Raw genomic sequence first — 288,358 nt, 5'->3', positions numbered from 1 at the left:
CAGCTCTATCGAAACCTTCACACGCTTCTTATTACTCTCAGTGTTGCTTGTATTGTTATTACCAATAATTAAGCCTAAATATCAATTATTATAATAATTAACGTGAGTTTTTAAACGTGTAGTGATTTAATTTTTTCATTTTTCCACAAATCGGAGTACGAACTGAATTTTTAAAAATTCAATTTAATTATTTATATAATATTAAAAACTTTAATTATTATTATTATAATCAAAGAAAAGTGATAAAAATACAAATTATAAAAACTTTAAATTAATAAAGGCAGAAATAAAATTTTTTTAAGTAAATAAAGAATAAAACTTTAAAAATAAATTAAATTATTAATAATAATAAGTGATTAAGTTACTGATTGTGATAAGTGATTAATTGTGATCTCTTACTGGAATAAAAATATAAAAAAAATGATTTTTAAAAATCACTGTCGCTAATTAAATTAATAGACTCTGGTACCCTTTTTTGCAAAAAAAAAAAAATAATAATAATTATAATAATAAAAACGGAAATGGCTGACGGGCGTGCTTCTGTGCACGGTAATTATGTTAAGTGGGCAGTTAGCAATTAAGTAAGAAATCGAGCAAGCGCAGCTTCTTAATTGCTGCGCGGCCAAACGAATCATTCTTATTATTATTCTTATTAACGAGTCGTGATCTTAACATTATTTTTTTTAATAATAATTGCCCCCAATCAATGATAATTTAACTATCTTAGTTGGAATACATGTAATAATTAATAAACATTTAATAATTGAATCTTTGAGTCTTTTTGTGTTGATAAAAAAGTTGGTTAAAAAATTGGACTTTAGCGGAAGACTCTCGGAAAAATTTTGACCTCTGGTAGCGACGTGGTGGCGACAAAAAGGCAGAGAGCGAAAAGCCCTGAGCCGGGGTCGCGACTCGCGATGACAGTTCACCACCAGAGTCACCACGTAGCTGCGTTGAATGGGATCACGGTGCAGGCCGGGGCCGGAGGGTTGAATCTCACCCGGATGCCGGGTCTCGAGGCACACAGGTTGGAAAGTGACAGGCTGAGCTTGGACTCAAGGGCGGATATTATCAATAATAATAATAGTCATAATCATAATCATAGTCATAACCTTAGTTTGAGTCTGAGTGGAAATCACGGGGACCGCGCGGATAATGCCTCTACGACGATGCCACACAGGTCGAGGTTCATGATCACTGATATCCTGGCCGACGCCTCCAGTCCCGCGTCCTTGCAATGCCAGGAGCCACCCTTGAGTCCGCCGGCTGCTCCAAGGGACCTCAGTGTTCGCCCGGGGAAGAATTCTGGGGGGCTCAAGAGGAAAAGGGACGAGGACAGTGATGCCAGTCACCACGATGCCACTTCTATGTCTTCCAATGGTGAGTTTTTGGTTTATTTTTATTTTTTTTACACAAAAAAAATTATTTTTTGCGTCAAAAGATTTTTAAGAAGACAAAAATTATTTTGGAGCAAAAAATAATTTTTAGTACTCCTTAATATTTTTCCCTCCAGTAATAATTTTTTTTCTATGTACATACACTGTTAAAAATTATTAAAAAATTTTTTAAAGTTACTATAAAAAAGTTTTTTACAAAATATAAAAATTTTTTAATTTTTTGTGTCAAAAAGACAAAAATTATTTTGGAGCAAAAAATAATTTTTTAAATAATTTTTAGTACTTCTTTATATTTTTTCAAGCCATAATAATTTTTTTTTTTATGTATATAGATAGATAGATAAAAAATTTATTTGGCTCTGGAACCTAAGCTCCCTCAAAGCCATCAATATTTAAATTACATTGGTTTACATAGGTTACAAGATTACTTAACTAATTAAAGGTATATACGCTGTTAAAAATTATTTAAAAATTTTTTTAGTTACTATAAAAAAGTTTTTTACAAAATATGAAAATTTTTTAATTTTTACGTCAAAAGACAAAAATTATTTTGGAGCAAGAAATAATTTTTAAATAATTTTTTAGTACTCCTTAATATTTTTCCCTCCAGTGATCAATTTTTGTATGTTTATACGCTGTTAAAAATTATTTAAAAATTTTTTTAGTTACTATAAAAAAGTTTTTTACAAAATATGAAAATTTTTTAGTGCGAATTTTTTAATATGAGGTAAAAAAAACTAACCTAAACAATATAATATAGTGATTTTAAGTGATTCACGAAATCTCTGTTTCATTCAAGACAGTGAAATTTAAAAAAATACTTTTGTTGGTTAAAGATTTTTTTCCTTGATCAAACGAAGTTATTAAAAAAAAGTTAAGGTTTAAACGTTTAGGTAATATAATTTATTTAAGATTAGAGTTATTCGACTTCCTTTGTGCTTTTTGTTCTATCTATAATTACCGACCCTCATTTTGTTTCTGGTTTCATTCATATATATCCCACAGTTTCTAGTATACGCTAGGTTCATGTATACCTGACAGCCTGACGCGGAAGAACTAATATAAACGCGTGTGTTTTAACATAAAAGATGTTACATGGTCATCTCTGCTAAATATACACAATCACGGTGGTTAATAGCCTTAACTCGGATCTTCCTTTTTATTTCGGTAGTAATATATGTTATTACACGGAAAACGCCAAGTGAAATCATTGGAAATTCATTTTTTTTTTATTAGTTTGTATGTAATTTAGTTTTTACTTAGTGGTAATTTTATTTAGCAAAATTAAAAAAAAATAGTGTGAAATAATATAATTTATCGAATAATTATGAATTAATTTAATTTTTTTCAATAAATTTCACAATTTAAATTACATAAATCATATAATATTAATTATAAATAAAATTTACAAAGAAAAAAAATTTGTTCTTTTTAAAATAAGAATTAGAAATTTTTAGTTTTATTTAAAAAATAAATCAGTGCAAAAAACATTATTTTACAAATTTAAAAATTGATTTTTTTTGTTAAATAATTTTTTTCACCTGCACGAATATCAGTAAAATTAAATAGCATGAAACGACATAAAATAGCTTCAACCGTATCCGATAGAACCCTTCTATAATTTTTTCCCATTATTATATTTTATTCTTACATTCACGTTTAACATGAAAATAAAATCCGACCATTTACGCGGCAAAAGCGTCCCATGCGATTACAACTGATTACCCGCGCAATTAGTATAAAAAACCTCGAGTAAAAACAAGCCTGTAGACTACTCGCTATATAACATATTATATGTATAATATATTTATTTGCATAATAAAATTCGCATTCTTTATCTACCCAGCTAAGCTGTTTCACGTTATCGCGAGGACGCGGTTGTGGTATAACAAAAACGTGGTTAGACATAAAATACTCTACTCTAAACGGGACTGGACTAGTACTAATACTATGTAGCATAATACGGCAACAAAGAGAATTAATGAGCGTGATTACGATTAGTTTAAAGGCGCGTGCTCTGTAATTCTGTAAAAGTAAAAAGTTAACGTGTATTTATTTATGTTATAGTATAATAAAATTTAAAGAATCTAATATTGTGTTTGTTTAATACAAATAAAAATTTAAAAATAATAATAACAAAATTTTTATTAAGATTTTTAATTTTTAACAATCTCAAAAAATTTATTATTAATTATTTTTTTTAAGGAATTAATTTTTTCAATTTCTTTTCATTTGAAAAAAAATTTTTAGAAGTTAAAAATATTAACAAAATCTTGATTAAGTTTTTTAATTTTTAACAATCTCAAAAAATTTATTATTAATTATTCTTTTTAAGGAATTAATTTTTTCAATTTTTTTTCATTCGAAAAAAAATTTTTTTAAGTTTTTTAGAAAATTAAATTTTTTTTCTAAAAGATTTTTTTTAATAAAAAATATAAAATTATTAATTACATAAATATTTAATAATTTTTATAAAATAATAATAATAAAAATAATAATAGAAGAAAGAATAATATAAATATGAAATATAAAGTGTGGGCTTGGGTACAAATAAAGTATAATCCGCTTAAAGTTTGCCTTGCCCGTTGTAGTTGTAGTTATGTATTTATCAGGCACCCGACTTTACTTCACGCTCTGTCGCTGTGTACTTCTGTGTATAATACGTGCATACTAACAACTCTCAAGCAGAGGTGTCGTAGCAATTGTCACGATCGGGACTACACGGTCCCATTTATAATCCCCAAACCGGAAATGATTGGCAAGCGTTTAGAGATCGCTCAAGAATACTGTTATGAATCTCGCTATGACTGTTTAACGCTTGTCAACGTCTTGACCTGCAGGATTAATTTTTTTTTCATATATATAAGTATGTATAAATACTGAGTTTTTGGACAGAGACGTACGTCAACGAGGTGTACGTGCAAATCAAGCAGAGAAGGGTGCTTTAAATCTGACAGTTGTACGGAAGTGTAAATTAAAAAATCACAGTTTGACTTGTACCGTCGCGGGATAAGTATGTGTGACGATCAAAATGGTGTAAAAAATAAATTAAGTGGAAAATTTTAGGGTTTAAATGTTTAGTTTTGTAATTATGAAAATTACAATCGGTTGTATAAATTTAAAGTTGATATTTTGGATAAATTTTTGCAGCCAAAAAAATTATAAGAGACTTATTTTATGGAAAATTAAATTTTCTACAAAAAAAAAATTGCTCATTAATTTTTTGTATAGAATTTTAATTGTAAAGGCAATTTTTTTTGGTTTAAACAAACAAAATTGTTTCCAAAAATTTAAACTTTATTTTCTGATTAAAATATTTAAGCTACAAAAAAATCCATTTACTTGTCCAAAAATTTTTTTCGAATGAAAAAAAAATTGATAAAAATAATTCCTTAAAAAAAAGAACAAAGTTTTTTTGTTTGTTTTTATTTAAATAATGAGATAAAGTAAAATTAAAAGTACTTATATTTTATATTCAGTATTTTAACATTACAATAACAGAAATTTAAATTCAAAATTAAAATAAAATGCTAATGATCCTCGAACACGATGTTACTCAGACAAAGTTATCATTATCTGTCGAGACGGAACGCTGTCACCGGTGATGCTGACGGGGTTGTAGGTTGTGTACACATGTATGTTGCATGTGCTTGAGTGTGTGGGCAGTCTGGCCGGGAGACGGGGAGTCGTGTAAATTCTCTACGTACATACTTGCATGTGTATTTAACACCGATAACGAGATTCGCGAAAGCCTCTTAACCCCACGTTGTTGAGGGCAACAGCTCCCTGCCCCTGGTCTCTGGACAGATTTAACTTTATTCAATCCCAAGCTTAATAATTGTATTATCATTTACACCATATTAGAAGGGTTACATTTTAAAGATTTATTTTTAAATTTTAAAAATAATCAACAAAATAATTTTTTATATTTTTAATTGTGAAAAAAATTTTTTTCATTAAAATTTTTAAAATAATCAAAAAAATTATTTATCAAATATCTTTTTTATAAAAAAAAAAAATTTCATTTATTGCAAAGGTCTTGATTTGAATTTGTGCCTTTTCAAGGTTTTATAATTAAGAAATGACCTTGTATCTTGTGAACTATTGACATTTTTTAAGATATACGCTCATCCTGATGTTACACTCATCAAGACCTTTCATTTGAGTACCCACATCAATTTTTTATATATTTCATATATTTATATATAATATATATATAAAAATATGAAAAATATATCAAAAATACATGTGGGTACTCAAATGAAAGCTCTTGATGAGTGCAACATCCGGATAAGCTTATATCTTTAAAATATATATTATATATATGTATATATGAAAAATATATCAAAAATGCATGTGGGTACTCAAATAAAAGCTCTTGATGAGTGTAACATCGGGATGAGCTTATATCTTTAAAAACGTCAATATTTAAGAAAGTACAGTGCAGTTTAACAAAAGTCATTATTTAATAAAACAAAATTTTAATTTTTATAGTTTACAAATAGTGACTGCAAGATTGCTAGTATTTTATTAAGAATATAAACTTTCTTTGTAATAAGTTCCTACATAATAAATATAAATTAAAATCCATATGCTAAATCTAAAAGTACAATTTAAAGCTCCACCCTGGGGAATATTTTTTCAAGTTTATAATTCGCTTAACCATGCAATAATTTCAGCGCAACTTTTATTTGCCTGAGGACTGAGAAAATTTAAATATTTAAATACAGGAGTTAGATTGCATTAGTTGATATAAAAAAGGTATTTAAATGGGATTTAATAAAAATGCCTTTTATTTAAAAGTACAAAAGTCAATGCTCGGCAGTCCATAGTCCGGTAGCGGCCCTACACTTGACCATTGCATTAACATTAATATATATAAGGATAAAGTATTAGATCGAACTGGAAAATGCATACATGTTATTGGCACGCGAGCGATCCATGTGTGTCTACAATAAAAAATAGCTAGTAAGCCAGTAGTATAGAGTTGTGTATGATTACATGTTTGAATAAATAAGTATCTGCATACATATAAATATAAATATAACTATAAATATATATGTGTACATATGTATACACAAATCGACGCGGTTACTAACGCGCACCCTGCTGTTGGACAAACTCACTGGACTCCCCGCGTAGTTGCGATCCTTCGTACATACGCATCCAATACAACATGTGGTTTTAGTTGTGAACGTTAACAGAACAGCCCAGAGCCCAGCCAACCACTTGGTGACTCGCTAACAGGGTTATTGCGTGACTAAAAGTATCCATGTATGTGTAAAAGTCAAGACTTGTCAGTATGTGAGTAGTTTTGGTATTAGTACCCAGTTATATTAGTTATATTAGTGTGGTACCTCGGGCTAATGTAATGTAAGAGAACTAAGAGCCCCTTCACTCGAATCTCGACTCGTGTACTCGGTGTGGTGCCGATTCCTGCAGACAAATCAAACATTAGCTTTCATCTTTTATTATTAAATGTGATACTTAACTTTAATGACACAGATACGCAGAATAGAAATCATTTATTTCAGATATGTAACCATTAGAAATTTTTTTCGGTTCAATTTATCAACATTTTTTTAAGTAATACGATGAAATTTACTTTTTATTGATTTTTTACACGCGAATAAACTTTTATTTTATTTTTACTATTTAAATTTACTGGTTAAGTGGTAATAGGCAAAGAAAGTAGTGCGATTGGTTTTTCTAGAGATAGAGATGCTTTAAATAGTTCCGCGGCGGCCGCTAGGTGGCCAAAACTCAGAAGTTCTCACTAGTAGAGCGGTAAACTTAATACTAAACTTCAGGTGGAATTCTGATAAGATGTCAAGAATATTTGAGTACTTTTCGTAATTTTTGAACTAATGGTCAACTGCTACTTTTTATTTGTAGACTTAATATTTTTTTCCGTTTATAAATAAATTTTTACACTGATAGAAGGATTTATTAACTATTAATAATTTAATTTGTTTGAAGACAATGATTTAATTTATTAAATTTTAATAAATATTTTTTAACATTCAATAAATATTTATTTGCGAGGAAAGTACATTTATTAATAGTTGATAAATATTTATTAATAGTTAACAAATGTTTATTAACAGTTAATAAATATTTTGTTGAGTGAATTTGTTTCGCTTGCAATGTCAGATAATATGAAGATTGCTTATATACAAAAATCATCTTTATAAATTATTTGCATTAATTATATTACATTATAATAACGTTTATTGTAAAATACCAAATTCTATCACAGCTCATAATTATCTTTTATATTTTTAAATATTAAAAATGTTAATTTATTTATTATCTTAGTGAATTTAATTATTATCATGTATTCCAGCTATAGAGTCATAAAAAGTGTCAAAAGAAAATTGCTATTTTTGCTTTTTATTTTGAATAACTATTTTTTAACAGTCAACAAATATCCATTGACAATTAATAAATATTTATTAAATCCTATGATGTTAAAAAATCATTTATTAACAGTTAATAAAGCTTATTAAATGTAAACAAATCCTTCTATCAGTGTATGACATAATTTTTCCAAGCTAATCTTTATCCTTATTTATTATTACCACAAATGTATCTAAATTTTTCAAGTAAAAATTGATAAATTCTATTATTTTCGAAAAAAAATGATGTCAAAATTACTTTAGCTACTTAATATTTCAAGTAGAGTAAAAAATATGCATTTACGACAATTTTTCTCGGCAATTCATTGTTTTAAACATAATAAAAGCCAAATTTCAATCCTCATTTCTCATCCCATCCCCAAACGTCAAATTTATAAAATAGCTGTACCAACACAAAACATTTATTCGCTAATCAAAACCTGACAATAGCCAATTCTCCCTCTCAGACGCAAATAAATAAAAATGTACAGCAGTCCCCGAGGTGTCGAAAGGTAACACACAATAACTGGGGTCAGATTCGAGTAGGTATTGACTAGGGGCCAAAGAGCAGCCGACGTTGTGTGCTATGTATGAAATAAAAAAATTCCACATAGTATCCCATCCAGGGGTTGCGGTAGAGCGTGTAGAACACACTACTCGAGAGGGTAAACTCTCATGAATGCCGATTCATTTTTCACGCTCTACCTTTTCACGTTCGCCAATTTGACTTTACTCTCTATTTATATATTTATATATATATATATATATATATATATATATATATATATATATATATATATATATATTATATATTACCCACATACTTATACATACATACATACATACATACATACATACATACATACATACATACATACATTCATACATACATACATTTATCCATGAGACTAGTTTTCAACTTATGCAACCATTTTCACATACATCACATTTAATTTACGGTGATTTAATTGTTTGATAAACATCCGTTAATCATCATTATGAGTCGCATTGTTTTTTTTTCTTTTTTTTTCCACCACTATTATTTTATTATTTTATGAGTTACATGTCCAAGCAAAATACATATTCTCCTACACATATATATGTATTCATTTATTTTCTCGTGAAAAAATCTTTTAATATAGCCATAAATGTCTGTATATGGCCATTTTACAAAAATTTATATGGTCTGATATATAAATTGACTATATCAAGCCATATATGAACATATGTGATTACATAAGTTCATATTTGGCCAATTTTCGTTTATTACGACCTACATAAACAATGTTTTGCTTAGCCAAATTTTAAAATTTCAGCAAAAATGCCTAAACAAAACTCCTGTTAAAAAATTCTATGAAAATCAAATAAAACCCTTACGCTCAAAATATTTCAGGGAATGCCCAAACACAACTCCTGTTAAAAGCGGAACTGAAAATTCCAATTTTAAGAGGTCCATCATGGAAGTTGAATTTTGGAACACTCTAATAGACATATCTGACTTGATCTATATCCTAATATGACTTGATATATTTATATATGTATTGATATGGTCATATACATTTTTCATTATACGCATAGTATTGAAAATCTCCAATAGGCGGCGCATGATCGTTGAATTTTCTCAATACCAGAGAATTAATTTTCAGATATTAAGTAATAAAATAAAAATAATTCTTCCGCTCCCTTAAGAAGCTTACTTAACATTGATTTTTAGTTTAATCAACAACGTAACCAATTTTTATTTAATACGATATTTTAAATGACGTATATAGATAGCTCAACAAAAATTTTTTTCACGGGTTGAAAATTGAAAATACCAGCAAGCAAGACTTATTTAAAAGAGTCAAGTAACTCAAGTTGCATGTGAATATATATATTTGTATATTTATCTCTTACGTGAAAAACTCACTAATATAAGAAAAAGTTCTCCTTACTGGTATACTCTATCCGGCAAACGTCTTGGAAGTGTCTCAAAAAGAAAACTCACCAGCGGGACTTCTCTAAGTGTATCACATAGTAAATTTAGTTTTCCAACCTCCGTTTCAGTGCAAGAAGTTTATCTTCCTCTTCATCCCTTTCCCTCAATAAAACTCTTACAGCCTTTTACTCTTTATCTTCTTCTCGAACTTAAGCTATCCACATCAGCGCAATGTGTTACGTGTGTGTGGTGAATCTCCGCGGGTAGTCTCTCCCATTTTCTTTCTCCCGGAGGGTTTTTCTCCTATCCACCGAGAATTTTTCCTCTGGAGGAATGGCCGCCATTTCCCAACATGGTGGCCGAGTCAGATCGTTCAACCGAATCTGTCCGATCAAACGGGGGAGTAAGAGCCGCGCTTTCGCCTGGGTTAACTCAATCTCAATTCTCATGCTCAGCGCTGACTGACTTTTTATTCTTCATTTTATTTTACTTTTTATTAGCTCTATTTCTATTTTTCAGCACAATATATAGCTTTCCTCTATTCGACTCCCGACTATATCGGCCATCAACTATCCGCCGGTTCCGATCGATCAACCCGCTACAACACGATTGAGTCTTTGCGAAGCATTCCCCGTGGAAAGAGATTTAATTCTCAAGATTTTTTTTTTCGAATGCAATAAGAGCACTGAGTCTTCTTTCTTACATCATTTCATTCGTATAAAATATTTTTTTTGGCTAAAAAATTCTTCAAAAGATAAGCTTGGAAATGTTCATTTTAAAATAAATGATAAAGTTTTTAACAAGGAAATAAAAGTGTACGAATAAGAATGTATGTATCAAGTTCACGATGGTGGAAATCCACACCCATGTCGTTAAAATTAATTCACGCGATTATTGCGTCTGCGTGGTCCAATTTAGCTACTCAGCCAATCGTGTCTCGGGTGGTATGCGCAAAAATAATAAAGTAAAACGAAATAATGAGCAAGAAAGTAATCAATTATTTTGTTTGGATTAACGTTAGTTTTCTTTATTTTTAATTAATGTTATTGTTATTGAACTTAAAGCTTTTATTTTTATTTAAAGTTTTTCTTGAGATACTTTTTTTGTTTGTCGAAAATTGTATAAAATTTTCGGGCTTTTACTTCTCGATAAAATTAATTTAACATTATTATAGAGTAAATTCGGGAAGCTATTAATAATTGCTCTTTTGTTTTGAGTTATTGATTTATATAGGGTTGAAATAGGAGGGAAAAAAGAGAAAATTAGATAATAGAGCTTCAATTTCCGAAAGAAATTAAAATATGAGGGGTGATTTTTTTGATTTTTGGACAGGATGTAAATAGCTTCGATATTAAGAAAAATTTTGGGAGGATTTTTATACTTTATTTATTTCGAAAAATATAGAAAGTAAAGAAAAAATTTTGATTGTTAACATTTTTGAATTTTGGAATCCTTAATTAATAAAACATTTTTAAAAAATATTATTTAAAAAATAAAAATATTATTTTAACTTGATTTTTCTTTATGAAAATAAGAACTAATTTATTTGTCTTTAATTTTATATAGATAGTTGTATAAATAAATAAAAATTATCCGGTTTTGAATTCACTTTTTTTTGAAAATTTTTTTGACTTAATTTTTACGAATTTTGAAAAAAAAAAATTCTTTTTTATAAACATTTTTATTGAATACAAAATAATTATCCAATTTTTTTCTCTTAAGATTTAGAAAAATTTTTTTTTGACTAATTTTATAAATTTTTACAAATCTTTCTCCAATTTTTTTAAAAAACATTTTAAATAAAAACCAAAAGATTAAAATTTTTTTCTAATTACTTCTTATTAAATTTCCAACAGTATATTTTTACCTTTTATACGTTATAAAAGGGAATGGATTCAAAAAATTCATGAGAATAATAATGAATTAATAAATAATCACCCAGTAAGTAGTACGATAGAGTTAACATAAAATTATAATATCAAAAAAATACGACATTATAAATAGAAAAGTCAATAAAGGTAATTATCGTAGGGGCAGGTAGTCACGAAATAGCCGCAGTTATTAGGTATAATGATTACACAAAAAAATGTAACTCCCACTCATAAACACAACTATTTACGTCGTTACAATTTTGATAACTCAACAACAATTCTTCACCCAATCAATAAAAATATTCCAACTTACAAAACTTTTACCAAAATAAATAATTTGACGATAATTTCAGGTGTTAAAGAGGAACACGATCAAAAAGAGTCTTCCTCAAGTTCCCAAAATTCACCGCCAAGTAAAAAGCAGCGCAAAGCGCGGACGGCGTTCACAGACAACCAGCTCCAAACACTCGAGAAGAGTTTTGAGCGACAAAAGTACCTGAGCGTTCAGGATCGGATGGAGTTAGCGGCCAAGTTACAATTAACGGATACGCAGGTCAAAACGTGGTACCAAAATAGAAGGTATTTTTTTTTTATAATAATAATCGTATTTATACAAACAGATCGTAGAAAAAAGGCCAAAAACAAAAACTCAGTTTTAGTTTTATATTTAATTAGGTACAATGTATATACTTTAAAGACTTTTGAAGCCGATGTTAAGTTTCAGCGAACGGCGGCTGCTGACGTATAATTAGAGAACAAAGAAATGGTAAATTATCGGTGTAGGTTAAGCTTCTGGGGTAAACTTTGCTCAAAAGAAGAAGAAATAAGAAACAAGCAGCTCTTTTTTACATTATCATCATACTCTTGATTATACAAAAGTTTATCTCGGGAATAATTACTCAGGGTATATATCCCGACGAACAGAACAGAAGGTTTTGGTTTGTTGGGGTTTCCGTCTTTCGTCTCGGGTAAATTTGTGTCGGTTGATTATTGATCCCCGAACGGAAACCCGTGACTAATTAGAGAATGAAAATCGCGGCTTTCGATAAAAGGCTCTCGTTTAACAAGTTAAACGCATCATCTTAAACTATAACTAAACACTTTAATCGGTTATTCTGGTAAAAGTAACAGGGATTATTTTCAGTCAAGCTCGTTTATCCTTAAACTTGTTTTTCCATTATCCATTATGTAAGATATTATGTTTTTACTGGCGTCTTTAAAACAACATCCACCAAATCATTTCGGAATTATTTAGGTAATAACAACTACAAGACAATCTGACTAATCGCTCGTCCCAAGTTTCTAGTCCAGCTATATTGTACACTTTAATACTCTACTCATTTAATTATATTATACTAAATTCTGAGGTTGAAGGCTGAAGAAACTGAACCACGATTGAGGACCAGGACTCGCAATCGAGGGCCAGTATCACGGTATAAAACCAGGCGCCAGTGACTAAGCGTTTATTTTGAAACATTAATTAAAGTATTATAATCTAGCAAATTTGTAATTAGTCATTTTTTAATTTAAAATGTTGCTTCTTAGCTTTTTATTTTATAAAAAGAAAATATATCAGTGTCGGGGATGTATCTTGTTATTAATTACAAATAAACTCCCGGAAATTTTTTTTAATTTCAACAATTTTATTTTGGATTTTTTATAAAAATTTTTTAATTATTTTTTATAACAAAAATTAATTTTTTTTACTAAAGATAAATTTGTATTTATTAATTAAAGTTTTTCTCAAGCGCAAATTTTGTTTTGCTCATTATTTATTAAAACCTTTGAGAAATTTTTTTCAAAGAAAAATTTGACTCATATAATTTAAACTTGAACGAAAATAATTTTGATTAAACTATTAACATTCACATAATATTCCACGAAGGTTTGTAGGCGGGCAATCGTTACGGGTCGTTAAATAACTCTCCCGAGAAATCGTTCCGACTTATCAGCTAATCACGGACGCGAGTATATGGACGTATAGTCAAAATGGGATGGCGTGACGTTTAATGCACGAGTTGAGTTTTAATGTTTTGTTGTATATTATGTATTATGTCGTCGTGATTGTTTCCTCTACTCTCAACTGTATATACAAACACGGTTGGCTGCTGAGTATGCGACTGAATTAAAGCTCCTCCTTCAATTCCTCTTCACTTCACATCAATTCTCCATTGTGCTTTGGAATTATTTTATACATTACACTAGGTATCTTTCACTTCCATTTTAAAATTACACTAGTATATTTATAAATATTTAGCAAGTCGAATACAAACCCCTTAAACATTACACAGTAATTTTCGTCGTTGTGTAAAGTGTAAAAATTTTAGAGTCGAATAGTTAACACTTTAGTGTGTTGCATCGATCCATTTTTGTGTTGAATTTGACAAAAAATTTTTACTGTGTACATATTCAAAGTTGTAACTTAAAAATTCTTTGGCTTTGGGCGCCAAATTTCGTCAACTATACAGCGTTTCTTCACTTTTCTTACGATGGATCATCAAATTGACGATCCTAACATTGTTTTTGTTCAACTTCAGCTATATTAAGAACTTTTTGTTGACAAAAAAAGTTGTTTATTTAAAAAAAACTGTAATTGTTTACGAAAGCTTTTACTGCATTTTTGAGTAGAACAAATAAATCTTTAAGGTAACGTTGCATTGAAGAAAAAAAAATAAATTTTTAGTCTATCATTTTCATCTAATATTATTATCACATCCTCTGAATCTGTACTTTTGATTATATAAAGTGCGGCTGCCCTATTTTAAAACACAGTAACTGCTAAATTTTTATACCTGATTTTTTTTTTTGGTATTTCTGCATTTCTCATACTTTTAGACCTTAATTTCAAGTATTTTTCCTTAAAAATATTTATATTCAAGTATTTTCTATTCATAAATCAAATTTTTTATCAATTAGGCGCGCAAACTTTTTTTTTAATGACAAAAATTTTGAAAAATCTTAAAATTGTCAGTTACGGTGTATTAAAATTGGGCAGCCGAGTATTCAATATGTTATTTCTCATCATTACCTAAATTTTTATTGAAATCTGAAAGGCACTTATTGTAAAATAAAATAAAATGTAAATTCTCACAAGAATCAATGATAGTCAAACATTTTTTTATATTAATATCTTTTTTCCGATTCTCTGAAGCTTTTTAAAAATTTAACTGGTCCTTTATATTATTACAGTGTACTAGTATGCCAAATTAAATTAAATTCTGACCGGTAGTTCTAAACGAATTGTTTTTCTGACGAAACGTCACTCAAGGTTACATTGGATAGTAATTTTGACAATATTTTCCTCTTCGTGTACTAATCTTAAAATACAAACTAAAAAAAATAATCTAAGGAATAGATAGTTTGACGAAAAAAGGCAAAACCAAACCGTCAGCCGGTAAAAAACCAGCTACCGCATAATACTCTAGAATTATAAGAGTCCGTCCCGAGGGCAGGATCCTCTTACACGCATCGACTACTGCTGCTAGACGAGAACGTTGACGGATGACGTATACAGCCTTATACCTTATGCCTTATACTCTTGAATGTTGGAGCCAGTAAACTCGACAGTACAGAACCTTAAGGAAAATTATTACACGTTATTCACGCTGGTTTATCCTCTTTCGAATCCTTTATTTTTTACCATTATCCTTTTAGATTTAATATTTCTTGTTCTCCAATTTATTACCTCCCATCCGATGATTAAAGAGTCAGCGGCTCCCGAGAAAGACGATGACAGATCGTTTCAGGACTGTAAATTAATAATACATATACCGTAAACCAGACAATAAATATGAATTATTATTAACAGCAGAATAAAAAATTAAAAGGAAAAAAACGATTACCTCAGCATCAATCGGAGAAACTTTTTCCCTGCAAATGTGAATTGTACTTACATTTCGATTTCCATTTCCTACGGTCCTTACTACTTGCTCTTAGCATCAGAGTGACACTACAGTCCAATAGCCATCCACCGTGAGAATTTTCTGCCTTGTGTGCTATAAGTCTTGCTCTCGAGGATGATCCAGGAAGACTTTGGCTTCACTTCCCACGCTACTGTACACCAATCCTTATAACGTTATAACGGCCACACACGATCATTATCGTAATGTGTTCTCGTTTTACTAAAGTCTATGCCACATTCTTAATAATAATCTACGCAAATACAAATATAATACACAATTTTGTTTATTCATACATTTTAAGTACTCGCAAGTAATAAGGATATTTGTGATGGCATAAAAAATATCCAATTTAATCGACAAGTTTTTATTTGAATCATTATTCAAGTGCATTTTATTTTAAATATTAACAAGAAATTTTTATTTCTATTATAAACAAACATAAAATTATACATTTTACAAAATCGTCCATGGACATATTTGGCTGGATAAACTGTGCACAGAAAAAAAAATTAACTCTAATCAAGAGAAAAATTCTTAAACCAAGAAAATAATTTTTTTGAATCAAGACAAAAAAATCTTGAATCAAGTAAAATTTACTTAAACCAAGAAAAATTTCTTAGCTTAAGAATTTTTCTACTCAAATCAACAAGATAAAATTCTTCAAAATTATTTACTTGATTCAAGTAAATTAATTTTTCTGTGTGATATGCTGATATATCATTTGTCTACTTGAATTAGTGTTGAAAACCTCCGACAGAGAGCGCATGATCGCTAAATCTTCTCTTTATAAGAAAGTTGAATTTCTAAAGTCATAAGACAAACATTACATAGGGTTTTTTTATCTTTCTTTTTCCCTAAATAAAACATTCCGTCTTCTAGTCAAACTACTTAATTATATTATAATATAAATAAATGTATTATCCAGTAGGTTATGTTGCATAAACAGGAGCCTAAATTTACTATAAATATTGCATACAATGTACAATTAATACAGTAAATTATATAAGGTAAAAGCCCCAATAGATGATCACGTACCAGTATATGATCATTCTATGTATTTGTATATCTATATTCACAAATATAAGTATACAAATACATGGAGTGATCATATACTGGTACATGATCATCGATTGGGGCTTTTATCTGATATCAAATAAAAATTTTTAAACTCAACTAAAGTCTTAACTTCTACAACAAAAATTATTATTTTAACTCCTGCGGAACTGATTTGAAATTGTTTTTTAGTTTAAAAAATTACTAATCAAATTTTTATTTAATAAAGGTAATTTTTGATCTAGAAAATAATTAAATATTTCATAAATTATTTTTTTATTCTTATACATAGCCGGATCAAAAAAATTTTTCACAGGTTATAATTACATTAAAATTGAAAAAAATTTAAAATTATGAAACTAAATGATAATTATTACTCTGTAAAAGTTTAAATTATCTTTATAAATATTTTCTTCAATTTTTTTTAACTTAAAAATGTATTTTTCTCAAAAATTAGCATTTTTATTAATGCTCTACCGAAAATTTTCCTAAATAATTATTAAACTCAAAATTTACGTAATTTCCACTCCATTACAAATATCTCCTAACTCGACCTCATTATTCACGTTCACCTTATATATATCCATAACATATAACCGCGAGTCAATAATATAATACCGTTTTGAAATATTGCTGTCTTGCATTATTTATGATAGGGTATCTTTTGGTCAATTTGTGGACACGCAGCTAACGCGACGATTAATAGATAACTCGATACCGTTTATTTATTTATTATGTATTTATTTATTATCACAATAGTCATGAGTTGAAGGCATTTATTTATTGTAATTTTCAACTTATGGTATCTATCCAAGGATATAATATACTACAGTTAATAGTTTGAGGTTAGCGTCACTGTCAGCGTCCCCTACTTATGTTATTGTCATCAAGCATATGCGCCCAACGATAGAAGTTTAATAACAGACATTTTAGGTTAGATAATTACTATAAAATGTGTCCCCTTATTATCTAGTTTTTTTTTTTTTTTTTTTTTTAATTTAAACTTTTTCCTCAAAATACATCGGGCTGCTATTATAAAACTACACTGTTACTAGTATTATTATTATTACAGTTGTTATTGCGTGCTTATAGGCATCAATGTGACGTACGGTAGACCGTAGACCGCAAACTTGAAACCAGAAACTGGTGGTGCCATTATAAATACATTAAATCCAAGTGTATGATATTTATGTTATATTTACTACTATTATTTAAATACTTCGTTTACTCAATAAACGACAAATTAATAACGTATTCCTGTAAATATTACATTACACATTACGTTGTTTTGTTGCGCAATATGCTCATATTTTCATTTTAATTATAATTATACGTAAAAACTTGTTTGTGTTGTAATTAAAATAGCTTTTTTGAAGGATTTTGTTTTTTGTCGGTGGTAATTAAATTTGTTTATTTAACCGACCAGGAAGTTTGTTTTAGTGACGGATTTTTAAAAAAAAATTTAATTTATTTCACTGAAATTATAGGTTCCGTTTTAATTTTATTTATTCATTAATTTTTTACCTTTTTTATTGATTTTCCGAGTTCAAAATTTAAAAGTTACACTGATAGGATTTGATTATATTTAATAAGCTTTATTAGCTGTTAATAAATTATTTTTTAACATTATAGGATTTAATAAATATTTATTAACAGTTAATAAATATTTATTAATGGTTAATGAATATTTGTTAACTGTTAACAAATATTTATTTAAAATAAAAAGCAAAAATAGCAATTTTCTTTTGACACTTTTTATGACTCTATAGCTGGAATACATGATAATAATTAAATTCACTAAATAAATTAACGTTTTTAATATTTAAAAATATAAAAGATAATTATGAGCTGTAATAGAATTCGGTATTTTACAATAAACGTTATTATAATGTAATATAATTAATGCAAATAATTTATAAAGATGATTTTGGTTTGTAAGCAATCTTGATATCATATGACATTGCAAGCCAAACAAATTCACTCAAAAAAATATTTATTAACTGTTAATAAATATTTAACTATTAATAAATACTTATTAACTATTAATAAATGTACTTTCTTCCCAAATAAATATTTATTAAATGTTAAAAAATATTTATTAAATTAAATAATTGTCTTCAAATAAATTAAATTATTAATAGTTAATAAATCCTTCTATCAGTGTATAAAATTTTTCCTGTTTTCGATGAAATACAACCCCAATTTTTAAGTAGTATTGATTTGTCCCCTGCATATAAAAGTTTAATTGAATTATTGAACTTATGCATGTCCAAACATTCAAAAATATTGTCAAGTTTTGTAATTTAAGAGAACTTAACTTGAGTATAATTGTTAGCGTAATTTAATCTATTAATTATAAGTGTAAATCTATGATACAATTATATTTCTTATCCAAATAAATAGAAAAATAATCAAACTTAAGTGATAAAAACTACAAATATTTAAAAAATACTCTTCTAATTATTGGTTAGAATTTTTATGTTATTACTCTTTAAAAATACGAATTTTTGGGATAAAAAGTTACGTCAGAATATCCTCGAAATATTCCTTAGCTAGATTCTTGTTTAAAAAATTCTTAGTTGCTAAATGAAAATTCAAGTACTTAAGGAAGAACTGGTCCTTCTTTTTAACACCAATTACAATAGTAATTCATTGTTTGGCAATAAAAATAAACCGTTTGTACGAGACATTCATACATGAAATATATCTCTTGTAATAAATCAATAACGCTCGAGTGCACTGAGGGTACGCGGCCAATTAAGGGTGTTTTAGAGTACCAAAAATAATAATATAACTATCTAAACTTAACCTCCTTCAGAAGTAAAGTACAAGATACGAAACACGAGGGGAGCAATATAATAGCAAACCGAGTATTAAAAAACATTACTCATCACATAATCGCGAGCATTGCTCTATTATACTTGGGGATTTTTTTCAACGTCAAACCGCACACGGACATGAGAAATGATCAGCCTGTTTTAAATTCATAAACGACTTTAATATCACAATGCTCCAATGAATAAGTGCCTCGATGCCGTATATCGTGATCGTAGATCATAGTAAAGGGTGTGTATGTTAAATGTGGCCTATATTTTTTATTTAATACCATACCCTTGCAAATTTTCCAAACCATCGAGTCATCATAGTTACATATTATGAAGATCAAGATTCTCGCACCTGACCTGTATCTATTTTTTAGGTATCTAACGGATATTTATTTTATTATCCTCAACTTTAATTAACCAAAAAAAAAAATCTCTTCAATTACAAATAATTTCGTTTTTTTGACAATTTTTTATTACAATTTGATAATATAGTGCCAATATTACTATCTCAATCCATAAGGAAGAAATTCTTGGATGAAGAATAAGTACTGAAGAAAAAATTAAATAAATTCGAGAGAAAAATTCTTAACCCACAAAAATTCCATGGTCTAGAATTGATCATAAAAAATTCTTAAACTAAGTAAAATTTACTTAAACAAAAAAAAAATTGTTTAGTTAAAAAATTAAATAACTTTTTAAGCAATAATAAAAATTAAAAAGGACAATCCCAAGTGGCACAAAAATTTTTTTGGTAATACTTTTGTTGAATTTAAGTTGACAATTATTAATTTCTGACTTCTTGTTAAATAAAATTTACCAAAAAGTTAACAATTTTTTATATGATGCTTGGGATAGGACAATATCTCTGCACTGGTAACCTTTAAAGAGCAAGTGCTCTGTAATAATTTTCTTACTAATTAATAAATCTATCAATTTTGTTAATGTTGTGATGATTTATATGACTAAAGCAACTGTGCAATGTAGGATAGTGATTGTTAGAATTCGTATTATGGTAAATATTGTAATTATAGCAATTGTTATGTTATGTTGTTGGTTATTAACATGTGTAATTTTCAGATGCCTGAGGAAGGTCTAATAAATGACCGAAGCGTCGCAGAAATAATAATGTAATTTGTTATTATGATCCTATCTTGTCGACACTCCTGATATACAAATTATTATTAATTTTCTTCAATCAAAGTATTTTTTATATTAATGCGTATATCTTATTAAAAAATAAAAAAATTCTTCCGAAAAATTTCTGTTTATCCTAGAATAAATTTAAATAAATAACTATGACTAAATATCTCATAAAAAGAATAAAATTTAGAAGACTAAGAACTCTTCTCAATCCAGTAGTTTTTTAGCACATTATTATTACTGGGTATTTATTTATTTTGCAATGAAGATCGTAAGCTGATAGGTCGATCGGTAGCTTAGGGTTGTCTCCCTTTGGTTTCATGTTATTAGCACGGCGTTGGAGAGTACGGTTGATAGTTGATAGTGGATAGTGGAAAAGCGCTGGGCGTCAGTGTGCGTGGCATGATACGTGATGATTAGCCACTGAACTCCATGGGCTATTTGTTAGTATAATAAGGGCCGCAGTGTGGCAAACGTAACCACTTGCTAGCACGCCATTCCGTTTTAGCGTAATTTTCTCAGATGATAATTTACATACACGGGTCGTGGGTCAACGCGGGACGTAAGGGAGAGCTAAACGTTACTCTACATATATCCACATTTATATATGTATTTATAGAGATGAGGGAGTGGAAATTGTGATTACTCGATGCAATTCATAGGATTGCTTTCAAGAGTACTCCACCCACTCGGCTATCATCCACCGCACACCCTCAATACTCGGTAAAAGTCACCCCACACACCATTCGTACATAAGCTTCCGTTGATTTTACACGTTAGGTCTAAACCAGTCCCGCAATCTCCATGCTCAGTACAAACATCGTAATAATACGTCTAACGAGCGTTAATTCTTTGCTTATTCTTGAATTTATTTTATCGCTTTCCGGAATTGTAAAATAACACTCAATTTTTATTGAATTTCAGATATTATGCTTCGTTATAAACTAATAAATATTATAATGATCAGTTTTTATTTTTGTTGGTCATAGGTTACTTTGTATGAGCTTCTGAACATAACCTCCATTTTTATGTTGATTAACTAACCTGTTAGGTTAGTTTTTACTCATATCTAACCTTTACTCGAACCGTAATTTTATGATTAGATTAAAAAGACTGTTAATTGTTACTTTGTTAGCAAATAGATAAAAAAATGCTGTTATCAATTAGAAATGTGTTTTGTAATTACGGTTTAATAAAATCTTTAAATGGTAATTCAATATGGCGGTTTCTCCATTTTTAATTGTCTATTTTTATTATACATTTAAATTCATTAATAGCTATTCAATGGCCGCGTTCAAGTTTACTAAGTTCTTGGCAGATCTTAGCATATCTTGTAGCAACAACTTAAAGTAACTATATTGTTTTTTAAAAAAACCTATAATAAAACAATGCAAGATATATTTATTTAAGTGTGTCTAAATATTAATTTTTTGGTAGATAAAGTCAGCCCTACTCAGAACTTAGTCAACCTGAACGCAGCCAATCATTTTATAACAAAGTATTGTTTAAAAATTTAATTTTTTTTCTTAAATTAAAAATACCTATAAAAAAAATATTTAACTGTAAGGAGGGCTAGTTCTTTCATTCAGAATATATATTTTTACATTAGATAAAATTTTACCTCGGATTGAAAACTGGCTCTGAAATATAGTTATCAAATCTTAACACTGATTAGTACTCACTAAATTTTACTGCAGCTATTTAGTATTATTTTTAAGAATGATTACAATAATAATTTGGCATGAATTAGTTTTGATCCATAATCTATAATAAATAAATTTTATATTAATATATTTGAAATAAAAATTCAAGGATATATTTTATTCTAAAAACTCATGCATAGATAGCAAAATTTTTTACATTTTTAAACAAAAAAAAAAAATTGACAATTTTTCACAATAATTTCTGTAAAATACTTGAATAAAAAATTTTGTTATTTTTTCTTGTGAATTAATTTGGCTGTCCTTTTTTAAAACACAGTAACTGCATAATTTTTTTTTAGTATTGCTGCATTTTTTATAACTTTTAGTCCTTAATTTCAAGTACTTTTTCTTAAAAATATTTATATTTAAGTATTTTTTATTTATAAATCAAATTTTTGATCAATTTGGCAGGCAAACTTTTTTTTAATAAGAAAAATTTAAAAAAATTTGGAAATGGTAGTTACTGTGTTTTGAAATTGGACAGCCGAATTGTTAGAAGTTTATTGGTCGCATCACCAAATTTCTAGTTAACAAAATTATTAACATTATAATTAAAATTAACTTGTAATTAATTAAAATTTCTCATAAAATTTTGTCCAAAAAATAAACTAAAATCCCACAAATAAAATAAAACTGCTTTAGATTAGATTAGATTCATTTATTTATATCATGGCCTAATTGGCCGAATGGCAAATTTATACATATATGTTAACAATACATAAAATACAATATTAACTAAAGAGATAATGAAAATAATGTACAATTAAGTAAAAAATCAGACGCAGAATATATAAATAAGTATTAGAATAATAATACACGATTTAACTAATTCATCAAGTAATATAATACATGATTTAACCAATTTACTAAATAAAAGTTTACATGAAAAGTTTGCAAATACAATTAAATATCTAGTTTAAATAAATATAGATCTTATTTTTGAAAATATCTAAGCTTGAGGAATCAGCAATATCAGATGCTTTAATAAGATTTTTTTTTTTTTAAATTTAACCTTAAAATAAAAATAAAATAAATTCTAAAAAGACATTACTTTTCTGTTTCAGAACAAAATGGAAAAGACAAACGATAGTAAGCTTCGAAATCCTTGCCGAGGCGAGTAATTACGTTTCCTTCGGAAATGTGTACGCCGGTCGGGCTGGTATGCCGACGCAGCCTTCCTACTGGTACCCTGGAGCACCAGTAGGAGTACCTCCACCAAATGAGCTCTTCTACAGACAAGCATCGGCCGCAGCCGCAGTAACGCTGCAGAAACCGATGCCTCACCGATTTTACCCGCCGATGCAGATGCTTGCCGGTCCTAGTGCAAATGTTCCCCTCGGAAACCTCGCGGCCAGCTCGAGTCTCTCCAGCCTTAGCAGCTACTATAACCGCGAAAGTCCGGAGATAATGCCGGACCGAGAACGGGAACGGGAACATCTCGAACGTGTAGCGCTCAGGGCGAGGAGCAAAAGCCTGGAAAGGAGTCCTCCGCCTCGGGATGACAGTCCGCAGAGTAATCGCAATGACAGCGACGATGAAAGCATCAACGACATCTAGGACTCGGCTGATGGGTTCCATGTTGACCCCGACAGTCCCTGGAATAGCCAATTCAGTGATTGAAATTGAATTGAAGATGATTTTAGGTTGATTTTGGTATTCAATTTTTGAATTTATTTGTTTTTAATAAATTTGTTGTACAGACGAAAGTTGTTTTTAGTGAATCAAAGTCGAGTGCCGGTGCCGGTTTTAATGACAACCGGACGGAGGAAACGACAAATAGTAACGTGATACGGGGCCAGGGCTTGACATTTTTAGACATTCGAGATTTGCGAGAAAATATAATGTTATATAAATATATAAGACAGGATGTGACGTGCGGTTAACCGATATTATATTTATATATAAGGCCTAAGAACAGAAGAATAATAAACTGATGCTGATTAATCGATCCAATGTTTGTGGTGATTTTTAATTAAAATTTTAAATGTGTGTTAGGATTTATTTCTGGATTTAACTTGAAGGGATTTTTGAAATTATTATTTTTACTATCATTGTTAATACACTGTAAAAAGTCGGAGGTGAAGAAATAAACACTGCTTATGGAGTAAATTTGCACAGTAAAAAATTTTGCGTCAAAAAATTTTGTCTTAAAAATTTTTATGTTAAATATTTAACACATTTTGTGTTAATTTAATACATTACATGTTAAATTTACACATAAAAGTGTTAAATATTTAACACAACATTTTTTGACGCAATGACGAAAAATTTTTTTCTGTGGTTTTTTTTAGCGAATAAAAATTTTAATCAAAAAAAACATCCTATTAAGGAGTTTTTAGATTAAAATAAATTTTTAATAAATTTTATGCGTTAAATTACTTACTTATACTTCGAACAATTTATTTCAAGTTCAAGTTTGTAAATATTAATTATATTTTTCCAAAAATTTGACTTTTGGAACATTGAACTGAGTTTTCATAAAGATTTTTGGAAAGATGAATTATTGCAAAGAAAATTTATCAAAAAATGACAATTAGAAAAATTAAAAAAAAATATTTATGCAATTTGTGATATCTTCAAATACGAATTTTGCTACTTTTGAAGAAAAAACTATTTTTTTTATTCAATAAGAATTTACTCCGCTGTTTTTTTTTTTTTTTTTTTTTATTAATGATATAAATAAAAAATTTTTCAGTGAGTTTTATTTCTAAGGGGTTTAATTTAATAACTAATCATTTACTCTGCACATTTTTTACAGTGTATTATATTATAATGTGCAATTTACTTTGCCAAACTTGAAGGTTATGTTATCCGAATAACTCACGAATCTTAACCACAGATTCTCATTCAGGAAGATTTTTAAGCGACCTGAGGTAATAATTTATTGTATGTAGAGATTAAATAAAAATTAATAAACTTTGTATTGTACTTAAAGTTAATTTTTATATTTTAAATAAAATAGTGAAGTAATATTTAATGCATTGAACAAATATTGTACATATATAATAGATTTACTCTGTGAGTTTTGTCAAAATGTTTTAATGAAAACCAGCCCTATCGGGCGAATTTTAAGATTCTGACTTAAGAAGAAAAGTGTACATAAACATTTATAAACGTAATTAAAATTAAGTGCGAATGGTGATCTGATTAATTGAAAAATTTTAATACCGATAGATTCTGATAAGTTTTAAACAAATAAATATAAATATATTTAAAGATATTTTTCAGATTAAAAATACTGCGCATGGCGCTGTTTCGGCACTTACTTAAATTTCGCAGTAAAATTGCGTTATTTTTAAATTTTAATTAAGTAAAATAACAACAAACAAAAAATTACCAGTATTATGAGTGTATAAAAGTAGACTAAGATGGGTAAAGATGAATGTGTTTATAAATTGCTCGGCACTTGCAGTTCAGGCACATACAATGGGTCTGAAAAAAATAATTGTGAGTTTGCTGGGCAATTAATGTTAAATCTTGCATCGAAAATAAAATAGCGAACTTATGCTTTGTATAATAATGTCTGTATAGCAAAAAAATTATTATATGAAAAAATATATTATACTAAATTTATTCTGATTATTATTTATTTCATTTTTTTTTTCAAAACCTGGATAATTTATTTTATTATGATAATTAGCTTCTTGGAGGGTTAAGTTATTGCAGTTCGTCCAGTAGTTCTCATTCTTTCCCTCTTGTAATTAAGGTAATAACCCATACGTAAGATATTTGTAATAAAAAAATCTGAATTAATTTCAATGTTAATAATTATTTAAGGACATTTTTTAGAAAATAATAACACAAAAATGATCATTTTTACTATCAGATTTTTTTTTCAACATAAGGAACAATTTTTAGCATAACATTGAAATTTTTCCCATGTTAACAAAAATTAAATTTTTTTTTATTAAAAAATTTAAGACTAAAAAAAAGAATAGTTATTTTCACAGTATCGACATAAAAATGTCTTCTTTAATTACAAAGAAATTTTTTTTATGTCAACAAAGAAAAAATCCAAAGTTAGCATGGAAAAAAAATTTAATTTTAACATCGGAAAAATATTTTATTATTAGAAAAATTTCAGCTATGTTGACATGGAAATTTTTTCTGTGTTTAGTAAAAAAAATTTCTGTGTACATGTAGGGCAATTTTTTTATAGCATAATTTGCAAAATTTCTTTAACATAAAGCATTTTTTACGTGAAAAATACCTACATAAATGTGTAGTTAAAATTTCTTTTCAAAATTGAAAAAAAAAAATTTTTTTTCTCTACCCAGAAAGAAGAAGATGACTTTGGATATCATCCCAGATTATACTCAGTGATATCTGTGGTGAAAAAAATTTCAGATAGTAGCTAGAAAAATCCAGATTATACTGCGTGATATCTGGATTATACTCATTGTAATCTGGATTATACTCATTGTAATTTGGATTATACTAGCTTCTATCTGAATTTTTTTTTCACTCAGTATAATCTGAGATGATATCCAGTGTCATCTTGTTTTTTCCGTGTGCAGCTAATAATTATAATTTTTCTAAAAAGATTAATTTTATTGTTTATGGTAAAAATAATCATTTATTCTTTATAAAAAAAAAAAATACACTTGAATAATAATTGATAAAAAAATTTGCTGACTAAATTAAACATTAATAATTATTAATGTTAATTACTTCAACCCCTTACGACCCGCGAATACCTTAGTTGAAATTAATTTAATGGCCATTAGTGGTCAGAACAAAATTGTGCTCGGGGCTAACGATTTTCTATCCAGTAAACTCAGCGAAGCAAGACACTTAAGAGTTCTATTCACCCACCGTGTCGAAGAAATTCTCTTAGGGGCAACACCCAGTCCTCGAACTTGAATTGCCCGACGCAACCTAAAAATAATAACTAAATAACTGGATGTCAATCTTGATCCAAAAGGTTGTTTCCGGCATAGCAGTCTTACATAATTCACATATAATGTGTATAGATCCTCACATAAGTGTGTATTTATAAATAAAATATAATAGTGCAACGATGGGAACGTTGTTCCGTTGATATAGAAACTAAAGACGGCCAAGTTCCATGCACACGGGATGTGGTTAACCCTTGCACGGTTAGATCGCACTTTTGCAAGGCTTCTGCATCCTCTCGACAGCGAACTTGCAAAGTCTAAAGTACGTTGAAACAAAAATCCCAGGCTTCGGCCTTTTATTTTATAAACACTCACACATATAACATCAATGGAAACTCAACCTCGATGTGTATCTGTGAACAAACCAAGACAATTACGACATTATACTCATCACCATCACGAAACTGATGAGGGTACAGGTAAAAAATGTTGAGACAAATGAGAAGAAACATCCACACACACACACATCGGCTTATATGTTATGTATATTTATAAAAGCACCTGCTCAATACATACGCTGCGTTATCTGTAGATCGACAAGTGGCGAGAAGTAGCTGCTAGACTCCACGGGCTAAACGTGATTTTATCTTTACTCCAAGACCAGCGGACCACTTATATCGTTAATTGCTCCAACTTCCGGTTCACCATTTCAGCGCACGTACTCTTATCCACTGGCGTGCGCCATTTACATCATCTATCTCTATAACCGAGGTATTACTTTTATTACTCTTATTCTCTTCACCATTAATTTATTTAATATAATGTGTATTAACTTAGCATACAATCAGCTCAACCTCCATGTCTTTATTCATTAAATTACTAGCGTTCTTATAGATGTTATTCAGCTGTAACAATCAACGTGCTGGAATTCCCATCGAATATTAGTGGATGGAGAGACGATTAATTTATTCATTTTCAGGCTATTATGTCCAATATTCGATGTCATCTGCTCCAGGTTTCAGCGAGGATCATTATTCTGTCTAACGCCTAGTTGGTTAATCAATTGCTGATTTGATGAATGGGTCTAGCTTTGTATAAGTGGAAATGCTAACAGTTAAAGACGAATTTTGGTTGGTTTAATACTATTTGATATTTTGTTTTTATTGAAATGTTTTGTGAGGATTATTTCTTTGATACACTGCCAAGACGTTGAATAGAGGTGTGTAAAATCAATACATGGTTTTATGGAGTTGAAAAAAAATTTTTTTTTAAACGGAGATATAATTATTTAATGTATATTTGTGATGTAATAACAATATTGATTTAAAGAATAAAAATCTTTAACAACAAAAAAATTTTTGGAGAATTTTATTGTCTTGAATTGTGAAAAATAATTTTTTAAAAAGAAAATTTATCGTGGGTTAAGGAAATTTTTATTTGGTTCAATAACTTTTCTTCTTGATTTGTTGATTGATACCTTTAAAAAAATGTAAATATAGTTGAGTTTGAAAATTTTTTACTCATAAATGAGATCAAATAAAAAAAAAATTAAACAAGAATTTCTTCATCCCCAGACGGAGATAGTTTTAAAGAAAAAAGCTAAAAATGGAAAAGAAAAATTTCCAAAGAAAAATTTTCAAACCAAGAAATTTATTTCAACAGCTTCATTGTTTTGATCTAAGTAGAAAAATCTTTGAACTGAAAAATTCTTCCTTAATCAAGTTAATTTTTTTTCAATGCAGATTTAATAAGAGACTGTAAAAGTGAAACAAAAATTCCTTTTGTAAAATGTATAAATTTTTAAAAATTTGCCTTATAAAAAATAAGCTTACACTCTCAATTGATAAAAAATGTGATTCAGACACTCAAAGTAAAAAAAATAATAAAAATAAAAACATTTAATTTTTTATTTAAAATACTGAAAAATTGGTACACAGAAAAAAAATGTTCTTGAATCAAGTATATAATTTTGAAGAACTTCATCTTCTTGATTTGAGTAAAAAAATTCTTAAACTAAGAAAATTTTACTTGGTTTAAGTAAGTTATACTTGATTCAAGAATTTTTCGTCTTGATTCAAGACAATTACCCTCTTCAAAATTATTTTCTTGGTTCAAGAATTTTCCTCTCAAATCAAGTTAATTTTTTTTTCAGTGTAGTATATAAGATCCAATTCTTCAATTAAAAGGTATGATAAAAGGTTACTAGGATCGAATAAATGTGCTAATAATCTCTTATCACACCTTTTACTAAAAAATACATACCGAAAAAAATAGAACCAAAAATTTCGTCGCAATTTTATTTTTAAATCAAACAGCCGTTTTGAGCAAATTAACGAAAAAAGCCATGAAACTAGAAGCATTATAAATGGTTATAAATGCGAGTATCAGGAAGTTGAATCTTGTTAAAAATAAAAGTTAATGAGTCATTATGATCGCGATAAAAAATAACGTCTACATATGAAGTATATGTTTTGCTAAAGCGTAGATATAGATGGCAGATCAGTGATCAGAGCAGTAAGAGTGGGTTCGTTCTTTTATTTCCTCTCTGTGGTAGTTGTTTATATCTATATTTATAATTAAAATGTATTATTCTATCATGATTATCATTGCGTAGCATTAATTTTTGGTAAAAGTTTATTAGTGTGAGCACACATGTCGGTTACTGTAGGCACATATATAGCATTGTAGTATTTTAAAATTTAAATATTGTAATTGAGTATGATTATTATCTGGAGTTAATCGTGAGATGAAAGCTTCCTTCCTACTTATACTCGTTCATCGTCGCCGTCAACATTCAACATTTACCGTTTTTCTACACGGCTAAAATGCGTAAACATATGGCGCCTTTTAGACACGATTATGCTACAACTTAAAGTTATATTGCCCACACCTATGGGTAATATAAATTGTCTGTGTTGGGTGTATGTATGAGGGAATGCGGTAAAAGTGCTCAAGTCTTATCGCACACTGAGATCCGTTCCAAACGGCTAATCTTACGTCTTTTAAGACGTACAAGCAAACCATCACAAAACAGAGAATCAGCTTGAGTTTTTTTCTTTTTTTTTCGTTATCGGGCTCATTATTAATTTGTATCCTACTTTTTATAGCCCACTATATTCAATTATAATACGCCAGTAATGCGTTTAAATAAATATAAACATGATCATTGAATTTTTAAATATAATTAAGAGTAAATTATACAGAGAAAGTTTTTTTTTTAAATTAATCGAGATAATATCCTTATTATTATCGTTTTTATTTACATTGTAATTGCTCGTTATTTAAATTATAAATATGTTGTTTTTTTTTTTTTTTTAAGATCGAAAAATTAAATTTTAGGATTTAATTAAATTATTAGAAAATTTTATATTGTATTTTTCAATATTAATTATTTTGTTTCAATGGATAATAAATTGCTCAAAACATTAATTTTGTGATTATAAAAAGCGGTAATGCAGTCATGAGAATTTTTTGTTGAAAATTGTATCCGTGGGAAAAAACATAATTATTTTGTCGCCTGAAAATTTGTTGGAATCATTTTTCAAACCTTAATGATGGCTTTTAAGCTATCTGATAAAGAAGAAAATGTTCCTAGTCACATTATACTAATTATAACTCTATTTAGATGTCTTTTTTATTTATTGAGAAGAAATATCAAGATATTCAACTTTACTTCTTTTTAGATATTTTATTTTGAAATTAATTACACAGTAAATAATTACACAGTAAAGTGTAAAAATTTTTGTGTAGAATATTACACTCTAGTGTGTAGAATTTTACATTCTCATGTGTTGATTTAACACACTAGAATGTAGGAATTAACATTAGTTTGTGTAAAAACAATCAGTAACACAAAAATGTGTGTTAAATTTGACAAAAATTTTTTTACTGTGTAGTTTTTGATTGAAAAATCATACAAAATTCGCAGTAGAATTAATATTTGATTAAAAATAATTTTTTTTTTTAAGAATTTGATAATAGTAATGATGAATTAAATAAATGAATAACATAAAAATCATATCAGGTCTTTTTTAGAGAATTTAATTTCCTAAAAAAAATTTTCTTATAAAAATTTGAATTTTTATAAATGAAAAATGAAGCTATAGAACTTATACGTAGTTTCCAAAATTTTATAATTCTGGTTGCGGCTAAAGTGCTGAAAATACAAAAAATTAAAAAATACCCAGATACTTAACTTATTTATAAACGATTCAATTTTCTACAGAAAATGTTCTTATAAATTTTACCGAATTTTTAATTTTTGAGCAAGAATTTTGAAAATATAGTTTTATATAAGTATTAACTTAAAAATGTATTATTTTTAATAATAATAAGTTATATTTAAAAAAATTAATAGATGTGTTGAAATATCAGAAGATCAATACCGGAAATACTGTCATAAGAAATTTTCTGAGAATAGAGATCCGGATGTCAAAAGACTAATATATATATGTGGGATGTTAGAAGATAAATGGTAAATCATTTAGGTAAAAGTAGTAGGCTCGGTGGGAAGGACTATTAATTATGACAAAGAAACCGCAAGAGTCCGGCAATCGTAGTATTCAAGACTTCCCGTAGTGTAAGCGGCGAGTTTGAAAGACCCAAACGATTAGTTACTTTAACCAAATTATTCGTCAAACAATGAGTTAAGTATATTGAGTATAAGGATGAAGATGAGGATACACTTCACTTCGATTACCATACGAACAAAATTCATCTGACGAACACATGCTACTCTTTAAATTTCACCCGTATGCAGCCACGGTTATTTTTCGTACACATGAAACTGATGATGATCGATCATATGGAATGAAAAAAAAATAAAAAAAGCCAAGAAAGAGAAAGATGAGAAAAATAAAGAAGAAAGAAACATGTATATATTATTCAAAGGTGGCGGAAAAATAAAAATATGACAAAGTTAAAAGTTAAATTGTAATGAGCACGCAATTACCAAGAGAAAGGATGAAAGACCGCAATGATGAGGTGGCAAGCGACTCTCCGGCATTGTCATGATCGTCGCTGTAGACAGCATGATCGTCATCCATTTGTTTCCTGGCGGGCGGCGGCGGCATTCGAGCTCATCTGTAATTTCGTACGTCAGCACCGAATATTAATTTGAATTCCTCCAGCCACACTCTCACTCACTCTTTTCCCTCTTACTCTTACTCTTTATCTTTATCTTTGTCTTTGTCTTCTTTTCCCTCAGTCCTCAGTGTGATGCCCATCGTACTATACTGAAAACATTATTGCCTTTTTGTCGTCGCAAATTAAATATATTCAGATAGCCTCAGTAGCCAACTTGTATTCGATCATCTTTTTACTTTTTTTATTTTCACTTTTAATATTACTATTGTTATTATTATCATTGCTTTATTATTGTCTTTAACTCGATGATAATCTCCCGCAGTGAGTAAGTGGAATAATCGTTTCGACAAATCTCTCAAGATATACACTTTTATGTCTTTCACCGTTACTAATTTATTTTTCCATATGCCGCTTTTCCATATCCCTTCGAATAATCTTCTAGAATCCAAATTCAAGGTAGGATACAACTAAATAAAAATTAGTTGGGTCTTCTGCTGCAATTATTATAGCAGTTTAGTGGAATTTAGTTTACGAAATGTACTTATAAAAATGATTTTATTGACGAGATTATAAAAAAATTTATAGTTCTAATTTAATTCGTTTTTTTTAAGAAAGTCAGCCGAAGTTGCAATAAAAAATCTGTTTTTAATACGGCTAAATCAATTTGTTGTCTCAATAATAATCGTTTTTTTTTTAAATATAACAATATCAATTTATTAAAATTAAAATATTTCTTTACCTTTACTTACCTAAATTTTTTTTATAATAACTAAATTCATTTTTTGTCCCGACAAAATTAATTTATTGTCGTTAGTATTAGTTATTTTAACAAAATGATTTAACTACTTAAACAATAAAATTTGTAAAACCAACTAATTAATTTATATTACTGCAACAATATTTTTTTTCTCACACCAGAAAAAATATTTATTCTTTTGAAACAATTTTAATAACAATACTGAGCCGTCAGCTGTCAATTTTAAAAATTTTTATAACAAATCAATTACAAAAAAAAAATGCTTCTAAAAATTTTCACTTGTAATTTTTTTTTAATATTCACATTTGGAATTTTTTAATTAAATTTTTTTTATAATAATTTAATTGCCATACAATTCTAAAAAAATTTTTAATGTCTAACTTCAGTGTCATATTTTGATATGCAAAAAAAATTTATGAATTTTTGAAAAAAATGCCTTTATATTAATTTTTTCAATTCAATTTATTAACACGTTTTACTTTTGAAATTTTTTGTAAGTGTACTTTTAAAAAAAAAAAAATTATTCAAACCTATCTTAATCGGAAAAAAATCAAAATTTTCTTAATAATTATCATTGTTGATTTTTTTTTAATTATTCTAAACTTTGACTTTTTTTAAAAATAATTGAAGTATTCTTCAATATAATCTTGGTACAAAATTTTTCTCTTTTATAATAATTTTCATCTTATTAAAAATTACCATTCTTCTTTATACTGATAAAAAAGTTAATTTGATTCAATAAAAAAAATTTTGAACAAAAAAAATTAATTTTTAGGCTTTTAAATTTTTTCTCTTTTAAGTAAAAAAAAAATCAATTTTTTCTAAGTTAACTGTTTTAATAGTGGACAAAACTGATATTTTTCATAAATTACAAGACCAATGAATAATCCAATATAATACCTTATACGATGATAAAAATATATCCTAAGCTTGTCATTTAATATTATGACAATACCTAAAGTTCCGGTGCAGCGACATATTTTTTTGCCTTGTAATGCACTGGGTTAATAAAATATATGGCGTAAATGGGGTAAAGGCGTAGAGGGAGGCGATGTGAAGAGTTTTAGTTGAGGGCAATCGAAGGATGTGATAATTAAGGTGGGTATAATGTAGTAGTAAATAAGGTTGTGTGCCGTGTAGTGTATCGAGGCGGAATACATAACTTAGTGACATTTATTGATGATGGTAGCACTACTGCCATCTTAAAACTACCGCAGCGTTGAGGATCACGCGAAAGGGGCGAGAGATGGGTTAAGGTGAGAATAAAGGAGTGAGATGAAATAACAAAAAAGAAATAAAACCAAAAGAAAAATGAAGAGAGATAGACAAGGGGTATTAGAGACTAATTTGGCAGCGTACCGCTTGTTAATTTTAATTACAAAAATAATCCGTTAAAACTTTCGTCAGATGAAAAGAATGAAGAAGACGAATTGTTGTTATAATAATAACAGCTCGCTGCTCGAGAACTATTTTTTTTTAATTGTAGACTGTAAATTATAAATTAGAAAAATAAAAGCATTTTGGATTGTAAGAAGTGTTTCTTTAATTATTTATTTATTGGAGAAGAAATGATTTCTTTATCGCTGGATCCGTACCGATAAATAATTTGTCAGTTGTCAAAAAAGGGGACAATGTCCCGTGGGACACTATAAATTATATATTATATGAATTTATATGTACATATTTATTCGTATATTAAAGATTGATATACGGCGCCATTGGTTCTCACTAATGAACCATAAAAAATTTAAACAAGTAACACGTTGACGTTTTATCCAAGCGATTGCACCGGGCAGTGCACCAAGAAAGGACGAATTTCACGCGACATTGCCCGTTTCTTTAAGGAAATTAAACTCATTGGTTACAGCCGAACATGACAAGTCACTAGATATTCTATTAAGATATCCTTTCAATTTATATGTTGCTAAATACTTTTTTTATTTTTTTATTTTTGAGACGAATTTTCAAAAATTTATTTAGTGACAAATTGTATTTTTTAATTAATTTATGAAATATCAAATTTTAATGTTTTTTTACAAATATTTTTATTGACTGAATAAAAATTTGATGAAATTAACAGATATTTAATTTAATCTTTTTGTTAAAATTAAGTTACAAAAAATTAAAAAAAAAAATAAAGGTAACAAATTTGATGTTTTTCTAAACTCAAAAAATTAATAAACAGAAAATTAATTTTTATTTTCGATCCTAAATATGTGTAATTGTTATTTTAATTGATGTGCACAGTAAAAAATTTCGCGTCAAAAAACTTAGTGTTAAATATTTTACACTTTTATGTGTAAATTTAACACATATTCTGTTAAATTATCACAAAAAAGTGTTAAATATTTAACATAAAAATTTTTAACACAAAATTTTTTGACGCAATGACTCAAAATTTTTTACTGTGTGCTTTAAAATTGTCTAATTTTCCTTCAAAAATTAATTTATTCACAAGCATTAGAATTTTTTGACTTAGCAATTAAAAAATTAGATTAATAATTTTTTGTCTGATTATTATCTATCCTAAAAATATTTCATCTCAACATCATTGTAAAATTTTTTTTTTTTATCTAAATAATTAAGAAAAATTACTTTTAGTCTATAAAAGATAAATTACAAATTTCTAAAAAATAAAAAAGAATAAAAATAGCAACAAAACATATTTTTCCTAACTGAAAAATAACTAAACAGCAAATATTTTTTCATTAAAATTCTTAAAATTTCCTGAATAAATTATCAATTTTCTTAAATATGATAAAATTTTCCCCAAGTGTGATATTTTTATAAATTTAAAAACCCATGTGTTTCCAAATCATTGAAGTTGTAAATAAAATAAAGGGATTATCCAAAAATTTTCATAACTCAAGCTTAAAAAATCACGGACAATTAGCACTAAACGTAAACGCCCATCAACAATAGTATTTGTAAATACCTTGAAAGAGATTAAACAAAAATTAAAAGGTAATGTTAACATCAAACCAGTGTAAAGATAACTTATACCCGAGTATAAGTACAAAAGCGTATAATATCTGTTTAAAAGTGTAAAGAAAGAGTTATGGAGGTAAAATCAAATTAAAACTAAACTCAGTGGTTACAAGGAACAATGTATTTACTTTTTGAGGGTTTTTTCAACAAACACACTGACAATTATCAACACAATACACGTAAATCCCGAAAGCTAACCAAGAAGAAGTAAATACCCCTCTCTGGTTGCCACGCCCTATCTGGATGCACCCCCGCTACGCGCCTTTTGTTTCGCGGTTCATTTGTCTCCTCGGTCTGCCCACTCTTCTACAAATTACGGTACTCTGTATATAGATACACTGTGGTGGATATCCTGCCCATGAAGCACCGAATAGAACCTCAAGAGAAGGAAGAGGAGAAGAAGCTGAGCTGGAAGTGGTGGTGGAGAAGATACAGAGATAAAAGATAAAAAGAGCTTGTTAACTGACAAGCCAGAGAGGGAAAGAAATATGCAATCGAAAGCGCACCATGCGATAGAAAAGAGAAGTACAAGAGTGGACCATAAAGCGATAAATTAAAACCCCGCGGAGAGACTGCGGGCAAGCGTAAACCCATCATCCCCCTCCTCAACCTTATATATTCTTCTCTCTCGAAAAACTATCATACATACGATAGTTACAAATACTAGTTGGACAATAGTGTGCGAACATTATTACCCGATCGGCAACGGGGACCGTTACTTCCCTTAGATGTCGCTTTTTGTTGTCAGAGTTATAGGCGCATCGTTAATAATTCCGCTTCAATCGATTGTCTGGAGTCTGAATAGAATATCAGTTGCTCGCTTTACGTTTCACATCGCCACCTATCGGAAGCGTTTCATTATTATTTTTTGGACCATTGAAGCCATTGCACGCTCTAAACGCGATCTCTAATGATTGAGTGCTTCGTTTTGGAATTTTTTAACCTATTTTCTTAGAGTTGAAAGGTTGTTAAAATTTTTTAAATATAAAAGATAAGGTACTGGAGGGTGATGAGGTTTAGCTATAAGGGATATTTGTAATAAAATGATATGTATTTAATTTAATTAATGTTTTTGTATGTTAAGCGTTATTTAAAGACATTGACTATAAAATGTCAACATAGAGTAGTATTAATCTTTACCATAAACAAAAATCTGAAAAAAGTTCACTTTACAGGCCATCACTAGAATTTTCCGCGAAAAATTTTTTTTATACAAATTTTTGAGCTGGAAATTTGGTAGTGTTTAGAAATAATTTTTATAATCAAAAAGAAATTTTTTGAGCATAAAAAAATAAAATTTCTTTTTAAGAAACAATCTGACGCGAAATTTTGAAGTTATGCCGAAAAACACTTTAGTTGAATTTTTTCGACACCTAAAAGGGGATTCGTAAATTTGATTGGTCAAAAAAAATTACGTGGTTGATATTGATGCTTGAATAGTTTGATAAATTATAAAAAAAAACACAACGTCATTGAAATTATATTTTTTTTATTTTGAGAATTTAAAATAATTGTTTTGTGTTGTACAATCATGTGATACTATAGAATTACATTAAAATTTACTGTACTGCGATTAAAGAAACAAAGGACAATAAATTGTCTTTTCAATTGTTTGGTTTGATTTTAAGTACAATTTGGAATAATTTTATCAAAATCGCTGCCGTGTTGCATTTTTTTTTTCATATAACATGTAAAATTAAATGACTCAATTTAGAATTTAGATGAGACGCAATTATCGTGATTAATATCGACCAAAGGTATGAAAGTAAGATCATATTTTTGAATTGCTTCATCTAGTTTGTATCTGTACTTTGAGCAAAATTCAAGACTTTTTGCGTAATATTCAATCCACCACTCTCTAAAAAAACGAAATTTATTTATAAAAACCGCAACATAAATTTTGAATTATATTGATCTCTTAGATTAAACTTACTCTATGTTATCAGTGCATCCAAAATTGATCATGTAGTTACTTTGGGTGTCCAGTGTGGTGAAATTTACTATTGACTTAGATTTGTTGAATAATTTGTTCACTGATTTACTCTTCGGTTCCTTCTGTTCGCCAGTTCTAAATATTCAAAAAAACAAATTAATATCATCATATAAAAACAGAGCACAGTCATAATTTATAAAATATATAATTACTTTTTTGAAAGTGAAAATACATATGATTCCCAACTGCTGGAACCAAGGGGTTTCACATTTAGTCTAACACACTCTTTTGATTTGAAAGGAACATTGGGACTGGCTACACATCCGAAATAATGTCCAGAAATCTAAAATAATTTTATTTTGTAAAGGCTATATAGAAGCTTCGTTGCAGAAATTAATAAATAATATTGCGATATTCGGATGAATATAAAAAAAAAAATTAGAAAAACGGTTGACCCTAAAGGCCAGCCCTGCAACTTCCCGCTAATTTCATATTTAAGCGCTCAAAATTGCACTTACTATTTTCAAGCTTTAAGTTTTAATCGATTGAAGTAGAAATTTCGATGTAATTCCGAAAGAAAACATTTTTTTCGGTTTTTTTCGACAACGATAACTCACGAACGAATCAACCGATTTTGACCAGGCTAGCGGCGATCGACGTGGTTTTTTGATGTTAAAATCTGATTAGTTTTTGGAATTGATCAGTAAAGCCGTTTAAAAGTAATTCCAAAAAAACCACATTTGAAAAAATTTTTTTTTATAGTTTTTTTGAGATTTCTCAAAATCTACCGATTCGAATCGGTCCAAATTGTATTCAAAATCTTAGTTTGGTCAAGCCCTTTCGAATGGCACCAACCGCGATGAAATCGGTCAAGCCGTTCAAAAGTTATGAGAGTAACACACACACACACACACACACACACACACACACACACACCATCGCGGGAACAATCAGGGAAGCTTTGATGAAAACTCGATTTTCGAAAAACGGGGTAAAAAAATAACTTCCCTATTTTTGAAAATTTTCGATTTTCTTAGCGGGAAGTTAAAAAATTTTAAACAAACAAAAAGTACATGCCTCATGACGTCCATTTTATTTAAAAAAAAAAAGATTTAATTACTCCATAGAAAAAAAAATTTACTCGAATCAAATAAATAATTTAAAAGAGCTTCATTTTTCTGATTTGAGTAGAAAAATTTTTAAACTAATAAATTTTTTTTGATTTAAAGAAATTTCACTTAATTCAAGAATTTTTCTTTTAAATCAAGTTAATTTGTTTTTCAGAGTAATTTATTTGCATCTCCCGCCATTTTTATCTCACATAAGAAAAGAAGAGCGCTTGCAAACAGAATAAAGCTTCGCATTATGAGGCGTGCAAAAAAAGTAATAGGCTTACCTCAGAGACATTCACAGATTTACCGTCGGAATGAATCCTGAGACATGAAGAAGTTGTTATTGCCATCGATCTTATTTGACCGAAAACGGCAGCCAATACGCAGCAAATAATTATGTAATTCTTCATTTTTGATGATTATTACTAAGAAGTATAATCTTTGAAACTATATGGCTTTAAAATCCGTCGTCGTTTATGTACGACAATTCACTAGGCGCGGAAGGGGATTTGAGAATTTGATTGGTCAACAAAAACATACGATAGAAACTACGATAGTAGTTTCGGTTAATTACGAAAAAAAACAAGACAATTAAAATTATATCCTTATCTTTCATTTTATTTCTTTATGATAAGAACATGGACTATTATTCGGCATTTCGAAAACAACTTGTAGGAATATTTTCAAGAGTCATATTCTTTTGATTTTTATTAATATTTTTTATTTTATTCAACTTTTTTCTTCTCTATTTTACCTATTTTAAATCTTAATCTATCTGAGTTAAATTTATTTAAACTAAGAACAATTTCTTAGCTAAAGAATTTTACTGCTTGATTTAAACTGATCTAATTCTTACAAATAATTTTCTTGGTTCAATATTTTTGCTTGTTAATTAAATTAATTTTTCATTAAATCACATACTGGTATTTTAAAAAACATTCTTTTATGTGTTTTTCAGTTTCAAAGATAACACCGGCCCACAAAAAAAAAGTGCTCTGTACTTTTAACCGGACCTACCTGTCTTTATGTATTTCGACGCGCTGAATCCGAATCTGAAGTCAGTTTTGCCGATACACCCTCAAAATTTTGAGTAAAATGCAAAAAAGACAAATAATTGCGAAAAACTGCAGTAACAGCACTGAAAAAATTTTTTTTGACCTAGATTACGTATGATTTTTATGTATTTCAATTCACAGATCCTGAATCTAAACGTTTAGTAGCTCCTCGAGTCGTCAAAATTTGAAAAAATTGCAAAAAACCCAAAAAAAATTGCAAGAAATCATAAAAAATCGAAATTATCGTGATTAAAAAAATTTTTTGGATTCAGATTGAGTATGATTATTATGTACTTTGTTCCACTGAATTTGAATCTAAAGTTTTTTTGTTCCATTGACGTTTTAAAATTTTTAAAAATCTCAAAAAATCAAAAAAATCGAGAAAATTGCAATTTGAAATATGAGAAAAAAATCTATTAAACACTATCTTTAATGTCTTAGGTGTATTTTCATGGATGGAATATGATCTTAGAATTGAAAAACTAACAAAATTTTAAAATCTGTAAAAAATAGCATGTAAGGAGAAAGTACAGAACAATGCCTTAGAATTTCGGACTGTCCTTCGTTTGTATCGAACTTTTTTAGCTTCAAATGAGCTACGCAGAGGATTGCTCTCTTACCTTTTCTGTTTTCTTCTGGTATTTCTTTTTTTAGTATCCAGCAAAATATTGATTGAACTTGATTAAATTTATTTTTATCGAAAAATCTTTTTAAAAACCATGCGAAGTTGAGGAGCAATCTTTTTGATTTTAAGCTGTTCTTCGCCTGTGTCGAACTCTTTTGTCTTCGAATGACCTACGCAAAGGGCTTCTTTTTCGCTTTCTATTTTCATCGAGTTCATCTTTATTTTAACCAACTTCGGGCAAGATATATTATCAAAAATTTATGAGTCAACATATATTTTCTTAATTCAAGAGAATCTATCTTGACTCAAGAATTTTTCCTCTTGGCTCAAGAAATTCATTTCCTTCCAATAGATTCTTCCAATAGATAATTATCTATTCTGCGGATAAAAATGATTTCATTAATCGTAAAGCTAATTAAGTTCTAAAGTTCATTAATTTCGATAATTAACAAAAAAGTAAAGTCATTAATATCTCATTTAGTAACATTTTATATTCTACGTCATTGTTATATTTTAAAAGAATTGTTCTTCTAGAAGATAATGATAATAATCTGAAATTTTCACGTTTCAAAATAAATTTTTATTGTTAAAAATTTATGTACAGTTTTTATTTCGTAATTTTTACCTACAACATTAAAAAGAGCAGAAATAATATTAATAAAAAATAATTCAATTACTTTTTTTTTATTTTTGAATTAATAATTCCTTATCTAAAAAACGAGATTTATCGTACCTCTCTATCGCTTGTTGCGCGCTCTCGCTTGCACGCACAGGCTCAGGCGGAATTTTACACTTTTTCGTGTGCGCTGCCAGTGTTCATTAATTTATAAGACGTTATCACGTCAAAAAATAAATTTCGCTTAATTCAATAATTTTTCTGCTTGGTTCAATATTTTTAAACTTTTCAAAATGTTGCTCTTTTTATTTTATGAATTAAAATTCTAATTTTTTTTTCTTACAAGCTATCACTATAACAATAAAAAAAGAGCGTTAATTAAAGATTAATTCTCTTAAATCCAGAAAATTTTTTAATCACCGTAAAGTAACGTCTAAACATCACTTAAAGCGTCAATTTATCGGAAAATCAATAAGTGACTAAATAACTTAATATCACAAATTTTCAAAATTATGAGAAGTTATTATTCCCAGCTCTATTTTTTATTCATCTTGTCTTATGTTATTATCATTATCCTGCATTGTCCCCTATAATAATAATTTAAGGCATTTAATTTTATCATTGGTTTAGATTCAACAATCTCAGGCTCAGTTGAAAAAAATCAAAACAAGCGCGTATTATATTTTGGTGTTGAGCGTAAGTATAAGTATAAGTGTAGAAGTTGAATCAATGGAGATGATATCGGACGAAATAGAACGATTCGACTTATACTAGTTTGGAAGAAGCGAGGGTCATTCTCATATTCCGAAACTGGTGCCGCAAATGACAGTAATATTGCTGGGTTGCGGTTTTGAGCACCACAGACTGATTATAGCCCACTTCCGACGCGTAAACAACGGTTTGTAAAAGGAGTCGGTCCCATCGCCGAATTTGCGCTATATATATATTTCAAGTGCATGAGAACCAAAAAAGTTCCTTTTTTTATATAGATAAAGTTTGTGGTTATATTGTCATATCTAATATCATAATTCATAATTTTTGATAAAGCTTCTCTTACATGGAGAGAAATTTATAGGAACCTTTCCAAAAATTATGGGAATGGTTCCTATAATAAAATGATCATTATAGGTATCAATCCTATGCTCATTATGGGAACCATATTCATAGTTTATTGGAAACGTTCTTGTACAATAATGGAATAGCTTCAATATATTATGGGAATGGTCTCTACATTATTAAAGGAATGGTTTCTATAATATTATAGGAATGGTCCCTATATTATTAAAGAAATGGTTCCTATAATATTATAGGAATGGTTCCTATACTATTAAAAGAATGGTTCCTGTAATATTATGGAAACTATTCCTACATATTATGGGAACCATTCCTATATATTATGGGAATCATGCCGATATTTTTTTTTTTTTTTTTTTTTTTCCTTTATTTAAACCCAACAGCCCAATAGGCCAATAACAGGGTTACTCAATTTCATATTTATATGAAGGTTACAGAGTAAATAACAAAATATAATATAAATGAAGAATATAAACAATTTAAAGAAATAACTGACATTATTAATTAAATAATTTTACATAATGATGCGTAACGATTGTATAATATTTTTGATGCAGTTGGCAGTGATCGGATAACTGAAATCAAGGAGATCAAAGTCAGCTAAATTATTGTTAGCTACAATAAAATTACAAATATTTATTAATCTATACAATGGTGATGTCTGCTCAAAAGCTGACCTGACAAGTGGGATACAAAAAGGGTTAGCTGATCGTAGATTCCGTAGTGGTGAATTAAAAGGAAGAAGTCCCAGAAAGCTCGGACAATATATCTTACCCCTGATAACACCAACTACAAAGAGCACTGCTGCACATGACCTCCTTTCTTCAAGGGTGAGCATGTTGGCACTGGAACAAAGTGCAAGATAGTCAGCACCACGATCAGGATAGACACCATTTCTTTTATATTCTAAGTATTTTAAGAATCTCCTCTGAATTTTTTCAGATATTACAGTTATAATTATAGGTATCGTTCCTATAATTATAGGATCCATTCCCATAATTATAGTAACATTTCCCAAAAATTATGGGTACAATTCCCATAATTTAAGTAATCGCTCCTAAAATGGTATAGGAAAACATTTCGTTAAAATTATAGGAATGATTTCCATATTTTTCTCTCCGTGTACATACTCAGTAAATAATACAAATGTCAAAGCACCTGGATAGAAAATGAATGTGACTCGATACATATTTTGGGAATCGTTTTGCCGCCAATTAGAAGCATTACTGGTATATGCAGTTAAAATTTAAACGGCAGATCGAGGATTTGAGCTCATTTAGTTCAGTGTTGGGGCAGCTGCATGATCAGCCCTAAAGGATTCACTGATATATAAAAGGCATGCGTGTACACATGGCCCGTGCCGGGTATACAGGGCTTTCAGGATCAAAACGACTTACACTTAATATAACGAGCAGTCTGTACGCAGTTAGTATAACTCAGTCGTATAAAATATGTAGCATTATGAATTGTCTTTAATTCCATTTTTGAGGATTCTGGAACGTGTAATTTTTGTGGTGAGTTCTTCGTGGACGATAAATTCTGCCTACCCTTTCTTTTTTCCTTAAGCTGCCTAATTAAGATACGACATGTGTCCTCAGTGGTTCTCAATTATTTTGAATACGTTTTACAGTTTGGAGGACTTTCTTCTCTCAATCAAATTTATTTGATTTGTTGCATGTATGTACATTGAAAAACAAATAGTAGACTTGAACCAAATGAAAAATTTTTGAGGGAAGAAAATTATTTTGAGTCAGCTATAAGTAAGTTTAGCTTACATGGCTACTCAAATAACAAATTTCTCCGTCAGCCGAAAAAAATTAATTATAATTAAACAAAATAATATTTTACTGCAATTTTAATTCTGCAATTTCTTATAGAACAGATGAAGATATTAAAAAATTAATTTAAGAACCAAAATCAGGATATAGTAGACCAAATAATTTATGTTTTACTTTTTATTTATATCAATTTTTGTAAATTGAAATAAATAGAAAGAAAAACATAAATTATTTGGTCTACCATATCCTGATTTTGGTTCTTAGAAATTTGTAATACTTAGACCTGAAATAATGAATATGAAAAATTAATTTAGTTGAAAAATTGATTCTTTTAAAGTTGTTCTGTTTACTCTTCGATAAAAACTTTTGAAATCTACACCATAAGTCATTAAAATAACTTTTCCTTGTAAAAATAGTAATTAATCAATTTAAATTCTAATACATTGAAAAAAAAAATTCTTGACTGGAGGGTAAATTTTCTTGGCTCAAGAAAATATCTAGCAAAATTAAAAATTTCTTGAACAAAGTCAAATTTTTTTAAACCAAGAAAATTTCTTCTTGCTCCAAAATAACTTTTGTCTTCCTTAAAATTTTCTTGATGCAAGAAGTTTGTTTTTCTGTGTAATGTGATTTTTATATCATTTTTGTTCACTATTATGTCAGGTATGATTTAATGTGACAATATGTTAAAATCTTAATTTTTAATTTTAATCAAAACTTTGTTCCTAATACTATCATTCAAAAAATTGGAATTTTTTCTGAATATGTTCATTAAACTTAAATTTTACAGCTTCCGTTTATTGAATCAGTCTTTCTCTGTTATTATTAACGATCAAATGAGTTTTTGTAGCCTTATCAATTGCATAGAATTAAAGACAATAAAATAAAGCTATAATTGAACTTAACTTTATGTATTTCTGCAAGTTTTTTGCAAGTGTCTGTCTAAACTATCAGTGATTAAATTTTATGATAATCTACTTCTCCAATCCCGAACATTATTCAATAAATACATTTACTAAAAATGTAATTAATCTGAAAACACAGTTATTACTAAAATTCTGATACAATTATATGCAATCAACAATTATTAAAGAATTTAAATGAAAGAAAATCTCTAAAATGACAGCCCAATGTACGAATAAATGAATATTGCAGCAATAGAAGAATTGAAATTGAAACAGTTACGGTTGATAAAATAGCCTGTACAAATGAGAAAGAAAATAAAATAAAGAAGAGAGAAACAAATGTGCGCCAACGCCAAGCACGTCCCCTTCATATTCAGTTCTCTGTAATTTTACACTAATCCTCTGGCTCGCAGAGAAGAAAATATTATCCCTTTGCCAATTGCAATATAATCTTTCTATCTATTACAGCCACTCATATATAAGCGCTCTTAGTAGTATTAAACATTACATATATATACTTATATCGTGGTCGCATACCGGCATAACCTCTATTCTACAAACCGACATACCGAACGTAAAAACTGAACATATTTCTGTAAATACGAGCACAGAAGTGGAAATCGGTGATAGTAATATCAAATATTATTCATTTTTTGAGCTGTTTATAAAACTAATTTTATTTAAATTATTTTTTGTTCGATGTCGCTGCAGTCGCACGAAAGTCATATTAAAAACCTGTAACGTCCACGTTTTCCAAAAAATTATAAAAAATAAAATAATTTATTTAATTGTCCCCGGCTCGAAATTTGCTCGCCGGAGTCCAGGGTCATAAACGGGGATTACATTATCGATAACAAAATAATAAACAAAACACTTTATTTTTAAATCAATCAAAGAAAAAAAGAAAAACCTCTTTATTGGCCTGATCATGTTAATAAACGATATAAACAATATAAACAAATTAAACAATATAAACAATATGTTAGAACACTCTTCTCACACATACTCTCACTCACCGTGAGCGTCAAAATCGCGAACTAAACTTCAAAGCTGATTCCCCGCTTCCCCAGGAGACTAGCCGTCACCCCTGGGCCTAAACCTCTACCCCGAGAGCGAATGGAGAGTGTCCTCTTCGCCCCCACCTACACGGCTTATGATCACCTACCGTACCTCAGCTGAAGGCTTTGGCACGGGGAGAAGCACTTTCATCCGGTCGGTTCATGATACTTACCTGAGCCGTGGTCAGACTCCAGGTAGAGTATCATCCTCTGGAATTACTTGGTGAAGAGTATTCGCCCGAGTAATTCTCCCGAGAAAGAACTGCTTGCTTTATCGAGCCAAATTTTGGCGTTTATCATTTTTTGCCTAACTCTCTTGTAACGAAAAGGAAGAGTCGTTTTAGACACCTATCCGGTGTTCTCGTACTAGCATTCAAGAATAATTATTTATTATTTTAATCGTAATTTTCTTCATTTTCCATCCATTCGTCTCGCCAAATTCTAAGTTTTTATTTTCGAAACTCAAGTCTTTATTATTTTAATCGCAATTTTCTTCATTCTCTATCCATTCGTTTCGTCAAATTCACAATTCTTTATTATTTTAATCGCAATTTCCTTCATTATATATCCATTCGTTGATTTTTCCATACTAAATTGTCTTCGGGACTTATAAAATTTTCGCTTACCTAATTTATTTCTTACAAAATAATAATCGTCATTTCTTTCATTTTATATCCATTCATCACTTTCCCATACTAAATCTTGTTCGGAACTTAGAATAATTTTCCCAGTCTTTTAATTTCTTTTACAATTAATTCGCTCGGCTTCGTAATAATTTCTCACACGCTTATTTTCTTAATTTAATCATACCTTCGGTAACAATAACATAAAATTATTAGCTAAATAAATACAATAATTAAATAATAATCGCCGCACTAATAACAATAATTGTTTCTATTAATTTTTAAGTAATTAACAACGAATAAACTAAAATACTCAATTACAAAAAGTAAAATCTGGGTCATACCCCTCTTTCCTCGGAAAGAAAAGTGGTGAACTTGGTTTGCCACTTTTCTTTTGGTCCATTCTTCTCCCTTTCTGAAGTTCAGTAAACATCTTGTTGGTCTTTGACATCTCCATGGTGGTGAAAACGACAAAAACGCTATAAATGGCTTTCGCACGCCATGTCATTCAGCTTACAAACAAAAAATAATTTTCTTTTCACGTTTTCAGGTCAATAAACAGGCTCGGTACTAATAAACTATGTAACTAAATAGACTCTCGAATTTAAATTTGGTATCTTTTGAAACTTGGGGTCTTTACTCGGTTTTACGCGGATCTTCTTTCGGTGTCCTCATCGCTGAGTCTGGTTCACAATCGGGACCTCGGATGGATCTTCCTCACGGTCATTCTACGGTGATGCGTCGTGGTTCAAGTTCTGCTCATACTCGGCTTCGGATTCAACTTCAGGTGCCTGCCCACGTAATGGCACACAGGACTTTTTCAGGTGCCTGCCCACATAGTGGCACACAGGACTTTTACAGGTGCCTGCCCACATAGTGGCACACAGGACTTTTTCAGGTGCCTGCCCACATAGTGGCACACAGGACTTTTTCAGGTGCCTGCCCACATAGTGGCACACAGGACTTTTTCAGGTGCCTGCCCACATAGTGGCACACAGGACTTTTACAAGTTCTGATTTCAACGAGTTCCTCAACTTCGTGGCTATTTCAGTGACTGGTAATTCTTGATGACGGTGACTCCTACCTCCAGGGCATGGTCTCATCTTTGAATTGCTCAGAACACTGCGGACACTTAGATTTCGGTACTGGTTTACATCAGAGATTCAAGGTTCTAGTTTCATCCTTCATCCGGTTGAACGACTTCTTTTCGACAACACATTCACATCCCGGCTAATCGCGTTTTGGAACGATTTTTTTTTTCTCGTTCCCCAAGTTCCAAAAGATTTACAATAATATGAATTTACGATAAGTCATCTTTAACTACACTACGTGGCCCGTTACCAAAAATTAATCCTGTCCCTGTTCGAGCGCCATCTGTAACGTCCACGTTTTCCAAAAAAATTATAAAAATAAAATAATTTATTTAATTGTCCCCGGCTCGAAATTTGCTCGCCGGAGTCCAGGGTCATAAACGGGGATTACATTATCGATAACAAAATAATAAACAAAACACTTTATTTTAAATCAATCAAAGAAAAAAAGAAAAACCTCTTTATTGGCCTGATCATGTTAATAAACGATATAAACAATATAAACAAATTAAACAATATAAACAATATGTTAGAACACTCTTCTCACACATACTCTCACTCACATAGATACCGTCGTGGCGACCCCAGGAACCCAACACTATATCCAGATTTTAGTTAATTATTATATGTATTATTTAATGTGTTTCGTTAGTTAATTTTGTTTAAAGTATGTTTTATTATTTTTGTTATTTGTGTGACGCACCCGGCGAATTGTATATTCTGCCGGCTAAGCCGGCACGAGAGGGCATTAAAGAGCCGAAATTTTATTGTTTATTTATATCTTTTGTCATTTTTTTAATTGTTTAATTAAAGACCATATATTGGTATAAACTGATACGGAATTCCGAATTTTGCCGATAAAATCCGATGAGGGAAAATTATTTTGCCTCGGGCGTTTCGTTTTTTTGGGCACAACGAGGATTGTTTATTATAATTATTGTTAAGTAATGATTATTTATGTTTAATTTTGGTATGCGCTAAATGTCCGCCCGGATAGGCTCGAATTTTGGAGAATCCAAAATCATAAGAATTGGCCTGGAGAACGCTGTGTAAATTATTTTAGTGCGCCGTAGAATAGCTGTAAGAACGCCCAAAATTATTCTAAGTCCCGGGCAAAAATTTGTATGGAAACGTATTCTGTTGAAAATTGAAGTAATCTGTTGAATTGATTGAATGCATTTGATATTTAATTTTCAAAGTGAAAATTAAAAACTTAGAATTAATTGACGTTTATCGAGCTTCCAAACCTGGCGATAGGTGTCTAAAACGATCCTTCCGTTTCGTTGCAAGTGACTTTTTGGAAAAATGATAAAGTCCCAAATTTATCGCGGAAGAATCGTCGAGTACCACTGAGACGATTTTCCCTGTGGAGGCTATCCAGAAGGAAAAACGCTAAGGACCTCAAGTTACCCAGAGTACGACTGTACCAAGGTAAGTGGAGCTCATCTCTTAGGGGTACAACGGACTCCCCGTACTCCGACCTTCTGTCAGGGTGCGGCAGGTGATCATAGTCGAGTAGGAGGGATCGAGCTGGAGGCTATCCTCTCGATCTTTGGGAACGGCGATTAGGAGGTCGAGGAAGTCGGCTAGATACCTCGACTTCGGGGACCTGGGGGGCAGCACCGCGGGAGAAGGGAGCTGGAGACTATCCTCTCGTTTCTCCGGGGGAATCCCGAGTAGGAAACTGACCCACTAGTGCCGCGAACTGAATAACGCGAATTTTGGAAACTCCCAGACGGTCGGTAAAACAGAAAACGATCATACTAAAAGTCGGTAAGCAGATTCCTGTTTTACCATCAGTCGGTAAAACAGAAAACGATCAAACTAAAAAGTCGGTAAGCAGATTCCTGTTTTACCATCAGTCGGTAAAACAGAAAAATACCGGAAAGCGCGGTTTTGGACGAATGAGTGTGACTACCATTTTGTAAAGGTGATAGGAGGGTGTTCTTTTCACCACAATGTTTAATTATTGTTACTAAATAAAAGACTTCTATTGTTTCTTCTATTACGTTTAGTTCTGATTTATTCGGACAATCCCCTGTTGACCCTGGACATCGGCGAGCTCTAAATTCGAGCCGGGGATTTTATTGATATTGTCTAGTACGGTCTATTCGAGGACTTTCAGATCATGAAAACTAGACTCGGTTTAATTTAACTGTTTAGATAATAAAAGGGTTAAAATCCCTTTTATCACGAATTTTACCCGTTACAAATTTTTGGCGCTCGAACAGGGACGTGACTCGACGTGACGTGACGTAATTATCGTGGAGTAGCGGGTAAAACTAATAGTAGATTTTTTAGAATTGACAAAAACAAAAGAATTAGAACAATGGCGGAATCGGGATCGCGATCGTGGCTATGGTCCCTGCGCAAGGAAGAGGTTAAGGAAGAACTCGCAAAGTACCGAGTAACCTTCGAACCGGATGCAAAGTTAGCCGAGCTACGGTTTCTCCTGCGAACTGCACTGAATCAAACGAAAACGGCTAACGGAGGCCGTGCGGGGCGCTACGATAAACTCTTAGTTGATCTCGAACGATCTGAGATCGAACTCGACGGCCTCGAGGACCCCGAGGGTGATACCCGTGATGATGGTGACGAGGGTGAAGAAAGACACCAACCATCCGATGAAGAAGAAACCGAGGAAGCCGAAGATGAGAACCGGCTCCAGGAGGAACAGATAAGAGCCGAAATTGAAGCCGAAGAACGCGAGAGGGATGTACGAGAGCGGATCGAGAACGATGTACGAGAGCGGATCGAGAACGAAGTACGAGAGCGGATCGAGAACGAAGTACGAGAGCGAATCGAGCGCGAGTTGAGGGAACGAGCGAAAGTCGAAAATGACGAGGCAGAACGTGAGAGGAATGAACGAGAGCAAGAGGAACAAGAGCGAGAGCGACGCGAAAACGAGCGCGCGGAGAAAGAGAGGGCGGAACGACAATTGCGGGAACGTTTTAGGCGCGAAATCCGCGCCCAAATCGCACGAGAACGCGAACAACCCGCGAGACGACCCGTCGAGGCAAGACCGCGACCCGACCATGTGGACCCGGACCAGGGAGCCACTCCAACGCGCAATCCCGCCTCCACACCGGGTCCTCGTCTCCAGCAACCCACCCCGCCAGCACGTCGATCGGTGACCGACGTCACCCGCAAACCGACGCTGACGAACTACGACGCAGGGATATGGTCCGGAAGTGGGGAGTCATCTTTAAGGGGGAACGCGACGTCCAAGATTTCTTGGAACGACTGGAAGAGCTAGCGGAAAGCTATGGCTACGAACTCGATCAGTTGGTACCCTGCATTCCCATGCTCCTCCGCGATAAAGCCTTGCTTTGGTACCGAAACAACAAGCAGAACTGGGCTTCTTGGAAGGACTTCAGCAACGACCTGAAGGCGTTCTACCTACCTCCGGGCCTGGAACTAGATTTAGAAGAGCAGATCCGTAATCGAATGCAAGGGACGTCGGAAACCGCGGCAGAATACGCCACTCAACTGCAAACCCTGATGCGAAGGCACGGAAGGATGTCCACGACGGCCCGTCTCACCCGTCTGTACCAAAACTTGCGACCGGAGTATCGAAGGTACATGAAGCGAACCGAATTTGCAAACGTCGCGGAAATGCTACGCCTCACCGGCGAATACGAGCAGCTGATTGCGCAGGAAAGGACGTCCCGGCCGAAGGAGACCAAAGCGGTAGCCCGACACCCACCGAACCCGACCCGAACCTCCCCATTGGAGATCATGGAATACGACCGGAGGGCCCATTGCTGGAAATGCCGAGAACACGGCCACGCCCGCTGGCAATGCCCGAACCCATGGGTCAAATTTTGTAGTCGTTGTGGCGAGTTGGGCACGACATACAGAAATTGTCCTTGCCCAGATCAGGGAAATGCCAACAGGACCGGTGTGAGCTTCCCGCAGCGGCCTACGACACCTCGGGAAGCAACCAGCGCAGGGAACGAACCCGTGAAACGACCACACAACCAGACACCAAACGCGCCAGTACCGAAACCGGGCAATTCCAGCCAACCCCAGTAAAACCACACGACAAACGCCCGTTCGCCGAGATTAGATTAGGCAAAGAAACGATACACGCGCTATTGGACACCGGGGCCACCGCATCGCTCATCTCTCAACGCACTTGGGATTTGATCCGTCGCGAGCGACTTCACGTCGAATTCAATCCGGCCCAGACAAAAGGGACTACCTTAGGGAACCATGTGATACAAACCATGGGAAAAGCCTGGGTCCGCGTTCTGGTCGAGGACCGGCCCTACACCCTACCCTTCCATGTCGTTCCTGCCTACGCCAGTGACATGCTCCTGGGCATGGACAATCTTGGTACATTAGGCTACCGACTGATCCGAGAACTCGAGGCTTTTGACGCAGTAGAACTAACCTACGATCTCGAGACCGCGCAGCACGAAATAAAAGGGTGGTTACGAATAGACGAGGGGATTAAAGGACCCGCACGGTGCGCGTCGCACCGAATCAAGATAAAACCCGGCACCGAACCGATCAAAACACGGTACTTCCCAAAGAACCCGAGGATGCAGGAGATCATGAACCACGAAGTCGATCAAATGCTCAAGGAGGGAGTCATCGAACCCTCCAACAGCCCGTGGAATTCGCCGGTGGTCCTGATCCAAAAGAAATCCCGTAAATATCGGTTCTGCGTGGATTTTCGTAGAGTAAATGAGGTCTCCGAGAAGGACGCATTTCCGATCCCTCACGTCAACGCATCACTGGACAAACTCCGGCGAGCCAAGTACATTAGTACCATCGATCTGAAGAGCGGCTACTGGCAGATCCCTCTTGAAGTCAGTAGCAAACCAATCACCGCTTTCACGATCCCGGGTCGAGGCCTGTTCCAGTTCAAGGTAATGCCTTTCGGGCTGCATTCAGCCCCGCAACGTTTCAGCGCGCGATGTACGATGTAGTAGGCGCGGATCTGGAACCCCACGTGGTCGTATACCTGGACGATATAATCGTCATCAGTGAAACGCTCGACCAACATATGGAGATCCTGAGCAAAGTGATGGAACGTTTACGTGCCGCGAACCTAAAAATTAACCACGAGAAAAGTCGTTTCCTAGAAAGGAGTACGACATATCTGGGACACGTGATTGACGAGGACGGCATCCGGACGGACCCCGAAAAAGTACGAGCGATCACCGAGATCGAACCACCACGAGACCCGAAAGGGCTGCGCAGATTCCTGGGGATGATATCATGGTATCGAAGATTCCTTCCCTTCTGTGCGGAACTGACCAAACCCCTGACGTCGCTTCTCCAGAAAGAAAACGCTGGAGGTGGGGCGAAACGGAACAATGCGCGTTCGAGAAGCTCAAAGACAGCTTAAAAACGGCGCCAGTGCTGGCAGCACCCGACTTCTCGAAGCGGTTTAGTCTACAAACGGACGCCAGCGACATAGGCATTGGTGCCGTGCTTACGCAGGAGCAGGATACTCAGGAACGGGTAATAGCATACACCAGCCGCACGCTAAACAAAGCCGAGCGCAACTATACCGTGACCGAGAAGGAGTGCTTGGCGGTCGTCTGGGCGATCCAGAAGCTAAGACCCTATCTCGAAGGCTACGAGTTTACGGTAATTACGGACCACCAGTCGTTGAAATGGCTGCGAACGATGGAAAGTCCCAGCGGCCGCGTCGCGAGGTGGAATTTAGCCTTGCAGCAGTTCGATTTCGATGTAGTCTACCGCCGGGGAAAATGGAATAAAGTCGCTGACGCACTATCTCGCTTGCACCCGAGCGACGGAATAAACGAGAGATCCCCAGACGAGGTGGCCACTCTTGTTTTGATGCTTTGGACTGGGGCGACGCCTGGTACGATCGAATATTGAAAGGGGTGGAGAACGACCCCCAGAGATACCCAGAATACTGTCTAAAGCAAGGGCTGCTGTACCGCCACCGATACCACAGTTTAGACTACGCCGACCGAGGCGACGTCTGGAAGCTTTGTATCCCAGCAGCCGGCACTAGACATATTCTCAACGAAAACCACGACACATCGACAGCCGGGCACGGAGGAATCGCAAAAACGATCGCTCGAATCTCCCGACATTATTATTGGCCCCGCATGCGGGCAGACATCACGGAATATGTTCGACGATGCAAGAACTGCCAGGCATTCAAAGCCACCCAGCAACCCCGTCGGCCCCGATGGGTACCATCCCTGCCCTACGACCTTGGGCCGTGGTAGCCACCGATGTCATCGGACCTAAGCCACGATCCGCTCGGGGAATGTCATACCTCGTGGTATTCCAGGATAAGTTTACTAAATGGGTAGAGATTCAGCCTCTACGCCAACAAACGGCCGCGGCAATCACGAATGCGTTCAGGGAACGAATCCTATTGCGATTCGGGAGGGTAGACACCATAATCACGGACAATGGCACACCTTTTGTCAGCAAGGAGTTTACCACCCTACTCAAGCAATACGGGATACAACATATACGAACGCCGCCCTATTCACCTCAGTGCAACCCCGTCGAACGCACTAATCGGGTGATAGGGACCATGATCGCCCAGTTCGTCGGATCGAACCAACGAAACTGGGACAAACAAGTACCCGAGTTCGCGTTCGCCTACAACACCGCGAAACACGATGCGACCGAATTCTCGCCTGCATATCTCAATTACGGCCGCGAAATGCACCCTCCTGTATCCCAACGAACTCAAGCTGACCAAGGGAAGGGAGACGTTCATGACCCGCAACGATCAGCCCAAACCCTAGCCGACACACTTGACTTGGTAAAGGTTAATTTGGCCCAGAGCTACGGGAAGCAGGCCAAATACTACAATAAAAGGCGCGGAAGTGGCAACCCGCCGTCGGAGATCTAGTGTGCAAACGAGAACGCCATCTGTCCTCGGCAATCGACAATTTCTCGGCGAAACTCGCAGAAAAGTACTCGACCGGATTTACCGTGAGTAGAGTTGTGGGACCCTCGGTATACGAAATCACAAAAGAGGGCCGGACCCTCACCGCGCATTTAAAAGACCTGAAACCCTTTCATGAGGGCAATCTGACGTCGGGAGAGCCCGAATCCGCGCCAGAAAATAGCGACAACGCGAAACACGAACCCGACGAAGACCCCGAATATGACGAAAACCGCCGAATCACGCGCGCCATGTCCAGTAAGGCAAAGGTATCTTTTGCTGACCCGATTGAAGTAGAAATGGGGACACTCCCGGAAGTAACCGAGTTCACACCCTTCCTATCACCTGAATGAGACGGGCATGACGATACTAGGTTAAGTTTCTGTTTGTACGAGTGTGAGAGCTGACGGCGGCGTTTTTTGTTCTTATGTTGTTACAGATGGCCAATGAGCTCACCATGGAGGAGGAGATCAGACTTATGGAGGAAATGCTGAACCGACCAGCCCGCCTCGAAATCACACCACTACCTGACGTCCGATGTCCGAGCATCGGAATACCGGCAAGGAAACCGGCTATCCAAATTGTCGAGGACCGCGCCATCGACGCCAGCATACTGATGCTCGGGGCGCACGAACCGTATGACCCGGCCAATCCAGGGTTCGTACGGCCCACGACTCGACCGACGACAACCACGAGCACAGGGAAACCCCAGCGCTCCTGAAGCCGTCGTACCCAGCACGACGCAGACGACTCGTCATCAGACCAGCCCCACCATGCCTGGTGGGACTGGCCAGGCGACCAGTGACCAGCGAGAACGTCTCCATCCCGGGGCCACAAAATTTCAGTTCTAAGAGGAGCGTCGTTCCAGCTGAGCCACCGCCGAAGCCGCCACAGGCCGTCAAGAACACTGAAAGTACTGCAGCCTGGCTGACCTACGACGACGCCCCGTTACTGGCGGAGTACCCGGAGCAGTTCGAGGCACTACCAGGCGACCTGTTTGCGCCTCCAAAACACCCCCAGACCGCACTGGAACGGGTGCTCGCCGCGCTGACGCCGCTCGACAATATCCGGCGCAGACAAGGCACGAGGAGGGCAACTTTCACGGCTTACGATACCGCACTGCGTCTTTTCAAAGTGACGCAGTATCGGAACCGTACGGAACCCCGGATTAAACCGCTGGGTAAAACGGCCCATGATCTGGTAGAAGAATTGACGAAAAGAGGCAAGTAAACTCACCTCTTTTCTTTGCCAGGAAAAGAGGGGTGCAACATAGATACCGTCGTGGCGACCCCAGGAACCCAACACTATATCCAGATTTTAGTTAATTATTATATGTATTATTTAATGTGTTTCGTTAGTTAATTTTTGTTTAAAGTATGTTTTATTATTTTTGTTATTTGTGTGACGCACCCGGCAGGTGGGTATATTCTGCCGGCTAAGCCGGCACGAGAGGGCATTAAAGAGCCGAAATTTTATTGTTTATTTATATCTTTTGTCATTTTTTAATTGTTTAATTAAAGACCATATATTGGTATAAACTGATACGGAATTCAGAATTTTGCCGATAAAATCCGATGAGGGAAAATTATTTTGCCTCAGGCGTTTCGTTTTTGGGCACAACGAGGATTGTTTATTATAATTATTGTTAAGTAATGATTATTTGTGTTTAATTTTGGTATGCGCTAGATGTCCTGCCGGATAGGCTCGAATTTTGGAGAATCCAAAATCATAAGAATTGGCCTGGAGAACGCTGTGTAAATTATTTTAGTGCGCCGTAGAATAGCTGTAAGAACGCCCAAAATTATTCTAAGTCCCGGGCAAAAATTTGTATGGAAACGTATTCTGTTGAAAATTGAAGTAATCTGTTGAATTGATTGAATGCATTTGATATTTAATTTTCAAAGTGAAAATTAAAAACTTAGAATTAATTGACGTTTATCGAGCTTCCAAACCTGGCGATAGGTGTCTAAAACGATCCTTCCGTTTCGTTGCAAGTGACTTTTGGAAAAATGATAAAGTCCCAAATTTATCGCGGAAGAATCGTCGAGTACCACTGAGACGATTTTCCCTGTGGAGGCTATCCAGAAGGAAAAACGCTAAGGACCTCAAGTTACCCAGAGTACGACTGTACCAAGGTAAGTGGAGCTCATCTCTTAGGGGTACAACGGACTCCCCGTACTCCGACCTTCTGTAGGGGTGCGGCAGGTGATCATAGTCGAGTAGGAGGGATCGAGCTGGAGGCTATCCTCTCGATCTTTGGGAACGGCGATTAGGAGGTCGAGGAAGTCGGCTAGATACCTCGACTTCGGGGACCTGGGGGGCAGCACCGCGGGAGAAGGGAGCTGGAGACTATCCTCTCGTTTCTCCGGGGGAATCCCGAGTAGGAAACTGACCCACTAGTGCCGCGAACTGAATAACGCGAATTTTGGAAACTCCCAGACGGTCGGTAAAACAGAAAACGATCATACTAAAGTCGGTAAGCAGATTCCTGTTTTACCATCAGTCGGTAAAACAGAAAACGATCAAACTAAAAAGTCGGTAAGCAGATTCCTGTTTTACCATCAGTCGGTAAAACAGAAAAATACCGGAAAGCGCGGTTTTGGACGAATGAGTGTGACTACCATTTTGTAAAGGTGATAGGAGGGTGTTCTTTTTCACCACAATGTTTAATTATTGTTACTAAATAAAAGACTTCTATTGTTTCTTCTATTACGTTTAGTTCTGATTTATTCGGACAATCCCCTGTTGACCCTGGACATCGGCGAGCTCTAAATTCGAGCCGGGGATTTTATTGATATTGTCTAGTACGGTCTATTCGAGGACTTTCAGATCATGAAAACTAGACTCGGTTTAATTTAACTGTTTAGATAATAAAAGGGGTTAAAATCCCTTTTATCACGAATTTTACCCGTTACAAACCAGTTACTGTCGTCAAAAGCACAAGCGGGGACCAAACGTATAATATATAATCCTCATTCGCTTTTACATCCATGTGTCATTCTCTTTCCTTCTTTTCGAATTATTCTACTCCAATGATCGCCATCCACATACATACTAAATACAAATCCTATATGTACACACTCATACAGATATATGTACTTATTATACCATATATTTATCAAACATTTCGATCTTTAGTTGCGTGTTAACGTCCACGTAATCGTTCGCCAATGGAGAATCGTTTTATCATGACGCAAAAAAAAGGCTAGAAATAAATCGTTAACAATTACTCAAGTATTCTTGTAAATCGTTTTCACTTAAATTCGGTGAAAAAAATTTTGCCGGTATAATTCTTTTTATTATTTGTTTAAATTTTGAGTTTACATTTTTCAAGTAAACTTAAATCATTTCTTTACTCTAATGGATTTTATCTTTAGATTTAATAAAAATGTAACTATTGTTAATTATATTTATTTTCATGACGGGAAACTTTGAAAGCTTTTTTATTTTCCGACTTAATTCGTCGAGATATAATAATATATTCGGTTCAAAAGTTTATATTTTTAATTATTTATCCGATAGCGTCCACAATTTTTAACATATCTTAATAAAATTCAACATGCTCATCCTTTAGATAATTTTTTAAATCAATTTTTAAGAAGAGCCGAAATCAGTGGATTCGTTTAAAAATTACAAAGCTTCAAAATTATCAAAAAATGCAAATTATTAACTGGTACATTCACTGTTTTTTTTTTTAATAAATTTTTAACATGATAAATAATGAAGTTTCTGTAAAAAGTACCTGAAAGTTAATTTTTAACTCTAATTATTTTTCTAAACCAAAAATTGATCAATACTTTTCTGTTTATTCTATGAAATTATTCTATTGCATTAATTTTAGCAATTCCGCAAGTCGGCTGCCCAATTTTAAAACATAGTAGCTGCAAAATTTTTATAACTTTTCGACTCTAATTTCAAGTATTTTTTCTTAAAAATATTTATATTAAAGTATTTTCTATTCAAAAATCAAATTTTTCATCAATTTGGCGGGCAAACTTTTTTTTAATAAGAAAAATTGAAAAAAATTTTTAAATGTTAGTTACTGTGTTTTGAAATTGGGCAACCGAAGTATTTTATACTAAAAAAAAAAAAATTTACTTGATTCAAAACAAAAATTCTTCAGTCAGAAAATTTAAGAAAATATAAAAAATTTCAAATTTTGAACTCCCCAATAAAAATTTCAAAAAAATTTTCTGCTTGATAAAATTAAATTCTGCCTACTTTTTTCCTAAAACTTCCGCCCATTATTCTTTAAAACAAAAATTTCCTTGAAGCTACTAAAGGCTTGTAACTTCCATAGCTCATAACGTGAGAAATAGCATCTTGATGAGAAATGGATGTTAATCCTTTTAACCACAGAAACGTTAAGTCCTTTAAATAGCTAATTCGTTATCCTTTATTTACCCAACAAGCTAAAGATTTACGGTCAATTTGTCGGTTTGTTCATTCATTCATTCATTCATTTATCCGTCCATTCATTATAAGGATAATAGTTTCTAAAGTTTTCTCGGTGTGTCTTTATGATTACCAAGAGATCCTGGCACACTATATATAATATAATATATAGTATAGACTATAGTTATTCTGTTATTTACAAGGACTGGTTTCGATGGAGACTTTTCTCGCTCGAATTGCAATCTGTCATTGATTCGCAACGGCCCTGCCGCAACTTTTAGCCTTTACTTAATCCAACAGTCTAAGCAGCAGAGACCTTTCCTTCGAAATTTATTACAGTCTCATCCTCGAACAAGAATTAAAGTACCTATTTATTTATTTATTCATTTTCTTATTCTTATATACACAAAGACAGACAACCATCGTATATAATAGTATTTTAAGCCTGTGGTTTTATCTCGTGTTGGCGCGTCCAATCTACGAGACTACGACTCAATTATTCACGTTTGACTATCAAACATTTTCCTTATCCTCAACTTTGTTGAGGTTATTTAACTCAATTCTAAGCTAGAGCCAGGTGAGATAGAGCTATAAAAATAACATTTTAAATCTCTAGGCAAAGTATTATGCTAATAGATTATAATCGAGTGAGACACCTCGACGACGTTTGGGCACTCGGTTCGTCGCCCAGATGAAAGTTTGATTCAACGGTCCAGTCTGGCATGCCAGAGACAGACCGGATAACGACTAGTATATAATACACACAAGGATCACCATTATCTGACGACAGTCAATCTATATCCGTTCATTTATTATTTATTTTTATTATGTTATTTATAAATTGTCCAAAAAAAATTTAACATCGATCGGTGAAGGATTTCTCGCTTGGCTAGATTCCACATTTTTATTTTGGGTTAACACGGCTTAATATTTTAACTTGTTTTTAAAATTAGCTGAGATTGTATTTTAATGATTAAATTGAATTAATAAAGATGTGAATTAATTACAAACAGTTATCATATATTTACGGTCGTTTATTCTAACAAAAATAGTATTTATTCATTCATTGAGATAATTGATCATATACTCAACGATGTTTGATGTGGAGAAACTAAACTACCGTTATTGTGATGAAAAATGTTCATATTTAAATATGATCATATATGATTCATTTGTCAAATTTAACCATACATTATATATGTACAATTACATATGATTTTTAAAACATCATAGAAAATTTATGGATAGTTATTTATAATGTCATATATGATCACATATTTTTTTATATCAGTCCATGTGAAAATTTATTATTTGTATCTGATCATATACGATTCATATATATGATCAAATATAATAAAAAAATACATATGATTTATCTAGATCACATATCATCATATAAGATTCATATACGATCAAATATCAAATTTTGTAAAATTACATATAATCATATATAATATTTAAAGTACATATACAGTGCAGTTTAACATAATTAAGAAATGACCTTGTATCTCGTGAACTATTGACATTTTTAAAGATAAAAGCTCATCCCGATGTTACACTCATCAAGACCTTTCATTTGAGTACCCACATCAATTTTTCATATATTTATATATATTATGTATATGTATATGTGAAAAATATATCAAAATGCATGTGGGTACTCAAATGAAAGCTCTTGATGAGTGTAACATCGGGATAAGCTTATACCTTTAAAAATATCAATAGTTAAGAAAGTACAGTGCACTTTACCATAAATAAGAAACGACTTTGTATCTGGTGAACTATTGACATTTTTAAAGATATAAGCTCATCCCGATGTTACACTCATTGAGACCTTTCATTTGAGTACCCACATCATTTTTTCATATATTTTATATAATATATATATATATATATATATATATATATATGTATATATGAAAAATATATCAAAAATGCATGTGGGTACTCAAATGAAAGCTCTTGATGAGTGTAATATCGCGATGAGCTTATATCTTTAAAGACGTCAATAGTTAAGAAAGTACAGTGCAATTTATCATAAATAAGAAACGATCTTGTATCTTGTGAACTATTGACATTTTTAAAGATATAAGCTCATCCTGATGTTACACTCATCAAGACCTTTCATTTGAGTACCCACATAATTTTTTCATATATTTTATATATTGTATATATGTATATATGAAAAATATATCAAAAATGCATGTGGGTACTCAAATCAAAGCTCTTGATGAGTGTAACATCGGGATGAGCTTATATTTTTAAACCCGTCAATATTTAAGAAAGTACAGTGTAATTCAACAAAAGTCATTATTTAATAAAGCAAAATTTTATTTATCAATATCTCACAAGTCACGGCAGTCACATAGTGACTGCAAGGTTGCTAGTCCATATAAAATCACATACATTCAACCATATCTGATCAGATAAATATTTGATTAGTTTTTCAACCTCAAAAGTTGGTAAGCGGAACATAAAACAGTAAGACCAGTAGCTTGATAACTCAGATAGTTACCTAAATAAAAGCGATTAAGGTCCGGGCTGAGTTAGAACAAATAAACTAGTAACAGTTGTAGTTCTTTTTAAAATAACAAATTAAATTATATTGAGTACCTCGGGGACTATTTTCTAGAATGTAGAAAAGACAGCACGTATCTCAAGTTACCGATTATAAGGGCTCGAGTTATTAAATTAGGATGATACAGTGTCCCACGTCCCGAATGATTATACCAGTCGTGGAACGCTTTAAGATCATCGCTTCAGTCCGGGCACGGTCAATTAGCGATGGGGATCGTCACCCGGTTCAACTCTCTATGTATCGAGTTACCCACCACGTGGGAGGTCTCCAGCATCTTTTCCAACAGGATGAGCCATTGGGATTTCATAAGAGGCTTCCACTCTCCTTCTTTGTCTTTCAATCCACGGCTTTTTTTTTATTTTAATTCATGTTTTAAGACCATCGACTTGATTATAAAATTAACGACAAAAAATCTCCATCTTGCTGCCAATTTTTTCTCATTTATGATTATGATAATAATAATAATTATTATTAATAATTACGATGGCACACACATCTATCGTCTGTCCTTTTGACATTAGATATTTTACAACATTCCAATATTATAACATTCCTATTTATGTACCGGTGATACGCACGGTAGCTGCAGGATAGACAGGCTCACAAATTTCGCGCAATCACCGTGAATTACTCGACTGATTGGATCGTTTATGCTGATCTTTTGATCCTGCCCCCTCTGGCTCTAACCTCATCTTGATCTTTTCTTCAAGCTTCTCTCTCTATACGCTTTACTATCTCAAAGCGAATCCAGAAGGAAGAACGCATTGTATGGTGTAGTTTGCTCCGTTAGAATTAATCATTAACCAAATAAGGCATCTGCAAAATGAGGATCATTCTCTCAGGGTCCGACAAATTCTCTGCGGTCAGGGACAATCATCCGCGAATCCAATATCATTGCTACCGACGCACGCCGCCAAAGTTGAAAGAAATATTACGTATAAATTAGACCGGTTCAAAAAAATCGACCATTTTTTTTTTTCAAAACTCCCACTGGAAAATTTTCGAGAGGATAAAAGATTTGCTTGTAAAAAAAAGAGCTCCTCATGTTAAAATATCATAGAAAAAAATTTTTTTGGAAATTAAACGTTTTACAAAAAAGGTCTCATGATTTTTTGTTAAATTGAATTCTCCAAAAATTATTTGAGGTCAAAGTTAAATTTATATCCAAATGTTGGGTTTTTTTTTAAACTTTCGTGAAAAATTTATCTGACCCAAAAATATTTTACGTGAAATAATTTTTTTTGGAGTTTTTTTTAAAGTTTTGAGAACTGGATCACATCATAGCAGTTTTTGAAAAAAATTTCTTTTAGGCAATTTTTATTAGTGTAATAAAAAAAAATTTTTTACAAAAAAAAATGACAGATTTTTGTAAATAATTTGTTGTAGTTTTTGATTCTCTCCAAAATAATTTGATAATAAGAGGTCAAATTTTTTGGAAATTTTTATTTTTAAAAAGAGAATATCCAAAAAAATTGTGAAAAAAAAATATATTTCGCAAAATTTATTTACAAAAAAATTAGATAACATTTTTTTAATATTTCTTTTCCAGTTTAAAAATTTTCTAATTAATTATAATTGAATTAAAAACCTTTACATTGTAGAAAATTTGTAGACAATTTTTTGTAGTTTTTGATTATCTCTAAAATAATTTGATAGTAAGGGTTAAAATTTTTATTTTAAAAGAGAGAACATTCAGAAAATTCGTAAAAATAATTATTTTTGGCCAAATCTATTTACAAAAAAATAAGATAATATTTTTTAAATATTTCTTTTCCAATTAAAAAATGTTCTAATGAATTAGAATTGAATTAAAAACCTTTACATTGTAGTTACTTAAAATCTTCTTATAAAAAATTGTTTTTACTTTTTCAAAATTTGATATTTTTTAAAAATTTCCAAGTTATTGCCACAGATTAGATAAAAATAAAAAAAAAAATCAATATCTAAATTACAACTTTTAAATTTATGTCCAAGTTCCTCAATAAATTCCCGCCATAATACACATTCGCGCCAATAAGGAGCGAAGAAGTGATTAAGCCTGAGAAAATCAGTCAGAAATCTCTTGAGCGTCGTAAAACGCACCTAACACTTTGCATTATGGAAGTGCAAAAATCATCGATGTAATGAGAAAAATAATAATAACAATAAAGATAAAAGGTAACATTAATGCGCGCCAGAGTTTACATTTATCATTTAATTAAAGCTCCAAGTTTATGCGGTTTCTAATTTACTGAGTATAGAGGAAAGATTATAAATAGCCGAGCTAAGAGGTTATACATTAAATAGTTATTGTTATTGTAATCTTCAAGTATTATTAATATTACTTAGTAGCAGGAGATGTGTACTTGAGTAGCAGTTTTATAAGCAGGTGCACTGCACCAGGGAAAATGTCAATTATAGAGAGCATGTGGGAATTCATAAATAAATATACTTTGTTGCTTCTCTGTTGTTGCAATTTCTCTGTAACGAGAGTTCAAGTTGGGCTCTTGACTGGTTGCTCCCATTTAACGACATCCAGTAATGAGTCTTAAGTATATACAACTAAATAAGGAACATAATGACCGATTATTTTAATGTTGCCTTTTTTCTTTCACTCGATTCTTCTCAACATTTTCATTTTATTTTTATTTCTGAAATTATTATCACTGTACACCTATTTTATTATTTATTATATTATAAACTTTAGTATGTACGCTCCTGTGTCCTCGCCTCTTCATGTGCTTTATTATTTCCCAGAATGACATTTATTACTGAGCAGTTACTTTTATAAAAATGTCATTAGAAATTGTTTTATTAACAAACAAAATTAGCTTTTACTTTAGAAGCTTGTTTAAGACAAAACACGCGGAAGAAATTTTTTATAAGACTATTTTTTATTTCGGACTTTATGAGAATAAAAAATTAGTTTTTATTTTATAAATTTTTTATTAATAAATCTGTAAATTAATTACTATGTAGTGTAAGACAAAAATTTGTTTAGTAGTTAATAAAATTAAAGTTAAGAAGATTTTTTTATAATTAATTTTTAACAATATTACAAAATTAATAAAAATACACTACTCACAAAAATTAAGGGAATATTTCTAAAAAATTTTGACCTCAAGATCCAAAAACTAGAGCTTTAGAGCTCTAAAATGTATTTTTTATTTTTCCGCTGAAATTCAGCCCGTCAAAAATCTAAAAAAAATTTGTTTTTTATTCCCTTAATTTTTGTGAGTAGTGTAATAAAAATTTTTTTTATTTAGTTTGACGGTCATCTAATTTTTTGGAATGAAAAATAAAAAAGTTAAAATTTTGAAACACAATTTTTAACTATTTGAGTTTACGGCAAATTTTAAATAATAGTTATGAAAATTCGTAAAAATGAATTTTTAAATTAGTTAAGAAGATTTTTTTACAATTAATTTTTAACAATATTACTAAATTAATAAAAATACACTACTCACAAAAATTAAGGGAATATTTCTAAAAAATTTTGACCTCAAGATCCAAAAACTTGGTAGCTTTAAAATGCATTTTTTAATTTTTGCGATACGATTATTTTCCGCTCATATATAGCCCGTCAAAAATCTAAGAAAAATTTGCATTTTTTTTTTATTTCTTTAATTTTTGTGAGTAGTGTATTGAAATTTTTTTTTTATTTAATTTGACGGTCATCTGATTTTTTGGCATGAAAAATCAAAAAGTTAAAATTTTGAAACACAATTTTTAAATATTTTATTTCACGGCAAATTTTAAATAATAGTTATTAAAATTCTTTTAAATTAGTTACATAATTTTTTTATATAAATAGTTACATAATTTTTTTTATATAAATGACAATTTAATGTCTATTAACAATTATCAGTATTTTTTTTCCAAATTTTCTAAAAAAAAAAAAAATTTTTTTCTAATAAAAAAATTGAAAATTTTTCTACTTTTGAAGAACTTGAAAAATAAAAACTTCAAAAATTATTTTAACAAGTAAAAATATTCCGAACCGTGAAACAAAACAATTACAGTAATTTTTTAAATTTCCTTTTCGATTTAATCCGATTTTCCACTTTTTATTTTTATTACCTCGTTTTTATTCGAAACTCAGATGCATTAACATTTAAACTTACTGCGAATTCAGTCAGAGGATTGCCGTGCATAAAAGAAACCCCGCGGCCTCGCGAGAGCCTCCTGGGCGAGATGGATTTGTGGCAAAGTTGGCGCGGAACGACGGCAATTAATAGTGAGCTATAGGGTGCCCAAGAAAGTTTAATAAAACGGCTGAAACTGTGGCTTTGGCGGCACTCTTGCCGAGTCATTAGGAGGAAACAGAGGGGGATAAGAGAAGAGGCTGGAGGATTGAGGGTGGGTACAGGCTCCCCCGCTTCGGGGCTTGCACCGTGTTTATATGGATGCAACCAGAGTTGAGGTATAAGGTTTAGGTATAAACCTTATATGAACATTGTATTGTATTATATTTTACAATCTCGTGCGTTACCAGTTGAATCGGCAGCATGAATGCGATGTGCAGGAAGAGTAGAACCAGAGGCAACCTTGCGTTTCACCGCAGCTGCGTTACTATACCGGCACGAGCGAAATAATATAATTTATAATTGCCTCTGATTGCCGCATTCAACAAACAGACCGACTTATCCTCGGTCTTTTATTTTCATTTGTATTTACATTCATATTCCGAGGATTTCTTGTCTGCACAACAATACAACAAATACTAGCGTTTACCAGTTTACCCGTTTTTACGTCCAGTGCAATGATAATTTCTTCTGGAATATAAATAATAAGAATTTATTAACAATAAAAGAATGCATGTAAGCAAGGATGCCGATGTTATTACGGCAGCTCGTTTGTTAATAAAGGTAATTAAGTTTTTACACTCTCACACCGACATCACACCCCCGCATCATAATTCTGACGTTGTAATTCTCAGTGTTGCTTTTATGGATGATGGATGGTCTGCAAATGCGATCACCTCTGCCACCGTCTAACTACTTATGCTGCGTTATACATGCATCAACATCTTATGTTTCTGCTGCTGTTGGTCAGCTCTGCCAAATAAAACCTAGAACCGATGAAAAATTAACTTCTCGAGACACTTTTTTGCTCACACTCCTGCTTTTAATTCTCCGGGTCCTTGTTTTTGCGAAGAAACCTTTTTTATTTAACGGACCATTAATATACTCGAGTCAGACTCGAAAATTTGCGATTGCTACTAGACTGTAGCAGCATTTTTAAAGAGAGATGCTAATCTTTAGTGAAGTGAAATTGGTACAAGTGGAAAAATTAAGAAGAGAAATGGAAAATTTTTATTTGCGCTTTAGACTGATTGAAAAAATTCCCGTGAAAAAAATTTTCGATATTGCATGATATGAATATGATAGAATTTATCTGACTTGATGAGTCCTGATCTAGTTACAAATGCCCATAGGCAATTTTTGGACTAAATAAAGCGTTGTAAATCTCCGACAGAGGGCACATGATCGCTGAATCGTCTCTTTACAAGAGAGTTAAATCTGAGGTCTTAACTTTTGAAAAGAAAATTACAGAAGGTCACACACTAGAAATTCTAAGTAATATATGTAACATTGAATATAATCCATGGAACAAATACAAAGTTCCTCATCAAATGCTAATTAAAAAGAAATACGCCGAAGGGCTACCATTGTTTATGTATATAATTTGGTTGAATTTAAAAATGCTTGCTTCAATCACTTTTTTGAACATGACAATTAACAATTGCAATCTTTATTTTGGATCTTATTTAAGTATTTTTTCTTGTAGAATTATTATGACTTTAAATTAAGTTATTTGTTTGTATTAAATAATCTATTTGGATTTTATAACATTTGAAATTAAATCTAATTGTAAACCTTTAATTAGTTAAGTAATCTTGTAACCTATGTAAACCAATGTAATTTAAATATTGATGGCTTTGAGGGAGCTTAGGTTCCAGAGCCAAATAAATTTTTTATCTATCTATCTATATAGTTTATTTAGTAAGTAAGGCTTTGTTAACTAGTAAGTAAGACAATAAACGAAGATTAATTTAGGTTTTGATAAAAAATTTTTCCTAAAAACAAAATAAATATTGAATCAAAAATAACATACTCTTTACAAATATATGTAATGTAAATTTTATTATAAGTAGAGTCCATTAGGATAGGAATTAGAAAGCAACAATATTATATACAAAACTTGTAACTGTAAATATATTAATAAAGATTCTTTGAACAACAACAACAGAAGGTCACATATCTTTAAATTAAAAGAAAAATCGCTTAATGTCACTCAGATTTTAAAGAAATATAATCAATGCATTACGAACTGGCAAAAATTCGATGATTTGGCCAAAACACTGATAGAAACACTAATTTAAATTCTTCAACATAATTTTACTAGTTGAAAATTCCCCTCTTTCATAAAATAGACAAAATTTTTTAATTATTGACTTTTTTAACGTTTTTAAAATTGTACCTACGGAAAATAAAAATTTTCTAATTTTTATACGTCGTTAAAAATATTAACTTGATTTAAAATTATTTTATGTTCTAGATTTCTTCTTTTTAATCAAGCGAATTTATTCTATTGCGAAGAAAGACCAGCCAATATTACTCAGGTTCACTAGATTTAATCCGAAGAAGAAATACCAATAATACATTAAAATTTAACAAAAATTTGATTGTGATCAAACACAAATATTTAAGAAACAAACAATTATGCAGACTTTGTTTATATTGAGCATATGTCACTCACTTAGCCCCTTATCTGATGAATTACGCTGAGTTAAAGTCCTTCCTCAACTTATTGAAGAAACATAAGGAAGACTATTGATTATTAAAAACGAATCGAAAGTCTAAAAATAAATCAAAGGACAGTTGGAAATAAAAAATCGTAATAAGAGGACAGTTGGGTGGATGGGCATGATCGGATCAGCGAGGCGCGAAGGTATCGGTTAAGATACGGAATGCGGTTCCGCAGCTTTTATACTTTGTAACTGATCGTTCGAATCACCTCGTCCTCTCTCTCGGTTTTATTATTCTTGCTTGCGCAATTTTAGTCCTGGGGCTCGAGCATAAGTCGTTTGAGCTCAGGTCACATCAGTTACACGATACACGTCTCGCTTGCTCGTTTCGCGTGTCCTCTGCTCCTGTCTTCTCTTCATCCTTTCTTCTTCTTCTTCTTCTTCTTCTTCTTCTTCCTTTTAGTCTCAGTCCAACTTCTTGTTGTTCTTCTTCTTGGTCTTCTTTACTCCACTTATGAATTTAAGTTATAATTTCTCTCTTGCTCGTGACATCTATACACTGAGTGTCCACGCGGCAGGCTTCAGACCACAGAGCCTAACGTTCCCATATGTATCGTGTGTTGCATATTTTGTGGGGTAGACAATTTTCTCCGAGATCCAGCTCAGTAACGATCATTACCTCACATTTTTATTTTATTCTCCACCTAAAAAAAAATCTATTGTGAGATGATACTGTTAAGTAGTCATTAAAAATAATAATAAATTGTTCAATAAAATTCTGATCGAATTTTCTACAATTTTATGTTATTTTTACAAAAATATAATTTTTAAAAATGAAAAATTTCAAACAATTATTTCTTCTTTCATTCTAATCTTCAAATTTATTTTAAAAACTATTTCATTAATTTTGAAAAGAAGAAATAAATTAAACATGAAATAAAAATATCAATTCATTTGAAAAATATATTTGAATCAGGAAAAATTAATTTTAAAAAATTATCTCGAAGTTTTTTCTTTATTCAAAAATTTTTTGGCTTAAAAATTAGTTTTTTAGCATTCGAAAAATTTTACAATTTCAATGAAGAATATATTACTTTTGACCGATACAATTAAATTAAACATCAAAAAATATAATTTTTTAAAATTAATAATTCCGTAATTTTGTAAGGAATTTTTTGTAGTTAAAATAAATTTTTTCTTAATTTAAAAATTTTTCTTCTTAGCTTATAAGGATCTAACTTGTCAAAAATAATATTTTTCTTCAAGATTTTTTCTCTTAATTTACTTGAATCCAGTTAATTTGTTTATCAGTGTAGCGTAATTAAATTCTATTCAATTTCTTGATTCGATTGATTAATTTTTGAATTAATTCAAATTGACTCTCTTAAAAAAAAAAATGATAAAATTGAAAAAATAACATTTTTCTTGAATCAAGTAGTTTTTCTTCACTATAACGTATTGCATTGCACACACTAAAAGAAGAAAAAAGAAGCTTTAAACAACCAATATCTAGAAATGTCTCGCAGCAATCCAGCGGTCATAGTTGGAGATTATATACGTTTACCTTGCATTAATCATGTCGTTTTATAGGTAATATAATCCATCGTCCTTCTCAATACGTCTAGTTTGAAAGATTCGTAATTCTGCAATTGATCCATGAATCGATACTCATACACTACATATTCTATCATTGGTATTAAAATTAAAAACATGCGCAACTGAGTAATACGATACATATTTACAGTGATCTAACCACTTTGATCAATAATACACTTTTTCCCAATGCCTAGTGCCCGTGGAATCTTTCATTTTTTCTTATCACCGTCGATAGCCGCTTACAACCAATATCATGTTGCAATTTAATTTCTTTACATGACAACTTATCCCGTATATATTTATAATTCATAATATATAAATATACTTATATATAAATAAATAAAATACACATATGATTGCGGGTTGTTCTTAAGTATTAAGAGCAGCATCATCTTCTTTTCACCGGTTTCTTCATCATTTTGCTGACACACAATACTCGAGTGGTTAACTTCGTACATGCTCCATCGGCTCCGATCAAATTTGAGAAAAGTATCTATATACATTTAATTTAATTTATAATTGATAATATATATAAATAATCAATTTTTTTATAAACTCATCCAATTATTTCTTCTTTTAATTTTCAATTGAACGTCATATTTACAAAGGAAAAATTTTTTAATTTACAGGTATGAATTTATAAAAATTACATTGTTAAATAATTCTAGATTTAAAGGAATGGATTTGTAAAAATATTATAACCAGAAAAAAAAATTTTTACAAAGAAGAAAAATTTACTTTAAAGAAGAAAATAATTTTGAAAAACTATCATTTTTATTTTAGTAGAAAAATTCTTAAAATAAAAAATTTTTTTTGGTTTAAGTAAATTTTACTTGATTCAAGAATTTTTTATTTTGATTATAGTTAATTTTTTTTCACTGTATAAAATTATATAAAATTTTATAAATTATATAAAATAATTAATTAAAAAAAATTTCTAATCTAAAAATAAAATTATTTATTTATTTTTTTATTAATGAATTAGTTTATTGATGTTACAAGAAATTTTTGTTTTTATTAAAGTTAATTTTTTTTCACTGTATAAAATTATATAAGAGGTTTAGCAATATACAATTTTATAAAGGTTTAATATAATGTATTTTTGAATCTAAAATTAATCAATTTTCTATTGCTCAATAAAAATAATTTTCCATATCTTAAATTTACATTTTTACAATGTAAAATTTTCCTTTTTTTCTAAAAATTACGTTTACAAAAACGTAATCTTGACGGTTACGTCTTAACAGAAGAAAAACAGTAAATTTAACAGATTTTTTTGTAATTTTGACAGGACTTTTTTACCCCCACAAATTTGAATAAGATGAATGATTGAAAGCAACACCACGAAGAGCAATCTTGAGTATCCTAAAAAATTTCAATATCCATCAAGATAAAATTAAGATATAATAAAAGTATCTACACATGATTATTGAACCCCACACAAAACCAAGAAATAATAACAAAAAGTCAAAAATACTTGGATTTTACATTGCGCATTCCACATGCATATTATATCTATATTATATATATCGATAAAGTACTCAAGAAATAATATAAAGAGAGTAATATTTATTGTGGTGGCAAAAATATGATGGCCACAGAGCAAACGTCGGTCGGCCGCAATCTTCGGGCAATTTCCTTTACACCGACCAATCTACCTTATGCTGAGTAAACATAAAAATAAAATAAGTGTATAAATTCTTAGTATGTATATTGTGCATGCTTCTGCTTCAGATCGAAAAGATAATACCGAACAATATTACTAAAAAAAACAACCAGTAATAACCTTAAATAAAATAACAACGATATTTACCAGTAATGTAGGTGGTTTTTTTTTCGGTAGCAATCCGTAAAAACAATCTACTCTTTCGATAATAGAATTCCAAGGCAATTGTTTCAATATATTCTTCCCGTGGACGTGATAAACGCCTAAATGTTTCCTGCTGAAATTATTATTATTATTGCTAAAATATCTTTAGATAATTTAAATCCTTATTTTTTACAAAACATTAAGAGAAGCTTGGTTATTTTTTCATCCATATATTCATCCACGCGTGCATAAAACGATTTTGTTGAAATAACAAAAGATGGGATAACTGAAAAATTTGTTTTGGTAACAAATGAGTGTAGTTACAACAACAAATCCATTAGTTGCATTAACAAAATGTTTCAAATTGTACCAACAAACCAATTTGTTAATTCACAAAATCATTTTGTTGCTGTCACAAAATGACTTTGTTGGTGTTATAAAATGATTTTGTTGGTGTTATAAAATGATTTTGTTGCAATAACAAAACTAATTTGTTCCTAAAATATTTTCCAAATCAGCTATACACTGATAGAAGGATTTAGTTCTATTTAATAAGATTTAGTAACAGATACTAAATTATTTAGTAACAATTCACTGTAAATCCAAGTGTTTTAACAAAACACACATAAAGTGTTTTGTTCCTATCTTGAAGCATTGTAGTCACTTTTAAAGCACTTTCATGTGTTTTAATTTCCCATGTTAAATGTCCATTTGTAGTCACTTTTAAAACACTTCGATTTACAGTGAAACCTTTCATTACCAAATATTTAGTAATAGGTACACTCTAAACATGAATTAGTGAATTTTCACTGGAATAAGTGAATATTCACTTTTTCTGAGTCCAATCGAACCACTTTGGTTTCAAAGTGGTTCGATTGGCACTTAGAATCAGTGAATATTCACTTATTCCAGTGAATTTTCACTAATTCATGTTTAGAGAGTACTAAATCATTTATTAAAGCCCATTTAGTTCCACCAAATAAATATTTAGTAGTATTTAACAAATTATTTATTGCTACATGGAAAAAAGTAAACTGTAATATTTACTCGGATTCCGGTTAATTTTTATAGTTTCAAACAGTAAAGCGGACATCGGGGTGGCAAAAATATAAATATTACAGAACTTAATGTAGAAAGTATAAAAGCCACAATTTATAATTTAATATCCAAAATAAGTGATTAGTAGCTGTCACTATAGTAAATAACGACTCTTTCATCTTAAAAAATTACAGTTTCAAACAGTAAAAATTGCCATTTCAATATATAGTCCATACTATGAGGAGAAGGGGAACTCAGATGAAAGAGAAGGGGGTCTCACTCTGGAAGAATTTAACATTTGAAACAGTAAAAATTATACTTTTAAAATATACATTTAACCAGTCCAAGCAAGTAAATAATTACAGTTTGGTTTGTAGTGTTGCGTTTATAATTTACCATTTTACTTTGTAAATATTGACGTTGCTTGTATTAGAAATTTACTAACTTTATTTTATACTTTTTACATATCATAAGATCATTTTTTAGGTACGAAATGATAAATATCAAAGTCTGAATTCTTAATTACTATACTTAAACATTTTAGACATTTACATAGCGAATATTACTGTTTGAAATAGTATTTTCTTCTATGTAAAGAGTAAATTGTAACGTTTAAATTGTAAATATTATAAAGTGAATAGTAAAATCACGATTTTACTGTTTGAAATGGTAATTTTCAGCAGTTGATAATTACTTATTATAAATCGACTGTTAGTTATTCGAGTTTACTTTTTTCCGTGAAGAAAATTTCTTCTTGCTCAAAATAATTTTTGTTTTCCTTAAAATTTTCTTGGCGCAAGAAACTTGTTTTTTGTGTGTAGGTTATCTTAACAAAATTTTTTTCTGCGCGCGATATCAAGGATCATCGGATCGGAGAGAGAGAAGAAGGGTACGGGTGAAGTTGGAGGTAACAAATGAGCTTTAGACAGCCGAGGTTCAAGGCGGTACTTTTGAAGGCCTTTTTCTCGGCTGCCGGGGGTCAAAACTGTCCAGTAGCAGCATTATCTTTCTCTTTCTTTCTTATATATTTATTATTGTATTATATTATATATTATATAGGTTTTTTTTTCTAGCAGATACATGTGGTGGCTTATTCTTCTTCGGACCCTCGGCTGATCGAGTCAATTCCCCGGTACGGTACGGCTACATGCTTTAAGGCAACTGGAACTGGTAATGAATGAGACCGAACAATGGATTGACGTAGAGCCCGTCATTTAAGACCGCGAGCGGGGTTAATGAGACTTCCCTTAGCTTCGATCGATCGTAATTACAGTTTGGTAGCTCTTCAGAGTGCCTTTTCATCCACTAAAACAAGTATTAATTATTATTTTATTTTATTAAACATTATTAATTAGTTAAAGTTTCACTAGCTATCATTAATTTCGATAATCGTTGATTTTTTACTACAGGAGTATATTTAAAATGTAATTAATTTAATATTTAGTTATTTACTTATTCAGCAGGAATAGAGTTAGAATTGGTATTAGTATTTATGACGATTATATATTGTAAATTAATATAAAGTTATGGATAATTAAATAACGGTAGAGCCACGAAGGTATAGTAAATTAGTGTGTGGGGTCGGTAAATTCATTTGGATAGAGAGTTAAATCCCATTCGGGCGTGTTTCTAATCCTCGTGGCTGTCCACAAAGAGCTTCGGGTAATTAATTAGGTTTGACTTGCCGCACGTGAATTACTGAGCCAGAGAAATAGACTGAGAAGAGAGGAAGATGAAGACCAGGTTCAGAAGTGTTTCGGCGGAGGGACTACTCGATTAATTAATCCTAAGTTGCTCGAAATTCTGGAACTCTGTTGCTTTGATTTACCCACCTTTTAGAGTAAGTGACGTATATCATTATTTATCTTACGCTTTTATTTATGTTCAATTGGTTGAGTTTTTTTTTTAATGAAATTTTATTGGATTTTTAAGTTGAGATGAAGGAGAAAAATTTTAAGTTGAAATCAATCTGAAGAAATAGACAATTATAGTCATTGAAGAAACTTTTTTTTTTTATAAAAAAAAAAGATTTGTTTTATTGTAATGTTAAGATAAAGAAGAACATTCATTTTCTTCAAGATTTAATAAGGAAAATAAATTTATTTATTTATTAAAATAGAAAATGTTCATTAATAAAAGATCTAAAAATAAACATAATGCACACGGTAAAAAATTTTGCGTCAAAAAATTTTTATGTTAAATATTTAACACTTTTTTGTGTTAATTTAACAAAATAAATGTTAAATTTACACATAAAAGTTGTTATTCTTGTTGTGTTTATTAATATGCCAAGGCAATTAGCCGAATGGCAAGAAATTTTACATAGTTGTGTTTACAATAATAGCATACAAAATTAATTTAATTAATTTTTACATAACATAAGTGTAGATTATAATAAATTATAAAATACATTACATGTTTTCGGTGTAATTTTTTGACTACATAAATTTAATAATAAACTTAAAATTTAATGACTTTTGGATCTAACTAAGAATAATTGCACAGATTTAATAATTTGTAAGGTAAAAGCTCCAATATATGATCATGTACCAGTATATGATCACTCCATGTATTTGTATACCTATATTTGTGAATATAGATATACAAATACATGGAGTGATCATATACTGGTACGTGATCATCTATTGGGGCTTTTACCTTAATACAAAATATCAATAATGACTAGGCAAACCAATTTAAAATAAAGAAGCTACTGAAAATCCAGTTCAAGTAGATAATCGAACATCTTTACTTTAAATACTTCTAAACTGCTAGTGTTAAATATAACAAAAGTGTTAAATATTTAATGCAAAAATTTTTAACACTAAGTTTTTTGACGCAATGACTCAAAATTTTTTACTGTGCATGCGCTAAAAAAGGATTGAGAATAATTAAACATCGTATGTCACATTAAACAATTACTATACCTGCAAAAAAAAAAATATTTACGTGGTCCAAAAAAAATAAATTAAACAATTATTTACATAAATTTTTTCTTGAGTCAAGAAATTTATGTTTCTATTCAATTGATTTTAATCGTAAAAATTTTTAAGTAAACATTTGCAACACTCCTTCTTTACCAATTTTTTTGCGAATGTTTTGTCGCTTTACTCGCTTGAAAATTAATTTATTTTTATTAATGGTAATTATTGAGTGAAAATGTCCGACATGGTAGCTTGAATATCACTAAATTTACGAATCAGTAAATTCTTGAAGAAAAAGTAAAATTTTGAAGAAAACATCTGATTTTTTTGAGTATAAATAAAATTTCTTTAACTACAAATTTTTTCTTAGTTTCATTGAACCTTTAAAACGTCTAGATTATGATAAATCTACACCCGAATTTTTTTACCCTTAAAAGACAGACAATGAAAAGAATTTAAAATAAATCACCTGTAACTAATTTATAGTAAGAATTGAAACTGCATTGACAAAGAGATGAATTTTCTGAATTGAGAGTAAATATAAATATATTATTGCCATCTTCACATCTATATATCTATCTTTCTCTTAAGGCCATTTATTTTTATTTACGGAAGCATTCTCGTGGAGACAAAGTGCCTGCGCGACGCCGCGATAAAAGCGTTCGGGGGAAAGCTCTTCTCGAGAATATAAATTCTTCCTGAAACGCCGCTGGTAACTCACTCTATATATCTGTCTTTATTTTTCAGCTAAAAAGACACGGGGTGGTTTAGTTTAATAGAGTACTGTGCTACATAGAGAACTGTCTCTTGTGCAGCAACAATAAAAATAACAACAACAACTGCTGCTTCTACGGGTGAATCCCAACAACAGAGGAGAGTACAGAGTATGCACAGAGCAGCGAAGAAGAATACTTGGTTTAAAATCGCGAGAGACCCAAAATGGCGGAGATTACGCGAAATTATGCAAATCCTGAGGCATTGTAAAGTGTGCGGGTGATGTTTTTCGTTTTATTGGTAAGCGCATGTCGCTGGTTATGTAGAATAAAAGAAAGAGAGAGAAAGAGTGACGGGTGCGATGCTCTATATACTTGTATATAGTGCCAGTGGTGGTGAGTATCCTCGCTCGTATAACCGAAACAAAAGCTTATATTAGCTAACGCAGAGACAAAGGGTACGTGTGGCGAGAGCCTCTGAATCTCTCCAGCTCTCCAGCTCTCTGGATCTCCACTCCGACTCTGACTCCCGGGGCACACATGCAACGGTTTTAACTGCTTCCCAAAGGCATTACTCTTACTCCCTTTCTTTTATTTTATTTCTTTATTCACTCCACACCACACCACCCTAACTCATCCTCGTTCTCATTCTCATTACTATTCCTCTTTCCTACTTTTCGTTTATGCATATTTTTATTTCATTTTAACTTTAGTTTATTGTTAGGACACCAATTATCATCATGATATACTTAAAGTATCAGTACACTGAAAATAAATTAACTTGATTCGAGAGAAAATTTTTGAATCAAGAAAATAATGTTGAAGAGGGTAATTGTCTTTAATCAAGACGATAAATTCTTGAATCACTCATGTAAAAAAATCGTCTCAAAAGTGTCTTAAAATCGTCGTTTGTTTAAGATCTTAAAAGTGACACAAAGCAAGACTCTTTTAAGACGCCAAAGTTCAACCAAACTTCAAAAATCTGCTCTTGGAATTTTTTTTTTTTTTTTTTGGCGTCTTAAAAAAGTCTTAAAATTGTCGGATAATAATTTTTCAACAATTTGAAAAGAGCGTATTGAAAAATTTTGCGGTTAAAAACTCGCAAAATCGTCTAAAAAATGTCTAAAAAATTTTCACAACAAATTCGAGAACTCAATTTCAAAAATCTGCTTTTGGAACTTTTTTTTTTGCGTCTTAAAAAAGTCTTGCTTTGTGTCACGTTTAAGATTTTAAACAAACGACAATTTTAAGACACTTTTAAAACGATTTTTTTTACCCGGGCAAGTAAAATTTCCTTAAATCAAGAAAAATTTATAAATCAAGAAAATTAAGTATTTCAAAATTAAATACTTGATTCAAAAACATTTTTTTTTCTGTGTAGGGCCTTACGGCTGCCCAATTTTAATACACAGTAACTGATAATTTTAAGATTTTAAAAAATTTTTCTTATTAAAAAAAAGTTTGCGCGCCAAATTGATAAAAAATTTGATTTATAAATAGAAAATACTTGAATATAAATATTTTTAAGAAAAAATACTTGTAATTAAGGTCTAAAAGTTATAAGAAATGCAGCAATACTAAAAAAATACAAGGAAGGAGATACAAGTTTTTTCGGTTTAGAATTTAAGCTTCACTGGGAAAAAAAGGATTTGAAAAGATTGATTGTTAAATTTTGGAAAAAAAATTAATTTGAACCAAAAAAATAATTTTTAAGAATTTTGATTCAAGATAGAATATTTTTGAAGCAAGTAAAATTTACTTTAATCAAAGAAAATTTATATTTAAGAATTTTTGCGTTTAATCAAGATGATGAAGCTTTTAAAAATTATTTTATTGGTTCAAAAATTTTTATTTTGAATCAAATAAATTTGATTTGAAATTCTTGATAAAAATTAAAATTTTTTTACTTTCAATATTTCTTTTTTTTAAATCAGATCCGACAATTTTCAGGATTTTTTAGGAATACAAATTTTTTTTTTTCGTTTTAAGAATTTTTTTCTGGATTCAATTAATTTTTTTTCAATGTATATTTTTAATTTTAATTTAACTATTTAGAGTTCATAAAAAAAAAATAGTAAAAATTCGGCTGACTTTAGTAAATTAAGACCGACGAATTACTGTCAAAAATTTAACTAAATTTGTCATACTAGTAAATTATAACGAGATAAAAATTTTCGTAATTTTTTAAAAAGCTCTAGAGAACCATTAAAACCATATTAAATTTTTAATTTTTTCTATACATCGCCAAATAAATTTATTATTTTTATTTTTGTTTGATTTTCGAGCCAAAATTTCAGAATTTAAAATTTATAATTTAAGAAATATATTAATTGTTGTATGTATAATGCCGATTGGCGTTCAAATGAATGAATAAATAAATAAATATTGAACTTTAAAAAATTGTATGATACTGAAATTTGATAATTTTTTAAAATGAACAAAAAATTTTTCTTCTACCAAAATTCTCCAGTTTATTAAAAAAAAAATATCAACTAATACAAATAAAAAAAATCTTAAAACAAGTCTAAATAACAAAACAAGTAAAGACAATATAATTTTCCACAATAAAACAAAATCTCATAGTAAGTTAGATTTGAATTACACTGCACGCTATTCCCTCATTATAATCACGGAGCAAGAATGTATGTGAGAAATATTGTTTATAATATATATAAGTATTATACGTACGACTATGACTTGTTTAGTGGTAGCGTGTCCAATATAAGTACCTAGTTGACGATTAATCGAGTCTCCCGTTGGTTATTTTCCAGCATGTGAGTCATTAGTGCTCATACGAAGTACCATTATCAACTATGTATATAAATCAGAATATATATATAATATAATAATGTAAACCCTATCGGTAAATCCATTTACCCATTGGTTATTACTCCACCACCATTATAATCATGTAGATATACTCATTATCGGTTGAATGGGTGTTTGCTCTGACAGCCGTCATTTACACGTTATTTATCACATTGTTCACACGTTCTTTGTACTTTTAAATCGCTGATGGCCTCGAGGAATCCAAAACCTAGAACCAAATACCAACTGATAGTTTAAAAAGGTTGTTATGTACATTATATATTTCTTCTTTCTTTCCTGGGCATGCTATAGAGCTCCAGTGCCAAATTTATATTAATTATAACTTAGAGTAATTTTCAACACATTGAGAGCGAAAAAGTGCCGATTAGCTTCGCTGTTATTTTGGGTTCAGGCTTTGAATTTTTATTATTATTTATTTGCAAACAATGCGTAAAAAATAATGGAAATAGCAAATAGCGTATTGATGATAGCAGGACTTACCATATGTCGACATGTGGATGGTCGGCTCGCGTGCGGTTTGCTCGGAGGCTTTTTAAAATTCACGGCATCTCACGTGAGCTCAAAGACCCGTCATCGAGCTGTTAACAATCGCTCGAAGCGATTCAATTAAACTACTCAAGGTTCGCTGGTGTTAATATAACATGAGCTCCAAAAACCTATAAACGCTCTTATTTCTTCTTCTTTTATTTATTATCTCAAGAATTGCCAGATATATATAAAGAGTTGGGGTTAAGCGGCGTCTTGCCGGCTTTAGTTTCAGTTTTTACTGAGCTCAGGCCTTTTTTATGCCAGCACTTTTGTTAATGAGCTGACTCTTAATTTTAGAGTTTTTTAAGGGCTCAACAACTGTCGAAAAATTTGGGGATAAGAATTGTTGCCATGGTGGCAATTTATTTAATTTATTTATTACTTCAGTTGGCTAAAATTTTTATGGTTGAAAATTATTGCGATAAGACATTCCGAGAGATAAATTTTCAATTATTTCTTACACTGAAAAAAAAAATTCTTGACTGAAGTGTAAATTTTCTTGGCTCAAGAAAATATTAAGGATGGTTGAAAATTTCTTGAATGAAGTCAAAGTTTCTCGAGCCAAGAAAATTTTCTTGAGTCAAGAAAATTTTTTCTTGCTCCAAAATAATTTTCGTTTTCCTTAAAATTTTCTTGGCGCAAGAAATTTGATTTTTGTGTGTACGAACATTCATTTTTAATTTCATCAATGCGCGTTTGGAGAATAAATTCTTGAGCTAAGAAATTATTCTTGGTTTAAGAAAATTTTCTTGAGTCAAGAATTTACTCTCTTGACTCAAGAAAATCATTTTCTTCAAAATGGAATTCTTGGTTAAAGAAATTGGCTCTTGAGTCGTCAATTTTTTTATCAGTGTATCAATGCACACTGATAGAAGGATTTAGTTCTATTTAATAAGATTTAATAACAGATACTACATGATTTAATAATAAACCTTTCATTACTAAATATTTAATAATAGGTACTAAATTATTTATTAAAGCCTATTTAGTTCCACCAAATAAATATTTAGTAATTTTTTAACAAATGATTTATTGCTACTCAATAAATCGTTTATTGGTATCAAAGAAATTAATTTCAACGTGTAGCCTAACTTTTTAACTTAAAATAATTAAAATAAATAATTTTAAGTAAAAATAAATTAATAAAAATTTTGTTACTAAATTAGTTTAGTGCTCCGTACTAAATCCTTCTATCAGTGCACTTAGCATTGACACTTTCAAGATTAAAGCTTATGTATTTTTTCACGACCTTGAGCTTAAGGAGAACTTGGTACCTGGTATTACCGATGATGATATTAATTAATATAATTGGAACTATCTGCAGTGATTTGAATCTAAAACTTAGCCTGACAATCATCTTCCAAATTTTTGTTTACTTTTACTTACCTCACTTTTATTGAAAGTACGCAGTGAAAAATTTTGCGTCATTACGTCAAAAAAATTTTTGGGTTAAATATTTAACTCTTTTATATGTAAATTTAACATTTATTCTGTTAAATCAACACAAAAAAGTGTTAAATATTTAACATACAAATTTTTAACACAAAATGTTTTGACGCAATCACGCAAAATTTTTTACTGTGTAATCAGTTAATTATATTAATTATATTATATATTATATTAAAATATCTGTTTATATTTTTACATGTGCTTTTATTCTATTTGTTTTGTATCATTTGCCATTCGACCATTGTCTTGGCATTTAAATTAAATAAATAATAAATAATAATAATAAAAAGGCGTTAAGTGCTCCCGCGGTATGAGGCGTGTAGAAGAAATATAAAAGTTTTGCAATTTGGTAAAGTTACGCATTTGTACAAACAAAAAAGTGGAAAATTTGTAATTTTTAATACGAAAATTAAAAAAATTTTGAATAAAACTTTTTTTTCTTAAGATAATTAAAACATAATGATAATGAATTTTTATTTGATATTAATAATAATTTTTTTCAATTAAATATTTTTTATCTTTTAAATAAATTAAAAATTTTAGTAAAAATAATTATTAGTTTTTTTTTTTTAATAAAAGTAAATAAAGAGAGAAAATGTATAAGAAGTATTTGTAACCGCAGGAGGGAGTAAAGTATATTCAAAGTAGTGGCTGGATAAATTACCTGGAAGTTTACCAATTCGATATTTTTTGTTGGTGCTATTTGATTTTTTATTTCAACTTTATTTATTTACCTTTATTCTTCATTATTATTATTATTTTTATTACAGCAGCGGAGCACACGAGTAGGATAAAAAAAGGTTCACCAGTAGGGAGAAACTGATAATCTTGGAAGGGGCTTTTTAAATTGGCTCCTTTGACGCCAACGTGCCGGGATGAGTTTCATATCAGAATAATTTTCGAGAGACCCCCTCCCGCCTTTCTTTTACAATTTACTTTTTTATTTTTATTTTCCCTTTTTTTACACTCCTACTCGCTAACCAGAAATAACATCGCTGATTTGCTAAATACAAAATCATCCTGATGTCTTTCTGCTACTTTACTTTATACAAGATAAATTATCATTATTATTTTTATTACCATTATTTATATCATTACCGCTTCCCATTAAAATCTTTTAATTATTAATACAGTAATTACTTCCGGCGTAACATCTTAAATTACATTACACACATTACATTACACATAAATAATGGTTGTTTTTTTTTTTTTGTTATTGTTATGAAAAATCCATATTTAACGGGTTATTATATTCAATTGGACATTATTATTATTATTATTATTATTATTATTATTATTATTATTATTATTATTATTATTATTATATTAAATATAATAATATAAAGTGAAAAGAAAGTTAACAGAGGATTTCTCAAAACAAACTTAAGATTGGTGCGTGATTAATGCTAGAAAATGAAATTACTGTTGAGAAGTCGGCGCTAAGTTTATGCATACACACAAATATAAATATAAATACATATATATGTATGAATTTATATTATATATTATACACATAGTTGAGAACCGGGAAGATGGGTAAAATAAAGTAATTGTTGCCATTACTTCAAGTAAGAACGCGCGTGTTTGGCTGAACTCGCCGAGCCGCAGAATGTGCGCAAACGCAAATGCAATAATACCACGGAATTATCCGCGTTTGTGTGTAAGTATACTATATCTATATATACAGATAATATGCTTATAATGAGCCCGCGAATGTGTGTGCTCACTCTGTGAGAACCGCGGCAATTATGAGTTACATTCAGATCACAATCCATGAGTTTATAACTAATTAATTTAGATGTCTCAATTGCTCTTATTAATTGTTGTTATACACTCTACATTCTTACTATCACTCACACTACTTCGTATAATCATTCAACTAAACATGTATGTGATATGATTACACTTTTACATTCACGATAGAAAAATTACTGACGGTGTAAATTTAATGCGCTAATTTTTATGGTAATTTTTTATTGTTTATTAAGAAATTAAAGATATTTTTGTAAAAATTTTTTTTTTTTTTTTTTAATTTATTTAAAGTCGCATAACCACTAAGGTCATGAGCGACTACGGTAGGGGGTAAACTTTTGAGATTGGAACTCGTTTTATTTTTTGGGCTGAGCAGAATAATACACCTAAATATTGAAAATATTCATTGGTGTACGCCGGACTCGAACCCGGTCCAATGCTTTGGTAAGCAAGGGCCGGATCCGATAGGGCTACTGCGCGCCTTTTTATGTAAAAGTTTAAAATTTTTATTTTTTCTTAAATATTAAAGATACAAAAAGTTAATTTTGATAATAATCATTCTTATAATTTTCAATTTAAGTTAAAAATAATTAAGCCTTTACATTTGTGCGCAATTCAAATTTACAGATAAAACTTTTTTTCTTTCATTCAATTTATCATACTATCTAGCCTACAATTTTTTTATACAATAAAAATTAATTATTTATTTCATTCATTAAGTATCTAATGATTGCAATTATGATAATAATTTATACATTATTTCTATTACTTTTATAACTTAATAAGATTCTAATGAAGTTTTTATTGATGTGAAATTAAAAAAAAAAATTAAAGAATTTTAAATGATTTTAAAGAAGAAATAACTAGGTAATATTTATATGGAACTAGATGGACAATATAAATTAATATTACTAAAAAAATTCTAGAAATTGCACCTAAAATTTTTACATAAAACTAAATTATTATTTAAAATTTCATATTATCACAAAATTTACAAAATTAAAATATAACTAGCAACCTTGCAGTCACTATGTGACTGCCGTGACTTGTGAACTAAAAAAAATTAAAAATTTGCTTAATCAAATAATGACTTTTGTTAAATTGCACTGTACTTTCTTAACTATTGATATTTTCAAAGGTATAAGCTCATTCCGATGTTACACTCATCAAGAGCTTTCATTTGAGTACCCACATGCATTTTCATATATTTTTCATATATACATATATATAGTATACATAAATATATGAAAAATTGATGTGAGTACTTAGATGAAAGGTCTCGATGAGTGTAACATCGAGATGAGCTTATATCTTTAAAAATGTCAATAGTTCATAAGATACAAGGTAGTTTCTTAATTAGCTTAGATTGCACTGTACTTTCTCAACTATTGACATTTTTAAAGGTATAAGCTCATTCCAATGTTACACTCACCAAGAGCTTTCATTTGAGTACCCACATGCATTTTGATATATTTTTCATATATTTATATATATAATATATATAAATATATGAAAAATTGATGTGGGTACTCAAATGGAAGGTCTCGATCAGTGTATCATCGGGATGAGCTTATATCTTTAAAAATATCAATAGTTCACAAGATACAAGGTAGTTTCTTAATTAGCTTAAATTGCACTGTACTTTCTTAACTATTGACATTTTTAAAGGAATAAGATCATTCCAATGTTACACTTATCAAGAGCTTTCATTTGAGTACCCACATGCATTTTCATATATTTTTCATATATTTATATATATATAATATATATAAATATATGAAAAATTGATGTGGGTACTCAAATGAAAGGTCTCGATCAGTGTAACATCGGGATGAGCTTATATCTTTAAAAATGTCAACAGTTCACAAGATACAAGGTCATTTTTTAATTATGTATCTAGAGATGGAGCATTTTTGAATACAGCCTAAATACTTATCGGTGAAAATAATATGAAACTTTGAAAAGACACAAATTCAAATCAAGACCTTTGCAATGAAACTAAATTCCACTAAAAAAAAACCGATTTTATCATTTGACTATCCTAGACACAAAATTTTCGTCATTCTCTTAATAATATAGATGTAAACTTACATATTTTTTTAATGACTAAAAAAAATTGAAACTATTTCCACGAGTGGCGTTAAACTCAGTAAAAATTTCACACGAGCAATGAATATGATACCTGTAAATTAGTTAAAACAATTTAAATTTTCACAGCACAATTTTTTACATCCTAACTTTTATATCCTCACACAAGATTACAATAACAATTAATAAAATGTATATGAGTATATTATCTCTATAATTTCACTTAGTTATTAGCTAAGAAACTAATAAAAGAGCAAGAGCTAGAACAATAACAATAAATATAAACAATAATAAAAAGAATCCTCAGATGTACATTGTGTTATTATATCTTTGAGGAAATAGCAGGATTATAAACGCATATACAACGTGATTACAAACATACGTCGCTCTCACTTTCCTCCTGGGAAAGTTTACGCACAGAGCGTGTTAATTATAATGCAAGTTAAGTAATGCCGATATAGCGAGCTATTAACGTGTATTCCGGTACAAGAAAAAATCACGAAGTCTTCGTGACAATGTATATGTGAAAAATAATCCATTTAATATGCAATATATAACATACAACATACAATGAAGTGTACAGTATGGAGAGAAGAAAATAAAACAATAATTCATATCAGGAAGATGCATGCATAATTAATGCCGTTCAGAGTGACACGATGACGAGAGATTAAAATAAAAAGTAAGTACACGTGGAAGCGTGAATTAAAACAATTAAAAATTCATAGGAACAAGTGAGCGAGATCGATAGAGATAGCGATAATCATGAATCATGCGGGAATTATATTATGAATTATCACTTCTTAGGCGTTAAGGTAGTTGTCATGGTACAATATTGTCAAAAAATTAGAGATTATACTCACCGCAAAAGTATATGAGCTTGTAGTTAAGTAATCAATTATTTTTATATAAGAATGTACCCATAAAGACGCAACCCATACAATTGTTTCTGTCCGACTCTGTATATAGATATATATTTTTTCATAAATTGTTGAACTTTAATCCGTTATTTATAAATAATTAGACGGTCAAAAATTTTTTTTTCATTTTTTATACTCACAATAAATGCATTAAAAGACTGTCAGTTTTGCACGCTTCATAGCGCGTCAAGTTGTGCTTTATACCCGACTCGTCAAAGTCAAGCAATTTTGTGATCTTTACACTGATGTAAAATTAACATCACTCAAGAGCCAAAATCTTGAACCAAGAATAACATTTTGAAGAAAATGATTTTTTTGAGTAAAGAGAATAAATTCTTGAGTCGAGAAATTATTCTTGATTTAAGTAAATTTTTCTTCTCTCAAGAATTTATTCTCTTGATTTAAGAAAATCATTTTCTTCAAAATGGTATGCTTGGTTCAAGATTTTGGCTCTTGAGTCAAGTTAATTATTTTACCAGTGTAAATCCTTCTATCACAACCATATTGCACTTATACAATAATATAAGTAAATGCACACTAAGAAAACACTTAAATTAAACCATCTTTTACTTTCTAAAATCATTTCATCTTGCTATTTTGATAAAAAGACGTTTTGAAAAAAATTTTACGTGGACGTCCTAATGTCACTCTATATTGTATGTACCAACGATTATTCCCGAACAAATTGATATTTCGAGACCGGGTCTTTTTTATTAGTTTAAAAATTCGATGAACTGGTGTCGTATTTCATATCAGTAGCCTAGTTTACGTATTTTTTTTTAAATTGAATTTTCATTAAAATTCACTACGATACACACGTAAATAAACAAACGAACTTTTCTTATTTATGTGACGTGAAATTATGGCGGCACTTGATCAAACTAGATTGTTTTAGACTGCATGTGCATATGACAAGAAAAACGGGTGCCGATATTTAAAAAAAAAATAAAGAATACTCTGCAAGAAATTACTTAATTATTAGATTTTTCTTTTTAGTCAATCCCACAATTTATTTTCTTCTTAAAAAATGAATGGGCGTTATAAGGTGCGCACTTTTGGATTTTCCAAACTTTTTTTTAAAGTTTCCGACAGTTAGTTTTTTTTTATAACTAAAAAACTGGTACAGAACTGCAGAGAGTGAGAGTGTATGCAATCAATGTTAAAAATCCAATTTTTAATTGAATTAATCTCGGGTTATAGGCTTCAAATTTTAAGGGTAATTGTATTATCATGTCTTTAATAATTATACAAAAATTTATAATTTTCTGACGCTGTGCCTTAACCATGAAAATTATACAGAAAAAAAAATTAAATTGAATCAAAAGAAAAATTCTTGAACCCAGAAAATAATTTTGAAAAATTTCAGTGTCTTAAATTAAGACCAAAAATTCTTAAATCAAGTCAAATTTACTTGAACCAGGAAAAATTTCTCAGTTTAAGAATATTTCTATTCAAATCAAGACGATGAATTTCTTCAAAATTATTTACTTGATCCAGATTCGATGGTTTTCTAACGCAACCTCGTATCTCAAAAATGACAATTTTAGAAATGAGGTGAAAAATATCTTATTAAAATTTAGTTTGAATAGAGCCAAATATTAATTCAAGTATCAAACACTGTTAAAATTTTCAACTTTGTAAAATCAAGTAGCCCTGTCATTGGCCCTTTGGGCTGTTGGGCTTATGTAATGGAAAATAAAATAAAATAACAAAATTAATATTCATCTAAAAACAATATTTATCAATTGTATTTTTGCACGCCTCATAGCGCGAAGCGCGTGAGGTTGTGCTTTATACTCGACTCGTCAAGGTCAAGCAATTTTGTGATCTTTAAATGTTCTATCACAACCATATTACACTTATACAATAATATAAGTAGATGTACACGGAGAAAACACTTAAATCAAACCATCTTTTACTTTCTAAAATCATTTCATGTAGCTATTTTGAAAAAAAAAACGTTTTGAAAAAAATTTTACGTGGACGTCCGGATGTCACCCCATTTTGGATGTACCAATGATTACTCCCGAACAAATTGATATTTCAAGACCGGACCTTTTTTATTAGTTTACGAATGCGATGAACTGGGTCAGTATTTTATATCAGTAGCCTAGTTTACGTATTTTTTTTTTAAATTGAATTTTTATTAAAATTTATTACGATATAACCGTACAAAGACAAACGAATTTTTCTTATTTGTCACGTGAAAACTATGGCGCCACTTGATAAAGCTAGATTTTTTTAGACTGCGTACGGATATAACAAGAAAAAAGGGCGCTGATATTTAAAAAAAAAAAATACTCTGTAAGAAATTACTTAATTATAATTTTCTTTTTTTTTATCAGTTACACAATTTATTTTTTCTTAAAAAATGAATGAGCGTTATGAGGCGTGCACTTTTGGATTTTCCAAACTTTTTAAAAATAATACTCTCATATTTATAATTAATCTGGTTAATATTTTTTTTTTAGTAACGCATTTATAATTAATTATTAATTTTTCAGTTGAACCCTTTCATCTTCAAAAATTGAGATACGTGGTTGCGTTAGAAAACCCTCGAGATACCTTAAGTAAAAATTTAGTTAATGTTAACTAACCAATAAGAGTCAATTTCGGTTTAGCATATTAAGTTTTATGTTTGCGAGGTGAGTTAAGGGTAATACTGACTGCCTTGTGCAAAATAACGTATTTAATTTACACATATATGTAACGTTATCTGTTATATGTGTTGCGATTTTAACCGGAGTTAGTCTATGGCTTCTTTGCACGACAGGCCAATAAACCGTTTCCACGGTTTACAACTAGCGTCTCTATAAAATGCTAATTTACTTTTATCTTATTTTCACCAGGATGTTTTCACCAAAGGTACGCTTTAATACCTATTTGATGATCTCCCTGCAAGTAAATATTTCCGGTGTCGATGTTGATAATATAATAACACTCGGAAAATAATAAACAGATAGAATAAAATAAAAGAGAACAATGGATTATACATAACTTAAAAGTAATTGTTGAATTAAGCTGTAATTTAATCACCTTGCCTCGCTTTAAATAATACGTTATTGTCACGTTGCCCTTTTTCACCGCCATCACCATCGCCAGAACAAAGTAGGTACTCTACGGAGGAACTTTAGAGCCATCAAGATACCGATTCAACCCTTCAGGCGATTCATCTACCAACAGAATAATAGAATGATAGTGAAGAAAAAAGACTGAATTAAATTCAATTAAAATCTTTTACTCTGTACTTGCATATGTCTACATGAAATGTTTAGATAGATGGCCCAGCAAGTGCACTTGTACTTGAAACTTCACCAAAGGATTTATTTGCAAGTAATTTTCACTCACAAAAAGCCTTCAAAATAATGCTAAGGTATTAATCTTATCCATCACAATTATCTTCTCTCCTTTAACAGCCCTCTTCAAACTTACTATAACCCGTCTTCAGGTTATAGTTACGGCACAACAATTATGAGACTTTATTAACTTCCAAGGGTTTATTAATGTTTCTATAAGTTGCTACTCAGGTCATTAATCATTGTTAAGTTCAATTATTTACATAATTGCACCACGGTGTGGTTATAAGTCGTCGCTACGGGACTTGACCTCAAAATTCTGAGTTTGATGTTCAACTACAATTTAGATCATTCAAATATTTATTTTTTATGCATTTTTAACTAACTTTTTGGTTTAAATTGTGAATATTTTAATTAAGAAGTTTAATTTATTTCAAATTGAAATTTTCTGTAAGTGTGAAGTAATAAATGGAAAAATGTCTGGTTTCAAAATGGCGGCGAATATATACACATAAAAAATAGATTTCTTGCGCCAAGAAAATTTGAAGGAAAACAAAAGTTATTTTGTAGCAAGAATTTGCTATATTTGTTTGTATTTAATAAATCTGATATTCATTTATTAAATATTAATAAGTCTTTTTAAATACTAATAAATATTTGTTAAGGACTAAAAAGTGGTCTCTAATAAATGATTTGTTAAATATTAACAAAGATTTTTAACTATAAACAAATCCTTCTATCAGTGAAGAAATTTTGGCTCAAGAAATTTTTAATCTTCTTTAATATTTTTTTGAGCCAAGAAAATTTACACTCCAGTCAAGAATTTTTTTTTTTCAGTGGAAAATTTAAAAATAAATCAACTAATTTTTCTTCCAGTCACCTTAAAAATGTTAAGAATCTAAAAGTTTACTAAAGTAGTAAAAAATAAAAAATTTTTTTGAATTAAAAAAAAATTCTAATATCTAAAAAAAAAAATTCTATAATTTGCATTATCCTCAGCAAAATCTTGGATTATACCCAGTGATATCTCCGCCATTTTTTTTCTAGCGCTTTCGTACTTAGCATTATCATATCTATTATATATTTTAGATATTAAGATAGTCAAATATTGTTTTAAATACTATCTGAAATTTTTTTTCACCACAGATATCACTGAGTATAATCGGGGATGATATCCAGCGTCATCTTGTTCTTACCGTGCATAAGGGTATAAAAAATGTATGTTTTGCTTTAAAACTTGATTGTTTTAAACTTCTGGCTATTAAAATTAAAAATTTTCAAAAAACTTGAATTTTTAGGCTTCCAAAATTCTATTTCCGAAAATTTTGCATTTTATAATTGAAAATTCAATTTTTTAAGTGGGAAAATAAAAAATTAAAATAAAATTTTTTTTTTCAGTACTATATAGAAGGTTTATTACAAAAAAAATCTATTCTACATTTTTTCAATATAATTTCAGTGAGTTGATTAGAAAAAAAATTTTTTTACGCTTTCTGTCATCAATATAAAGAAATATAAAAAAAATGACTAACAACCAAGTGATTCTTTATTAAAAATATTTATTAAATATTTTTACAATTAAAATAAACCTAACAATTATTTTTTAGATTTCTTCATAGGCGCCAATCCATCTCCATACTCGGAAACATTTAGCATTCGTGATCGTTTTAATGCGCCGGCACCGAGTCCATGCTCCTTGGATTGTTTGTGCCTTATTCTTTCAGGCCTGAAATAAAAATAAAATACACGAGTTATGTGACTGAAATAAGAGGAGTTTTTTTATTCAGCCAAAATTATTATTAAAAAAAAAAAAAAGCGTTTTTTAAAAATTCCAAGCTTTTACTGGTCTGAATTGTAGGATATGAATATGAGCTAGAATCAGTGGTCCCACTCATCTTTATTATTAAAACTGGGTAATTTTGATGATTCGATGTAAACGACATGTGGTCCACATTGGGGGGTGCCCGACGGCGGTGAGGACAGGACATTATAATGAGAAATTGACAAAAAATGATTCGCTTCAAAGTGAGATTATACCGGTGAGTAGAGCGTGACTACCAACGGCCGTGCCGAATTATTTTATTTCTCATATATTCTCATTCATTTTTTGTGTGTATACATATTCTTAGCGACTGTTCTGGGTATGCTCAGCGACATCACACGCTCATCATATATCTGTACCGCCTACGGTTAAATCGTTGAGGACGCATAGCCCAATACACCAACAGACAGACAGCCTCAATAGAAGGGAGAGACTCTTACGAAAGGGATTCAGTAGTAATAGCGGCAACATCATTAAGTAACTAAATAAAAGTGTCATCAGTTATTGTCTGTTGTTACATCACAAGCTGACGTTTAAATTTTTCCAACCGTTTTCCCGGCTCATTTAACAACCGTGAGAATTCAATGGATTGTGTATTGTATATATTAATAGTTTTCACCCCCAATTGCGTCATTAGATCTCTATTTTTCTTTTTTTTAATTTAGAAAATTAAAAAAACTCATTGTTTGAATTAATTAAATATTTTTCTTGTATCTTGGCATTAATTTTTAATTATTTTTGATTTTTTAATGATCACACTGATTAAAAAATTAAATTAGTTTAAGAGAAATAATTTTGAACCAAGATCAAAATTTAAAAAAATTTTTCTGCTTAATTCAAGACTTTTGTTAAATTTTACTGTACTTTTTTAACTATTGACGTTTTTAAAGATATAAGCTCATCCCGATGTTACACTCATCAAGAGCTTTCATTTGAGTACCCACATGCATTTTTGATATATTTTTCATATATACATATATATAATATATATAAATATATGAAAAATCGATGTGGGTACTCAAATGAAAGGTCTTGATGAGTGTAACATCGAGATGAGCTTATATCTTTAAAAATGTCAATAGTTCACAAGATACAAGCTTGTTTCTTATTTATGTTGAATTGTACTGTACTTTCTTAACTATTGACATTTTTAAAGATATAAGCTCATTCCGATGTTATACTCATCAAGAGCTTTCATTTGAGTACCCACATGCATTTTTGATATATTTTTCATATATACATATAAGGTAAAAGCCCCAATATATGATCATGTACCAGTATATGATCATATATTGGGGCTTTTACCTTATATGATATATATAAATATATAAAATATATGAAAAAATGATGTGGGTACTCAAATGAAAGGTCTTGATGAGTGTAACATCGGGATGAGCTTATATCTTTAAAAATGTCAATATTTCACAAGATACAAGGTAATTTATTAATTATGTATCTAGAGATAGAGCATCCTAAATACTTATCATGATAAATTGACTATTGGTGAAAATGATATGAAACCATGAAAAGGCACAACTATAGGTCAAGACTTTTCCAACGATAAAAATAGAATAAATAAGAAAAAAAAATTTAGAATATCATAATTTGAAAATTTTTGAACTTTCAAATGAAAGAAATAAAAATATTTAATTTTCATACTGTTTATCATAAATCCGCCGTGAAGAACAATGTGAAAAAAAAAATATTAAAAAAAATCAATTTTTCGATTTTTTATTTTATTTCAACTTTTTCTAAAATAAATGGAGTCCCACTTCTGCATAATTCCCTAATTAATAATATTTAAAATGAAATATCCAGCCAATTAACGATAAATTTTTGTTAACAATGACAGTGAATCAGTTGCTTATTAATAAAGGATTCATGGATCGTTACAACCCCAGGAGGATGAGAGAGATAGGGTTGTAAACTTGAACTAAGGGTGGCACTAAACCATAGTAATGTGAAAAGCGTCAAGGTGTCATTCGTCATGTACGACAAATGGACATGATGTCGTATGGTAGCAGGCATACGTCGCCACTATTTATCTCGGTCTATCTCACTCCCTCCCACCTGAGCTCTTCAGGTCGAGCTTGCACTTGGTATCACATTCGTAGCATAGTAGTCAATGTGAATAGAACGTGAATACTCGGATTCGCACTTGCTGGCAGTCCTCCCCACTCATAAGCATCGTTCATGCCGTTCTCTGGCGTTCTCGAGGTCTCTCCATTGTTCATAATTATACAATACGGCTATTAAACAGACTGATGCGACCGCCACTTCCGGCCTTGTAACTCGGTCATTTACGGAAACTCGGTTGTATGCACGGCTCGACAAACCCCCGTGTTATGTCTCTACCTCCAGCGTTACTATTTGTGGTACCATTACCCCGGTTTCAAATTCTCCGCATTCATTCTCTGATTTTTTTTTTTTTTTTTTTTTTTTATTTTGCAAGTGTTACCTAAAGTACATGTTTTTATGTGTACACGTAGAATAAATTTTTGGTTTTTAGCACCCGATTTATTCATGAAAAATTTTAAATAAAAATTATGAAATAATAGAAACTTGAAAAGTGTAAAAATTTAATTAATTAAATTTAGAAAAAAAAATTTAATATAAATAAAAAAATTTTTTTTAAATAAAAGTAGCAAGCTAAAAAAATTTAATTAAAATTTTAAATTACAAAAATAAAATTTAATTTGGTAATTTTAGAAATTAAAACGAAAGTCTTAAATTATAAAAATAAAATTAATTTATTTATTTTAACTAAAAAAAAAAATTTTACCTGTTATTAGATAGACGATTATTATGAACCGGCTTCTCAGGATTTTTTTCACGGATCTGTTTGTTGACAGAGCCAATTCGCTGGGGCGGATCTCTCAAAGCAAAGCTCTTGGCATAGTGACCCAAGTGAAGAGTTTGCCGATTAAAGATCTCGCGCATATCCCGTGGATAACTCGTGTAGAAGCGTACCCAGGAGGAATAAGCTGAAAAATAAAATAAAATATCATCATTTCCAAACACACAAAGTGAATAAAATTTATCTGTATCGATACTATCATTCTAATACGCCATATCCCACAAAATTCGACAAATTGATCTTTTTTTTTTTAATAAAATCATAACAATATTATGCAAACCATATTAAAAATTTAGTCAATTAGTTTAATCACTATTTTTGGTAATTATTCACATTTAAAAACTTTTTTTTATTCTGCTTGTTATTACGGCGCATTTACGATAAAAATTGTCGTGAAAGAAAAAAATAAAGATTTCGATAGCTTTTTTGCCTTCAAAAGTTGGAAAAAATTTTAGCTCTCATATTTTTAGATAAAATTTCTATTTTATCTTTTTTTGATATTTTTGATACATTTTTTTTTTTTTGAAAAATCCATAAAAAACGAACAATTAAAAAAAAAAAGTTATCCCGATACTACATTCATCAAGAGCTTTCATTTGAGTACCCACATGCATTTTTGATATATTTTTCATATATACAAATATATAATATATATAAATATATGAAAAAACGATGTGGGTACTCAAATGAAAGGTCTCGATGAGTGTAACATCGGAATGAGCTTATATCTTTAAAAATGTCAATGGTTCACAAGATACAAGGTTGTTTCTCATTTAAGTTAAATTGTACTGTACTTTCTTAACTGTTGACATATTTGAAGATATGAGCATATTCCGATGTTACACTCATCAAGAGCTATCATTTGAGTACCCACATGCATTTTTTATATATTTTTTATATATACAAATATATAATATATATAAATATATGAAAAAATGATGTGGGTACTCAAATGAAAGGTCTTGATGAGTGTAACATCGGAATGAGCTTATATCTTTAAAAAATGTCAATGGTTCTAAGATACAAGGTTGTTTCTCATTTAAGTTAAATTGTACTGTACTTTCTTAACTGTTGACATATTTGAAGATATGAGCATATTCCGATGTTACACTCATCAAGAGCTATCATTTGAGTACCCACATGCATTTTTTATATATTTTTTATATATACAAATATATAATATATATAAATATATGAAAAAATGATGTGGGTACTCAAATGAAAGGTCTTGATGAGTGTAACATCGGAATGAGCTTATATCTTTAAAAATGTCAATAATTCACAAGATACAAGGTCATATCTTAATTATTTAATTTGAGTTGTTAAAATTGTGATAATCAACTTTTTTTTAAATCGTTCATTTTTTGATGTATTTTTCAAAAAAAAATAATAAAATAAAATAGAAATTTCGTTCAAAAAAAAATGAAAATTAAAATGTTTGACCCCACTTGTAAATATTTACCCTATTTTTAAATAAATATTTTCATCCATTGAATTTCATTTAATCAATGTTAAAAATTAACCATTTTTACCGCTGAAAAATTTTCTAAATATGAATTACGACGTATTAGAACAGTAGGATCGATATTATACCACATTAATATCATAAAAAAATCTAAAACTATCCTCAGCCACTTAAAAAATAAATAAATAAATTTTATTCCTCGTCACATCCATCGGATATCCAAAAGCGCAAGCGAAGGAAAAAAAAGTGACGGGAAGAAATAGCTATAATACGAGCTGCAATATTTCCTCGGAGTTTTTACATTATTTTTTATTTTATTATATTATATATATAATATACTAATCCTGAAGAAGTCACTAAGTATAAAAGGGAATAAATGTTTTTCTCGATTTAACACATAAATCTAGAACGGCGGAGGCGGCGACGAGGGCGGCAAGAGTGAGAAAGATTAATATAAGATTAAGAGAGAAAGAGAGAGTGATGGGTGGAGAAGCCTCGCAGCGGCGGGTAAGCATTGTTCCTAAGTGATGTAACTGCGTCTTATTGTATTTGTATCCTGTATCGTATTGTTAAGACTCTCTTCGCCACAAAGCGTAAGTGGTTTCGGCGGAAGCCACATTCAGTGGTTGGATTGTGTCGGTCCTCACACCCACAACTTTATACTATACCCTTATACCCCAATACTCAGTATGTAGACAGGAGCAGCACAGTAGCAACAACAACAACAACAACAGGAACAAAAATTCCCCGGTTGGTGCGAAAGCCGTTCGTGCTAGCTAAAACCACACTCTAGTGTAAGTAACTTGTTATTAAGTCCAATCAGATCTACCTACTTACTCTATAACACCACTGAAAGGGAAAAGGTTGCTATTAACTCCATTAATCATTAATGGGAATGGAGGAGAGAAAAAACTTACAATTATTAGGAAATAATCTAGCTGTTAGCGGAAAGGATAATGTAATGACTAACGACTCAACAATGGATAAATAAAAATAAATAGAATAAAAAAATTGCCATCAAACTAGTGTAGTTCACACTAAGTGAAGAGGGTGTGGGTATATAGTATGTATACGAGCAGACTAAGAAAGGGGGTTGAGTGGATGAGTCCCTTGGCTTAGTGGCGACTGCCGAGGGATCCAAACCCCCGGGTTGCTTGTTCTATAGAGCAATACTTGCTATTAAGGGCTGTTCAGCTCTATTGGGGTGATAATATTACGAATTAGCGAGATTTCCACTCTACGCCTTTAGGTTATATTGCTATTACTTCATACTAAAACCACCACAATCAGTATCACATTGAATTAATTCAACCCAAACTATTCCTGGTAATGGTAATAGTGGAGACGACTCTTGTAAACCAGCTGGAATCGATTTCAATGCTTTTATTTTGTAGAAGAGAATGTTTAAGTTTTATTTTTTCTTTAAAACCAAACTGTTTAATTATTTAATGGAGCAAGAGACTCAAACTAATTACTTATTATCACTCTCTGTGTTATTATAAATAACATTGTTATTATTTTTCACTGTATAATTACATATATCATATTAACCCATCTACCCTAGTTAAATCATATAAAAAATTTAATTTAAATCATATTATAATTAATCATAAGTATTTTTATTGTTATCTTCATTATATTCTAATTCTTATATTATTGTATCCACTATTGCAATAATTATTTTGTATACCTTGCCATTTGGCAACAGCCTTGGCATTATTAAATAAATAAATAAATTTTTAGTAATTATAGTCCCGGAATTTTTAGTCATTAAGAATTTGTAAAAAGTTATTTATAAATTTTGATATAATATATACTAAGAAAAATTTATTTTTAAAAAAGGGACATTGTTGAGACAAAAAATTAAATTTTTAAAAATTTTAAATAATTTTATTTCTAGTGAAATAATAATAATTTTTGGTAATTATTTACAAGTGGGGTCAAACTTATTTTTGGCCATATCTAGGTGAAAAATTAATATTTTTTTTTATTTTACTTGTTTTTACGGTAATTTTGTGATAACGAATGTCGTGAAAGAAAAAAATTAAGATTTTGATAGCTTTTTTACCTTCAAAAGTTGGAAAAAATTTTGTCTCTCATGTTTTTGGATAAAATTTCTATTTTATCTTTTTTTGATATTTTTTTTTGAAAGGTACATAAAAAAAAGAACAATGGAAAAAAAAAAACTTGAATATCACAATTTTCAAAAAAATTTGTTAAAATTGTGATAATCAACTTTGTTTTTTTTAAATTGTTCATTTTTTTATGTATTTTTCAAAAAAAAAATATATATCGATAAAATCAAATAGAAATTTCGTTTAAAAAAATGAAGATTAAAATGATAGACCCCACTTAAAAATATTTACCAAATTTTTTTCACGGTAACTTTCTTATTGAAAAAAAGTTTTTTTGTAAAGACATAAAAATAGACAACGCGAATTTTCATCCAAAAATGTTTATTCTCAAATCTAGAAAACTTTTTTTCAACAAGAAATTTTCTTAACTAAAAAATAAAATTTTCAACAAATTAATTTCTTATTACATTGCTCATTTTTTTTCTAACAAATTTTTTATCTCAGTGTACTGCGAAATTTGAAACTAAAAATTTAAGACATTAAAGATTTGATTATTTGTCTAATAATAATCCTGAAGCATGAACGTCCTATAAAATAGAAATAGACCAACTTTCATATACTAGTTGATCAGTATATCCAAGGACGTATCAATGACTTGGCTAAATATTTTTTCTCTGCCACAATTGGATAATAAATTGAGTCTAAATGTAGTTTTATAAATTTTTCCCAGAGGCATGACAAATTGTGAATTTTGTATGTGTGTGTGTATGTGTACATTATATGTTTCATGTACATAGATTGACTGGCAATTTTTATTCCCACGAATAGCTTCAGGCAATTAATCTATCAGTCATTTGTGTGAAGAGAAATGGTCAAGTGGTTTGCCGTGTAGCGTCAGTCAACAAAATCCTAACTGTTAACAGCTTTGAAAAAGTGTGGCTAACCTTCGTGTAAAAATCCGAGCTATTTCGCCCTTTTCTCCGAGATTTACGATCCGAAAATTTTATTTTGCCAGTAAGCAAAGATCCGAGACAGCTAACTCGTTCTGAAGACGTCGTTATTTTGGGGAGGAATTATTTAAATGCATGTCAACGCATACAATACATACATACATACATTCATACATATATATATATATAACACCCCACTGATACTGAACGAATTCGAGTGGTCTTATAATAGATTTATTATTACAGCAAATAAATTCCTCCCCGAAACAACCCTAATAGAGTAACTATGGCTTGACAAACAAGATCATCCCTCCCTGGTCATATACTATGTAAATATAACTGCAAGAAGCGAAAAAAAGAAGCTGAAAGAGAAAGAGCAAATGAGTATGAATGAGATACATGAATATACAGAGAAGAGCGTATGGGGTGACTTTATATGCTGCGAGGGTGCTATAAATATTGGCTCAGCGCCCTTTAATATCCTTCTCCAACTCCGAGTCACTAAAATTTAGTTTCCGATCAAACGAAATCAGTGTTGAGACTATTTCCAACACTTGATTACACATTTACGTTAATATTTTTATTAGATTCTCACCCTTGCAGGCCGCGTTGTACAGCTTACTGTCATTCAGCAAAAAGTTCTCAAATTTATTCTGCAGACTTGTGGCGGCTTCTTGGATCGTGTGCTGTCGCGACAGCGGTCCCATCAGCTTCGCCAATATCTCATCCATGTCCTCTTGTTTTATGCGTATCTTACGTGACTCGAGCATGCGGATGAATTCTATTTCCGGCGGCGTCAAGAAAATAATCGCTGTGCCTGAGGTTCCTGCACGAGCCGTACGTCCAATTCGGTGGACATAATCGCGCGCTGACAAAGGTCCGGTGTACTGAATTACACTGTCTACTTTCGGTAAATCTAAACCACGGGCTGCTACATCCTGGAATTAAAAAAAAAAATTATTTTTTTATTAATGGTAGAATAAAATTGATTAATAAATTTACTAGCACTATGTGACTTGTGAATTCAATTAATTATAAATAAATAAAAGCTTGCTTTATTGAATAATGATTTTTGTGAAATTGCACTGTACTTTCTTAAATATTGACGTTTTTGAAGATATAAGCTCATCCCGATGTTACATTCATCAAGAGCTTTCATTTGAGTACCCACATCATTTATATATATATATATATGTATGAAAAATATATCAAAAATGCATGTGGGTACTCAAATGAAAACTCTTGATGAGTGTAACATCGGGATGAGCTTATATCTTAAAAAATGTCAATAGTTAAGAAAGTACAGTACAATTCAACATAAATAAGAAACAACCTTGTATCTTGTGAACTATTGACATTTTTAGAGATATAAGCTCATCCCGATGTTACACTCATCAAGAGCTTTCATTTGAGTACCCACATGCATTTTTTATATATTTTTCATATATACATATATATAATATATATAAATATATATATATATATATATATATATATATATATATATATATATATATAAATATATGAAAAAATGATGTGGGTACTCAAATGAAAGGTCTCGATGAGTGTAAGATCGGGATGAGCTTATATCTTTAAAAATATCAATAGTTCACAAAATACAAGGTAGTTTCTTGATTATGTTAAATTGCATTGTACTTTTTTAACTATTGACATTTTTAAAGGTATAAGCTCATCCTAATGTTACACTCATCAAGAGCTTTCATTTGAGTACCCACATGCATTTTTTATATATATATATATATATATATAAATATATGAAAAAATGATGTGGGTACTCAAATGAAAGGTCTCGATGATTGTAACATCGGGATGAGCTTATATCTTTAAAAATGTCAATAGTTCACAACATACAAGGACATTTCTTAATTATGTATCTAGAGATAAAGCATTTTCAAATGCAGCCTAAATACTTATCATCATAAATTGACTATTGGTGAGAATGATATGAAAATTTTGCTTATTTTCTCAATAATATAGATAATTCAATTTTCAATATAAATATTTCTTATATTGCTAATTAAGAAAAAAAAAATTAGCATCAAAAGTCAGTAGTTGTATTCGAAAATTTAAATCATCGAGTAGTAACTGCAGGTTGCTAGATACTATTAATTATTTATTATAATTATAAAGAGCTAAATAATTTCCCGTTATATGATTTTGTTTTAAAAATTAAAAAAAGAATCTTATAGATAGACTAAAAGGATTTTTTTTTTATCCCAGTGACCAATAAGACAACGCGCTCGAGATATATAATGCCCGCTGAGGACTCCAACGGTGAACGTTTGAAAGCGAGCTCGTCCTTCAACCGCTCTCTATGTTTGGCTAGCTAATGATTTAATGTCGCGAGGATATAAGACTCCACTTGATGGTCCGAAAAGTCTCGCAGCAGTAGGGGGGGACGTCCAGTGGATACTAAAATTCTTTCACGAAACGATTATACATCAATATATTTTATTCAAAAAATATATGGATTTTTTTAAATTCTATTTTTTATTTACTATCAAACAACTTTTTTATTCACCTTAAATTATTTTATTTTATTGCTATTTTTTTTTAACTCCGATTAAATTAATTCAATGGATGCTACGTTGTTCGTATCGGTTTAAGCCGCGGCGCCAGTTGAGTGAGACCCAGCGGTCGGCTGCGTTCTCTGCCAAAGAGGACAAGTGATTATGACAAGTACGTTAATATGTGTACTTCATACTTGTATAACAACTTTTATTTACCATTAATTTAAATACTCTTGTGCAAATAATCCGCGATATTTATTTTCGTTCTCAGATAGTATTTCTCACCGAATTAAATATCAATTATTTTATTCAATTACTTATATCACACGATGATCACACACCGTATATATTTGACCAACTGATATACTTGTTTTTTATTTATTCTCCGATTTTAACCGTGACAAACAGTGTTGTGCAAACAGAACAACAAATTAGCAAAAAATATAGATTTTAACTTACCGTACTGAGAAGAACGCCCGTACGAGACAGTCTAAAAGTCTTAAAGACTTCCGTTCTTTCTTTTTGCGTCATGCTCCCATGTAATTTAAAAAATTCCACGTCTATTAGAGGATCCATCCCTTCATCTTCTTCATCATCATCATCATCATTATCATTATCATCTAATTTAGTTAGCGTTGAAGATAAAATATTTGTGTAATAATCCACCATGTCTTGCGTTGCCATAAATACCAAAATTTTATGCTGACCAGCGCGCTAGAAAAATAGAAAAAAAAAACATTATTTTTTTTATTTTTTCAATTGGACCATAATAAAGAAATGACCTAGCATCTTGAGAACTATTGACGTTTTTGAAGATATAAGCTCATTTCGATGTTACACTCATCGAGACCTTTCATTTGAGTACCCACATCAATTTTTCATATATTTTTCATATATACATATATATAATATATATAAATATATGAAAAATTGATGTGGGTACTCGAATGAAAGCTCTTGATGAGTGTAACATCGAAATGAGCTTATACCTTCAAAAATGTCAATAGTTAAGAAAGTGCTGTGTAATTTAACATAGTTAAGAAATTACCTTGTATCTCGTGAACTATTGACATTTTTAAAGATATAAGCTCATCCCGACATTACACTCATCGAGACCTTTCATTTGAGTACCCACATCAATTTTTCATATATTTATATATATTATATATATGTATATGTGAAAAATATATCAAAAATGCATGTGGGTACTCAAATGAAAGCTCTTGATGAGTATAACATCGGGATGAGCTTATATCTTTAAAAACGTCAATATTTAAGAAAGTACAGTGCAATTTAACAAAAGTAATTATTTAATAAAGCAAAATTTTATTTATTTATAATTCACAAGTCACATAGTGACTGCAAGGTTGCTAGTAATCACTCACCTTACAAAGCCCTATAATAGCAGCGGCCAGTGTAACCATCTTTAATTTCGGCGGTATAACGACGTAACTCTGAATAACACTTTGAGGTACAATTAAATCTTCATTAATGTCACTCATATTACCAGTTGAATTTTTTAAATTATCTGCAGCGGCGTCGATAAGTACTGGATTGGTCATAGTGAGCCCGGCGAGTTTTTCAACCGCGTTCGTCAAAGTTGCCGATAACAAAATAATCGAACGTCTACCTTCACTGGCAGTCGTACTTTTATTTTCTTCATTACTGCTATCGTTGGATTTATTTTTTTCTTTATTTAATTTTTTAGCTTTTTGTTTTTTAACAGCCAAGTCTTCAGAATCATTGTCACTATCTGTGGCTGAATGATACTCTTTACTTTCTTCTTCTTCTTCATCCTCCTCCTCTTCCTCCTCTTCTTCTTCAACACATTGTACCGCAGTTTCTTGCTCAATTTCATCATCAAATTTCTTAACGGAGTTCTGACGAAGTAACTTCATCGGATCATACCCAGAGCTCTCGTTCGACTGTGATACATTTAACGCAGACACAATTCTAAAAAAAAAATTAATTAACTTATTAAATATATTTAACGGTGTAATAAAGTAATTTATCAAAATGAATTGTAAAATTATCGGCTGTAATAATTAAATATGTCGTATTAAAAGACCACCTACTCGGATATATCTTTCTCGTAACCCATGTCGAGCATGCGATCAGCTTCATCCAACACCAAACAGTTGACATCATTTACTCTCAAGGCTTCAGTGTTCTTTATGTGATCCAATAATCTACCTGGTGTAGCGACTAAAATAGTACAACCACGTCTCAATCTAGCCTTTTCAGCTTTTCTCTTCTCTCCACCAACTAAGTATCCCGGTACAATCCACGTAAAAGGCTAAAAAAAAATAAATTTTTTATTTTTTTGTACTCCTACACTGAAAAAAAAATTAACTTGATCCAAGAGAAAAATTCTTGAACCAAGAAAATAATTTTGAACTGGGTAATTGTCTTGAATCAAGACGGAAAATTCTTGAATCAAGTGAAATTTACTCAAACCAATTAAAAATTTTTTAATTTAAGAATTTTTTTACTCAAATCAAAAAGATTACGTTCTTTAAAATTATATACTTAATTCAAGAACATTTTTTTTTCTTTGTACCCACAAAAAAAAATTTCTTTATCAATTACCAATCAAACCCTTACCCTAATTAGTTTTATGAAACACTCGTAAGTCTGGAGAGCTAATTCACGGGTCGGTACGACTACTAAAGCCTTTAGTCCGTCATTTCGCGATAATTTCGGTCTTATTTTCTGCAATGACTCAACAATCGGCAGTGCGTAGGCTAAAGTTTTACCGGAACCTGTTTGAGATCTAACTAAAACGTCTTTTCCAGATAAAATTTTAGGGATTGATTTTTGCTGGACTATTGTTGCATGAAAAATTTCCATATTTTTCTCTAAATTCGATACCTAAAAATAAAAAAAAAAAATTATTTAAATATTATTGCTCTAGTCAGGTAAATTCTTCTGTAATTAATTTAAATCAGGATGTTGTAGACCAAAATGATGTTATATTTTTTATTTCATTTATTTTAACATGCGACGTTTTGTTAGTTTTATTCTGACATCATGAGGCACCTTAAAATTTTACAATGTAAAAACACATAGTCCTTAATTTACAAAAAATTACTGTGCATGACATTTTTAAGGGTGACCGTCTCTTTTTTCTCATGCGAAAATTTCTCGCGACAAAAATTGTCAGCAATAATTTCTTGTACAATATTTTTTCACACAAAAACCATGATAATGTTTTCTTCTAGAAATAATTGTACTTAATTGTAAATAATTGTGAGAAATTTTAGCGGGATTAATAAAGGCGGGGAGCCATTTTTAAGATACAAAAAAATTTTTTTTAGTTTTATATTTAGAGTCCGTAATAAATAAAATGAACCATATCTAATTAAATATATTGAAAACCTTGTCAACAATATGTTTAAAAAATTTTGCTCGACGGGCAGAAAGCGTCAACTTTCGGCCCGCTGCACTAAACGAAGTTGTCGCTTTCTGCCTTCGTCGAGCAAAAAAATAGTATACACTCCACGGGAAGTAAATAAGAAAGCCTCAGATCACATGTTTGTCAACCTCGGCTTCGCCTCGGCCGACAATTACATGTGATCTGAGACATTTCTTACTTTACTTCCCTAGGTGTGTAATATACTATTCTTCTATTATTTTCTAGTTAATATTGACAAGTAACAACAACATCCTGATTTTAATTCATTATTATTTAAATATTTTTGGTAATAAAATAATAGAGTAAAAAGTAATAATGATAACTAACTTCATGTGGATGAATACCAAGTTCAGCGAATGTGACTTTACTGAAAACTGGTTCATTAACCGGCTTAACAAGTCTTTGCCCAATTTTTGGAATATCTGGATTATTTCCAAACAGCGAGGATATTTTTCCAGACGGTTTGTTATTATAAACTCGTTCTTTATCGTATTTTTTTTCATTATTATTTTTAGCTCTTGAGTTATCGCCAAATCTTTTGTTTTTAAAATTCGATCTGTCATCAGTAAAATTTTTTACAGGCAACTCTTCAGTTTTTTTCTCTCGCGAATCGTCAGTAACAGTGGAATTCAATAACAAATTAGAATCTGATTTAGATTTTTTATTAAAAGTATCAGCTACTTTACTAGATTTATCATCTGATTTTGTGTTGTAAATATCAGCCAAAGATTTACTAGCCTTGTCAACTTTCGGTTTAGCTAAAATTGTTTTTAAGCCAGTCGACGAAGGTTTTACAAAAGTAATCAGTTCACTACTTTTATTTTCTTCTTTATCTTTACTTTTATTTTTTAAAATTCCAGTTAACTTTACATTAGAATCTGCATTTGTCGCAGCAAGTTTAGTTACACGGCTTCGATTCTGAGCAACAATTGCCGCCAATGATTTTTGCTTAACTCTTTTTTTACTATCTTCATTTTTATTAGTCACTTTTTTTTCTTCTATTGATTTTTTAGTGGTATTTTTATTTGAGCCCTGTTTTAATTTTAAGACGATAAATAAATAATTAATAAATTAAGTAGAAATTTTTATGAAATGATACTGAAAATAATATGATTAAAATTGATGAAAATTAAATTAGCCGACATCTAAAAATTTTTATGATTTTTTTTATTAATAAATTATTACAAAAAATAAAAAAAAAAATTTTCATTTGTTAAAAACTTCAAAAACTATAAGTGCTATTTTTTATAAATATTTTTTAGTTATAATTTAATAAATTAAGCAATATAAAAAAATCAAAAAATCGGCTAACTTTATTATTATTTAAAATTGATGAAAATTAAATTAGCCGACATCTGAAAATTTTTGTAATTTATTTTATTGAAAAATTGTTAAAAGAAAAAATTTCAAAAATTATACGTGCAATTTTTTAAAAATATTTTTTATTAAATTTTAATTTAATTAATAAAAAAAAAGTCAAAAATTCTTGGCTAATTTTAGTATCATTTAAAATTGATAAAATCAGTATAATAAAAAATTAAATAAAAAAAAATATTAAAACAATATATTTTTTTTAAATAAATTAATTCTAAAATTAACAATTATCTGACAAATTTTTAAATTTTTATATTTAAATTATTATTAAAAAAAAAAATTCACTCCAAAAATTTCCTACGTGGAAATTAAAAATAAATGACATTAAAGTCAGCTGTGATTTAACAATTTTTTAATTTTATTTAATAAAGATATTTGTTCTGAAAAATTGTTTTTAAAAAATTGTATTTTTATTTTTTTTTAATTTCTAAATGTCAACTTTTTTTGCACTAATTCAATTCTTTAAAAAGTTCTAAAATTTATTAAATATCTGCTACTTTAATTTTCATTAAAAAAATTACTAATTTGTAATTTAATATTAATTAATTTGTTATTAAAATTCCAAAAATTATAAAATTTCTGACTTCAGTATTATAATAAAATAATCAATAAACATCTGTTACTATTAACACTATCAATTAGCTATAAATTTTTAAACCATTTAATTAATTTATAAATTAAAAAACTTTAAAAATTTTTTCACATAACATTCATAATTTTTTACTAAAAACACATAATTTATTTAAAAAAAATTTTCAGTATCACAATGTTTAACCTCCAAAACTTACCTTCCGCGCCTCTGTCTTCGGCGAAGAGGCCGAAGAGATATTTAACATAAGACTCATATCTCCGAGTGTCATTAAAAAAACTTCACTATTTTTGCAACTTTAAAACACTCAATATAACTCAATAAAAATTAAAATAAATAAAAAAACACCACAACAACAAATAAATTCCGTGCACGTGGTAATCACGACCAGGCACTGACTGACATCAGCTGTGCCTGCGCATGCGCGCTTTAATCCCAGTTCGCTCCGCAATTCAAACTGCAAAAAAGTGATAACATTTATTAATAAATTCATGTATTATTTATGCAAATAATAACACTTAATAAAATCCAGATAATTCGAGATGACAGAATATAGCAAATAAAATCACGACAGTAATTAATTATATTTATATAACCGAGTACAGGTGTTTTGTTGTACTTGTTGTAAAAACAATCATACAATAAAATAAATTCACTAATATAAACTTGTTAATTAAAGAAAATTTTTTCAAGGAAGTAAATATAAATATTTCGATAAAAGTCGATAAATAAAATAAATATAAACGATAATACCTGTGCTGTGTATCTTAAACATTAAGCTGTAGATCCATTATATTATTAAACTTGCGTGTGGCCCATGTGGTATTTACTTTTCTTACTATAATCATTATCATCGCTCAGTGTCCTCGAAATCAGTCGCATTGAATAGAATAAAAGTTTGTCATTCGTTTAACAGTTGTCTTGCGGCGTGTAATTAATTTAAATACACTGTCATACTTTGAGTTATTATATTTTCATAGAGTTTATATTTTTCTTCATGCTCTGCAACAAGTGAAATTTATTATTAGTTTTTTTTTTTTATTTTACTAACTTGGATTTAATTATTATATAGTTATATATTTTTTTTAATAAAATAAAAATGATTAGTTTGTGTTGTGTTAGTTTAACAATTGCTGCGAGAATAATTGCGGCGTTAGGATTGGTGAGATTATTTTTTTCATTCAATTATATTACTCTGCACTGATAGGATTTGTTTATAGTTAAAAATATTTGTTAATATTTAACAAACCATTTATTAGAGACCACTTAGTTCTTAACAAATATTTCTTTGTATTTAAAAAAATTTATTAATATTTAATAAATCAATATCAGATTTATTAAATACTAAGAAATATTTTTTTAATATACTAAAAAGTGGTCTCTAATAAATGATTTGTTAACTATTAATAATTATTTTTTAATACAAATAAATCCTATCAGTGTGTTATTAAATTTAATTTACTTTATTTATTTACCAATTATTATCTGAATTTTCTATAATAATAAAATCAGCCGACATTTTTTATTTTTTTTTATTTTGATTAATTTATTAAATTATAACTGAAAAATATTTTAAGAAAATTGCACTTATAGTTTTGGAAGTTTTTAACAAATGAAAAAAATTTTTTGTTATAATTCTTTAATAGAAAAAATCATAAAAATTTTTAGATGTCAGCTAACTTTATTTTCATGAATTTTCTTCGTTTATTTTTAGTCTATTTCAATTCTTATGATAAATGTGGTAATGAGCGCATTTTTTGTAAAAGTTCAACCTGATGACTTTTACTCGACTATTAAAACTTGGACTATATTAGGACTAAACTGGGCGCAGTATATTAAAAAGTTTAATTTATCTAACGAAGGTAATTTTATTATTTTGTTATTAGTTATTAGTGTGATATAAAAGTAATCAACCTTTGCTTTTCTGTCCGTAAAAAAATTCTCAGACTTTTTGCAATTGTTTATTTTTATCTACGCAGCTGTGAATTGATGGGAAAATTTTATTCGTCCTTGTAAACTTAATAATTTTAAAGTTAAATAGCTTTTAAAGTATGAATAATATATATATTTTAATCTAACTTTTTTTTTAAACGTTTTATTTTTATAACTTGTAATTAGTCTATTATCAGTTTTTATTTTACTTGATTATAAATTATCACGAAAAAACAATTTATCCAAAAGGTCAATAAATTTTCATCAATATTTTATTAATAAATTCTAATTTTTTAAATAAAAAAATCTACCGAGAAATTTTTTATCTAAAATAATATTTTATCTAAAAATTAAAAAACGTCAGTGATTTCTATTAATATATCAATTGATCGTTAAATAGATAAGATATATGTGGAAAGAATTTCTAATATCTTTTATAAAAAAAAAATTTCAATTTTCTTAGCGGAATGTTAAAAAAAAAAAATATCTTTACTAAAATAACATTTTTCAGCTCAAGCTGTTTTCTTATGTTTCCTGAGTTATGCATTTTTATTATTGATATCTTCCACATTACTCGCCTTCGCAACAATAGTAGTAAGTAATAAACTATATTTACTTGCAAATATCCTACACTGATAGAAAAATTTATTTGTATTAAAAAATATTTGTTAATAGTTAACAAATCATTTATTAGAGATCACTTTTTAGTATTAAACAAATATTTCTTAGTATTTAAAATTATTTGTTCATATTTAATAAATCCGATATTGATTTATTAAATATTAATAAATCTTTTTAAATACCAAGAAATATTTGTTAAGGACTAAAAAGTGGTCTTTAATAAATGATTTGTTAAATATTAATAAATATTTTTAACTATAAACAAATCCTTCTATCATATATTTTATTTATTTATAATATTTTTTTTTATTTATAAAATTATATTAATTATATATAAAATTATAGATTTATTTTTTATTTATTTATTAAAATATTTTAAGTGATATTTGAATTTAATATAAATTTAAATAATGAGAATGAGGCCAAAAATAAAAAGTGAAAAAAAAATTAACTTGATTCAAGATAAAAATTCTTGAACCAAGAATATAATTTTGAAGAGGGTAATTGTCTTGAATCAAGACGAAAAATTCTTGAATCAAACAAAATTTCCTTAAATCAAGAATTTTTTTACTCAAATAAAAAATATTAAGTTCTTCAAAATTATATACTTGATTCAAGAAAATTTTTTTTCTGTGTAATAAATGATTTGTTAAATATTAAAAAATATTTTTAACTATAAATAAAATCTTCTATCAGTGTGTAAAGACATGGAATGAAATAAATATTATTATTATAATAAACTATTTACCTTACTTTAAATAAAAATAAAAATAAATATGAGAAAATTTTCTAACCATATCAAACCTTTATCTGTTTACTCAATCTAGAGAAAACCAAGCTGTGCATTACCATGGATGTATTTACAAATTATCAGTATAGCCGATCAAATAACCGCTTTAGTAATTTATTTAACGGCTAATTCGAATTTTAATAATAGCCAGTCGTCACCTCTGTACTGGCATTCTTCACTGTCCAGTATTTTTCTCTGTACGTATAAATAATATATTTTATTTAAACTCAATTTTGTAAATTTAAAAACAAATAGTTAAAATATTTTTTATTTTTTAGTTATTTCTGTCTACTTTTGGATGGTAGTGTTCTCAGCCCGTGAAAGTTGGCTGGAAAATCACATCCGTAGGACGATAAATTTTGACAATTTTTATCCGACAATAGAAGACAATTTACCACGTGATTCAAACGTTCCTAAAACGCCGTCATATCTCGCACAAAGCGGGATTTTTTCGCAGTCGTCTGATAATTTTTACTCAAAGTCCAACGCAGTTTAATTACCCAAAATATATAACATATAATTAGTCTGACGTTAATTACCTCAGATTAATTCTATAGTAAGGCTCGTGAGTTAAAATTAAATCCGTGTAAATTATATTATCAAATAGCTCTCTTATAATAAGGTGAAGAATACCATAAAAATAAAATATGCCTGTCAAACAACTAGTTCTTTATCTATAGTGATTAGTGATAACTTCTTTCATTTTAATTTAGTTAAAATTTTAGAAAATGTTATTAAATTCTTTGACAAATAATTAAGTTGTAAATTTATAAAAAGATAATTGTAAATATTTTTGTAATATAATTGCCTATAAGTATGTATAAAAAAATGTAAATGATTAAATTTATAATATAATATAAATGATTATGACAGACGATAAACTCAAGTTCAGTGGCGCTTGAGTTTTTTTACAATTGAATGTATAAAAATATTGTTAGTCACGATAAATCAAGGCGGACATACAACTAATAGCGTGTATCAAATGTGCGTGATCGTTGAAGCATGATAGCATAGAAAATATGAGAAATGTCTGCGTTTTACGTCAAAATACTTTTAAATTTTTCAATCCGGTTATACAACGCAGTACTGGCGAAATATTTTAAATGTTTACCGAGTTAAAATGTAAATATCTTATAATCATTTAATTTAAATAATAAATATGACTTGTGATGCTGACAAATTTACAATAATACAAAAAAAGAGTTTTTTAAATACATTATTTGCCATTCGACAACATTAATAATAGTCATTCGTCATTATTAATTATTATTGGCGTGCAAACAACTGATTTTAATGCAAGATCATATCCTAGCACATGCCCCGGCTAATCTTATCAATTGTGTCATTTTAGTGTAAATTTTAAATAAAATTATATTGTTAAACAATTCGAGCTTGCACTGTAAAAAATGTCTGATATTATCTTGTGAAGTGTGAATGATTTAATGCGTGGAAATTTAATAAATAAATCAAAGCTTGGTGCTAGAAGAGATTATTTCATTGCTTGTCTTATAAAGAAATTCGACTAAATTATTGGCAGCTATTCAGCCAAAGATTTTTTACCGTATTGTGTCATATATGACAATTCATTTTTGATTCATCGCTGTAGATAATTTGGTTGAGTTTAAAAATACTTGCTCCAATTACTTTTTTCAACATGATAATTAATAATTGCAATTATCATTTTGATCTCATTTAAAATATTAATTTCTACTAGCAACCTTGCAATCACTATGTGACTGCCGTGACTTGTGAACTATAAATAAATAAAATTTTGCTTTATTAAATAATGAATTTTGTTAAATTGCACTGTACTTTCTTAAATATTAACTTTTTTAAAGATATAAGCTCATCCGGATGTTGCACTCATCAAGAGCTTTCATTTGAGTACCCACATGCATTTTTGATATATTTTTCATATATACATATATATAATATATATAAATATATGAAATATTGATGTGGGTACTCAAATGAAAGGTCTTGAGGATTGTAACATCGGGATGAGTTTATATCTTTAAAAATGTCAATAGTTCTCAAGATACAAGGTAATTTCTTAATTATGTTAAATTGCACTGTACTTTCTTAACTACTGACATTTTTAAAGATATAAGCTCATTCCGATGTTACACTCATCAAGAGCTTTCATTTGAGTACCCACATGCATTTTTGATATATTTTTCATATATACATATATATAATATATATATAAATATATGAAAAATTGATGTGGGTACTCAAATGAAACGTCTTGATGATTGTAACATCGGGATGAGTTTATATCTTTAAAAATGTCAATAGTTCACAAGATACAAGGTCATTTTTTAACTATGTATCTAGAGATAGAGCATTTTATCATATAAATACACTGGCCACAAAATTTTGCTTATTGTCTTAATAATATAGATTAGCAATGTTGAATTATGACTTTAAATTATTTCTTTGTTATTAAATAATCTGTATTTCATTAAAATTAAAAATTAAATTTATTTATAAATCTTTTATTAATTAATTAATTAATTTTGTACTAAGTTATTTTATATAAAAATGTAAACCAATGTATCTTGAACACTAATGGCTCTAAGAGAGCTTTGGTTCCAAATAAGAGTCAAATAAAATAAAAAAAAAATTTAACTACTTGATTTTTTAATAAATAAAATTTAAAAATAATTTTTTATATTCTCAAGCTCAACAATTTCCTTGATGATCCACACGTATGTCTTGTCAATACCACATCGTTTTATTATTCGTATCAGAACGATCAGCGCCGTCATGAAATGGAAAAACTTTATCAAAATTCATAGCCGGGTATATTCAACTCATCTTGCTCTTACGTGTGTCATTCGCTGGTGATATCACCCACCGACATAACACAAGCTTACAAATATATATATATATATATATCTATGTATAATACAACCTGTACAGTACACAGATCTATATTCTTTATACCAATAGACAAGAGGGCTGAAGAGAGAGAGAGAGAGAGAGCGAGACGCCGCGGTTGGTTGCTCGTGCTTTTAAAAAGAACTGAGCGAGTCAATTTGTAGTCTGTCGCAAACTTTTAAAACACTAGTTGACAACCTAACCAGTCTCTATCTGGTCTACTCTTTCTATCAAGTACCCGGGATTTAAAACTCGAGTTTCTCACTCTTGTTGAACTACTCCCAGTGCCTTGACATCCCTGTTGAGTCCACCCTCCGTGTCGCGGGAGCCGATGGATTGTAAAATAAAACTAACTTGGCTTTTTCGTGGCCTGGAAACGAATAGAAGTACCAGGACTAAATTTCATTCCCTGGAGACTCGAGAGCTTTCCGTCCTCTACTACCGTTCCAGCGAGAATCTTCCAACGAGAATCTCTTCACCACCACATCATCAAACCAAGTGTCTATGTCCAGTTCCAATAATAAAGAGTAACTTTCCCGGAAAAGTTACAATTACCTTTGGACCCGATGGCGATACGATATAATACGAGCAGCAATGATAAAACTTACGGGTACAGCAAACATCTCGTAAATCTAAACTCGTCGTCTGTAGGTACACTTTGTTCCCTGGAACCCTGGAAAAAAAGTAACAGTTACACAGAAAAAAAAGGTTCACTTGAGCCAAGAAAATATTTTTCTTGAGCGAAAAAAAATTTTTTTTTTACCCAAGAAATTTCACTTATTCCAACAAAATTAATTTTCTTGCTTTAAGAAATACGTCTCTTGATCCAAGAAAATTTATTTAAGTCAATAAAATCTTGTTGTTTTGAGAAAATTCAGCCTCTTGCTCCAAAAAATTTAGTTCTTGATAGAAGTAAATTTTTTTGTCTTGAGAAAATTTCTCTCTTGCTCCAAAAAATTAAATATAAAGATAGAAGTAAATTTTCATTTATATTTTTATCGATTAACATGTCAAATGGGAAGATCAAATAATATTGAATCATTTTTTTTCATTCAATGTGTATAATTGCACCTAAAATAATATAAAATGGGTATCAAATATTCAAGAGAAAAATTTTCTCAAGGTGAGAAAATTTTTTTCTCAGCTGAAATAAGTGGCGCTGCTTCCCTAAAGTATCTAAAAACCTTGATCAAGTATAAAAATTTATTGTATCAAGTATTTATAATAATTTGAATTGAGAAAAAATGACCACCAAGAATAGAATTTAAAGAAAAATTTTTACTTCGGCCGACACAACATCGGTCTTCCTTCAGACACCCGAAAATTTTCTTGAGCCAAGAATTTTGTTCTCCAGTCAAGAAATTTTTCGTCAGATTAATTTATGTTGTGATAAATTTTGTTTTGAGAAATTATTGTACTTGAGATATTGTTTTAGAAGAAATTTCGCTGAGAAATTTTGACGCGGGTAATTTTTCCGGATTAATAAAGGTGGGGAGCCAAAAAGAGACTGTTAGTATTGATATTGAGAGCAATAAATAATCCCGGTCAGATCTTTTACACAATACAATGTAACTGTCAATGAAAGATTATAGATAGTATGCATTAAGAATTATAATGAGTAAATAAAAGAATGACTTTGACTTTTGGCATGAAACTTTCAAACGAACGGTCTTTATTGATCCGCGATACTTGAGCGGAACTGAACGGTCCATAAAGCTAACCAATGCTAATACTTCGTATCTCCGCATTGGCGTCGACGTGTCCCGGGGGTGAGTTTTCGTTTGTATCTATAATAGTAATAGTAATAGTAATAGTTAGTTGTAAGTGTAGAACAACACAGAACAGTATTCTGTAACCAAACTGAAAATGTTGGATCCTGTGGTATGGATAGTAACATCAAAATACGAGTAAAGTCACCTCCTCCCGACCGGAATCCGCAATAAACGCGTAACCGAAGCTAATTCGTAATGCTGGGCCAGTCATTGTGTGGGTATTGTTGTGGGAAGCGAACAGAACTGAGAGTGCAAGGGCTTGTGGCCTCTATCCCCTGCGACTGCCCGATAACCATATAAAATACTATACCGAATGGATAATTTAAGCTCATCCTATAAACTACCCGGGTAGTTCACTTCTTTCTCTCCGATGTAAATCTTCTACAGATAAAATATACTAAGCTAAAAGAATTAATATAAGGCCTACGTATCTAATATCTACAATAATAAAATACCTAATGTAAACCGGGAATTAATTAACATTTATATGTGAATATCCAGCTAAAGGAAATGGGAGTCCATCCGTTGGAGTTTCAATTTTATTTGTATTGCCCAAGAGGCCACGGGAATTGGCCGCTGAAATTTAAGCTTTAGATAAATGCCAACTACTTATTTATATGCCGTTTTTTGTCATTTTTTCCTTTTTTGGATTCTTCTTTTTCTTTTTCTCTTTTTTTGTAAGTCAGTGATAAAATACTGGCGACATAACATGAAGTAGCAAATAAATGTTAAGCGAGGGAGAGACTATTGCTTTTGAATTTATCTGGGGATGTTTATGGCACGTGTTGGGCTTTTTCCGCGACTACGAGGGAAATGGACCTACGGAAGTAAATTTGTGAAGGCGATGAACGATGGACAACAATAGGCCGCATTTAATAGTACATTGGTTACGACGGTCTGCGAACATAAACTCTCAACTCTCGGTAACACGGTACGGCCCATGATTTTCCTTACTCGGTCTATAGTCCAGAGGTTAACTTTATTGAGAAAAAGTAAGGGTAACGATGTGCACCGAGTAATACCGCTCGATCGGTTTTAGTTTGCTGTTCAGCAGTATTTCTCAATAATATAATATAATGCCAACCCAGGAAACTATCCGTCGCCAATTGTCCGTGCACCCGTCGATATTCTCCTTGGCTAATACTGCTGCTAATGGTAATAGTCCACACTATGGATTAATACTCCTACATTTTACGAGAATCTATTATCTAAAATAAAAAATTTTAATTCTATTACACTGATAGAAGAATTGTTTATATTTAATAAGCTTTATTAACTGTTAAGAAATGATTTTTTTAACATCATAGGATTTAATAAATATTTATTAACAGTTCATAAATTATTTATTACATGTTAATAAATATTTGTTAACAGTTAACAAATTGACGTTCTAATTAGCAAATTGTCTAACTCCATTTTACGAAAGAAATAATTAGTTCAAAATTTATTATCACTTTAAAAAACTATTTAATATCATTAATATCTAATAAAGGTATAATATTTTGGTTTGAATCATTCAAATAATTTATAATTGGGCTATTGCTATATTAAAATGTTAAAAAATCACCCTCTAAAAAATAAGGAGTTGGACTATTTGCTAATTCGACCGTCGAAATATTTATTAACCGTTAACAAATATTTATTTAAAACAAAAAGCAAAAATAGCAATTTTCTTTGGATACTTTGTTTTAATCCTATAGCTGGAATACATGATAATAATTAAATTCACTAAATAAATTAATATTTTTAATATTTAAAAATATAAAAGATAATTATGAGCTGTGATAGACTTTGTTATTTTACAATAAACGTTATTATAATTTATGAAGATGATTTTCGTTTACAAGCAATCTTCATATCATATGACATTGCAAGCGAATCAAATTCACTCAACAAAATATTTATTAACAATAAATAAATAAATGTACTTTCCTCCCAAATAAATATTTATTGAATGTTAAAAAATATTTAGTAAAATTTAATAAATTAAATAATTGTCTTCAAATAAATTAAATTATTAATAGTTAATAAATCTTTCTATCAGTGTTTAATTAAAATCAATGTTAGTGAAATGATCATTAAAAAATAAATTAGCTATAAAAAAATATTTTTATAAATTAACATTAATAATTTTTTTTTATTCCTGCAGTGGAATTTTTTTTATAATAATTTATTTGTTTAAAAAATAATAAAATGTCTGATAATTAAATTTTCATTGGAATTAATCTATTTTTTGTAAAACTATAAATTTTTTTTTTATCGCGTAACCTCTTACTAAATATTAAAAGGTATTTTCGTAGTTATTATTATAATTATGAGAATTATTAAAAATAAAAAAAATAAAAAGGTAATAACGAGGTGTCGGAGGGATCTCTTTGAACGCGAGTCGGGTGATGTAGCTTGAACGGGCCGCAATTAGGCGGTGCCGGTTCCTCGGCTGGCTTTGGTATTATGCAAAACAGATTTTAAATTTAGATGCAACGTTGGTGGGTGAAGTGTCCAGTGTATACGGGTTTTGATAAAATACACATACAAATATATCTATATCCATAGAGATTTAAATATACAGAGCAGAGAGTGAGGGCAAAGTGGAGGCAGAAAGAGTATGAGGGTGTCGTACGTGGGCTTGGTAGCAACGTCGACAAATTAGCGCGTTTTAAATCCAATCCAAGCTAAAAGGGGACTACTTTGCATTTCTCGCGCACACCCAACATTTGAGGTGTAAAATATTAAATCTCGACGCCTCTGCCTGGGCAAAGTTCCTGCAGATACATACACACACAGGATTATCTGCCGCCCTCTGTCTCGCTCCGTGCTTCTGCAGCAGCTCTGTTCACCAGCTGCTGGCTGGTGTGGCGCGGCACTCTACGAGTTTACATTTAAATGTAAAAGTGTCGCGAGTACCGTGGAAAGCTGCTGTTTTGCATTCGAAAGCTCATGATTGCCTCTGAGCTTTGCTTTTGACGTAAAGCACAAGCGCCATCACCCGAAGAGTACCAGCTTCCATAAGCATGAGAGCTTTATCCCGTATAACGCGTACTCTGCTCGCGAGTTTAAGGTAAGTAAGGGGAAATTCAGGAGCTGAAGAAACACTCCGCTAAAAAAGTTACCATTCAAACGGAATATCCCATTACTATAAGCGAGAGATGTTGTCAAAACTATTCACATTCATTATCTTCAAATTGCACCATGATAAATAATAGTCAATTTATAATAAGTACACTGATAGAAGGATTTGTTTATAGTTAAAAATATTTGTTAATATTTAACAAATCATTTACTAGAGACCACTTTTTAGTCCTTAACAAATATTTCTTAGTATTTAAAGGAATTTTTATTGTACCTAAATTTATTCTATTTGATTGTCATCTGTTCAAAATACATTTTTTAATTCTGTTGGTTATGTTTATATACTATGCAGATTTCTTCACTTATGAGACCTGCAATCTCTTTAACTGAAACTTTCAGTGCTCATTACAATTTTTTTTTTTTCATATCAATTATTATTCATTTTTGTAAGAATGACACCGGAATGTTATAATGATTGCACATTGAAAGTTACAATGAATATTATACGGAAAAAAAAATATTGTTAAAATAACTATCCAACGTATCCTCAAATGACGTTTCCTTAAAATAACGATCCGGATTTCTGATTTAAGGATTCATTTGTTTGACTTAAGCATACAGAGTATAGCTCTTGTCAATATATGTAGTTTCGTCAAAATAGGCAACTGTTTTGTTAACGTGAGGATCTGTACAGTTAAATTAACTAAATGTAACGCTAAAATAATGATATGGATCGTCATTTTGATGATCCGCTGTATAGCTGAATTGGCTATACAGCGTATATCTCTAAAAAAAATGACTAAACGGCGTATATTCAGAATAACGATACGTATCCTTATTCTAACGATATTTTTTTCTCCGTGTAGCTAGAATAATTACATAGATAAAAGGTACATGCCAATTCGATAGAATTGGGAATCTGTGCAAGTCAAAACAATACTCTAACTAAATTTCAAGTCTAGATCTAAAAATGCAATTCTATAAAGCGCCCACACTGATAGAAGGATTTGTTTATAGTTAAAAAGATTTGTTAATATTTAACAAATCATTTATTTGAAGCCATTTGTTAGTCCTTAACAAATATTTCTTAGTATTTAAAAAGATTTATTAATATTTAATAAATGAATATCAGATTTATTAAATACAAACAAATCATTTTAAATACTAAGAAATATTTATTTAATATTAAAAAATGGTCTCTAATAAATGATTTGTTAGCTATTAACAAATATTATTTAATACAAATAAATCCTTCTATCAGTGCAGCGGAGCGGGCGAGTAAGAGATAGTACTTAATAAATCAATATTAGGTTTATTAAATACAAACAAATCATTTTAAATACTAAGAAATATTTGTTTAATACTAAAAAGTGGTCTCTAATAAATGATTTGTTAACTACACGGAGAAAAAATTATCGTTAGAATAAGGATACGTATCGTTATTCTGACTATACGCCGTATAGTCATTTTTTTAGAGATATACGCTATATAGCCAATTCAGCTATACAGAGGATCATCAAAATGACGATCCATATCATTATTTTAGCGTCACATTTAGTTAATTCAACTATACAGATCCTTACGTTAACGAAACAGTTGCCTGTTTTGACGAAATTACATATATTTACAAGAGCTATTCTCTGTATGCTTTTAAGTCAAACAAATGAATCCTTAAATCAGAAATCCGGATCGTTATTTTAAGGAAACGTCATTTGAGGATACGTTGGATAGTCATTTTAACAATATTTTTTTTTCCGTGTATTAATAAATATTTTTTAATACAAATAAATCCTTCTATCATTATAATGATCAACTGCTAAAAATTACCATTTCAAACAGTTAAATTGTGATTTTACTATCATTTTATAATATTTATTATTTAAATGCTACAATTTATAATTTACATGGAAGAAAATACTATTTTGAACAGTAATATTTGCTATGTGAATGTCGAAAATGTTAAAGTATAATAATTAAGAAATTTGATTTTGATAGTTATCATTTCGTACATAAAAAATGATCGCATGATAAGTAAAAAATATAAACTACAGTTACTAAATTTCCAATACAAGCAATATCAATATTTACAAACTAAAATGGTAAATTTTAAACGCAACGCTAAAATTGAAACTATAGTTATTGACTTACTTAGACTGGTAAAATATATATTTTAAGAGTAGAATTTTTACTGTTTTAAATGTTAAAATCTCCTAGATTGAGACCCCCTTTTCCTCATCTGAGTTCCCCTTCTCCTCATAGAATGGACTATTTATTGAAACGGCAATTTTTACTGTTTGAAACTGTAATTCTTTAAGAAGACAGAGTCGTTATTTACTATAGTGACAGCTACTAATCCCTTATTTTCGATATTAAATTATAAATTGTGGCTTTTACACTTTCTACATTAAATTCTGTAATATTTATATTTTTGCCACCCCGATGTCCGCTGTACTGTTTGAAACTAGGGAAGAAGTACCTTTTTTGGCCACCTTAGCACCATTTTTGGCCAGTTAATATTTCAACGTTCTAATTAGCAAATTGTCTAACTCCATTTAAAAAAATCTTCTAATTGTACGAAAAAAAACAATTAGTTCAAAATTTATTATCACTTCAAAAAACCATTTATATCATTAATATCTAATAGAGATATAATATTCAAGTTTGAATCATTCAAATAATTCATAATTGGATTATTACTACATCAAAATGTTAAAAAATCACCCTCTAAAAAATAAAGAGTTAGACAAATTGCTAATTAGACCGTCGATTTGAATTAATTTATAAAAAATTATAATATTATAACTATATTTTTATTGAATTTTAAAAAATTTATAATTTTTTATAAATTTATTAATATAAATTAATTTTTATCGTTTATTTAAACAATAAATGGCCATAAACGGTATAGTGGCCATAAAACATAATTCTACCCAATAAAAATTAACCAGAATCCGAAAAAATTTTACAGTTTACTTTTTTTCGTGCATCTTTAGTCCTCATATCATCAAAAGTGTTACCTATTTCTATTACACACATTACACATAATTTTTACACGGTGTGTTTGTAATAAATAAATTCAAAAGCATTACGGATAATAGATAATAGTGATTATAGGTATCCGCACCTATAACTCGACATATCATCGATTATTATGCACATACGTATAAACAAGTTAAATACTTGTTTGTCTATTCGAATAACATATTAATAACTACACGTATTATATACACTTATGTAGCTATAGCCATACTGACCTCAATAGGGCACGAACAATTTATTTCTCAAGGACTTGACAATTCTTGGAAGACTGGCGACACGGTGGTATATATGCCTGTGAGGAAATAAAATTGATATAATATAATACACATGATAGACATAGGTACTTGCTTGTGTAAAAAAAAAAATGTGTATAAATATAATAGAGAACAAGCCTCAGCTATTTTTCTAATGTTTCACGTGAGCGATAAAAGAGCTTCGTGCAATTTGCTGTATGATAGATTGTGCTCATGGACAAGTTCCATTACCGAGCTCACTGAATTATTGAGTGGGCAATTTCCCGAGACACGCGGTATCCTGCATCAAAGTGTCAACGTGCGCATTGAGCGTCCTCCTCTGTTGATTTGGTCCCCTCTCACCCCCGTCAACGTGTGCGCTCATTCGCAGCCTCTGGTATTATACCTATACCTATATGATTACTATTATATATACGCGTATATATCCCGAATCATATGAAACGATGTAGCAATATCCCGCAGCATCCATTCGTCCGTTAAACATTATAATTTAACGATTATTACCCCTTTTACTCATTATTCTTCTACTCGGGTAACCTTGAATGTCGCCGAGAAATGATTGATATGATAAAAATTTACCCGTTTCTCAGCAAACATAATATCATCCTGATAATTGTTCTCTTCTGTCATCAATTTCTCATTTTTCTGTTTCATACGTCATGTATCATTTAATTAAAAATTAACAGGCTATTTTTAAATGCGGTTGCTGAGCTTTAAAGGACATTTGCATGTAGAATGTCAAATCACAAGATTACCATGGGAGATTGCTTCTGAGCACACACAATCCCTTGACACAGGACCTGCAGATATGAAACAGTAGCAATTCAGTAGCCGGTTTACATCTACAGGATTTGATGAACTGATATAGATTATTATCTCGTCCCCACGGGCTCAGTGCTAGTCCATAGTCCATATGCCGGGCTAATAACCAAGCCACCCTTCGTGACCTGTCACTAAATATTTTTCTCCTCGAACGGTCGCACTGCACAGAAAAAAAAAATTTCTTGAATCAAGTATATAATTTTGAAGAACTTAATATTCTTGATTTGAGCCCTTATAGAAAAATTTATCTGAAAAAGTCTTTAGAAGTCTGAATAAAACTTTTTGGAAGTCTTACTTTCTCTGAAAAAGACAGAAAAAGTTTTATTATTGATGAATAACTCTGACTACTATCCAGTCAAATAGAGTAGACTATTTTTTCTAAACGTGAGTAACTTATATTTAAAAAAATGCCATTAAAATATGACACATATAGATCGATAAGTCAAAGTTTCATGGAACTCCATCCAAAATTGCTAATTCATAAAAAATTTTTGACAAGAAATATAAACAATAAAAGATTAAAAAACGGGATTTTTTAGGGGTCAAAAAATAAGCATCAACTTTAGACTTCTGTAAAATCATAAATTCAAATTTTTTTTCCACGCTGAATTTTTTGGTGATTAGTTGAACCTTCTTAAACGCAATGATGAAAAAAAATATTTCTTTTTTTCATAAATTATTATCAAATTATAATAATTTATAAACAATGGTCACTCGCTATTTTTTGATCAAATAGAGATAGAAATTTAATTCCTAGAGTTAGCATTTATAAAGGGTGAAATATTGGAATTACGTGCAAACTATGAAATTTGCGACTATTAAATTTTCTGATTTATTTAATTTTTTTAATTTGAGACAAGTGTTTATGGCCTCTGTAAGACCGAAGCGATTACAATGAGTAAGTCTGACAAACTCTGAAAAAGATAAATATTCTCTGAGATTTTGGACTTTTGAAAAAAGTTATAAAGACTTCATAAGATTCACTAGTAGAAAAATTCTTGATTTAAGGAAATTTTACTTGATTCAAGAATTTTTCATCTTGATTCAAAACAATTACCCTCGAGGGTAATGAAGATCTTCAAAATTATATTCTTGGTTCAAGAATTTTTCTCTTGAATCAAATTAATTTTTTTTCATCGTGGGAATTAAACCAAGATTTCCAATAATATTTCCTGTCCTCATCCTCCGGATCGGGCAAAAAAAAAGAAAATAAATAAATAAATAAAAACATGTTTACACAAATGATTAAATTGTCTCAAGTGACACTAAATAAATAAAACAAGACGACGCTTACAAAGGAGTAGACCGTGTTCTGAGCCTTTATATACAGAGTAGAGCCAAATAGAACATTATGGAGATGGCGGAGAAAAGCTTTGATAAACACGAGAGTCTCTGATCGTTATGCAGATTCACGATGCTGTAAAATGGCGGCAATATCACAGCTACCACTGTTTATCTCTGTTACTCTCTTTAAAAGTGGTTGGGTCGTAGATCGCAGGTCTCTTTCTGTGTTATGTACGGTAGCAGAGCATAGAGTGTCTGGTTCTGGGTCTGCGTCGACGAGCACAGCATTGGAGGCCAACCCCGAACCTCGCACTCGGTGTTAGTGCGGCAGCCCCTCCGCGTATCCAGGGCTTGAGGCTGGACCCCGCGGGGATACGTGTTTCGGTTTCTCACCCTCTCGACCATGTCCCTCCCACGTTGATTTTCACACCCCGGGTATTGCCTTGCCATTCCCGTTAAACCTCTCTTCTCATCCACTTTTCTCTTCCCCATCTCCCGTCTCCCATCTCCAAGCTACAAGCTGCAAGCTCGAAGCTTTCGTCTCCTAGCTCCCAGCTCCCATCCTATCCACTCTACTCTCTTTTACACCCCGAGTTCCAAGGGGGTGAACGTACTCTCATCCCTGCGCGACTGCGCGTCCTCGCTTTCAGTAATACACCGGATCTGATTGGAAGACATCCAACAACCCATACACACCACCAGACACTACACTTTAAGATGTCAAGAGAATCCGTTGTTACCCCGTATAGCAACCATTTATTTTACAGCATTATCCGTAATCTCGAGAATATTAAATCTGAAAATAAAATAATTATAAACTAGCAACCTTGCAGTCACTATGTAACCGGCCTGACTTGTGAACTATAAATAAATAAAATTTTACTTTGTTAAATAATGACTTTTGTTAAATTTCACTGTACTTTCTTAAATATTGACGTTTTTAAAGATATAAGCTCATCCCAATGTTACACTCATCAAGAGCTTTCATTTGATTACCTACATGCATTTTTTATATATTTTTCATATATATATATATAAAATATATAAAAAATTGATGTGGGTACTCAAATGAAAGGTCTGGATGAGTGTAACATCGGGATGAGCTTATATCTGTAAAAATGTCAATATTTCAGAAGATACAAGGTAATTTCTTAATTATGTTAAATTGCACTGTATTTTCTTAACTATTGACATTTTTAAAGGTATAAGCTCATTCCGATGTTACACTCATCAAGAGCTTTCATTTGAGCACCCACATGCATTTTGATATATTTTTCTCATATATATATATATAAATATATAAAATATATGAAAAATCGATGTAGGTACTCAAATGAAAGGTCTCGATGAGTGTAACATCGGGATGAGCTTAAATCTTTAAAAATATCAATAGTTTACAAGATACAAGGTTATTTCTTAATTATGTATCTTATTAATTATTAATTGATGGTAAATACATTAGCACTTTTTTATATTAATATTTTCCATTAACTGAAAAAATGATAATTAATCAACGAGTCAAATATACACAAGGATAAAAGAGACTCGTTAGCCTCAAGTGTCCTTCTTTAATTCTGTACCATACTCCAGCTAGATGTTTTATTCATACTGCATGAGCAGAGTATATACATACATACACGTCCACAGTGTAAACCAAAAGAGATATTTAAATGTAGCTCTTTCCCGCGGCCCATAAAATATTTCAACGCCTCGGAAAATAATCCTTATATGAATTTTGTCGAGAGAATACTGAAAAAAGTTAAATAAATAATAAATCATTGTTTCAGTCGCTGGAATTTAACTATTTAAATATTTACTACATTAGTGTTAAATTCTTATCCGTGTCTATAGTCTGTTAATAGACATCTATTACCCATCAATTAATTTATAAATTGCCAGGTTTAATACTGAGGTATTTTCACATTGAATCGTTAATAATTGATTTGCGTAGAGATATGATAATCACGATGACAGAGTCAGTCATTACTTAGTTATGAGTTATGAGAAATAAAAAACATACATGCATGCACTTGCAGGCGTGGTTTTTGTACACTACTTCCAATGAAAGCCACTAAAGTATGCTATCTATATAGTATAAAAATATACTTGTATGTATATTTGATATGATATATATTGTGAGTTATTAATAATTATTTACCGGAGCGGTAGAACATCAAGTTCAATGCGAAATGCGAATCATATGAACGATGGATTCCAACAATAAGCTATTTATAACCAGGTTGTTTATAAACATAACTAAACCAGGGATTGCGAGAAACGAGAGAATTACCCTGACAGTTTAACTATGACAAAAGCACAATAGAATACCTCGTTTCCTGAATACTCAACTCAACGGCATGCAGCTGTAATTTTTCCTCGCTCTCTTTTATTAATCTCATTTGTAATAGTCCTGTCTTTTTTAGTGACTTTTTTTTGCTGTCTTTGTCTATACATTTACTCAGCTCCGAGCTCCGGTCTTCTGTCTTCTCTTCTCATATTTTTACCCTGGCGGCTTATTTCGAAATTGTGGATAGCGGATATTGCGGACAGTTTAATGTCGTGCTACCGTCATGCATGCTCGTTAGTCGTTGACGATACTTTAATTTAATCGAATCACCGGTAAAACCGAGTAGAGATAGTTGGTGAGTCGTGCACGAATGTCTACATATCACAGCGATGTGGATGACTGAAACCGCGTGTAATATATATACGCACCGTTCTTTTTTTGTCATTACTTATATATATTTTAAATTTTTAACTTCCTAGAAATAAAAATAAAGATATATATATATATATATATATTACGACCATCTAGCTAGATTTATATAAAGAGTCTATAAACTAAATTATTTACTGGTCATACACACAAAAAAGATTACGTTAATATCAATGTTATTACCGCTCTTTAACTAATAATAATAAAAATGATAATTTATATACCTTTTTTTAGGATTTATACATACAACTAAATGATCATCACTTGATGACGGTTATTACTATGATACGCTGTTTCCTGCGGCCGTGAGTATTTTGTAACAATGCAACAAACAGCCTCGTATGTCGGTTCAACATGTCGCAAATTAATTGTTTGAGGGTTGAAAGTATTTTTATTTAAAAAATTTTTTTTTCATTCATTTCTTGATGATATAAGTCGGAAAAAAATTGGTAATTATTTATAAATCGGGTCCACTATTTTAATTTTCAATTTTTCGAACAAAATTTCTATTTGCTTTTATTGATATATTTTTTTTTAATACATAAAAAACAATTTAAAAAAAAGTTGATTATCATAATTTTAACAAATTTTTAAAGATATAAGCTCATCCCGATGTTACACTCATCAAGAGCTTTCATTTGAGTACCCACATGAATTTTTGATATATTTCTCATCTATACATATATTATATATATATATATATATATAATTTATATAAATATATGAAAAATTGATGTGGGTACTTAAATGAAAGGTCTCGGTGAGTGTAACATCGGGATGAGCTTATATCTTTAAAAATGTCAATAGTTTACAAGGTCATTTCTTAATTATTGACATTTTTTTTAATACATAAAAAAATAAACAATTAAAAAAAAATTAATTATCATAATTTTAACAAATTTTCAAAAAAATTTATAAATTTTAACTTTTTTCTTTTATTTCTTCGTTATTTTATGTATTTTTCAAAAAAAAAAAATATACCTAAAACATTAAAAAAAAAAAAAATAAAAATTTTATCCAAAAACATGAGAGCCAAAATTTTTTCCAACTTTTGAAGGCAAAAAAGCTATCAAAATTTTTATTTTTTTCTTTCACGACATTTTTTATCATAAATCCGCCGTAAATACAAGCAGAATAAAAAAAATTAAAAAATGTTAATTTTTCACGTAGATATGGCCAAAAATAGTGAGAGTGGATCCGATAAATAAATAATTACCAAAAAATTTTTTATGACTTGGTTTTTAAGAAGTATTTTTGTCTTGCAATAAAAAAAAAAGTCTTAAACAATAATTAAATGAAATAAAAATGATTATCATAAACAATTGTTGTATAATTAACGTATTTACTTAGAGAATGGTGATTGTTTAAAGAAAAAGATAAAATAAGGATATTATAGAGTCTTAGTGAGCAGTTCCCGGTATAATATAATATAATTGAATTGGAGAAACAAACGAGCTGGCGAACGTGGCAATAAGGGATTCATCCTCCACTTCCCGAGTGCGGTTACCTCGTTATCGGGTTACTCCATTACTCTTCGAGGTGATATCAACGGAATATCAATTATAGTGATTAACCAGGACAACCGTACCAGGAAACTTTATATCCCAGAAGAATAGAAAGAGAAAGATAAAGAATAAGACAAATAATGTAGAGTAAGAGCGTCAAATCAGATCGTTGTAGAGCAACTAGACGGACAGACGAAGAGTGAATAATGCTCCTTTTGTCTGAGCCAAATTAGCGAAGAACATATTATTCAAAGGCTTTCGCCTTTTCTCAACTCTTATTTGATGCTGTCGCTGTCGGCATTACAATCTTCTGGTGCGCGACCCTGCTGATAACTTAATTAATCTCCCTTATTTTTCATAGCTCAGAAAATTCTCTAATGCATTTCATTACCCACAATAACAATAATAATAATACTCAGTGGATCTACGTCCAGTCCTGATGTCACGGTAATGGTGATGTGGACGGGAAATAAACCATTGGCAATTCTCTACGGTTTTGTGAGTTGTTTCAATTAGACCCAGGGTATATATAGTACATATGTATTATAATGTGAAATCAGATGCCTAAGGCAAAACCCGACTACAGCTGTCATCTCACGCGTATTCGCACATCGTAAATATAGTACACTGTATATTAAATAGAATAAGAGGAGGAGGAATAAAGGTGATGCTCGATGACCATTGTGCTCCACCAGATCCTGGCTAACCAACCGTAAATGTTTAACGTCTAATTGACAAATTCGATTTCACATTTACAATAGACACATTACCAATCACACTTCTCTATGCGTCTAGTTTTCATCCTAGTTATTCAGGAATTTCATTTGAATTTACATCAAATAAACGACTCACATTATTGACTTTTCGTTTCAAGATTGATTTATCTAGAAATAATGATTAAGAGACAAATTATATGTATATGTTATTATAATTAATTACTAGCAACCTTGCAGTCATTATGTGACTGCCGGGATTTGTGAACTATAAATAAATAAAATTTTGCTTTATTAAGTATTGACTTTTGTTAAATTGCACTGTACTTTTTTAAATATTAACGTTTTTAAAGATATAAGCTCATCCGGATGTTACACTCATCAAGAGCTTTCATTTGAGTACCCACATGCATTTTCATATATTTTGGATGTGGATATTTGAGATGTGGGTACTCAAATGGGTACATTAATATTTTATATATTTATATATATTATATATATGTATATATGAAAAATATATCAAAATGCATGTGGGTACTCAAATGAAAGCTCTTGATGAGTGTAACATCGGAATGAGCTTATATCTTTAAAAATGTCAATAGTTTACAAGATACAAGATCATTTCTTAATTATTGACATTTTTTAAGATATAAGCTCATTCCGATGTTACATTCATCAAGAGCTTTCATTTGAGTACCCACATGCATTTTGATATATTTTTCATATATTCATATACATAAATATATAAAATATATGAAAAATTGATGTGGGTACTCAAATGAAAGGTCTCGATGAGTGTAACATCGTGATGAGCTTATGTCTTTAAGAATGTCAATGTTTCTCAAGATACAAGGTCATTTCTTAATTATGTATCTAGAGATAAAGCACAGAATACAGCCTAAATACTTATCGTAATAAATTGACTATCGGTGAGAATTAAATGAAACCTTAGAAAGGCACAAATTCAAGTCAATATCTTTGCAATGATACCAAATTTAACCATAAAAACCCATTTTACCATATGAATATATTGCCCACAAAATTTTTCTTATTCTCTTAATAATATAGATGATTTAAATATTCAGAGTATGACATACGTGGAGGGTCGTCAGGTGGTCAAAGTTTAAACAGAACAATAACCAAATCTGCAAGCTGTAAATCCGCCGACAAAATCGTCTATTCAAATACGATCTTTATCCCCTGCGTCAAATGGATCTAAGTAGGTACTTAGTTGCACATTTGGCTTAAATTTTATACGATGCCACCCGTCCAGTTATCAACACGATCATCTCTGTACTTCTCTGCTAGATATATGTGAATATAAATATACTGAGAGGGTTTTTAGCATGGCATTTATACTTTATACTCTATATAGTATTTACGTGCATAAAAAATAAACTTTAAAGATTACTATCACTTAAATGACAGCAAAATGATCCAATGTCATTTTTTTAAATGACATATATATGGATAAAAAGTTGATTTAACTGCAAAAATGTACCATTAATTTAAATAAAAAATGAAATTTGTTGAAATAATATGAAAAATTGTACATTTTTTCACAAACGATTTGTGTTTATTTCAACGCAAAATTTTTCACCGAGTACCTACTGATTACTCTTCCATTAGTTGCTTTAATTACCGTAGATTATTTTTTCAGTGTGTTAAACACAAGTGGACATATTTTGTAATTAATCCTGTATGTAAATAAATAAACAGAATAAAATGTATTTAATACGAAGCAAAGCTTCGTATTTAGTAGCATTAGAACACACAAGTCATACTCACCCGATTTTTGGCATTAGTGAGAGCTTGCATTGCATTCCCTAGACAAATATCAAGGCTAAAGTTTGAGAATAAGAGGAGTCGTTGGGTGATTTAGGTTTACCGGAGCATAAGCAGACAAGGTACACTACGTGCTCTACGTGATACGCTTGGTAAATTTCCTACTAGCTTTGTTAAACTCGGATTCTGAGTGCCTTTGATACGTGTACTTGCTCGCTAACTAACCAACCTCTAAGCTATCTTAGAGTAGATACAAACCGAGTTTAATAATATTAACAGTTTCGATACAATATACTTGTATAGTCTATAGTCTTGTTATTGACTCAATATTCATACTAATCTAATTTTTATACTCACAACCCAATATAACTAACAATTGCTTTAAAATTAATCAACAGCGTTCTCTTCTGCGTTGATAATCAAGATCTGTCAATTATTTATAATATTTTATAAATTGACTGCTAATTTATCTAGTTGTAAAAAGTACTTTCATAATTTTTTGATTTTTCTTGAACAATAAATAATGTCTAGAAAATTATTTTAAAAAAATTGTATTCATAATTTTTTAGAGCTTCTAAAGATAAAATATTTTTAAAAAATTTTTCTCGCTATAATTTATTAGTTAAAAAATTTTTAAAAAGTATCAGATTTCTCTCAATTTCCTTTTCAATAGTACTAAAGTTGGCCGACGTGTTTTAACTTATTAAATTGGAACAAAAAAAATTTTTTTTTTAAATTGCACTTAAAGTTTTTTACAAATGAAATTTTTTTTCTTATTTTTTTGTGATAATTTTTTCAATAAAAAAAATTATAAAAATTTTTAGATGTCAGCTAATTTAATTTTCATTATCATCATATAGGCTTAAAAATTGTTTTTTATAAATAATAACAGTCAAAAATATAAACAAAAATTAATTTAGTAGATATTTGATAATTTTAAGAACTTTTGTAATAAATAAATTATGGCAAAAAAAAATTAGAAAAAAAAAATTGATATGTAGAAATTAAAAAAAAATTAAAACTGCAATTTTTTAAAAAACAATTTTTCGGAACAAATTTGTTTGTTAAAAAAAAAAAATAAAAAAGTGGTTAAGAACTATGAAAATTAAAGTAGCAGATATTTGATAATTTTTAGATTTTTTTTAAGAAATAAATTACGGCAAAAAAAATTGACGTAGAAAATTTTAAAAATTAAAAATGCAATTTTTTAAAAATAAATTTTTAGAACAAATTTGATTGTTACATAAAATTAAAAAATGATCAAGTGACTGCTAACTTTAATGTCATCTGCTAACTTATGAAAATTAAGTTAGCTGACATTTAAAAATTAATAAAATTTTTAACTTCCCGCTAAGAAAATTGAAAATTTTCAAAAATCGGGAAGTTATTGGTTTTACCTCATTTTTCGAAAATCGAGTTTTCATCAGATCTCGACGTTTTGAGGTCCTAGGAAGCTTTCCTGACTATTCCCGCGAGGGTGTCACTACGTCTGTATGTATGTGTGTGTGTGTGTAAGTATGTAAACCTCTTATAACTTTTGAACGGTTGAACCGATTTCATCGCGATTGGTGTCATTCGAAAGGGCTTCGCCAAACTTAGATTTTCTGTTAATTTGAACCGATTCGGACCGATAGATTTTGAGAAATTTGGAGAAATCTAAAAAAAAGTAGAAAAAAAAATTTTTTCTGAAGTGGTTTTTTTGGGATAACTTTTAAACGGCTCAACCGATCGATTCCAAAAACTAATCAGCTCTTAACCTTGAAAAACCACGTCGATCGCCGCCAATCCGGTCAAAATCGGTTGATTCGTTCGAGAGATATCGTGAACGAAAGAAAACCGAAAAAAGTGTTTTTTCAGAGTTACTCCGAAATTTCTAGTTTGACCAATTGAAACTTAGAAATTATTTATAAGGCTTAAAAAACTACGTAGAATGCCGCCAACCGCGTAAAAATCGGTTCATTCATTCAAAAGTTATTGCGGTATGAACATTCAAAAAATAGTGTTCTATGAAACCTCTATCAGACTTTTGAGCTAAAAGAGCTCAAAAGCATAGAAAAGGTATCTTTTTGAGCTCGGAGAGCTTAAAACAACACACAGATTGTACTTTTGAGCTTGAAGAGCTCAAAAAAGCGGCCAGGTATTAACGGAATTAGCGGGAAGTTGCAGGGATGGCCTTTAGGGTCAACCGTTTTCCTAATTTTTTTTATTGAAAAAATGATTACAAAAAAATAAAAAAAAAGTTTTCACTTGTAAAAAACTAAAAACTGTAAGCGCAATTTTTTAAAAATATTTTTTTGTTCTAATTTAATTATTAAAAAAAAATTAAAAAATTAAAAACGTCGGCTAACTTTAGTATTATTGCTAACTTTGATGTTATAAAATATAAATATGAAAAAATATATTTAAAGATTGTCATAACCACTTAAGAACTTCGGATTGACCCTCGGATTAAGTTATAACCGAAATAACGCTTTCAACGTAAAAAAGCATAAGCGGCTTTCAGTTGTTGAGTGCTCATGGTTATATCTTTATAAATGTAGTCACTTTACGCTGCTCCATATATTTTATACAGATTTCCATAATACTCATCTATTTATCAACATGATATATCATTCCCTTAAATATTTTTTTTATTTATATATTTGTATTCACATTTCCACTGACCTTGTTTATTAATCTTCTTTCAACCTTCAATATTTCTGTCAGATTTTAAATTACGATTTTTCCGTCAGCAGTCACTAATTCCATGGTGGCGCCATCTTGTTTCAGCTTCAACTTTTCTGAGATTACTCTGCCGGCAAAAATTCTTCTAATGATAAATAAGGGAAATAATCTACCGATTATTTGTTAGTGCCAATAATGATAATAATAATAATAATAATAGTAGTAATTTCTGTGTTTATTTACTTTAAACCGTAAAAATATAGTTGGAGTTTCAACAAGTGGAAAAATGTTTGAAAATCATCCAATTACGGATAACACAATGTCAAAAGAAGATTATTTATTATTACGGGCTAAGGAAGCTATGTCCACTGACATTTATGCTGCTAAATCATGGCTAATCACTGCTAAATCATTATTTCCACACAGTGCTAAAGTTCAGGTTAGAATTATGCCGACAGTAAAAAAATAATCAAAGTATTTTTAATAATAAAATAAAATAAAATTCTTTATTTTAGTTTGAAGCTTATCGAATTGAAAAACTGTCAAAAAATGTCAAGGAAGCAGCGAAGTGTTTCAGTGAAATGTAAGTTATTAATAACGATCAAAAATACAAAACGTCTAAATGAAAATTAAGTTAGCCGATATTTAAAAAATTTTTTTATTGAAAAAATAAAAAAAAAATTCATTTGTTAAAAATTAAAAAAAACTACACGTGCAATTTTTAAAAAATATTTTTTAGTTATAATTAAATAAATTAAAAAATTAAAAACAACGGCTAACTTTAGTATTATAATTTCTAATTAATGTAATAGTTTTCAGAATTTTTCCGAAAGCCGGGAAATTTGGACAGAAATCGAATCAATAACTGCATGTTTAAGATCTGAAAAACCAGATGCAGATTGTGAATTATTATGTCAAATGTTCCAACATATCCCTCAGGAATTACAGCACAGGTTGTTGATAATGACAGCTGATCACAGTGAAGATACTATGGAGCATTGTAAATTATTGTTATTACTATTAAAAAGATTTCCGCAAACAATTCCAACCCACGGAGTAAGAAATCACCAATTTTGATTATTCAATAGGGTAGAAGTCCCGTTTTTGGCCACCTTAGCACCGTTTTTGACCAGTTAACATTTGAATTAATTTATAAAAAACTAGCAGTCCGCCCCGGCTTCGCACGGGTATTTAACAAAAATTTCAACATTAATTATGATGTGATATAGCCTATATTACCCGGGGATAGTGTAGCTTCCCAACAGTGGAAGAATTTTTCAAATCGGTTCAGTAGTTTCGGAGCCTATTCGATGCAAACAAACAAACAATCAAATCTTTCCTCTTTATAATATTTTCATTTATTTATTTATTCAATTTTTATGTCAAGGCAAACTAGCCGAATGACAATAATATACATAATTTTTATAATAAAGTACACGTATAACAATATTAAATATATAAGACTAACATCATCATATTTTAAGGAAGTTAATAATTTTGAATGATTTAATAATATAGTTGCAAAATTCAATAGTACTGCACTATTTATAAGAATGAGAACAACAATAGAATCAATGAGCAATATTTGAAAGCTAATTTTTTCAATGGTAACATATTAGATACTTTAGTAATTTAGAATGTAAATTTTGGATTTTAAATTTTTAAATGGCCTGTTTGACATTTATAGTACATTTTCTCGTTCTAGTTTCACAAAAAATTCAAAAGCTTTATTTTTGAAGGAGTCTAGGCTGAGTGATTCTATGACTTCAGTGGGTAGCTCTTTCCAGATTCGAATTGCAGAGATTACAAATGAATGCTCGTAGAGATTGTAGTCGAGAAATTTGGCATTTTGAAAAGAATGTTATTAAATTTCGCTGCAATTCTGTCAGATCTTCTGATATCAGATGGTTCTTCTATAAAAAGACTCCTAAGGAACTTGGTTTCACCCGAGTTTAGAAGCTTGAACATAAAGCAAGCTAAAGCGTAAAGTCTTTTGGATTTAATTGTGAGCCAATTTAATTTATGCCTGTAAGGAGTGATATGTTCATCACGTCTAAGATTGAATATGAATCTGATAGTGTTATTCACGAGACGCTGCAGTTTGTAGTCTAACTTTTTTGGTGAATCAAGAAAGACTAATGAACAATATTCAATTATTGGGATGATAGTGGACATGACTAAGAGCTTGCGAGTGGACGTAGAGAGATTATTTCTCCTATATTTCAGGCAATTTAACGTAGCGTAGACTTTACGAGTAGTATGAGCAACATGGACATCCCAAGAAAGATTTCTGGTTAGGTGAATTCCCAAATGCTTGGTTGTATTAACATAGGGTATTACATTTCCATCTATAATAATTGGAGGAAGATCACAGTTGTCTAAGAGCTTGAGTCTTCTGTTACTTCCAAGAATCATAACCTTAGTTTTTGTAAAATTTATTTCAAGGCCAACTTCTTTAGCCCAATCAGCTACTGCTTCCCATCAGTCATAAGTTTAATTGCAGCTTCATTCAAGAGCTTCAAATTGGGCTAGATGGGCTAAATAACTGTTTATATTGAGACTTAAGATGTTTATTGATGTACTGGTTACAATAGGCTGATCAATATATTAGTATAGATTATAATATTATAACCATATTTTTGTTGAATTTTAAAAAATTTATATTAAAACAAATTGAGTTTGTAATGGTTTATTAATATAAATTCATTTCTATCGTTTATTTGAACAATAAATGACCGTAAATGGTACAGTGGCCGTAAACGGTACTTCGACCCTATCTCTTATTTTTGTCATGATATTTTTTTTACATTAACATTTTTATTATTTTTAAATTAACATTTGTATTTTTGTCATGATGTTATTTTTTTAGCCAAGACTGGTCGAGACATTACTGACGGCAGAAAAACACAGCCACCCAGGACAAGCAGTGAATGGATTTCGACGTCTACTAACTTGCGATGCATTGCCACTGTTGGGAGGAGCGCCTGTTGAATTAAGCCCGCGGTTGAGTTTGCGATTGCTCTGCAAAGCAATAGAATTCTATCTAGCTTACATCCAGCAGCCGCTGGACTCGCAGATCCAACAGCCTTGGGACAGACTGTTCCAGGTGATGGAAGTGATGGGCGCAAAACTAGGCTGGGAGTTGGGCAATCTCTTCGCAACGTCTTGGAACCAAGAATTGTACTGCGAAAGAATTCAGCAGTACATAAAAACACACACTAACGTTTTAAACGACGAACCAACAATAAAACAATTGTCGATATGTACAGTTGTTGTATTAATTAGGATTTTAAGTGGACATTATAGTAAAATTAAAAATGACGACGTGCCTTATTGTCTCATCGAAGCTTTTGCTGAACCATTCCCTTCTTCGGGTACTTTTTCAATTTTTAAAACTAATTTATTATTTTTTTTTTTTTTTTTTTTTTTTTTAACTAATTTATTGATTACATTTTTTTTTTCGCAGAAACAAAGATGAAAAAACGTAAGAGAGAAGAGGGACCAGGAATAGTTCTGACTAGCGATGGAGAGTACGACGGGCAAGGATTAACCTCAGCAGTAATGCTGTGGGATATTTTACACAGTACTGAGTACATGCAAAGAGAAATAACGAAGCTCAGTCAACAAATGCATCTTGAAACTTGGATAAATCCTTTTCTAACAGACGTTGCTGTGTATAAGGGCTTGCATCACGAATTGCTAGCAAGGTTACCGCAAGATACCAGTGGAACTCTTGCTGTACATTTACGCTTAGCCAGCACTTATTGTTGTATCAAAGATTACGGGGTACGATATTTATTCTATTTATCTATTAACGATAGACCGTAGTAAAAATATTTTCTAAAATTTTATTTTTCTTATTGCTTTTTAATAATAATTAAGAAATGACCTTGTATCTTGTAAACTATTGACATTTTTAAAGATATAAGCTCATCCCGATATTACAATCATCGAGACCTTTCATTTGAGTACCCACATCATTTTTTCATATATTTATATATATATATCAAAATGCATGTGGGTACTCAAATGAAAGGTCTTGATGAGTGTAACATCGGGATGAGCTTATATTTATAAGAATGTCAATAGTTCACAAGATACAAGGTAATTTCTTAATTACGTTAAATTGCACTGTACTTTCTTAACTATTGCAATTTTTAAAGATATAAACTCATCCCGATGTTACACTCATCAAGAGCTTTCATTAGAGTACCCACATGCATTTTGATATATTTTTCATATATTTATATATATAATATATATAAATATATAAAATATATGAAAAAATGATGTGGGTACTCAAATGAAAGGTCTCTATGAGTCTAACATCGGGATGAGCTTATATCTTTAAAAATGTCGATATTTCACAAGATACAAGATTTCTTAATTATGTTAAATTGCACTGCACTTTCTTAACTATTGACATTTTTAAAGATATAAACTCATCCCGATGTTACACTCATTAAGAGCTTTCATTTGAGTACCCACATGCATCTTTGATATATTTTTCATATATACATATATGTAATATATATAAATATATAAAATATATGAAAAATTGATGTGGGTATTCAAATGAAAGGTCTCGATGAATGTAACATCGGGATGAGCTTATATCTTTAAAAATGTCAATATTTCATAAGATAAAAGATCATTTCTTAATTATTATTAAAAAATAATGAGAATAAAATTTTTCAAAATTTAGTTTTCATAATAATTAATTGATAATTTAATTCTAACAGGCTATGTTGGACTACATTGTGATGATAGCAAGCTCGTTGCCTCAAATTCGAGGTAAAGTGTCTAACAAATTGGCCATCCCAAGTTTAAGACACTTGCACTATTTACCGCTAGCAGAATTACCGATTCTTCAGTATTGCTCGAAATTACTATTAGCTGGTATTAAGGTAACTTAAAATTTGATGATTAAATACTTGACTTTTAATCTCGATTGTGATTATTAATTTTTACAATACTTGCAGCATAAACTGTCAGTAGTAGGAGACACTGGAGACTGGGCGATAGGAAACGCTTTGGTTCTCATGCAAGTGGACTGGCCTCAAGAGTCTAATTTCTTGGGAATTATTACCGATCGAATACATGCTAACAAAGCTTTTCAGTATCCACTCTTCCTGGATTATATTATAAACATTGATATCCTGGAAGAATTGACGTATTTGTGGACAGAACACGGTGGTGGAATTTCTTTGGACATTGCGATTGGGTCAGAAGTACTGCAAAATAGGAGAATTACCACTAGAGGTGCTGACAAAGGCGTTCGTGAAGAAATCAGACAAGCGATGAGAAGACAAGCGGCTCGAGACTCTGTAGATTCAATTAATGAGTTGGTACAAAGGTTTATTGTTAATGAAAAAGTTGCTCTGTTACACAGTTTAATGATGAAATAATATCTACATTATTTTACGATCAATTGTTGACTTTTATTATTTTTTCTCTTTTCCATATTTATTCTTTCAATTATTTTAATTGTGTTAGAAAAAAAAAAAAATTTTAATTTTGATTTTAAAAAAATTTTTTCTTACCATCAAGATTATTAATTTAACAAAAATTACCTTTGAATTATTTTTTTTCTTCATCTGATAAATTTTAAAATTTTTATAACAAATCAATTTAGATAAAAAAATTTTTTCATAAAAATTCGCACTTATAATTTTTCTTTTAATATTATAGATGACATTTTTTTATAATAATTTAATTGTTATAAAAAATCTAAAAAATTTTCAAGTGTTGACTTAAACTTTAAAATAGCGCTAGATGGTGTCAATAGTCACTCCGTGGTTTTATTGTCATTCTCACATGTTTATATTTTGAAAACAATGTCGCTAGTCAAAAAACCTTTAAAATTTATAACTAAGTACACATCAAACGCCGAAGAAATATGGAAAGGTTTAAACGGTGTTTTTGCAATTTACAAACCATCCGGGTTTTCTACTTTTAAAGTAAGAGAAATGTTGCAGGCACATTTGTGTACAGGTTAGTTTTTCTCTCTCTTAATAAATTTTTTACCTTCAAATGAAATATATTATAAAAACATTCTAAATTTTTCAAATTAAAATTAACAGTCTTGATAATTTTGTAATTTTTTTGAAAAAATCCATTTTTAATTTTTTTAAATTTACACATGTCAATTTGTTTTTAAATTATTGTTTGCCATAATTTATTTGTTACAAAAATTGTTAAAATTTTTAAATATCTGCTAAATTAATTTTTATTTTAGATTTATAACATAAAAATTAATAGCCTTGACCATTTTTTAATTTTTTGTTAATAAAAAAATTTATTTTGGAGAATTATTTTTAAAAAAATACATTTTTAATTTTTTTAAATTCCTAAATGTTAATTTTTTTTAAATTTTTATTTGCCATAATTTATTTCTTAAAATTAATAAATAACAGTTGAAATAATTTTTATTTTAGATTTATAACATAAAAGTTAATAGTTTTTAACATTTTGCAATTTTTTTTAACAAACAAATTTGATTTGAAAAATTATTTTTAAAAAAATGCATTTTTATTTTTTTTAAATTTTTTCATGTCAATTTTTTTTAAATTATTATTTGCCATAATTTATTTATTACAAAAATTGTTAAAATTATTAAATATCTGTTAAATTAATTTTTATTTTAGATTTATAACATAAAAATTAATAACCTTGACCATTTTTTAATTTTTTGTTAATAAAAAAATTTATTTTGGAGAATTATTTTTAAAAAAATACATTTTTAATTTTTTTAAATTCCTAAATGTTAATTTTTTTTTAATTTTTATTTGCCATAATTTATTTCTTAAAAAAATTCTTAAAATTACTAAATACCTGTTGAAATAATTTTTATTTTAGATTTATAACATAAAAGTTAATAGTTTTTAACATTTTGCAATTTTTTTTAACAAACAAATTTGATTTGAAAAATTATTTTTAAAAAAATGCATTTTTAATTTTTTAAAATTTTTTCACGTCAATTTTTTTTAAATTTTTGTTTGCCATAATTTAATTGTTAATAAAATTCTTTAAGTTACTAAATATTTACTAAATTAATTTTCATTTTAGATTAATCGGATTAAAGTTAGCAGTCTTGACCATTTTTTAATTTTTTTTTGACAAAAAAATTTGTTTTAAAAAAATGCATTTTTAATTTTTTAAAATTTCTTCATTACAATATTAAAAAAAATTTTTTTTTGCTATAATTTATTTATTAAAAAATTATTAAATATCTGCTAAATTAATTTTCATTTTAGATTTAAACCAACTAGATGTCAGAGAACCGGAACCATTTGTCAGGATAGAAGGCGAGACAAACAAAGAGTTGACTATCAAAGTAGAACCTAGTTACGCTGACCATGAATTAGTCATTGGACCCAGGTACCAGCCATCAGAAATGAAGATGCACCATGTGAATTACTTGTCAAACGAAGCATCCGGAATCCAGCTTTGGGGAGTAAATAAAGGAGCTCTTATTTGTCATCTAATGAGAAAAGCCAATTCTACTAGGTTTTACAAAGTAAAAGGTATTTTAGGACAAGCCACTGATAATTATTTCACAACTGGTAAAATTGTTGAAAGATCTACGTTCAAGCAAATCAAAAGGCATCACGTTGATATGATTTGCGCTTCAATGCAATCATCCCATCAGAGAAAAATGTTTGAGTGAGTAATTTAATTTTTATTATTATATTTATCGTCATAATAGTTATTTATTTATAATTTAATTATTCGACAGATTATGCGGCCTAGATATTCAGTCACAAGCGGCTTATGATTTAGCTGTTCAAGGTCCAATTCGTCCAGCGGATAATAAAGTTCCGATGCTCTATAGTATAAAATGCATTGCTTTTGATCCTCCAGATTTTACTCTAGGTAAAAAACAAATAATTTACACAGAATAATCATCTATAATTACAAATGATTCATAAAAGATTAAGAAGATAGTAAAGTAGTTTATTATTCCAAGTACTAGAACAATGAAAATAATTATTGTTGATAATTAATTTTTTTTGTTAGTAATTGATTCCTAACAAAAGTAGTAAGATATTTTATAATATATTTATTAATGAAAATTAAATTAGCCGACATCTAAAAATTTTTAGAATTTTTTTTTGTTGAAAAAATTATTGCAACAAAATAAAAAAAAAATTTCATTTTTAAAAAACTATAAGTGCAATTAAAAAAATATATATATTATGAAGAGAATAAACAAAATTTTGTGGCCAGTGTATTTATATGATAAGTATTTAGGCTGCATTTGAAAATTCTCTATCTATAGATACATAATTCAGAAATGACCTTGTATCTTTTGAACTATTGACTTTTTTAAAGTTATAAACGCATCCCGATGTTACACTCATCAAGACCTTTCATTTGAGTACCCACATCATTTTTTCATATATTTATATATATTATATATATAAATATATGAAAAATATATCAAAATGCATGTGGGTACTCAAATGAAAGCTCTTGATGAGTGTATCATCGGAATGAGCTTATACCTTTAAAAATGTCAATAGTTAAGAAAGTACAGTGCAATTTAACATAATTTAGAAATGACCTTGTATCTCGTGAACTATTGACATTTTTAAAGATATAAGCTCATCCTGGAGTTACACTCATCGAGACTTTTCATTTGAGTACCCACATCATTTTTTCATATATTTATATATCTTATATATATATATATGTATATATGAAAAATATATCAAAAATGCATGTGGGTACTCAAATGAAAGCTTTTGATAAGTGTAACATCGAAATGAGCTTATACCTTTAAAAATTTCAATAGTTAAGAAAGTACAGTGTAATTTAACATAATTAAGAAATTACCTTGTATCTTCTGAAATATTGACATTTTTACAAATATAAGCTCATCCCGATGTTACACTCATCAAGACCTTTCATTTGAGTACCCACATCAATTTTTCATATATTTATATATATTATATAAGGTAAAAGCACCAATATATGATCATTACCAGTATATGATCACTCCATGTATTTGTATATTTATATTCACAAATATAGGTATACAAATACATGGAGTGATCATATACTGGTACATGATCATATATTGGGGCTTTTACCGTTTATGTATATATAAAAAATATATCAAAATGCATGTGGGTACTCAAATGAAAGCTCTTGATGAGTGTATCATCGGGATGAGCTTATATCGTTAAAAACGTCAATAGTTAAGAAAATACAGTGGAATTTAACAAAATTTATTATTTAATAAAGCAAAATTTCATTTATTTACAGTTCAGAAGTCACGGAAGTCACATAGTGACTTTTAATAAATAAAAAAATTTAAAACGTCGGCTAACTTTAGTATTATAATTATTACATAAGTAAAAAATTCTTCTGATATTTAATACCAATTTTTTTTATTTCAGAAATAGTATGTATCAACGAAGACGACATGTTTCTAAAAACTCTCGTCCACAACTTAGGTTTAATGTCACGAACCAATGCAACTTGTAGTCAAATCCAGTGCTATCAATTCGGAATATTCACAACAAACTTAGGATTGCTGAAAAGAGACTGGTCAATAGAGAATATAATGAGAAACTTATTAATAATCCGCAGAATATTGAGCAAAAATAAGTACTTATACTGCGAAGATAATCAAGAAGCAATTCTACGGGAGTATTTTGAAAATAAACAAAAAATTTAACTTAGATTATCTATATTTATATCAATATAACAGAAAATAAATGTACATTGTTTCATATTATTAATTTAAGTCTCCACTATTCACTATCATCAGAAGCATCCCGACTTTTCCTTCTCCTCCTCTCGCGCCTTCTTTGGCTCCCTGAATACTCCTCATCGTCCGACTTCTCAGCAATTCTATCTCTAGACTTAGGCCAGCGCTGCATCTTCATACTCTTAGCAATAACGCGTTTCTGGTGATCCAGCTGGGGAAATAATTCCTGAGAATTTTCCAGAGCTTCCTTAGCAGCGTTCATCTCAGCTTCTTGAATACTGTGCCCTGAAGCTTTAGCCAGCCTCTTTCCTTGAAAATAAACCGCGACTGTATAAACCCTTGTATTAGTCGGTCCCTTGCACTCAATCACTTTATAAACCGGAATGTCCGGCTCTCCACCGTCCATAGTCCTCAAAGTCAAGCAGCACTGCTGAAGCTTACTCTTCGGGTCGTTCCAGTCTTGATTCATAATAAAATTCTGTAACCTAGGGAAGAAACAGACATTGCAAAAAACATGACAAAACTCCAAGCCTTTATCAACATAAAGCGCACCAAGAAACGCTTCCAACAAATCAGCTCGATCTTTAGTCTTCAATTCCGCTTTGGGATTCCCGTACAACGCGTACTGCGTCATTCCCAAATCATCGCAGACAACAGCTTGAGTTTTATTATTAACCAACGAGCTACGGAGCAACGACAAGTGTCCTTCATGATGCTCCGGGAAATATTTGTACAAATACTCTGACACAATTAATTGCAAAACAGTATCACCTAAAAATTCAAGCCTCTGATTTGATCCGAGAGTCAAATTAGTGTACCCGATACTCCTATCAGTAAAAGCTCTGGCTAGCAATCTAACATGTTTAAATTCGATCCCGATAGATTTTTCAAATTTTGTTAACTTTTGCAACAATTCAAAGCTCGGAATCCACTGCCTATCTCCAGTAGGCTCCTGCTCTTGAAGCGGATGCTTCGGATAATTCACCCAAACGTTTCCTAAATCTTGTTCATTTTGAAATAAAGTCTCTCCAAAAACTCTGTCGGCTACATAAATTCCTCCATCGAGGAACAGCGACCCCATAAGCGCCTCAAAGCAATTAGCCATCGCGTGTCTTAGTTCCAAATCATGACAAAGATCGCTTCCGTGAGCGTAAAGCATGTACTGCTCTAAATTCAATTTCTTTGCTAGCACAGCCAAGTGTTGATTCTGAACAATAGCAGCTCGATAAGTAGCCAAGCCTCCTTCTTCAAGATCAGGGAACATATGGAACAAGTGTATCGAGGTTAGAAACTCCACAACAGCGTCTCCAAGAAACTCAAGTCTTTCATTGTGCGCAATTGAAGACTCAGTTTCTTTCCTAGCGCCGAATCTCGACATAATATTTATTAAAGTATTTATCCCACGCTTTCTGGTGTTCATATAATGAATCCTCCGGTCGCCGTACTCGGGCTGACTAATTCCGCAATTGGTTAGCGAGTTACGCGCATGATCGGGATTAGTTCCGAAGTTTTCGCGGTAGCTGGGATGCGTTAGAGCGAGTTGCAATAAATAGCGGTTCTTAAATTTGTACTTTAGAGTTCCCTCAAGGTTGTCCAGGGATTTATGGAACCTCAAGTGGCACACCAGCACGGGGATGAGCATCGCGTGCTGAACCATGTCGCACATTATCCCAGTTCGGAAGAACCCTTCGGAACTTACATCGACAGTCACGTCCCGCTTCATTTTGCTCTGAGTTCGCAGCTCCTGGAGCCGATTTTCTTTCGCTTCTAACTTTCTCTTGTCCTCGAAAGAAGGTTTGGGCATATTGGCCAGCAAATGTCGGAATTTAACGTAGTCTCGCCAGGCTTTTTGGTAATCTGCGTTCCCGGCGTAGCTTAATTGAGGTGGTCGGATTCCGAAGTGAACTATCTCGGGGTAAGCTGTGATTCCAGGAGGCTGGTCTCCTTGAGTTCTATCTAATTGGTCCACTCTAACACTGCAAGGCTTCTTTCCGGGATAAGTTACCACCATTCCTTTTACTAAGTCTGCATAATTTTGCCACTCGTACTGAGGCATCGCTATAAGACGGTCTAATTCTTCCGCGTCGATTAAAGGAGTGCTGCTTTTTATTAAATAATTCAGGACTTCGTTCATCGATAGTATCTCTTGTCCTTTATCAGGGAGATCTCGCACGAACCTGGGCATGAAATGGAACTGACCACACCCGGTATAATTTTGCGCGGAATGTAAATTGAAATCTACGAGCTCTAAAATTTCTTTAAAAAGATACTCTTGGAAGTAATTTAATTCATTTATTGTAAAGTTCTCCGGGAGTTTTTCTTCAATGTACAAAATTGTATACTCGATATTAAATCTTATCACCTTGCAGGTAGGTAGCTTTACAAGCGGAAAGTGGGAGAGCATTGAAAATCCTTCGAAAATAAACTCATGCTCGTCGTGTTCGATAATAGTCGGGGTTTTGGTTAAGAAATTTGTAGGGGGGCTTATTGTGATCCGGTAGTGATACAATTTATCAGCGTTATTACTGTCCAAGTCACAATTATAAACAGATCCTTCACCAGCGTAAATTCCGTGACGAATTCCCGATCGGCGAGATTTAGCGCTGCATCTACACAGCGGACCGTCGTTCATTTCTCCGGGATCATTGAACCACATCTCTGGATGCAGACGCTGAGGGTGCTGTTTCTTGGCCATCAATTCCTCCATGGTACGGTCATCATCATCTATTGAGCTATCGCTGTCGCTGTCTGAAGAACTGCAAGCCTCAGATTTGTGTCTACAGAGCCTTGCTTTGGTTCTTCGAGGGGGTGGCTCGTAAGGCGAGTGCTTGACTCTGGCCGCATTAGCTCTGTCCAAAAGCGAGCGTTTAAAATCGTCGGTAAGTTCTTTGAGCTTGGAGGTAGCTCTCATGATCTTTGGGTTGTTTTCATCTCTAGTGTAATATAAATCAGCGGGAGCTGCACGTGTCCAAACTTTTTTGTCACACTCGAGAATCCCTTCGGGACCTAGTTCGTCAATTTTTTTTTCAATGTCGTAACTAGTCGCGCAATAATTGCGCCGATATTTTTCTAGGAGCATTTCGCGTTCAGTTTTCTTTTTTCTAAATGCTCTGGAAGAATGAGAAGCACTTCGGGGAGACTCAGGAGTCCTGGACCTTCTTCTGCTTGACCTGGAACTTGAATAATCATCCTTACTCCTGCTTCGGCTGTGACTGTCGTCTCTCCGCGATTTTCTTTCAGTTTCTTCGCTGGAGTACCTGTCTTTACCATCACGATCGTTGTAGCGATCGCGGTGCTCCTTACTGGTGGATCTACTGACGTAATTCGGAGACTTAGAGGAAGTCCAATCAGATTTTCTGTCCGATATTTGCGGGTCAGTCTTTTTCTCTTGGTGGTAGTTTTTTTTTAAAGGCTCAGAGTTACTCCAGCGGTCTTTTTTAGGCGTGCTTTTCCAAGTACTGTCGGCGGGTGAGTTACTCCAATTGTTGGTACTGCTGGTAGTGGATTGCCAACAATCTGTTGAGTCATATGACTTCCATTGAGGATTAGTACTCGCTTCGGCAGTGTAGTAGCCTTGGCTTGGCTCAGGGTAGTTTTGGTAGGAATAAGAGTAGTTGTTTGGGTATCCGGAGTAATAAGGATTGCTGGCGTATTGATTGGAGTAATTACTGTTGTTTATTATTGGAGGTGGGGTATTCATTACTGGAGGCGGTGTACTCATTATTGGAGCTGGAGGATTTATAACTGGAGGTTTTACTATTGGAGGTGGCGGTACATTGAATGACGGTGGAGGGTAGATGAAGTTGGGTGGAGGTACTGGTATTGGCGGTGGTACTGAGTAATAATTCACTTCTGGTTGGACCCATGTTGATTCTGTTGTGGCTGGGTTCATTTTTTATATTTACAATCTGAAATTTAGTATTTTTAATTATGAAAATTTAAGTAGATATTTAATAATTCTAATTTAAAAAAAAAAAAAATTGATATGCAGAAATTAAAAAAAAAAATACCATTTTTTAAAGATACATTTTTAGAAAAAAATTTGTTTGTTAAATAAAATTAAAAAATGATGACAACTAACTTTGATGTCATCTTTTAATTGTTAGCATAGAATTTTTTTTTATTCATAAATCCTTAATTAGTTTTTATGATGCAAAAATAAGCTGATGCTTGGTTTAATAATTCTTAGAATTTTTTTAACAAATAAAATAGTGCAAAAAAAATTATAAGAAAAAATTGACATGCAGAAATTTAAAAAAATAAAAATGCAATTTTTTAAAGATACATTTTTAGAAAAAATTTGTTTGTTAAATAAAATTAATAAATAGTCGTGACAGCTAACTTTAATGTCATTTTTTAATTATTGATTAAATTTAGCACAGAAATTTTTTTTATTCATAAATTCTTAATAATTATTTATGATTCAAAAATCAGCTGATGGTTATTTATGGTTTTTTAGTAAATACGTACTAAAAAAATGTATGCTAATAAATTAAGATTATTGAGATGTCAATATACAAAACTAAAAATTATTTTTACTTCTCAAGATTTATTTATAAAGGATTTTGATAATATTGACACACTTTAAACAATAATGAAAATTAAATTAGCAGATATTTAATAATTTTAAGAATTTTTTAACAAATAAATTATGGTAAAAAAACAATTGACATGTAGAAATTTTAAAAAATTAAAAATGCAATTTTTTTAAAAGTAATTTTTCAAAACAAATTTTTTTGTTAAAAAAAAATTAACAACCGGCCAAGACTGCTAACTTTAATGTCATTAAACAATAATTTTAATTCCAGCTCTAAGAAAAAAAATTATTTCATTTAAGAATAGCCACTCCTTATAATTATTTGTCAGTTTAAAAAATTCAAAGAATTTTACAACACTTGCCAATTTTAATATCATAATTTTTTTTTTTTTAATTTTAAATATTAGTTTTTTTTACTATAAAAAAATAATTAAAAATAATTTAAACTTACGTGTGTTGAAAATTTATAACTTAAATAAATAAATAAGTCAGGTTACTGAAAAGGATGTAAATAATACAATAGGTTAGGTCACATATTCGAACTAAAAATGATTGTTGTATTTATTTGCGCATGCGCAATTAATAATGCGCATGCGCAATTAATAATGCGCATGCGCATTAATAAACTTGTGAAACTTTTGTGCAAGTGAGAGTGTCATGTGTTTTTCAATTTTTCTAAGGATCAAGTAACAAATAATAATAACAATAATATTTATTGTTACTATTATTATTATGGCAGCTGTATAATCGATTTGTTGATATCGAATTCCAGCTGTTGGTGTTGATAACTTCAGTTTGTTCTATGACAGCATGGGCGTTCCTGTTCTTTGTGCTATTTCATTATCAGTGCCAGTCTAAGCAACAGTAATGTGTCAAGTATTTTTTTAACATTAGCTAAACAGCCAAAGATTTTATAAATATATTGCTACTTTATAAAACAAAAATAAATTATAAAATAAAAAAAAAAGTTCAAACAAAATGACGGGATAAAATAGTATTTTTTAAGAATGTTAAATGACAGCTGACCGCCAATTTATATTTTGTTACTATTATTTAAATCAATAGCAAAAAGTGAAAATAAAATTTTTATATTAATATTTATTGAGGTGAATAAAAATTAAAAATGTATGAGTGTATTACCTATATCTGAGTAAATGATACTTATAATTACATAGATTTGTTTTATGTATCAAACAAAGAGAGATACTTATTTTTTTATGATTCTTACATGCAACAACAAGTCATATGACCTTCGGATAATTCACTAACTTCTGAAGCTGAGTGATTGTGTACAAATAATGAAACATAGAAGGAAGTCCAGCTAATTTATAATAATCAAAACTTAACAAGTAACAAGTAATTATTTTATTTTAATTATTATATTTATGACACTGAAATTAATAATCTAGTAATTTTTTTAATAAATAAATTATAGAAAAAAATTTTATTTTAAAAAATTCAATCATTAGAAACTCTAAAAAATAATAAATGCAATTTTTTCTTTTTAATAATATATGAAAATTAATTTAGCATATATTTAATAATTTTAAGAATTTAATGAGAAATAAATTACATGTAGAAATTTTAAAAAATTACAAGTGCAATTTTTTTTAAATAATTTTTTGGAACAAATTTTTTTTGTTAAGTAAAATTAAAAAATTGTAAAGTTATAGTCAAAACTTAACAAGTAACTAGTAATTATTTTATTTTAATTGAATAATCAAATTGAAATTGACAAACATCTGATTATTTTTTTAATAAATAAATTATACAAAAAAAAATTTATTTGAAAAAAGTCTATTATTAGAAGCTCTAAAAAATAATAAATGCAATTTTTTTTTTAATAATTAATTTAGCATATATTTAATAATTTTATAACAAATAAATTTTGGCAAAAAAAAATTAAAAAAAATTGACATGTAGAAATTTTAAAAAATTAAAAATGCAATTTTTTAAAAATAAATTTTTGGAACAAATTTTTTTGTCAAATAAAATTAAAAAATTGTAAAGTGACAGCTAACTTTAATTTCATAATAATTTTCTAGACCTAGTTTATAATTTAAAACAAAAAAAAATTGTCAAGTGTCTTCTGATTTAATAACACTAAAGTTAGCCGACGTTTTTAATTTTTGATTTTTTTTTTAATTAAATAAGAACAAAAAAATATATTTTAAAAATTGCACTTGCAATTTTTCAAGTTTTTTAAAAATGAAATTTTTTTTTCATTTTTTTTTGTAATAATTTTTTCAGTAAAAATAAATTCTATAACTTTTCAAATGTCGGCTAACTTAATTTTCATTATATTTTAATATTTTGAAATAAAAATAAAATAATAATTATTTTAACAGATGATAATTTGATGAAGACGACTAAGTTGAATTATGTCTGGAAGCAATTCATTTACAGCAACTTCACCGCGAAGTGCTACAGCACCAAATAGAAATTCGCACAAATCAACTCTGCTGAAGGTAGTGATCCTGGGAGACGGTGGAGTCGGTAAATCATGTTTAATGAACAGATTCGTGTCGAATCATTTTGACGAACACAGCTTCCATACAATTGGAGTGGAATTTCTCAACAAGGACATTGAGATAAACGGCGAAGCTTATACTCTGCAAATATGGGACACAGCTGGCCAAGAAAGATTCAAAACACTGAGAACACCATTTTACAGAGGCTCTGATATTTGTTTATTAACTTACGCTATTGACGACCGGACTAGCTTTAGAAATTTAGCGTTATGGAGATCGGAGTTTTTGTACTATGCAGATGTGCAAGAAGGCTCTTTGTTCCCGTTTATTGTCGTGGGTAACAAAGTAAGTTTTTATTTTATTATTTTTAATAATGTACTCTGAATTAAATAACAAAGAATTAAATATTAAATATTAAATTAATAAAAATTAATTTAGGTTGACGTAGCAGAGTCTGAAAAACAAATAACAACCGAAGAAGCACGTGCTTGGTGTGCAGAAAACGGTAACCCACCTTTAGTAGAAACGTCTGCTAAAAACGCAACTAATGTTGAAGCAGCTTTTGGTGCAGCTGTCGCAGCTTGGGCTAAGCTAGAAGCTAGACTCGAACGTCCGATTGTAGAGGATACTATTGATCTCTCAAAGCAGCACTCGCCTCAACGTACTAGCTGCTGTATGCCATTGTCTAGTGCCGAGTAGGTGTCTCAAGATAAAATATCATACTTTATTCGTTTATTAATTAATTAATTAATTAATTAATTAATAAAGTAATAATGCATGTGCAAAACTATTATTTAAACTCAGAACTTGTAACTAAATTGGCAAGCCAACAGTTTAACTATTAATTAATTAAACATTTTTTGTGATTTAAACCAAAGTTTTTATTTTGGTGAATTGTGTTAGTTTTTTTGTTTAATGTAGGAATGCTAGGTACAGTTTTTTATTTATACTCACAAACTTTTGTTATTTTACCGGGACTTTTGTTTTAGGTGTAACAAAATAATTTGAAGAAAGTACATGCATGCTCTACTGTAAAAATGCTCATGGTATTGAAAAATAATTATTACGACAAATTTAATGTAATAAATATAAATAGAATAAGAGTAATCTCACGTACCGTCTGATCAAGGCATCAAAGAAAACAAAACTCTTATGTATTATCAATTAATGCTAGGATAAAAGACCTCATTAGTGGCGGGGATTTCATTATTGACACTTTTTTTGATTTTGGTACTAATTTAATTAATAAAATCATTAATCTACATTGTTAAGAGAATAAGAAAAATTTTGTGGCCAGTGTATTTATATGATAAAATGGGTTTTTATAGTTAAATTTGGTATCGTTGGAAAAGTTTTGATAAGTTAAGTTGCATTCGAAAATGCTTTATTTCTAGATACATAATTAAGAAATGACCTTGTATCTTGTAAACTATTGACATTTTCAAAGATATAAGCTCATCCCGATGTTACACTCATCAAGACCTTTCATTTGAGTACCCACATCAATTTTTCATATATTTATATATATATTATATATATGTATATATGAAAAATATATCAAAATGCATGTAGGTACTCAAATGAAAGCTCTTGATGAGTGTAACCTCGGAATGAGCTTATATTTTTTAAAATGTCAATAGTTAAGAAAGTACAGTGCAATTTAACGTAATTAAGAAATTACCTTGTATCTTGTGAACTATTGACATTTTTATAAATATAAGCTCATCCCGATGTTACACTCATCAAGACCTTTCATTTGAGTACCCACATCAATTTTTCATATATTTTATATATTTCTATACATTATATATATATAAATATATGAAAAATATATCAAAAATGCATGTGGGTACTCAAATGAAAGCTCTTGATGAGTGTAACATCAGGATGAGCTTATATCTTAAAAAATGTCAATAGTTAAGAAAGTACAATGCAATTTAACAAAAGTCATTATTTAATAAAGCAAAATTTTATTTTATATTATTTCTAATCTTTAAGATCTTTAGATCAAAAAAATTTTTTATTTTTATTCCAATTGGAACATTTTTTAATTGAAAGAAAAAGTGCCACTAATAGGGCTTAGAGGTGCCACTAATGGGGTATTTTACCTTATTTGTTTTTATGATTTATTTACAGTATTAGATTTTTAAAAGTTCACATACGATCGGCTTGTGATACTCAAGTATAGCTTCACTAATTATTTAACTCATTAATCTTTTTGTATTACTAAATGTTATTATAAATTTGTACATATTTTTAATAATTTTCCACTTCCTTCGGGTAAAAGTGTATTAATTTTGTTTTTTATAAAAAAATTTTTGCCTCAATTAACGTAACAAGTGTAATAGGTGCTTTATCATACACATAAAAAGTAATAATTGAAATAAAGTAAGTGACAGTAACAGTGATTTTTAATTCTGGCTGTTTGTAATGCGCAAATAAAATCATATCATATATATGTAAATCGGTAGTTAAATTCATCACATATTTTTCGGATAAAATCTATTAAATGTTGCGTGTCATGTTTTTTATAAATAAAATATATTGTATTTAATGATAATGATTACGCAAAATATATTTATCTGCCGCCATACGTTTTTTAAATGAAAAAAATAAAATAAAAAATAAGATAATATTTACTGACTGCGCCTTAATGAAAATTTTTGTATTGTAAGAAAATTAAAATAAATAAAATAACTATGCTTGTTTAAAATTAATTTTTTCTGTTTAATTAATTTTTTTTACACTTTATAAAGCTAATTAGATTAGGTAAAAAATTTTATTTATAAATATTTATTATTTTAAAAAATTATATTCAACGAAACTAATAATTTTCTACATACAATTATTAATATACTATGTTTCAATATTTCAACAATATTTACAAGTACAATAGCAACTTTTTTGTAAGATTCTATCCCTCACAATAATATTTGATACTTTGTTTATTTTCAATATATAAATGAATAAATTAATAAATTGATTTAAGTAAGCAGTAAAACTGCAAACCGATATACTAAAAATACTGATAAAAAAGGTTTAATCATTTTCCTCTTTGTACGACATCATTTTCAAAAATATATTTTTATGAAATTCCACATTAGCTAATTAGGCACAATATAACGTACAATAAATACGTTGTCTTTTTTTGTTTATCGTATAAATTGAAAAAATGTTGATAATTTTGTCTTGGATACATTTTCCTGGTCAATTATATTTGTATCGATCGTATTAAGGGGGATAGCCACTGTGAGGATTGAAAAAATAGGTGATTTTCGGGAATTTTTTTGACTAGGACAATAAAGGAATTTGGGGATTGGTTTTTTTTGTTTTATAAAGTATACATTGAAGATCATTCTCCTAAATTTTGATTAAAAAATATCAAGTTATAAAGTTATAAGTATTTTTGTAGAGCGCTAAAAAAATTTCCCACCAGTTCAAAAAAAGTACACGGAAAGAAAAAGATGACACTGAATATCATCCCAGATTATACTCAGTGATATCTGTGGTGAAAAAAAAATTTCAGATACACGGGAAGAATAAAATGACACTGGATATCATCTCAGATTATACTCGGTGATATCTGTGATATCACGCAGTATAATCTGAATTTTTAAGCTACTATCTGAAATTTTTTTTCACCACAGATATCACTGAGTATAATCTGAAATGATATCCAGCATCATCTTGTTCTTTTCGTGTAGTAGTTAAAAAATCCAGATTATAGTGCGTGATGTCTGGATTATACTCATTTTAATCTGGGATTATACTCATTGTAATCTGGATTATACTAGCTACTATCTGAAATTTTTTTTCACTCAGTATAATCTGGGATGATATCTAGTGTCATCTTATTTTTTCCGTATATAGTAGTTTCATTTGACACGCGGTCACAAAAATGACTATAACTCGAAAAATATTCGGAATCTTCATATAAAACTCTAGATACATATTTTTTAATGTATAAACTTTGATTTAATAAAAAAAATTTTTTTTTTTTTTAAATTTCACAGTGGCTATCCCTCTTAATATCATCAACCTCGCGACCACGCCAGTCCGATAAAATACGTATCATGAAATAAAAAAAAAAAAAAAAAAATAAAGACAAATCAATTGATGTGCGCGGATACAATTATTATGTTAACGACACAGTATTTCATATTGTTAATGACAGTGTTCCGTAACGTCTACTATTACAGATTTTTTCCAGCCAAATGAAAAGTATCCGATTGCCGCACCGAATACTACTGCGATGCAAAGCCACACGTTGTACGTCATGAATATCAGCATGAGAAAGTACGACAGAATTATTTGTATGATGTGTAAAAATGTTTGGAAAGTGTGCATCCATGACAGCATTGTTGGCCTGGAACATAAATTAATAATTATGTTTATAAAATTATTAATATTTATTTTCTAAAACAAAAAAATCTATCTAATAAAAAATATATACATAAAAAATAAAACATCAACAGATTATTTTTAGACAATAATATTTTTACAAAAGTTTATAGTAGTCATGCATGTTCGTGTAAAACAATACAATTAAAAAGATAAAAATCATGCTTTGATTGTATAAAAAATTAAATAAAATTGATAAAATTAAATAAAAAAGATAAAATTGATGCTTGAATAGCTTAAGAGCGGTTGATAGTTGATTTTCAAACGAGTTTTGCTCATGAATAAGATAAAATTTTGAAAAAAACGCTTCGCTCTTCGATAGATAATTAAATTATCTATCGAAGAGCGAAGCGCTTTTTTAGAAAATTTTCATTTATTTATGCATAAAATGCGTTTTAAGATTCCATAAGTTGTACAAGTATGACAGAGATACTTTCGTTTGTCCAATAGAGGGCGAGAGAGAGAAAAAATGTAAACCCTTCTTAAAGAATAAAACAGTCAATAAAAAAAAAAAAAAGTGAAAGGTACGTCATGCAGGCAGAGTAGCTGTAAACAAAAACAAGTAAATTATTTCTACTCACGGTTGCCTGTGAATAACTTCTCCAACCATACTACAACGTTAAATATAATATGAAAATTACAGTAATAATAGAATTTTATCATATAAGTTATTATGTTTAGTAATAAATTAGTAACATTATTTAAGTTAAGAATTTTAAAACTTACTGTACAACGCGACCGTCTTCTGCAGTTACGTTTTTTTCCTGTGGCGACGTAACGCTTCTGTATTGCAGCGTATTGTATGTTTTCCAAAACAAATATTCTCTGTAGTACTTTAGTCCTTCGTAAAGTGCGGCCATTATAATAATACCTATCATCGAGCCAATTAAGCCTCCAAGCGTTGAAATTTTCCAACACTTGAAGAGAATTGTTTCGTCATATCCGAAGTGGAAAGCCATCTAAAATATTATATTAACTTTTAATTATATAACATAGAACCACATTCATACGTACAAAAAAAAATTAACAAACGACTTGTGGTAATCAGAAAAAAAAACCGGAAAAAATTTTTAAGTTATGAAAAATTCATATTATTTCATTTAAATTATTATAAAATAAAAACTATAACAATAATAATAATTGTATCACACCAACAATTTTCCTGAGAAACAAGCACTCCCAGAATGATCACTCCATTTTTTTTTTACAAAAAAAAATATTTTTTTTTTTTAATTTTTAATTTTTTCTAGACTGGTTTATAATATTTTTATAGATATTTTCCTGACTTAAGTAATTGAAAATTTTTTTAGTCAAATTTATCTTTAATGACAAATTTAAAATATGAATTGAAAATAAATTGTTTATGCCTGGAGGGAAATACAGGCTAACAGTATTATGAAAAATTAGATAATTAATTGTTGTATTAGACTGGATAGCCAATAAACTGAAAATTTCAATGACTTACGTCAGGAAAATATCTATAAAAAAATTATTATTATTATTTTATAATAATAATAATATTTATTCATTTAGCCATCACCATTCTTTTGTACAATAATTAAATAAATTTTTCCATATAATAACAATATTTATAATATAACATTTACTAATACAAATTCACATCTTTAGTACATATTTTAATGAAATAATATGAATTTTTCATAACTTAAAAATTTTTTTCCGTCAATTTTTTTCGAGATTCATGACTTGTATTATATAATTTTAATTAAAACATTGATCATCATTATGACTTCCATGGTCAATCGTTCTTAATTATCGAATCATTATCATTTTTACCATCATTCCAGACATATCGTGCATGCCATGCATGCTATGGTGAGACATCGAGTCTGGATCACTGGCAACAACTTGAGCCATTTGATCCATTTCTGAATGACCTCCGTGATGCATGGAACCGTGGTCCATGCTATGATCAGCCGATCCGTGATTCATATGATCATGTAAATGACCCGAAGCATTGAAATGCTCCATAATATGATCGTGCGACATTTCTGAAAAAATTAATTTAATTTTTACAGACTTTTTTTTTCTCGTTTTTTATTTTTTTCATTAATTAAATTCTAATTAATTTCTCTCTTAAATTAATGTTATTTAATTTTAATACTCTCTATTGATGTATGTTGATTAATAAATAAATAAATTTTATACAATTCGACAGAATATTAAAGACGTAATTTAAATACATTTAAAAACAATCTTATCAACTTTTTATGAAAATACTTTTTTTTATCTAATTTAAAACTGCGGATAGTATTAAAAAAAAAAAATACTAATGTAGTAAAAAATAAGTAAATAAAATATACTATCTATTAAAGTATTATAATACTTTTACCTCAAGTTGGCTTTAAAGTTTATCAACAAGGAGAATCGCTACCACAATTTATAAAATAAAAACCACAACTGTCAGATATAAATTAATAATATATACGTTTAAATTAAAAATAATTATTTGGGTTATTGCTCAATTATAATAAAAATATAAATTAATATTTTATGAAAAGAATTTAATAGGACTTTTTGAATGGCATTCCTCTATAATCAATACATACTTCAGGAGTTTTATCATCATCAGAATTTATCTATTTATTTGCGTCACTAAATCAATGATACAGATTAAAATAAAGTTGATTTTTTTTTAGATCGTCGATCTTATTGATATCAATTGAATCAATAAGACCCATGTTACAATTAATAATTTCATCATGAGTTGGAGAAATGGAGAATGTCCATACAGTTATCTTTCTTCAGCAGTCAAGCTAATGTAAAGCTAAAGATATATTACATGTAATGAATGTAAGAGAAATATGTGAGTTCAAGGATGTGATTTTATCCTTACCAGTTTTTAACGAATACAAGTAGAAAGTACATACGTGGAATATTGTAAACACGTATTGGCAACCAATGAGGAAAAAATATACAATCTTGGTATAATTATTCCGCGAATTTAATTTTCTGATTATTGAAAAAATTATGTTGGGTTTATAAGAAATTACTTAGTTTATTATTTCCTTATTTAATACAATATCTAGTATTAAATTGCTAGATATCTTATTGATAAGAAATGTATGAGATATCAATGTGTGTAAACGCGTAGTTAGTCTACGTAATAATAATAATAATAATAATAATAATAATAATAATAATAATAATAATAATAAAATTCGTGAATTTAAGTTAAAAAAAATAAAAATTAAATTTAAATAATGAGTGACTTAAGAATGAAAATTAATTTAGCAGATATTTTTTTTTATTTTTCTAATAAATAAATTACTGGATAAAAAATAGAGAAAAAAAAATGACATTTAAAAAATTTAATAAATTAAAAATGCAAATTTTCGGAGCAAATTTTTTTGTTAAATAAAATTAAAAAATGATTAAGTGACAGCTAACTTTACTATCATATTTAAGATTGGAAGGTCATTAGTACGAATGTCAATGATAATATAATTTAATAATAAACTTACTTTAGTGTTTAGTAATGCAGGTTATATCACAATGTATTTTTAAAAATATATATACCAGAAACGGTTGTCACAATAGTCCAATAAGAGAATGTCTGCAAAAAATCTCCGGTACTGTTACTTTTTACAAAGTAATGTTAATGTCTTGAGAAGTGACTGGAGAATGGATTGCTTTTGTAAAAATAAAAACTAGCACAACTTTCCACTCCAGTTTTAAATTTAAGTAATTATATTGTATTGTTGAATTATATTGTAACATGAGCACCGTTTAAGAGACTGCGGAGTAATAAAATCTGGTGAATGGTGATGGTGCTCCTGCTCCTGCTGACTAGTTTCTATGCAAGAAGAGGTGGTAGATGGTAGAAATCAAGACTTGGAGTTGGAGCCAGCCATTAATCTTGGTGGTGGTGATAATGTTTATATAATGTTGGTGTGCTGAGAAATTTTAACTGTCAGTGTGTTGGTCTGGTCACATGCCGCATGCCGCGGATATAACGACATCAATCGATCAACATTGCAAATATTTTCAATAGATTTTCTGTCTTGATACAAGATGGCGCGCTAAAGTTTTAAATTCACTGATTTTTTTATCTGCAGTCGGCAAGTTTTCTTCAGAAGAAATCTAGGCTTGTCATTGGGGGAAAATTAGGATTTCAAATTAACGCGCGCATGCGCAGAAAATTATTTCAAGTGTTGTGATTGGTGATAGACGCCATTGTTTTTTCTGGAAGATTCATAATAAACTCATCAGCTGACTTGTCAATTGTCATTCTTATGAATTTTAGTGTTTTTTAATATTAAAAAATATTTTAAATAAATTTAAATAATGTCTTTTATGCCGCAATGGCCGAATCTTCGGCCGAGAGCTACGGATCCGCTGTGGTTCAATGTTGACAAACCTATTGATGATGAAGAGGAGGTAGAAAAACTTGAAACCATGAACCAGGCATGGGTATGTGTGTTTTTGTTATTATTATATGGAATTAAAATTAAATTAGCTGATATTCAAACATTTTTATAACTTATTTTGTTGAAAAATAATTTTTTTTAAATTGACAAAGTTAGCCGTCGCTTGACCATTTTTTAATAAATGAGTTTGCTCCGAAAAATTATCTATAAAAAATTGCATTTTTTAATTTTCTAAATGTCAATTTTTTTTCTCATTTTCTTTGACATAATTTATTTGTAAAAAAAATTCTTATAATTATAAAATATCTGCAGAATTAATTTTTATTAAAAATTAAAACAAAAATTTTCACAAGTAGAAAATTTTAAAAATTAAGGTAAAAGACCCAGTTATTGACACTGGCCTAGTTGATTGACACTTGCAATTTTATTCTAATTAAAAAAATAAAATGTTCTTAAAAAATCAATTATTTCAAAATTTATAATTCAAAAATTATATTTATTAATTTATTAGAGTCGATTTGTTTTATTTGATTAAAATAAAATTGCAAGTGTCAATAACTGGGTCTTTTACCTTTTATACGTGGAATTTTTTAAAAATAGTTTCTTAGTTCTAATTTTTAATTTATTATTGTTATCGATAATCTATTTAATTTTGAATTTAAAATCTTATTACGTAAAGACTGTTAGTAATTGCTGTAAGCTAAGCTTTAGAAGCAAAATAAATAAATAAATAAAATAAATTTTTAATTAATATGGAAACAAAGTTAGCCGTCTAAAAATTTTTATAATTTTTTTTATTGAAAAAATTATTACAAAAAAATAAAAAAAAAATTAAGTGCAATTTTAAAGAAATATTTTTTAGTTCTAATTTAATAATTAAAAATTTATTATTATTATTGATGTTTAAATTAATTAACATTGTATTATTTTTAATAATTAAATTAATGAAGAAAACATTAAAAATCATTTTTTATTTTATTAAAATTAAAATGTAATTTAATATTTATTTTTAATTATTTACAGAAAGATCGTGTCAAAGCTCTGTACAGTGATCAAATTCCTATCGGAAAATCAGCAAGTGATGTAAGTGAATTTTTTAAATAATTTAAAAAATATTTATTTAAGATATTTATTTTAAAATTAGTTCCGTGGCTCAGAGGAAGAAGACGATGAAGAAGAGGAAGAAGAAGGCGAAGGTGAAGAAGAAGAAGAGTCGGACACTCATGAAGAAGAAGAAGAAGAGTTTGATGAGATTGACATGGAAGTCAGCTACACTCATCAACAGCAAAGATCTAGCCCGACTGACACCCCTACTGATCCAGTTTCCATAAGAATGGTGACTACTTCTCGCTACTCATAAGAATAAAACCATTTCCTATTTACTAACTTTATTTATTTATTTAATAATTATTAAGAAACAAAGTTTATAAAATTAACCAATCGTCGTAAATAATAATGCTAATTTCTAGATAATAAAACTTGTGATAATTTTACAGATGTGAATCCAGACGTAGTTAAGTAACTCCTGATCCTGAATGAGAATATTCTCATTTATCCTACTGATCCATTGGTAAGCAATTTCCTTGAAAAAAAAACTATTTTTTAAACAAAAAATAAATAATTACATTAATAAAATAATAAGAATTGGAATATATTTTTAATTTGTCGTTGTGGTTTATTATTAATTATTTAAAATAATATATAATTAAATAGATTTATTACCGAGTGAAACGATTAAAAGGATATAATATTTAAAGCCGTAAAAAGAAGGCTGTCTTAAATGTGTTGTGTATGCAAAAATGAAGGTGCGTATTTAGGATTTATTTTATTACAGCGCTCTGCTCGTTAAATTAAAGACAATAATTAAATTGTCATAAATCGCGGATGATTTTAAATTTGAATTTAAAAAAGCTTAAATAATGAATTTTTTTTTAACATCCGATTACTAAATTGCTAAATAACTAGTTGCATACGAGCATTATTATCAAAAGGGGGTATGCTGGTCTGGAAGCATGAATTTCAGGTAATTTTTCGAAGTGCCGTAAAAAAAAGGCAATCAATATTTTTACTATCCATTTTTTTATAAGTTATTTACTAGCATTACAAGAATACCGAAAAAAATAAAAAAAAGTGTGTGTGTGTGTACTTATGTACGCACGTAAGAAGTTATACTTCTTTGGTGTAACAAGATAAAAATCTTTCTAAATTTTTTATCTATCGCGTTATCTTACGTTTGTAGAAAAAACGACACTAAAAATAGAAAGAAAGGTATTTAATATATTGAAAGTTTTATTATAACGCGTTATCTAGTTAAATAAAGTTTATTTAAATATCATAAAAAAATTATTTCTACATAATTAAAAAAATCTGGAAATCGGTTGACCGTGGAGGCCAATCCTAGAACTTCGGGCTAAGTTTGCATTTCAAGCATCTTGAAATATGTTTTTTGATTAATATTTGAGCTTTTCAAGCTCAAAGCACAGTTTTTCACATTTTATTAATCAACGATAACTTTTGAATGTGTCGTTCGATTTTCTTTTTTAAAAAAGCATTCGACGCAGTTTTTCAAGAAAAAAAAATGTATACATAGTTTTGTTATGATTTTTTCACACGCTTTGCAGTTATTTTTAAAAAACGTAAAAATTCAAATTTTTTTTTTAATTTCTTCGGAATGGCTTGCTGAATTAACTCTTAAATCTAATCAGATATCCGTTTTGATAGACCCTTTCTAATGACGTGTCGTAGAACTCAATCGGTTGATTCGTTTTTGAGAAACCGTACGACAAAAATTTATTGACACACACACACGGCCGGACACCTCGGCGGGAATAATCAGAATGGCTTCCTGGGACCTCAAAACATGGACATCCGATGAAAACTTGACTTTTAAAAATCGGACCGAAATCAATAACTTCCCATTATTGAAAATTTTAAATTTTCTTAGCGGGAAGTTAAAAATATATATTTATATGAAATATCGTGAATACAGTTGTCAGTTCTCACGCAAACATATACGTAGATGTACTTATTTTTATTTTGTTGGTAACTTTTTTTTAAAAAACTAAAATGTTAAGTAGCTAACTTCAGGGTATCGGTTTTTCGTGACGGTGTGCGCGCACATCGCAAAAATTTACCCTCATTATTTTTGCCTAACGCGCCAAAAGAAGTATAACTTCAAAAAATAAAAAAAGTTGAAAATTAAAAAAATTAGCAGTTGATGAAGTGGGGGAGTCTCAAAAAATTGGCACGTGACCATGCCCACGATTCCAACTTTCCTAGCAATCAGAAATAAAAAAATAAGAAAGATTATTAACCCGTTGAGGACACATTGGGTCCAGTGAACCCCAGGCGAACTTTGAGGCAATTTTAAATTTAGAAGGAGATTTGTAAATGAGTCTTATTGTGCAATCTGTTATCGGTTGAAATCTACGTAATAAGTTGTGATACGTCACAAAGGTCTCCATGCTGTTAGCCTCATTTTAAGCGACTGATCGAAATTCGTAACTTCAAACTTTAGAATAAATATATTTCTTTCAAACTTCATTAAATATTGATTTTTTTCTTTAAAATATATTGTTTTCCAAATAAAATGGCGTTGGTTTTTTTCGATATCGTAAAAATCAAAATTCCTGTGACTTTTTTTATAAAAAAAGTTTAGTTTTTTTTTTCTAAACGATTTTTTAGTATTTTTAAATCATTAGAAATTAAAAATAGCTTGTAGATATTTGGAGGGAATGTTATACTAAAGTTTGGTGCCAATTATAAGTCAATACATCACATAGAAAATGAACGGGTTAATCAACGGGTTAATCTAGAGTAATGTCGCTATGGCATGAACTACGGTCATCCCCAAATTTCAATTTTTACTATTTTTAAAAAATTCGAAAAAGTACAAAAAATATTTTTTTTTTTCAGGCCATTTTGTGAAAAATTTTTTTTTTCAACTTTTTCCTAGTTCATGCTATAGCGACATTACTCTAGATTAATAATATTTTTTATTTTTTTATTTCCGATTGCTAGAAGGGTTGGAATCGTGGGCATGGTCACGTGTCAATTTTTTGAGACTCCCCCATTTCATCAGCTGCTAATTTTCAATCTTTTTTATTTTTTTCTGTATTCTTGTAATGTTAATAAATAACTTATAAAAAAATGGATGGTAAAAATATTGATTGCCTTTTTTTTACGGCACTTAAAAAAATTACCTGAAATTCATACTTCTAGACTAGAATACTCCCTTAAATAATGAATTTTTTTTTTAACATCCGATTACTAAATTGCTAAATAACTAGTTGCATACGAGCATTATTATCAAGTTAACTGGGCAACTAGTCTCTACTCCGGGAATTTACATGAGCATACTACACTAATATAAAGGCAAAGTAAAGCCACGGAGGCATTCAGGCTGAGTATAGGTAAAGCAAAAGCTGAAGCTGAAGGTAAAGTGTAAGCAAGGGCTACTTATTATTATGTATTATGTTAGAATAGAAGAGAGTTAGAAAAGAGTGTATGGTATGGTTTGGTATGGTATGGTATGGTATGGTATGGTATCTTCCTCACTGGATTTTCACCTATACACTAGGTGTGTGAAAGTATAGTACCTATAGAGCGCGTCGAGTCTTTCAGCGAGTAACTGAAGTAAAGCCAGGTTGGTGCCCCCGGTAGGGTGAACGAACGGCAACGCTCAGGCAAAAGCGATCCCAAGCAAAGCACCTCCGCCTCTTCTCTTCTCTTCTATATACTCTATACATTCACACAACTCTGTCCTCCGCGAAAGGCCTTCGCCTCTGACGTCACGGTATTTAAATCAGCGAAAAAAAAACACGCGAAAAGTTAATTAATAAAAGATAAACATTAATACTAAATTATATACTTATTTATTAATTTATATATCAAAATAAAAAATAATAATACGGGTTTAAAAACCCAAATAAATTTCTCTACTTAATTTCGCGGGCAAATATAATAACTGGTTTTGTTCCTCGAAAATAATTAAAGCAATTAATGAATTTAAATGTTTTTAACAATTTAGATCGAGATGAAATTTCTTTCTTTGATCTTCGAGTTTTAATATGAATGTTTGAATGTATGTATTTTTTTTTCTTTATGTTTGTATGTATGTGTGTATTAATAAAACCCCTTTCACTCTAAAACCTGTGTGAGGTCTAAAGTAATTACGAAACTCGGTCCGAAAGTTAATCTTAATATCCAGAGTAGAATCCTAACCTGCCTCAAAAAAAATAAATATTAAATGTTACAGCATAGAAGATAATAAACCGCGGGGTTACTGATGTCTGGTGAAGAAGTTAAGAACCGGGGTACAGATGGATCGATGTTATGTCGGAAGATTTGTATGTGTGCAGGTGGAAGAGTTTTTAGAAAAAAAAATACGAAGTTATGAAATGAAGGAATGTTTTAAACTGTTCATGAAAGGTAAGTTAACATTTTTATTTTTATTTTTAAATTGATTTTTTAATAGATCAAAAAAATAATACTAAATAATTAATACATTCACAATATCATCTATTCTATTTTACTTTATTTTTATTTTTATTTTTGGCCTTATTTTCATTATTTAAATTTATATTAAATTCAAATATCACTTAAAATATTTTTATAAATAAATAAAAAATAAATATATAATTTTATATATAATCTTAAATAAAAAATAAATAATTTTATAAATAAATAAAATAGGTTTGTAAAAATTAAACTGATAAAAGGATTTGTTTATAGTTAAAAATATTTGTTAATATTTAACAAATCATTTATTAGAGACCACTTAGTCCTTAACAAATATTTCTTAGTATTTAAAAAGATTTATTAATATTTAATAACTGAATATCATTATATTTTAATACTCAATATATTTTAAATACTAAGAAATATTTGTTTAATACTAAAAAGTGGTCTCTAATAAATAATTTAACTATTAAAAATTTTTTTTTAATACAAATAAATCCGTATTAATTTTACGTGAAACTAGTTTGTAATAAATTTAATTTAGAAAATATACACGGTTAAAAATTACCGGTTTCCGGTATGGTGTGAAAATTATTACCATTAATGGTGTAATAGTTACGTAGCAATATTTAATTTTATAATTGTTGAAAATTGGAGTTAATTTTTCAATGAAAAAAAATGTTTTTTTATTGCAAAAAAAAATTTTTATTAATTTCATTGCAACTTTCATTTTAAAAAAAAATCTTTCACTGAGAAAATTTCACACGATCAACCTTTTTACAGTGATTGGATAAAAAAACTCATAATGATAATAAAAATAATAGCTAAGTATGTAAAAAGAGTTTGTTGTGTACAAAACAAACTGCGTTTAAGTAAAGAGAAAATATAATTGAGTGTAAGAGTAAAAGATGACAATAATGTTGGGTAACAAGCACGAGGGTTGCAAAGGGGTGAGACTTGTTATTATTATTATTGCAATAATTATTATTGTTACAGAAGGGGAAAACTTAGTGGCCGGTAGTTAAACTAAAGAGGGAGAAAAGAGTGCAAAGTTAACTCTACTCGATAGATCGGAGCCTCGTACTCCTGCATATATAATATATAATAGCCCAAGAAGACTGGAGGATAGTGGATAGTGGATGCTGGATGCTGGATGCTGGATGCTGGATAGTGGATGAAATGAAAGCAGATGAAAGAATGAATAGAGGATAGGAGCGGTTCGGAGCGAGATGAGAAGTGGATAGGTGCGCACGCGAAACAAGGTCGGGGAAAGAGTACTGGAGCTTCGCTGAGAGGAAAAGGTGCGCAAGTTAACCAAAGAGGGACGCCGCGAGACGTCCAAGAGCGAGACGGACAGTAGGAAAAGGCAGAAACTTTGCCAAGCCAGAGAACAGAGTAGAGTCAGCCCAGAACTCACTCTTGCTCGTATCGCGGCTGGTTCGCTCTTATACTTTACTTCGGACTTATATTACGTTAACAGCCTACACGAGATACGCGTGGTTAGCAAGGCTAAAGTGTCGCTGCAAAAGACCACGTGCCGTTCGATCGCCGGCTAGTTCATTACTGTTGTTATTTTGTGTTTTAGTTGTTATCACCGAGATCTACCCACCTACTGCTGTCTGTTTTCAGTGTTTGTTGTTTCCAATTTTTTAAACACTTCTGCCAACCAACACGTGGTGATTTTACAATAAATGGTGACTTATTAAGTTTGGAAATTTACATTCATTAATTATATCAAGCTTTCATTGAGGAATTACGTTTTATCAACCATCAGTGGATCATTGCTGCCTTCTTTCTCTGAAGGTAAGATTTTACATTTAATAAACATTAATAAAAGTAATAATAATACAGTTAGCCGACGTTTTAAATTTTTTAATTTTTTTTTCATCTATTAAATTATAACAAAAAAAAATTTTTTTTAAATTAAACTTATAGCTTTCCAAGTTTTTTACAAATTAAATTTTTTTTTAATTTTTTTATAATAATTTTTTCAATAAAAAAAAATTCTAAAAATTTTTAGATGTCGGCTAACTTTTCATATAAAAGTAAAGTTAGCCAACATTTTTATTTTTTTTTTAATAATTAAATTAGAAAAAAATATTTTTTTTTTAATTGCACTGATAGTTTTTAAAGTTTTTTACTAATGAAAATTTTTTTGCAATTATTTTTTCAATAAAAAAAAAATTCTAAAAATTTTTAGATCTTCTCTCTCTGAAGATAAGATTTTAAATTTAATAAACATTAATGAAAGTAAAGTTAGCCAACATTTTTATTTTTTTTATTAAATTAGAACAAAAAAATATTTTTTTAAAATTGCACTGACAGTATTTTACAATTAAAAATTTTTTTTAAATTATTTTTTCAATAAAAAAAAATTCTAAAAATTTTTAGATGTCGGCTAAATTTTCATTAAACAATGATATTTTAGTTTAGTTATAATTAGTTCCATTCAATAGAAACAATCCTCAAGATTGGATAATTTAAATGAATTGGCTTGCGCGAATAAAAAGGGAGCTTGTGTAATATAAAACCAAGTACGGATTTTCTCGCGGTATTAAATAGAGCTAGAGGAGGTACATTATTGAGTATTGTTGGGTCCAGGTTAAGATAGAACAGAGTGGGTAACGTTGTACTGTTTGCACCGGCTCTGCGGGGTCTCTGACCGGGCGTCCGCGCCTCTCAACTCGGCTCTCTGGTATAATACTCAATACAGCAAGCTTGTGTGCTTAAACTTGTCGACGTTCTGCAGCATCGTCGTCGAGCTGGCCATTATCATACATAACACATTACAGATATTACAAATATTCGGTATAGTAATATAAGCGCGATCTAAAACTTTTCGCTATTAAATCTCAGTCGTCATTGCTGTAAAATTTAAAAACCGCAGAAAATCATTTTATCTCAAGTGACTATTGCGTCATTTCAAATTGCGGTGTTTTTATTCAGCTTTCTTAAATGCATTTAATTGATGATTTATATTCATTGTTATTCAGCAAAATGTTTTATTTTTATTATTAATGGAGTAAAAAAAAAAGAAACAAATCTGATGGTTTAAAATTTAAAAAGTTGTTAAAAATCATGAGAAAGAAAAAAAATCTCCGGTAAATTTCTCCGTGAAAATAAATTCAGATGTTTATGTAGTATAGCCGAGATAAGCATCACTCGTGCACGTGGAATCACTGTATATATACCATTACCTGAAAAATTTAATATACTTACTATACTTGTGTACATTGATACATACATGGATACTTTTATACTAAGTAATATATAATAAAACAGCAAACCAAAGTCATTTTTAGTGTATGGGCAAGAATATTCTGGATGAGAACTTCTCGAAGAGACCGTTACGTAAGAAACGATTGAATGCTCGTTCGCAAAAGCATAATAGTATACATCTAACTGACCGCTCTGTTCTCTGGTCTCTGTTATGCTGATGCTCAGTTCACGAGGATAAATTATTCCATGTCATTATTCATTACTATACATCGATATTAATTATGAGAAGAAAGTCCCAATGTGATACGATATCAACATCAAAACTTTTTTTTTTTCCAACTCCAGAATTAAAAAGTAACTTTTTAAATTTTAATTTTATTCTCCGGAATAATAAACAGTAATTTATTTTTTTGACTTTAAGTTTAATATATTACACTGATAGGATTTATTTGTATTAAAAAAAATTGTTAATAGTTAACAAAGCATTTATTAGAGACCACTTTTTGGTATTAAACAAATCGGCTGTTTAATTTTAAAACACAGTAACTGCGAAATTTTTATACCTGATTTTTTTTAGTATTACTGCATTTTTTATAACTTTTAGACCTTAATTTCAAGTACTTTTTCTTAAAAATATTTATATTCAAATTTTTTATCAATTTGGCGCCCAAACTTTTTTTTGATAAGAAAAATTTTTAAAAATTTTAAAATTGGCAATTACTGCGCTTTGAAATTGGGCAGCTGAAATATTTCTTAGTATTTAAAATAATTTGTTTGTACACTGAAAAAAAAATTAACTTGATTCAAGAGCAAAATTCTTAAACCAAGAATATAATTTTGAAGAGGGTAATTGTCTTGAATCAAGACGAAAAATTCTTGAATCAAGTAAAATTTTCTTAAATCAAGAATTTTTCTACTCAAATCAAGAATATTAAGTTCTTCAAAATTATATACTTGATTCAAGAACATTTTTTTTGTGGATTTAATAAATCTGATATTAATTTATTAAATATTAATAAATCTTTTTAAATACTAAGAAATATTTGTTGACTAAAAAGTGGTCTCTAATAAATGATTTATTAAATATTAACAAATATTTTTAACTATAAAAAATTCTATCAGTATAGACTTGATTAATTTAAAATAGATGTATATTTATTTATATAGATGTATTTAATGCGTTAATTTTCTCCCTTGTCTGTGGTCTTCCTAGGTGGTACTATTTCGCATTGCTGCTTAGAATAGATTGTGCCGATTACCCAGACTTACTGTAACAACGTCGTGTATTAGAACTTACATAGTCAAATTTATATCTATATATTTTTGTGAATGTATGTTTATGTATATCTACATCTATATATATAAATATACATAACTAAATACTATACGTGGAATAATGCGAGACAGATGACGTCAGAGTAATTATAAATAACATGGAGAATTATTTGGACTGGGGATTTATTGAGAAAATAGAGTAGTCTAAACAAAATAATGTTAAAGCTGTTTGAAAAATAATTTTTTAATGCATCTAACGTATGTACGTGTGTACGTACATACGTACGTGTTATCTGGCGGTATTGCGGCTTAGCTTTCTGGTGAAACAGCTCGCCGAGGAACGGGCAGAGCTCCCGCTCAGGCAGTGCCCGCAAGAAAGAAACGCGCCCGACTCTGGTGCATTGACCGCAGTTGACCACACGTCATCAAATAAGTGACGTCACGAGCACTGCAGAAATTCACGTCACGGTCGGTTGCATCTCTATGGGAGTTATCGAAAAATAAAAAGGGTTTTTTTACGCGAATTAGGAAATTTTAATTAAATTTTTCCTTCAATCGACTTTGATTTTAATTACGATTATTTATTGTTGTTTCTTTGCCTTTCGTTTACATTATGCTGTACTTTCATTATGTACCACTGATAGGAACATATATATATATTATATTTATGTACTGTGTACTATACAGATACAAGACGATTTGAGCGATTGCATTGCTGTGCAGAGAGACAGCGAGAAAGTCGGCAACTTTCTCCAGTGGGTTTAGTTTGCACCACACGGGTCACCAGCTACGGACATTAAGAGCAAACGTTTGCTAGTATCATATACTATTATTTTTTATTTTATATTATTGTTATTATGCATTTATAGAGGTACAAGTTATCTATGAAAGCGCCTAGCACTTCAAGCTTTTATTAATATTATATCAAGTGTTAATAAATGCTTTTCATTGATACATTTAATGTGCCATTTAGTTTTTATTTTTAATGAGCGAATAATATAAAAGAGGTCACTTTTTCGTATAAATTACAAAAAATAATATTTATTCAAAATTTTTCAATTAATTAAATGCAATTTTTATAATACTAAAGTTAGCCGACATTTTTACTTTTTTTTTCAATAATTAATTAGAACAAAATATTTTTAAAAAATTTCACTTAAAGTTTTTCAAGTTTTTTACATATGAAATTTTTTAAAAATTTTTTTGTAATAATTTTCTCAATAAGAAAAAATTTTTAGATTTCGACTTTGATTTTCAATAATAATAAAGTTAGCTGACATTTTTTATATTTTTATTTTGCTTAATTTATTAAATTATAACTAAAAAAAATTTTTTTTAAATTGCACTTTTAGTTTTTGAAGTTCTTAACAAATGAAATTTTTATTTAATTTTTTTGTAATAATTTTCTCAATAAGAAAAAATTCTAAAAATTTTTAGATGTCGACTTTGATTTTCAATAATAATAAATTTAGCCGACATTTTTTATTTTTTTATTTTTCTTAATTTATTAAATTATAACTAAAAAAAAATTTTTTTTAAATTGCACTTATAGTTTTTGAAGTTTTTAACAAATGAAAATTTTATTCTTTGTAATAATTTATTAATAAACAAATAAAAATTTTTAGATGTCGGCTAATTTAATTTTCATTGATTTTCAAGCCAATTTTTTATTTTTTAAGAAAGCTGAAAGTTTTTTAAAAATAAAAATTTTTTAAGATTAGATAAAAGAGAAACTATTTTTGGTAAAGGGTTTTTTTAAATTTAATTTATATTGAACGCTGTATTATTTTTTAAAAAAATACCCGAGAGTTTAACGAACACTTGATATTGAGCAATTTGTTAGTAACATTGGCCCAAATATAAGCCAGTGATCCTAACAAAATGTGCGCGGCTTGCCGGCTCATCACTTTTCTGAGTCATATATATGTATATATCAGTATTAACTTAACTTAAGAGTATTATATGTATATAGTTATATTACGAATACGGAGGTGTCATTGACTGACACTGGCCCACAATTCGTACATTAACATCGGTTCACTGTAGGTCAAACTTTGAGCGACACCTACGTTACAGAGGTGCGAGTGATATAAACACTAACTAGTAAAACGTACGAGGTACATGTAATGTGGATAATGTATAAATAATCTGTTTCGCTATCTCCGATATAATTCGAGAAAAAGAGACATGATAGATTATGGGATTTTATATTTAGTTAGATTTACACAGTAAATATAATAGAGCGAAGCCGTATAACAGACAGCCGGTTGTAAAAAAATCAATTGTCAGAAAACAGAAATAATACGGTAATGTTTAAACTAATTAGCCGATACAAGATTATTTGCTTAGTGGGGACTCAGACTACTACACGGTGTATCGTAAAATAAAATTGAAGGATCGGAATTAAATCTGTGGCGAGTTACGTCACACGAGTTAATAAGTAATAATATTTTTTAGTGCAGTAAAATAAAATATTTTAAAAAGTTTATTTTACCTACTCGAGGTCGTTTTACGGATTAAAATTGTAATAGGTGTTATTATTGTAATAGCTCTATAGATTATATTGATATTGTTAATTTACCTTGTATTTTAACACCTAAAGTTAATTTTGTAACATTTTATTATGTTAAATATGAGATAATAGGAATCGTAGACCCCCCAATTTATATGTCACGGCAAGTCATTGGCTGATGAACCTTGACTATGTTACTATATGCCTTGGGCAAGTCCGTGCCCGTTGAAATAAAATATTAGGAATCTGTCGGACCCGCCAATTCAAGGTTGAATATTTAAAAACAAAAAAGAGAATGGCTTTTGATAAGTTCATTAGAAGAATAATAAACCAGGGAAATCAAGGCTACGCAAAAAAGACCTTTTAATTTTATATATTTTTTAAATTAAAGGTAATTATTAATTAAATATAATCGAGATATTTTTTTTTGTTTAATAAAAAATTAATTAATAATAATAAATAAGTTTTATTTGTATCACATGAGTGTGTTTTACACAGTAAAAAATTTTGCGTCAAAAAATTTAGTGTTAAAAATTTTTGTGTTAAATATTTAACACTTTTATGCGTAAATTTAACATTTATTCTATTGAATCAACAAAAAAAAGTGTTAAACATTTAATATACAAATTTTTAACACAAAATTTTTTGACGCAAAATTTTTACTGTATACAAAGTTTTTTACAAAGATTTTTTTTTTTATTGTAAAAAAATATCTCTCTATTCAATACTTCTATCTCTTATCTTAACATTATTTTGGTATTCACTATTTCTACTTTGCATTATAGTTTTTTATAATTATTTAATTATATTATATCTGTGTACCAAATTTCACTTATCTTTCTATTATTATCACTTCGATTGCTTATACTTATAACCTTTTATTTATTTATACACAGAAAAAAAATGTTCTTGAATCAAGTATATAATTTTAAAGAACTTAATATTCTTGATTTAAAGAAATTTTACTTGATTCAAGAATTTTTCGTCTTGATTTAAGACAATTACCCTCCTCAAAATTATATTCTTGGTTCAAGAATTTTTCTCTTGAATCAAGTTAATTTTTTTTTCTGTGTACTCTCATCATTTTTCATACTCTTTCGGACGCATTAAAAAATTAATTATTTAAAAAGTGAATTCTGTTTAAAAATTTTTTTTTTATAAATGAGCGCTAATTTAACTCCCTTTTCTTTTTATAAAAATTACAATATAATATGTAAATTCATTTTATAAAATTGTATCCATATTTAAGTTATAATGAATTTAATAACGCCATTAATTGACGCGGAAGAGCAAAAGAGTAAAAAGTGTAAAAAAAAAACGGAAGTAATGTAGATGGTTATCGGTAGTCTCGTTCTGTTCGGGAAATCATGGAAAAGTGTTTACTGCAGAACTTCACAAGTAAACGCGGGAAAGTATTTTTCAACGGCTGTTATTGGGTTTAGATGTTACGCAGACCCGCGGAAAATACTTGCACTTTCGTTAGAAAGTTTTGAATCGTTCACCATCCGTTGCAATTTAACCACGGACCTTCTCAAACGTTTTAATTATACATTTCCGTATATACCAGTATAGAACGCCATATATTTTTTTTTTCTAGTGTTGTGCTGACAAGTAAATCTATTGTGTGCTGCAGCAATAAATAATATATTAAAATATCTATATATAATGTGATATTATTCATTGTGTCTACTAGGCTACGTACCTAAATTAAATTCCAAGCGTCGAGTAGATTGTAATTTAAAAAGCTCCGCAATGTCTATAATAGCAAACACCTCTACGCATTCAGTACTGACATTGTAAACCCATCTCACTTGTTATGTGCGTGTATATAAATATAAAAATGATCTTGACATAATATTTAATAATCCTTTGACGAGTTAAAAGGAAAAAATCAATCAGGGTTACAAAAAATTATATTTTCAATTTTATTTATTTATTTATTTATTTATACTGCAAATATTTGATATTTATTTTCCAGTCAATCAATTCTTTTTTTAATTATCATTTATGATTTCTTTAATGGAAAGTAAACGTTCATTTTTTATAAAAATATAATTATTCCATTAATTTTTTATAGAAAAAATACATTATTTATGGAAATTCTATTTTTATCTAGCTTGTAAAATTTGAATTAAATTTTACATAATCTTTTTTTTTTAAATATAAAAAAAAATAATATTAAAATTAAAATTTTTTTTTTTTAAAGAAATTTTAACTAAAAAATTTCTACTTGTAAAAATAGTAAAAACTCTAAGAGCAATTTAAAAAAAAAATTTTCTAGATCTAATTTAGTTAAAAAAAAAATTAAATTTTTACTTCAAAAAAATTTTAAATATCTTCTTTTAATTTTTTCTTATCAAGCTTAATTTTCTTCAAAATTCCCCAAGCTGATTTCCTAAAAAAAAGATCTTTTATACCCTAAAAAACCAATAATTACTCCAAAAAAACCCAAGTCCTGAAGTTAATCACCAAAAAATCCTCGGTGTCATACAATAAAAAACCAATTACTACCTTACGCACTAAACCATATAAATTATCAATTGATACACAAAATTCTACCCTAAAAAATTATTGGGCAGTTAAGCATAGCCGCAAGACAATCATATAATAAATATCATAAAATATTAGCTGCACACATTTGATAAAAGCTGAAAAACTAAAACATTAATCCAATTAATCTGTCTTGTGTCTAGTGATTATTGATGCTCGATCTCTTTCAATCAGATAATAAAATCTGTAAAACTATCTCACTTAGCTCTACCTCTGCGTGTAGAGTTTCGAGTGTGTTTAGTAGTTCAACATTATTCTACATAGCGTAGTTGTAGTTGTAGTTGTAGTTAAAGTAGAAAATGTGTGAGCGCAACTCGGTGGCCGTGGCTATGGCCTTACTAGCCCCCTCCGTCTTACCGAATCCACGCGACGTGTGCACTGTGTGTATCGTCGTCGTTCATCGTCATTATCATTGTGTTTAATGTACACACTCACACAGATACACCATACAGGTACCTCCACCTCTACAATAGATGTACTATTTTTATATACATATATAAATACATACATACATATTACATATATGTAGTAAATAAATGAGCAAAAGCGAGACGGGTGTATTATGAAGACTACACGTACTCCAAGTTAGTAAGAGCGCGTAGAGACAGTACATACTCTAGACTCTAGTGTAGCACTTAACTTATAGAGCTGTGCTATTATATATCTATATATTTATATATTTATATATATGTGATACACTAGCGTAGTTGTGTAGTAGTATAGCGAGGGCGAGCCGAACAGAGAAAAACAGAGAGGGAATTATCTCTTGCCGAGGAGAAAAGAGGAGTAGAGCTTCCTTCTGGGAGAGAGGTCCGGGAGGGTGTAAAGAGTATCTAACCTAGGATAGTGGTGTTTAGCGGTGGCTAGGCTAGGCAAACTCTCGATCGAGTAGTTGCCGCTTCGACGCTGCGGCTGTGTTCAGTGTTCCTTCTTCGCGCGTACCATTCATTGCACTCACATAGACTTAATTTAAAAAGTTATTTACTATCTTTTAGATTTATTATATATATTATATATTTTTTACATATATTTACTATATGATCATAGACAATAATAATATTAATTAATAGTAAAAAATTTTATGGGTATTTATATACTTGTAATTAATTTTTTATATGAAACTCTTTTACACACTCGATAAGTGTCGCGAATGGTTGTGAACCTGTCACTGCATAGATAACAAGTGGAGACATTTTATGAATATAATTATAATTGGTTTAAAATTGATTGTTAAGTGATAACAAGTGTCGCAAAGACATTCTTCGCTAGTGATTTAATGCCAGTTACGAGAATGTTTAATTAAAGAAATACAAAACTTTTTGCTTTACTTTGAGGAATTTTTGAATGATAATATTTTGTTATGGTTAATTAAAACTTCCTTGATTTGAATAATCGGTGACGTAAATTTTTACTCCCCGCGATCTTTATGCAATAAGTGTCGCAAGTTGAGTTAAGATTCGCGGTAAATCCATGGATGTTTGATATACATTTTTTATATTGTTGTATATTTAAATTATTGTGACTGTTTTAAGTCGCCACAATTTGGTAATTTGTGCATGAGTTACGAAATTACTTTACTGTTTTTTTAAATTATTGTTTTGATTTAATTATTATTTGAATATTAAATATTAAATAAAGATTTGTTTAATCGCAGGTGAGACAAATTCATGTGCTGACAGTGGAGTTTTGTTATGTATGTTGCATTAGTTGTCGGTTGATGGTGAACCTGAACGGTCGACGTGACAATAATTTTTGTTTTATTGTATTTTTGGTTGCTGTTTAAGTGATTACAATTGGAGGTTTTTTAGTAGGTAAGATTCGATTTTTATTTATTTTTTAGTTTTTAATTGTGTAGTGGAATTACCAGATTTTACTATTTTTTAGTTTGTTTTGTTTATTAGTTAATAATTTAAAAAATGACTTCAATTTTTTTAAATATTTGGTTTTGTTAAAATTTTCTATTTCAGCCAACACTTTTTTATTTTTGGATTTTATTTAAAGGATATATTAATTTTAGAAAATTATTTTTTAAAAATCATATCTTTAATAATTTAGAATTTTTTTTGTCAAAATTTATTAATTAAAAAACACTAAAAAAATTTTTTTTAAGTTCATTATAATTTTTTAAAAATAAATTGAGTGAATGCGATAAATATTAGAAAAATTAAAAATTTAAATATCTAATTTTTTAATTCGGTAAATTTTAATATTTAAATTAGAAAAATAAATTGTTAAAAATAAAATAAAGGAACCATTTTTTAATTGAAAAATAAAAAAATTACAAGTTCAAATTTTTTAAATATTTTTCATAATTAATTTCTAAAAAAAAACCAAATTGATATTAAATATTTACTAATTCAATTTAAAAATTTGTCCAATAAATTGCATAAAAAAAAATCACAGTTTTTTTATATATTTTTTTTATTAAAAAAAAATTGTCAGACATCTGGTAATTTCAGTACAATTTTTAAGTATTTGTATTTGTACTTTATTTTGTCAAAACTTTTAGTGAAAGTAGTTAAGTGCCAAGTGTGTAATTTGGTTTTGAATAGCGCGCCAAGGCTGCACAGATTTAGTTTTTGCCAATTAAAAACATATAGATTTAACATTCCGCTTCTGGCGTCAGACCTTGTCATTTATGTATTATTTTTATTGATATTATTAATGTAATATATATTTTTAAATAATATCCAATATGCGTTTGTTTTTTTTTTTCGAGTTAGAGCCGTGTAGTGAATGAATCATCATTTATATCTTGTGTAAAAAACTAGTCACGGCGGAATAGGGATATATTTATACGGATAGTTGGTGTATAGTTAATATATATATATATATATATATATATATATATATATATGTATGTATATATTTTCTATAAAATTATTTTAAGTCTAGGTCAACCTTCAAACGCAGCTTTTCACGTTGCCGCGAGTTTATTCTATTTCACACATATCAAATGTGTGATTTTACACCTCCTTTATCTGTCTTTTTAAATCTCGACTAAACAACGTTCGATTTAACCTTGCCAGAAAATTTGTCAGGTCTTTAAAAGTTAAATTCATGAGTGGATTATTTTTATTTATAATTTTTAAATGAAAATTTCATTCACTTTTTATTATATTTTGGCTTGTTGTCCAAATAACTACTCATATATTTTATTTGAGAAAATTATAATTATAAATTATGAAACTAATAGAAGATATTAATTTTATTTTATTAATTTAATATCAATCTTATAAAAAATTTTAAACATGAATGTTTTGATTTATTTTTATTTCAATGTCAAACAATGAAAAAAACAATTGAAAAAACAATTCTTTCATTGTTAAATTAATAAACTTCATTTGAGATTATCTTCAATATAATCCAGAAATTTTAACAACAAAAATGTTTAAATCATACAAAATTTTAAATTTCTCAAATAAATTTTTTTTTCGCTCCAAAAATTTGAAAAATTAATTTAATTCAAGACAAAAAAATTTTAAATCAAGAAAATAATTTCAAAAAATTTTAATTTTAAATTAAGTAATACTATTTCTTAGTTCAAAAATTTTTTTTCTCATTTAAACTCCTCAAAATAATTTTCCTAGTAAAAGTATTTTTTTTTCGAACCAAGTTAATTTTTTTCAGTGTAAAATTTTGATTTATTTTTGAATTTTTCAATAAAAATTTCTTGGGTACAAAAAGATAAACTAGAAAAAATCATAATTAAATTTTACATAAATTTGATGTATTTTCTATTAATTAATTTAAAGGAATTAATCTTCATAGACAAGTTGGCTATCAGTAATTTAATTGCAATTATAAACTGCGATAACTTTGAAGTAAATTAGTGCCCTAGATCGGAGTCAAATGTTTCGCTCCGAATCCGGAGAAAAAGTTTTAAGGACACGGAAAAAAATGTGTAAAACAAAAAAGGTATCCTTGAGTCCGGCCGAATGCGCAGTAAAAGTAATTGACCTTAAGCCTTCGCGCAACTAACGAGAGAAAGACTGACTCGATATAATACTATACGTAATATAACGAGTAGTAGAGTTCCAAAGCCGCCAGAGCTGAGGCGAAAAATAAGAGTAAAGCCAAATACAAAATACAAAAAAGAGACTTCAAGGCATGGGTTTAGTTTGTCCATGTGACCTATCCTCTGGACCAGTGGGTCTTCGAACCCGATTTGGGACAAGACCTTGACTCTCTCCATATCCAGCCCAACCTAGGCCTTCTGATTCTCATCTCACCGTCTAAAATTCTTTTAACCCAATCTGTATCTGTATCTGTATCTATATTATATGTAATCGTTGACCTTCACTGTAACCTCGAATAGGGACTAATGTAAGCTGGCAATCAATGACGCAACACGGGGCGATATATACATATATATACATACATATATACATATATACATATATACATACATATACATATGTGTACCTTGAAAAGCCCCCCAGAATAATATTAACTCGGGCCATAAATCAAGTGCATAAACCCTTCCTCTTGGTATAGTAATACTGTTTTACATTTCACTTGTATGTCGTCACTTTGTAATGTTAACGATACAGCACATCATAACTGATGCATAAGTGCAAAAAAAAAAAACGTATTATGTCAAAAATACTAATTCAGCTGTGGCTTTATCTCGTGACGGGTAAATATGTCTTAACTTTAAGTTATAACTCGGGTTAAATTTAACAATGATGAAAATAATATTAAAAACTCGGAAAATCCAAAAGCGCAATTGGTAATATAAATAGAAAAATTTTTGGGAAATCCAAATAGTTAATCTTGTAATTTTAATTTAATGTATACTTATACAAGGATTTGTTTATAGTTAAAAATATTTTTTAATATTTAACAAATCATTTATTAGAGACCACTTTTTAGTCCTCAATAAATATTTCTTAGTATTTAAAAAAATTTATTAATATTTAATTAATGAATATCAGATTTATTAAATACAAACGAATCATTTTAAATATTAAAAAATATTTGTTTAATATTAAAAAGTGGTCTCTAATAAATGATTTGTTAACTATTAACAAATATTGTTTGTTACAAATAAATCCTTCTATCAGTGTATGATATAAAAATCGAAAAATTACATTACAAATAGTAATAAGTGTCCCGTCGTATTCAAAATTAGAAAAATTACAGTTAAAAATAACATTTTTCTAAATTCAAACTTTGAATATTAATTTTCAGAGCTTTCAATGTAAATGTTACATTCTAGAATCTAATTCTTATAAAATCTGTAATAATTACAATCTGAAACTGTAATTTTTACACTTTTCATCACGAAGCGCTACGTTACATTATATAATGTAATTTTTCTATTTTCTTTTTTTCCGTGAAAAAAATTTTTTGTTGAAAATTTGGAATTAATGTTTTGTATTTATTTATTTAAATTTTCTATGCGTACTTATAAATTGTTAATGAAAATTAATAATTTAAATACTGGTAAGATTATGCTGGATTCGAACTCGCGACCTTAGACTTGCAAGGCCGTTACAATCCCACGATAAATCTATAGTTGGGAAATTTTATATTGATTTTTCAATTTTTAAGTTTTTGTTTTTATAAATTTATATTTTGAATTCGGTAAACAATTTTTTAAAAAATTTTAATTTAATTTTCCAAAGTATTTTATTAATTTTATTTTATCAATTCTTCACCAATATTTCCATGATTAAAAATTAGATTGACGTCTTGCTGGGTTATAATAAAAATTAAATAACAATTTGAACCGCAAAAAAATTACCTTCCCTTCAAAATTATTCACCTAAACTTTTTACCATAATTATCTCCGTTAAAATAAAAAGAATCGGTGACATAAAGTTTGTAAATTGTTGACTTTATAACACTGTTATTTATAGCATATTAGCACATTATAGCAATAATAGAAATGATTTAAGATGAGCGCAATTGTCATGTGTCATCTGCAATAATTTATTGAAAATTATTTACTTGCAGTAAAGAAAGCAAAAGCAAAATTCAATTCGAAAATTTTATATTTAACGTCATACTTTTTTTTTTAAACTAAAAAGTTTTCCATAAATTAATTAATTTTAATGATAAGTAACCGATTAAATAATTAACTGAACACTTGTGTTATTAGTTCCTCGCATATTTGATAAGTTAAAATCGATGTTATTGATGCCAAGTAATACACGTTCTTCATTAGTGGAATGTTTACATCAACTATCACTTTTTTTATCGCAAATAACTCATTTACTCGAAGCAATTGAATCATTCAAATACACTAAAAACTTATCGACAAATTAATTACAAATATAAATTTGTTTGAACATTTCAAAATTTTTCTATGAGAAAAATATTACCCAGAAAAAAAATATTGATAAAAATAAAAAATTAAATACTCGAATCTATTTGAGATAAGCTGGAGTGTGTCTCTATGAAGGCTGGTCAGCTTACTCGTGTATATTTATATATATAGACAGATAGATAGTCATATGTACATATGAGCGTATAATAACGTCACTTGCCGCGCAATTGCGGAAGGCTAGACGATCGGAAGGCCGTACCAATGTTAACATATCTCGTATATTTAAACACTAAAGTTAACTATTTATTTATTACAAGTAAATAAATATACAAGCGAGAAAATGTCCGGGTTTTTTTTGGACACAAAAATGTATATTTTTAAAAATTTTCGGTTTATTTTAAAATATTTTAAGACTTTAATAAAAACAAAATACAAATAAAAAATTAGAATTTTTTCGTGTTGAAAAATGGTCAAGAAAGTTTTTTTAAATTTTGCAGATTTTTTGGTAGAAAGTTTCTTATTTAAATTTTAATTAATTAAAAAGATTCTAAAATTTCATACAATACTTTAATATTGTAATTTATTTAATAAATAAATAAATAATGAATTCTATAAAAAGAATCAATTTATGAATCAAAGGTTTTCAATTTCCGCTTTAATAAAATTTTTTCTATTTAAAAAAATTCTAGTAAAATATAAATATTTTGAGGAAGTGGGGTTCGTTCTATTTTTAGCTGTGGAAAATCTAAAAATAAACTATCGTAATATTTTTTTTTCCATTTTATTCTCTTTAGGATTGATGACTAAAAAATAAAAAAAAATTGATTATTCCAACTAGTTCAATTAAAAAAAAGGTCAATTTTCTGTGAGTGACATTTAATTTACTTGAATTGATTTTTATATACTCCAAAAAAATTTTTTACTCTTATCAACTATGGAGATAATATTTACTATAAATACCAGCAAGTAATATCTAATAATTAAATTTTTTATGAATTGTATACTTAGCTATAAACTTTTTTCCGTGGTATAAAAGTGTATTTTCGTTTAGTGATAGTCAAGGTCTGGCCTCGAAAGATAAAGTGTCTAATGCAAGAGGCCAAAGTTTCTCACGAGATGGAATGAAATAGTAGACATATGTGGAAAAATATGAATGTCTATTAAAGATTCTTTTGTCTACTGTGGGGAGATAGGAGTACGTGGTACCAGGTTCGTAGATTGTACTAATGTTAATGTATACATGTATATGACAGTGTGTAGTTTAGATGCTGTGAAAATTCTTTATAAAACAATAATTATTAATTATCATTGAAACGCTCAACTTATTTCTTTCTCTTTCTTAATCGCGGCTCACAACTCGCGGCTAAAGTTTTGACCTTGTCTGATGGTGAGTTTCGAGTCATCGACGAAGATCTCTGTGTTTGCCGAGGTCTTACTAGCATCATTGCGCCTCCAAGGTACTGGCCGGTTGACCCTGACTGCCAACCATTACGTGTAATTCACTAATACTCAATACAAATACTCGATAATTTTATTACTTTTACTAGAAATTTTAATCGCACGCCTTTATTTCGGCCACAAAAAATTGCGACATTAATGAAAAAAATTAATTTGACTCCAAAAAACAATTCTTTAACCAAAAAAATCATTTTTAAAAATTATTTATCATCTTAAATAAAGTTTTTTCGTTTTCTTTTTAAGTTAAATAATTTTTTTATATTGATTCAAAATAATAGAATTATTTTTATACTTCAAAAATTTTTCTCTTGAGTCAAGATAATTTCTTTGTGAGTTTACGCAACATATTTCCGATATTTTTATAATTAATTAACTTCACAACTAATAATCAATTTTACTTTACAAAGTAATTTTCGCTCTAAAGTTTTTATTGACCTTTTTTTTATCACTAATAGACTTTTCTATCGTGTAAAAGTCGTGGAAAGAGTATTATATTGGAGTTAAGTCGATATATATTGATAAAAAATTTGCCAAAACTTTGAAGAAGCCGAAAAAACTAAAGCGCTAAAAATTAAGACTTCAAGCCTATTTCTTCACTTGAGTCTTTTTGGAGCATTTTTTTTATCTCTCATAATATATTATTTTTCTGACACTTAAGAGTCCCAGTAGGCCAGAAGAGTATCCCATAAGATTTAACTAGATATGTAAGAATATAAAATCTTACACTAAAAAAAACTACTTGATTCAAGAAAAATATTTTCTTGAAAATTTTATTTTTTCTTTGAGATATTAATGAATAAATTTAATAAATTCAATAATTTTATGAATTTGATGTAATATTTTACTTTTTTCAAACAAAATAACTTATATTTCACTAATTTTTTTTATTATCAAAATTAAGTTTCAAATGTATTGCAGAATAAATTTAGGCTAAAATTTATTTTTTCTTTCAAAAATAAAATATTTAAAATTCAAAAATTTTTTCTCAAATCAGGAATATAAAAAATTTTTTAAAGAAAAACAATAGTTTGTTTTAAAAAACTAAATTTTTGGCAAATAAATTACATTTTATCTCATTAAAATAATATAACCTTTTTCGAAAAAGTTAAATTTTTCAATCTAAAAAAAATGAGCTCAGTTTAAAGACAAAAAATTTTTTTTTAGTGTAGATAAATTTTAATTTTTATAAAATTATAATATTAAAAAAAATATTTGTCTAACAAAATTTTTCAATGACAAATTTTTTTTTTTTACAAATTATCATTATTATTACTATTTAAAAGTTAGCATATGATAAATGTTATACGAATATTATTCATTAGGAGATAATAATAATAATTGTTATGCCTTAACAGCTTGACGCGTGGTTGCGCATATAATTGCTTCCATAAAATTACACATACATGCTATTCACTATCCTCAATGTCAAATTTCGAGCATGAATAAATAAAAGAGGGAATAGTGGGTATAATGGAACGGCAATGAGTGAAATATTTGAGAGTAACATTGTTATAAGTTACAACAATAAAGGTGTTGGGTAAATAAAAGAGAGAAAAGTAAAGCGATACAATGTACAATTAACACGGTTGGAAATGTAGCTAACTAAATAAGTTACTTATGACTCTAGGAGTGCATTAACCTCTTAACGTTGGCACTAAGTATAGAGGCATGGGTGCGCAACTACACGGGTACCAAGATCTGAGAGTAGAGCTACACTAGAAGAGTAATAATATAAGTTTAGTTCAGCTGAGTTGAGTTAACTTGGTAACGAATAATCGTAGACGTATACGGCTAACTCTCTCGACAAATCGAAAGTGCTGAGGATAGAGACTTTAAGGAGGAGTTCTCTGTAACCCAGGAGGTCGAGGAGGTGGTCCGCTGGGTATAAAGAAAGAGAAAGAGATGATAACTTATATCCCGCGGTAAGGCTAGACTTTCTCTGATCAAGTAGGAGAGCGAAAGTGAGAGGCCCTCCTACTTGTAGAGTCTTTGCTTTTGCTGGATATATTTTTGCTAACATATATGTGTATATGTAGATACTTATGGCCCTGACAGACCAACGATATTCCTACACTAGAATCAGAAGCACCCTCGCCCCACTTACCCGCTGCTTTCACCAGAATAATTCACTCTTTAGTTCACCGGGTATAAATTTAATCGAAATTTTTTTAATTTATATTAAGCTCTTGATACGCTACAGGTGTTTTGGGATTACTATTTTATATTTACATATTTTACTACTCTGATAAAAAAATTAAATTAACTCAAGAGCCAAAATCTTGGACCAAGAATGCCATTTTGAAGAAAATAATTTTCTCGAGTTAAGAAATTATTCTTGGACTAAGAAAATTTTTTTGTTTAAAGAATTTATACGGTAAAAAAATTTTCGTCAAATTTGACACAAATATTTGTGTTACTGTTTTTATACAAACTAATGTTAATTTCACATTCTAGTGTGTTAAATCAACATATGAGAATGTGAAATTTTACACACTAGAGTGTAATATTCTACACAAAAATTTTTACACTTTACACAATGACAAAAAATTTTTTACTGTGTATTCTCTTGACTCAAGAAAATCATTTTCTTCAAAATGGTATTCTTGGTTCAAGATTTCGGCTCTTGAGTCAAGTTAATTTTTTTATCAGTGTAGTATTTTATATTAGTTGATTTGTCAAATTTTTGCAACAAATTTGAGTAAACATTTATTAACAATAAAAATATTTCAAATTTTTTAGAGTAATTTTTAAGTTGAATTACTGAGCGGATTATTGAAGATATGAAAAAATCATAACAATAGTTTTTTCAAAAAATTAAATTCTTTATAAAAAATTTTCATTTAAAATCTATAATATATTTAGAAATAAAAAATATTAGTTAGTAAGTTTGAAATCAAATTTTTGAGTAAAATATTAAAGATACGATTAAATATCATAAGAGATCGTTTTTTTAGGAAATTGAATTCTCTACAAAAAAGGTTCTAATAATTTTTTTTTTTATTTATAAAATTTTTCTTATCCTTTGTAAAATTAATACTTTTCAATAAAATAAAAAAAAACTTTAGGTTTTTATAAAGTTTATTGTATTCAAGAAAAAGTCAGTAATTTTTTCCATTAAAGACTTATTAAAAAGACTATTACGGAACATTTAAAAAAATGTAATTTAAATTACAACAGAAATGACGCAATGAGTAATTCGATCTGCCAATTTGTCCTTATAAAACTTAATATTATTTAAATAATGAAAAGTTTAAAAAATATATAAATATATAAACAAAACAAACACAGTGTGCAGTGTAGATTAATTGGGTAATAACAAAATAATTATGTGGGTCAATTAATTTTTACGATCATGACAACTTGCTCTCCCCGTAGCATCATCTGTGGCACGTGTCTCTCCAAGGTCTCTATCTTTCCGTTAGACGTCTTCACTATCATCTTTGGCACGTTCTCGTTAACTTCTTCCGATTTTACTGACGGGATACCTGCAATAAGTAACGAAAGAATATTTTACTTGAATAACTCTTCAATTTAATAATACAATATTTATTTTTATTTAATAATACTTTAATTATAATATTTTTTATTAATTTATGGGTCGAGAATTTATTGTTGTAATTGTAAAATAAATACTAAAAATTTTTTGTGTAATTAGGTGAACATTTTTTGGTGAACATATCGTAATACAAAATATATAAACGTATACTAGGAAAAAATAAACGGCAGTAGAGTGAAGTAGAAGCATATAATAGATAAAAGATAGAAGAGACACTTTAAAATTTCAGCAGTTCATTGACACAGAGAAAAACAAGCTGTGTATTCGAGGGGTTAAACTCCTATCCTATCCGGTGGTCTCGGTCGCGAAATATATATGTACATGTTATGTATACGTATATTGTATGGATATGTTTAATATGAGGAGAATAGGATGGAAGGAGCATAATCTAGAATGGAAGGGAAAAAATAATAAAAAAAGTTAAGTAGAGGCGAAAAGGAACCTTGAGAGGTTTCATGCCGTTTAGGGCCAAAAGACTGCACGATATACAATATACGCTAGTAATATAGAGGCTCCATATCAGACACGTGTACAACAATCGATCCATTCTCTACTTCACCGGATAGTCTTTGGCACGCCTCAAGGTCGTTGGCTTTTATCAACCCCAAATTTATATCGATGACCTCCCAACCTCCTTCCAGAGCTGGACGATAAGTCAGTGCGTTACTAGGACAACAAAAAGTATTTTCGTTGCGGGAAAATATTTTCGGTTCAATTTTGTTACCGAATATTTTGGTCAAAATTTTTTGGGCATCTTCTTTATTAAGAATTCAAATTTTGACGAAATGATAAGATATACACAGTAAAAAATTTTGTGTTAAATATTTAACACTTTTTTGTGTTGATTTAACAGAATAAATGTTAAATTTACATACAAAAGTGTTAAATATTTAACACTAAGTTTTTTGACGCAATTACGCAAAATTTTTTACTGTGCACATATCATACTCATGCTCATCACTGGTTAACTTTTTAATAATTCATATTTTTAAGTCAGGTTTTGACTTTTCTAATCGGAGTTATCAAGAAATAATAGAACCACTTATAGTTTGAGATTAAAATTAAGTAATATGGGTCATTATAATTTTAGTTAACATTAAAATTTGTATTATTATTTTTTTTTTTAACTAAAATATTTAGAGTGTCAGCCTATAAGTGCTCTTATTAAAAATAAATTATACAAAAAATAATAATAAATTTTCCTTATTCTTTCAATTATACAAACTAAAAAAAATGAATTTGATTCAAAATAAAAATTGTTAAACCAAAAATATCATTTTGGACAGCTTGATCTAAGTAAAAAAGTTCTTAATTTTGAATTAATAAATCTTTTTTTCTCCCCTCCGGGCGGAAAGCGTCAATTTTCCGCCCGCTGCGCTAAATGAAAATGCCGCTTTCCGCCTCCGTCGAGGAGAAAAATAGTATTCTCACCACGGGCAGGAAATGAGAAAGCCTCAGATCACATGTTTGTCGACCTCGGCTTCGCCTCGGTCAACAATTATATGTAATCTGAGACATTTTCCTGCCCTAGGTAAGAAATATACTATTTTGATATATTTTTTTTCCCTATAGGGAGGAATTGATAAAGACCTTTTTTTGTAGAAGATTAAATTTTCTGTAAAAGAGATCTCTTATGATTTTTTATATCTTTAATATTATTCTTAAAATTTTGATTCTAAAATTTGATAACTGGTATTATTGATTTTGAAATATTTTATAACTTCAGAATTCAAACTTGGGCTAAATAATAAGAGATAGGGTAAAAAACTGACAATTTTAAGATTTAAAAAAATTTTTCTTATTAAAAAAAAGTTTGCGCGCCTAATTGATAAAAAATTTGATTTATGAATAAAAAATACTTGAATATAAATATTTGAAATTAAAGTCTAAAAGTTATAAAAAATGCAGCAATAGTAAAAAAAATCAGGTATAAAAATTTTGCAGTTACTATGTTTTAAAATTGGGCAGCCGTTCTTTGTAGAGAATTAAATTTTCCTCAAAAGAAATTTTTTATTACTTTTTCGTATCTTCAATATCTTGCTTAGAATTAAACTTTCAAATTAAATATCTTATATATGAAATTTTTTTTCTGAAACTTTAATAAATAAAAGTAATGTCTCAAATATTTACACCGATAAGTAATTTGTAAGTAACCAAACTGTCCTTCAACGTTTAATTATTCTAATAAAAGGCGTCATTAGTCGAACCATTGCAAAAAATGACATCTTTAGTGTTACGTCAACCGACTAAAAAAGTGCGACCGGAAAATGGACGAGGGTGTGATATAATAATTCGATACACCTAAAAGGTCAAAGCTCGGAGTTTGGAGCAAAGACCGGCCTTGACTATACACGTATGTGTCTGTGTTTATTACGTTCGATCGCAGCCCACGTGCCCTCGGATTTCTTCTACCCTCTATCATTCTCGTGCTCCAATTCTTCTTTTTCACTCTTATTTGCCTTTTTGCTTCAATTTTTGTTTTATTCAACTTCTATGCTTTTTACCGGTTAATGTTTACGTAAGAAAAAAGTACGGAAATTATCATTATCTATCGCTAATTAAGTGATAATTTTAATTTTTTTTTATAATATATATTATATATTATTATAATAATAATTACAGCGTACTATCTCGCTTAGTTGACGATACCATCGCAATTACTATTAATTATTTTCATTTTCAATTATTAAAGTGTATACGTGAGTTTATTCATATTTATTTAAAGTTCAAAATTCAAGGTTGCACTTGAACAAATATTTAACGATACTTATTTTAATGATAAGAACTTTAGATAAATTGCAAACTCTAGAAAAATATTTTATTTTAATTTATTTCACTCCAGTTATTTTTTTTTTTTTTTTTATTTACTTTCTCATTCCTGCCAAAAAAAAATATTAAAACTTGGGATGAAAAATATTGACAGTAAAATATGTGTTTGCTATTTTTAAAATAGTTACACTAATATTTTTACACTTGAAGCAATGTATATATGAAAAGAAATTATTTAAAATTATTTTTCATTCATTTATTTCGCAAATTTTCTGTATTTAAATTTGATAATTATTTTTTAAATTATAAATAGATTTTTTTCAAAAATTTTTTAAGGCTCAATTTTTTAAAAATAAATTCTTCTGACAATAAATAAATTTTTGTTATAACATCGATCATTTTATATTTAAACTGATGAGATATTTAGAGAATTCCAATATTTTACTTGGATAAAAATAAATTCTAGATGAATAAATTATCGTGTTTTTCCGAGCAATCTTACAATTTTCCAAGTTTAGAAGTTTAAAAAGTTAACATGACAGAATTTAAATTTAATTAAAAATAGATTTAGAGTTTAAAAATAAGAGACACGTGACAGAAAAATTTTTTGCTGGAGTTTATAAGAACTAATTTGTTAAAAAAAGAATACTTATATTTTTTAGTTGATTTATTGTATTAATTCAGCAGATAAATGACGTGATATATATTAAAGGTAAAATATAAAAATAAAAGATATTTTTAGTTTTGAAATTTAGCTATTGAAAATCATTAAATTAATTTGGAGATATTTATTCAATGTTTTTGTAGTTAAAAATAATTACCTAAAATTGGTGCTTTTCTTTTGACCTTACGTGTCCAGGTTTCGTAACAATCTTCGAGAGCTAAGTTCCAATGTTTATCAAAAGCCGCGACATAAGCTTCGATGAATCCTCTGATACCCCTCGCGCTCCTTGTGTAGATCTAAAAATTAAAACAATAATTATTAATTATTAATTATTAATATAATATATAATAAATGATTAAAGTTATCATTAAACCTTCGTAATTTACTGTTTATTATCATGTGTTCATGAAGTTAATGTAAATATTTAATTAGCCGAGGACAATACTTATTTCTCAATCACATCCAAATGTTTCCGTATTAGGTAACAATTAAAAAATTCAATGTCATTAAATAAATAACAATTTAATAGTTTATTATTTTTAAAAATTATTTGTTATCTTTATAATAAATAATTGCTGATTATTATATTATTTTTAATATAATAATAATAATGACTAATAACTAATAACTAACATTAAGTGTTAACAATAATTGTTTGATAACCTTGAGACGTAAGCTTAATCGTTCTTTATTGTCACTGCGTTTACGCAAAAGAGAAAAACGTAATATGTAGTGATAGAGATAAAATTAAATGAAAAGGTGATACCCGGAAATAATGCGCAAAACAAGGTCCTGTTGATGTTTGCACTGATTTTACATACGATACGCGTCGGGAATAATTATTCAAACATGTATTTATTTCAATTAGTTTTTTATTATATTTTATTTGTTATCTAGATTTGTTTTTTTAATTGCTGATGATTTCATTTTTTTTTCTTATTAATCAGTATTCATTTTCAAAAATTTTAAATCAACACGGTTATAATAACAATAATAATTTTTTTTTGTTTAGCAATTTGCTATTTTTTTTCAATATTTTAAAAAATATATACATGTGTACTCACATATTCTTATTTACACACTAATAAAAAATTTAACTTGGCTCAAGAGCAAGAATCTTGAACCAAGAACACCGTTTTGAAGAAAATAAATTTCTTGAAGAAAGAAGAAAAATTCTTAAACCAAGAAAATTTTCTCGACTCAAGAACTTTTCCTCTTGGCTAAAAAAATTCATTTTCTTCAAAATGATGGTCTTGGTTCAAGATTCTTGCTCTTGAGTCAAGTTAAATTTTTTATCAATCCATAATTAGTTTGATTTTTATAATTAGATAGTTTGCCCGATAATCTAAACCTAAAATATAATATTGCTCTTAATGTAATTCTTTACTAGTTTTTTTAAATATATTAATTCTGGCTTTAGTTTTGCAATAATCAGGTAATTTGGTTGTATAAATTGTGTCCTAAATATGTGATAAATTTTTCAGCAGTATGGGTTCTTGTATTGTCTATTTGTAATTGATTTTTGGTCTTGTATTACAAGACTATTTATCTTTAATTAATGTAATATGATTTGATAAAGAGTTTGGTGTTAATCCACACAGAAAAAAAAATTTACTTGAATCCAGTAAATAATTTTGAAGAATTTCATCTTCTTGATTTGAGTAGAAAAATTCTTAAACTAAGAAATTTTTCTTCGTTTAAGTAAATTTCAATTAATTCGAGAATTTTTCGTCTTGATTCAAGACAATGAAACTCTTCAAAATTATTTTCTTGGTTCAAGAATTATTCTTTTGATTCAAGTTAATTTTTTTTCAGTACAATAATCATTTTTTGGATTAAAACCCAACTATTAAAATTTTTTTTTGTTCTACTGAAAGCTATTCGAGAGTATCCAGCATTAATTGAATACTTGTGTATCTATTTACTATTTGTCTCTCGTTATTCAATCTTTGATCATGTCGTACTATAAATACAAATTTTTTAATGTTTATTTTGAGCTGAATTTTTTTTAACTAAATAGCTAAAGTTTTAAGGGTTCAATAATAATAACTAAAATTGAATTTCTTATAAATTGATTACTACTACTATTATTATTTTTTTAATTATTATTATTAGAAAAAATATTATTTATTTTCATTAACGTTTAATAGAATATGACCTCGTAGTGACTGCAAGCAGCAGGCAAGCAGGCATCAGTATGAACGAGATGGCCTTGAAGGCCTACAAGGCCATATAAGCGATGTAATGTCATGATGATTAGTCGTCCGGACATGCAATATGTGGGCTATAGGGGCCGAAAAATTTATCGTATCGGGGATACATAATATAGCAAATAGCAAATGATACTACAAATCGTTATTTGTTATTACATCTCATCTTCCATCAATTTGTTTTTTAAAATACAAAATATACTTAGCTCATTTTTATCCACACAAACTATATATCTTTACAATCTCAATTTTTACGACTATGACAACGATCACGATGATGATGATCATCATCGTCATCATCATCAGTAATAATTTTATTCCGTCTTATACGAATATAAGATGAGCAAACTGATGTAATACATTTTGAACTTGAAATGTGACCTTAACAGTGGGTGATAAATTTTGCAACTCGATTCACCGGAAAAAATATAATAAAGTATCAAAGCATCGGAGGTAGCTCTAAGATATATATATTATAATACTACACTCTTCGGATTCTCATTCTAGCTTAGGGTGAGTAGAGACTGTCGTCATGGCTACGAATGTTGACCCTAGAGTAATCGCTTTCCGCGGAAAAAGGCTTATGTTTTAAAAAGTTATGTCACGTAAATTTTTGCGCAAAAGCTTGTATTATTATTAATACTTATTCCACCGATAAAATGGTCACTTTTATATTATTGCGACAATAAAAAGCTGCCAATACAAACACATGCACATAATATACTAATATTTTTATTTGCCGAAGCTTTAAATAGAACAAAGGAGATTATTTAATGTATAGATAATTTGTCGGCGCTTTGAAACAAGTCGCACGTTATATTGTTATTTTTTTGTTAAATACCATGTTTATGTTATGTAGTGTTATATGTTACTTGCCTTTACTCGTGACTTTGTCTCCATACACGTGTAAATAAGTTGTAGAGGCCCAATCGTATTTGCCATACGTGATAAAACGTTTCTGCCACTCTTGAAAGCATCGTATTCCTTTTCTTCTTTCTTCTCTTTCACTTTTTTTCCTGTAAGGCAATTTAATTTAATTTATTTCTAGTTATAAATCAATTTAAAAAATCCTAGTTATAAATCAATTAAAAAAATAAGAAGCGATCTTAAAAATTTTTCAAACTTTTTTATAACACTATTTTTTTTTTTTTTTTTTCAATATTATTTTATCAAAGCTTCTGAGAGAATTTTTAATGTAAAAAAAATTATTTTTAGTATACTAATAGAAGGATTTCTTAGCATTTAAGAAGATTTCTTTGTATTAAAGAAATTATTTCTTAAACATCATTTCTTAGCATTTAAAAAATATTTCTTAGTATTTAAGAAATATTTTTTAGCATTTATATTTCTTAAATACTAAGAAATGATGTTTAAGAAATGATTTCTTAAATACAAAGAAATCTTTTTAAATACTAAGAAATCCTTCTATCAGTGTAACTAACTAAATAATTATTTAATATTAATGTGCAATTTTTATCAAAATGGGATTTAAATTATCAACAAAAATTTTTTATTCAAAATTGATAAATTTCAAGTCAAAATTTAGACTTTAATAGACAAATTTGTTTTTATTATTCAAAATCATGAATTTTGTGTGGCTCAAAATTAAACGGATGGTAATTTTATGACAATTTAATTTATTTTTTGTAAGCTCTAATTTTAATTCATTAAAAAAAAAAAAACAATTTATAAAAAAAACTGCACTTTAATTATTTTTATTGAAACTTTCAAATTTAAAATAACAAAAAAAAAATTGAATAAAAATTTTTTTTAATATTAAAAATTTTACAAAAAGGTTGATTTAATTTTTCCCATTTAAAGTGAAAGAAAAATTAAAATACCGGTTTTTTTGCTTAAAAAAAATATATATATAAATAATTTTCATTAAAAATTTAAAATCAACACCGGATAGAATATCAATAAAATAAAAATAAATTAAAATCTAAAAATGAAAACCAATAAAATAAACACTTATTCATCCAGAAAATAAAAATTAAAATTATAAAAAGACTATTTATCGATAATTTTTCAGCCGGTCAGTTAACAGAGAGTAAAAGTACTTATTAATTATAATTAAAATCAAAACAGTTATTTTATATTGGCCATAAAAATGAAATAATTTTATTGTCGATGGTTAAAAAATAATTATCTGTACGATCAGCATCAGGCGCGAGCGGTCGAGAGATATAATAAAAATGCTGTAAAGAAATACAAGCCCCTCGGGAGCAAATCAAGTACAAGTACATGTACATACACCTAACCGTAGAGTCTAGAGTGTGTAGTACATACTAGTATAGTGTTATACAGTGTCAATTGGCTTTCTCCGATAACTTTCATCCTGCTAATATAAAGCCAGTACAGCAGACAAGTAGTACAGAGGCTGGTTGTACTGACGGAGAGGAGCGCACACGACTAGACAAAGTTCGATAAAGATAACATAAACAGCTGCATTACTATTACTTGTACAGGATTTTCTCCCTCTAGTAATAAACCGTGGTTTAGTTATTTTTCGCCTTTCTTTCTTTCTGGCATTCGACAATCCACTAACTCTCCGGGGGGGGGGGGGGCGCTCAATAGAACAAGTAAGAAGTAGGTACACTTTTATATGATACGCCTGTATTTCTTTCTACTGGAAAGAGTGAAGAGCAAAGAGAGACAAGGTAACAAACTTTCACTATCGCCTGATCCAAATGGCGAAGACGAGAGCAAGAGTTTTACGTACTACGTACCGTGTGTCTACGTGACATGAGAGCAGTAGCTGAGGAAGAACTTCATTGCAATCTAGTCTCGTCATTATCGAAACATTTAATGATATACATTTAACCGACTTACTTATTATAGTACACGTCTATATATAAATATATATATAGACATAATATACAAGAATGTTCTTCGCTGTTACTATTAGCAGCAAAATTTACAAACAAAACAGTTTTTTTTTTTTTTTATTCATTTGCATAGCGAACGGAGCGAGCTTCTGCATTAATCAAAGTTTCACTTTTTGTGGATCAGTTTAACTTGAAAATTAAAATAATGTGTATAGGCATTTCTTAAATACAATTTTTTATGCTTAAACAAAAAAAAAAGAATTGTTTTAAGAGAAAAATTATTGAACCAAGAAAATTTTGAGGATGAATTTCGTCGTTTTGAATGGAGAAAAAAAATCATTGAATCAAGTAATTAAAGAACTTTTTTGCTTGATTAAGACGATAAAACTCTTTAGAATTAATTATGAATGTTTTACTTAATCTGTGTAAAAGAGAAAAAATGGTAATTTCACTTTTGATTTATCGCTATTTTACTTTTTAGTTATCGAAAAGTCAAGAAATTTTATAAAAACTGAGTGCCTTAAACGAAAAATTGGAAAATCACAGTTTGAAAATATAAAAATTACAGTTTTTACAAACTCTGTAAAAAGTAGATTCAAAAAGTATAAAAGTCAATATTTGGGATTTTATTTAATAGAAATGTTGTTTTAAATTATAATTTTTTCTTCGGAGCTTTTATTATTATTATTATAGTTATTACATAAACTGTAATTCTTCAATTGCTATTTTTTCCGTGATATGAAATTTGCGTTAGCTGAAACTTTATTAAAAATTAACTCGAAATCTGTTTATAAACGAGTAATTTGTAGAAAAGATAATTAAAAATATGTAATAATGAAATTTTATGGATAATTCGTAGGATAATGTCTCAAAATTAATTTTATTTTCATCAATTATGTTACTTTTTTTTTTTTAATTGATCCATGACAATTCTAGGAGACTACTTTTAAATTTTAGAGATCAATAATTGTTAAAAATATAATTAATTCATAAATTCATATCAAGTTTCACTTTGGTACTTGACTTCTGTGGATGTCAAAATTTTGGCTAGGGTAATATTCATCAAAGTATTTTTTTTTTACTTCAATTAATTTTCAACATAAATTTTATGACTTAAAACTTAGTTAACAAATTTAATTTTTTAAATAAAAAATAATTTTTTTCAACTTAAATTCTTTTAGCCTCTAATAATTAATTTTTAATAAAAATTTAAATCACTTTAGTTTAGAATTTTAACCAATTTAAAAAAAAATTCACATACTAAAAAAAAATATGAAGCAATTATAAATAATTACTAAAATACACCATCTGCCAAAATAAAATTTTTTTTTGTCAATATTTATATTCATAAAGTCTTATATTAGCGCAATAACGCTTGTGTAAATCCAAAGGGCCATATTGTCGCGAAAGTAACAGTACCTACGGCTAGCTCACTTCAACTCCAGTCAGTACAGCAACACAAGTACAGAGTACCGAGTAGTGAGCAAAGTCAGTAAAGGTATAATGTATATTGTGTATGTATATAGTACATAGTATATAGATATATGTGGGCTGGTGCGGTCGCTTGGTTGCTTGCTCGTGCGCTCGCTTGCCTCTTGGGTGCGCTGCCCGGCAGGACGTTGAACCCAGCGCGACTCAACTTGGGGATCATCTGCTGGTAGGAGATAAATTCGAGGGATTCATTCGATCTAATCGCTATTCACCTGACTACTACTTCCCCCCCGACGCAAACTCCGACTTACTTATTTATTTAAGTCTTTAAGTCTTAAACTTTATTGATATCAATGATGCATTATTTACCGAGAGATTTATTATGAATTTATCGCGAGATTTATCCATCATGGGTCATACTTTTTATTTCAATCGATCGCTCATTTCGAATTTGCAATTCAAATTGAAGAAGAAAATTTTGTTTTTAATGAAAATTTTTTTACATTTTTATCGCTGAGCGTGTGTGTTTACGTGTGCAAACCTAACGGTTTATTTTATACAGCACAAATGTTGGCGAGGCCGCGTTATCGCATCTAGAGGAGCTGCGGGATGGGAAGTATGAGAAAAACAAAGAGTAATGGTAGAAAAATAATACTTAAGAATTTTTGGAGGAAATTTAAGATTTTTTTCAGATTATATGAGATTGTGTAAACTTTTGATAAGAAACTTTTTGTTGTAGAAAATTTTTTACAAAAAATACTTCGGGCAAATTTTTTTTATCAAATATTTTACTCAGAATTTTAATTACTAATATTTTTGCTTAAATGATAAGAGATAAGAGAAAATTGATAATTTTTTTGTATTTTTGATATTTTTATCAAAATTTTAGTTCTAAACTTTGATAACTATATTGAATTTATATTCTGAATAAATGATAAGAGATATTGAAAAATTGATAAAGATATTTTTTATAGAGAGTTAAATTTTCTAGAAAAAAAAATTCTGAGTGATTTTTTCATACCTTCAATAGTTTGCTCAAAATTTTGATTCTAAAATTTGATAACTAATATTTTTGATTTCTTCTAAATCTTTTAAAATTTTAGAATTGAAATTCTGACTAAATTATAAGAGATATTGAAAAATTGATAAAAATATTTTTTGTAGAGAGTTAAATTGTCTAGAAAAAAAATTCTGAGTGATTTTTTCATATACCTTCAATAGTTTGCTCAAAATTTTTATTCTTAAATTTGATAACTAATATTTTTGATACCTTCTAAATTTTTTAGAATTTTAGAATTGAAATTTTGACTAAGTGATAAGAAATATGATTGTTAAGGATTTTTTTTTTTTTGTAGAGAATTAAATTTCCTACAAGAAAAGTCTAAAAATATTCTCTAAAAAATTTATAACTATCCGAAAAAATTAATTAGTTCCGAGATAAAATAAAAAAAAATAACAATTATGATTAAAATAGTAATATTAATAATAATAATCACAATGCAAATAGTAATTTTGAGTATGTAGTATATATTATTAGGATAGGTCAGTGACTAACGTGAGTACAGCACACTAAGACCCATTGAATTGGATCACTTAGTGTACATATACACATACGGGATAAGTATTCGCGGTGGTATATTCTGCCGAGCGCTACTGTACCGGAAACCTCGGCTCCATGTGTAGTGTAGCTAAAATAAAATGAACGTAAATTAAATTATGCAACAGCTCTTAAAACGCATTACTTAGTTATTTTATTTAGGGAGCAAATTTTGTTATTTAGCGCAAGCCAGAAAAATTTTAGTCGCTTGTAATTTTTAATTATAGACAAATAATGGATATTATTCATGTAGTTTTCCGGTTGGTAGGTAATTTTATTTTAAACTTTAAGATTTAAGAAATAGGACCAAAAGCGAAAACTAAATGGCGAGTGTGGAGAGTACTACTGAGTTAAGTAGAGAGATGCGAGCCGAACTGAGGTCGACGGCCGACGCAACAAGTGCTGCACTCGGTACATATACCGGCTACGTGCACCCCACGTCCCTACCCCACCCTGCTGTTATTCTCATTGCGAATCTACAAGCACCCGACCCTTTATTTTTGTCGGTCAGGCCTCTTGTTCTGGAAGTTTTGTGTAAGGGAAAAATTACTGGTTTGGGGATCCGGTGCATGGGAAACTTTTAGTTTGGTTCATTATAAATTTTGTGCAATATTTAATAAAAAAAATTTAAAGTTGTTAGAAATTAAAAAAAAAAATTTCTTTTAAATATCAACAAACTTCATAATTTATAATTTTAAAATCAATATTTTGAGTAAAATACGACAAAATTATAAGAGTTTTTTTTTTGTAGAAAATTAAACTTTAAAAAAAGTCCTTGCCCATTTCGTCGTACCTCTTATCATTCCACCAGAATTTAAATTCTAAAGATGTAAAACAATTAAAAATAAAAAATATTAGTTTTCCAAAAACAGAATCAAAATTCTGGTCAAAATATTGAAAATACAAAAAAAATATATAACATTTTTTGTACACTGATAGAAGGATTTATTTGTATAAAAAAATATTTGTTAATAGTTAACAAATCATTTATAAGAGATGACAATAAAGTTAGCCGATATCTAAAAATTTTTAGAACTTTTTTTTATTAAAAAAATTATTTAAAAAAAATTAATTGAAAAAATTGAGAATGCTTTAAAAATTATACGTGCAATTTTGTAAAAATGTTTTTTTTTTATTCTAATTTAATAGATAAAAATAATCTAAAATTGTTAAACATCGGCTAATTTTAATGTCATTTATTAGAGACCATTTTTTAGTATTAAACAAATGTTTCTTAGTATTTAAAATTTGTTTGTATTTAATAAATCTGATATTTATTTATTAAATATTAATAAATCTTTTTAAATACTAAGAAATATTTGTTAAGGACTGAAAAGTGGTCTAATAAATGATTTGTTAAATATTAACAAGTATTTTTAACTATAAAAAAATCTTTCTAGTGTAGAAAACTTAATTTTCTAAAAAAAAATCATTAATTTTATCAAAACTTGAATATTTTAGTCGAAATTAGAGTAAAAAGTAAAAATAATATTCTAAAAAATTGTAATTTTACCAATTACGTGTTCAATGCTCGGAACAGTCTACTGGGATTACATCTTGTCTGCGTGAACTACGTACCAGAGGTAAAAAAGAAGCAGCAAAGAAGAAAAAGGAGAAAGATAATTCAATAACTACACTCTAATGAATATAAAAATAATAAAACAACAAGAGAAAGAGTGATGAAGATAAATGTACACACATGTGCGTGACTTTCACACATGTACTTTTACACTGACGGATGCATCACGTAAATATAAAACTACACTGGGTCAGGGATCCATGATTTATCGAGCGGCTCGTGCAATTGGCCGCCGGCCAATAGATAAATCATTATTCGGGGTCATTTAAGGAACTATATCATCAAACATTTAACCGGAATCGTTAAATAATTCGCCGATAACAGTTAACAGTATTTTATTTACTATTGCTAGACTTTTAGAGTCACGCGGTTTTGATTTTATTTCAATTAAATAAAATTTGAATTTTCTGTAGGTCAGGACTTTAATTCCGCGCGAGTATTGTATGTGGATGTGGTAGTACGTGACTTTTTATCAGTTATTATATTTATACAGTTTTGTTATTTGTACGGTTAGATATATACTATATATTATGATTATATTATGACCTTGGTGGTTGCTCGTTAGATAGTAACTTGAGCCAGCTAATATCTGGATGAGAGTCAATATCGAGTTTTGTCCGTGTAAGAGGCCGTGAAACCTGGTGGAGAGAGCGAGGTACAAGGGGGTGCTAAGATCGAGATAGCGGTACTCGTGAGTCATTCATTCCCGATTTAAAAGATTCATTGCCACACATATTAATTAAATTAGCAACTTTTATTCCATTACAAGTATTCCATTAATCTTTTGCTTATATACATATTTTATTTTGTTATCAACCAAAACTCGCTTAAACTTTCTTCCGATTTTACTTTTATGATCCGAGAAGTGGAATTAATTTTTTAAATTTGGGTTGCCGGCAATTGCATGCTCTGAGATTCGGAATTAAGTAAATATTCGAAAGTATGAAATCTTACTGAGTTTTTGGATGAAATTATGCCAGACGCATCTGATCATTTTTAGAATTTTTTTTAAATTTCACTTCAAAAAATTGTAGACATGAATTAAAAAATAATTTTCAGATGTTTGCTAATTTTAATATCAGAAAAATTAAATAAAATTTCGGATTAATAATAATTCATAAATGTTTTACTTTTTAGGTAATCATTTTGAATTATTTTAAATTAGTAATTTTTATGATTTTTTAATTTTATTTAATAAATAATTTAATATTAAAAATTCATTAAAAAACATTTTAATTTATAGATTTTTTTTTAATTTTTACGTAGAATTTTTTTTTAATTTAATTTTTATGTTAGAATTTTTTAGAATATACTTAAAATTTTAAAAATTGAATTAAAAAAAATCAAAAGCATTATGTTATTGAAAATAACTTCTTATCAATCAATTATTTAATACAAAAGTCTATATAAATTCAAACTTATAAAGTTCAATACTTCAGATAATAATAAACATAATTACGAAACTTTGTTATTTACATAATAGAATATGTAAACATTAGAATAATAAATTCATCCAAAAGTTACTTATTTATTTAATTACGTTTGATTTTTTTTATGCATTCCAAATAAAAATTTTATTTATGAAATTTTCTGGATTTTAAAAGTGTTTATAAAATTTTCAACATTTATATTCTCAGTTAAAAAATTTTTTTTTAAGAAAAATAAATTTCATATTTTAAAATATTTCGGTTAGTTCAGAATTTAATTTAATAAATTTTAAGAATTTTTGTATCAAATTATGGCAAAAAAATCATTAAAAAAAAAATTGACATGTAGAATCTAAAAAAAATAAAAAATGCAATTTTTAAAAATAATTTTTCGGAAAAAAATTGTTAAAAAAAATGATTAAGTGACTGCTAATTTCATCAGAATCTCGCTTGACCATTGGACGGCAAGCTTCGAACTTAAACCGAACGGCGACTGAGTCGCCACCTGTTGAGAAAAAAGCAGACCTGGCACTCTAACCTCCGTCTGTCTCGTAACGTAAACTCACATGTGTTGTAAACACGTTTTAATTTGTTGTCCTCTTAAATTAACAAACAATTCCATTAAAATAATGAATAGCTCAAAAAACTCACCCGCAGTTGAAGCTCTGTTTCCTTTTTTCCTACCCTGGCCTATCCAAGTCGGCTGAAAATGAAAATGAGTAATAAAATAAATGGAAAAAATTAACTAGATTGAAAAACGTAAATACTTACAGCAATACCCTTCAAAACAGATTCAAATTTAGTAATATTATCAAAAATAGGAGCATTTTTTACAGGTACTTTGGTTTTGTCCGAGTACAAAGCTTTAAGGGGGTCGAATAATTCAGATGTAGGATCCAGAGATTCGTCGGGCGAGTCGTCGGCGTTCTCCATCTTAAAAACTGCCGCAAACCTGTTAGATGAATAACAGATATTATATTTTATGAATTAAAATATGAGAAGAAATGATGGATGAATCTTGAATTAAATGTAATTTTTATTTTAGGTACTTTCGTTTATTTGAAATAGCATTTCACAAAATAAAAGATAAAATTTATTATTAAATTCCGAGTACCTGCATTAATAGCAGTGATAGTAATAAAACTTCACAGTTAACTACACAAACACAAACGAGAAAGGATATTCACCTTTGAGAAGTAGAAACTTTCTTTCTTGGTTGGCTATTACATAAATACAACAGCAACAACATCAACTACTACCACAACTACGATTCAGTTTAAAAACTAGCAAATAAAATTTATAGAAGTTCTGTTTACTGGGCATAAATGCACCAAGCATCGACTAGATAGCAAGAGAGTAAAATTACGCGCGCAGGAAGTGAAACAACCTACTGAAAGAAAGTTTTCTTTTAGTTTTCACTTTCATGGAAATGTCGGGTTTACTTATATATACTTATACTTAGCTTATGCTTGCACATTTACCCGTTATTGTTGTCTATTATGTATAATCACTCAATCTTTAACTAACTATTGGCTCTGACTACTTACACTTTACTGGCATCGCTTCAACTACGAGGCTTGCAATTTGTAATTTACTATTTACAATTTACCATTTTTTACTCTGATAATTCTAAGTTCATGTAATGAAATAGCTTCACCGAATAACGTGTAACGAATAGTTAAACAGAGAAACTTAAGTTGCTGTTAAACAAGCTCAAGCTGTCTAATTATCTTATATATTTATAAACTATAATATATTAAGTCTTGTAAATTTATATTTATGTAATAGTTGTTGATGATTATGCACAGAAAATAAAATGTTTTTCAATCAAATACATAATTTTGAAGAACTTAATCTTCTTGATTTGAAGTAAAAAATTCTTTAACTAATAAATTTTTCTTGATTTAAGGAAATTTTACTTGATTCAAAAATTTTTTGTCTTGATTCAAGACAATTACCCTCTTCAAAATTATTTTCTTAGGTCAAGAATTTTTCTCTCGAACCAAGTTAATTTTTTTTCAGTATGCAAATATTATTTTTTTATGATTATAATTATATTATTTTATATTAAAGAGAGTTTATTTTTTTCAGAGGGAAGCTGGGATCCAGCTGACAGGTGCGAGAGACTTGCCAGTGGTTTTGGATGTTAGCAGGCGCGGGGGTGGCTAAAAAGGCCCCGCCGCCCGGCACGGGTCTCGATGCCGGTCCCTATATCACAGACTTTTTCGCTAACCTCCAGCCTGGTACCCAAGGAGGAATCATCAAACATGCCCTTCATAGACGACGAATTGCTATGGTGCCCTGACAACGATGGCAAAATGGTTGATTTAACTCAATGTTTACAAGTTTGTATTTTTATGAGATTAAGTATTTTTATTACTTGATAAATTTATTTTAAACTTTTCATTTATTGACAATTAAATTTATTTTTATGAAAGTAAAATTAAAAATTTTGTATTAATATTCAGTAAAAAATATTTTTTTTTTTATAGTGTAACTTTTATATAAGTTGATAAAATCAAAAAAAATTCAATGTAAATTTATTATTTTAAATCACAAACTCTTATTTTCATTAAAGTAATGATGAAATTCTTAGAAATTTGAACGAAAGTTAATAAGATGACTAAATTTATAAATTTTATAGGAAAAAAAATGTATTTATTTTATTAAAGTCACGTTCAAGATTTAAATTAATTAAAAGCTATATTTTAAATACAAGAATTTGATATGATAATAATTTATTCAAAAATTAATGTTTAATAATGAATACAAATCAACATTTTAATTAGCAAATCTTCCATTTATACGAAAAAAACAATTAGTTCATAATTTATTATCACTTTAAAAAACCATTTAATATCTAATAGAGGTATAATATTTTGGTTTGAATAGTTCAAATAATTTATAATTGGACTATTGCTCCATCAAAATGTTAAAAAATCACCCTCTAAAAAATAAGGAATTAGACAAATTGCTAATTAGACCGTCGAAATTTTTACTAATGTAGTCAAAACTCAAAATAAATCTTACTTGATAAATAACTTCATCCAAATTATTGAGATTCATATTTATAAATAACAGCCTAAAGATAAAAGAGAATTGACTAAAATAACTTTATTTTCCAGGAAAATAACCCAGCACAATCAGTTGAATTTTCAGCAATGGAACTGAGTGCTTTCGTGGGTGCGCCAACAGCCTCCAGTGTGCCTTCAGAAGACGGGGAAGGTGTATCAAATGTTAGCGAGGAGCCATTTGATACCTTGGATACATTTTTACGAGAATTGCAAGCCGATTTGGCGGAAGCGAGCCAACCGACTTCAACAACCACACCGCTCAGTACAATAACCCCGTGTAGGCGGCAGAGGTATAACATCGCCGCAGCGAATCCTCTTCTAGCCGGTGCGTACTCGTTTACAATTAATCTATCGAACTAGGTATTAATGATCCTTTAAATCCATGTGTTTTGAATTTCAGAAAAATTAGCCGCTCCGTCTATTCAATTATCACCAGTGTCTTCTACATCCTACGCTGCACGAGCAGAGATCAAGTCTGAAGAGATCATCACCGAGGGCAGCAAAGGTAGGACTCTTTTTTACCACCCGTAATTTATTGCCATATATTACCCTGAATTATTTTCCTTACCAACTGTCGGCCTTACCGACCAAATATAAGTAAACCAAATTAATCTTCACTCGATCACCGCGACTGCGACCTTACCGACCTGTTGGACACTTCCAATCGGTACCACAGTAATCTCTGAACGGGTAAACCGGATCGGACACACTTGATACGAAATTAGCATACGAGGACGAGGATGTTTTCGATGTTGTTTATTATAAACTCGTTTCCATCTCCATCTACATATCGAAAGACCCATGCGCGTGCATATGTATATGAATTATAGCTGGCTGTATCTGTGATGTCGTGATCAGATCAGTAATACAAACCGGTATGTAACTAGCAATACTGAAAGGGAAACCGGCCAAGGCCCGTACAAATTGCAAACGGGCATCCGCGTTAGCAATAATTGCGTAGCCATTCTCATACTTAAAAATTACTTGAGTAAAGGTAAACGGCGCACGCGTTCTACGCATCATGTTTATGCGTGGCCCAATTTCAACAATTTACAATCATTTCGTAACATTACGTACTTATATATCCATACACACATGTATACAAATTATTTATACGTAAAGTAACTTTGATCGCGCAATTTAGTCTTTACTTGTACGTGTCTTTATGTCATTTTATTATCTACCGAATACTTATATAATTTATGTTACTATTATTGGTATTGATATGCATTATTATTCATATTTTGCTATCAAATCTATTTCAAATTGCCCGGTATTCTATATATATATATTATTATTATTATTATCATCACATAAATATTTATTGTTTAGTAACACGTATAGAGAAATTATAATACCGTTTGGGAAATGTAATCAATTAAAGTCCTGTCACTTTTTCGTTTTATATTTAAATTTTAACCAGCGTTATCAACCTTTTGTCTCGTTTATCTCAACTCGTGATTCATCGTTTTTGAAATTAGCCATTGTAATTATAATTACAAAAATTTTTTTTATTGAAGATATACGGAAAGAACAAGATGACACTGGATATCATCCCAGATTATACTCAGTGTACTCAAAATTAATTCGACTCAAGAGAAAAATTCTTGAACCAAGAAAATAATTTTGAAGAGTTTCGTTGTCTTGAATAAAGATAAAAATTTCTTGAATCAAGTAAAATTTATTTAAACCAAGAAGAATTTCTTAGTTCAAGAATTTTTCTATTCAAATCAAGAAAAGGAAGTTCTTCAAAATTATTTATTTGATTTAAGTAAAATTTTTTTCTGTGTTTAATCTGGATTTTTCTAATTACTATCTGAAATTTTTTTTTACCACAGATATCACTGAGTATAATCTGGGATGATATCTAGTGTCATCTTGTTCTTTTCGTGTACGCACACTGAAAAAAAAATTTACTTGAACCAAAAGAAAAATTCTTGAACCAAGAAAATAATTTTTAAGAATTTCATTTGAATCAAGACGAAAAATTCTTGAATTAAGTAAAATTTTCTTAAACCAAGAAAAATTTCTTATTTCAAGAATTTTTCTACTAAAATTAAATTGATAAAATTCTTTAAAATTACTTTCATCTTTCAAGTTAATTTTTTTTGTGCATAAAATTAATAACAAATTAGCCGAGTTTTTCCTCATAAATTTTTGTCGCAATTCAAATCGTCGAATTAAACTCATTTGTCGGGAGAGACACTGTTTTTGATACATAAATATCTATTAAACCAAATGGGGAAATAGTATTTAAAGGCAATGAATAAAAAAAAGGAATGAAAATGTTGTGGAAATAAAAATTCTGATTCAACGATTATACTCCTTTTTTAGCTTAATAGTCAAGTTAATTTTACATTGAAATACTTTTTCTAGATTTATAGAGATATAGACATTCTGTACTAATATATATGTGCGTTATAAAAGGAAAATAATAATAAATTAGAAGTAAAAAAAGCTACATAAAGCATCAACTAAAGATCTAATACTAACACGCAATGAATTCGTAGGTAGTTTATGGATACTTTACTTGTTTTTGGGGCGTGTATCACTTTCGCTGTGTTTACAAGCCCGTGACAAATCTCACCGGATCCTCGCATCAATCACTAATATATTATATTTTATATTTCATACATGTACGTGCATATAACACTTATTTTCACTGTATTTATTAAGATAATAACTTATTTCATTTTTCCTTCTTAACACTCTAATAACTACCGCTGACTTTTCATCTTGAATAAGTAATATTTTTTTTCAATTCAGAGTTGATTTTTGCGAAGGAAATAGAAAGTTAACTATTTTTGACCAAACTAAACCCGGTGTTTGTAGTTGTAGATGTGGATATTATTTGGTTTAGTAGCCAAAAAGCGGTAGAACTATTTGGACCCTCCCGCGGAGATTCACCCCTGTCTCTTGCACTTGTTAGTTGTTACTGCGCTCCCTTGACCCTTTTTGTTGCCATAAATCTTGGACTCATAGCCCCAAGACCCCATGGCGGACCCCTAAAATAAATTCTGACTTCCCGATCTCTCTACCCTATGTCACTAGGGACTCAAACATTTGTCACTTCAATATTGCTTTGAACTAAGTCTTTTATTATTAAAATTTAGACTGACAAATGTCTATTTTATGAACTTAAAAAAAATTGAGTTAAAATTTTTTTTTCAATCATAATAATAGTAATAACAATAATAATAATTATTATTATTAAAAAAATTTTCAGTTTATTTAAAAAGTATAAAATATTTTATTAAAAAAAATAATTTAATTAACTAGCAATCTTGCAGTCACTATGTAACTGCCGTAACTTGTGTACTATAAATCAATAAAATTTTTCTTTATTAAATAATGAGTTTTGTTAAATTACACTGTACTTTCTTAACTATTGATGTATTTAAAGATATAAGCTCATCCCGATGTTACACTCATCAAGAGCTTTCATTTGAGTACCCACATGCATTTTTGATATATTTTTCATATATACATATATGTAATATATATAAATATATGAAAAGTTGATGTGGGTACTCAAATGAAAGGTCTTGATGAGTATAACATCGGGATGAGCTTATATCTTTAAAAATGTCAATAGTTCACGAGATACAAGGTCATTCCTTAATTACGTTAAATTGCACTGTACTTTCATAACTATTAACATTTTTAAAGATATAAGTTCATTCCGATGTTACACTCATCAAGAGCTTTCATTTGAGTACCCACATGCATTTTTGATATATTTTTCTTATATACATATATATAATATATACATACATGAAAAATTGATGTGGGTACTTAAATGAAAGGTCTTGATGAGTGTAACATCGGGATGAGCTTATATCTTTAACCCTTCAGTACCCACGTTCTTTTTAGTGTCTCACTTGCACTGCAGCGACATCCTATAAGTTGAATGTTGTTGCGTGAGAAAAATTCTCATAGCGAGAGTACTGAAGGGTTAAAAATGACAATAGTTCACGAGATACAAGGTCATTTCTTAATTATGCATCTAAAGATAGAACGATACCAAATTTAACCATTAAAACCCATTTTGTCATATAAATACACTGGCCACAAAATTTTGCTTATTCTCTTAATGATATAGATAATAACAACAATAAAAAAAATCACACTGTAATGAAAATTGAAATTTCAATGAACAATAAAACTTTCCTGTAAGTTGTCTGTACTGATAATTATAATTGAAAATAACTAGTTTAAACTACAATGTAAACTAATAACAGGTACTTATTCTCGTCATTAGTTATGACGCGAAACAAAAGAACCAGTCTTTTAAAATTAATTGTCATAATTAATCATTTATTGCTGTATAAAATAATTAAAATGATTATAAAGAATTCCTCTAAAAAAATTTTATTATCAAAACATCTATACCTTACAAGTCTACGTCTGCTCAAACAAAAAATAGACTTAAGGTTACCAGTTCGCTCAACTTTTCCAAGTACGTCATACCGTCATATTCAGATAATAGTAATAGTAATGATAATAATAATAGTAACACTGAAGGCTGAAGATGAATTTAATAAAATAAAATCCTAAACATTCTCTGTAATTAATATTTTATTAAAAATAAAGAGAAAGAGAGAGAGAGAGAGAGATAATAGTGATAGATAAAAATAAAGAGATAGAATTTTGTTGATGTGGAGTATCTTTAGCCTCCTATTCGGGAATTGAGAAACTGGCTTCCTAGTATTGCCTCATGGCCCGATAACATGTATATATGCAATGTACAATACACAATATGCAATATACAATGTACACACCGTCTTAGTTCAGCTAGAGCTTGACACCACAATCTACATGCATAATATAAACATACATACAGTTACACATCAAACACCGCAAGATCCCACAATGTATACATCTATGTATCTATATATTCAAGAGAGATGTTTTAAACTCGGTGAATCGGTGAATCGGTGAGTAGTGGCATGATAGCTGACGGCTACTTGTATAATATTAATGCTCGGATTCGCACTATACCACGCAAGGAATCGCTTCCAACACACGTCGCTAACTGGTATGCTACATTGACTGGAGTGTTGACATTTTGTGTAATCGGGGTCAGGGCTTCCAATCATTTTAGTCTATTGCCGCTTCTTTTTTCACTTTTTATTCACTTATTTAAGCGTCAATGTTTCTCTGATGCCGGGCTTTTATTTTATTTTATTTTATCTAGAATATTCGCTCCAATTCGAAACAAAATTTAACCTAAATGATCATTTTTTCTACACTGAGAAAAAAAATTTTTTTGTCCAGAAAAAAATTTCTTGGCTCACGAATCGTTTAAAATAAATTTTGGCTTTTTGACAAAAAAATATCAATATCTATCATGATAATAAAATATTGGCATTAATTTTGATAGATTAACAAACGAATAGGTTCACTTGAATTAAACAAAAAATAATTCGATTAATCCGATCAATTCTTAAGACAAGAAAATTTTCTCAAGAGTAATACTTTTTTTTCTCAGTGTAATTTAATTTATAACTCTTTTTATTGAAAAAGAAAACTAGCAGAGAAAAATCCAGTAAATTTTCAATTTATCACCCTAAAAATTTCAATAAAAATTTATAGTATGAATCAAAATTTCCTTTAGAAATTTTACATAAAAATATTAATTTTTGTAATCTCTGGGGAAATTTTATGTAACAAAAAAACTTTGTTTCTATCCCCTTTACATCAGTGATAGCGATGAAATTATAGTTACTCTGGAGTATGATCGAATTAGTTGTTAACTTCCTAAAGCTATATTTGTCTATTAAACTCTGCTAATAATTTAAAAAAAATTAAAATAATTATTTACTTCATAGTTTTTAAATTAAATATTATTTAAAATTTTTTAAACTAAAGTTGATTCAAGAGAAAAATTCTTGAACCAAGGATATAATTTTGAAGAGGGTATAATTGTCTTGAATCAAGTAAAATTTCTTTAAATCAAGAAAAATTTCCTTAAATCAAGAATTTTTCTACTCAAATCAAGAATATTAATTTCTTCAAAATTATATACTTGATTCAAGAACATTTTTTTTCTGTGTACATTCTCAAAAACGCTTCAAACATTTAATGGCTGTACACGTTAATGAATCGCAAAATTGCTAAATTGCGGGACCTCTCATATCCGTGACAATTTAATGGTAAAAAAAAAATAAAAATAATAATAAACCCGGTGGAAATGCGTACGTGTATAAAGAGTCGATCTATCGTGAACCATGTAATCCTTTATCCTTGGACCCTATCCTATGTGCCGGCAGGTAAACAGTTTCGCAAGAGAATCGCGGTTTGCCATCGAGAATTTCCTTATACACGGTTAGCTACTCACTCATCGAGCGCGATCGCAATCTTTATCTGTTTCTTTTTATTTTATTATTTTAACGTACTTTTATTATATTTTTTCTTCCTTCTCATATAAATATATATACTTTTAAATCACATTGCCGTATTTTATCAAAACTCGATAATTAACGCATATAAACAACAAATTTAATTAACTGAATTGCATTATTTAAAAAAATATTACGTTTTATTTGTGAAAGGTCGGTAAATATTTGCGATTAATTTATTCCTAAACATTATTACATTTTGTTTTTAAACAATTGTGTGTGTAATTGATAAATTTAATTCCACATATTAATAAATAAATATTATATTTTATGTACGGAAATAATTGATCAAGATTGTCGTGACACGTGTGCTTGTATGGCGAATTAACGTTCGCGGTTTGACATACGGAGAGCGACGTCTCTCCTTCTCTCTCACAATTTACAATCACATTAGTATTTACAGTATTTACCGACATACCTATAGGTATATATATATATATATACATGGGCACATTGGGCACAAAAAAAAGAGGGAATGGCAACGCAACAGTTTACAACCAAGTACGTTACGTCAGTGAAAGTGTTATGCCAATGTGGGCCGAGGCTAACCTGTAAGCCCTGTCTCCATACTCGCTTATGATACAAGCCTATACGGACTTACTTCTATACATACATTATTATGACGCATCTTTTCGATCCCGAATCAACGCAACAATAAAGTGTAATCAACTCTCTCGAGATAAATCACATTTTGCCTTTGTACCCCTTCAGTATGCTGTAGCAATCAAGGGTGTGTATGCACTTATATGTCCGGAAATTCCTTTCAACAATTTTCTTCGGATGTAATGAACCGAAGCGCATTTATTTTGAAAATAAATTTTAAAAATATTTCACTCGAAAATTTACTTCTCATACAAAAAAAAAATTAACTTGAATCAAGTAAATAATTTTAAAGAATTTCATCTTCTTGATTTGAGTAGAAAAATTCTTAAACTAAGAAATTTTTCTTGACTTTAGTAAATCTTACTTGATTCAAAAATTTTTCGTCTTGATTCAAGTAAAATTTTTTTTTCAGTCCAGAAACTTTAGCGAATCTGCACTTGATTTTTAAATTTTATTAGAATTTCACGAGATACAAGACAGTTTAATTTAGATATTCATATTCGGTTGATATTTAAATTTTATATCCATTTGAAATTAAAATTGAAGGATTCATTTATTCATAACTGGCCTGGATAACTAAAATTATTATTTTTTTATAATTTCGCGGTATTGATATTGATCTTTTTTAGTTTGACACAACGGAAGTCGGGAAGCTTTTATCTGGTTGTTCCTTTTTATACTGATTAATATTCAAAACTTTTATTAGAATTGATCGACAAATTTGGGTTGATAGAATTGAAACCGAAAATAATTATATTGGATTAATTAAAAAAATTCTGCATAAAATTATTTTGAAGAATTTTTTTAGCTTCCTGCTAAGAAAATTATTTTAAAAAATTTGTTTAAATCAAACAAGAAATTTTTTTTTAAATCAATTCAGTTTTTTATCTTTTTACTAATTTTACCAACTTTTCTATAAATTTTCCTTCTTATAAATTATTAGATTTAAATGGTCGACCTATTAATTAACCACGTCTTAAAATGCACAAGTATTGATTGCTAACCAGACAGAGTTCAATAACCAAAAAAAAAAAATATATTTTTATTTTTCTTTAAAAAATTCTTTAAAAAATGATTTTTTTTCAGACGTGTCATTCAAGCGATATCTCAGATTGTATACACATATGTATCCTCCACAATATCCAACTAAAATAAAGTATCATGCATAAAGAATAAAGATAGCTAGTTATAAAATTTTATAGAGTTATTTCCGTAGAACAATGAAAATTAATAATAAATGTAATATCGTCGGTGACTCAATGTGTCGGCGACAATCGATCTGCATATTATATTCCCGCACACCCATTACAGTCTATATATCTATATTTTTCTATAACCCTCTATATTTTACTGGTCGCCGGAACATCCATCCAGACAGAGTATTTATATTTTAATTTAATTTTGAAATTAATGCAAAAGCAATACAAATCACGTAACATCTTTGTGGTTTAAAATTGAATTTAAAAATGATTATCTGACTCTTGACTCGCGACCTCATTCGCGACTTCTCAAATCCATTTGTTAATATAGCGTTAATTAATAACGAGTCTCGTCGGGAATTATTATATTTGGAAAATAAATTTTGTCTGGGTCACATTTTCTATCAATGGAGTGGATAAACGGGCAATCAATAGTGTGTCTTGTCACTTATACTGTTGCAATAAATGTAACAATAAATAAAACATTTCACTTAACATAATAGATGTCTATTTATCGAATAAAGCAAATCAAAGCTTATCAATCAATGGATTGAATTAAAAAATATGTTTACAAATCGATCAATTAATTTTAATAATAATAAAGAAACTTCCTCATTAAGTATGAGCGATAGTGTTAATAAATAAAATACTTGTTATTTTTTAGACGTTATTTATTTATAAATAGTGTGTGTTTGCAATGAGTCTATTAGCATAGAGCATAGACTGCCATGCACGAGGGCCTTGACACATACCACCGTCAGCATTGCATGCGATAACAAAAAGTTAAATCTATTTATCACGATTTATCGGTAATTCCGAGCTGACTGCTGATACACACGCACGTCTGAGAATTTACAGGCTTTAAATACATATTATAAATATATGTGTGGACGGATAATGTATGGTGTATATCTGGACAATCTTTACTTGGATTACATGATATACAGCTCGTACAACACCGGACAAATGTGATTAAACAAATTACTTTTTACTTTTTTCCTTCTTACAGTCATAATTATTGCTTTTTAATGCTTTTGTTCGATGGTTTTATCGTTATTTTAGTATATTTAGTGTTAATTTTAAATTCTTAGACGATTATTATCAAACTGGGGTGGTAATTTGGTTTTTTGTTGTTTATTGTTCTGTGGAAAATTATTTTGTTTTATTTAAATTTTATGAGTTTTAATTTAAAGCTTTTGATTTGTAGATTATATTGTGAGTTTTTTTGGACCCAGACTTTCAATTATATCTGACAGATTTTTTTGCAATAGATTCTATAGATGTTACTTGAAAAAATAGGCTTAATTTTCCAGAAATTTTTCATATTTATACACTACAAAAAAATTTAACTTGAATCAAGATGAAAATTTTTGAACCAAAAAAATAATTTTGAAGAGTTTCATTGTCTTGAATCAAGACGAAAAATTCTTGAATCAAGTAAGATTTACTAAAGTTAAGAAAAATTTCTTAGTTTAAGAATTTTTCTACTCAAATCAAGAAAAGTGAAATTCTTCAAAATTATTCACTTGATTCAAGTAAATTTTTTTTTCTGTGTACACTGATATAAAAATTAACTTGATTTAAAAGAGAAACTCTAGAACCAAGAAAATCATTTCGAGAAGTCTTGAATCAAGCAGAAAAATTCTTCGATCAAGTAAAATTTATTTGAAAGGATCAATCAAATTTTATTTTCAATCAAATTAATTATCTTATCAATAATTTGAATTAAAAATTAAGCTCAGACTTTTAATAATAAATAAAAAGTGTTTTGTTAGTAGGATAAAAATTTATTCCGTAAAATATTAATAAAGACCAAAAAAAATCTTAGACCATAAATTAACATTTCAACTTTGGTTATTGATTACATTGTTAATAATTTTCGAAAAATCAATTGATTTAAAATCTTTTGCAACTTTAATCAATTAAAAAAAAATTATAATAAATCATACAGCTGAAAAAAAATTACGTACAAAACATATTCAGGGCTTAAGATTTCACAAAATCCAGCAATTTAATTTCTTCTAAAAAAAAATAAGATTATAAATATAATTTCAAAGTAAAAATCCGCATCCGTAAAACTCACTGGTTCGTTTCCTAATTTCTATTCATAATAAATATGACAGGACAATGAATATAAAAAATAATAATCGGGACTAAAAACAGTGAAAGCCGGACGTGTGTAATTTAAAAATATTTTGAAAATGAACTTTTTCCCCGTTAAAACTAAAATAATAATAAAATCAGAGACACAAGGAATCGATAAAAACTTTGTGGCTCATACACTCCTCTTTAGTCACCGGTTGTTTTTCAGTATCATTATTGTTACTTGTTTATTAATAACTTTTTTCATTCTTTTCCCGCTTTATTATACCCTATATCAATTTTTTTTTTATATCTATACATTATGTCCATACTTGTTGTCCGATGATGTACTAAGCCGGAGGATAATATAATTTAGCAAGTTTTTCACGATGAAAATTACATGAAGCGCGTGTTATGAGTTGGTAACCAGTGGACGATCGACGACCACAAAAGACATACATGTCATACATGCCAGCTAGCTGGTAACTCAAGGTAGAGGTAGAGGTATAGGATACGGTAAACGAATATATAGCATACAGAGGATAATTGTATGTGGAGAACGCGGACGAGATAAAAGAATGTGAACGGTAGTCCGTAGGTCGAAGGGACAACAAGGGACGACGGTCTTCTGTTCTAAAGCAAATTAGCATATCTGAGTGAGCTTCGATCACTATTATGTACTAGTATAGTCACCGGCACATGTACGGCTACATTGTCCTCTGGATAATGTATCAACTTATACATACACATGTATGTACTACACCGGCAACCAGAGATTCAATTCTACAGACCATTGACGCTAAAACACTCAATGTATCCGTTATCCCTGTTCATGTTACCTAAAAAAGAACATTACATTATTTTACGTTACATTAATTCCTCCAGAGTTCGCTTCATGAGGAACAATAAAAACAGCTGATTGTTTTTAAACAAATTAATTGAGAAAAAGTCGTTAGTTCAGTTGATAGATAACTTTGTTGAGTGCCTACTAATTGTTCTGTTTTATTTTTATTTTTATTTTATACTTTAGCTTCGGTTGTGATAATTAAGCTGTCAACCATTTGTTGTTAGTATAAGAAATTGTTTTTATTTATTTTTCAAAAACAAATCTATAGAAGTAATTATTTAATATTTTTTTATACAAGTAGAATCAATATTTATTATAAATTAATTGTACTTTAAAATTTAGACATTTTGACTCTGAAAAATTTTGAATTTTTTGTTTTTGAACAGTGATAAGAAATTTAATTTCATTTGAGAGGCAAAAATTTCAAATTTAAAACATAATTTAGATGAATTACTTTGTCTTGGATCAATTAAAAAAATTTTTTGTCCAAGAAATTGTTCTTAATTTAAAGAAATTTTATTTTTTTTAGTGTAACTTTTCAAATTAATGTTTTTATGTCTAGATTATTTTTTCTTGAATCAGTTAATATTTTATCAGCATATGAGTAAGGTTTGGAAAGGTTTCACTGCAAAATGTCATATATAATGTAATTCTGAGAATAATATAATTATTGTCAGAGATGCGGCGAGTATTTCTGAGCCCAGATTTGAAGACATTTAAATTATTCACTTGAAGTATTTCTGAGACTATTAAATTACTTGTAACTCTGTAGAATAAATAAAATGCAGGAAATAGGTGTATCTCTTTTTGAATTTCCATAAAGAAATGTCTGTATTGTTCTATATTTTTCATCTGAACAAATTAACTTAGTTTCAACAAAAATCAAATTAATGTTCATTTAAAAATCATTCCTATTAGTAAGCCTCGACTCGTATCAGTAAATTTTATATTAAACAAAAAGTAGAGCTGTTCTTTTGAATTGATAAAATAGATCAAATATTCATTGAAATGATTTTTGTTTCTGATACTTTTGAACTTTAATGCCGTCATCCCCCAGGTCGATTTCAAATCCAGAAAAAATTCTAAAATATTCACCTTTTAGCATAAATATTAATCAGCATCAGTATTCATATTTTATACTGAGCTTTCTGCTATTTTACTTGTAAAAAATCTTTCAAATATCAGTCTAAACTAATAAACAAAATTAATTATGACTTTTTCAATATTTATTCGATTTTAAAGCCATAGATATTTATTTAATTTTTTATTTTCACAAAAATTTTAATATTTAATTTTTCAAGTGGTCTTGTAATTTTATTTAGAGCCAGAGAATTTTAAAATAAGCTTTCAATCTATCTTAAAATAATAATTAAAATTCAAAAATAGTTATTATCAACTTTCTAATTACCAAATTGTCTAATTTCATATTTTTTAGAATATAAATTATTTAAAATTTTCCGATAATAATAATCCATAAAAATATTATTTGAGTAATCTAATGTCCTAGATATTGATTTTAATTTTACACATTAAAAAAATATAATTTCCTTTTTTTCCGCATAAATTAATGATGTAAAATTGATCCAGACAATTTGCTAATTATATCGCCGTTATACTGTATAACAGATAATTTTGGCATATGACAAATGGTAAGGACGTGAGGTAGGACATGAAGGAAACGAGTACAAGTTCCTTGAAAAAGTATTCGTAATGTCTGTGTGTTGCGTACATAAAAGAATAAGTAACAGAAGTAAAGTAAAGAAGCTCTACCCGATCCGGGAGAAAAATAAGGTTAAGCTGAGTAGAAACTAGGCGTCGAGACGTCCGGACGTTTTGGAGGTTGTGAGCCGGGTGACTGGAGGGTAGGTGGAGGGTGGTTGCTCTTTCCAAGGTCGTCTGGGGCGATTCTATCGATTTACCCCGGGGAGTCCTTTCCCTTTCCTCCCTTTCCTTTTCTTTTCGCCATACTAGCTAATGCCTAACTCCCTAACCGACGTATGTAGCACCGCCGCGTCGCAGTTTTCGCGTACCCTCCCTTTTCCCTTATATTACTGTTGCTGTAGGAAACGCAGACTTGCGTCAATACGCCGGGAAAAATTTATACCTTGTAATCATCTCATATTTTATTCAAATCACCCTTCAGGCGACATACTCCCAAGTATCGATCACCTGTTAGGCTTAAACGTTCCATTATCTTTTTAAAAGTAATATTTAAAAATTACACCGCTTTGTAAGCTATATATATCCGTATTACCGGTAATAGGACTCGAATCGGGTCTAGTTAGATAACGATTCGACCAGAATAAATCCGGATACTCTACAAGTACTCTACACCCTTTCCTTATAAAAAGGATCAAAGTACTTTTTTAGATAACTGATGCTGAACTAATGTCCTTTTGTTTCCTCAAATACAAACTTTCCTGATATATTGTTAGTATTATTTTTATTATTATAAATATTGTCATATTATTATTATGGTAGTGGTTATTTTTAAAAATTCATTTTCCAACCCTTGTATTTAAAAATCATATTTATTCCCGCGGTCTTATTCGCCAATTATCGACGGGTGAATAGAATGTAAACTTCTGGTCTATAAATAATAAATAACATGTATAATAAACCAGGGTAACATATCCTCCCCTTAATGCGTATAACACATGGTTTCAAAATTTTTTATTTATACCATAAAAAAACAATAATCGGGGTTTTTTTTTTTTTAATTAAGTACAATTGGGCTTGAATTTACATTCTAGGAGTCAATTATCAGCTTAGATAATTTTCTTTTAATTTTATTTAGAATTTTATGACATTAAAGTTAGCAGTCACTTATTAATCTTTTAATTTTATTTATCAAAAAAATTATTTTTAAAAAATTGCATTTTTTATTTTGTAAAATTTCTACATGTCAATTTTTTTTTTAAATTTTTTTTGCCATAATTTCTTTGCTATAAAATTTTTAAAATTATTAAATATGTGCTAAATTAATTTTCATTAGAATTTTTCATGCACTGATAAAAAAAATAATTTTATTCAAGCACAAAAATTTTCAATAAAAATACAATTTTGAAGTATTTCTTTTTGAATCAAGCAAAAAAATTTTTTTTACTTCAAGTAATTTTTATTTAAGTTTATTAAATTTTCCAAAATAATTTTTTTAATAAAAAAAATTATTACCAAATATCTGAATTTAATTTTTCAAAGTTTTCGAAGTTATGAACATTACAAAAAAAAATTTTCTGATTCAAGAATTTGATTACTTGACTATTTAACTTTTGAACGTAGTACTAAAAAAGTTCAAATCAGAATTTTTGCATAAGAGAAAAAATTATTTAAACAAAAAATCTTTTAAAGTATTTTTTCGATTTAAAATTATTTTTCTAAAATTGTCTATCAGTGTCTCATCGATCAATAACATAAAAGTATACATATAAATGGTTTCGTGTCACTGATGTAACTACCAACCTCAATTAACGCAAAAAGAGCGAAATATGTAATGGCTAATAGCAATGAAATAATAATCAGTGAAGCATGAGGGTGAAAAATAAGCCGAGGTTAAAAAGTTGTTGAGTTTTGTCGTTTTCGTTTTCTGAAGTGGCATATTATATGGAGGGCGCAGAGGGAGACATTATGTCTCAAGTCTAGACTGATGAGGGGTCAGACCGGGCAAAGAAGTAAAGCAAAGCATAAAGGATCTACTTCTCGAGTTTTAGCTGAGGTTTTGTCTGCGTGTGTGTAATATCTACAATAGGGACCTATAATCATAATATATAACGTATAATGGGGATCTTTGAAACTAGAGAAGAGAAGAGAAGGAAGATATGGTTGGTAAATGACAACAGCGAAAGTTCCGGCGGCTGTACTGGCAAGTATCCAAGTATACAAGTGGGTGGATGGTGGAATAGGCTCGATTCGAGAAACAGTGAAAGTCCTCCATACTATCCTGCTGGCAATCCTGCCGCTCGATAACCCGCACACACCAAGGTCACGGTCGCTGGCTGGCGGATAGTTGACTGGCTGCTTCAACGACTTATACTTTGACCCCTTAGCCACGCTCATGGTAAACATCTAGGTTTTTTTATCTTTTTTACTCCAAGTCGACTTATGTTGGATTCGATTTGGTGGGAATTCTATGACGCAGTATTTTGCTTGAGATAAAACTTACTTATCTGGTGTTTGGTGAGCACAGATGGACCTCAGAGGGGTTATTTCTGTCCTTTTTTATTTAAGATTGCTCATTTTTTGTTCAAATTTCAAGTTTTTATACATTTATTCGGAATTTATACAAAAAAAGGAATATTATGAAATTATATTTTGAACCTATACTGATAAAAAAGTTTACTTGATTCAAGAGTAAAAATTTTGAACTAAAAAAAATATACTTAAAGTACACAGTAAAAAATTTTTCGTCATTGTGTAGAGTGTTAAAATTTGTGTGTTGAATATTACACTCTAGTCTGTAGAATTTAACATTCTCATGTGTTGATTTAATGATTTAATACACTACAATGTTAAATTCTACACACTAGAGTTTAATATTCAACACACAAATTTTAACACTCTACACAATGACGACAAATTTTTTACTCAAGATTTTTTTTCTTGACTTAGAAAACTTATTTTCTTCGAAATAGTATTTTTGGTTTAAGATTTTTCTCTTGAGTCAATTTTTTTATAAGTATAGAAGATCATTTCAATGAATTTTTATTTTTATATAATCTAGCAGAAAAATCTTACTTGAATCAAGAAAATTTCTGCGATTTAATAACTTTGTTGCTTGATTTATAAAAATTAAATTTTTTAATTAAGTAATCTTTACTGGAAAATTTTTCTTTCAAAAGAAAAAATTTCATTTGATTTTCTGGACTTAAGAAAAAAATTTTTAAACTATGAAAAATTTAATTAAATTAAAAAAAAAATTTATTGGTATAAAATTAAAAAAGAATGCCAAATTTTAATTTTTCTTTTTAAAATACCTTCTGAATAAATAAAATCTGAAAGCTCATTAAATACGCTTTAATTTTAATATTCTATTATATTTTTAAACAAAAAATTACTCAACATTCTTTTTTATCTGTTTGATAAAATTTTATTATTGTATACAAAAATGACTATAGTCATTTAGCAATTCTGGAAGTTTTTGGTAATCTCAAAAATTCTATTTCGACTACCAGATGGTATTTTTTTTTTAATATAACAGCAAAGCCTTTAAAATCTAAAGAATAAAAAAGTTAAACAATTTAAATAAACTATTATGAAAAAACTACAATAAAGGAATTTCTTCCATAAAATATTATAAGTTAAAAAATTAGGTGGCGTCTTAAATTAGAAATTTATTTTCAAACAAACAAGTGTTGTTTTTGAAAGCTGGTTTAGTACTCGTTCGTTGACACTAACTCATCAAGGTCACCTTACATATTTTCCTTTCATTAAAAACAATTTATTACTTAAATCAATTCAAGTATAAATATTATTTACAATTAAGTTTGTCATCATCAATTTTAAAATTCAACTTTTACGACTTAAACTCTCTATTCTCTTCTTCTCTTATCTCATTTTCTACATGTCACTCATATCACAATCATGTCCCCCAAAATCCAGTATCCAGACGAATAACCATTTCGGTTGATTATAATATAATAGAACCCTAAAATATGCATCGGTGAACTTTGAAAACATAAAAAAAAAGCAAATGTTATCTGTCTTTTATACTTATATTGGTATTAGTGGCTATAAAAAAAGTATCGCATAGAACCCAAAGAGTAAAGAGTGTCAAGAAATTTGACATTGAGACTTTTGTTATTTTTACGCCGCACGTAAGAGAAGAGCTTGGGGCTTGGGTGTAGTGCGTGAGTAGAAGGAAAAGACTCTTTCCTCTTATCCCGTAGTCATGGCGACTGCCGGGTAACTCGTTGTGGTCGATCGATCTACCGGGGTCAAGGTTGTTGCCAAATATTTAAATCTCAATTAAGATACGCCCTGCCTGGCCCTTGATATCACCATAAGCCATAAACCATAGAATAGTTCTCCAATAAATCCTTCGTCTACCCACAGTACTTTAATCTATAAGCTTTTTATACCTCTTTGTTAATTGGTTGGCTAACCACCGGCTAGTTGGTAATTATTCTGCTAATCTAGATGAAAAACTAAACTTGATCCTGGATTTTTTTTTAATTGGAAAATTTTGTTGTAAAAAATTTATTTTTTTTAAGATAATATTGATCAGAAAATTTTAGAGGATAAATATCAAAAATTTTACTATTGTCTTTTTTTTTTTTTCTAAAAGTTGTTTTGTGTTTTATAATACTTGAAGCAAAATTTTTTTTTGCTTCCTCTTTGCAACTACACTGATAGAAGGATTTGTTTATAGTTAAAAATATTTGTTAATATTTAACAAATCATTTATTAGTGACCACTTTCTAGTATTAAACAAATATTTATTAGTATTTAAAATGATTTGTTTGTATTTAATAAATCTGATATTTTAATAATAAAATATTTATTTTTAATAAATATTTTTAACTTTAAACAAATCCTTCTATCAGTGTATTTTTATTAAAATACCCTAAAAATTTATTTCTAGTCAAACAGAAATATGTTTGCAGCCTTGAAATAAGTTAATTTGACGAAAAATCCATTATTGACATTTTTTTTTTTTTTTAATAGACCCGATTTATTCCTTTTAATATTTTTTTGTACATAAAAAATATACAATAAACTTTAAAAAAATACTTGTAATATAAATTGATTCAATAATTTTTAATAAATTTGGAATATAATATATTTTTTATAAACATTTAATCAACATTATACTTAGTAGAGTGTTCAATTTAAATTTGTTACGAAAAAAAAAGCCATAATAGTATTTTTTAAAAATTTTACTGTTTTTTTTAATTTACAAGTAGAATTTTTTTTTTCCTAAAAATCTGCCAAAAAAATCATAAAAAATGTCTGTGAATTTCAGCTTCATAAATTTAAGTTTTTTTTTTTTCTTTTAATTTAAAACTTGAAAAAAATAAATGACATTTTTTTATAAAAATAATACCCATAGTACAGCAATATAGTCTCCACTTTTTTGGGCGGTAATTTGATTGACGGGGATAAAAATACGTCAGAAAATCCATCGCCCGTAAGTGGAGCAAGCGAAAAGCTAGGCAGAAGATAAAATAAAATGAATTGAGATTTTTACGCTCTTCCCACTTTCTGGTGGATAAAACCAAGTTCAAGGACGACCACGCCCTGTCTGACACCTTCGATCATCCCCGTGGGTACGGATCAAGTTACCCCAATACGTTTTTCCCGCAAAAGTTTAATTATTTATACTTAAACTCACCGCAGTCCTTCGGGCTTCCCATCATGGACCTTCAAAATATATTCTAATCTCTATTTAACAGTCTCAAAAACAATTCTAGCTTCCTATTAATTTTTTTTCTTCAAATTATTATTGTCTTCTCTATTTTTTGAAGTAATAAAAATCAAATAAAGATCAGGATGTTGTAGACCAAATGTTGTTATGTTTTTTTATTTCATTTATTTTAACATGCATGTTAAAATAAATGAAATAAAAAAACATAACAACATTTGGTCTACAACATCCTGATCTTTATTTAATTATAGAAGAATTTAGATCTGATTAAATCAAAAATGTAATAAAAATCATCCAAAAATAATCGAAGTTTTATTAAGGAAGTAAAGTAATTTTTACGTTCAAAGACTTAAAAAATAATTAATAAAATTTAATGAAAAGTGACTTTTGAATTTTTTTTCTCGGTTATTTTCCATTCGAAAACACTTGAAATAATTTATCGTAATTTATTTTTTTTATAATTCTAAACAATAAACTTTTTCTTAATTGAACTCTGAATGTCATAGGTCCTGGGATGCGCTTAATTATTAGCTTTGATAATAAAAAAACGTCGCAATTGTATGCTTGTTATCATTATATGTCCGCAGTGTTTTATTATAAGCAAAAGTAGTCGATAAAAAATTGCGAGAGGTCACAGCTTATCGTTTGGTGTCGCGGAATCACAACTCAAGGGAAAAGAGTTTACTAAAAAAAAAGTGTTTTTTAAAACGAGGGCGTACCTATATTCATGTTCGGTAATTATTATTTTCGTGCAAAAGTTTCGTTTATATCAACGAAAGCGTTGAAGAACTAATATAATGCACTAGAGTACAGTGAGAGTTGAAATTATCAGAATAGAACAAAACGTATAAGTAAATTTATTTTTAATCAGTAAATTTTTTCTCCAAGTTGGAAATTTTTTTATCCTTTTCATTGTTTTGTTTTTTTTCTATCAAAATAAATTTCCAATGTCAACTAAAATTGAATTAAAAGAATGTTATTTATTTACACGTAATCATTTGTTTATTTTTCAGTATCTAGCCAATTTATACTCAAAAACCAGCGATAAGAGATAAATTGAGCAATTAAAGTTTTTATGATACACAATAATATGTATTTAAATTTAAATGAATTAAATTAAACATTAAACTCTGTTATTTATTTGGCTGTTTATTTTTTTTATATTTTTTTAATAAAACAAAAACAAGTTTAGTGCTTTTGCTTTACTAAAGTAAGGCCGTCGCGATAAAGGGTCCGTAAAAAGCGCCAGTAAAAAACTAAATAAGAGCAAAAAAAGGTTATTCGTTGCGTGAACAGACAAGGGCGGTGTTTTATCTTTATCGCAAATGAAAAATAGCTGGAAGTATAGTATAACGGTTGGGATAGGACGACGCCCAGTAAACATATAAGAAGGTTATCCAGAGGACGTCGGGAATTTCGTCAAGGGTAATAGGCCTAGGTCAGCAACAGCCTACACTTAATCAACACACCCTCGATTAAATTATTCTCGAACACTCCAATTCTTCTTAGTCTCAGTCTCAATCTTAGTCTTGCTTTTTATCTTTATCTTATTCGCTTTCTCTACTATCCCCGATTAAGATTACGACGCTTTACTTGGATCCATCTTATCGCATTTCTGATACACGTAACAGTTAGAACAAACATTTACTCATCACAAAAACAAATAACTCCATTTGCACCGCGTGCAGTTGATATCACGAGAACATTTTTGTTGTTTTATGTTCAATGTTCGCTGTAATAGATTTTTTTATGGAGGTTAAATTTTTATTGAAAATCTTTTTTAAACCAAAATTTTACTTAAATATTTTATAGAAACTGAATTTATAGATAAAAAAAAAATGAAAATCTAGAAAAGTAATTATTTTTTATTTATTTTAAAGTTTAAGTTAGCTAACAGCTTTTTTTTATTTAAAATAAAAAATTTTGTCTCTTTAATTGTTTTTAAGTAGGTGCAATTTTTTTTTATTAAATTAAAGTAATGAATTTCAAGAGAGTTTTTAAAATATTTAATAATTTCAAGTTTTGCTTTAAATATCAAATTTAAAATTAATTATTTCTACCATTTAAAATAAATTTAAATAAATTTTAAATTAGGTTTTAGTAAATAGAAAGAAGATTTACATTAAAATTTTCAATTAATAAAATTTTTTAAAACTTTAAATCGATTAAAAATTATATCAAAATGCACGTTGTCTTTTTGATTATCAATTTTCTTCAATTTATTCACTTAAAAATTATTTTTACTTCCCATATTTTCCATTATTAGTCCAATTATTTTTTTATTTTACAATATTAATTAAATTAATTGCAAATTTTAATTTTGTTCACTAAAATAAAATAAATAAATTTTTTTATTTTGACTTTAAATTCGATAAAACTAAAAAAATGACCATTTTCAATAAAATTCCTACTTGAAAATGAATACAAATAATTTTTCTAATTACTCAGCTCTCCAAGTAAGTAATTAAAAAGAAGCATGCATCACAACTTCCCCTAATGAAAAAACTAAATAGGCCACGATAGAAAATAATTGAGAAAAGTTGAAAATAAATGGTCCGAGTGCGTTGCGGAAGGGGGTAGGAATTGCTTTCGACGCACGGTACCGTGCAGTGACGACTCTCGCTATTTTTACGTGAGAGTGAGGGGCTTTCAGCTGTTTATGTTGTTCATACTCATACACCATTATCTACAATACACAATGCACCTTATTCTAGACTTTAATTTACATCCATAACAATCCAATTAAATGTGGAAGTAATCGCTAGTAAAAATGACTTTACTTATCACTTATCATATCATAAATAGCAATACACACTTTACACCGTGTGTTATTATTTATTTGTCGATTAGTCTATTTATATGTTTGCATTATATTATATTATATTATATTACAATTATCATACGTTGTACAGTAGTTGTATAAATAGTAGTTATTGCAGACTCATACTTGTAGATGATAGCAGGTAGATGTAACAGGTAGAGAAACGTCAGTGAGGAGAGAAGTGAGCGATCAGCTTGGCTTGTAAGTATAAGTATAAATAATAATAATAATAATAATAAGCCATAGCTTGATATAGAGATAGAGATAGATATAGATATAGAGATATATATTATAGAGAATCTAAGGAAGGGAGAGAGGAGAGTTTCTGCACTAGAGTACCGAGAGTACAGTAGTATAGGAAAATTCAGGTCGCGCCTTGACACACTTGCACTTACCACGTGCGTCGTTACCGAGGCGCATGCGTCGATCTCGCTTTTTTTTTCGCGATTCACTGCATATCTAATCGCTATCAATTTTATTATTTTTTTTTTATCAAAATCTACTGATTGACTACCTTTATTTTAATTTAATAATTTAATATTACAATCAATTAATCATTTTAATTATTAATAACATATTAATATTCTACACATGCTATTTATTATACATTATATATTACGATCATCAAATATTTGCAATGACTGTTTGATTACGTGTCGCGAACGTACTATTAAATTTATAATATTGGATCATAATTCGCCAGTTAATATTTTATTTATCGAGACGTCGCTTTTTTGTGTTTACCTACATAGAAAAAAAAATGTTCTTGAATTAAGTATATAATTTTGAAGAACTTAATTTTCTTGATTTGAGTAGAAAAATTCTTGAACTAAATAAATTTTTCTTGATTTAAGGAAATTTTACTTGATTCAAGAATTTTTTGTCTTGATTCAAGACAATTTCCCTCTTCAAAATTATTTTCTTGGTTCAAGAATTTTTCTCTTGAATCAAGTTAATTTTTTTTCAGTGTATAACTAAAGTTGATATTATATTTATACATGTTAAATGAAAATGAGATTTTTTTACATATTTTCTTTATATTATTGTATATATACGCGCCTATTTTCACAGAGATCTGCTGTGCGATCTTACTTATTCACTCTACTATACTCTAGTTAGTGTTTATGTGTGTGTTTATGTTTATAATTCACGAGACTTTGACTGAGAATTAAACTCGCGTGATATTGCTTTACTTAAACTCATGCAATCCCCCGTCGATACCATTTCCTATTCTCTCTTTATCTCGGTAAAATCGCTGTTGAAACTTGTACGTTTAAGTCGCTGCTGCTTCTACATCAATTACTATAAGAGTACTAGTTTTTTTAGGTCAATATTTTAAATATTTTTTTTTTTTAGTATTTTAATTCAATTACTTTTTTATTCATTATTTAAAAAATTTTCAGATTAAATTTACTTTATCACAAAATTTGATTTATTATTTTTATTAAAATTTTAATTAAAAATATTGTCAATTCAGTTTTTTTTTTCAAATAAATATTCACAAATTTTTTAATAGAAAATTTATTTTTTTTACAAATTTGAAAAATTTTTTTTGCATAAAAATTTAATTTTTAAATTTATTAATTGGTATTTTTTTATCGTCCAAAATTTATTGAAATTATTTGTACAAATTTATGCAATTAAAAAGAATCTTAATTAGTCCTACTAAATTATTTAAACAAAAAAAAAATCTGCAATTAAATCAAAGAATTTTTAATATATTTACAATAAATTAATTAACTATAAAATCCAGGAGAGTAAACGTATAAATAATAAGTACATATTTATGATTAAAATTAATTTCTCATAAAAATAATTTCAATTGCTACTTAATATCAATAATTACTCAATCATATCATATAATTGCCCCTCAAAATTTTTCAATAAATCGAATTAAATTTATTTCATTAAAACCTAACATTAAGTACAGTAATTATTATTTAAAATATCAATTTTGATTGTCGAGTTGAATAAAAAATAGAATTAAAGGATCAAAGAATTAGGTATCACGCGATAAAGTGAACGCTGGTATGCTATGCAACGGAAAGTAGTAGAAGCATCATCGCGGATCGTTGGTCGCGAGTAGTAGTGGCAGCGTTTATCTAGGCCATGGCTAGCATGCGTTTGTGCGGCCGCGTTACGTACCCACTGGCAAATGCAGCGTACCGAACCACACCGATGATCTTCTTTGTATAAATATGTCTATCACGATCACAATCCTGTGTACAGCAATCAGTAATACAACTGGGATTACTATTACTATTTATATTTATATTTTCAATAATTCAAACAAACCAAACAAGTCGTAATAATAAAAAGTAAAATCTGCCACGCGTGTCATTAATCCTTATTCAGATACTGAAACGTCTCGATAAATAACTTTCTACTTTTAATGCTCTTACACATGATAACATACTCTATTATAATCCACCCGCGGATATTATATGTCTCTTATTCAATATAGTTATAACTTTAGATAAAAAGGTTCAATTACTTTGATTTTATCTTGTGAATTACATTGACAACCGTATAAGTTCAATTTAAAGAAAATTTTATAAAGGAATTCAATTTTAATCTTTATATTTGTTGTACAATTATTTATGATGCATTATTTTAATTTAAAACTAATTTATATTTTTATTAATTGAGTATTTATTGTCTTCAAAATTTCTTTAAAAAATTTTAAACGCGCTCTTTTAAAATAAAGTTTTCGCTCTTTTTATAATCGCTCCATAATCTTAGACTCGTGTCGTCAATTTAAGCTAAAATTAAAAATAATTGAATTTAAGTCACTCAAATTATAAATAATTAAAATGTTAAAAATAAATTTAGCATCATTTTTACTATAATAATAAATTTAAGTGACATAAATTTGTAGTTTTTCCTTTAAGCGGAAAGAAATTACTGCAATACAAAATTTTTTATTGTTTAAATAATTATTTTTATAATAACTATGATATTTTTTAATGGTAACTGTTAACATCTTTCAATTATTTGCATTATAAATATATATTTTTTAAAATTATAAAACTGATAAAAATATTTACCGTTTTTAATTTTAAACCTAATAAGTAAATTCTTATAAACAATATTAATAATATACAAAATGAAAGATTTTCTTGCGCCAAAAAAATTTTGAAGAAGACTAAAGTTATTTTTGAGCAAGAACAAATTTTCTTGGCTCAAGAAAATGTGACTTCGTTTACGAAATTTTGTTTTAATTCAATAAATTTTTAATTTTCCTTAATATTTTCTTGAGCCAAAAAAATGTATCTTTCTCTATAAATAATAACGTTTATAACATTGCCGATATTTATAAATATTTTCTAAAAATAAATTTAATAACTCTTATTAATATCAATAATTGTATCATTCCCATCGAGATAATTTAAAAAAACTATACGATAATTTTAACTATTAAATTCTCTGTGTAATAAATAAATTCCAAACATTCATAAAATACTAACGGTAATTTTAACCAAAAAATATCTCCCTCTTACCAAATAAACACCGTAAAAATTTTCAATTACTCATTATCACACATAGCATTGATGCAACCGATTATAATAATTATTATCATAATCTATTATTTAAAGTAACATTTCTGTTCCTCCTTAAACCTCACATCGCTCCTCTTAGGCCGTGCATGACGAGAAGCATAGGAGAGGTATTCTTCAAGGATGAGAAAGGGATATGCCAAGTCGACGAGTAGAGCCGATGGCCTTCCGCGAGTTTCCACGAAACGACTGCACACTCCGCCGGAAATGCTAACAAACGTGAAAAATAAATTAAAACTCATATAAATATAACTAACACACATATAAACTTATCAATTAATCAAATAGCAATTTACTGTATTAAGCAATAAGCAATAAAAAAAAATACATGGCCAAATATAGGAATAAATATTATCTAGAAAGTTTAATTGCCCAATCAAATAAAAAAACGTTTTAAAATATTTTTAAAAAATAAAATAATTATTTTTTATCGCCTAGCGGAAGTATCAAAATAATTTCAATTGCCGATGCTGATAAAATATAAAATCAATTTTTTTATTGAAATAATCAGCTCTAAATTTTTTGCGCTAGAAATAAAAAATCCATTTAAATAAAAATATTGAATATTAACTCGAGATGAAATTTAGCAAATGTAATTTCTTGGGATTGTAATTTTATTTAGTTGTCGGTACCGGGGATCAGCGGAGGGGTCAAAAATACGTGTAGCATATAGCTTAGTAGCAGAGAAGCAGATTCAGCTTCAGCTTCAGCTACAGGCAACAGCAGAATTGCATCGAGGATGTTTAAAAAGTGGGGATTAGGCCTTGGAAGAGTTCGCTGCACCTCCTATCCCGTCCATCGATGCGTCGTCTTCGCGCCCTCCCTCTCTCTTTCGCCTGGTGTAGTTATAGCTGTAGCTGTAGCTGGCGTCCTCGCGTTTTTGCCGCTTTAGCTTTACTTTGGCTTTAGCTTACACTGACTACTATACACTCTACTCCGACTTCCCCTTTTCAAGCGAGTTCCAGGCTGCATATGCAACCGTGTCCGCAACGCCACCCAACCGCACATATCACACATGTACTTATCCATGTGTTTATGTTTATGTATATCTAACATATAATATAATATAATATACATTGTATGTAAGCTTAATATAAGTAAAGAAGATATAAAAATACAAGTATCTGCCAGCATACTAATATTACACATGTGCATGTGAATGCAATGTATGTGATGTAGTGTAGCGTGCTCTGGATGATCGTGCGACTCGCGGTGTGACGAGTAACACTGGCCCACTGGTGTCTCGCGCCCAAGAACCCTAGTAATTTTTACAGTAAGATTAACAAAGACAGACATATGTAGTATGGAGAGTTTATTTCTTCTTAGTGATAATATGAGATGTTAAATCCGCTGGTAGCATTTTTGAGAGATTTTTTTTTATTTTATCCAAGAAAAATGGATCTTTAGAACCAAAAATTATGAGGAAGGTCTGAATTTAGCTGTAATGAGCTTTGATATTTTTTTAAAATTTCTTTGACGATGTACTTTTAATTAACAAGGATTTAAAAAATTTTGAAAAATTTTTTTTTGAGCAAAAATTAATTTTTTGTATTTTATTTAAAAAATTAATATTCATAGTTTTTTTTGTACATGTGAAATTACAAAAAAAAATTTTTTTGAGCAAAAATCAATTTTTTTTATTTTATTTAAAAAATTGATATTTATAGTTTTTTTTTTATTTGTACATGTGAAATTACAAAAAAAAATTTTTTTTCATGATTTATTTGTTGTAAAGTATAAAATCTTTAAATGTTTTATTTCATTGTAATTTAATTTTAATCTAATTTGAAACTGGAGAAAAATTTTGTTCAATTAAATTTTACTTAATTTTAAAATTGAAATTATGGAGAAATAATTTACCTTAGAACGTTTTAGAGTTTTAGTATTAAAAAAAAAAAGTTATTAATTTTTGTCCATGAAAATTCAGGATGTAGAGATCAATCTAATTATGTATATTTTTAATCTTTATTCAACTATTCAAAGTTTTTTTAAGTGATAAAAAAACAAACAATAATTATTATAATTAATTCAATAACAGAGATTATAAATCAATAAGTACATATGTCAAACAGTCTCAATGTATTTATTATTACAACAAACTTTTGTTTCAGAAACAAAAAGTATGTATAGATTAATTTTTTTATTTCAAAAGTCAAAAATTTCCTGCTTTTTTTTTTATTTTAGCGGGCTAACGCCTTTTAGTAAAAAATGAACTTTGATACTGAAGATTCTAAAAATAAATAATCACCAATTTAATTTGTTTGACACCAAAGTATTTTTTCAGTAAAAAAAATAATTTGTTAATAATTTTTTCTAAAGAAAATTTACATTAATTTTCTTAAAAAAAAAATTTTTTTTTATTTTTCTACATTGTTAGTTTTTCTGTATACATTTTTCGGACGCAAATTCACACATTTTTATCAGATTAAAAATTTAAAAACAATTTCTCAAATTAATTGAAAGGTTTTTTCAAAAATAAAATTTTTTCTAAATCAAGAAAAAAATTAAAATGATCCATCACAAATCTAATTTCACTGAAATTGAAATACTGACAATAAAAATAAAGATTAATTAATTTGTCCCCACTGGAGTAGCAATTAAAAATGGTCGTAAACACTCGACTAGATTAAATGTTAACGATTAATGACTTTTAAAGAGGAAAAGAGGAGGAATAGTGTGTTGTTGGTTAAAATGTGTGAGTGTGTTAAATATAAATATACTAAAAATAACAAAAATAAAATAAGAATGAGGTAGGATAGAGGTAGAGGTGGAGTTGCCGTGGCGGGACCTTGGAAGTAGCGGATCGGGGGAATCTTTCCGGTTCTCGCGGATAGGAGTGCATACAACAAACTAAAGGGTTTCTTGTTGGTGCCCTTGAAAAGTCGTGCGAGCCGGAGCCAACTAACTCTCGACTTCTTCACGGTTTCCGACACCTTGCTCACGAGTATGGAGGAACAGAAAGATGCAACCAGCAACCACCACACGGCTGCATGGGAAAAGGAATACCTAACCAGGCGTCATCCGCTTCTACTCGTACTCCAACTCGGCTTAAGTTGTTGATGTTGATGTTGATATATTCTATTCGACTGTATATTGTATGTTGTATGTTGTACGTTGTACGTCGTATGCCTGGATATGTCCATGAGCTTATGTGGATACGTGAAGATCTGGACATGTGTGCGAGCCTGATAGTTATTCTGGAAACACTTTCTGAGGCCGATGTCTGTGTGCAAAGTGAAAAATAATTGCCGATGGCTCTCGCGGGCTTGTATGCTGCACGCCGCACCGGAAGCCGAGAATTTCACTGACAGGAAAGTAAATTATTTTTCTCACATCATGAGAAACTGTATCGAGAATAACCAGAGCTTAGCTTCCATCAGTAAATATATTTATATTTATAATAATGTGCAAATATGCTAGCTGCTGCTCTGGTATACATTTTACATTTACATTACAGGATAATTATTGTTTTTATTTCATTGTTGTTATTATTTTCGTCTACCTTAACAATTGTTACGCATACGGAAATTCATTTACTCTCATTTTATTTATGTTTTTCATTCTCTAAGTGCTATGAGAGTTTTATTGTGCATATGCATGAGGAAATAGCTATTAAATTGCTCTTTTAATTTTTTATGATTCTGAAGGAAAAATTTAACTGCGGGGGTTTTCTTATTATAGTAATTTATTTCAATTTATTTAGATTATTCAATTTTTATTGTGATTAAATTCTGGGAGAAGTTTTAAAAAGATATATTAAGAAGTCAAGAAAATTTGTAAAATCTTTTTTAATTACATATTCTTGACGGAGTAAATTTCAAAATATGAAAAAAAAAAATTTTTTTTATTTTATTTTATTTCTAGACTAAAATCACCTTTTAAAAAAATTTTTTTAATAATTTTTTATCGTTGCCACTCTTAAAAATTTTAAGAATTTTTTAAACAATTTTGCTCCAAATTTATTAAAAGAAAAATTCTGTTGGAAATTCAAAATTTCTTGCACAAAATTAATTTTATTTTCTGTTTAAATCCACTGAATATTTTACTAAAAAAATTCACATAAGATCGGAAGAATTAAAAAACAACTAGACCATAAAATTTTCACGTGAAAGCTAATTTTCTTGCAAGAAATTTTTTCCTAATGAAATTTGAATTACTAATTTTTAAACCAATAATAATTTACCAGAAAAAATTTTCAATAAATAAATATCTTAGAACAAAAATTTTTTTCCTCAAATTTAAAAATTAATTTCTTATCTGATTGTTCTGGAATAACTTTCAGTCGTATCAATTTCTCTTAATAAATAAAAATATACATAATTTTACCTTTTTGGGCAGCTCTCAGTTTTAAAATCAATTTTTTTCATAAAAGTTTGCATTTAAAGTACTTCTGAGTAGAATCGCAAGTAGAGAAAGTTTTGTACGCTCTTTTTGCTCCAATCTGTGAATCAAATGAAAAAAAGAAACAATTTTATCATTTATTATTATTATCAAAATTTAAAAGCTAAAAATTTTTTATTTGAATCCCTGAAAATTAATTGAATTTCTCAATGGGTTAAAAGTCGCAGCGTTGGGGTGTGGTTTTATGTTATTAACAATTGCTTTCAGATACAATAATATTATCTACAATGAGCCGTACTTATAAGAATAACTATAGCTATTTTATTTGTCCTGAGTTATTTATTTAAAACGACGCACGCAACGAGTAATCGTATATAAATTGTCCGGGTTATCGTCGGAGACCCGTTATCGCTCGCTATATCTCATTTACGTAGTGATACTGTTGAGATTCTCTCACTCTCGGGTTAGGCGTGTTATGCTACTCACGTGAATACTTACTCCGATTAACTCGCGACATAACAATGTATTGGATAGGAGTTAAGTCGAGACGACTAAGTCGCACTGTAGAGTAGAGAAACAGTCTTAAATAAATTCTGTTGACTCTACTCCTCTCTTTATACATATATAAATCTGTGTGTGTGTGTATGTATGGATGAAACTTGTCAGAGTATCAGGTAGACCGCAATCTTATCCTCGTTGGGGCCGCGACCACGTACCCCAACACGATTATCCAGCTGGAGATTTCATCCCGTACCGTATAAACGCTGACTTACACATTAAACTTTACATTTTTATTTTATTCATAGTGAGCTAAAATATTTGCTGGGAAAATTACCTCAAATTTTCCTCTTTGTTGTTTAATTTTATACTTTAAAATTCGAACATTTTAAATTGATATTTGGAATAATGTTTGTCAATAATACTTTCATTATTTTTTGCTCCAACAATTTTATGACTTTAAAATTCAAATTCTGGTGAAATGGTTAGAGATCGGAAAATTTATAAGGACTTCTTTTATAGAAATTAAAATTTCTACAGAAAAAGTCTTTTATTTTTTTTTGTATCTTAAATATTTTGGCCAGAAATTAAATTTTTAAATTGTTTTTTAGGAAAATTTTATCTTTAAAATATAAATTCTGGCTAAATAATGTGAGGTAATGTAAAATTGATGGACTTTTTTTGTAAAGGATCAAATTTTCTATCCAAAAGGTATTTTTCTAAATCTCCAATATTTTCCTCAGAATTTTTATTACAAATTTTTAAATCAACAATTTTGCTGAATTCCTTCGAAAATTTTCTTTCCTGTCGCGATTTAAAATTAAAAAAAAATTTTCTATCCTATTGCTTTTTTTATTATTGCTATTTTCTATCTTAATTTATAAAGACTTCTTTTGTAGAAATCAAAATTCCGCTAGAAAAAATTTCTTATGATTTTTTTGTATCTTAAATATTTTGGCCAGAAATTTTAATTTTAAAATTGTTTTTTTGGAAAATTTTATAATTTTTAAATCTAAATTCTGGCTAAACAATGAGAGGTAATGTAAAATTAATAGACATTTTTTGTAGAGGATCAAATTTTCTATCGAAAATGTATTTTTCTAAATCTCCAAAATTTTCCTCAGAATTTCTATTACAAACTTTTAAATCAGCAATTTTGCTGAATTCCATAAAAAATTTTCTTTCTTATCGCAATTTAAAACTTTAAAAAAATTTTCTATCCTATTGCTGACCAATAACTTCTTCCAAAGGACATCCGTGTAATAAAACCATATGTCCGTGCTAATACCCAAACAGAATGAGAGAAAAATGATAACAAGTAAAGTGTAAACTTCCTTTTTCCCTGAAATGTGCCATACTTAAATACAAAAAAGTACTTGACCAGTGACCGAGAGAAACTAGTGACTCTCGCCTGTGCTATCTCGTGGTACTGAAGACAGGCATGAGGTATCAGGTAGGATACGTCAGCACGACGACGCCCAATCCAGGAAAACGACAACTTTACAACCGATTTCTAATTCATCATAATGTAAGACCAAGATAGTGAGGTTGTAAGTGTGCTCGTTTGTATTTGTATTTCTACTCGGTTTAGTTTTATTCTATGTATTGCATTTTATTTAGTTTCATTCGCCGATGAGTAGGGAACGCGACCGTAATCGTCCAAACAACCGGAACCAGGTTCTATTGTTACTCAGCACGGCTAGACACAAAAAATCTCCGCGAAAAAGTAAAAATAAAAAATAGCCTCTGCTCGATTGTTGGGTTTTTTCTAAGCGCTAAAAACTCGCATAATATTAAAACATAATGGATGCATAAGCTGAGGAGTTTTTACTACAGTAAATAATAAAAATAAATTGACAGATGTGTGGAGCAAGAGGTTAAATTATAATTATAATTATAAATGATCAGATGTTTTCGGAAGAGCTCTTTGCTGTAAATTAAAAATATTAGTCAAGGTAATGGATGATATTGTAATAAAGGGGGAAACAATCGCGAGTTAAGAATCAGTAATTCCAAGCTGGAGGTGGAAGGTGGAACGAGTGGAGTATTAACCAGCGATTCAGGCCGAGACTAACGTGCACTTTTCCTCAGCTCGGCACGTTTACGTTTCTCTTCGCATCTTTACTTTATATTTACATTGAAAAAATATAGAGACACTTGTCAATTAAGTTTAACGAGGGAATCAATGTGTAATGATCGATGTACGATCTCTTTTAGCGGTAGTTAGACAACTTGGTGTTTAGACTAATTTTTTTTTTTTATCAGAAGTACTTAATTATTGAGGGGCGACATGATTCTAAAAGAAAAATTTTAGATATTTTTTTATCAATACAGATAATAAAAGTTTTTTTTAAAGCTAAAAGACATAGTTTTAATTTATATTGGAAACATTTTGTAATTTTTTAACAAAATTTTAATTAAGAGTTGGTTTTCTTTAAAATTTTTAAGTAAAATTTTTTGCTCATGAAAAATTACGATTTTTAATCGCACAAAAAAAAAGTGTTCTTGAATTAAGTATATAATTTTGAAGAACTTAATATTCTTGATTTGAGTAGAAAAATTCTTGATTTAAGGAAATTTTACTTGATTCAAAAATTTTTCGTCGTGATTGAAAACAATTGCTCTTTCTCTCTTTTCTCTTGAATCAAGTTAATTTTTTTTTCTGTGCAGAAAATTAATATTAAATATATAAATAGTCTAATATAACAAATTTTTGAACCAAAAAATTTAATCTTTGAGTAAAAAACATATTTTATAGACACTTAAAAATTTTTATTCTTGTATCTAACCATTTTTTAGTTTTATTTAAAAAATTATTGCTATTCTAAGTGTTAATTTAAACAGTTTTTGATATTATTCGATAGACTTATCTTTCGCTTCCTTTATAAATATTTATTTATAAAAAAAGATCGTAAAAATTTTCAAAATTCTTAATTTTTGTCTTGATGTATAGAAAAATTCTTAAACTGAAAAGTTTTTTTTATTTTAAGTAAATTTAACTCAATTTAAAAATTTTTTATCTTGATTCAAACTCTTGAAAATAATTTTCTTGGTTTAATAATTTTTCTCTTCAATCAATTTCATTTTTTTTTTGTCTAATTATAATATACTTTATAATCTTATATTTTTGTATTTTTGCCTTTGGCATTCAAATTAAACAAATAATTAATTAAGTTTTATTGCATGTAACAGAATACAGAGATTCTCGTAGCAATTGGCCATGAGTACAAGTAGTAAATATAGTTTATAAAAATGACACATATATAAAATACAATCCATAAAAAAAATAAAAAAGTCGAAGTAATGGTCCAAAAGTTTATAATGAGAAATTAAGGCAATACACTAGCTTTAAGTTAAATTAAATAAATAATTCAAGACCAAATAAATTTTTTTTGTGTATAAACTCCAAAAAAATTCCAAGTTTATCTTTCTGATAACACCTACCAAGGTCAGTTCATCAAACTAAAACCTAAAAAAAAAAAAATAAATAAGTACTAAGTACACATTTCATTTCTGATTTCTATCTCGGTAAGGATTCTCCTGGGGAACTAAACGTTGCGGTAGGCTCTCAGCGTCGCGACGCCGGTAATTGACAAACGGGCAAGTGCCTTACTTACATTACTCATTTACCACACTATACTCTAGAATCTACCTCGTTGCACACATCGACACACGATACACATGACACACATGGTTAGGTCGCGGACAAGGTGTGCTAGGAGTATGTGGAAGTAATATAACTATAAGCAGATAATATAAGTAAAGAGCAAGTGAGAATAATTGGCGGGCGGCGGTCGGCTAAAAACGAGCTTCGGCGAATCCACCCGAGTGGTTTGCTTACTGAGCGGCTCGACTGTTGTGTCTGTATCGGCACACATACACAGAAACCCAATACGCGACTTACTCTCGAGTCTCGAGTCGAGAGCGAGTCTGGATAGGATACTATAGGATAGGAGTCGGATACGAGTACGGAGTCGCGAGTTGTGAGTGAACAAGCGCGCCTGGACTACCGACTAGCGGCTCTCCGGCTTGTAAGCGCTGAGTACAGTCAGTCAGTGTGCCAACGGCGAGCGTATAGTTCGTGGGTCTCTACTCATTACATATATACGTATATATATATATATACATTACTTATATTTACAATATTATTAAATGTCATTACTGTGCTCGAGTACTGTCATTATGTTTTTTTTATTTTTAATCTTTCAATTTTAATAAAAAATACCGTCCGTAAATTTTAATCCGTCGAGTGAAAAATTTTAAAAAAAAAATAATTACTTGCAAGTGTCAAATAAAATTACGAGTAAAAAGTAAACAGAACCGTGGATGAGCTGTTTAGTTTTTGACAGTGCCGGGTTTTGTGCTAAAGAAAATATTTGAAATTAATTTCGAGGTACTTGACCGATAATTATTTTTAAGTGCAAGGTGTAACTTACTTTGGATTAAAAATAAACTAAAAAATTGGAGTTTGAATTTTTTAGAGGGACATTTTTAATTGTGAGTGACAGTAGTGATTAAAGTGGGTGTCATGAATAATAATAATAATAATAAATGTTATAATGTGTCCCTAAAAAATTGATAAGATTGATAGGATTTAAAGGGAGAGGAGAAAGATTAAAGGGAAGAAAGGACAAAAATAGGAAAAATGCTGGAAGACCAGCCGCTGGATTTGAGCGTCCGCGTGGGCGACTTTGCGGAGTACGCTAGAGAGGAAGAGGATAGGGAAAGAGAGGTTGAGGGCCAGCACAGAGATCGCAAGGAGATCGAGGACTGCGATAATCCAGGGATCAGGCTGAGGGAACTTTCCTCCGGGGAGTATCAGGTTGAAGACAGGACCTGCTCCGAGGACTCTGATGACTCTTGCTCAGATAATCATCATAAGGAATCTGGATCTGGAGCTGGCTCCAGGAGCAGGACGAGGCCTCCCGGGACTAAACCTTACAAAAAGAATCTTATGCGGCGATATCGTGAGTCGATTTTTGAGAATTACGAGGGGTGCGATTTTGGAGGTGAAATTGTGGAGATTAAAAAGGAATTTTTTGGATTGAATTTTGTGGGCTACTAAAAAAAGGCTCTTTAAGCCTTAAAAGGTTTTTTAGTATCTCTGATCCTTCGGAATTTTAAAGTAAAAAATATTTTGGAGTAACTAAACAGTATTATTTTGATAAATTTAATTTTAAATTTCTGGGGAAAATATTGAAGATATAAAATAAATATGAGATGTATTTTTTTTACACGGATAAAAAATTTAACTTGATTCACGATTTAAAATCTTGAACCAAGAAAACCATTTTGAAGAAAATAGCACTCGAGTCAAGAAGAAAAATTCTAAAATCAAGAAAATTTTCTTGAACCAAGAATTATATCTCGGCTGTCCAATTTCAAAACACAGTAACTAACATTTAAAAATTAAAAAAAATTTTTTTTATTAAAAAAAAGTTTGCCTGCCAAATTGATGAAAAATTTAATTTCTGAATAGAAAATACTTGAATATAAATATTTTTAAGAAAAAATACTTGAAATTAAGGTTTAAAATTTATAAAAAATGCAGCAATATTAAAAAAAATTAGGTATAAAAATTTTGCAGTAACTGTGTTTTAAAATTGGGCAGCCGATCTTGACTCAAGGAATTCTCTTCCGTCAAAATGGTGTTCTTGGTTCAAAATTCTTGCTCTTGAGTCAAGTTAAATTTTTTATCAGTGTAAAGAATTTAATCCTCTGCAAAAAAAGTCCTAAAATTTTGGCTAATCTATTATTTAGCTAAAATTTGAGTTTAAAGTATTAAAAGTCTTATATTTAATGTTCAATTTAAAAGAAGCATCAATTATCTCGATTATCAAAGAAAGCACTTGGAAGTAATCAAATATATCCTACTGTAATATTTACCGTAATATGTAATACATCTGTATCACGATAAAGCATTTAGTAAAACATATCGATTAAAATCCGGGTTATTACGATTTCAAGCATGTAGATAACTAAATAGGTCGGTTTTAAAAAATAAAACAATTAACAAGTAAAATACATTATACATTACACATATATTTAACATTTGTCGAAATCTCGCGCTTGATCTTGTCGCTCATTCTCCTACAACTAATTAGTATCTATGTAAATGTTTATCTTACATTTAATATTTAAACTTATTAATTATTATAAATAGTCTTTAAATATTATAATTTCTTTGTCTGATTACTGATTTATGATTTATTCATTATTTCTTTAATTTAATTTACCTCGCCTAAAATTATACAAGAGAGACGCATGGCGATGCGTAATCGTGCTCGTAGACATCATCAGTATTATTCAAAAAATATGTATACACATGCATACATGTTTTATTTCATATTTTATTTTATTTTACGATATTAAAGTGTGAGTTTATAATTCCGTCGATAAAAAATTACACAATCACATTTGATTTCATCAAGGTCGTTTTGCCGAATTTGCATTACCATACAAATATATGTATATTTTTTACACAAATGTCCGCAATTTTTTATTTTATTTTATTTTATTTTATTCCATCAAGAATATACAGTACTAAATTTTTATTCTTTCATTAAAAAACTCAAACCGGGTTTCAATAAATTTTTACTTACGACCTACCTCAATCTTAATATTTAAAATATTTAGACAAATTTATTGTAACTAATAAAAAAAATTTGCCATTTTTCTTAAAAAATTTTTTTAATTTTATATAAAAAAAAAACTGAGAAAAATTTTTTCAAAAATTTTTTTTAGTTCTAATTTATTTATCTAAAATAAATATTATTAAATAATAATTTTTAATATTATTAAAAAATTTTTTTAGTTCTAATTTATTTATCTAAAAAAATATTATTAAATAATAATTTTTAATATTATTAAATAATTTATTTATCTAAAAAATTATTAGCTACAACTTTTAAATAAAATTAATAAATTTTTATTATTAAAATATAAAAATAAAAAGCTCTACCGGAATTATATATGGAAGTCGAAAGTGAAAGTTTAATTTTTCCGGCAACAAAAAATTTCTCCCATTTTTCATTTTTCGTCACAGCCGAACCCCAGTTGTGCCATTGAGCCAAAATTAAGTACTAAATGGAGACAACAATTGCCATAGTATTATATCTATAGTATGAACAGTTACTCTCACTAACCGCATAGCGGGCTCCGTTTACTCTCTATCTCGTTCCTCGTCAACGTTAAATTTTCATTTAACTTTCACTTTTTTAAAAATAACATTTATCGGATACTTCCTGAAATAACCGACACAAACATGACCATACATCGGACATCTATTGAGGTGTATGTTTATAAATATAGATGGATGTCCAAAGATAGCTCGTTAAATGTTAATTCTTTTCTTTGGGTTTTATTTAAAACCACCGTCACTTATTCCGAGAAAAAAATGTTCATTGTGATTCAGGATATATTGGTCCGCGGTAGTAGTCGAGTCGCCGGTCGCCGGTTTGCTGGTAAGGAAGGAAGGATCAACTTCCGGTCTGTGTAAGCAATTTCATTATTTTTCATCATCCTCATATTAAAATAGCCGTCAATGTCACACGCCCACCTAATAATGTAATATGTCTGTGATTTTTTAAATTTAAAATCCTCAACTCCCCACAACTATTCACACATTTATTAAAAAATAAAAATGACTAATTCAATCCTATAATTTTTTTAATTTGACTTGAATTATAAGCCCTTTCTTTATGAATTGATCTAAATAATTAGTAATTAAGGGCGTAGAATAGTACTTTCACACAAAGTAAAAACTATAAAGTTATTATTGAAAATTGACAATAATTGAGCATGATTCTAGAGTATTTAACTACTTAATTATATAGCCTTTTTTCTGCTTTAGAGTACAAATATAAAGACTTACATTAAAATATAAATAATAGTCAATAATTATTAACGCTTCAATAGATTTTTTAAAAAATATAAAACGAGTATAACTTTGCTACTTTTTTATTATAAAAATTTTCGAGTCAAAAATTAAATTTTTCATACTTCCTAATCTATAGATTAGGAAAGAATAAGATGACACTGGATATCATCCCAAATTATACTGAGTGAAAAAAAATTTTAGACAGTAGCTAGTAAAATCCAGATTAAAATGAGTATAATCCACATATCCCTGAGTATAATCTAGATTATACTAGCTACTATCTGAAATTTTTTTTCGCCACCAGATCGGCTGTCCAATTTCAAAACACAATAACTAAAATTTTTTTAAATTTTTCTTATTAAAAAAAAGTTTGCCTGCCAAATTGATGAAAAATTTAATTTATGAATAGAAAATACTTGAATATAAATATTAAAAAAAAAAATATTTGAAATTAAGGTTTAAAATTTATAAAAAATGCAGTAATATTAAAAAAAAATTAGGTATAAAAATTTTACAGTTACTGTGTTTTAAAATTGGGCAGCCGAGATATCACTGAGTATTATCTGGGATGATATCCAGTGTCATCTTGTTCTTTCCGTGTAGATGTATGAAATTTTTTATTAACAAACTTAAAAATTATAGTTTTACAAAGTAAAAAAATTCAAAGCAGAAAATTTCAAAATTTTGAGTCCTTTTATAAAAATTCTGACATTTTAAACATTTAAATGTCAGTGTAACATTTAATGATAAAAATGATCTTTTTTTTATCTAATTAAAAATTTTCGCATCCTCGCCACAATAATAATGAACCCTCATACCCTCTAGTTAATAAGAACCAGCCCTTAAAATTAAAAAAAAATTTTTTTTTCCTTACAAATTACATTACAATATACCCTCGTTTTATTTTTCCGGTACGGTTTTCAGTCATGCATATAATTTCGGCCTACATTTTGTCGATCTCTGTAAAAAGCTAGGTCTAAAAGACTCTCGGTATAATGTTTTCCCTGTACTGTATATGTAAGCATCACTACTTTACACGCCCGACGAATTTTCACCTTTAAAGAGGTAAGGATCGATTTTCCGCGCCGATCGGCCCGGAAGATGTACACGTATATTTACCAGTAAAGTTAACTATATGCTACTAATAACACCAGCTGCGCACAATCAGTAGAATAATAGTAATAGTATTTAGATATATAAATGTATAGGTTTATGTATAGACAGTATAAGTAAAGTACAGCGGGGATTTACCCGCAGGCCGTAGGCGGGTCAGCAATAGGAAACTAGGGTAGGCTGTCCTTGTGCTCTCTCGAATGGTTTGTTGGTGGGTTATTGGAACGTTGGCACGAAGACGTGTTACTTTCATCTACACGGTGAGCACACCGGAAGCTCTGTTTATATATTTCAATCCAATCCAATCCAATATTACTTTTTTCCTACGTACCACACGCCGCACCGTCGCTGTCCCACTTACAATCCCGATTATATTATATTTTCTCTATTTTTATTTTTTATTTACAATCAATTATTATTTATTGTACTGAAAATCTGGTTGTTTCAAATTTATATTGCAATTTTACAAATTTTTATGTAAATATTCGCAAATTTTTTAAAAAACTTTTTAATTATAGTTATGAAAATTGTTTTTTTTTTATTTTAAATTTAAGTTAAGTAATTAAAAAAATTTTATTAAATAAAAAATATTGAATCAAAAAGAAGATTTTGAAACAAAAAATTTTTTGGAGTAAAAGTAATTTTTACTTGATTTAAGAATTTTTTTATTTATTTTGAGATGAAGAAATTTCTCAAAATTAATATTTTTGTTCAAAATTTTTTTCCTTAAATTAAGTAAATTTGTCTAATAGAATATTCCAAATAGAAAAAATTTTCAACTGTGTGAAGTGGTAATTACATACTGATCATAAGAATTTAAGTCAAGATTTTTTTTTTTACACCTATAATTACAATAATTACATTTTGAAATTATTGTGAGGAAAGTAATCATTTTTTAACGCTACGGAATTTTTTTGTTCACTATATTCCTAATACTTAAAATTATCACAAACTCATTAAAATTATCTACTGTGTCAGTGTTGAAGTTTTAAAAATGTAATTTTAGTATTTCTAATTAATTTACAGACAATAACTTCTATTACATTGGCCTTATAAATATAACTCGCCAATTATTTATAAAAATTAGACCTCTTACTCCAAAAAAATTTATAAGGAATTCCATAAAAAAATATTTTTACTTAAAATTTTTTTATTTAAATAATTCAATTAAAAAAAAAAAAAAAGTAAAATTAAATAAAAAATAACTCAATTTTTCTACAAAAAACCGTCTATAAATATCTGAACCAAGTAAATATAGAAAAAAAATAATTATAAAGGCAATAAAAGTAAATAAATACATATAATATATATGAGGTAAAAAAAATGAAAGTAAATTAATATAAAGTAAAGAGACTGGCGTGGTGTAGGTACTACACCCGTTATAGTTATAGTTAGATGAATAGCATACGTCGATGGATCAACGTTTTAAAGCGTGTAATTTTTTCTTGAGTCTTTACTTAGTCAGTCTTTGTCACAGCACATAATGGTGCATACTCGTTACTCGCTTGCTGGTTTCCCTCTCGGTGGGTTTACTTGCGGATAGTATGTAGAATAGAACAAGGCATAGAGGTAATGACAAGCCTCCTCTGCGTAGAGTGAAGTGCATGTATACGTCCATATATCATATATACATGGTGCATAGAGGAAGAGACAACCGCTCGTTTAATGCACCAGCCCTGACCTACATAGTAATAATGCGCGTTGCTGCTGACTACACACTCGCACTCTTACTCTTACTCTATGTCTATGTCTAATACGAGACTCTGTAGCTAATGTGTTAGATGGATTATATTATTATTATACTGCTACTAGTCTTGCTATTATACATAGAAAGCATGCTTTAGACCAACACACGTTTAGTCTATTATTGTCGCGGAATTACGAATTATTTCGCGCTACCACATTTACTATAATACACATATGCGTCACCTCTATCTATTCTATCTGCATGAGTACTAGTATTATAAAATAATAATACAAAAAAAAAATTTCTTGACTGGAGAACAAAATTTTTGGCTCAAGAAAATTTTCAGGTGTAAAAATTTTTCTTTAAATTTTATTATTAGTGGGTCATTTTTTCTTAATTTAAATTATCATAAATACTTGATACAATAAAATAAAGACTAATAAATACTTCAGCTGAGAAAAAAATTTTCTCACCTTGAGAAAATTTCTTTCTTCAATATTTGATACCCATTTTATATTATTTTAGCGTGCAATTATAAATATTGAATGAAAAAAAATTATTCAATATTATTTGATCTTCCCATTTGACATGTTAATCAATAAAAATATTAATGAAAATTTACTTCTATCAAGAACTAAATTTTATGCAGCAAGAGTCTGAATTTTCTCAAAACAAGAAGATTTTCTTGACTTAAATAAATTTCCTTGGATCAAGATACGTATTTCTTAAAGCAAGAAAATTAATTTTGTTGGAATAAGTGAAATTTCTTGTGAAAAAAAATTTTTTTTTTCACTCAAGAAAATAATTAGAAAGAAAAATATTTTCTTGACTCAAGTGAATCTTTTTTTCTGTGTAATAATATATTTGATAAAAATTTTAAGTTTGCTTCCATAAATTATCCGTAAAAAATCATTTATCTACACCCAAGCAATCTAGTTACAAAATCTAAAAAATCGTGCCCCAATTATCTCTTCCTAGTTGGAACAACCTAGAAACCTACAACTGTAACTGCAATCTAAAAAGGAACAAAACTAAAATCGATTTGTTTGGGCTCTCCCACATAACATCCCATAATAGCTTTCACTTTCGTAGTTCATAGCCTGGCGTAACAATTGTATAATAGTATAGTTATATATTACCTCAACTCATTGTCAGACAAAATAAAAGTTGTTTAAATTGAAGGCCAAATTTAAAATTCTTCACCGGTTACCGGAAGTATTGTCAGTATAGTATTATACAGGCGGTATTCAAATAAATCACCGATACGCTTTACACCGTAAATATTTAAAGTAGTAATATGATTATAATTACAATTACAATTATACTACTATTATACTTAACTCACTCGTGCCGGCTATCTATCCCTATCTCTATCTCTATCTGATCTCTCTGCATTATACATTACACGTGTTTTGTAAATAAAACATTATTATTTTTAGTTTTATTAATTATAATAATAATAATTAGCGAACTTATGTCTATTTATTTCTACTAAGTGATTTTATATAATAAAAAAAGTGTCTGACATTTCTTATTGTCCTTGACATGTATAATTTTTTCCGGTAAAAACGGCAAATTAAAAAAAAAAATTATATTAAAAACCAAGAAACTTTTAAATAATAAATAGCAGTGTTTGTCGAGGTTCGTTTAAATGAGATTGAAGTAAAAATAAATAATAAAAAAATAAAATAAAGTACATAGACAGGATTTATTTAAATTCTCAAGCCGTTCTCTTCCTGTTGTGTTGAGTTTTTGAAGGAAGTAGGCGTATGTGTGTGAGGTCGCGAGTAGTTATACGTACAAACGATGACAATGAAGTGACGACGGCGTTTAAACCGTCTGCAAGCATTCATGACGAAAAATATAAATATAAATTGTATGAAAATAGGTCAGGGTTGGACTAAAGAAATATAAAAGTACTCTACGAGCACTTCCTTCTTGTATTGGACTCATTATACATATAACAGAGCAGTAGAACAGCGAAAGTATTTTATTGCCACTACACTGCCGGAAAAAAATAACTAGTGTGTCAATCAACCGGCGTTTATAGAAATTATTCACGCTCAAATGATTTCTGTTTGCTTTGAGAAACAATTCGAAAGTTTTCAACAATAGTTCTGCGCAAAACAGAAGCTAAACATGTTGATGTTTATTTATTTACTTTAACTAGATAACAATATAATTGTTTCACGTGCTGTATTTTTTAATTGCCGAGTCAGGTAATGAATATCGCGGCCGCAACATTGTCTTCGATATAATTGTTTCACTTATTTAACTTCTTATCGATAAATTATTTCCTTTAACTATCTTTCAGAGGTCAAATTTTTATTTTTCGCTCTAAAAAAAATTTACTTTATTTTTTTCTTGAATGATTTTTATTTCTGCCTATTAATAAATTTCTAAATAACTATCATAATTATTTTAATCATTAATTTTATTTTATTTTTTATAAAATGGATCCATGATTCGATAATTATTTTCTGAGAATTACTTACATATTTTTTATAAATACCTATATTGTTATGAATTAATTTTATTTAAATCAGAAAAATTTTTATTAACAAAATTAGGATAAATTTTAAGAATACGTCCGTTAAAAATAAAAAAAAAAATTTTGTCATTGAAAGAAAAAAATTAATAAAAAAAACTAGAAATTCAATTGAAAAAAAAATTTTTTTAGGAATAATTTTTTTTTTTAATAAAACCAAAAAATTGTTAGTTGTTTGCAAATTGCGTGATTAATATTGCAATCACTTAAAAATTTTTTTCCTAAAAATCGTCTATAACTATAACAGCAAATTTTGAGCGAATTTGATAATGAAAAATTTTATTTTACAAAAATAAATCAATTTGGTATAAATACTCGAAAAAAAAAAAAAATTCTTGGTTGGAGAATAAATAAAAAAATATTTATAAAAACTTCTCTTGGCTGAATTGAAGTTTTATTGAACCAAAAAATATTCTTGCTCCAAAACAGCTTAATTAAACTTTTTTTGATTTATGAATTAGACTATACATCAGTATACAAAATATGTAAAATATAGTAATTGGGAAAAATAGACAGGAAAAAATAGACCCGGAAAAAATATTAAAGTTATGAAAAATTCATATTATTTCTTTTAAATTATTATAAAATGAAAATTATAATAATAATAATTGTATCACACCCACAATTTTTCTGAAAAACAAACACCTCCAGAATGATCGCTCCATTTTTTGACAAAAAAAAATAAAAATAAAATATTATTAATATTATAATTTTTATTTTATAATAATTTTGAGAAAATAATACGAATTTTTCATAATTTTAATATTTTTTCCAGGTCTATTTTTTTCGGGATTTATAAAATATATATCGAGATATAATCAGGTATATTTACCATACATTACCACAATACGACAAGCATAACTAAACACACATAAGATATAACATATAAGATACAAGATATAACCGAGCGTGTTGTACTTGAACGTCTGAGAGCTCGTGATGTCACATAGAAAGAGAGAGTCTCGCGTTACCGTTACGCAATGCCGGACTCAAATGTATGTACCAGCATGCAGCTTACCTATATATATCATATGTTTACATTTAACAGAGAAAGTTATCCCGTAGCGTCCTCCGTCCGGCGTCCATACTACTGACCAAACACTCAACACTGACCTTACTGTTTTAAAATACATTGCACGCACGTTTATAATAATCATCTGCTGGCTGTTGGTTCCTGATGGCCCAATAAGTCACAGATCATTTATCATTACACCTATAAATAGACAAAGATAGAAAAATTACTATTGAAAATTATTTATAGCCGATATGTAGGCGTCATAACATAATTATAAAAAACAACACGTGACAAGTGACTTATTTATTTGATTAAATTTTGAAAGGACGAGACACATAGAGAATCATATACAGAATAGATTATATCCATGGATCGATGTGGCTAGACGTCCATCGCCCTCGACCCTCCGTCCTCCACTCATCTTTTCTCTTTCTCCGTTACCGCATTTTCACTCTTTATCTTTATTCGACTCTTGACATTACTTTTTTTGAGTGGTCATCTACGGTATCAGCAATGTCACCCAAGGTCGGATGCCCTTTTATCAACCCCTGGATTAATTGATCCCAGTTTTGCTTCTTTTTTATAGTTTGATTTGGCACGAGGGTCTTTAGTTTACCAAGGTGTCGTTTTTGTGGTGAATAATGATTTTTTGAATTTAATATTCGAGACACGGAAAAATTATATACTTTTTTTGTAAATAATTCAATCTTCTACACAGAAAAAAAAATATTCTTGAATCAAATATCTAATTTTGAAGAACTTAATTTTCTTAATTTGAGTAGAAAAATTCTTGAACTAAATAAATTTTTCTTGATTTAAGGAAATTTTACTTGATTCAAGACAATTACCCTCTTCAAAATTATTTTCTTCGTTCAAGAATTTTTCTCTTGAATCAAGTTAATTTTTTTTTTTTCAGAGTACAAAATTGGTCCCTATCAATTTTACCATATCGCTTATTATTTATCCAGGATTTGAATTTTTGAGTTACGAAACTTTTGGAGCAATTACAATATTATTTTAAAAAATTCAAACTTGAATTTCCACCCAAAATATTAAAAAGAGTAAAAGTACCGTTTGTAGCCAGTGTACCTTTTTTGGCCACTATATTTTCAAATTATTGTATAAATAATTCTATAAGCGCAAGAATTTATAAATTCAACTCGTATAAATGAACTAATTCATAAATGCTATAAAAATTCTACTTAAACAGTTAAATTTTTTACTAATTAATTACATGTAAATTCAATATTTATTCTATTAAATCAACACAAAAAAGTGTTGAATATTTAACATAAAAATTTTTAACACAAAATTTTTTGACGCAATGATGCAAAATTTTTTACTTTGTAGCTTTTACCATTAAGCCAGAATTTTAATTTTAAAATTATAAAAATTTTGGATCAATCTAACAATATTAAAAAAAAATTAAATTTCAATTCCAAAATGACCATGTAAAATTTTGGTAGCTTAAATTTAACAATCTGTGACGTTTATATTTTTCTTATGCTCCATACGCTTGAAACACGTAGATATATTTACGCTAAAATGATAGTGGCAAGGTTTCAATGGATTTCGAATAAAGAGCGACATATGATAAAAAATATTTGAGCAATATTGAACATGTGTGAAAATTTTTCGCAACACCAGGTGCATTTAACGCAAGTAAGCCAGCATTGGTATTCATTACGTGGCATTGGCACATACTGATCTTTCTCGGCTATTGACTGTATATCCTTTTATTTTATTTATATATATATACGCATGTACATATGTGTTTATACTATTCGTGATACTTGACGTTGGCCGTCAGGCGAAATAAAACAAGTACAAAGATATAGGAAGCGCTGTACTAAAGAAAGGTTAAAAAAATCTATTGACATAACAGCCAACAACGCTCGTACTTAATAAATGAATAAATAAATAAAAGAATACGTACACTTCAATGAAGATGAATAAATTAATCGCAACAATATATCACAACTCACATCAAGTATCAGTGAACTCGGTGGATATGGGCAATTGCCCTCAATATTTTGACTGTTAATTCCAAAGCATTTATTGGCTGACCCTCTAGCAATAACGTAAATTACACCTACACTCTCAAAACTCCAAATTCATATTCATACTTATATTTAATACATAGTCGTCTACATTTACGATTTTTTAAACTCTCCTCTAAATTATTTTTCAATCATCCGAAGTTAAAAATTCATAAATTTTTAGTGTTCTGATAAATCCATTACACGATTATAAATAAGCATTTGTCACATTATTTGAGTTGATAAAAAAACTTCCAATCAAATTTTTAATAGCACATTTACAATTTTTTTTTAAACTTCAAAAAATATAAAAAAATAAAATTTGTTGCCCAATATATTCCACAGATAAAGAAATTTTTACGAGTTAATAAAATATATAAAAAATAAATTTTTTATGAAAATTTAATTATTAATTTAGGTGATAAAAAATTTTGAGTTTTTTAAAATAACAATAGTGTTATAAAATTTTGTGAAAAACAACTTTTGGGTCCATAAAAATAAACACATTGTCTAGTTTAATAAAATTTATATTATTTTATCCGCTGTCGAATTAAAGTGACTCGCGTTGCTGAAATTCGCTGAATAATAACAAAGAGAATTGCTTTTTCTTGGATTGTAAGGTTGCTTGTAGTAATGCGTATGGAATACGACGCTATATTCAGAATCTGATATTAACATTTATTACCTTACAGTCTAATTTATTCAAAAAATCAAAAAAATTAATCTTTTACTTGACATACTAAACGAAAAAAACCATTTGAGGAGCGGATTTTCAAAAGAGTATCTTTTCATGTTTTAAAAGAGCAGTTTTTTGAACTTTTAAATATTAATTACTTCGAGAATTATAAAAATTTCTTAATAAATATCGAATTGTAGCTTCAAAATCGATAGCACTTTATAGCTAAATTAAAAAAGTTCAATAAAAATATTTATAATTGAAGACAACCAGTTTTTTGTGTCGATTAATTAAAAATGAAAAGATACCTTTTTGAAACTCAACTCCTCATTTATTACAAATAAATAAATTTTTTTCTTCTTTTACTGTCGCCAAGAATCGAACCCTGTCCTCCCGTGCTAGACTTCTGTGACTGTTTCTCGTCGCCACAGTCACTTTAAGTCATAACGAGTTTCAGCAAATATTAAAAGCGCAAATTAATAATCTTAAAGAAAGTTATTTAAAAAATGTTAAAAATAAAATGTGAATAATAGTTTGAACTAATTAGGGCGCAAAATAGGTTTCATTTAATCGCATAGAAAGGAAGTTGTGTTTTTATAAATAATTGAGTTATTGGGTATGATTTTCCATAACAATTTTCCCTGATATCGATGAACTCGTTGAGAAATTGCTTAATGAACCTGATGGTAGTGTACTGGTAGTGGCTGAAAGGAAGGTAGAAACATTGCAGTGGGTCAAGGAGAGTCTACAGTGGCTTTCACTTCCTCTCCAGCGGTTTAAACACAGCACAACTCAACTCACTTGCTGTATAATGCTATTGCTGGTAGCTGGTTGCTGGCATAAATACAGACAGGAATCTCAATAGAACCTCCGAGCTCCGAGAAAATCTCTGCATATATTCCGCGTCATTAAATATAAAAACAATATCCCATTTTTTATCCCTCCTTCCTGTACTGAGTACCGATTGCTCAATCGCAACTTCTTGCTCCTATCTCAACTGGTAGTGACTGTTGTAAATGGTGTAACCCGTAATCCGTAACCCGTAACAAATATTCAGGAGTGTAGAGACAGAAACAGGTATTTAATGGGAATGTTATTTAATAATTGCAGTGGATACGAGGGAAATACAAGCGCCACATGACTCAGCGGACCCTGACGAGGCGATGGCCCTCGCGACAGTTAAGGCCGAGCCAGGTAGCACTACAGGAACACGTTTGCTCCATGGAATTCTATCACAGCATCCTCCCCAGCACAATCTTGGCATGCCCAACGGAGGGTACAATCGGCATTTGACCAATCACGTACAGCTCGGACAACCTCCTTACACCACCAATGGAATCGCCACCACAAATACACCAGGTAAATAAGGAGATATATGGCTCGAACGTTGTGTTTAGGGTCAAAGGGGTATCTTTTGACGTGTCCTGAATATCAAATTCGTCAAACTTGTCTTTATGAAAGACCAGAAAATTTATTTTAGCTGAACTGAGTTTCATTTTATGGCTCTGAAATCACCAGATCTTTGATAATTTTTTTTTCTACTAAGAAAATTTATTGATACTAAAAAAAAATTAGAGTCGTAGGTTTAGAAAATTTCTTTTTTTATCAAAATTATCAAATTTTTATTAATTTTATTGTCGTTTTTTAACATTGAATTTTTAAAAATAAATTTCTTAATTTTACATTTGAAAATTCTAAAAAACTATAAATGCAATTTTTTTAAATATTTGTTGAAAAAAAAAGAATCAGATCTCTGCTGATTTCAGTATCATTTATTTATCAAGCGTACATAGTTTAAATTCGCATTTTACTTAGAGCTTAAAACATCTAATATTACGTACATGGTACATTATTAATGATCGTAAAATATTTTCAACATTATTAATTAGCGAAAAACCCAAATCGACGGTCTAATTAGCAATTGGTTTAACTCCTTATTTTTTAGAGGGTGATTTTTTAACATTTTGATGTAACAATAGTCCAATTATAAATTATTTGAATGATCTAAACCAAAATATTATATCTCTATTAGATATTGATGATATTAAATGGTTTTTTAAAGTGATAATAAATTTTGAACTAATTGTTTTTTCTTACAAATGGAAGATTCTCTAAAATGGAGTTAGACAATTAGCTAAATAAAACGTCGAAATAATTATCTACGTTCGTGAAATTACGTTTGAACTAAAATTATTCAACCGAAAAATAAAACTATGATTTTTTCATCAATTAAAATTATAAATTAACCTGATATTCAAAATTTGAGCCATAAAAGTCGGTACCAATTAATTTTAATCCCCTAGAAAATAAATTTCTTAACGAGAATAGTCAAAATAAAAAAGTATTTATTTTTTCTTTATCAATATTCAATTTAAAATTTCTATAACTGAGAAGACCTGAAACAAAATTTCCTACGGCTTAGAATTTTCTAGAACCTTAAAGTAAAATAAACTCCTTATCTGACAGTTGATCGTCCTGCAGTAACTGTCAGTGACAAAGTAGCAATTTTCGAGCTTTTTAATTCGGTGAGCATGTTATACGGTAAAATAAAAGCTGTTGGTCATTCTTGGGACGGTTGTATGATAAAAGTAGAGATGATAAGCCGTTGGTGAGTGGTACCGACAGCATCAGGATCAGCTCGAGCTCGAACTCTTTCTTTACTTGCATTGGATTTACTTAGCATAGTCTCAGCCTGAACGAGTTTTAAATAATTGTCTTGGTAGCAACAGCAAACAGCTAACAGCTATGGCTCGGGTTGGTTACCGTGGGAATACTACTGTTGTATGCATACTAAATGACAAGATGACCTTCGGCTCTTGCATAAAGATACCTTTAATTGAACAGCCACGCGAAAACGAGTTTGCGTTACCCATATACCATTCGATCGAGTTAAGCTCAGACTTAACGACATTACTGTCATATCAAGTCTCACTTTTTCTTTCTCTTCTTATTAATTAATTTTAATTGATTTTTATTTTACTTAGTTATTATTTCTGTTAATTAGGAAGTGGATCACTGCCAGCGAGTCCTGCAGACAGTGGAGTCAGTGACGTAGAGTCCAGCACATCATCCGGCGGGAATGAAGACGCTAATTTATTGCTCAAAGCAAGACTTAACCCTAATTCATCTTTACAACAAAATCTTGGTTCCCATCACTCTCATATGCCCTCAGGTATTTTTTTCAGATTTTAATAAGTTTAAAATTGTCACAATAGGAAAATAAATTTCGGGGCAAGGTTAAAGAAATCAATTGCTTTCTGTTAAGATAATATCATTATGATTTGATTGGTTAATTTGAAAGTTTAAGATTTTAAAAGCTATTGTTCCTTCGTAAAGTTACTTTTTTTGAGGTGTGCAATCATGAAATATTCTTACGATTAAATAGTTTTTATTCGAAGGTCATTCATTTAGTGATATTATTTCAGATTAACATTTAGGAAGGCTAATTTTTTTTTATTTTTACGAAAATTATACTTTCAAATTTATAGTCAAAGTTAAAAAAATATTTATTTTTTTAATTAAAAAAAAAGTACTTGAATAAAAATTTTAATTTTTATATTTTTTATTTAAATTCATTATTTTTTTTTTTTATATATCATTGAAGTTAGTAAAAATTTTTTTAAATAATATTATAAAAAATTACAATATTTTCTTACTTCAATATAATTTTTTTATTCTCAAAAATTTTGCTAAAAATTGCAATAATAAAATTATAATTTTTAACTTAAAAAACAATTATTTTAAATTATAAAAAATAAATTTAACACTGTAAAAAACACTGCTTTTTCTTTATACACGGAAATAACAAGATGACACTGGATATCATCCCAGATTATATTGAGTGAAAAAAAATTTCAGATAGTAGATAGTATAATCCAGATTACAATGAGTATAATCCAGATATCACCCAGTATAATCTGGATTTTTTTAACTATTTGAAATTTTTTTTCACCACAGATATCACTGAGTATAATCCGGGATGATATCCAGTATCATCTTGTTCTTTTCGTGTACATTACTGAAGTTAATAAAAATTTTTTAAAATAATATTGTAAAAAATTACAATGTTTTCTTACTTCAATATATTTTTTTATTTTCAAAAATTTTGCCAAAAATTGCAATCACAAAATTACAATTTTCAACTTCAAAAATAATTATTTTGAATTATAAAAAATAAATTTAACACTGTATAATTTAAACCAACATTAAAGTTATTTATTTGAACTTCTGACACAAAATACACAATCATAAAAATGTGCTTACATCAATTAAATAAGACCGTTTAAACAAAAATAAATAAAAATGCTGAAGAAGTTTAACTAAATAAACAACACTGTAAATTAAAAATTACGCAACAGTAATACATGTACAGTACACCTTGGCTTTCAATAAAATTAATCACCTTTATAAATAAAACTGTTAATAGACAATTAATATTGCATATCTGGTATGTTATATGTTACGAAATAGCAGCGATCGCCAGATCGGCTTGCCATAGCCCTGGAGTGTATTCGAGCTCGACGGGATTCTTGCCACCCTCTTACCACCCTCATCAGCACCACACATCCCAATACCACCCTCATCGAGGAAGCTCGCCTCACCACCCCCACGGTAACCACGGTATGCCGTCAGCAATGGGACCACCGCATCACCATCACCACCATCAAACTCAGAGTCTTCAGCATCTCCACTATCGGCAGCCATCGACGTGTAAGTTTTTTTCTTTATTTTCTCTTATCTAAATTTAATATTTATTTTATCTACGCATGAATAAGATTTAACAAGTAAAATTGTTTTAGTCTACTCTTTATTCACCGTTTGTTAGTTTATTTTCTATGTACTGCCTCAACTCAGATCAGACACCGGTTAAATAAAAATAGACCTAAAAAAATAAAAATAATAAAGTTACTTGGTATAAAAGCAACGTTTCGAATAGAAGACTTGTGACCTAAATGTCGTTCGATAGCTGTTACTGTCCTAGATAAATTTTTTTCTAAAAATTACTACTTATTTTTATCCTTTCTTTACTAGACTACGATCAGCAAAAAAAATGGATTTAATCGTGCATCTTTTACAATTTTTTTTATCATTTTTAATTTTTTTCCAAGTTTAATAAATTTAATTAATCTTCATAATTACTTCTCGATAATACGCTGCATAATTTTTATTGAAGTCTTATTTTTCTTAATAATTTATTCAATTTATATAAATGTCAGTCAAGAATTCAGCGCTTAAACAAAATGGCTTCTTTTAATGTAATGCGCGAAATGGCGAAAATAGATGGCGCGTTATTAAGCGCGGGGAAATTTAAAAATTAAGAACAAAATTTTTTTAATTAAATAAAATTAATAATATTATAAATATTAAATTCGTAATAATGCGATAAATAATTTTCTCAATTTAAAGAATAATTAGTCAAGAATTAAGCGCTTAAATAAAATCACAATTTTTTAATGTTGGTAATACGGGAAATGACGTACATAGATGGTGTTAATAAGCGCGCAAAATTTGAAACTTCCAAAAAATTTTTTTTTAATGAATATCAATAAATCTTGTCGTAAAAATTTATTAATAAGTATAAGTCAACTTTTTTATGGCACTTAAATAATTAAAAGAAAATTAACCAAGATAAAGACATTAATAACAATAAGTAATAAGGAGGAAACGGAGCGGTCATATTTTACCAATTGATGTGGTGTAAGTGCGCAGTCGATTTATTTAATTATAAGTAAAGGGTAACAGGTTAGAGGAAATGCCAGCAAAATCCCGAGTTAATTATTTAAATAAAAAAAGCTTTATGTTTATGTTTATGTTTATGTGTATGTATGATAGTTTGACGAATAAGACCGAGTTTAGCTGGCCGAGCCCACTGCTCAGCAATATACAAGTATATAAGTACATAGCTGAGTACTACAGCATAAGCATTACAGACGGTAGTGACGGGATGCCGAGTAAAAGTGTGTCGGATTGTATAATCGAACGTGAATAAGCAAAATGTTGCGCCACGACGATTTGGTAACTTTGAGAGACCCCGCTGCCGCTGTGTTCCCATTGCGGATACTATGCCAACAGATATCACTGCGATGCCGCGCATAATCGCGACACATTACCGTAATCTCCTGCTAACAATGTAATGTCAAGAAATATTACCATCTAATTTATATTTAGTTATTTATTTATTTATTTAATGGATTTAGCTCATCGGAAATCTCTCCTCATTTTTAATTCTAATCATTTCAATTATTAGTTTTTTAAAATTAAAATTTTTCTTCATTCTACCGGAAAATTCTTTATTTTTTTTTTTTATTGACGTTAACATTGAAATTCCATTCGTTAATCTTATTAATCTTATCTTTGAAATAGGAACAAACTAATATAAATAGTGTAATAAAAATAAAATAATATGTAATGTGATAAAAAATACCAGGAAGTAGAACAAAAAATTTAATTACACATTTTACTACGAAATTACGTTTTATTGCTTGCATAGGCCATAGGCCATGTTAAAACTAAATATCCAGAACACTACAATGCGTCATAATTACTAATTACACTTAATTAAAACATTATCTTATGAATTTCCAAATTCGTTTTTTAAATTAGAACCTTATGATAGACTTTTTAATTTTATTTAACAAGTTATATCATTTTTAGCTCGTTTTATTCCTCAATTTTTATGTAATTAAATAAAATTTTGCTATTTTTTTAAATTAATTTGAATTGAATACTAGAAAAAATTTTTTAGTTTAATTTTTCAATTTTTAAATATTAAATTAAAAAATTTTTCTTTGTTTTTTTATTTTATTATTTAACAAGACAAATGAAGGCTTCAATTTAAAAAAAAATGTTTTTATTGATTCAAATTTTTTAAGTAATTATTTATTAAAATTACAATCTAATGAGGTATTTTTTTAAAAAGTAATAATGTTATAAGAAAATTGTATAAAATTGGTAGTGAAGTCTTAAAAATTTCCACCTTTGAATTCCTATTTTCCTTGTAAATTTTACAATTTTTTTGTAAACAATTAAAATTTTGCTATTTTTTTAAATTAATTTGAATTAAATACTAGAAATAATTTTTTAGTTTAATTTTTCAATTTTTAAATATTAAATTTAAAATTTTCTCTTTGTTTTATTATTATACTTATTATTTAACAAGACAAATCAAGGCTTAAATTTAAAAAAAAAATTGTTTTTATTGATTCAAATTTTTTAAATAATTATTTATTAAAATTACAATTTAATAAAGTGTTTTTTTTTAAAAGTAATAATGTTTTAAAAAAAAATTATACAACCCTAAAAAATTATTACACCCTTGGCACTATTCCTATTTTCTTAAAAACAAATATTTATAAAAATAAAAACAAACTTATAAATATTTCCCAACTTTTTTTCCCATTAATAAAAAAAAATTTCCTCGCACAATTAAAAGAAAATTTTTTACTGTATAATAAAAAATTTTTAATTTCCAATCTAACATGATATAAAGAAATAACCCGTGATTATAATTAAATAGTTATGGTTATGCCGTTGCACGGCCTCAGTGTCAACGTTACGAAATGGCCCTGTGGATTTCACTTTTATTACACTACACTTCTCGATATCGTAAGCGGATTCACTGTCTGGTATAACACCGACGCAATACTTGCCCAAGTAAAGTGTTCAAGTGTGTGATGTGATGAATTATAAATTTCATACATATTTTCATGTTATTAATTTATACTTAACTTAATTGCATTAAGAAAAAAAGTAATAATGATCACAATAACAACAACAAAGTTATCTCTTGCTTGTTTCAAGGATTTATATTTAATATTTTAAATAATAAAATAAAATAATATCTTTTACCAGCAGAGAGATTATATTTAAAGAGTTAAGCGTTAAATTTAAAAACCCGCGGTAATTTATAGTCCCAGTTAAACGTAAAGTACCTCAGCGCGAGTGTTAATGAATTTAATTATTAAGATAATAATATATACTTAAACTTAATACCTTGATGATGTTGCGCGGAGATCAAGAACGTTTCGGTTGTCCCAGATCAAGTACTTGCGGATATTTTTAAAAGATTGCCATATAATATACGCAAGACCCACGCACGCAACAATGATATAAGCGAATCTATCTTATACATATACATATTATATATTATTGTCATTATTGTACGTTATTATATATTTAGAATACAGCCGAGAGATATTTTTCGTATCATACTTATACTTGTATTTATGTGCTCAATTATTGATAGTAAGTCTCTGTGTTTGCGGACCCACTATCATTTGTTATTTATTATTTATTTATTGTATATTTATCGTACTCTGAGGATTATTTTTTAAAAAGATTCACAGGACAGCGATGTCGTGACGCAAAACGCCGCGGGTATAAATAAAAATTCTATTCGTCGGCGCTACACTATCGTAGTCTAGGTCTAGGTCGGTTATTAGCGCACAGCCGCCATACACTAGTTGTATATTTATCTCCACCTTATCTCACATCCTTCATTATATTTATATTTATCCATATTTATATTCATATTCATACGCATTTTATTATTAATAAATTTTTTTTGATTTTTATATTTTATATTCAGGAAATTGAAATTTTTTTTTGCAAACATTTATAATAAATAAATTTATATTTATTTTTGTTTTGATTTATTTAATTTATGATTTAAATAAAAATTTTTTGTACTTGTAAAATTACAATATTTAATCTTTTTATTTTAAGAAATAATTATTGAATTTAATAATAAACATATCAAATATTGTTGTTAAGATAAAAACAGAAAAAAATAATAACAGTGAAAAATTAAAAAAATTTCCTTTTACAGATAATAAAATTAAAATTTCTTTTATTTAATAAAAAATAAAAATAAATTTATTTTAAATGACAAAAATAAATACTCTTATTTTACTTTCATTTTATTTACAATTTAATCAATAATAAAGTATAAATAAATTATCACATGATTATTTTAACGCTCCGAATAATTTTTAATTATTCATAAATACTACCAATAAATGAATTTATTAATTTCATGCTTCCTTTGATCACAATTAACATATGTTTCTGAATATAACTAAATTTAAATTCAATCAAAGAGTTCAATTGTGAGTTGATTGAAAAATCTTTCAACTCTAATTGAAATTATAATTTTTTCCATTTAAATTTGTGTAGTAAAAAATATTATTCATTTTCAAACAAAACTAAATTTGTCATAAATAAAAATAAAAATTACGTACTTATTAAATACATTCACTGATAGGATTTGTTTATAATTAAAAATATTTATTATTATTTATTAGAGACCACTTTTTAGTATTAAACAAATATTTTTTAGTATTTAAAATTTCTAAATCTGATATTAATTTATTAAATATTAATAAATCTTTTTAAATGGTTAGAATTATTTGTTAAGGGCTAAAAAGTGGTCTCTAATAAATGATTAGTCAAATATTAAATATTTTTAGCTATAAACAAATTTTTCTATCATTATTTAACTTAAAAAAATAAAATTTCAACTATTTTCGTTCGTAACTCTTTAAAATAATAAATACATCTGCAAATAAAAAAGTTACCTTGAATGTTGAACATACAACTAATATAACAAGTACTGGGAAGAAGTTTTAAAATCTGTGCCGAATATTTTCGAAACTAAGCTGGCAAAATAAAAAAGGCGCAGCAAGTGAAAATAGAATTCGACGACCTTCTCGGTCTTAAATAATAAAAGAGTAAAAAAAGTTGATTTTGTTATTTAGTGCATCCTCACAAGCACCAGTACCAGCAGCGTATCCGATGTCTAAGATAACTTCTTTGTGCGTTATACCTAGAAATAAGCGGTCTTGCTCGTATCCGATAATACATGCTACATACTGCACACACTTAATGTGTGTTGATGCACATACGCGCACATACGTGTTGTGTGTCGGTTGTTGGTGTGCCGGCGACTGGCGCGTGTCCTTCCTGGGTCTCTGCCCCTGTGCCGCTCTACAACTCACGATAGCATTGTGTATTTGCACTCCACATATTATCGCTACACACATGTGTGGATGTTACATATGTAGTGCGACAAGCATACATACATACTGTGGTGTCGTCGGAGAAAAATGCATAGCAAAGCGTTTGAGAGGGACAACGGTTCTCAACTCACACCACTCATATGTACATATGTGTCTCTCATCATATCATGTGTGCTGATATATGTAATGTACATTATATGGTACGGATGATCGATAGTTCTCGATCCGATCGAGAGTGAACGCGGTTTATAATACTAACGGAGAACCGACTGCTATCGGGGAAAAATAAAATTTTAAATAAAAATAATTTCAATCTCAATTGACAGCGACTGGGAATAAAACGAAGCTGTTATTTGTCTCAAGGACTGACGATACTCGTCCCTGTAAGTGTGAATAGAATCAACTTAACCGTCTATTTGCTACATACGCTCCGGAAAAAATTAATCTTCCCGGTGGTAATGGTTTCGTGTACACGCTACACTGTCTTTTATTTGATTAGGGAAAATTTTTTTAAATTTGACCATTTGTAGTTTTTATTTTTGGTTAAATATTTAAGATACGAAAAAATTATTAGATATTTTTTTTGAAGGAAATTTTATTTTATATAAAAAAGGTCCTTACCACACTGATAGGATTTGTTTAGTTAGAAAAATTTATTAATATTTAACAAATCATTTATTAGAGACCATTTTTGAGTCCTTAACAAATATTTCTTAGTATTTAAAAAGATTTATTAATATTTAATAAATGAATATTAGATTTATTAAATACAAACTAATTATTTTAAATACTAAGAAATATTTGTTTAATACTAAAAAGTGGTCTTTATTAATAAATGACTAAAATTACCCGACGTTTAATAATTTTAGATTTTTTTTTTATCAATTAAATTAAGACAAAAAAGACATTTTTACAAAATTGCACGTATAATTTTTAAAATTTTCTACATGTGAAATTTTTTCAATTAATTTTTTTAATAAAAAAAAATTCTAAAAATTTTTAGATGGCTAACTTTATTGTCAGCTCTAATAAATGATTTTTTAACTATTAACAAATATTTTTTGATACAGATAAATCCTTCTATCAGTGCAATTTTAATCTATTTCTGAAAACTTAGTCGGAATTTGAATTTAGTTTCAAATATTTTGGAGCCATCAAAAATTTTATTTGCTAATGTTTAAAATTAAAATTTTGAGCAAAATATTGAAGATATGCTGGAAAAAAATAAGAGACTTTTTATGAAAAATTTAATTTGCTAAAAAAAATTTTGAGCCAGAATTTTAATTTAAAGCCTAGGTTTTACAGATAAAAGAAGAGAAAAATTTTACATTCTATAAATAAAAGTTAATAAATAATATTTACGCTCGTTGTTTTTCTACAATTTATCTTAACTTACCGGTTTATTATTTCTGAAACTCAATAAAAAAACATAAATATATGTACAATTTTTTCCTGAAGAGCGATAAGTAGTTAATGACCGAATTCCTCGACGGCAACGCTGAGTGTCACTTTCCTCATTCCATTATGTGCATCTGAGGCACACATATATACAGCCGGTGTGTGTGAGAACTTCGCGGATGCGGACGCGGAGTAGAGAGAACTACCTACGGGCATACATATACTTGCACATTTATACAAATGTGTGTCTGTGTAACAGAACTAAACGGATTTCGTGCGTTGGCACTTTTGGGCTAGTATCATGTCGAGTACTGGAGAAGCTATACAAAGAAGATCAAAAGCTACTTTTGGACCTAGAAAAAAATTTCAAAAATTTAATTTTTAATCTTACACTTCAAAAAGCTGGAAAAATTTTCTGTTAAAATTAGGAAAAAATTTAATGAGTACCTTTTTGTAGAGAATTCAATTTCTTTTAAGAAACAATTGATCAAAATTAAAAAAAAATTTTTTTTTTAATCTCTAATGGAAAAAAAAAAAATATAAGAAACAATAAAAAAAAATCTGTTTCAAGTGTTGAACTTTAAAAGACTGTAATTCTTCCTGCTAAAATTACAAAAATACTCAATAAGTAATTTTTTGAAGAGAATTAAATTTCCTACAAGTACAAACTATTTAAAATTAAAAAAAAAATTTTCTTCATAAATTTTTCCACAAAAGAAAAAAACTTGAAAAATTTTTTATCAACTTAATTTTTTCAAAATTTTTTATCTTTAAGTTACTTTAAAATAAAAAATAAAAAAATTAAGTATATAATAGTGAAACACCCTGCACACATGACATCTATATCTATATATAAAACGTGAGTGGATAGAAGAGGGAGAGAAGAGTGTACGGGTGAAGTAGTGTAGAGCAGGAGGTATAGACGATGACCTTGTCGCCGGCAATTCACCCCGTCTGCCCGTTCCCCTAACGCCGCACTCCGCTTCACCGGCAAACTCCGCATCAGATCGAATGCTAGGCAGTGGCAACTGCTTCCCACCACTCCCCGTTCCGCAATCGAGAGCTCTCCGTTCAGTCCACGACTCCCAACTAAACCTTTTTTCGAGTTCCGCCCTTGTATTGCTTGCACACCACCCCGCCGTCGGTCGTTAAGATTTACTCTCATTTTTTATTATTTTTTATTTTAATTATATTCGCTTACTTTGTCCCACATCCTCATAGAACATTTGTGTGTTCGTTTCATTATCAGCTTCTGGATATGTGTGTGTAATTTTTTTATTTTAAATATTAACTTAAACTTTGTTTTATCCTCGACTTTTAACCCCGTGCATTTATTTAAAAACCATACTCCCAAGGGCGAATAAAAAATTATAAAATTATTCATTTCCGGTATAATGTATGCTATGTATGCCTGGGGAACGGATCTGCTGGCTGATGGCTGATGCTTTACTTACTTCATGCTATCCACTTTAATTTACTTTACTTTATGTTACTCTTAACCATATTATTATAAATATATATTTATATATTTATAGCACTCGAGCTCTAACTGGCCATACCGTGCTTTCACGGTATTTCCCAACATAAGTTCCGTAATCATTTTTTCAATTTTATTTAAACTGTATAAAAATACACGGATGTATTTTATCATTTTTTCCTTGCCGGAACTTATCAATTTTTTTACAAAAAAAAAATTTTTCTGTCTAAAAAAATTTATGATGAATATATTGAGTTAATAATTTTCTCAAAATTTATATAAATTTTTTTACTTAAAGTTAATAAATTTATTAATGTAAAAATTTATTAAATATTTTTTTCAAAGAAAATTTTTTCTTTTAAAATATTTTTTTTTTCTTTTTATTATTCGTCATTTAAAAAAAAGACTAATGGAAAAATTACATGACTAAAACCTTAAAAATATCAATGAATATTAACAAAAAAAAATTTTTTTTTGTCGTCAATAATATTTTTTAAAATTTACATAAATTCATTCAAAGTGAATTAATATTCAAAATTTTTTTAAATCACAAAAAAGTTTTGGTCTTGAGAAATTTTTTTTTAATGAATGAAGCTATCAAAAGAAAAATACTTTACTAGGAAGTTAAAAATATCAATGAATATTATCAAAACAATAATGTTGAGATAAAAAAAAATTTTTAGTGAGTTAGTAATACATATTGTGTGATGAAAAAAAAAAAAAAAAAAAAAAATCATTAATATTTACAATTTTATCATATCAAAATTCTCAGTACGGTAGTCTAGTTCGTATCTCGGAAACGTGTTAATTTAAGTTATTGCTTATCAAAAAATTATCAGGACCTGATTATTAAATTCACTGATAAATAGAAAAATGCACAAAGCATTCAAAGTAAATAGTTGCAAAAATAAACCAATAGATCAAAAATGAATTATGAATATAAATAATAAAAGAGGTTTTTTGTTTCTTAAAAAAAAATTCTTTCATCATCACACCACATATATTACATATAATCGTGGTACATATATTTGGTTCTGCATATGAGGGACGGTTAACACTTAAGTAGTGCATTATATATTTAGAAACTCGGTGTTGGAGTGTAAGATGCACACATCAGAGGAAAGAAAACTTTGCAGAGGAGTTTAATAAGACTGCTTAATATTAATATAAGGAAGAGTTATTTTTATTTTGTTGTGAATTATAGACGGGAAAAAATAATAATTTTTACGTCTTAAAAAAAAATTATTTTTAACGGTGACGAGTCCGAATTTTTTTATGAACAAGATTAAAAATATGTAAATATTCAAATTATTTTTCTTATAAAATTTAAAAAAAATTCATAGAAATTTCAAAGAAACAAAATTGTAATTTTTTTACTTTTCCGCACCAGTTAATTTTAAAATTGAACCAAAAATTTATAGAGTTAAAATTAAAATCAAAATTTTATTCTTTTTATTAAAATAAATAATATTTTTATTTAAAAAATATTTATGCTAAGTAAAAAAAATCTTTTATAACTTTTACTAATAAATTATCTACTTAACAATTTTTATTTTGCTCCAAAACAATTCAAGTCTTCTTAAAAATTTTTTCATTGTAACAAAAACATTCATCGATTATTTATTATAATTACAATAGCAATAAAACACTTTTAATTAACTTTTCAACACACAATTTTTTCCTTAATAAAATAAAATGTAATAAACTTGTTAAATGCAGTTTGTCACGTAAGGCTCTACCTACTTTCTTTATTCTCTCACTCTCATTAATTACCGACATGCAATTACAAAAAATAAAAACCAAGAGGGCATATTATATATACACAGCATTAAAAAAGTACATAAAATAATAATAATAATAACAATAAAGTTGGGTCAGACTGGAGTGGTGCGACAAACAATGAGAATAGAGGTAAAGAAAAAATAAAATAAATACCGACAATAGAATAGAGCAAAACTAAACGGTGTAGTAAGTGATGGCATGTTCTGGTATAATATAGCGCTCGCGGCATCTCAGTCTGAGTGTGAGTCTGTCTCAGGCGGACCTAGACCTAGACCTAGACAAGGCTCAGACCTAGACCTAGACCTAGACTCGGTGTTATATGTAGACCCATTGAGTTTAGTTTGTCTACTATTATATCTACTATATTAAACACCACACGACAAGTAGTAGGACTAGAAGTAGAAGTAGACGAAGAAGAGTTTTGTCTAGGTGGGGGTATTCCTCTTTGCCTCCACAACACCGTGTGACGTCATCAGTCGCGAGATCTCTGCTAAAGCAGAAGTAACATATATATATTTATATATCTCTTAAGCTAAAAGGAACAAAACCCAGTTGAGATGTTATGTGGATCGTCGCGGCTTATCAACAGAACAGAGACCGAAGAAAGTGAAATCAGTAAAATAAAGATGAAACGAGGAAGACTACGTGCATACGTGCTTTTTTCCTCGTATTTGCTTTTTGTTGTAAAAATAATACCTTGTTTTGCGGGCTTATCACAAATTGCTCGACGTTTGTATCACTATTTTATTTATTGATAATTTTATTTTATTGCTTTCGTGAGCAATTGATTAAAATAAATTCAATAAATATTTTTTTTTTATTGTTAAGTACAACGGTTAATTAGAAAAATTATATAATTAAAGGAAAATTCTAATTTTTGGATGAAATATTGAAGAAAAAAATGTAAAAGATTTTTTTTGTAAAACATTTAGTTTTCTAAAAAAATTTTTTCTATCAATTTTACTCATCATTTTATCAAAATTTTAATTTTTTAATTTTGGAGTAATAAAAAATTTTAGTTTTTAAAGTTCAAAATCAAAATTTTAACTAAAATATTAAAATTAAAGAAAAATAATAAAAAACCTTTTTTAAAGGAAATTAAATCTTCTACAAAAAAGTTTTTTATCAATTTTCCTCTATCTAGTACCATAGTGATTAAAATAAATTCGATAAATACGAAATTTTTATTACTTTTTTGTAGTTAAGAACGGTTAATTAGAGTAATTAAGTAATTAAAGGAACATTTTAATTTTTGGATGAAATATTGAAAAAAAAAATGTAAAATATTTTTTTTTGTAAAAAATTTAATTCTCTAAAAAAATTTGTTTATCAATTTTACTCTTATCACTTTATCAAAATTTTAATTTTTTAATTTTAAATATTTTGGAGTAATAAAAAATTGAAGTTTTTCAAGTTCAGAAAATTTTCATTAAAATATTGAAGTTACAGAAAAATAAGAAACTATTTTTGTAGGAAATTAAATCCTCTACAAAAAATTTTTTTATCAATTTTCCCCTAGTACCATAAAGCCATAAATAAAAATGAAACCAAGAAACATTTTCCTCAATAATTTCTCTATCAGTCCATAAATAAAAAACAACTTGCATCACTATTTTCCATTGAATTTATCAATAAATTATTTTTATAATTGCTGAGTGATGTGAGTAATCGTAATTATTGTCATAATTATTTATACTCGATTATTTGTTATTAAATTACCAATAACAAAAATAAAGAGACAAAAGATAATGGCCGAGATAGAGAACGGGGATTAAAGTGCAAGAGGAAGGTTTAGATGATGAAGGTGCACGACTTGCGGATGGCGGATGCCCGGGAACGGGGATGCGGGTCGTACAACTAAAGCGAGAAAGAATAAGCGCTTTGGTTCTGTTCGTATTGCCGGGATGGGATGGAAGCTACACTATATACTATATACTAACAAGCAGCAGTCCACTGAGACAAAATAAAAGGAAGAAAGAACGGGGATATGTAAGCGTATGGTGCATCAGACTAGTGTAGCAAGAGAGTGAGCAGTTGCGAATCGGCTTAGAGCTGAAGAAAGAGAGAGTTAGAGCAAACGGGGGAGCAACTAAACCGCGAGAGACAAGGACAGAGCTGTTAAGTTAGTCTGTCGGTCAGTGACTGGCTGACTTTCCCGGCGCAGCTGAAGGTCAACTCTCCCCTTCTCTCATCAACCTCCATCTTTATTTCACTCCCTTCCGTCTCCGGCTCTTCTATGCACCGATGTAACGCTATCATGTATAAAATCCTCAAAGTTTCAACGTTTTTGCTAAAACTCTCCATCAAACTCAAATATATCCCCGATTTTTGCAGCACCCGTGTCAATCAACTTATAATTGGTCCTTCTCGGTACTCGCTATTATTATGGACCTTCAATATTTATGTGTATATTGTAAAAAAGTTCCCCGAGACTCCCACCACAATAAAATACATATTTATATTTTATTTTCTCAAAAAATAAACACTCAAGTTATTCTAAGACTTGAGGATAAAGATACCCGCCAATACACACACACAGACGCTCAGACCGCAGACTGGTGAGTTAACTGCTAAATACCCAGCAAAAGCATCCGGGTATTGTCAATATAAATATGCAATCACTTTTTATGTTTTTAAAAGTCAAGACGACTGTTTTAATGATAAGACACTCTGTGAAAAGCAAAAAAACAATTTAATGCCTCATTTTAGATTTTTTTGTCGTTTAATTTTTAGTTTAAGTTACTTCAAAAAGGGTATTTAATAGTTTGCTCAAGCAATTGAATTAAAGAAAACTAGAATTTAAATTTGCGCGCGCCTGACTATAGAGTTTGCATATATTTTCATGCTTATGATATATTCGACCAATCACGTTACGAATAGTTTGCTTACATAATATATTTTCATCTAAATTATAAGAGTGGATTTTGTTTTGACACTTTAAAATAAAAATGTAAGTTTCTTTACCGACTTTGGGGCCGTATTTCCAAAAAAAATCCGCTAGGTGGTGCTTAAGTAGAAACAAAATGGTAGAAAGTCACCATTTTGATTTATAGTGGCCATTTTGTCGAGCATAACATGATAAAATGATAGATAACTGCATTTTTTCGTAGTAAAATGGGTTAAAAAATTTATTATAGATCAAAATTGGTTTCGTTTGATTTTATGGCAGCGTTTGTCACACAGTAAAAAATTTTGCGTCAATGCGACAAAAAATTTTTACGTTCAATATCAACATTTTTTTGTGTTAATTTAACACTTTTCTGTATTAATTTAACACAATAAATGTTAAATTTACACATAAAAGTGTTAAATATTTAACACAAAATTTTTTGACGCAATGACGCAAAATTTTTTACTGTGCACTTTTTAAATTAATTCTGATGACTTTTTAGAACACTAATCTCATGCTAAGAGCAATAAAATTTTCAGAGTTTTAAAATTGAATAAACTCAACATTGAAACAAATAAAAAATAAAATAATCTCAATTTTTTACCACTTTCTCCTGCATTAGTCAACTCAAATTGACAACCGGGCACAAATTATAACTTTTAATTTAAAAAATACATCTTTTTCATATAAATTAAACTGTCTATTACGCGACAGATAATTCAAAGAAAATAACAAAGCTCTCATATAAAATATTTTCATTTATTTCGGAACTTATTGTAATTTTTTTATCCTCAATTCTATTCCGGCAGTCTCTAGAGTTTTTGCGCAGAACCCTTTAAACCCAGATCGAGAATCTTCGCCTTGGTCTGGGCTACAGCAAGATTCTTGGTGTTGGTCTCTTGTTGTCTTGCCGGGAAGATGGGAAGATTGCCCTGTCCCTGGAATCCCCACTACACCTTAGATAATTCTTTCTGGTCTCGGCAGTACAACGTGATCGTCCCAAAGCTTCTCTTGCCTCTTACATCTCCTGCATAGTACATTTATCGACTGGTCGGATGGTTTCCCCTTCTTGTTCTGCTATACTTGTACTTCCGGTCGCGAGGCTAGCGCAAATTCTCGCAAAATAAACGACCGTCAGTCTTCAGTCTTCCTTCTCTTCACCTTCTTCAACCTTGTTTTTTATAATACTTTTTTCCCTTTCCTTTCCTTTCATTTTTTACTTCACTCTTTGCTCTTGTCAGACGTAGAACGTAGACGCCCCAACTTAATGCCACTCACTCTTACTCGTACTCACACTTGCTCTCGTACTTACACACATGTATTTTTAACCTCCTGATTCCATTACGCGTTTCACATTCGCCTAAACTTCCTGTCATGACTGTCAGGAAGAAAGACTACCGGGTAATTGATCCAATGCAGCTTGCAATTGCCCATTATTTTTCTCGATCTTTAACCTTCAAATCATTTATTATTAAATTGCGGGCCTCAAAAAAAATTCTTCATATTTTTTCTCATATTAAATTCCTTTTTTTTATCTTTTTAATTATTAAAAAATAATAAATAACCAGTACTTGAAAGTAAATTTATACTGAAAAAATAAAATTATGAGTCAAATATTGAAGATACAAAACATGTCTTTATACATTTTTTCATATCTCTGATTAATTATCCAGAATTTTAATTTATAAGTTATAAAAATTTTAGAACAAATATATCATTTTTAAAAATTTCAATTTCAATTTCCGACTAAAATATTCAAAATACGAAAAAAAGATGATACTTTTTTTGTAAAAAATTTAATTCTCTATACTAAGAAAAAAAAGTACTACTTTTGACAAAATTTTCTTGTCACAAGAATATATATTCTGATCATTTTCAAGAATATAGGGTAGAAGTACCGTTTGTGGCCATTTATTGTTCAAATAAACGATAGAAATGAATTTATATTTAATAAACTATTACAAACTCAATTTGTTTTAATATAAATTTTTTAAAACTCAACAAAAATATGGTTATAATTTTTTATAAATTAATTCAAATGTTAACTGGCCAAAAACAGTTTTTCTACTCTATTTTCTTGTCTCAAGAATTTATTCGTTTGTTAATCTATCAAAATTAATGCAAATATTTTATTATCATGATAGTTATTAATATTCATCTGCCAAAAAAACCAAAATTTATTCTAAACAATTCTTGAGCCAAGAAAGTTTTTTTTAAAATTTTTTTTTCTCAGTGTATAAAAAAGGTTTTTTATTAATTTTTTCATATCTAATCATTAATTCCAAATTTTGGTTTCAAATTTATAAAACTTTCAGAGCAAACAATATTATTTTTAAAAATTTAATTTTAAATACACTGATAGAAGGATTTATTTGTATTAAAAAATATCTGTTAATGGTTAACAAATCATTTATTAGAGACCACTTTTTAGTATTATAAACAAATATTTCTTAGTATTTAAAATGATTTATTTGTATTTAATAAATCCGATATTCATTTATTAAATATTAATAAATCTTTTTAAATACTAAGAAATATTTGTTAAGGCTAAAAAGTGGTTTCTAATAAATGATTTGTTAAATATTAACAAATATTTTTAATTATAAACAAATCCTTCTATCAATATAATAAACTCCAAATCTATTCAAAATATTATACGAAAAAATCACAAAAAACCTTTTTACAAAAAATTAAATCCTCTATAAAAAAGTTCCTTATCAATTTTACCCAATCTCCCATCGATTATCCAGAATTAAAATTCCAAAAATTTTAACCACAAGGGAGTATTAAAAAAATTAAAGCGTATATCTGTACAAAAAGCCAATTCTAAGCCAGCAAAGCACTTAGAGCATTCCGTGATAAGCCGAGCAATAGATAATTCCATTAAATGCTATATTTAGCGGTAAATCCGGTGGTAATGATGTCGATAATAATGACGACGATGATGATGATGATGATGATGATGATGATGATAATAACACAGAGTATAGTGAATGATAGCGAGTTCCCGTGGCCTCGGTTTACCTCATCACCGTCACTGATAGTGGTGTAGGTCAGTGAAGCCAGAGACCGTAGACGTCTCCCCACCCGAATCCTAGACAACAGTCTACGATTGACTCATCTATGTTACACTACTAATAATGATAATAATAAGCAGAAGCAGAAGCGAATCTACAATACATATCTATCCGCTTGTTCATATTGAGTATTCACGTGGAGTGTTGCGCGAAATTTCCTGCATAGCATCTCTAACTCGAATCGAGTCTGTTATATGTTATATATTATGTATGTATGGTTGTATTCTATACACTAACTCGTTTCTCTGATGCTGACGCTGACGCTCCTGGGGTCTGCAAAAAATAAAAGACCAGCACTAACACTACAACATAGCGAGTATAAGTAACTAAACCGAAAGTAAGATGAAGAATAACGAGCCAAGCCAGTATAGAGTGTGCTGCGGAGAAGTTAAGTGTAATAGTAAGCGAAAAAGATAAAAGCTGAAGCTGAAGCTGAGAAAAAGAAGGAAGACAACAGTCAGTCTTCTTATATTATATATTTTTAGACGATACCACTACTTATTCTCCTGGGCAGGCACATACACACTCGATACTCGCTGAAGAATTCACCAGGATATCTTGTAGTTTTTTTCGTCTCAGTTGCAGCATCTCTGGTCTCTGGTCTCTGCTCTTCGGGCATACGGGTTTTATTTAATGCCTCTTACTCTACTGGTTAGGTATACACGGACTTTTTAGTTTTCGATATTATTTTCCTAAAAATATTGGTTATTTCTGCAATACACCCAACTGCAAGATTGTACATATGTATCGTCTACTTGAGAACTTTTAGTTTTAGTTTTGGAGTCCTCAATATTTGAGAAATTAGGGGATTTAAAGGATGGTAGAAAAATTTTGTTGATTAGAGAGAAGAAATCTTGAAGAGGAAAAAAAATTTTTTGACATTAATTAATGGGACAGAAAAATTTTTGGACCAAGTGAAATTTAAGCTTGGTTTAAAATTTTTATAATTAAATACTTAAAAAATTTTCCTAGAATTAAGTTAATTTTTTTATTAACATACAATTTTATTATCTATATATGTTCTTAAAATAAAAGAAGTCTACTAAATTTCTTAATTGAAATTTTGGGGTTGATTTTTAATAAATTTGTTAGTGATTAAATAAAAATTTATAAATTTGAATTGATAATTAAATTTTTATAAAATCGAAGGAACAAATGTGATATTTAAAACACTTCCGTGTCAAAATAATAAGCTTATACATCAATCTTATATCAATTTAATCAACAGTTTGAAATTACTTTTTTATGAAAAAGTGTATAGTCAAAAATCGACTCAAGGCTTCAATAATCAATTTATAAATTTTTAGAAAAAATCATCTGATAATTGATTAAAATAATTTTTATTTAATCCAAGTTAAGCTAATTGCGTATTTGCTTCTTACAACAATAACAGAGATTGATAATTCTTCTATTGAAAAATTAATATATTGAATTGTTAACTTTAACAAATTGTTGTTTAGAAACAATCTTTATTTTTAAAAATTAATACTTTTTAATTTTTTTTATTGTTTGTTTTTACGGCGCATTTGATCAAAAATTTCGTGAAAGGAAAAAATAAAGATGTCGATAGTTTTTTTGCCTTCAAAAGTTGGAAATAAAAATTGGCTTTCATGTTTTTGGATAAAATTTCTGTTTTACCTTTTTTTGAGACGAAAAATTTAAAAAAGAATTGAATTAAAAAAAAAAAATTTAACATGACCTAGCATGGGTTGACCCCACTTGTAAATAATTACCAAATATTCTCGATATCGAGAAAATATCCAAAGAAATTGAGTAAATTTTAATTTTTTATTTCGTATAAAATTTTCTGCTGTAATATATTCTTAATAATTCGACAATATATATCATAAATTTTGGGGTTAATGATAAATACTTATCTTGATATCTTATATCAGTGATTAGATTATTATAAAAATGATAAATAAATCTATTATGCAGATTTCTTCACTTCTATTCTTAAACTTTGAGTTCAGAGTATTATATGCAATGGTTTCACCTTCATCCTGATAATATGTGCACATATGTGTATGAGTATGTGCTAGTTGGCTCAAGTGGTAATAGTATCGACTCGGAGCTATCATAAAACGCTGTCATTATGCACTAAAACTTGATGGCGTCACCATGCAGCCTTGACTCGGGTCAGTCCTCTATCATACAACATACAACATACAACAATATTATATTGTACAACAGAGTGTAAGATATAAGTAGTATAAGTATCGAAGTAGTAGTGTGGTGGGTTAGCTATCCAATCCGTTGGCGAGTAGCGCTATTATATGTTGGTATAAGCTATTATATGGTAGATAGAAGATGGAAGATGGAAGATGGTGTAAGTCAGTATGTTGCTATGTTGTGTGCATTCTGTGCAGTCTTTGGAGCAGTGTGATGGTGTGTTGCAGCAGACAGTTCTCTTCGCTCTTTGCTCTTCACGCCCCGCGTGTTTCCCTTCTCACTCGTCATGCTTCTGTACGGTCTTGCTCTTCAGCTCCCACGAGATCACCAATCCTGTTCTTTTCTGTTCTCCATCGATGTCCATCCTCCGACTATATGTGTTCTATATGTTATATATACTGTAGACCTGCACTGCTAAGACTTTAACTACTTTGTTATTCTTTTATTGGCTATTTCGTTTTTACTTTTACTTTTTATTGAAAGTAAAAAATTTTTTTTAGGTTTTAACTGGTGTCTGATCTGTTTAAATAAACGATGCATGAATTACTATATTTTATTATTATTATTTAAATTTAAATTGTGACATTTATTCTTGAGAATTATTTTTCATTTTTTTTTTTAATTAATAATTCAAATAAATTTCATCATTCCCAAATCAATTAATTGTATGTGAAAAAATTAATTTTGAAATTTTAGGATTATTATTTATATTTAAAATTACTCTAAAAAATAATAAAAATTTTTTTTTTCAAAAATATTATTAGAGTTTCATACTTTTTATTAATATACTAATTTTTTGTAAGAAATTATAAAAAATACATCTTTTTAGGAAATATTATTTACTAAATATATTAAAAAAATTATTTAAATTTTTTATACATCATAAAAATTTGGTGTAGAAAATTAAATCAGTAAAAAAAATTTCTTGACTCTAAATAGAATTTTATTGACAAAAAAAAAATGTCAATTTTCTTTAAAATTTTTTTGATTCAAGATATTAAAAAAAAAATGGAATTGACTTAAAAAAAATTAGAAATTTCTTGAATTATAAATCAAAAAATTTTGAAAAAAAATTTCTTTTGATTAAAAAACAAGAAATTGAACATTCATAAATTAAAAAAAAAAAAAAACAGAATTGACTGGGAAAAAAATAAAAAATTTCTTGAATTATAAATTAAAAAATTTTGGAAAAAAAATGAAAATATTTTTGATTAATAAACAAAGAATTGAAAATTCATAAACTAGAAAAAAAAAGAACAGAATTGACTTTAAAAAAAAAAATTAAAAATTTTTTGAATTATAAATCAAAAGAAAATAAAAAATTTTTGAATTTTTCATAAATAATTAAAATAAATATTAACTTAATAAAAAATTACAACAAATATTAATTAAATAAAAATGTTTATTTTTACAGTAACGGAGAGTTATAACAGTTATGTTAACTCGATGTACGGCGGTAACGGGCAGTTTGCGGCACCGTGCACCCCGAGCCCACCACGAGGACCAGGAGTACCAACGAGCGTGATTCAGGCGGCGACCAGCTCCGTCTCGGACGACCTGTACCTCCTGGAGCTCGGGTTCCCTCCACGCGCCAAGAAGAACAAGCTCAAGAAAGCCCGACAAGGAGACGGCACCACCGTAAAGAGAAAATCCCGAGAAGGCTCAACGACTTATCTATGGGAGTTCCTTTTGAAGCTGCTCCAGGACCGAGAATACTGCCCGCGGTACATCAAGTGGACGAATCGCGAGCGAGGTGTCTTCAAGCTGGTCGACAGCAAAGCCGTTTCCCGGCTCTGGGGCCTCCACAAGAACAAACCGGACATGAATTACGAGACAATGGGCCGCGCTTTGCGATATTACTACCAACGGGGAATCCTCGCGAAGGTCGACGGGCAGAGGCTTGTTTACCAGTTTGTCGACGTACCAAAAGACATCATCGAGATCGACTGCACAGGAGCGTGAAACAAGGCTTTCTTTCATTTGATTAATTAATTAATTAATTGATTAATTAATTAACAATAAAGTAGTCGATAATCCTCGGATTTTATTATTATTTTTATTAATTTTTTATAAATTTCAATGTTGAGCTCTTCCTGCCAAATAATGTCTACTTAGTGACATCTTACTAAAATGTACCCTCTCTGACTCCGTTATTATTAATATTATTGTTAATTTAAATATTAAAAAATTTGACGATTAATTATTGATACTTTCACAAGCTAGATTTAAAAATTTTAATTGACGTTAGAGCGCAAAAATGTTGAAATTTTAATTGTTTTGGTACATGTTGATAAAAATTTATTGTTTTTTTATGGTACTGGAGTTATCAAGAATTAAAAATTTTATATATATTTTTTTTTGAAAAAAAAAATTTATTTGTTTTAAAAATTCTGGAAATTTAAAAATTAAAAAATGAATTTTTTATTATTTATTTGTTGAAATTACATTAAAAATTTTCTGTTGACTCTAGTATCTTTTTTTGTTATTTTTGAAAAATGTTGGAAACTAAAAAAATTTATGGATAAATGACTTTAAGTCGTACGAAATTATGGTGCTCGTACTGTTGTAATTTTGTGAAAAATAAAAATGAAAAATGCTGGCAATTTACTTAACTGATATAGAATTTTTAAGCGAAATTGTAAATTTATAAAATTCTATAATTATTTATTATTGTCTATTTAATAATTTTATAATATAAAGTAATGATAAAAAAGTCTAAAAAAAATGTAATAAAAATTGTTATCTAATCGGAATAAAAATAAAATTAAAGATTGAACCGGACGAAAGAAACTAAAAAGTGAAAATTAATGAAATGTGGGCTGTGAAATGGTTTAAAATCCTTTTCGGAGGGGTTGTTAGTGTGGACGTATGTAGAAAAATAATAATAAATATTAAATTGTACGAATGAGTGTATCTAGGGAGCTTTGAGCTCAGGGAGGGTTACACCGTATATTTTTTCAAAAACAAATAATAATATTTAAGAGGTGTAAAGCTGGTGCTGGCTAACTGCAACAGAGGTCCAAGAGTGTTATGAGCAATTTGTTTTGTTACAATTCGAAAAAAAAAAAAATATAACTTAGGGGCCATTCATTAATTACGTAAGGTTGAAATTCGTTCTTACGTAATATTTTGTGAATCAAAATTCAATATTAAAAATCTAATTCCATTTTGGATTCTAAATAGTTTTTATAATTTTGAAATTTACAGTCGAATTTTTATTTTGTTTAAATAATTTTTATTGCTATTGAAAAATAACTTATTAAAATTTCATTTGTTTTTATTGTTATCAATGTTTGGTTCTATAAAAAAAATTATAGTACATTTTTCCGTGTATTATAGTATTTTCATTATTTAAAAAAATAAAAAAAATTTCTTGTTAAAAAAACATTATTACTTCTTAAAGAATAAAAATTATGGATCCACGTTGATCTGTAAATTTTAGTGAAACTGATCCTTTCCTACACGGAAAGGATCACTGAGTGAAAAAAATTTCAGATAGTAGCTAGTATAATCCAGATTACAATAAGTATAATCCAGATTACAATGAGCATAATCCAGATATCACGCAGTATAATCTAGATTTTTCTAGCTAAGGTAAAAGACCCAGTTATTGTCACTGGCCTAGTTATTGAAACTTGCAATTTTATTTTAATTAAAAAATAATAAATCAACTCTGATAAATTAATAAACATAATTTTTGAATTATAAATTTTAAGATAAATGTTTTTTTTGGGAATATTTAATTTTTTTAATTAGAATAAAATTGCAAGTGTCAAACAACTAGGCCAGTGTCAATAACTAGGTCTTTTACCTTACTATCTGACATTTTTTTCACCGCAGATATCACTGAGTATAATCTGGGATTATATCCAGTATCATCTTGTTCTTTCCGTGTAACATAACAGTTTATTATTTAGAAGATCAAGATAAAATCTTACATGGGGGTAGGGAGGGTCAAAAGTCACCAAAATTGTCCTTACGTAATTAATGAATGGCTTACGTCTAAAAACAGACAACTAAAAATTTCTGTAAATATTATATAAAAAAGTAACGAAAAAAAAAAAAAAATATAAATACAAATTACATATTTCGTAACTTCTATTAAAATATTATATAATTGTATATGGATATGATATATAATATAAATATATATTGTATGTTATTGTCATTAAAATAGTGAGTGTCGATGTGTCTCTGTGAGATGTATTACACCACATCAGGGATCAAGGACGAGGAAGCAAATGAAATACATATATGACTTTTGTGGGTAAAACTTTACCTATTAATATTATTATTATCATAATTATTATTATTATTACTATTATTACTGAATTACTATATAAATATATATATATTGTCACAGTACAATATTTGTACCAATCTCATAATTGACCAATGCTCAGAATAATTGTTTAAATAATAACGACAAATAATAAAATTTGCATTAATAATTCAGCGCACATGAAAATAAAAAAATAGCTTCCATGTTTTTATACCGAAGCCTTCTGTTATAAAATTAGTGCGTTACCCTCTCCCTGATCAACCTGGGACATGTAATATTATATATACATAATTATAAATATAAATATTAATGAATTAATGAGTAATTATTAATAACAGTAACAGTAAATAAATAAAGTTTATTATATTATTTATTCACGCACTGGCGCGCGTTGTGAGCTTTTAAGAATTAAAAATAATAATTATATAGTAATAATTTTTGTATATAAAAATCATTTAAGAAATATTAATATCTATCTTAGGTTTAATCGTTGTTTAATATAAAGACGTATTAAGGCATGAACGATTTAATTATTAATATTATTGAGTTAATTAATAAAATAATTAATTGTATAAAATAATAAATATATTGGGTACGTACCGGTGTTACCTATGAAACATAATTAATAATTATTAATAATTGGGTATATAGAATGTGTTGAACTCATAGCTCTCTTTATTAAAATTCAGACTTTTATAATTATTTAAAGATATATAATAATAAAATTAGCTGACATTTTTTATTTTTTTATTTTGCTAAATTTATTAAATTATAACTAAAAAATATTTTTTAAAAATTGCACTTGTAGTTTTTGAAATTTTTAACAAACGAAAAAAATTTTTTTTAATAATTCTTTAATTAAAAAAATAATAAAATTTTTTAAATGTCGGCTGACTTTATTTTCATTAAAGATATATGTAAAAGTAAATAGAAAAAAATTTATATTGATTTTATTTTTAAATAAATCCAAATAAACTACAGTGATTAAATGCTGCCAATAATGCTTGTGTCCCATGCATTTTTCTAAATAAAATTTTGATTGAAATTTTAACGGAGTATAAAAAAAAAATAAAAGTGAGGAAAATAATAATTTTAATAATAGTGTAATGATTTAATATTAAATTTAAATCAACATAACAATGAATATTCCGGGACGCCAGACATACTAATGATACAAAGCAAATTGCCTTTATATAAATTACAAAGACACGTTGCCTTTTATAAAAAAAAAATAATGAAAAAAAGAAAATAATAAAGTGAAATATTGAAAAAAAAAATGAAATCCTTTATACGTATCACGATACTGTAATTGTCTCATCGTCAGTACTTAAAGAAGAAATATAATAATAATAATGAAGTATATGTGTCATGTTCCCTTGACCCAATTATTATTTTCAAAAATATTAAGAGATTTTAACGAAGAAAATAAAAAAAATGAAAAAAAAAATTTAATTGATTAAATGGAATAAAATATTATAAATAACTTTTAATACGCAAATATTTGGAAGCGATATATTATTACGTGTATTTAAATAAATTATATAATAATATAAATATAAATGAAAATATATATTGAATATTGAGTAAAATAAAATGAAAACAGTACAATCGACGAAGCAAGTACCTACATCAATAAACATTTATCAATTGAATACAAACAAACATAAAAATATTTGTAATACATGGAATAAATAATAACAATTATTAGTACCTATTTTTTAGGTCCGAAATTTAATACTGATAATATTTGATCACAGTTAAATTTATAGTAATTTAATCTAAGACTTTATTATATAAATTGTAGAATACATTAATTGTAAATGTGAATATATTATTATTATTATTATTATTATTATTATTTCATTATTATTATTATTATTATTTTTAAGGTTATTATTATTGATAATATTATTATAATATAAATTTGACATTAAGAAACTCTAATGTAACGTTCTGTGATTCGTTGTTTCTAGGTGAAATTTAATAAAAACAATACTGTATCATAACAATAATGTTTCTTCTTATCATTTTCACATTTTACTCCTTAATAATTATTCTTATTATATATATTACTAGCTATAACCCGCCCGCGTTGCTGGGCGCTTAATATAATTGTATTTTTAGATCTAGATTTGAGTTTAATTGAATTATTGTATTGTCTGGCGCGAATTCCATTTTTTTTCGTAGCGTAGAAGTTTGAATGAATTAATTTATTATATCTTCGGCATTTCAAAGTCTTGAAAATCGTAAAAACTTTCAAAAATATCTAAAACTTCTATTGTAGAGCTCAAATTGCTTTTTTTAGATGTATTCTCTATAATTTTTGAGTCATGGTAAAAATTCAGTAGTAATTTTTCTTGGACTGAGCGATTTTATGCCAAAAAAATAGCAATTTTTGAAGTTTTTGACGACTAACGCGGATTAAAAAATTCTGGAGATTTAAAAATTGCCGATGAATTTTTATTATGAAGCTCAAATCGCTTCTTTTAGATATATTCTCTATAATTTTGGAGTCCTCGTTGAAATTCAGTGGTAATTTTCTTTAGGTTGCGCGATTTTAAGCTAAAACTTGGCAATTTTTTAAGTTTTTGACGATTAAAGCGGATTAAAAAATTCTGGAAATTTAAAAATTGCTGATGAATTTTCCCCACGAAGCTCAAATTGCTTCTAGTAGATATATTCTCTATAATTTTTGAGTCATGATAAAAATTCAGTGGTAATTTTCTTGAGCTGAGCGATTTTATCCTAAAATTTGGCAATTTCTTAAGTTTTTGACGATTAAAGGGGATTCAAAAATTCTGGAGGTTTAAAAATAGGTTATAAATTTTTATCACGACTCCAATTTATAGAGACTACATCTCAAAGAAGTGATTTGAACTACTTACCTAGTTGAATTGAATGATAAACCAACAAAGGCTTTTTCCAGCTAAAAAAAAATAAAACGGTAAAACAATTCATTTCTAGATTTCTGTAAATATAGGCAAACACTAAATTAATAGCATCTTTAGTTTCTCTGTCTTTAAAAAAACAGTAATTTCTATCGAAAATTATTCATTAATTCTATTAATATCAAAAATATAAATAATACTTTGAATTATTTTTATTGAATATCAACTTTTACCGGAGCGCGCAATAAATTTCATTCAAGTATTAACTAATCAAGTATTCGTAATATATCTTGTGTCCTAAACTTCAGAAAAGCAGATAAAATAAAGTTAGCTGACATTTAAAAATTTTCATAATTTTTTTTATTAAAAAAAAATTTCATTTGTAAAAAATTTGAAAAACTACAAGTGCAATTTTAAAAAGATTTAGTTCTAATTTAATAAATGAAGCAAAATCAAAAAATTAAAAATGTCGGCTAACTTTAGTATTATTATTATTATTATCTGGTATCTCCAGGTATAAGGATGAGTTAACTATTTCTTACCATTTTTGTGTTCTGTGGTATTCATTGTGTTTTTCCTTTTTGACGGACCAAAATGCCACTTTCATCCTGCTCCTACTACCCTAATACCAAAACGCATTCTAATGAGCTCAATATTGAAATTTATAAATTTTAAACTCAAATTTAAAATTTTACTTCTTGAGATTCATGTAACTCTAAGCAAAAAATACACCTTAAATTGCTAAAGGGTTGAAGGGTTGACGATGACGCAGAATTGACTCCTAAAATGTCGAGCATTTTAACAAGAAACTATACGGATAGAAGAAGTAAATGGTCCTGGTCGTGTTTGGGAGCGTCTCTTACCTGCTTGTCTTCAGGTACACTGTACAGTACGAGGACCCAAAGCTTGGAATTATAGTAACTATGTCTAGACTATGTATAGTCTCCCTATCTTTTAGCTTTAGCTTGCCCTCGGGAAGGGACAAAGCTGATTTTAAAAGTCACTTGTTTTAATCAATGTATACTACAAAGAACTTTAGCCGAATTTTTAATATTACATTACGTCTATTTTCATTATTACGAATTGTGATTAAAAACTAATTGTGATTTTAAATTAATTTAGCAGATAATTAATGATTTTAAGAGATTTTTTAACAAATAAATGATAGCAAAAAAAGTTTAGAAAAGAAAATTGACATGTAGAAATTTAAAAAAATTAAAAATGCAATTTTTTAAAAATAATTTTTCAAACCAAATTTGTTTATTAAAAAAAAATTAAAAAATTATCAAGACTGCTAACTAATGTATGAAAATTAATTTAGCAGATATTTTATAATTTTTATGTTAAAGAAAATAAGAAAAAAAAATTGGCACATAGAAAATTAAAAAAATAAAAAATGCAATTTTTTAGAAATAATTTTTCGGAGCAAATTTATTTATTAAAAAAAATTAAAAAATGGTCACGCGACTGCTAACTTTAATGTCATAACTAATGTCATAAAAAAGTGCAATTATTGTATGCAACTGAAATGAAAATTAAGTTAAGTGACATCTAAAAATTTTTAGAATTTTTTTACTGAAAAAATTATTACAAAAAAATGAAAATACTAAAGTTAGCCGACGTTTTAAATTCTATTATTTTTTTTCATTAATTAAATTACAACAAAATGAATTTTTTAAAAAATTGCATTTTTAATTGTTTAAAATTTCTACATATCAATTTTTTTTCTCATTTTTTTTTGTCGTTATTTATTTGTTAGAAAAATCATCAAATATCTGCAAAAATAATTTTTATAAAAAATTGCCCATGTAAAAATTTAAAAAAAATATTGGAAATTTTGAAATTCATTTTTTTTTATTGTAAATGACTTGTTATAAACAAGTATTTTGATTATCCAATTACTTTCAAATATTTTCAGTATATAACTTTAATCCAGAGCTTTGTAGCGGGTAAATTACTACTACTATTAAATAAATAGGTGATCAGTAAATTCATAGTCTAATAAACTTTATTATAAACGAACACTTAGTTTAAACAATTACATTTAAATAAATAAACTTTTAGTGAGCTACAGCTGTAGCGCGTAATGTCCGTTGGTAATTAGAATAATAATAATAATTTGTAGGCGGGAAGGTTTGTAGTTTTCTCTCTCGTCGTTGGTGGTGTTGAGGTATATTTAGTTCAGTGTAAGGCCGCTGTGGCGTGAGAGAGGCGACCGGACCGCCACAGCTTATTGCTCTTATTGCCATCTATTTTTATTACCGAAATTAAACATTTTTAACTATGTAACATCAATTGATAAAAAAGGAGTTTGTTATCTCTTCTATAGATACATCATATTACGCGCCACAATTTTTATTCATAACCTTAAAAGTTGACAATTTGATTAAAATAACAAACAATTATTTATTTACAATATTTTGGTTAAACAATGGATATAGTTCAGTTAAAAGATGTAAAAACAATTCAAGATATTATTCATGTTTATCCAGATAAAATAAAGAATGAATCAATTCCATTAATTATTGACAATGGTATTTTTATTTTGTTTTACAATTTATTTATGATACTTAAAATAGCAAATACTTATTTAAAATTTTTTTAAAAACCACTCTAATAAAAAGAATATTAAAATTTATCTGTAAATCTTTTCCTAATTTTCTATTTTAGCTATAAATTTAAAAATTACATTATTTAACTCCAAATAACACGCTTATTTATAAAAACACAAATATAAAAATCAGTTTTAGCTTACTAATAATTATTATTCCAGGTTCATACAATTGCCGGGTTGGTTGGGCAACAGAAAACGAGCCCCAATTAATATTCAAAAATTTAATCGCCAAACCACGTAAAGAACGTGGTAAAAAAGACGGAGAAGTACAGGTTGGTAATGACATAACAAATATCGAGTCAGTGCGTTTTCAATTGAAAACTCAGTTTGATCGAAATATTGTAACGCATCTGGAAGCTCAAGAACAAATATTCGATTACACTTTCACTCATATGGGCATTGATACTGAAGGCTGCGTTAATCATCCTATCGTTTTGACAGAAGCTTATTTGAATCCTAATTACTCCAGAAATTGTAAGTTTCATCAAATATTTTCATTTTTTAAATAGATTATTGTCATTTTTTATTTTTTAAGTAGATTATTGCCATTGTTTATTTTTTTAAATAGATTATTGTCATTTTTTATTTTTTAACTAGATTATTGCCATTGTTTATTTTTTAAATAGATTATTGTCATTTTTAGTTATTTAATCAAGAATTGATCAGTTGAAAACTTTGAAATAATTTATCTTATATTTACTACAAAATCTACCTTCACACGATTAATTATTATTTTTTTTTCTTTATTAGTAATGGCAGAGTTACTTTTTGAATGCTACAGTGTTCCATCAATAGCTTACGGTGTCGACTGCCTTTTCTCATATCAACACAACAATTTTCCTCCTGATGGGCTCATAATTAATGTCGGGTATCATACAACACATGTGATACCTATCATCGATGGTAAAGTTGATACTGTAAATTCACGTAGGATAAATGTCGGCGGGTTTCATGTTATATCATACATGCACAGGTTATTACAACTTAAATATCCTGTTCATGTTAATGCTATTACACCTAGTCGGTCTGAAGTAAGTTTCTGTAAATTAAAAAAAATATTTTTTTTCATTTATCATTATTATTATTATTTTTTAATTATTATTTTTGCGACCGAATTATATATATATATTTATAAATTAAAATTTTAGCGCCTAGCGGTCAAATGACTAGTAGATCTAAATTCAAGCCAACGGATGGACATTCCATCTTCAATATTGGTCGAGAGACATATTCTCTCTTTTACATAATTTCAATGGGGATCCACCGAACTTGTAATACTAGTGAAGCTGAAAGCTTTTGTGGTATCTGTTCGAGTTATAAAGATGTTTATTAAATGAAAGAAATTAAAGAAATTAAGTGAGAGTAAAGACAAACTTTGAAAAAATAAATGGTAGAGCTTCTGACATGTTATCAGGGAAATCCAGGTTCGATTCCTGGCTTGGCAACCAACCCCATTTATGTTTGACCGCTAGGTGCTATAAATTATTAGATAAATAATTAGTTAAAAAAATTCGTGCAATAGACTGGACAGCCAACAAAAAAATTCAGATTTATAGTATTATTTTTATTATTATTATTATTTATTGTTTTAAGGCCATGGAGTCGTAGCTCCTTTAGTGATAATAGATTAACCCTCGGAGTACACACCGAACAGAACTTTAGAGTACACACGGGGTCAAATTGACCCCACTTGATTTTTGAAGAATTATATCTCAGAAACTAAGTTAAAAGACCCAGTTATTGACACTGGTTTAGTTGTTTGACACTTACAATTTTATTCTAATTAAAAAAATTGAATGTTCTCAAAAAACCAATTTTCTTAAAATTTATGATTTAAATATTATATTTATTAATTTATTAGGGTTGATTTTTTTTTTTTTAATTAAAATGAAATTACAGGTGTCAATAACTAGGCCAGTGTCAATAACTGGGTCTTTTACCTTATGAATTTTATCGAAATTCAGTTTATTATATTTTTGGTAGGTAAAACAATGCTCTTTTGAATACACTCATTATTATTCTGAATTAAATAGTTTTTAATGTTGAAAAAATTAATTCAAAACGAGAAATTTTTAGGATAAGAAAAAAGAATTTTTCTGAGGTCAAAATGACCCCCAGTGTACTCCGAGGGTTAAAAAAAATTATTTAAAAATTAAGCCTCAATAATTTCCATTTGAAGTAAATTAATAAATTTATAATATTAATAATTATGCAGGAAATAGTACATGAATACTCAAGCATTGCACTTGATTATCAAGATGAAATAACAAGATGGTCAGACCCAGATCACTATGACGCAAATGTGTTAAGAATACAATTGCCGTATGTAGCGCCAGCAACAACACCTGGTTTGACAGCAGAGCAGCAAAAAGAGCGAAAACGGGAATTGGCACGTCGCTTGATGGAGATGAATGCTCGTAAACGAGAAGAAAGAGTAACTATTAAAAAATAATTTTTTAATATTAAGTAATGTTAATATTCTTCATTTTATTTTAATAACACAATTTGACTAAAAAAAAAAATTTTTAACAGCTAGCTGAAGATGAAGAACAGCTCAATCAATTGCTGGCGATTCAAGATTTAGTCGAAGAAGGCGAGCTCGAGGAGTTTGAACAAGCTATTAAATCATTTAATTTAGCAAACGAGGCTGAGTTAACTAAAATGATTAATAATTTGCAAGCCAAAGTTGAAAAAACTAGACAAAAAATAGTCGCTGCTAACTCTCAAGAAGATAATGTTGGTACTGAAGAACAAAAACCTAAAATAAAACCCAGTTTTCAGCCAAAAGATCAAGCTGAGTTTGACGAATGGATATCTAATTTAAGGAAAAGACGGTACAGTTTATTTATAATTATTATACTTTTTTTTTTTAAGTATATAAGTCATAAAAATTTTTGAATATTATAAAAAAAAAATATTGTTTTTATTAAAGCTATTCTTTCAATTTTTTAATTTTCTTGTATTAAAATATTTATTTAAATTAAATTAAATATTTTTTTTTTAAGACAAGAAATATTAGATAAAAAATCAGCCAAGCGGCAACGTAGGCAAGACATGGCTAAACGTAGAACAGCTGCTGCACAAGAGCGAATGCGTATAATAAGTCAGTTAGCTAGGAAAGAAAAACGTGACGACGATTTTGGAATGAGAGACGAAGACTGGGACGTGTATAAAGCTATTAATAGAGTGAGTTATATATAAAACATCTTTCTTGAGTTACTATAAATATTAAAAAAAAATTAATGGAATTATTTCTTGTTAATAAAAAAAAAAAAAAAAAAAAAGGAAGGTGGCGATTCAGACTCTGAGTTGGAGCAAGAACGGCTCCTGGAAGTTGAAGAAATTTTGCGTCAACACGATCCCGAGTTTGACGGTCCAGGTTCTAACACACCGGTGATACCCGGAGAAACTCATCAGTTGCACGTCGGATTGGAGCGCATACGCGCAACAGAAGTGCTTTTTCAACCTTCGATGATCGGATTGGTAGAAGCTGGTATTCCCGAGACGATAGACTTTGTGTTGAAGCTTTATTCACCAGAAGTACAATCACTGCTTGTGTGCAATGTATTTTTAACTGGCGGAACCGCCAAATTTCCGGGTTTGCTCGGACGTTTAAATCGCGAGTTACAAGAGATAAGGCCATTTAAGTCGGATTTTAAAATTAGTATAGCTAAAAATCCGAGTCTCGACAGTTGGTACGGAGCACGTGACTTTGGTATTAATGATAATTTACCCGAATTTTTGGTAACGCGTCAAGAGTACGACGAAAAGGGTGGTGAATATTTTAAAGAACACTCAGCGAGTAATATTTACACAAAATCACCAGATCCGTTGCCGCTCGTACAACCAATTCTCGTTTCTGAACAAATGGTAGTCGAGGATACTGCTGTCAACGTTGAGATTGAATAATTACATTGCCAATTTAATTAAATAAAATAATTGTATAAAGTACACGGAAAAAACAAGATCCCGTGCAAAAAAAAGTACTGATTCAAAATGAATTTAAGATTGAAATTCATGTTTTGACACAAATATGAATTAGGTTTGAGATTAATCCAAATTTGAAATTGATTTGTACACTGATAGAATTTATTGGTATTAAAGAATATTTGTTAATAAACAAATCATTTATCAGAGACCACTTTTTAATATTAAACAAATATTTCCTAGTATTTAAAATGATTTGTTTGTATTTAATAAATCTGATATTCATTTATTAAATATTAATAATCTTTTTAAATACTAAGAAATATTTGTTAAGGACTAAAAAGTGGTCTCTAATAAATCATTTGTTAAATATTTTTAACTATAAATAAATCCTTCTATTAGTGTAGATAGAATTTAGCACGCATGTAGAACTTTCGATTCTGTCCAGAAAAAAAATGTTCTTGAATTAAGAATTTTGAAGAACTTAATGTTCTTAATTTGAGTAGAAAAATTCTTGATTGAGGGAAATTTTTCTTGATATAAAAAAATTTTACTTGATTTAAGAATTTTTTGTCTTGATTCAAGACAATCACCCTCTTCAAAATTATATTCTTGGTTCAAGAATTTTTCTCTTGAATCAAGTTAACTTTTTCTTCAGTATGATTCAGAATTTTAATAAAGGCTTAAGAACACTTAGGATAAATTTTATAAATAAAATATTCTTAAGTCTTCATTAAAATTCTGAAGCAAGATTGAAAGTTCTACAGGCGTGCTAATTTCTTTTGATCTACAAATCAATTTCAAATTTGGATTGATCTCAAAACTAATTCATATTTGTGTCAAAATATGAATTTCAATTTTAAATTCATTTTGAATCAGAATTGTTTTTGCACGGGATGACACTGGATATCATTCCAGATTATACTCAGTGATATCTGTGGCAAAAAAAAATTTTTGATAGTAGCTAGAAAAATCCAAATTATACTGTGTTATATCTGGATTATACTATCTGAATTTTTTTCCACTCAGTGTAATCTGGGATGATATCCAGTGTCATCTTGTTCTTCCCGTGTAGAACAAGATTGATAAATTACAGCTTAAGCAAATAAATTTTGTTTTTTAAAAAAGGAATTATGGATTAATTTATGTTACACATTTTTTGTCTTTTTTTGTTATTAATGACATTACAAACAAACTACATTGTAGTTTGTTAATCGATCACAATATACAATTGTCATTATTTTTATTTAATTATTTTGTGAGAATATTCTAGACTTCGTCTAGCTTGACTTTATCATTTTTCTCAATCACTTTTAATTAATTGAATCGCTAGAAAAAAATCATTTTTATAGTTTAAAAATTTTTTAATAAAGCAGAAAAAAATGATAATTATGAAAGTGATCCCTCACACTAGCGTCCGGTTTGACTAAAACGACCTCAATTCACACTCCTGACATATATCGCATCTTAATCTAACATCACAATATATAATAATAATATTAATTATATAATAATTAATAATGAAAAAATATTATAAATAAATTTTTTATTCCAAATATTATGATTTAAAATTTTAATCAGAATAAAACTTAAAAATAAAAAATGAATTCAATTGATAGTTAAATATTTAACAATAATAATAAATAAAAAAAAATTATCTTAATTTATAATTTAAATAATCATTCTATTATCACAGTTTGAGGTCGTTGCAGACTCACCAGTTGCTAATGCTTAAAAGAAACTTCTAATTATCAATAAATTTAATTTATTTAATAAACAATATTTATAAATTAAATAAAATAAAAAAAATTTTTTTAAGCATCACCAGCAATCTTTTCTATTTTTTTTTTTTTTTTAATATAGAAACATTATTTATGTAAAATTGAGGTAGAAACCAATTTATTTCTTCAGATTTAACTATTTAAAATAATAATTATAATTTGGTTTTAATCCAGAGAACAGTGCTGATAGTGAGGGTCTACTTTCACTACACTTAGACTAAAAAAAAAATAATAATAAATAATTGCAATGAATTATTTTAGTTTTGTTTTATATGTATAATAGCAATAATCATGAAAATAATTAATAATAGATAATTATTACAACAGTGGTTAATGTCTTGCAGTACAATGAGTTTGTATTTTATTTATATTTATATATAATTAATTAATTATTAATCATATTATCCGTAATAATGGACATAGGGAAGTAAATGACAGCTATTTACAGTACATACTTCTTAGTTGTACTAATTATTATTATTATTATTATTATAATTAATATTAATATTATATTTATTTATATATTTATATAATAGAACTCTAATTATCTTTCGTAAATTATTTTTATTGTTTTTCTGTTTAAGGGTATACCTTTAGTTTTATTTTTATACGCATTTATATTTACCCTATAGAACATTTATACTCGCTAGTGTATGCAGTATGTACGTTTAATTGTGTTTTATTTGTTTTAAATCAGGATATGTCGGTGAGAGCTAAAGTCAAGCGTCGATTTATCTTTTTTGTTACTTTTTAAATTAATTATTAATATTATTTATTAATTACCATTATTATCATTATAATAATCATTATTATTATTATTAATATTATTATTATCATTATCTGCTATTACAAAAATTTACTTGCACGCATTTTCATTGATCAAGATACATATTTATTAATAATCGCGTGACCTATGCTTACCTACAATTTTTTTTTGTATTTTTTTAAAAATTTTTTTATTTTTTTATTCATTGTCGATTTTATTACTTCGGTGGATTAGACGTTTTACAGCATATTCTCGTGCATATGCTTTTATGTATTTATTAGTTTAATTTTTTTTTCGTTCAATTTTTGTATTTAAATATTAAAACTTTTATTTTCATTTTTACGCAATACCCGGCACAGCACGAGCGCGTAGTATCGTCTTCTCAAAACGATTTTCTCGCAATCGTAGATTATCATTTTTATTTAATCCATATTTATATTTATATTTATTTATTTATAAATATAATATCGTATCGACTGTTTAGTTTCAATTGTAATAATATATATCGCGTGATTATAAATTCACGTATATTTATTAACTGTTTTTTTTTTCTTTGTATATTTATTTTTCTGTTATCATGGCACGCGACTCATTATCATTAAATGGCACCCACCAACGATAAATCTGTTAAACAACCACAAAAGCTCGCTTCTTTAAAATCTAAACTATTGTCTTGATTTTAATAATAATTATTTATTTTTTTTACTGAATTAATTAATGATAAAACATCAATTTAAATAATATAATTAAAAATAATCAATCGGTAGTTTAATTTAAAGTTTAAAAATTTAAGATTTAAAAGAAGCGAGAGTTCACAGAAAGAACAAGATAACACTGGATATTATCTCAGATTATACTCAGTGATATCTGTGATAAAAAAAAATTTATTTGAATAAAAAAAAAAATCTTAAACCAAGATAATAATTTTGAAGAGTTTCATTGTCTTGAACCAAGACGAAAAATTCTTGAATTGAGTAAAATTTTCTTAAACCAAGAAAAATTTCT

The 288,358-nt window shown here is 28.8% G+C and overlaps 13 protein-coding genes and 2 long non-coding RNA genes across 28 annotated transcripts; 10 read left to right on the top strand and 5 right to left on the bottom strand.

Annotated features, from left to right (window-relative positions):
* Positions 1 to 351: 351 nt before the first annotated feature.
* LOC123272774 (barH-like 1 homeobox protein) lies at positions 352 to 24,364 on the top strand. Its single transcript, XM_044739771.1, has 3 exons — positions 352 to 1,380; positions 11,938 to 12,163; positions 23,272 to 24,364. The coding sequence occupies exons 1-3, from the start codon at positions 918 to 920 to the stop codon at positions 23,762 to 23,764; spliced, it is 1,182 nt and encodes a 393-aa protein (XP_044595706.1). The 5' UTR covers positions 352 to 917; the 3' UTR covers positions 23,765 to 24,364.
* A 25,710-nt stretch (positions 24,365 to 50,074) lies between these two features.
* LOC123273436 (trichohyalin-like) lies at positions 50,075 to 51,001 on the top strand. Its single transcript, XM_044740835.1, has one exon. The coding sequence runs from the start codon at positions 50,075 to 50,077 to the stop codon at positions 50,999 to 51,001; it is 927 nt and encodes a 308-aa protein (XP_044596770.1).
* Positions 51,002 to 63,668: 12,667 nt separating this feature from the next.
* On the top strand, positions 63,669 to 73,607 carry LOC123272791. Its single transcript, XR_006511165.1, has 3 exons — positions 63,669 to 63,681; positions 68,673 to 68,677; positions 73,531 to 73,607. It is a non-coding gene; the product is annotated as an uncharacterized LOC123272791 (long non-coding RNA).
* Positions 73,608 to 90,828: 17,221 nt separating this feature from the next.
* Positions 90,829 to 107,208, bottom strand: LOC123272417 (probable ATP-dependent RNA helicase CG8611). Its single transcript, XM_044739171.1, has 10 exons — positions 107,118 to 107,208; positions 106,564 to 106,821; positions 104,729 to 105,433; positions 103,591 to 103,857; positions 103,062 to 103,282; positions 102,372 to 102,939; positions 101,446 to 101,700; positions 99,051 to 99,393; positions 93,891 to 94,092; positions 90,829 to 91,012 (listed from the first exon to the last, which is right to left on the bottom strand). Exons 2-10 carry the CDS (start codon positions 106,633 to 106,635, stop codon positions 90,883 to 90,885), a joined length of 2,763 nt encoding a protein of 920 aa, XP_044595106.1. The 5' UTR covers positions 106,636 to 106,821; positions 107,118 to 107,208; the 3' UTR covers positions 90,829 to 90,882.
* A 102-nt stretch (positions 107,209 to 107,310) lies between these two features.
* Positions 107,311 to 111,366, top strand: LOC123272419. Its single transcript, XM_044739173.1, has 5 exons — positions 107,311 to 107,526; positions 108,079 to 108,226; positions 108,808 to 108,890; positions 109,745 to 109,904; positions 109,986 to 111,366. The coding sequence occupies exons 1-5, from the start codon at positions 107,464 to 107,466 to the stop codon at positions 110,201 to 110,203; spliced, it is 672 nt and encodes a 223-aa protein (XP_044595108.1). The 5' UTR covers positions 107,311 to 107,463; the 3' UTR covers positions 110,204 to 111,366.
* A 21,070-nt stretch (positions 111,367 to 132,436) lies between these two features.
* LOC123272418 (integrator complex subunit 10) lies at positions 132,437 to 137,644 on the top strand. The gene is made up of 7 exons (XM_044739172.1): positions 132,437 to 132,652; positions 132,729 to 132,796; positions 133,026 to 133,269; positions 135,083 to 135,587; positions 135,680 to 135,999; positions 136,956 to 137,120; positions 137,196 to 137,644. The coding sequence occupies exons 1-7, from the start codon at positions 132,500 to 132,502 to the stop codon at positions 137,619 to 137,621; spliced, it is 1,881 nt and encodes a 626-aa protein (XP_044595107.1). The 5' UTR covers positions 132,437 to 132,499; the 3' UTR covers positions 137,622 to 137,644.
* Positions 137,645 to 138,001: 357 nt separating this feature from the next.
* On the top strand, positions 138,002 to 141,920 carry LOC123272360 (mitochondrial mRNA pseudouridine synthase Trub2). Its single transcript, XM_044739066.1, has 4 exons — positions 138,002 to 138,207; positions 139,470 to 139,878; positions 139,952 to 140,088; positions 141,618 to 141,920. Exons 1-4 carry the CDS (start codon positions 138,051 to 138,053, stop codon positions 141,896 to 141,898), a joined length of 984 nt encoding a protein of 327 aa, XP_044595001.1. The 5' UTR covers positions 138,002 to 138,050; the 3' UTR covers positions 141,899 to 141,920.
* LOC123272359 (ribonuclease 3) lies at positions 141,894 to 147,064 on the bottom strand. Its single transcript, XM_044739065.1, has 2 exons — positions 146,920 to 147,064; positions 141,894 to 145,839 (listed from the first exon to the last, which is right to left on the bottom strand). The coding sequence occupies exon 2, from the start codon at positions 145,821 to 145,823 to the stop codon at positions 141,975 to 141,977; it is 3,849 nt and encodes a 1,282-aa protein (XP_044595000.1). The 5' UTR covers positions 145,824 to 145,839; positions 146,920 to 147,064; the 3' UTR covers positions 141,894 to 141,974.
* Positions 147,065 to 147,169: 105 nt separating this feature from the next.
* On the top strand, positions 147,170 to 150,208 carry LOC123272361 (ras-related protein Rab-9B). Of its 2 annotated transcripts, none has more exons than XM_044739067.1 (5): positions 147,170 to 147,574; positions 147,710 to 147,824; positions 148,817 to 149,284; positions 149,378 to 149,634; positions 149,929 to 150,208. In XM_044739067.1, exons 3-5 carry the CDS (start codon positions 148,850 to 148,852, stop codon positions 149,945 to 149,947), a joined length of 711 nt encoding a protein of 236 aa, XP_044595002.1. In that variant the 5' UTR covers positions 147,170 to 147,574; positions 147,710 to 147,824; positions 148,817 to 148,849; the 3' UTR covers positions 149,948 to 150,208. The 2 variants fall into 2 exon arrangements, with proteins under 2 accessions (XP_044595002.1, XP_044595003.1); XM_044739068.1 differs by having other exon boundaries at positions 147,170 to 147,593.
* A 2,758-nt stretch (positions 150,209 to 152,966) lies between these two features.
* LOC123273152 (high affinity copper uptake protein 1) lies at positions 152,967 to 171,482 on the bottom strand. Of its 5 annotated transcripts, none has more exons than XM_044740412.1 (5): positions 171,479 to 171,482; positions 155,138 to 155,380; positions 154,067 to 154,299; positions 153,922 to 153,951; positions 152,967 to 153,305 (listed from the first exon to the last, which is right to left on the bottom strand). In XM_044740412.1, exons 2-5 carry the CDS (start codon positions 155,348 to 155,350, stop codon positions 153,104 to 153,106), a joined length of 678 nt encoding a protein of 225 aa, XP_044596347.1. In that variant the 5' UTR covers positions 155,351 to 155,380; positions 171,479 to 171,482; the 3' UTR covers positions 152,967 to 153,103. The 5 variants fall into 5 exon arrangements, with proteins under 5 accessions (XP_044596347.1, XP_044596344.1, XP_044596346.1 ...); XM_044740409.1 differs by lacking the exon at positions 171,479 to 171,482 and adding an exon at positions 156,826 to 157,213 and having other exon boundaries at positions 155,138 to 155,352; XM_044740411.1 differs by lacking the exon at positions 171,479 to 171,482 and adding an exon at positions 156,881 to 157,213 and having other exon boundaries at positions 155,138 to 155,352.
* LOC123273156 (anaphase-promoting complex subunit 15-like) lies at positions 157,337 to 159,372 on the top strand. 2 transcript variants are annotated; one of them, XM_044740420.1, is made up of 4 exons: positions 157,337 to 157,774; positions 158,755 to 158,814; positions 158,876 to 159,067; positions 159,228 to 159,372. In XM_044740420.1, exons 1-4 carry the CDS (start codon positions 157,649 to 157,651, stop codon positions 159,231 to 159,233), a joined length of 384 nt encoding a protein of 127 aa, XP_044596355.1. In that variant the 5' UTR covers positions 157,337 to 157,648; the 3' UTR covers positions 159,234 to 159,372. The 2 variants fall into 2 exon arrangements, with proteins under 2 accessions (XP_044596355.1, XP_044596354.1); XM_044740419.1 differs by lacking the exon at positions 159,228 to 159,372 and having other exon boundaries at positions 158,876 to 159,224.
* On the top strand, positions 159,235 to 273,326 carry LOC123273146 (ecdysone-induced protein 74EF). 5 transcript variants are annotated; one of them, XM_044740395.1, is made up of 12 exons: positions 159,235 to 159,301; positions 162,989 to 163,161; positions 164,188 to 164,492; positions 164,777 to 164,994; positions 174,402 to 174,558; positions 200,632 to 200,885; positions 201,666 to 201,939; positions 202,015 to 202,119; positions 249,394 to 249,642; positions 251,288 to 251,455; positions 252,757 to 252,993; positions 272,510 to 273,326. In XM_044740395.1, exons 6-12 carry the CDS (start codon positions 200,739 to 200,741, stop codon positions 273,055 to 273,057), a joined length of 1,728 nt encoding a protein of 575 aa, XP_044596330.1. In that variant the 5' UTR covers positions 159,235 to 159,301; positions 162,989 to 163,161; positions 164,188 to 164,492; positions 164,777 to 164,994; positions 174,402 to 174,558; positions 200,632 to 200,738; the 3' UTR covers positions 273,058 to 273,326. The 5 variants fall into 5 exon arrangements, with proteins under 5 accessions (XP_044596330.1, XP_044596327.1, XP_044596329.1 ...); XM_044740392.1 differs by having other exon boundaries at positions 159,238 to 159,301; positions 252,754 to 252,993; positions 272,510 to 273,325; XM_044740394.1 differs by lacking the exon at positions 174,402 to 174,558 and having other exon boundaries at positions 159,238 to 159,301; positions 252,754 to 252,993; positions 272,510 to 273,325.
* On the bottom strand, positions 171,792 to 173,144 carry LOC123273162. Its single transcript, XR_006511268.1, has 3 exons — positions 172,959 to 173,144; positions 171,900 to 172,007; positions 171,792 to 171,824 (listed from the first exon to the last, which is right to left on the bottom strand). It is a non-coding gene; the product is annotated as an uncharacterized LOC123273162 (long non-coding RNA).
* Positions 183,655 to 200,200, bottom strand: LOC123273151 (U7 snRNA-associated Sm-like protein LSm11). Of its 4 annotated transcripts, none has more exons than XM_044740404.1 (6): positions 199,728 to 199,942; positions 199,312 to 199,492; positions 199,192 to 199,243; positions 190,555 to 190,694; positions 187,626 to 187,764; positions 183,655 to 183,964 (listed from the first exon to the last, which is right to left on the bottom strand). In XM_044740404.1, exons 1-6 carry the CDS (start codon positions 199,787 to 199,789, stop codon positions 183,813 to 183,815), a joined length of 726 nt encoding a protein of 241 aa, XP_044596339.1. In that variant the 5' UTR covers positions 199,790 to 199,942; the 3' UTR covers positions 183,655 to 183,812. The 4 variants fall into 4 exon arrangements, with proteins under 4 accessions (XP_044596339.1, XP_044596342.1, XP_044596340.1 ...); XM_044740407.1 differs by lacking the exon at positions 199,728 to 199,942 and adding an exon at positions 200,022 to 200,200 and having other exon boundaries at positions 183,656 to 183,964; XM_044740405.1 differs by having other exon boundaries at positions 183,656 to 183,964; positions 199,655 to 199,745.
* Positions 273,327 to 280,625: 7,299 nt separating the features above from the next.
* On the top strand, positions 280,626 to 285,937 carry LOC123273142 (actin-related protein 5). Its single transcript, XM_044740384.1, has 8 exons — positions 280,626 to 280,799; positions 281,039 to 281,353; positions 281,630 to 281,910; positions 283,095 to 283,313; positions 283,412 to 283,713; positions 283,885 to 284,065; positions 284,165 to 284,830; positions 285,881 to 285,937. Exons 1-7 carry the CDS (start codon positions 280,697 to 280,699, stop codon positions 284,786 to 284,788), a joined length of 2,025 nt encoding a protein of 674 aa, XP_044596319.1. The 5' UTR covers positions 280,626 to 280,696; the 3' UTR covers positions 284,789 to 284,830; positions 285,881 to 285,937.
* Positions 285,938 to 288,358: the final 2,421 nt, after the last annotated feature.

Source organism: Cotesia glomerata, linkage group LG10 (genome assembly GCF_020080835.1).
Source record: "Cotesia glomerata isolate CgM1 linkage group LG10, MPM_Cglom_v2.3, whole genome shotgun sequence".
In the NCBI taxonomy this organism is placed as follows: Eukaryota; Metazoa; Arthropoda; class Insecta; order Hymenoptera; family Braconidae; genus Cotesia; species Cotesia glomerata.
Note: the sequence above shows the minus strand (reverse complement) of the source record. Positions and strands in the feature narration are given on the sequence as shown.

What these genes read in the sequence shown, in the direction of transcription:
- LOC123272361 (XM_044739067.1), top strand. Translation starts at nt 148,850, where the DNA reads ATGTCTGGAAGCAATTCATTTACAGCAACTTCACCGCGAAGTGCTACA. An exon ending in TTATTGTCGTGGGTAACAAA is followed by an intron (nt 149,285 to 149,377) that starts GTAAGTTTTTAT and finishes AAATTAATTTAG; the next exon opens with GTTGACGTAGCAGAGTCTGA.
- LOC123273152 (XM_044740412.1), bottom strand. Translation starts at nt 155,350, where the DNA reads ATGTCGCACGATCATATTATGGAGCATTTCAATGCTTCGGGTCATTTA. An exon ending in GAAGACGGTCGCGTTGTACA is followed by an intron (nt 153,952 to 154,066) that starts GTAAGTTTTAAA and finishes TTAACGTTGTAG; the next exon opens with TATGGTTGGAGAAGTTATTC. An exon ending in GAAGTTATTCACAGGCAACC is followed by an intron (nt 153,306 to 153,921) that starts GTGAGTAGAAAT and finishes TTTATGTTCCAG; the next exon opens with GCCAACAATGCTGTCATGGA.
- LOC123273146 (XM_044740394.1), top strand. Translation starts at nt 200,739, where the DNA reads ATGCCGGTCCCTATATCACAGACTTTTTCGCTAACCTCCAGCCTGGTA. An exon ending in TCACTCTCATATGCCCTCAG is followed by an intron (nt 251,456 to 252,753) that starts GTATTTTTTTCA and finishes GTTACGAAATAG; the next exon opens with CAGCGATCGCCAGATCGGCT. An exon ending in CTATCGGCAGCCATCGACGT is followed by an intron (nt 252,994 to 272,509) that starts GTAAGTTTTTTT and finishes TTATTTTTACAG; the next exon opens with TAACGGAGAGTTATAACAGT.
- LOC123272774 (XM_044739771.1), top strand. Translation starts at nt 918, where the DNA reads ATGACAGTTCACCACCAGAGTCACCACGTAGCTGCGTTGAATGGGATC. An exon ending in CACTTCTATGTCTTCCAATG is followed by an intron (nt 1,381 to 11,937) that starts GTGAGTTTTTGG and finishes CGATAATTTCAG; the next exon opens with GTGTTAAAGAGGAACACGAT. An exon ending in ACGTGGTACCAAAATAGAAG is followed by an intron (nt 12,164 to 23,271) that starts GTATTTTTTTTT and finishes TTTCTGTTTCAG; the next exon opens with AACAAAATGGAAAAGACAAA.
- LOC123272417 (XM_044739171.1), bottom strand. Translation starts at nt 106,635, where the DNA reads ATGACACTCGGAGATATGAGTCTTATGTTAAATATCTCTTCGGCCTCT. An exon ending in GTACAACGCGGCCTGCAAGG is followed by an intron (nt 94,093 to 99,050) that starts GTGAGAATCTAA and finishes TTTATTTTTCAG; the next exon opens with CTTATTCCTCCTGGGTACGC. An exon ending in AATCGTCTATCTAATAACAG is followed by an intron (nt 91,013 to 93,890) that starts GTAAAATTTTTT and finishes TTTTTATTTCAG; the next exon opens with GCCTGAAAGAATAAGGCACA.
- LOC123272359 (XM_044739065.1), bottom strand. Translation starts at nt 145,823, where the DNA reads ATGAACCCAGCCACAACAGAATCAACATGGGTCCAACCAGAAGTGAAT.
- LOC123273156 (XM_044740419.1), top strand. Translation starts at nt 157,649, where the DNA reads ATGTCTTTTATGCCGCAATGGCCGAATCTTCGGCCGAGAGCTACGGAT. An exon ending in AAACCATGAACCAGGCATGG is followed by an intron (nt 157,775 to 158,754) that starts GTATGTGTGTTT and finishes AATTATTTACAG; the next exon opens with AAAGATCGTGTCAAAGCTCT. An exon ending in TCGGAAAATCAGCAAGTGAT is followed by an intron (nt 158,815 to 158,875) that starts GTAAGTGAATTT and finishes TTTTAAAATTAG; the next exon opens with TTCCGTGGCTCAGAGGAAGA.
- LOC123273142 (XM_044740384.1), top strand. Translation starts at nt 280,697, where the DNA reads ATGGATATAGTTCAGTTAAAAGATGTAAAAACAATTCAAGATATTATT. An exon ending in TCCATTAATTATTGACAATG is followed by an intron (nt 280,800 to 281,038) that starts GTATTTTTATTT and finishes TTATTATTCCAG; the next exon opens with GTTCATACAATTGCCGGGTT. An exon ending in TGTATAAAGCTATTAATAGA is followed by an intron (nt 284,066 to 284,164) that starts GTGAGTTATATA and finishes AAAAAAAAAAAG; the next exon opens with GAAGGTGGCGATTCAGACTC.
- LOC123272360 (XM_044739066.1), top strand. Translation starts at nt 138,051, where the DNA reads ATGTCGCTAGTCAAAAAACCTTTAAAATTTATAACTAAGTACACATCA. An exon ending in CATCAGAGAAAAATGTTTGA is followed by an intron (nt 139,879 to 139,951) that starts GTGAGTAATTTA and finishes ATTATTCGACAG; the next exon opens with ATTATGCGGCCTAGATATTC. An exon ending in TCCTCCAGATTTTACTCTAG is followed by an intron (nt 140,089 to 141,617) that starts GTAAAAAACAAA and finishes TTTTTATTTCAG; the next exon opens with AAATAGTATGTATCAACGAA.
- LOC123272418 (XM_044739172.1), top strand. Translation starts at nt 132,500, where the DNA reads ATGTTTGAAAATCATCCAATTACGGATAACACAATGTCAAAAGAAGAT. An exon ending in GCGAAGTGTTTCAGTGAAAT is followed by an intron (nt 132,797 to 133,025) that starts GTAAGTTATTAA and finishes TTAATGTAATAG; the next exon opens with TTTTCAGAATTTTTCCGAAA. An exon ending in AAACAATTCCAACCCACGGA is followed by an intron (nt 133,270 to 135,082) that starts GTAAGAAATCAC and finishes TTATTTTTTTAG; the next exon opens with CCAAGACTGGTCGAGACATT.
- LOC123273436 (XM_044740835.1), top strand. Translation starts at nt 50,075, where the DNA reads ATGGCGGAATCGGGATCGCGATCGTGGCTATGGTCCCTGCGCAAGGAA.
- LOC123273151 (XM_044740404.1), bottom strand. Translation starts at nt 199,789, where the DNA reads ATGTTGTTGCTGTTGTATTTATGTAATAGCCAACCAAGAAAGAAAGTT. An exon ending in AAAGTTTCTACTTCTCAAAG is followed by an intron (nt 199,493 to 199,727) that starts GTGAATATCCTT and finishes TTCATCTAACAG; the next exon opens with GTTTGCGGCAGTTTTTAAGA. An exon ending in AAGAAAAGCACCAATTTTAG is followed by an intron (nt 183,965 to 187,625) that starts GTAATTATTTTT and finishes TACTTATTGCAG; the next exon opens with GTATCCCGTCAGTAAAATCG.
- LOC123272419 (XM_044739173.1), top strand. Translation starts at nt 107,464, where the DNA reads ATGATTAGTTTGTGTTGTGTTAGTTTAACAATTGCTGCGAGAATAATT. An exon ending in TAATTGCGGCGTTAGGATTG is followed by an intron (nt 107,527 to 108,078) that starts GTGAGATTATTT and finishes GTTTATTTTTAG; the next exon opens with TCTATTTCAATTCTTATGAT. An exon ending in GTTTAATTTATCTAACGAAG is followed by an intron (nt 108,227 to 108,807) that starts GTAATTTTATTA and finishes AACATTTTTCAG; the next exon opens with CTCAAGCTGTTTTCTTATGT.